The 234031-nt window shown below is 37.2% G+C and overlaps 20 protein-coding genes, 1 long non-coding RNA gene and 5 pseudogenes across 25 annotated transcripts; 10 read left to right on the top strand and 16 right to left on the bottom strand.

Moving 5' to 3' along the window:
- Nucleotides 1–5649: 5649 nt before the first annotated feature.
- On the bottom strand, nucleotides 5650–8011 carry LOC131771378 (uncharacterized). The gene is made up of 5 exons (XM_059087159.2): nucleotides 7872–8011; nucleotides 7305–7481; nucleotides 6756–6815; nucleotides 5989–6165; nucleotides 5650–5767 (listed from the first exon to the last, which is right to left on the bottom strand). The coding sequence occupies exons 1-4, from the start codon at nucleotides 7948–7950 to the stop codon at nucleotides 5993–5995; spliced, it is 489 nt and encodes a 162-aa protein (XP_058943142.2). The 5' UTR covers nucleotides 7951–8011; the 3' UTR covers nucleotides 5650–5767; nucleotides 5989–5992.
- Nucleotides 8012–19474: 11463 nt separating this feature from the next.
- Nucleotides 19475–21905, top strand: LOC131771347 (uncharacterized). Its single transcript, XM_059087128.2, has 5 exons — nucleotides 19475–19624; nucleotides 20762–20800; nucleotides 21316–21357; nucleotides 21549–21654; nucleotides 21794–21905. Exons 1-4 carry the CDS (start codon nucleotides 19537–19539, stop codon nucleotides 21638–21640), a joined length of 261 nt encoding a protein of 86 aa, XP_058943111.2. The 5' UTR covers nucleotides 19475–19536; the 3' UTR covers nucleotides 21641–21654; nucleotides 21794–21905.
- A 2090-nt stretch (nucleotides 21906–23995) lies between these two features.
- Nucleotides 23996–31759, top strand: LOC131771229 (neurogenic locus notch homolog protein 1-like). Of its 2 annotated transcripts, none has more exons than XM_066172778.1 (11): nucleotides 23996–24068; nucleotides 24912–25165; nucleotides 25660–25738; nucleotides 26148–26198; nucleotides 26518–26568; nucleotides 27276–27341; nucleotides 27821–27943; nucleotides 28548–28810; nucleotides 29231–29345; nucleotides 29441–29763; nucleotides 30250–31759. In XM_066172778.1, the coding sequence occupies exons 1-11, from the start codon at nucleotides 24008–24010 to the stop codon at nucleotides 30436–30438; spliced, it is 1575 nt and encodes a 524-aa protein (XP_066028875.1). In that variant the 5' UTR covers nucleotides 23996–24007; the 3' UTR covers nucleotides 30439–31759. The 2 variants fall into 2 exon arrangements, with proteins under 2 accessions (XP_066028875.1, XP_066028874.1); XM_066172777.1 differs by having other exon boundaries at nucleotides 25660–25744.
- Nucleotides 31760–36390: 4631 nt separating this feature from the next.
- LOC136283299 (von Willebrand factor A domain-containing protein 7-like) lies at nucleotides 36391–45715 on the top strand (annotated as a pseudogene).
- Nucleotides 45716–46158: 443 nt separating this feature from the next.
- Nucleotides 46159–47486, bottom strand: LOC136283298 (sodium/hydrogen exchanger 9B2-like). Its single transcript, XM_066171866.1, has 4 exons — nucleotides 47336–47486; nucleotides 46745–46884; nucleotides 46322–46402; nucleotides 46159–46203 (listed from the first exon to the last, which is right to left on the bottom strand). The coding sequence occupies exons 1-4, from the start codon at nucleotides 47484–47486 to the stop codon at nucleotides 46159–46161; spliced, it is 417 nt and encodes a 138-aa protein (XP_066027963.1).
- A 1590-nt stretch (nucleotides 47487–49076) lies between these two features.
- LOC131771032 (uncharacterized) lies at nucleotides 49077–51962 on the top strand (annotated as a pseudogene).
- Nucleotides 51963–52093: 131 nt separating this feature from the next.
- Nucleotides 52094–60909, top strand: LOC131771189 (von Willebrand factor A domain-containing protein 7-like). Its single transcript, XM_066171827.1, is given in 11 exon segments — nucleotides 52094–52389; nucleotides 52392–52615; nucleotides 52617–53074; nucleotides 54843–55000; nucleotides 55367–55471; nucleotides 55932–56558; nucleotides 56875–57099; nucleotides 57372–57952; nucleotides 58314–58491; nucleotides 58798–59429; nucleotides 59692–60909. Coding segments are annotated over 11 exon segments (3753 nt in total). The 5' UTR covers nucleotides 52094–52226; the 3' UTR covers nucleotides 60094–60909.
- LOC131771213 (sodium/hydrogen exchanger 9B2) lies at nucleotides 60735–67570 on the bottom strand. Of its 2 annotated transcripts, none has more exons than XM_059086987.2 (8): nucleotides 66874–67570; nucleotides 64333–64508; nucleotides 63916–64022; nucleotides 63404–63556; nucleotides 62527–62635; nucleotides 61826–61962; nucleotides 61473–61553; nucleotides 60735–61348 (listed from the first exon to the last, which is right to left on the bottom strand). In XM_059086987.2, exons 1-8 carry the CDS (start codon nucleotides 67467–67469, stop codon nucleotides 61163–61165), a joined length of 1545 nt encoding a protein of 514 aa, XP_058942970.2. In that variant the 5' UTR covers nucleotides 67470–67570; the 3' UTR covers nucleotides 60735–61162. The 2 variants fall into 2 exon arrangements, with proteins under 2 accessions (XP_058942970.2, XP_058942977.2); XM_059086994.2 differs by having other exon boundaries at nucleotides 60735–61278.
- Nucleotides 67571–68484: 914 nt separating this feature from the next.
- LOC131771298 (uncharacterized) lies at nucleotides 68485–70504 on the bottom strand. Its single transcript, XM_059087078.2, has 3 exons — nucleotides 70318–70504; nucleotides 69405–69646; nucleotides 68485–68772 (listed from the first exon to the last, which is right to left on the bottom strand). Exons 1-3 carry the CDS (start codon nucleotides 70502–70504, stop codon nucleotides 68485–68487), a joined length of 717 nt encoding a protein of 238 aa, XP_058943061.1.
- A 688-nt stretch (nucleotides 70505–71192) lies between these two features.
- LOC131771289 (acetyl-coenzyme A transporter 1-like) lies at nucleotides 71193–78317 on the top strand. The gene is made up of 6 exons (XM_059087068.2): nucleotides 71193–71768; nucleotides 72412–72900; nucleotides 74028–74169; nucleotides 74687–74853; nucleotides 75877–76098; nucleotides 76465–78317. Exons 1-6 carry the CDS (start codon nucleotides 71322–71324, stop codon nucleotides 76621–76623), a joined length of 1626 nt encoding a protein of 541 aa, XP_058943051.2. The 5' UTR covers nucleotides 71193–71321; the 3' UTR covers nucleotides 76624–78317.
- A 3498-nt stretch (nucleotides 78318–81815) lies between these two features.
- Nucleotides 81816–85117, top strand: LOC131771403 (uncharacterized). The gene is made up of 4 exons (XM_059087190.2): nucleotides 81816–82963; nucleotides 83862–83924; nucleotides 84251–84340; nucleotides 84480–85117. The coding sequence occupies exons 1-4, from the start codon at nucleotides 81944–81946 to the stop codon at nucleotides 84531–84533; spliced, it is 1227 nt and encodes a 408-aa protein (XP_058943173.2). The 5' UTR covers nucleotides 81816–81943; the 3' UTR covers nucleotides 84534–85117.
- Nucleotides 85118–85722: 605 nt separating this feature from the next.
- Nucleotides 85723–86631, bottom strand: LOC131771051 (beta-2 adrenergic receptor-like). Its single transcript, XM_059086811.2, has one exon. It carries the CDS (start codon nucleotides 86629–86631, stop codon nucleotides 85723–85725), a length of 909 nt encoding a protein of 302 aa, XP_058942794.1.
- Nucleotides 86632–88229: 1598 nt separating this feature from the next.
- Nucleotides 88230–90831, bottom strand: LOC131771356 (uncharacterized). The gene is made up of 4 exons (XM_059087139.2): nucleotides 89755–90831; nucleotides 89453–89512; nucleotides 88387–88476; nucleotides 88230–88283 (listed from the first exon to the last, which is right to left on the bottom strand). Exons 1-4 carry the CDS (start codon nucleotides 90829–90831, stop codon nucleotides 88230–88232), a joined length of 1281 nt encoding a protein of 426 aa, XP_058943122.1.
- Nucleotides 90832–91763: 932 nt separating this feature from the next.
- On the bottom strand, nucleotides 91764–94891 carry LOC131771394 (uncharacterized). Its single transcript, XM_059087178.2, has 4 exons — nucleotides 93457–94891; nucleotides 93228–93287; nucleotides 93015–93104; nucleotides 91764–92888 (listed from the first exon to the last, which is right to left on the bottom strand). The coding sequence occupies exons 1-4, from the start codon at nucleotides 94477–94479 to the stop codon at nucleotides 92835–92837; spliced, it is 1227 nt and encodes a 408-aa protein (XP_058943161.2). The 5' UTR covers nucleotides 94480–94891; the 3' UTR covers nucleotides 91764–92834.
- Nucleotides 94892–96026: 1135 nt separating this feature from the next.
- Nucleotides 96027–99226, bottom strand: LOC131771367 (uncharacterized). The gene is made up of 5 exons (XM_059087149.2): nucleotides 99136–99226; nucleotides 97159–98282; nucleotides 96938–96997; nucleotides 96657–96746; nucleotides 96027–96535 (listed from the first exon to the last, which is right to left on the bottom strand). The coding sequence occupies exons 2-5, from the start codon at nucleotides 98179–98181 to the stop codon at nucleotides 96482–96484; spliced, it is 1227 nt and encodes a 408-aa protein (XP_058943132.1). The 5' UTR covers nucleotides 98182–98282; nucleotides 99136–99226; the 3' UTR covers nucleotides 96027–96481.
- Nucleotides 99227–108305: 9079 nt separating this feature from the next.
- LOC131771162 (uncharacterized) lies at nucleotides 108306–110032 on the bottom strand. Its single transcript, XR_009339166.2, has 2 exons — nucleotides 109759–110032; nucleotides 108306–109616 (listed from the first exon to the last, which is right to left on the bottom strand). It is a non-coding gene; the product is annotated as an uncharacterized lncRNA (long non-coding RNA).
- A 1186-nt stretch (nucleotides 110033–111218) lies between these two features.
- LOC131771137 (calmodulin-like) lies at nucleotides 111219–116722 on the top strand. Of its 2 annotated transcripts, none has more exons than XM_059086904.2 (5): nucleotides 111219–111367; nucleotides 114712–114739; nucleotides 114924–115067; nucleotides 115574–115813; nucleotides 116465–116722. In XM_059086904.2, the coding sequence occupies exons 1-5, from the start codon at nucleotides 111332–111334 to the stop codon at nucleotides 116491–116493; spliced, it is 477 nt and encodes a 158-aa protein (XP_058942887.2). In that variant the 5' UTR covers nucleotides 111219–111331; the 3' UTR covers nucleotides 116494–116722. The 2 variants fall into 2 exon arrangements, with proteins under 2 accessions (XP_058942887.2, XP_058942896.2); XM_059086913.2 differs by lacking the exon at nucleotides 111219–111367 and adding an exon at nucleotides 112812–112959.
- A 1203-nt stretch (nucleotides 116723–117925) lies between these two features.
- LOC131771061 (uncharacterized) lies at nucleotides 117926–136356 on the top strand. Its single transcript, XM_066171865.1, has 13 exons — nucleotides 117926–118019; nucleotides 119553–119583; nucleotides 119784–119927; nucleotides 120564–120709; nucleotides 121112–121208; nucleotides 129733–129876; nucleotides 130461–130703; nucleotides 130849–130873; nucleotides 133733–133928; nucleotides 134246–134276; nucleotides 134741–134884; nucleotides 135459–135701; nucleotides 136117–136356. The coding sequence occupies exons 1-13, from the start codon at nucleotides 118017–118019 to the stop codon at nucleotides 136143–136145; spliced, it is 1476 nt and encodes a 491-aa protein (XP_066027962.1). The 5' UTR covers nucleotides 117926–118016; the 3' UTR covers nucleotides 136146–136356.
- LOC131771151 (calmodulin) lies at nucleotides 123434–126650 on the bottom strand. 2 transcript variants are annotated; one of them, XM_059086935.2, is made up of 5 exons: nucleotides 126573–126650; nucleotides 125405–125435; nucleotides 124997–125140; nucleotides 124175–124417; nucleotides 123434–123933 (listed from the first exon to the last, which is right to left on the bottom strand). In XM_059086935.2, the coding sequence occupies exons 1-5, from the start codon at nucleotides 126573–126575 to the stop codon at nucleotides 123905–123907; spliced, it is 450 nt and encodes a 149-aa protein (XP_058942918.1). In that variant the 5' UTR covers nucleotides 126576–126650; the 3' UTR covers nucleotides 123434–123904. The 2 variants fall into 2 exon arrangements, with proteins under 2 accessions (XP_058942918.1, XP_058942909.1); XM_059086926.2 differs by lacking the exon at nucleotides 126573–126650 and adding an exon at nucleotides 126192–126383.
- Nucleotides 136357–137358: 1002 nt separating the features above from the next.
- Nucleotides 137359–144172, top strand: LOC131771129 (peroxisome biogenesis factor 10). The gene is made up of 9 exons (XM_059086891.2): nucleotides 137359–137575; nucleotides 138265–138345; nucleotides 139081–139157; nucleotides 139463–139568; nucleotides 140531–140596; nucleotides 141239–141321; nucleotides 141792–141902; nucleotides 142678–142860; nucleotides 143455–144172. The coding sequence occupies exons 1-9, from the start codon at nucleotides 137467–137469 to the stop codon at nucleotides 143527–143529; spliced, it is 891 nt and encodes a 296-aa protein (XP_058942874.1). The 5' UTR covers nucleotides 137359–137466; the 3' UTR covers nucleotides 143530–144172.
- Nucleotides 144173–144294: 122 nt separating this feature from the next.
- On the bottom strand, nucleotides 144295–145266 carry LOC131771070 (histamine H2 receptor-like; annotated as a pseudogene).
- A 1316-nt stretch (nucleotides 145267–146582) lies between these two features.
- On the bottom strand, nucleotides 146583–175301 carry LOC131771080 (uncharacterized; annotated as a pseudogene).
- Nucleotides 175302–183976: 8675 nt separating this feature from the next.
- On the bottom strand, nucleotides 183977–209452 carry LOC136276854 (uncharacterized). Its single transcript, XM_066171864.1, has 14 exons — nucleotides 209272–209452; nucleotides 204173–204492; nucleotides 203661–203828; nucleotides 201335–201350; nucleotides 199240–199562; nucleotides 198491–198677; nucleotides 192126–192382; nucleotides 191545–191659; nucleotides 191109–191431; nucleotides 190423–190594; nucleotides 186633–186889; nucleotides 185862–185976; nucleotides 185440–185762; nucleotides 183977–184165 (listed from the first exon to the last, which is right to left on the bottom strand). The coding sequence occupies exons 1-14, from the start codon at nucleotides 209450–209452 to the stop codon at nucleotides 183977–183979; spliced, it is 2946 nt and encodes a 981-aa protein (XP_066027961.1).
- On the bottom strand, nucleotides 204562–208024 carry LOC136276824 (uncharacterized). Its single transcript, XM_066171843.1, has 4 exons — nucleotides 207901–208024; nucleotides 207656–207778; nucleotides 206394–206516; nucleotides 204562–205298 (listed from the first exon to the last, which is right to left on the bottom strand). Exons 1-4 carry the CDS (start codon nucleotides 208022–208024, stop codon nucleotides 204973–204975), a joined length of 696 nt encoding a protein of 231 aa, XP_066027940.1. The 3' UTR covers nucleotides 204562–204972.
- A 2465-nt stretch (nucleotides 209453–211917) lies between the features above and the next one.
- LOC136283235 (signal peptide, CUB and EGF-like domain-containing protein 2) lies at nucleotides 211918–218202 on the bottom strand (annotated as a pseudogene).
- Nucleotides 218203–225365: 7163 nt separating this feature from the next.
- On the bottom strand, nucleotides 225366–233104 carry LOC136283234 (uncharacterized). Its single transcript, XM_066171727.1, has 9 exons — nucleotides 232986–233104; nucleotides 232382–232693; nucleotides 231118–231273; nucleotides 230874–230996; nucleotides 229321–229443; nucleotides 228324–228583; nucleotides 227891–228005; nucleotides 227472–227794; nucleotides 225366–226960 (listed from the first exon to the last, which is right to left on the bottom strand). The coding sequence occupies exons 2-9, from the start codon at nucleotides 232686–232688 to the stop codon at nucleotides 226772–226774; spliced, it is 1596 nt and encodes a 531-aa protein (XP_066027824.1). The 5' UTR covers nucleotides 232689–232693; nucleotides 232986–233104; the 3' UTR covers nucleotides 225366–226771.
- Nucleotides 233105–234031: the final 927 nt, after the last annotated feature.

Here is a 234031-nt window from a genome sequence, read left to right as displayed (position 1 = left end):
CTCGTCTGATATTTTTTCATTTTTTTGTCTTGCGTAGATTTAATAATAGGGCTTCACTGATTAGCATCCTACCAAACCAAAAATTTCCGCTTTTTTCTTATGGGTTAAGCATGTAGTCAGGGCGAATGGCAAAAAGTCAACAGGAGAAACTAAAATAATTCTACGGAACAGCATCATTTAACAGAAGCTTCAATAAGTAGAATAATCAGATGTAGAGTTTTGATACGAGAGGAAGCTCTTTCTGGGTACATTATTAATATCTCAAAAAAGACTGAGCTTTCAAAATTCTAAAAAGTTGTATTTAGAGTTCAATATGTTAAATTGATGTTACATAGTTTGGCAATATGCTGGTCTAATATTTTTGATTTTATGTCCTGGATAGTTTCGATTGCAAAGCTTTACCGAGTAGTACTTCGATAGAAATGACCTGCTCCTTAGATATTGCAGTTGTATCATTAAAATTTGAATTCTTCCCCAATTAGAAAAAAGTGTAAAACTGTTGTCCATCAATAAGAAGATTGTTGAGAGAGCAACGTCTTAAAGAACTAATTATTGATTTTTAATGCTTGACAACGACGTAAGGAGCAAACAAATTAGTGGAAACCAAGTGCGTAAAATTAGATCTATTAATAGATTAGTACTTAGGTCTATACTGAATACATGTAACGATATTCCTGTTGATCACTGCTGTGTTAGGATATCCACAGTGAAATTGATCTGAAGAGCAGGTAAATCTTTCTTTTTACATAAAGAAAGGAAATTTTAACTTTTCTGACTGAAGAAACTTTAACGAACCAAGGTTAAATTCAGTACAAAAGACTAATATTGAGTATGAAAAATAAAATGTATTTTGCAAATATTGATTCCTGTATTTTTGTTTTTCTTTAGAAAAAGAAAGACTGGACTGTTTACAGTATCACCATTTTTTGCTCTTTCTTAAACTCCTCCAAATATATCTAGAAACAGTCGTGCCCATCTTAATTGTATTCTAAATATTGACAAGTTCCGACAACCTTTTCACTTGACGATGATTTTGTGAGACTTTTACACCTTCAAAAGGGTTCAAAAGAAAAGGCTGGAAGTAAATGTGGGTGAAAAGTGAAATTAACTGTCTATCATTGTAAATATTAGAAAACCAAGGCAACACTGACTTAATGAAAACATGAACGATTCCCTCTTTAGCAAATGAGACAAACGGGAACGACTTTGAGTGATACTAGACCCTGTGAGCAGGGTAACTGGGATACCTGGATGGTATTGGATCCTCGGAATCAAGTGTAGTGATACTACGGGTGTCGGACTAGTATACTGAAATAGTGCGCTCAAGTCTGGCCAAGGGCATACACCTTTTTCAAAACATAGGCATGCTATGCATGCAAGAGTTACTTTTTTATAGGGTGGGTGGATTACTTGAAACATTGTGAGTGATGTCTACATTCTTACAAAAGGAGAGAAGAATATTAATGTGGGAAAGAACGAAAATGTCGAATTACCTCACTCACAGGTATTTTGTGGTAGATTATGTGTGTTTTGCAAATAAATCTAACCAAAAATAAACTGTATTGGTGCCACGGATACCTGTTAGTACAAAATGCAGACAGCAGACTGCAGACCGTATACAAAATATCGACTGCAGACTGCAGAGTGGGTACAAAATGATGACTAAGACTCTGAAGAGTTTTTACGTCTAGTAGATAATAAAATGTCATCTTACAGCTTCCCGAGCGTCACGCAATCGCTTTTCTGCGATCCGCCTTCACGATTATTTGCACTATTGTGAGATATTCCTGGCCCATTCCTTGATGAAAATCGATCGCAATATTACTTCAAGCCTTCGATATAGTCTTCTTACTTTGCGCGCGAGTTAGTTGGTGTGATGTCTGTACAGATTTTACCAACGTAATAAAAGTAAATGACGTGAATAACAGTAATGGTAGAGCAAGCTTAAAACGGCAGAAATCGCCAGAAAATACAACGGATACAAAGGTTATGAGTAATTTTTATTGATTTTATGAGAAAAATGTTCATATTTCGAAATATGTATCGTTGTAAATCGACCATACTTCATTCCCTATACTATTCCTTATAACGTGCTGTTCCTCTCGTAACTTAACACCGAGTCACACAACGCGTGACGCGTTCATGAATTTATCGTTGACTTTTTCTCAAGACGTGACCTTGGGCTGCCTGTGACAAGACAATTGCGTAAACAGTATTTAACATAATAAAATTATACACAAAAAAACACAGGGTTTTGGATCACGTATTTATTAAAAAAGAATATCCATACAACTACAATGAAAACAAACATAAGATTCACATTTCTGATCGTGAAATTAATACCATTCGTACTGTTATCGTAGCCACGTTCCTTGCCATCAAGTGAATCCAACATGTCGTCTTTCTTCACAAGCAGTTTGCATCCATTATAGTTATGTTCTTCAGTCTCACGGTAGTAGTGTTGTTCAATAGATTGCATAGAGTATATGCAGTTTGGTTTCAGATTTCAGATTTTGCTTTTTACAACAAGTGAACGTTTTTCAACTAAGACATTGGCATACTTAGCATACAAGGCATTCAAGGCTTTCATGGCTTTCAAGCGTTCGCGACTCAATCCGTTCCAAAATTACCGCTCAATAACATCTTTCAGTGTGGATTAGCCGCGATTAATACGACTTGTATATGCGTCTGTAAGTATTTTGCGCGTTTGCGCCATAATGCTCCAGGAGATCGCAATCCAAATACGTTGAAATACAAAACGAGTGACCAAAGAGTTTTTTGGCTTCTTTTTCACCCCACCACTATTCTTAGCAACAAATGTCGCCATTTCGTTTGTGTATTGCTCGCCAAAAACTATCAAATGCACTCAAAAGCCTAAAATCGAATAAAAGGTTAACAGGAATCGACCAATTGAGCGAGCGAGCGAGCGAGCAAGTGCCATTCTCCACATCATATCTACAACTCGCTCTTGCGCATGCGCGCAATTCACGAGTTAAAAAGGAGTTAAATGGTGAGGATGTTGTCACTTTCAACAACAATATGAAAAATACAGCATCGTTCATGAATGAGCTTAGATGTCCCGCATACTGTTGTTATCTGTTAGGCCAATTGTCTCCTTTTTAACTCGTGAATGATAATCTTAAAAGAGTTTTTTTTTCGTTTTAGTTTTAACAGGCGGCGCCAGCGACTGGCAGGCATGCAAGGATTCACACTGAAATAACGGAACAACCTTCGTTTTTCATAAAATTGTAATTTACAATCCTTGAACTTGAAAACAATCCGAAGATTCATTGAAAATATCACTTACTGCGAAGCGCTCAGAGTTTACAGATGTTCAAAAGCTTTTTCTGTTATGGCGTGAGATTGAGGACAAAATTGATCATTCATCATTTTTCCTGTGTGAAGCAACAGAAGATGCCGGCGACTGACGAAATTACAAGTTAACACGAAAATCAAAATAACTCCTAAACAAACAATTTTAGCTACCGATTTTCAGTGAATTTTTAAAGACAATTTTCTTTTAAGTTTCAAGACAATTTGAAGAGTCAACATACATACAACGTACTAAAATGCGAAAGTTACACACCACAAAATTGATAAATAGGCCTGAAATGAAATTCTATCTTGTTATTGATTATACGTTGCCTAGCACGTGACTTAAATCTACCCAGGTGGAGATCCAAAATGACGGTGGCAGTCTTGGCTTAGTTATATCACTCAAAACTCGTTCCCGTTTGTCTCATTTGATAAAGAGGGAATCGTTAATGTTTTCATTATGACAGTATTGCCTTGATTTTCTAATATTTACAACGAAAGACAGTAAATTTCACTTTTCACCCACATTTACTTCCAATTTACTTCCAACCTTTTCTTTTGAACCAGAAACAAAAATGATAGACGTTTAAAACACATAACATCATCCACCTTGTCAAATGTAATAGCATGATCATTTCAATTGTAATGCCTTCTTATCCCAACGTTACTTTGTTTCTTTGCTACATTAGCGAATACTGAACTACTGCTCGTACTCCAGATATGACAATCAACCACAAAATTCCCTAAACCAGATAACACTAAACATAATCTAAAAAATCATGTGTCAATTCACGAGTTTGCTCACAGAGCACTTTGATTCTTTATATGTGCACTCTTATTTCCATTTTGCTTCAGTATACAGTTAACAGTTTCCTTGTGAATATCAATGGATTCATTGTATACATTGATCAAATCAACCCTATCAACATCTCTAACATACTGGTCCACATCAAAGTTGTCATAATCACGAAATAGAATGCTCTCTTATACCTTGATATTTGTCGATCAAGCACTGGTAATAGAATGATCTGAGACATCAACCAGCGCAATGCCGGCATTCACACTCAAATTAGAATTTGCGTAAATGTGGTCAGTCAGAGTAGAAGTATGATGAACGAGCCTGGTTGGTTTTGTTATTAAAGGTAGTAGATTGTTAGAATAGAGCATATTTAGGTACTCTTCAGATAATAAATGTTCACTATATTCCAGGAGATCTATATTAAGATCCTCAAGAATGTATATCTCATACTAAATTGCCTCTTTAGGCAAAGTTTGAAATTCAAAAGTAAAAGCTGGCAAATTACAAGTAGGATGGCGGAAAAAGGAACCAAAAATTATATTAGGTCTCCCATTCCCTGACGTTATTTCTGACCAGGATGACTCGTCCAATGGTATGGTAAACTTTCAGTCAGGTCCATGAATGGCATTAGGACTTTTCGAGACATATAGCCCAGAACCGCTAGTCTGTTTTAGTGGGTTGGTGTGGTAGAAATCATAGTTGAGGATATTAACATTTGTTAGTGTCCGGTTTGATAGTCTCGTTTCAGTAATAGCTAAGATATCAGGCTTGCGGTTGACACAATGTAAAAACTCGTTCAATAAAGACAAATGCTTTGGAAGACTTCTGATATTACAATGAAACATAGAGAGACACTTTGAAGTGGTATTATCTAAGAGTTGATTCAGCTGAGTTAGGAAATAATAATTGGAACGTGGACAATTAAAGATGTTATCAGAATCAATGTCATACCACCAGTTACCAATCACTGCTAATTTTTTTATTTTTTTTATTTTAGACTAGAGAGCAGCACACAGCAGCAGATCTTTATTTTCAGGCGCAGCTTTATCCTGCCTTATTCCTTGGAGTTAAGAACTTGTATAATAGTTATAATGAGGGATTAAATTCAACCCTGATAAAAATCACTCCAAATTATTTACGTATCCCCAGCCTCGCGACTAACTCAAGCCTTTAGTTCCGTTTCATTTCTATTTTATCACCTACAAGTATGGACTGAAGATTTCTTATCTTATTTTCCGATCAAGTATCACAATATTTAGTCATATATGACTTTTGTGGTTTTTGGAAACCTAGCATTATTTTCTTTCATTCATGTTGTATTATGTGTTTGTTGTTCGACAAATGAATGCCACTAAAGGTTGAAAACGCTGGAAAGTAGTGATAAAGCGTGCTGATAAACGTTTAGGACAAGATGAAAATATTCAAATCATTTATTTCAGAATTTAGTCAACTGTGATGTGGATTGTGTAGCTTGCGGTTTGCAGCAGATAAATAAATCCATAAACAAAATGAAATAAAAAAAGAGAACAAGGATGTCAATTGAACCAAAAAGATTTATTTAACGCTTTTAAAGCTACAATTTCATCTATGACTTTAAAGCAACTTTCTTAATCTTGCGTGAGTCTTGGTCTAGTCTAATCATTCTCGCCAAACCTGAAATAGAGAAAACAAAATGAGAAAGGGTCCTTTACAAAGTTACTTAAGTGAGTAATGAGGCCAGTTGGGACAAGCGTACTTATCTATGGCACGTCACAAGTAGTAGAGAGAACTCAACAAGGACGAGTACATGCATTTCTTGTTTAAAAGATGCCCTCAATTTTCTACGGGATTACAAGCTTGTAGCAATCCTTAATCGATATTTGTGAAAAACTCACCATTCTAACGACCGTAGGGGTAGTATGGGTAGCGGTAGCTGTAGCGGTAGCCGTAACCCTTTCCTTTTTTTGGGTAGTAACCCTTTCGGACACGATATTTCCGGTAGCCTTTACGGTAGCTTTTCTTGGGTTTTTTTCGGTACTTGCGGTAGCCTTTTCCTTTCCAATACAAATAACCTTAAAATAATTACGAAAAAAAAATACTTTAGACCATTATATCAAACGATGGATTATCGAACATAAAAATCTCAGAATCAGACAAAGGGCCCGTTCATTAACATTTCTCTCCGTATTTTACAAGATAATTGTCTGATATTATAGTTATATCTTAGCAAGATGGAAACAATAGCCTCTACTTGGCGTAAAAATATACAGGAACGTTTATCCTCGGACATTTTCTGTTCCAAGATGCGAACAGAGAATGTCTGAGAGCTTCGAGGAACAGATAATGTACAAGGACAAACATGCGAGTATATTTTTTGCGTAAAATATAGGCTTTGTTACTATTATCCTTCAAACATTTGGCAGCGCGCGCCCAATGTTTCTTTTGAGCGTTCTCCAGTACGATTTTATGAACAAACAGATAATTCCCATTTTCTGCTATATCTTCTTGAATTAAAAGCTATCGGTTGCGTGATATCCTTGACTATGCCCAGTTTTAGCAGGGGATATTCGGCCACCTGACCGAATATCAATTGTGCGGGAGCAAGAACGTTTCATGGATCATAAATCAAAATATAAGATCAAGAAATGTTGAATAACTTTACCATATTTCTTTTTTGACTTTCCTGGTACCGGTCTTGGATCCTCAGAAACTTCATCTTCACCTGATGGACCAAAAATCATATCATCTGGTTAGAAAGTGCTTTTCTCACAGTTTACTTCATTGATAATTGTGTCATCATGTCCCACGTAATTGATCTTTTTTTCCAAAGAAGTAAATCACCCGGTAATCCCTATGATAAGACAAATTCAGACATTATATGGATCCTGTTGGTATAATCAGCGTAGTGATCAATATTCTTCTCTTTGTTTCTTATGTGCGATTAAAATAAAAACCTGGCAAGAGTTGAGCTTTTGTTCCTTCCCATACTACATTTCATGCTAACTTTCAACTGTTGTCAACCAAAACCTGCTAAAAGAACTTTCTCAATGCAGAAAATGATCATTAAAATAACCCCTGTTTATCCTAAACTGTTCTTTCACGAGTTTCTTCCCAATGAGAAGAAAAATTCCAAACTCTCGTCATTGACATTATAACTTGAATCTCATCTCCGAAGTGGAGACAGAACACGGTTAGCAGGATCAACACTTGCCTGTCTCTTCGTCTTCATCGTTCATTTCTTCTAATTCCTTAGTATCCCTCTCGCTTTCTTCATCTCTTAATTCGTCAAATGCTTCATCTTCATTTTCGGGCTCCTCATCATTCTCCCCGTCAAATTTATCAGAGGCAGTCTCGAAGTCTTCGTCATTCAGATCTTCAACTTCTTGGGCTATTTTAGGGAGAAAAAGAAGGCAAAAAAAACTGGTTAAAGGTGAAAATCAAAGTAGAGTACGCTGGTTTTCATTTGAAAACAACCAGACTGGTAATTAAATGTTGAGAGTCTCGACACTTCCAAGGAGATTTGCTTTCTTATCCACATTCGTGAGAACCATATTGAAGATAATTCCTATGAGTATTCTTTTCTTTTCTGGGAAAATTTTTTTTTTAATCAGGCTTCAAAAAGTAACTAAGTAGCCTCTTAAAGTGACCTGTATCCTCAGTCAGAGGAGCATCTAGGTAAGGAAAAAAATAATTCTTAATAAAAGTAACGCCATTGGACTAATAGAAAAAGGAATGGTCTGACAAAAATAATCATGCTCTCGTAATTTTGATCCAATACCTTCCCGCTTTTCCGCTAGGTAAGAGGCTGTGCAGGCTCCAACAAGGAAACAGCTGATCAACAAAAGTTTCATTTGCATGGCTGAAGCCGTTTTCACTCCGGGCAGAGAATGGCTCTGGTTACATCCTCATCGGTCCATTTATGGGTTTCATACAGGTGCCAATACTATAGAACCAAAACTCAATACATTACATTGCATGCTTTACACGTAATTTATTAGGGGAGGATTAAAAATAGGCAAATAAAAGTAATATTATATGGTGCAATGGATGACAAGACAAAGGCATTGAGGTGTCGGAAATATGATTCTTAAAGCACTCTTAATATTCTAAGGCTAAAAATAGAGAGGTTGAGCTTGAAGTTAGTGCGCACGGTAGACAATAAACTGCATCAAGAACAATTCTACGGAACAAAACTATGAAACAGAAGCCTTGGGGATCTGAATAATGTTGTGATACTAGTTGCTTCTCTTTTTGTTTTGATTATTTTTAAATCTCAGCCGAGAATTGAACTTCTAAATTAAGAACAGTTATATTTAGACTTACGAATACGTCAATTTCATGTTACATGGTTGGACAATTTACTCGTCTGATATTTTTTCATTTTTTTGTCTTGCGTAGATTTAATAATGGGGCTTCACTGATTAGCATCCTACCAAACCAAAAATTTCCGCTTTTTTCTTATGGGTTAAGCATGTAGTCAGGGCGAGTTGGCAAAAAGTCAACAGGAGAAACTAAAATAATTCTACGGAACAGCATCATTTAACAGAAGCTTCAATAAGTAGAATAATCAGATGTAGAGTTTTGATACGAGAGGAAGCTCTTTCTGGGTACATTATTAATATCTCAAAAAAGACTGAGCTTTCAAAATTCTAAAAAGTTGTATTTAGAGTTCAATATGTTAAATTGATGTTACATAGTTTGGCAATATGCTGGTCTAATATTTTTGATTTTATGTCCTGGATAGTTTCGATTGCAAAGCTTTACCGAGTAGTACTTCGATAGAAATGACCTGCTCCTTAGATATTGCAGTTGTATCATTAAAATTTGAATTCTTCCCCAATTAGAAAAAAGTGTAAAACTGTTGTCCATCAAGCAGAAGATTATTGAGAGAGAAACGTCTAAAAGAACTAATGATTGATTTTTAATGCTTGACAACGACGTAAGGAGCAAACAAATTAGTGGAAACCAAGTGCGTAAAATAAGATCTATTAATAGATTAGTACTTAGGTCTATACTGAATACATGTAACGATATTCCTGTTGATCACTGCTGTGTTGGGATATCAACAGTGAAATTGATCGGAAGAGCAGGTAAATCTTTCTTTATACATAAAGAGAGGAAATTTTACCTTTTCTGACTGAAGTAATTTTAAGGAACCAAGGTTAAATTCAGTACAAAAGACTAGTATTGAGTAAGAAAAATAAAATGTATTTTGCAAATATTGATTCCTGTATTTTTGTTTTTCTTTAGAAAAAGAAAGACTGGACTGTTTACAGTATCACCATTTTTTGCTCTTTCTTAAACTCCTCCAAATATATCTAGAAACAGTCGTGCCCATCTTAATTGTATTCTAAATATTGGCAAGTTCCGACAACCTTTTCACTTGACGATGATTTTGTGAGACTTTTATACCTTTAAAGCGTTGAAACTATTCAGAAAGTTTATGCACTACCCTAAATGTTGTCTTAAAATCTTTACAATTTTTTTAAAGTCTTTTTAGGTATGTTTATTGAAAATACTAGGAGGATATCTCTACTGATATTATTTATTGTAAATACTAGTAGGATATCTCTGCTGATATTATTTATTGTAAATACTAGGAGGATATCTCTACTGATATTATTTAGTGCAAGTACTAGGAGGATATCTCTATTGATACCATTTATTGTAAATACTAGGAGGTATCTCTACTGATATTATTTATTGTAAATACCAGGAGGATATCTCTACTGATATTATTTATTGTAAATACTAGGAGGATATCTTTACTGATATTATATATTGTAAATACTAGAAAGATATCTCTATTGATATTATTTATAGCAATTAGTAGGTGGATTTCTCTACTGATATTATTTTTACCAAAGCAACGACAGTGTTTTTGTTTTGTGGGAGTCTGACACCTTGGGGATTTTTTTTTTCAGAGCTAGAATGCATTGTCGTTTTTTTTCCCTTGCTACATCGTCGAAGTTCGAAAATTTGCTTTTAATTTGATGCAGATTGTAATAGAAGTCCATAAGGAAGCGCTGTAAGGTTTCTCTCCTTGTGAGTGAGTCAAAATTATCAGAATAGATGAACTCAGTGTTGTTAACAATTGCTTATTGATTTAAATGCTTTAAACTGACGTGAGCCTAAAACAAACTAGTGGACTCTAAGTGCTGAATAAATCAATGAGGAAAACTGTCCTTGAAAATCATGTTTTGGTCGAAGAAAAAGTAGTCGCTCACAAACAACAGAAACAATGTTTCTTTTCATTATTCTGCTAGATTAGGGAATGGCCCACTAAATATAACAAAACGAAATTAAATCATTTCCAGAAAGGCTAACCTCAATGCTGTTAGGAATTGCTTATTGATTTAAGTGGTTTCTAGTAACGTGAGCCCAAAACAATTAATTTGACTTTAAGGGCTAAATAGATCATCTGGGCTACCTGTCCTTGAAATTATTTTTTTGGTCGAATAAGCATTAGCCGATCACAAAAGCACAGAAATAACTACTTCTAAGCTTTTCTTTTGTTATTTTCCGTCTATTTATTTCGCAAGAATAGAAAATGGACTGCAGAAGGTAACAAAACCAAATTCTAGCGCTTCAGGGAACGACCGATTTTATCACGATTGCAACGTGTCTTACTTAACTAAAGACATAGCATACTACAGTGGATATTGATCATCTTACTTTAATGTAGGTAATTTAGTGTTAACAACTGGGTTGAAAACGTAAATTAGCCACCGTAAAGGGGAAAAAAAGCTGACGTTTCGAGCGTTAGCCCTTCGTCAGAGCGATAGACGACTTCGAAACGTCAGCTTTTTTACCCTTTACGGTGGCTAATTTACCTGCTATACTCTCCCACCGACGCAGCACCACAGTTTCTTTAGAAACTTACCCCTTTATTACTTTAATGCATGTGTCTTTTGCAGAATAAGTATATTGTGTTAAAATTTAGACGCAATATTAGCCTGTGAGCGAGATGTGTAAGATACTACAGACTTTAAAAAAGCCTTGGAAGTAGGGACCATTCGTAACCATCACGAAGAAGAGAGGGTAGTAGAGCTTGTTACGAAAAAAGAGCTATCAGGATTAAGAAATTCGAATATTTTAAATTTCAGATTTCATCAGGATGGCGCGCGCGCCAACATTGATTATTACTATCCTTTTTTTTTCCTTTACAAAATTTTCCTGTTTTCTATCCATGTGGTTTGAGTCGATTTCTTGAAGTTGTATTAGACTTAGACGTGTCCCTGATCCATTTAGACAAAACTGTGTGAAGTTTGGTTAGGTTCAGTTTTGAGATGGAGATCTTGTTGTGTTACTTGCTGGCAAGTCACAAATCATCTGTACATATTCCCAATATCCGCCCAAAGCAGAAACTAAATTTAGACTACACTTAATTCTAAAAGAGTATTTCTCAATGTCCCCATGCTTTCAGCACAAAGAGAGTGTTCAATGAGCCCTTAATAATGCAATGCAAGATGACTTAACATGTGGGAGGATTCCCAAAACTGTCAAGTGTCACATCTTGAATCGAAGCTATACCATCATGTCATTTGTTACCAGAATACGTGTCTATATGGATTTCCATATTATGAATGGACTTAGTTGATATCGCTCTCTTGTTGATAAGCATTTTATTTCGGCATTGTCCATAAACTCTACCCAATTGGGCAATGATCAAAAAAATTTCTCTATAATATCCAAGGCAAAATACACGTTAAAAGCCAAATAGATTTTTTGCGTTCTGAAAAGGTATGAAGAGAACCGTATATGTAGAATGATCCTTTTTAAATATGTTTGTACAGCCTTGAGTTCAACGTAAACATCCATCGGTGGATCCGTGACAAACGTTTCGAGATCAGTTTATCGGAAAATTGAATATCGAAAGTTCTTGACGATAATCGTGTCATTTCCAGTCACTTCGTAAAATAAAGTGATTGACGAATATAAAGATAAATTGATAAATAGAGAAAGTGGTAAATATCACCCATAAAACGTACCATCATCCTTCCTTATCGATGAACCAGCTGCTCAGCAGCCTGTGTTTGCTTAGTTTTTTCTCATAGAACGGTTCACTCGTTTTTCCCAAGGCAAGAACAAAATACATCTTCCTTCTCTCGTTTAAAATATTTGGAGCTAAAATCGAGCCAGCCGTTTTCCCTTAGGGGAATTTCTGGATAAGGAAGGTTAAAAGCTAATATTTATTTGCAAAATTTTGCTTGCAATTCTAAAAATTAAAGTCAAACATTAAGTCAGAAAATTTAAACGATGCAGAAAAGATGTCTAACGATTTTAACGTTTAATTTATCCACATGGGCACTAATCTTTTTTATTTTTTTCCAGCCTTTTGACCTTATCAGTTTTTATTTAATTTTATCATATTTCATTGCATCTTATTATATTTTCTCTTTTGTTTGGTTGTGTTTTTCTGGGGTAAGGGGGGATTAGGGTAAATTATTAAGATACTTCACTCTATCTAGTCCTTTTCTTTTTCATTTGAATATGACATCGAGCTGATATCGAAGCGTTAGACGATTCTCCTAATTGTGAGGAAATTCTGAATGAAAAAAGGAAAAAGAAACCTCAAAGGCAAGTGTCCGTTATGATGTCACGAGATACTAGTCAAATAAACAACTAATGGCTAGAGCAGTTGATTAAACATTTGATAAAAAACCGTCGTCAACTTGATTTATCTAGATATCCGATTCATCGCCATGACTCGTGAAATGAACTAGATATATTAAAACTTTAGAACAACTAAGACTATGAGCTTCATTTTAAGTTTTTGAGGCGTAAAAGCATTTCTTCTCGTCTTTATTAGATAATGCCGGGGAGGTAGATCTGACGACTCATTACGGACTCCAGCAGTTGTTCAAACGCACGCACAAAATTAAAAGCATTACGTTAAAGCACCTTAGGTAGATCTGACGACTCATTACGGACTCCAGCAGCTGTTCAAACGCACGCACAAAATTAAAAGCATTACGTTAAGGCACCTTAGGTAGATCTGACGACTCATTACGGACTCCAGCAGTTGTTCAAACGCACGCACAAAATTAAAAGCATTACGTTAAGGCACCTCAATTATTTGTGCCATTCAACTGCCACTTAGAATCCATGAGATGATATATAAAAAAGTCAAATAAGGGAGTAAACTTAATTCGTGTTTTGTCTTAACTTCGAGGCGCATCAAAATGTTTCTGAAACTTTGTCTTGTTGTCTTTTTGCTTTCGGTTACTTACGCAAGGCCCTACCTAACAGAAGAACAGCAGGAAGTTAGAGGTTAGTTACTGTTTAGAAGCTGCAAACAAAGAGAATATTATGTGGTTGGGTAGGGCGATATTATTTTGCCTTTTATAACGACTACAAAAACGACGTGCTTCGCTGTTGAGAGAACAGTGCCCTAAACCTTATCAAAAAAACTCCCTGAGAAGTGCATGCAAATGAAATTTCATTGAAATGCGCGGGATTTTCTTTACCCAATTCCTAATTACTTTTTCGACGTGTTAAAAGTGTTAATTCCCGTATAATGCAAAAAGATCAGCAAAATAACCCGGTGCATGAGGGACATGAACAACAAAGGCAACAACATTAATAGAAGGAATGACAACAACAGTAACTGTAAGCACCTCCGTCTTTTTTCTAATTGACCAAAGCCGTTCTTTTGGCACTTGGACCTCAATTTGAGTAAATGAAGGTCCTTGAAAGATAAAAATGTAAGTTGGTTACTCCCCACCCAATGAACTTCGAGGCTAACTGATTATCATAATTTTCATGATCATTCTCCTTCTCTGCCTTCTAATTTGTCTCATCTGCTTTGGTTTATGCTGGAAGATCCGGAAGAGGACCTTAATGATGAATACATGGAAAATGGTAAACATCAAAATTATAATGAAAATAAAAAAAAATAGTTAGTAGCGTAATAGTGTTTAGATTAGATCCCTTTCGCTGAGCATAAAGAGCTGTCAATATGTGTGATAAGGCATACACGTCCGCCGGAACTTTTAGTACAGCTGCACATTGTCACGTTTCACTTTCACCCTCTATTTTCAATGTTTGTTTTTATAATTTGTTTTGATTTTTTTTTTTTTACTTCCTACTCGAAGATCAGGAGGATGAAATCGGCGATGATTACAAGGAATTTGGTATGAGTAAAAATAACTTCCTTATCGTATAAATTTATTTTTTATTCATGTATTACAGGCCAAGGATAACTATCACTACAAGTTAAAAAATGGCAACGGCAAAATATAACTGCAATCTGTTTATTACAGGCTGGATAGGTTCTGCGCGTGTTGCAAAACCTTCTCATTCCCAGTCAAATACGGGCAGAATTACCTCCGCGCCTCTGCATCTTTGCTGATTGTAAGACTAAATTTTTTTTGTCTTTCCCCTCTCTAGAATTGGCAGACCCGGCGCGTGCAAGTGGTATGTAGACAAGAGTTACAAATTGTTTGAAAGAAATAACCGACTAAACCAGATAGTTGGAAAAATCTATTCAACCACCCATTAGCACACGGACACTTATGCGCTTGCTCCCTTGGTTGAATTTATTTCCTTAGTTCAATTTAGTGTTTGTGTAACAATTCATACCGAATGTATTCCTTTATTTCGGTAGAAGGAGAAAGGGACGAGCCTGATGAAACGTTAACCAAGAAAACAACACTGCACAAGATAGACGAGGCTCCTATAATTGTAGGTTTCAGCAGCAGTAGCCCTATTTTTTTTAAAATTGAACATTTTTCTTCTTCTTCTCGTGTTTTCGTTTTGTTTAGTTTTTTTTTGTTTTATATATATATATATATATATATATATATATATATATCTGTATAAATATAAATATATATATATATATATATATATATATATAATTTGCACAATGGAGAATGTGCTTCCGTTTTTCAACGCTATTCAAGACCCGACGCGTTTCGGCATTTGCCTTCCTCAGGGGCCTTAACATGCAATTGTTACAGAGTAATATATATATATATATATATATATATATATATATATATATATATCTGTCTGACGAGCGCTTAGGCGCGAATCTCAGAGTCACAGAGAATCGATGCGTCCTCTTTAATTCTTATGTATACTTAGCTCTGCTACCACAGCATTGAGCACTTTATGCCAAGGTAGACTCTACCCTCACATTCATTTATATACATACATACATACATAGATACATATATATATATATATATATATATATATATATATTTGTTCATTTATTTATTTATTCATTTATTTATAAATGAATATAAATGAATTACAAGTAGACCAAATGACTCAGTTGAAAGGTGCGAATTCATATATCAATTTACTAAAATTTACCTTACAAATTAAGATAAACGTAAGGTTTCATGGGCCCAGTGATTCAGTTCGAAGAAATATTTCATACCAGCATCAGAAAATCCGTTTCATTAAAGCTTTTAACAGCGAATACCTTCCACGTAATGGGACGCTTTGTAATCAATCTTTATCCATATATATTATGTAGCACTTACTGTTACCAATGTTAATATATACCTTTTTATTTACTTAATGGAATTGTTATCGAGCTCAAAATGTCAGTATAAGTGAGGGAAATTGCTTGATGCTTTTAGTTTCTCTTGCCATCTTAGTGCGGATAAATGCGAGGGAAGATTATGTAAGAACACGAGGATGATTGAGAAAATTGGAAACCTTATTGGCAGATCGAAGCTGGAACTTACGATTTATAATGTGTACAGTTGTGTTATATGAACTCAATGATTAATTTTTGATTTTTTTTTTTCTATGCAATAACAGCAACTGCAGCCATAACTGAGCAAGGCAACTAAAAGGCAATTGGGAGCATAATAATAAAGTAATTAATAAAATAATGAAAGAATAAAAAAGATAAAGGATTGGTCAATTGATTATGTTATTGATTAAATAAAGAGAAACAAAACATTGGCCGATATCTCTTGTTATTATATACTCAACAAAATATCGCGTTTCTGATTGGTCAATGATGAATGCATAAATAGGTTATAGAGTGCAATAGAGGTTATAGAGTGCAATACGGAGAAGTTTCCATGGAAACACCGATGGAGTAATTTTGTCGAGAATATAATAAATAAAAAATCTTATGAACCTGCTCGTGCATTTCGTGATTTATGGGCACGAGTGATGTTTTGAAAGTTCTCAAATTGCACTCGCCTACGGCTCGTGCAATTTTGAGAACTTTCAAAACATCACTCGTGCCCATAAATCACGAAATGCACTCGCGTTCATACGATTTCCTATACTTATAGTTGTGTTTCGGTCGCTATTTTTTTCCAGTTCAACTAGTTCAACTTTCCTTTTAAATCACAAGGTCTTCTCTGATTGATATGAATTATTCTAAGTGCATGGATTACAGTGTCTCTTGAATTTTTCTCGAACGTCCACTTGGTTCAGATATTTTCGCACCGCACTTATCCATAGAACCTAAAGGTAGGCAATTACAAAAGCACAGGTTCACGTTCATCAACAGCAGTAGTGGAAGAAAATGAGATCTGGTGAGATAACGAACGGGAAATAACGTTTCAGCTCATTTTTCTTCCGTAACTTTTGAATATGTCGCGGTAACAATGGTCTATTGGTTCCTTGGTGATTCGCTTTAATTCCTTAAGAGCCGTGAAAATTTTATTTCAATCTATTTACATAGTATAAAGCACTCTAAAAGTGCAAAACGAAGTAGTGGGTTACATCTTAGACTCAAATATTAAGGCACTCAATAAAAACAACAACACAGAAACAACGCTATTGCCATCGGCATACATATAATGTACCGAGCTGTAAAAGCAAGTCAGCATAACTAAAATTAGTTACAGCGCTCCTTTGTTAATCTTAGGTGGTCTATATTTATCCATTAATGAAAATTTCCGTACCCTGGAGAGTCACCGAGAAGCCAAATTACGAAAGTTAATGTTTGTCAGTAGCTCCGTTTTACGCAACCCTTAAGAGTACATTCATCTAAAGAATAAATATTCTAGGGCATTGCGTGAGCTTCGATGATCCTGTGGGTTTAAAAGTAATGCATAGCACCAATTGAAAAGAGCTATAGAATCAGCACACCGTTATAGAACACGAACGTGTAAATACAGGTACAAAGGATCTTTTTTTTTGGGGGGGGGAGATCAGATGTTTACTTAATTTCATCAGTAACTGAATCCCTCATGATTTGTTATTTATTCCTTTATTTATTTCTTTTAAAAAAACCTTAAACTGTTGCACAAAGGGCAATAATACAAGAAAACTGCAAAGGCATGAAACTAATTTTAATCCCAAATCTACCTATATATCTTGTTTATCTGCCGCAAACAATATTATACACCCTACTTGGGCGTGCGTGATTTCATCGGAATTAAATTTCCGATACAATCTTTCAAAATTACAATATTAGCCTTTGTGTAGGTTAAAGATATCCAGTACTCTATGATGAATATGCAAGAAAGGGCTGAATCTATCACGAATGTGCGAGGAAAAGGAACACATTGCCATGTGAATGATCTGCTGGGATGAAGGAGTTGGAAAAGAATGGATTTTAAAACACTCTTCTTTTCAAAATTTTGAAATGAATCCTTTTATGGAATTTTTTTTCCGTGACACCCTTGCCTACTGTTCAGTTCACATAGTGATATTATCAACAATTATGTTACTAAAAGACAATCACATTTTTTTGTTGTTCCTGTTTCTGTTTTTTTGTTCTTTTTTGTTCTTTTTTTGGTCGCCATGCAGTTTTTGATGGCATTTTTTAATTTTTTTTTTTTAATTTGAAACATTCTCGGATTTACATGAAGCTGGAAAGTAAACGTGACCCTTTGAAAAGAAACAACAACAACAACAACAACAAAATTGATATTCATCGATATCTTTATTTTTCAACGTATTTACGAGTCATAAATAAATAAAAATCTTTTTGCCCTTTGTCTACCATGACATATCTTCCTATTGTATCACTTCACATATGATTTGAAACACTAACCTTAGATGGTAGCTAGCTCATGTTTATAAAACAGAATATCGTAATTATTTTTCGCGAGCCACTGAGCATACAAAGTGTATTAACTAAGGCATGACGTTCCAATACTTGAAGAGATGATAATCTAACATCGACAAAAAATGCTCGTGCATTAGATTGAAACTAAATCAGCACCAAAGTCATCATTATTTGCATGCTAAAACTGGCATGTTGGGTGTCCTCTTCTTTCATGAATTGATTTTGCACGTTTCATTCTTTCGGTAGACCTAACCTGATCACAACATGATCCAATTCATTTGCTGAGCACATTAAGAGCAATATAAGGTTTAGAAGCTTAGCCGTATGCATGAATGGGTGTGGAGGCAAAGATGAATCGATATTTTTAAATCTGTCTATGTCAACCATTAAGCCTTCATAAGGATTAGTTAGAATATAACTGACGCGTATTTTGGTATAAATTATGCACATTGTCCACAAATTTAATGTGGAATGTTGTAGATTCAGAAATAATTCAGAAATAAGTAAATGGATGAACTAAAATGAATGCAAAGCAACCCAAATATTTCAATTTTCCCTGCTTCCAGTTTTCCTGTAATAGATCTCATCTTTGATTATCTCATATAAAAGTAACTGTTTGATTTGGTAACACCTCGCACAATGGCTGTAATGTTACTCCAGGACTTAAATCACTATATTGCTATTGCGAGATAGCATTCGGTCCATGTTGTTAAATTCAAGGGCAAACAGTCGCTACAAAAACGAAATTTGGCTGCAATACTCGTTCGATTATGCAGCCTATATCAGTTATATCGGCCAAGAGATGGTGAAGAAAAGTGCTGTTCTGCAAAAACACAAATTTCCCAGTCCCTCTAAGCGAGCATTAATTATGATGCTTTTTGTTTAGATATTCACATGGAACTTTTTTCTTTTCTTTCATCTCATTTTAGTTCGTCGTCTTTTAAATTTTCATTAAAGTATTTTAACTTCATCGTTGGAAAATTTTGATTGTTGCTTCTGGAACTTCTGAATAAGAAAAAGTATTCGTCACTCGATGTGGATATTAAGAAATATTGGCCAAATGAATAACTAAATGACCCCATCAGTTGTTCAATCAGTTAAGAAATTACCTCGGACCTAATTTCTTTTAAGTAATACAATTCACTTCTTTGAACCCCAAAGCAGATGAAACAGCTTCATTAGGAAATTTTACGAATAACTTTATATATTTGAAGTTATGCTCTTCTTACCTCTTTGTGGAACGTGGCCAGATATATCGATAAGATAACTAAAACATGGCTCTTACAGTTGTTCAAATACGGACACAAGGTCAAGAGCATCACCATATCAGGTTTAATTTATTTGCATTATTCAGTTTTAAGAGCCGCTCGGTGTTATATAAAGAAGTTTTTGTAGGGCTTCTGTCCATTGGCGTGCACGAACAAACGTAGACCGAGACAGCAGAATGTATCTGAAACTTGGCTTTCTTCTTGTTTTGTTCTCCATCGTCTTTGCGAAGACCTACTTTGAGAGGGAGGATGGGAAATTAAGAGGTTAGTTTCTATTTCATAGCATGAAACAAATTGTTTTGTCATAATACTTGACCTTTTCTAGTAAATCTAACTTCGACTTGTTACATGTCGTCAGCGAGTGCAACGCCCACAACGATCTCTCCTAAAAGTTTCCGGTGGTTGTTTTACCATTTTAATTTGCACTTCTTTCCCAGGGCTTTTTCATAACGCTTCGCTGCATTGAAAAAAGTAGCTAATCCCAATGGCAAAACATGCATTGGGATTAATTTTCCGCATCTGTGCAGGAATCAGAAGATAACAAAGACTACAACAATAATAGTAACGATAATAATGATGGCAAACATTTTTTTCAAGTCACCAATATCGTATGTTTTTCGACGCATAAACCATCTTTTGAATGACCTGTTCATGGCTATTTTTGGGAAGATAAGAAGTAAGATGAAAGAAAAAATGGTTGCTGATGCTCCGGCTGGGTTTTAAGATACTTCTCGTTTCATCACATTCTCCGTTTCAGCCAGAGAGCATAAGCTTAATTATAAAAATGGAAAGCATTTATATTCATTTATAACTTGCAAGTGATTGAGAGTGGAGGAGATCATTTAAGGGAAACAGTCACGATTTACGCCAGGGGGAACGCGGGGGACCGTCTTATTTTGTAGGGGATCACATGCTTTTCAGGGAGAACGGACGAGGTCAATCTTCGCCAACACAATATAAAGGGAGTGCCAAAGGAAATTGACTGCCGATGAACCGCTAATGAAAGGAGATCAGAATAATATTACAGAGCCTTATAAGGGGATTAGGTAAATGGGTTATATTGACACAAACAAAATCCTCCAATAAATATCGACCCCTTACAAAATGGAATTCGACCGTATAGTTGCTAGAAATCTATTGTTGCTGATGATATGTATTGTTGTTGTAATATTACTGAGTAACGTGATTATAGTGTTAAATATTGTGTTGTCAATGATGTGGCATTTTACGATTGGACATACAACGAATAAACGTGCACATGGACTTCAAGTAAAAGTTAATGAATGACCCGCTTAATTTTTATGAAATTGAAACTTTATCTAAAACATGATTTTGTGAGTTTTCTGCCTTTTTTAATTCTGTTTAATTGTTCATAATCATCAATTTTTTCCCCATTGGAAGATCCGGAAGAGGAACTCAGAGATAACTTCATAAAAACTGGTAAGAATCAACATAATTTTTATTACTAAGAAAATTTTGCAATTTTACTTTGTTGAGATTTCTCTGATCTGTCACGAATAACAAACAAGTTAGACCTCCCCCCCTCCCAGAAAAAAAAAATATATAAGGGTGCACTAAATTCCACGACGGACCCCTTTTAAAATAAATTCTGTGTAAAGTAATACTGCATTCACATCATCAGAAATAGTACTGATAAAGTGTGTTTTCCATAGCTTCAAGTAGTCACTAACTTTTTTCTTTAGATTGGCTAACTGTGAACTCAACAAACGTCGCTTTAAGAAGCTTCTTTGAAGAGAAAAGTTTTCATTGGGTTTAAAACATACTCAAGCTTTAGTGGATATAACTGAACGGATGGTTAATTTAAGTTTCACAATCCGTTTTTAGTCTCAGGCAAACACAAATACTCCATCACCGCCTCTCCATCTTTCCACTCCTCGTCCCGAAACATGAAATATTATTTTTACAAACAGATGTTTTATCCCTTTTTCCTCTAGAATTGGAAGACACGGGGCGATATAGATATAGATATCGAGCTCGTAAGTAAAGTGTAAAGGCAGATTAAATTGCATGCATCTGCTCTGTTTTCCTTTTTATTTCCACTTTTGTTTGCTTTTTTTTTTTTTTTTTTTTTTTTTGTTTTTGTTTGTTTGTTTTTGCTTATGTTCTTTTTTGCTTCGTTTAATTTGTTTTGATTCATTCGTTTTCTTTCTTTCGAAAATCTTTTCAGGACGTCTCGGTTGTTTCAAAGGCAAACGCAAAATATGTAGCAGATACTATACAGATAACAATACATTGAGGTGGTCCTGCAGATGTGTATAAATATGGATTTGAAGGTATAAATATGGATTTGAAAGAACAAATATGATTTAAAGAATTTGGAACTGATTTGGGGAAAGTGAACCTATAAATATAAGTCTATTAAGCACAATTGTCTTTATCTAAGCTCACAGAACTCCTTTTGTTCATTTCTAGGGATACTCGGAACGCAGGTACTTAACAGAACGAGTCGAAGAAAAGCCAATTGGGGAATAATTAAAGATCAACTTATGAATGAAACAATAAACGAACGAGTCGATCAACTGAATTGTTGTGGATAAATGATTCTTGAAAATAAAAGAAACTAACCAGTGGCTAACAAGTGTTCGAAAATGTATGGTACAGACCCACTGCAACATAGAATCTATCTGTTTATTGTTACAAAAAAGGCAAAATGTTGTTAGCGGTGACGTCATCTATGCGTCTGTCCTCTATTATAACATATATAGGAACCAATCAAAATCATTCAACTCATTATATAACATTTCAATATATCGCCCTGTGGTGGACGTCTCCGTGGACTTTTCGTCAATGAAACGATATCAAACAACGGGTTTGTTTTGTTTTGTTTTGTTTTTTTACATTATACGCGTTATCAGGAAGATTTTCCGCCTTGCAAAACAATAAAGCGAGATGCAATGACGACTGCCTTATTAGACGGTAGTTTGAAAACAGTGACGAAAAACAGACAAGAACAAAAGCAGAAATGATGCATAGCAAACTGCATAAGTAAGAAAACATTCCCAATATTTCAAACGATATAAAAAAAAGCACGTCACCAGGTACCACTTTTTCCTTCTCAAACTTGGATCTAAGAATTCATAAACGCACTGGGCAGCGGTAAGTACCCAGTTGAGTACAATTAAAACGATCATGGCAGAACCTAACGTTGACCACTCTATCAATGCGTGGGTTTTGCCATTTTTCCACTTATTCCATGCAGTCTAGGAAAGCAGATAGCACATGCTAGATGTTGAATAAAGAATAATCGAAACTACTTTCACTAAATTTTTTTTTATAAATATTTCTCTATAATAACACGAAAAATGAAGAAAATTTTGTATATTTACCACGATCATTTTAGATTTTGGTAAGAAATACTCTGAACGACAGTATGTACCCATAGACAACAAATTCGCGTATCGGGCAACACACAAACCAATCATAACTTGCGTCATATGTGAAGTTGAAATTTGAGGCAAGCCTCAGCACCGGGTGAAAAGAACCATTCAGCTTCGAGTCCTGGTAAATCTGACAGAAAAATACCGAAATGCTTAAAATATGAGAATCCTTAAAAAAAGATTTTAAAGAGGAGGAGTTATTGTGCTGCCTCTAAGAGTCCCTCCTTATTGAGAATATAACTCTTTTTCCTAATAAAGTAGTTGAGTTTGTAGGATTGTTGTGTTCTTTCTGTCGATTAAATTGCACCGTAACAATATAAAACGCATTAAGAAAAAGACGCACGCCACTGCCTTTAGAAAACTGGCTGTTTTGGAAACCTCAGAATAATTAGACTCTGCAACGTTTCAAAATTATCGTTTCTGGATGGATTTGTCCTTTCTCCGGTACATCCTCATCATAAAATAGACCATACTGCCTGCCAACACAGTTTGCAGCATGGCAGTAAAGTATAACCTGTACGAGACAAATGTAAATAAAACATAAGAACTCCATTGTAGACACGTTTATGCCTTTCGGCTTTGTTTATTTAAGTTTGAGCTGTTATACACCGCGTCTTTTGTGAAGAATTGTTTTTTTTCGCCATCACAGATTAAGACTGACAAGTACTTGTATAGAGATATCTGCTATGAGAGCGAAATGGTACGAATTCCTATAAGGACAGATTTACTAAGCGCGACTTTATTGTAACCTGCTATTTTCATTTAATTGTTAAATTAATGATCATGATCAAAGTGAAACCATTGCAATATTTAATCTTTTAGTAGTTGTCATCTTTTTCGTCATGTTTGCAAACCACGTGGTAAAACTCATGCGCTAAAAGCAAATTAGATCAAATTCGATTTGGGGAAAACCTCCTGATATATCGCACAAAAGAGCGAAGAGCTCCAACAGGGATTTCACTGGAGAGACCATTTCTTATTTATAGCCAGTGCCAAGGCAATACAATTTTTATATTCATATTTCAATAAACTAAATCAAAAATTAAATGTTGTAACACATATTGCATATCAAGAGGACACCACCATCTTATTAATCTATTGTGTATGGTAGTTTGTCACTATAGCAGCATTTTTTCATTGGTAAATGAAAATGCAATTTGATACAAAGAAAAAGTGTTTTAAAACAAAGTCTTTGAATTAAGCAGGTAGAATTGTTCTCAAGACTGGTCCACATGCTTTCTTTCTCAAGATGTGTCGCCTCATTTTTATTCTACAGCTATACTTTTGCATAAAGACTGTAGCTCAAGACGGTATGATGCGCTTCAAATATTTAACCAACTTTTGTGTTGAGTCGAAATACAGCTTAAATTCGTATTTATACACGTTAGGTAATCGGAGTTTTAGGAGTCTTTTTCGCAGAGAACCCGGCTTTAATCATGGGAAATGTTTGACATCAGTTAGGGATTAGCTTTGAACAGATATTTTAAGACTGAATATCATCGCTGTGGAAGCAGAGATCGTCAACAGAAGATAATCTATGATGACGCACGTGTCCTTTCCACAAACAAGAACTTTTACTCGTTTCAGGAAAAGAAACTCATAACTTAACTGCCCTTAGTTTTAACAGTTGCAGTCACATATCAAGCTACTACCACTTCTACTTTCTTTTTCTTGCTTTTACGTTTTCATTATTTTCTTGATATTGAGAGTATACACATTGCTTCTTCAGTTAAAAATCATGTAGAGAATGCATTTGGGTTTTTTTTGTGTGTGTGTGTGTGTGTGTTTGAAAAGAACAAATTTAACCGACAATAGCTGAACATCATCTTAGTTTGCAAAAGATGTAAAGTTTGAAATTGCGACGGTCAATCTTCAAAAGTATTGATTAGCGTGAGATAAAAATGTAATGAACATGTGCCCCGATTTTATATACTTCCACAGCTTGAAAGAGCCACTACAAATAACTTAATTTTTGGCTATTGTTTGTGTATTTTTTAATTTTTTTTAATCTATGTTTTGTTTATATAGATATATTACTAGTTTGGTTTGTTTTGCTTTCTTTTGCTTTGATTTGTTCTGTTTTGTTTTATTTTTTTTATTTTTCATGAAAATAAGGGAGTGTGAAAAATATCAAAATTCGCGAATCTTTGCAGGTGATTGTCGTATTCTGGAATTTAAGCCGGATTTGAAAGATTTTTCTTTGCAAGGTTTCGTTATCAAGAGCTTCGAGGTACAAAGAGAAAGTGACTGTAAAGCGAGGTGCTTTCAGGAACACAACTGTGTTTCTCTCAATATTGGTCCCTCGGGAAACAATGGAGCTTATTTGTGTGAACTGAGTGATTCTGATCATGAGATGCACTCTGAGGCGCTCAAGCCAAAAGATGGCTTCACCTATCACTCGACTGAGGTTAGTTTCACTAGCATGATGGGAAATAATTCTTCCAGCCTTATTTTGCATAGAAAATTTATTGAACGCGTTCGATATGATATAATGGAATCAATATATAGCGCGTTTGCTATCATTATGCATGTAATATATATATATATATATATATGTTTTTTTTGTCATATTTTTCACTTTAGCATAAACTTCTTTCTATCCATTCGTATGCATCGTATCGTATGTAGCTTGCCGGACTTTAGAGCACTTTACAGGCCATGTTAGGAAATTTGCGAAGCTCAGCGTAAGACCTCAGTAATTTGTTAAAACAAATGGAGCGAACCCATGACAAACAAGTACTTCGAATTCGAACAAAGCAGTGGTCATCGCAGGTTAGCTAAGATCTAAGCGATTGCAGAGTAGAAACCTGTGGGGAAAAAAAAATCAGGCTTAGACGGGATTCGAGCCTATTCCTCCCAGAAACTGGTTGGTTGCTGCATGGTTGTATTTTAAATTTTTAGAACACTTGTGTGAAGAATCCCTGCCTTCTTCATCAGTCTTGTCAAAATGGCTTCACGGATAAAGGCTACCGGTGTGTAGGTAAAGGTAACATGACTCAGCTATTCTTAATCCAGTAAAAGGTGGACGGTAAAGCTGCCGAAGCAGAGCACTTAACGATTTTTTTTTGGCAAAAGATGGCGGAAATGTTAAAACGAAATAGAGGAAGCTTGTGCTTGATAACATTGCATCCTACATAAAAACACGTTGAATAACAACAATATCGATAGAGAATATAAAGAGCGTTTTTGTATCGAGTGTTACGGAAAAGCAGTCTAGGAATATTTTTTCTTGAATTGCCATTTTTATCTACCTTTGCCTTACATTTCATTTTTTTTTTCGGTGACATGCTCGGTTAAAAAAATTTTCATGAAAATAATAATCATAATAATAATGATAAAGAAGTTTCCTCCAACAGGTTCACCAGTTATTCCTCATTCTTTTTTTCCAGAGTTGCCCAATTCAACTCCAAATGAGCCAAAAACCTCTACAAACCCTATTGGTAATAGAACTAACTGTTTTCTATATCTTTGTTATTTTACTGAATGTGAAACTTATTTCTCCTCGGGATGTTTCAATTTAGTGGCGTTCAATAGATAATGCAAATACGGGCGACGTTGTCGCCTGAAAAGGATTGGGAATAAATATGAAAATGGTTATGTTTCATAATGGAGCTGGCAACATCAAGATGCAACTATAGTATTGAATTTCATAGCAAGGGCGTATTCATCACGATAAATAAATGAAATAATTTGTTACGAAATCAAGCGGCTTCTTTCTTTCTTTTTCTTTTTTTCTTTTTTTCTTTTTTTTTTTTCTAGAGTTGCCCAGTACAACTCCACATAAGGCAGATACCTCCACGAAAATGAACGGTAATACAGATTCTCTGTCAATAAATATTGAAGCAAATATTTTGAATTGCATGTAGCCTCCCTTTTCCGCATAAAAAAAAATCGATCAATTTTCATTTCCCCCGAAGAAGTCGCAATGACCTCCATAAAACATTTACAAGCTACCTGTTGTAAAAATAACCACATTTATCATGTCACTTGTATCATAACATTTTTGTCGCTCCTTTTGTTAAAGAATGAATTGACAGCATGCAGCAATTAACAACCAGCAGATTACGAACTCCAGATTTCTATTGCTTGATAGTTGACGAGAAATAAAGACCCAACTAAGCTGCCGGCTTGTTTGACACTTTGTTTACTCAATCAGTCGAATTATGTATCACCAATGTATTATTTTCCTTTCATCTAGAAACTCCAAGTCCAAATTTCTATTTGAGCAACCGGTTATATTTAACCCTTCCAGTTTGAAGCCAGACAATTTGAAGGAGATATTTTCAATTCACCCTTTGCTGCTTATTCCTTTTAGAGTCTTCCAGTTCGCTTGAAACCCTGCCAAAAACTATCTCCACGAAGCCAACTGGTAATACCATCAAAGTTCTCTTGCACACACTGAAAAATAATGAACTCTCAATCCCACTTTTGTTTTTTCTGTCTTTTTATTTGTCAATCTATTCCTTCCTTTGTTTCTTTTACTTTATTTTCTCTCATTGACTTTTTTTTTTGTCCAGTGTTACCACCAACGGTATCAAGTACTGCTGCTTCGCCTACCATAGTCGTTGGTAAATTAAAAACAGGTATTACATTTTTTGTCAATGTTGCTCATAAAAATTGAATTTAGGATGAATGCACCTTGCACCAACAGTGTAGTATTGCCTCTTTGGGCTGTTTTGTGGGTCTGCATGTGGGTCTCACTATAGTCAAGCCTCCTCTTATGCGTAGAAAATTAATCCTAAAATGGACATTTTTCGGTCCTTTTTTGTTAAAAAAGAAAGAGATGCAGGACCCCCTTGCAATACCATATATTGGGAGGTGGGTTTTGAGAAATTTGAGTAAGTCACGATAGAATTTACCTGATCAACCCTGAAGGCTCTGCTATAGTCTTAAGATTCCCCCCCCCTGCCCATTAGCAATTGATTGGCAGTTAATTGACTTATCCTCACTCCGCTTCCCTGAAAAACATGTAGTTCCCCCAAAAATGATCCCACACCCCCACTTACCCCCCACCTCCTCCCTGGCGATAAATTTTTCCTGACCTGACAACTTTCCTTTGAAGATATTAACAAGTGCACTAATGACAGCAAAGTATGTGGTGTGAATGCGAGGTGCATAAAGACTGATCACTCTTATGGCTGCACCTGCAAAGAAGGAGTCACGAGAGCTGGAGGGTTTTGTTCAGGTAAATTGATTCTAAAGCATCAAAAATGTGTTTCAAATGCCACCAAATGGTTACTTACTTCTTTGAAAAACTAGAAGATAATGGATTAGAATAAGAAGTACGAGGGACTTAAAGTAAAATCAATTTTTGACGTAAACATAGAGAATTTGAAGGGGAAAAATTCTTGATTTCGCTATATTTGGCAAATGGCGAAGATGCTTGCTGATAAGTGGGTAGAAATGCTTTTTAAGTTTTCTTTTGTTTTAGAATTAATTTGCTTATCTTACACTTTCTAAATTATTGTCAGATAACAAAATATTACAAATCTGCGTCAGATCATATTCATATTAATAGAACGATTTTAACTGTTTATAGAAGACAATAGTCTGACGAAATATCATTACATTTACGTCTCTATAAAACATCTCCACGCAACGAACAAAAAAAAAATACCTACAATTAGACAAAATAAAAACGTTATCTACCAAGATCGATTCTTAAAGAGAAAAGTTGTGCCCTCTGGTGCTCGAGGCTTGGGATATAGTTCTATCTAGGACGACCTTCCCCTTGACAAGTGACATATATTCAACTGTGAATATAAACCAGATATTCAATGCTTAAACAGATGACGAATGTCGCACCATTATTTTCCAAACACCAATACACAACAAAGTCATAGAGGGCAATGTCATCAGAACTGAAGAGGTTTCACATCAGGGGAGCTGTAATGAAATGTGTTATATGGAACCTAGCTGTGTGTCCATGAACTTTGGACCCAAGGTGGGAGGAAACTTCACCTGCGAATTGAATCAGGATCATCCTTCGAAGGGAGACCAAAGCCCACCTGTTCCACAAAGTAAAAATGGTCACATTTATCTCGCTATTGAGGTAAGATGGGCGATTTCTTAGTCAGCTGTTTCCTTCTTTTAAAGTGAGTAAGTTTCTCAATAAACTGTGGTGCTGTGTCGGTGGAGGAGGAGGCCTGGTAATACAAGATAAATTTCCCTCTAGGGCTGACGGTTGTAGCGTAAGTACATCGTGAGGGCAAAGGGCAAAAAATTCACACATTTGCAATGCTTTTACGAAAGACTAACGCTTCAAACATCAGCATTAACAACAAATTATCCAGTAATTCCCATCTGAAATTACTCGCGCAAGGGATTAGGAGAAAAGGATTATAACGGTTTTCTATCGGGTGCGATGATTGGAAGGCATATGCTTGGTATTGGTATGATTTGACTCTTTAAGAATCTCGAAAGTCCAAGGATGATAACAAAATAAGGGATAATCCATTTTGTCTTTAAACAGAATCCCTGCAGCAGCAATCCATGTTCAAACAATGGCACGTGTCAAGCTGGATACACTGATAAAGGGTTTCGCTGCAAATGTCTTTCAGGGTTCACTGGAGCACACTGCAATAAAGGTAGATACAGAACTGTAAGGGGGAATTTATGATATCGAATGATAGTCGTAGAGTATTCTGAGGGATAAAAATTTCCTCTTTTTCTTTCTCACCAGCTTGCAGCTTTGACTTTGAAGATGGAATTGGTGGATGGGAAATGACAGGCACAGCTTTCATTCACCAACCGACATTTGGTGACAATCCAGCAGAACGTAACAGAGAAAGCGCCCAGCAGCAAGGGGACTGGTGGATAGGGGGGTTGGAGTATCGACCCAGTGAGAAAGATGCCGCAGGACGGCTTAACCCAGATGGTGCCGATCTACCCCAGGGAACTCTCATTTCTCCTTGTTTCCGTATCGTTGGCAGAGATATCTCGTTTCTCATCGGTGGAGGATGTACCATCAGTGATATTCGTGCGGAGCTTATTGTCGACAACCAGGTGAGATTACTTACTTTGACCATCATGTTTCATTTGATTCTTTTGAAACAGCCTGGGTAGATTTTTTAAATAATCAGAGATTTGGCCTTTCCAAATTGCGAAACTATTTTGAGCTTCGCGATATCCATGAGATTTGTTTAGGTTGCAAGAAACTATTTACAAGGAAAAAATATATGTTAAAAAATGAAAATCCAAACGTTTTCGACATTAGATCATCATCAGGATAAATGATGGTTTCCCTGAAAATAGCTCATTCTGAGTTTCCTCAAGAGAGGTTCCACGAGGGAACCGAGCTCGCATCTGGCGCACATTGAACATTGCAATCAGTACATTCAATACGGTAATGTCTTGATTTCATTGATGTCTTGATTCTAATGATAGGTTGCTCTTGATTTGAATAAATGTATGATACGGTCATGACAGTTATATCAGCATTCATCGAAACAAAGGTTTAAAACTGTTTGCTATGTTTGTGGTTACTTGCAGGTTGTCAGAAATGAGACAGGCCACTGTTACGAGACAATGTACCGTAAGAGCTGGGATGTAAAAGAATTCATCGGACAATACGCGCAAGTCAGACTAGTTGATAAGAGATCTGGTGGTTGGGGTCACATTAATTTTGATGACCTTAAAGGAGATATCATTTGTCCTCACCATTTAGGGAAAAACAACTGAAGGGAAAGTAAGGGCACAAAGGATAAGCGTTTTTCAGGTTTTTGCAGATAGTCACCTTGTGACTATACAGTAAGGTTTAACAGCTTTTGATGTTGCATGCTTCTTTTGAGGAGCACTTGCTTTGTGTTAGCATCGATAGGCACACTCACTCTGTTTATAGCAACAGTAGAAAAGTCTTATAAAACAATTTTATGCGCGTGGCAAACAATGTTACACATATCATCCACTTATTATGTTGTATTACCGCGACATTTTTAAAAAATGAAAGTCTTTTGCTGTAGATGCTAGCAATCATATCTTAGAATGCTTCTTTTTTGTTGTTGAAATATCTGTTGAAGCTATGAATACTCAATATATTCTCTTTGAAAAGTCCATAGCTGTAAAAACTCCCGGTAGATTTTGTTCAGGATTATAGATTGAAGTCATTCGAGTAAGCTTCCAAAGGCGGTTTTTCAAAATTGCCAAACTTATACTACATTTTTTAAGTGCAATCCATTGCAATCAGCACACGCACCATATAAGAACTGATTGCGACACACAAAATTCCTTTCAATACATTTATGCTACCTACGTCAGTGTCGATGGAAACAAGGGTATAAAATTTTTTGTGCTTGTCATTACGTTAAGGTTGTCAGAAATGAGGCAGGTAACTGTTCGGAAACTATGTACCGTTAGAGCTGGAACGTAGAAGAGTTCATTGGTCGACACGTCCAAGTCACACTAGTTATGTCAATGTAGCATGTTTGGGTAGCATTTTGCATTAATAAAACGAGGTTCTTCATTTGTTCTTAGTCTTGGAAACTTCGCGAGATCTTGTATCGGACCATTTTGATTTTTTGCATTTTGTTACTTTTACCTTCCTCTCTGTTGAACTCAGTTCAACCAATGAATTCTTGTACAGCTGTGAGTCTCTTCCTTGTAAGCAAAACTCTTGGATCAAAGTTGCTAAATTGTAAATACTAGAATTTTAAATGTTTCGATGGGACGAGAGCCTACTTCCTGTTAGTAATATCTTACGAAACGTGATTTTAGCTCATACTGGCGGGAGTCAAAAAAACCTGACACAAGTGTTACAGAGAAGCACAATTCTGAAATAAAGAGAAAAAAAATTGTTTGGTCTACAGAGTTGGAAACAAACTGTCATTTGGGGAATGAAGTTAATTCGATTAAAACGTCTCCAAAAGTTTACATAATCGAGAGAACTTTATTACATTTTCTTGTTTGCCTCCTCGGCAGCGTTCATATTTGGGTCTTGTAGTTCTTAATATTCGGTCAGTTATACCATAGCATATTGTAAGAACTGATCAGTTATCCCCTGAAAAGCTATCGGTACTTCATTATATATTAGTCTTCCAAATTTTCACAAATGAAAAGATATTTAATTTTATCTTTTTAGCGCAAGTATCATTTTAGAATGTATACATCACAGTTTGGTCAATCGATTTTAACCATGGAAATACAACATTGTAATTTTCATTTTAAATCTTAGTGAGGAATATTTACTTGAAACGTGCATGCACAGAGTGTGCTATGAGTGAGGCAATTAGAATACAGAAACTTTATTCCTAAAAAAAATACACTCTAAAACATCGAAACTTAGGACTTGTATTCTTCTGGTTCATAATTTCATCCCTTTACAATGAAAGCTTTCCAAACCTCACTCCATTGATAGCTTTGCTTCGGAATTGGAAAAAATACAATAAAACGATGGGTAAACCAAATGATGTCTTCGTGACCTGGACCATGTAAAGACATTTTTTAGCGTCCGTTTTTTTATGTCGTCTTAAAAGAAGAAAGACCCGCCAGTACACTATATATAAGATCAAGTCGTTCTGTCAAGTGAGTTATAATATACGTGAAAAAGTTACGCGCTTCTGATTGGCTAAAGAGGAGTCCAATTTTTTTTTTTTTATGTAAACCGGAGCAACGTTGTAAAACGTGTGCAAATTACAAACAGAGCGCGCACCATCCAAATTTCGTCTGCTTGATTTTTTAAATGCTTTTTTGAAGTGAATTATTAAAGAAATAAAAAGCGCGCCGAGTGCATTTTTGAGTTATATAAGCAGGCGAGAATTTTTAACAACACGAGAAAAGTGCGGAGGAGCACGAGCCGAAGGCACTTCTCGAGTGCTTCTTATAACTCAACAATGCTTGAGGAGTTTTTTTTATTTCCTTTAAAAGAATGCCTCGTGAATTGCGCGCGCTCGTACCGATGACGTAGGCTGCGTGCATATTAGAGTGATTTAGCAAGAGGACGGGAACGTCATTTCAGAACGAGAAAGCGCGCGGATAGTCTGGACACAACTCTATTAAGGCATTAGGTGTTGGCGTTGCCGTTCTCCCCAACAAGTCCAGGACGTCATTACCCTGGTTTTCCCGTCGCGATCAAAACGTTTAGGATTTGCGTAAATTTTGCGCTTATAAACGAGATAATGCTGTTTGAAAGAAAGGATGGCAGCACCCAGCTGATGCCGACCCACCCCAAGGAACTCTCATTTCTCCTTGTTTCCGTATCGTTGGCAGAGATATCTCGTTTCTCATCGGTGGAGGATGTACCATAAGTGATATTCGTGCGGAACTTATTGTCAAAAACCCGGTGAGATTATCACTTTGACCATTATGTTTCCTTTGATTCTTTTGAAACAACCTGGGTAGATTTATAAACGTATCAGATATTTGGTCTTTCAAAATTGCGAAACTATTTTAAGGTTCGTGATATCCATGAGATTCGTTTAGGTTTACAATAAGCTATTTACGAGGAAAAAACATATTTAAAAAAAAAAGCCAAATGTTTTCGACTCTTGGTCATCATCAGAGTAAATGATTGTGACCCTAAAAACGATCTATAGCTAGTGCCGAAAACGTCTGGTTTTTACTTTTTAAATATATTTTTGCCTTTTCGATGGCTCATTTTGAGTTTCCTCGAGAGAGGTTCCAAGAGGGAACCAACCTCGCGCCTGGCACATTTTAGTTGTCTTTGGTTGTCTTTAGTTGAAACAAATGTTTTTTTTTTCTTTGGTGCAGAGCAATCAGCACATTTAATGCCATAATATATTGTTTCAATAAAAAAGCGTCTGCTCCTTATTTGAAATAATCATTATAAATATGTCGGCATTCATCAAAACAAAGGTTTAAAACTGTTTGATATGTTTGCTGCTACATATAGGTTGTCAGAACAGAAACAGGCAGTTGTAGCGAGACAATGTACCGTAAGAGCTGGGACGTAAAAGAATTCATCGGTCAATACGCCCAAGTCAGACTAGTTGATGAGAGGGATTGTTGTTGGCGTCACATCCACTTTGATGACCTGAAGGGAGATATTATTTGTCCTCACTATTCAGACGAAAACAACTGAAGGGAAAGTAACGGCACAAAGGATAAGCGTTTTTCAGGTTTTTACAGATAGTCGCCTTGTGACTGTACAATAAGGTTTTACAGCTTTTGATATAGTATTGTTCTTTAGAACTTGCTTCGTGCTTGCTTAGATAGGTACACTCACTCTTTTTTATAGAAACAGTAGAAAAGTGTCATGTAACTATTTTATGAGCGTGGCAAAAGATGCTATAAACATGACATCTACTTGTTACATTGTATTACCGCAACAAAATGCTTTAGATGCTAGAAATCATATTACATTAGAATGATTCTTTTTTTCTTGATATTTCTGTTGAAGGTCTTTTTGAACACTCAATATTCACTTTGAAAAATACAAGCTGTAAAAATTCCTACTGTTTTTGTTCAGGATTACATTTTCGAGTAGGTTTCCAAAACAGGCTTTAAATTGTGCAATAGTTTTCCCTAGTTAAAAAAAAATAGTATCGAAGTTGCAGGAATCAAATTATTGAAACAGCCAAGGTAGATAAATAAACGTATTTGAGATTTGGTTTTCCAAAATTGTCAAACTTACACTGCATTTCAGTAAGTGCAATCCATTGCAATTAGCACACGCAATGCCATATTATTACTGTTTGCAACTCAAAACATTCCTTTTAATACAGTCATGCTACCTATGTCAGCATTGATCGAAACAGGGGTATAAAGATTTTTGTGTTTATTACGTTAAGGTTGTCAGAAATGAGACAGGTAACTGTTCGTAAGCTATGTACTGTAAGAGCTGGAACGTAGAGGAGTTCATTTGTCAACATGCCGAAGTCAGACCAGTTGATAAGAGATCTGCCTCATTTCAACTTTTAAGCACTTCCTCCAACTTTTTTGAAAATGTTTGCTAAAACGGTTTGGGGGGGGGGGGGGAGGCAGTGGGTAGTCAGATTGTGCGAACTAGGCTCCAAGTCCTTTAAGCACTTAGTATTTGTATGTAAAGAAGTTATTAGTATTAATATCATTCTGTTTATATGCAATTTAGTAGAGCCAGCAAGTTGTGCACCGGGTGAAATAGAGAAGTGTTCCAACTTATCAAATTCATCTGCCACTTAAAAGATGAGACGGATTCGCTGACTGTAAGATATCTTGAAAACTGCAAAGGCAGAGATGAACTGGCTATGATATCGTGACAGATTTATGGATGAGCAGATAACTTTTATCTGAGTGTAAGGTGATAAGTGTAGTGTTGTTTATAATGCTATACTAGCCACAGGCGGCCTAAGCTCCAGCTGTCAGATGATCATCTTGCGAAATTATTTATGGTAAAATTATAAGAGTTTGTATGGGAATATTTACGACCGCTCTAAAAATAAACAAAATAAGTCAAATTCAATAAAAATACCTCACCTTACTTCTACAGGCCTTGCTTGCTATCTGACCGCTTACTAGGTTGAAGGGAACCCATTTTAGCGAGTTATCCATCTCGAAGTTTTTTAGTTACATAAGAAATAACTGCACACTCCAGTCTGAACGCCCGATCCGAGAAGCGAAAACTCCAAGCTCAAAATGACCGGTGACCACAAATCCAAAGCAGCATCCAAGCACATATACTGTAGTTTCATTTCAACTCACTACAAATTCAATCTCCCAGTTAAACCGTCGCTAAGCCGCAGTTTGCTTAAAAAACTTCCAGTTTAGACGTTTCTAACGGCCCGCGTACACAGTCACCTTGACACACGACCATTGAAACTGAGGACAACACCCGTGGTTCTAAAACTATTTGCTCATGCAAAATGACGGTGTACAGGAGTTTCTGATTGGTTATTTACTATTAAAGAGAGAGGTAAAGGCTGGAGCACTTCTTATTAGACATTTTTACCAGTGCAGCCTTTGAACTAAGCGTTCAGGACAGATTTATTATGCGCGTCTCGCGATGATTTTATTGTATCCTACCAATTGCATTTATAGTGAACCTCTGCTTTACGACCTCCTCGTTAATATGACCACCTTATTATTACAACTACTATTTTACGGCCCGGCAAAATGTGCATACATTTTCTTATAAAAAAACACTCCATTAATGCGACCAACGACCACTTTTTTAATTCCCAACGTGCATATTTATTTTGTTTTTAACCTCGTCAATACGACCACTAATACGGATAAGCGGCAACAGAAAAGGATGTCAGCGATTATGGTGATAACGGCGTTATCAAGCAGATATAGTTGTTCTCGAGACTGGTACACTGTTTCCCTTCTCAAGATGTCTCGCTTCATTTTTGTTCTGTGTGGCTCAAGACGGTATGATATGCTTTGGTTGTTCAACAAACATTGTGTGTTGAGTCTAAGACGGTCCAAATGTTATTTTTATATATATCATGTTTTGTAAATATATATATATATATATATATATATATATATATATATGTATGTATGTATGTATAGATGTCTCATTATTTCAGTTTGTTTTGCTTTGTTTTGATTTTTTTTTTTTGATAAAAATGAGGGCGGATGAAAAATATATCAAAAGTCACGTATCTTTACCTGATATTACCCTACCGTATTTATTAACCGTATATGAACTTCATAATTTCATTCCCTTTTGCTATTTGAATACTGAACAGATGAAGAATGTCGATCCATTGTTTTCAAAGAGCCAATACGGGACAAAGTCATGGAGGGGCACTTATGTGCTATATGGAGCCCAATTGTATGTTTATAAATTTGGGACCTTCGCAAGGAGGCAACTACATTTGTAAGTTGAACGTAGCTGTAAAACCTCCGGGTATATTTTGTTCAGTACTACTCGTGAATACATTAGACGACTCGTATCGATCCGTAGTATTGGATATACTTGGCGGGAGGGGGGGGGGATGGGGCTGGGTAGTCAGATTGTGCAAACTAAGGTCTAAATACTTGAAGCACTCAGTATTTGTATGCTAAGAGTTAAATATTGATATCACGTTGCTTATATGTAATTTAATGGTGTCAGCAAGTTGTTTCCGTTGGAAAAAATACACGTTCCACGTGAAAAAGAAAAGTGTTCCAACTTATTATACTCATCTGCTACTTACTTAAAAGATGGGACGGATTCTCTGATTGCAAAATATCTTGAAAACTGCAAAGGCACATATGGACTGGTTATGATATCGTGCTAGTCTTTATAGATGAGCTGATAACTTTTATCTGAGCATACGGTGATAAGTGTTGTGTTGCTAATAATGCTATATTAGCTAATGTTTTGAAACTGAGTCACGAACAGACGAACTCTGTTATATCAGAGTGAGCTCACAACTCCCGACAAAAATATTCGAAAAAACAAAACAAAACAAAATAAAAAACAAACAGGCAAAAAGCGAACCAGACTTGACATGAAATAGAACAAAAACAAGAACAAGACTGAAAACTAAAATTTTAAAGAAAGCGGAAACGAGAATTAAACAATGACAAAAAAGGCAAACAAATCATTAGAAAGCGTTCAAACCCACAAACAGATCAGTAACAAAAATAAGGTAAACCAATAAGAAGGAGAGACACGGAAAAACGGAGCAAGGACAGAAACAAAGGAAAAAGGTCAAAATCTTAAATCTTTTTATACCTATGAACCTAATTTTATGACCTAAGAATTGCATCGATCGTAGAATACAAATATCCTGAATAATGCAATGAAAGGAACTAAATATAATTCTGTTGTTTTCAGTTTTGATTTTTCCTCTAATCAAAACTATAACGAAATCTTCGAACGCGATTGGTTATCACCAGTCTAGTTTGAGCTCTAATAGTACAGTGTAAGCGTCATGCTTGTAATTGACAGTGTAATAGGACAGTTAAAGGGACAGGACAGTTAACACGTCATGCCTGTGTAAGTGGACAGAACGCGTCATGTGCTCGCGCTCTTGTCTCGCATTTCGCCGTGTTAATTGATGTTTTTGTAATGAAAACTTGTAACTGTGATATACAAAGTAAACAAAGGTAATCGGAAGGCGCCTTTTCGAGAATTTTTTCGAACATAAAGAAAAATTTTTTTTCCGACGGAAAGTCAAAAGACCCGCTCACAGAGAGAGCGGCAGTTAAGTTATTTACTGTTTTGAGTTCTTTGCATTTGATTAGTCCCTTCTCACCAATTACCCGACAATCCTTAGTCGTATCATTTACAGGAGTTTCTGATTGGTTATTTACTATTAAAGAGAGAGGTGAAGGCTGAAGCACTTCTTATTAGACATTGTAAGCCTTCCACTGTAGCCTTCAAACCAAGCGTTCATCCCAGCTGGAATTATGCAATTTTTTGCTGCGTGTTTTTTTTTTCGCGTCTTTCCTTTCTTTTACTGTCCATGCATTTCTCCCGAGAATTAGCTTGGCAGAAGAAAAACCAGACACAAAGGATCACACTTTCATCACAAGAAATGGGTTGCTAAAGACAGCTATTTACTTTTTCTTCGACAACCCCCAGTATTTGAAGGATGAATCTTCGACTGATTTTCTTCACGGTGTCCTATCTGAGATAGGAGAGGAACCGACTGCAGGTAAAGATGCTATGATCACCATCTCTTCGCAAATCAAGTTTATCAATGCCATCAACGCGATTCAGAGCGCTAAAGCAGAAGTGGATTCATTTAACAGGAAGGCAGAGGAACATTTGATGGCAAGCAGTTCCAACAAGGCGCAAAGCGCCTCATCCGATTGCGCCAAGAGCTGATAACATCCCTTCTGAAGGGTGATAAGCTAAAACATGCTAGAAACTTGGTAGGTTCCGCGCTGCACACTTTACAAGATTTCTACAGCCGCTCAAACTGGATAGAATTTGGCAATTCGGTTTCATTAAATATTTTGGGTCAACCTGGAAGCGAGATTTCGGAAGAATTTCTTGCAGGACCGAACGAAGCGACATGCAGAGGCTGTCTCTCAGACCAAGGCAGAAATGATAAATGTGCGACAAATCTGATCACAGGAAAACTTACAAGCGGATATCGGTCAGGACAAGACGTAAAGAAACCGATAAACAAAGAAAAGTGTAGTCATGGTGGAAAGACAGATGACAGCCGTTTTCTGTCTGCGACAGGTGGAATTAACAAAGATTCTACGTCGATAGAGGAATCACCCCATGCAAGGTATGAGACCTTTTATAGTGAAATAAATAAATGCCATTTACTATCAATAGAGTTCTGTAGTTTCTGTGGTACAATCGCATAAACTAACAGATTGGGCTTAGGTGAAGATCCTTAGAATAAACTCGTAAGATTCATTTTCTTTATTAAAGAAGTTTCTACAGACGTAGAAGAAGGTATCTTTATGCAATTTGGTCGAAGAGAAAGTGAAAGTGATCTGCGAACAAAACTTCTGGGTGCTTTGTTAGTGACTATTTTAAGCACGACAGTTGGTAAACGATACTGAAAGATCATTATCATAAGTAGGACCGGAACACGTCTGCTTCAGCAGGACGGGCAGTTGACGTAATACAATATAAAAACCACGAGCCTTTGTTATTTGCAGCTACTTGAGAGTACATGCTAAAAAAGGGTCAAATCAGAAAAGACCTTTAATTTATCTTCGACGAAGTGTGAAGTGAGCTTATATAAACAAAAGAATCGGTGGAAAACCGTCTGACGTCGAGTAAAAAATCGAATCGAAAATAACATCCTTCCAAGCTGAGAGGAGTAAAATTGGAGAAATGTTTAGGTGATACTTGAGGTCTCTCATCTCAGTTTCATCACTTCACCACCATAGCAGTGGAGCAACACTAATGTAATACTGTAATTATTACTATCGATAAATGTTATAGCTCAGCTCAAACATCACTGGGGTCAAGAAAGATAGATTATTATTCAAGGAAACGAACCCCAGATAAAATATAACCAGCTGTGAGAGAACAGTGAGCGATTTAGCTTTGTAAGAAATAATTCACGCGTTAGGCAAGAGTAATTAAATAATTTTCGTCGGTTATTTGAGTGAGCAAACTACCAAACAGGTAGATTTTAAATCAGTCATTGGGCAAATAGGTACGAGCATGATATAGTGCTCGCTTAGAGAAATCATATGTAAAAAAACACCAGACCCTCAAATTGTTTTAGTTGATACGTCACCTCTTGGCTCCAGATACTTCGTGCACGGGCAGTATGCAGTGCTAAAGACGCTTCTCTAATATGAAGCTACTTTAAGCAAGGCTATCCCTTGAGTTCTCTGTAGCATTGTGATTAAACATCCAAGCTCAATCCGAGGGAATGGGCACTATTCTTTATATAGTACTCAGACTGTTTTTATGTTGTTACGCTCGTGTCAAAATATGTAACTATTTTCTTCAATTTAAGGCGTACGACCTTTATTTCTCTTAAATGTAGCCTTCATAAAGTCGCGGCTGATCTGGCCTTTGAAGCAACCCATCTTTTTCTGAGCGACATCCGTTCGACGGTTGGTGACGACATCTTTGCCAAGTTTCTCAACCTGAAGTCAGACGAAAGCATGGCTTTCGTAATCGATGTATCAGGCAGCATGAGCGGTGAGTCCTTGTATAACTGAAGGAAAAATTGGGAGGGTGGGGAGGTGGGGTGGGGGGGTTCGAGTATGTTATGAAATGGTTCAAGTGAACCCTGCTTTGCAATGTCATTTGCTAAGATTATTTTGCTTGATCAATCGTTGTATTTCTCCATGAACTATTTCTTCTCTCAAAATGACACGGTAAGTCTAGGTCAGTGTATGTAATGCAAAGGACCTGGTAAATTAATTCTTCACGAAGTATGCGCGTAACTTTGCAAAATCCTATTATTTGCACAAGTGGTAAGATCGTCGCAATAGTTACATAAAGTATTTCTTTTAAATCTTTTAAAATAGATGAAATCGAGGACGTCAAGAAACTCACTGTTGACTTCGTTCGCAAAACTCTGAAAAAGAAAGGAGAATCCTTCATGTACATACTTGTGCCATTTAGCGATCCAGGTAAGTTACGGACAAGATAAGTGAGTCACACAATCGGCACTCTTCACGTTAATGTGGCCTTTAAACCCTGAGTAATACATCACCTCCTGAATGGGATGCTAATCAATCTTTAGGAACCCATTTCCCCAACATTTCGTAAGTTTTTCTGGGAGTGTTCGTTGGTACTCTGGAAATACCCCTGAGTGGAGACAGGCGTGTCAAAATACCTTTCACGCCCAAGTCCCAGCACAATAAACCAGGACAGTGTTCGAACTCTGGCCGGAAATTCCTTACAGTTTAATAAGAGAGGGTTTTCCTCAAACCAACCACGCTGAGGGACTTTATGAGTTGATAAGCTTTAAACAACGTGCTATTTTACTCAATTGGACTCACAATGACGAGGCTTGACTTCATGAATTTAACTTGGTCTACGATTTGCTACGGAGAATTATAGATATCAATGTGTTATTAGCCTACTCTCTTTCACAGACGTTGGCCCTGTCACAGTGACAAACGACGCCCATCAAGTGATCAACGCGGTAAAAAAAGTAACTGCAAGCGGAGGAGGAGATTGTCTGGAGCTGGAATGACTGGTCTCTATCAGGCTCTTCTCCACTGCCTACCTGAAAGTGTGATCTATTACATTTCGGGTGCTGACGCGAAAGACTCCCAGCGTGAAAATGAGGTCAGATCCCTTGCGAAGGACAAAAAAGTTAAAATATCTTTCATTCTGACTGGTCAGTGTGGCCGACGCAGGCGCAGACGGGATTTTTCACAAAGTGGTATTCAGGACTTAGCAGTCGTTCCCAAAGAGATTCATCGAGTAAGGAGAAATGCTTAAGGTCAAGCACTTTACCAGGCTCTCGCTACTGAGACAGGGGGGCAAGTCCTGGAAACAAGTAAAGCTCAAGTAGCTGATATTGTCAAGGTGATCGATCCTGCTGGTTCATCAAACTCATCCGTGGCTCTGCAAGACGTTGGATTGCTAAACATCAAGGAAACTTCAGCACTTTAGCGGAGTTGTTTATATTGTTGATATCGACAGCACACTAAAGAGTTTAGTTCTCATACTAACGGTTGCTGGATGGCCAGAATTACATGTAACTAATGTTGAAGATAAGGGGACAGAAAAGAATGGCTATAACATGAAAAAAAAATGGCTAATGTCATCATTATTGTTGCTATCGTAATCCTTATTCACTGCTATCATTCCCGTCATCTTTACTTTTATTAATGCCAGTATAGTAATAATGATGAAGAGGATGGTGATGTTAGTGCAGGGACATAGTCGAGCGTGCACGTAAAAGTCACTTGAAAAAATCATTATTCATTCATGCATTTAGGAAAGAGGAAAGATAATTTCAGGTTTTTAAGCCCAGCTTGTCCATGAATGAAATCATTTAGCTTATTTAATATTCAGTAATACTCTTTTTTTTTCTTGAAGGAAATTCAGGAATGCAGGAACAAATCATTAGCTCCTCTAGTAAGCTTCTAATAAAAAAGATCACCAACTTGAACAGCGGCTCGCTGAGGCTTATTGTCAGCTGTCAGGCTCCCTATACATTGCAAGCTACTGGTTCCAGTCCAATAGACTTTACATACCAGCTTCTGGACGTAGAGGACGAGGAATGAGGAAACACAAGGCGAGTGCTTGGAAATCCTTTGAGAGGTAAGACAGTCATAGAAACCAATTAGAAGAATGTAAATCACACGCTTGCGCGTCGATAACTTTCAAGATTTCTAAAACTGAATTGAAAAATTCTCTTTGAATTAGCCTCTGGGAGGGCCTTTCCTCAGGATAAATTAATGCGAAATATTTGTTGAAACCTCAATTGAAATGATAACTCGCTGTCTGACGATCAAGCTTTCACGGCCAATGGAAAATTTGAACTCATATTGGTAGGGAAAAAGCCAAGTCCTTTTGTTCACTCCATTACAGGTAAAACTTTACTTCTTACATTGGACTTCGTTGGTCAAGAAATCAAAGAAGTGACCAATTTAACTCTTGTTGGAATTGGCGGAACAAGCCTTGAAACCTTCAACATAACACAAGGAAAAGGATTCTACCAGGATTTCTATTACGTCAAATTCATACCATCGGCGGACAGGTTTAGAATTAAATTGACAGGTTTTGACACAGCAGGAGCCAAATTTCAGCAGGTGAAACCAACTTTATTTACTCTTGGTGACGTCAAACTTTCCCAAAACGTCCACAGTAGTAACAGTTCAAACGCCATTTTTCCAGGGGGATCTTTAGAGTTGGAAATCAGCGTTGCAAACACTGGAGATTTTCAGCAATTGTATTTCAATGCTTCAGATGATCTGAACTTTTTCAGAAGTATCAACCCATCCCAACGAAGCTTAGGAAAGAATGATTCACTTCTCCTTCGAGTTTCTCTGGCAGCTCCGAGTGACGCAAAGTATGGTGTCACCAGCACTGTCACGGTATTCGTATCTCAGGACTCGGGTTTTACTCAACTCGTGAATTTGATGGTCTTATTTGTTACTGTTGCTTCAAAGGTGAGTGAAACAGAAGAAAAGGTTTCAAAGTTATAAGGTTAAAGGTATTTTACGAGAAGAACATAATCAGAAAACTCTTTCAGTGGAAAATACACGTCATTATTTATCACCATCATTATTACCTGGTCCTAAGTCATCATCATTACAACTGCTATTATCATTATTACCGTCGTCATTAATACACTAAACTCCTCGTTGAGTGAGTCATTATCTTCCATTGATTAGTTGCTATGTAAGGGAAACGTTGACAAATGTCAGTGTGGGGCAATATCAAAGAAAAACGTATAATTAACTTTCATTCATGTGACACCATAATTTGACATCAACAGGCCCCAGACCTCTCCCCGCCATTATGTAATATAACGAGTCAGAGTGGATCATGCGCAGGAGTATACGGAAGACCTGAGTGTGTGTCCAGCACGCGGGTTGCGCATGTCACGTTCAATGACTTCAATGACCACTCATTCCTCTACTTTTTGTTGAGTTTCTAAAAGTCTCAAAAGAAAGTTATTCTTAAGACAGGCAGGAAAATTCTACAGTAAGGTACTTTCATGAGGAAACATAAATTAGCGACTTCCTAGAAGGATTCTTTCAAGACTTCCGTTCCAATCATTCAAAACAGATAGCAATCAACTGGCAAAAATCGCCTAAACTAAAATTTCTTTTATGACTTCATTTCCGTTCAGTAAATGCTTTCAACTAAGGGGCTGTAAACACGCCCATCTCAGCATCATTCACATCCAGCTGTTGCCATCCAAAGGTCATCTTCGTCGGAGTGGATCTTGTTGGAAACATGGGAACTTGCTCTGTAAGCCTCGTCCACGACATCGTATCATTTAGAGATCAATGCAAACACCTCCGAAGTGACTCTTTACCCAGGAGAAACCATAAAGGTACCTTTCACACTCGTCAACCTTGGCTCCGAAGGGTCCTTTTTATTTCAAGTGACCAAGACTTCCTCGCTCATAAGTTACGTCATCCCCTTCAGCCTCGCTCTGAATACAAACGCAAGTACCACCGGTCACATGGTTATTGCTTCGCGTGGTAACACCAGCGAGGTAAAGACAATAAGCGTGAGGGCTGTTGCACAGTCAGATACTGTGATGTTAAGGTTTTTGTCTCACCATGGGGACAACGAATAACAAGTACACCTGGAACATCAACGGCAGCGCTCGAATACATCCAGTTACAGGCAAATGTTCCCACTCAAAAATTTTCTTTGAAAACTGGAGAAATTTTAAAGCTTAACTTTACAGTTATGAATTTGGCAGCGGCTGAAACCTTCACCTTCAATGTAAGTATATAATAATTGGCAATAAATAACAATTAGTCAAAGACAACTTTAAAATCATGTGTGACAATTGCAGGGAAACATGAATTACAATGCCTTGACCAAAGACTTCCTTTCCCTCCATAGAAGCACTACTTGTCTGTTAGCCGTTAATCAGCAACAGCTGTACTAGGTGAACATATCATTTAAAGCTTGTCCAAATTTTTAAGAAATGAATCCCACCACGATTGCTCCTGTTTAATCAATCTGTGGCTTTCTACTTCCAGGCGCTGACATCACAACCTCGTATAAATGGCAATATTGTACCGTCGCGAACATTTATGGATCATTAACAAAATAATCCCTTTCTATTAATCCTTTCATCTGAGCCCAACACCCCTCTTGGCATTGTCACGCAAGTCAATGTCACGGCCACGCCTGCGTCACACAATGCCGAAGTAAAAAAGTTAGTCGTTTTTTCGTTGACTGTTACAACCAACCAAAAGACTTTATCAAAAAGTAAAGAATTGGGGGAGAAGAGCCGAGAGAAAGATGATGAAATGAAAATTTGGCAAATTTTTTTAATTACGTTAGCGATTCTATTCATTACCATTTTGGTAATATTGGGAGTAAGTCACAGGTATTGTCGCGGAAGAGGGCCCAAAAATCACACAGTCAACGATCCAAATGTCAACCTTGAACGATGTGATTGTAAATACGAAAACCTGAATCTAACGCCAAGAAATCATCCAATACATGATTCGATCTTGTAATCGCTGAGCATATTCATAGCAAGCTGACTGTGCATCACAGTCAATAAGTATGACAGGACACTTCCCGTCTGATTGACATGGAGTTACGATCTCATCCATTGAGTGCATTATCGTATATTTTACTCTGTTCATCTGTTTATTTTTTCAACAAAGTCTAAAATACACTTTACTTTGATTTACCCAGGTTCATAGGGCCACAAATTTACTTTTCGATTTCGTTTTCCCTCTTGTTTTTTCTCGTTTCTTGATTTTGTTGTTTTTGTTTTGTTTTTTCGCTTTTGGTTTTGGTTTTGCTTTCGCTTTTGATTTTTTTTTATTTATGTTTGTTTTCTGCTGATTAGTTAATAAGTTAAAATGGTTTGTTTTATGATTGCCTACAACTTTTTTCAGTTTTTCATTTGTGGTAGTCAATCGTGTTCGACACTATGCTGAAGAATAAGAAGTATAGTAGATATATTTAAGATCAGTAAGTTATATGCTTATGGTCAAAGGCTTGTAATAGTAGCGCATTATTTCAATAAACTGTTTAATGAATGCATTTAATGCACGCCGCTGACTTGATTTCTAAATACATAAATCTGCGTAAATGCGCACTTATTTATCTAGGCTTTTGGAAATTTAACTTGGCATTTTCGATGTCAATTGCGACTGAGAAATAATTATTTCGTGACAAAGTGGATAATCTTTTCCTCTCTCATTTCGGTAAGTTAAAAATATACATCTATGGTTCAGTACTCTTTACCTTTGCTTCGCTCAATATTGTAAAAAAGGTAAAATATAATAATCTTACACGGTGCTTTCTATAACTCGACTTTCCCTCCTTTCATGGGATCCAGAAGGTTTCTGCCGGACACCATCGACCTCCACTTCTTGAGGGAGATTGCGCTATAACATTCGCGGTCCTTCCAAAACGATTCTAATGGCGCCTCAGGGTGAGGCGATGAGAATAACCAGAGCCGCAGTGGTCAGAATCTATCATAACAAATATACAAACAGTGGAAGTATCTTTTAGCTTGAAGATTAAGGGGTTCCTTCTAACATGAAATCCATAATCATAAAAGAATTCGTGCACTCTGAGAAAGCAACTCACCTGTATTCCAAACCCCTCTTCAATTTGCCCTGTGAAGCCCTTCTGTCGAGCTAAGTCCAGCGAAACAGAGCCAATGGCAGCCTAAATTAAGCACATGGTTCAATGAATAATTTGAACATTCGATAGATTCCTGCCTTCCTCCAACCTTCCCCCTCCCCCTCCCCTCTCTCTCCCACACTCTCTCCCTCCTTATCTTCCAACCACCATCTCTCCTTTCTCTTCCTACCTCAGCCTTCACCTATCCTCCATCTCTCCTTCCTTTGCTACCTCTGCCTTCACCTATCCTCCATCCCTTCCTTTTTCGGTTCCCTCCTTCTTTATTTTTTCTATGCTTGTTTTGTCCCTCCATGCCTCCTTTCTAAAGGAACTATCGTAATCTGCCAAATTTAATATCTGTTGACGTTCTGTTTATTCTTTGCAAACCTGACACGTAACTTTTGGTGACCACGCTATGGCAATAAACAGTCTCTCCTTCAAATTGAGGTCATTACCGAGCAAGCCAAGATAAGTGGTGAAGAGCCGTATAACCAGACTAACAACCAAACTTGCAATACCCGTTGCTACTAGGAAAAAAAGGGAAAAAATCATTTCTTAGGGTTAGACCCATTGAGATGTTCAGCTGAGTATTCAGTAACTCATACGGTAATGAGCCAATACTGACACTTTTCGTCGACTGAACCCATCAGCAAGCAGGGAAGGGGACTTACAAAAATGTCTGATTCTGCAATGAAGATAAGTCTTTCGCCATGTAACAAGTAAAAATCATCAACTCACTAGACTAATACCACCACCAAGTAACACCTAATAATTTGATAATACAAATTATTAATATTAATAACTTTATTTGTTACTCCCTCGAGGGGTCTTTCCATAGCTAATGTAAAGAAATATTCAAAAAATCAAAATAGACAAAAATTAGCTTAGAGCCATTGGAGACACAAGGTGAAACAGTTGGCTTTTGAGAGAGTAAAGACAAGGAGTTGACCTTAGAGGGATTGGGAACAAAATTAATACAGGTTGTAGCTTCGTGTCCAACATCCTGCCTGTTATTCCACTGTAATAACTCACTGAAAACCTTACTGTTCATGTACTCTACACTGACTTCAGCTCCCACAAGGCCAAACAGAAGTGGTTCAAACACGTGCCACACTAGAGACATCACCATGGCTACATGGGCCTATAAATGTACACAAACTTAAAAATAAGAATCCATCATCCCGTGTACAATAATTAATAAAAATTATTGCATGTCTCCTTCAAATACTTTTTTTTTCTGAAGGAAAAAATAGGGTAGTCCACTAATAATGGCAATAGGGCTGAGTGGACTTCAAATCGATCTATAATCATACGAGTGAGATACAATATTGAACGACTGCGAAGTGGGAGTCTGATTTATTAATCGCGAGTATGATTACAGACAGAATTGGACGACATGAAGTCCTGTTACCAATTAATCAAAACTATGACAAAATTTGAGAAAGAAACTAGGTAACACTAGACATTGACTTTATGTTTTTACACAATAATATAACAGTTAACACGGCGAAATGGGAGACAGCAGCACATGCACATAAAGTGTTCTGTCCACTTACACAGGCATCAGTGACTTGTTAACTGTCCCTGTAGCTGTCCTATTACACTGTCGAATTAAAACATGGCGCGTACACTGTCCTATTAGTGCTCAAATCGGGCTGGTGATAACCAATCACGTTTGAGTTTTAGACGTTTCTAACGGCCCGCGTACACATTCACCTTGACACACGACCGTTGAAGACCAGCTTGGTAACCCTGCCTCCTTTGCAAACTGAGCCCCGCCGTTACTTGGCACCTGTGTATATAAAACAATTTGCTCATGCCAAGTGACAGTGCACGGGAGTTTCTGACCGGTTATTTGCTATTAAAAAAAAAAGAGGTAAAGGCTGAATAAATTTGTTGTTTTTCAAATACATCCTCATCACAAATAGAATTTACTGCCTGCCAACATAGTTTGTAGCATGGCACTAATGACATTGAAGTATTACGTGTACGTGACAAACATTTAAATGTAACATAAGAACTCCATTGTAGATACGTTTATACTTTACATTGTTAAAAAAGGTTTGAGTTTTTATACATCACGTCTTATGTGTAAAAATTGTTTTTTGTTTGTTTTTTTTTTTGTGCCTCCACAGATTTAGACCGACAAGTACATGTAATAGAGATACCTGCTATGCAAGCGAAATAGTAGGAATTTCTATAAGGACAGATCTTATAACCGCGACTCGCGATGATTTTATCGTACCCCACCAAATGCATTTACTTGTTATTCATGATCAAAGTAAAACCATTGCAATATTTAGTAGTTAGTATCTTCTTTGTCATGTATACAAACCACGTGGTAGAACTACATGCACTGAAACGAATTTGACCCTAGAGTTCAAATTAGATTTGGGCAAAACCTCCCGATTGGGATTCCACGGAAGAAGCCATTTCTTATTCATAGGCAATGCCAAGGCAATACAATTTTTCTATTCAGATCTCAACAAATTATATCAAAAATAAATGATGTAACACATATTGCATATTTAGAGGGGACCACGATCTTATCAATCTATTGTGTCTGGTAGTTTGTCGCCATAACAGCATTTATTTCATTGGTATTTCATTGGTAGATGAAAATGCAATTTGATATAAAGAAAAATGTTTTTAAAACAACGTCTTTGAATGAAGCAGATACAGTTGTTCTCGAGACCGGTACTCTGTTTTCCTTCTCAAGATGTCTCGCTTCATTTTTATTCTACAGCTATACTTTTGCATAATTCTTTCAAAGGCTGTGGCTCAAGACGGTATGATATGCTTTAGATGTTCAACAAACTTGTGTATTGAATCGAAATACGCTTCAAACTGGTGTCTATACATGTTACGTAATCGGGGTTTTAGGAATGTCTTTCCTACAGCTTTAATCATGGGAAATGTTTGATATCAGTTACGGAATAGCTTCTAGCGGAGTTTTAATTTAAGACTGAAAATCATTGCTGTAGAAGCAGAGATCGTTAGCAGAGGATATTCTATGATGACGCACGCGGCCTTTTCACAAACAGGAACATTTACTCGTTTCAGGAAAAGAAACTCATAACTTTACTGCCCATAGTTTAAACACTTGTAGTCACATATCAAGCTACTACCACTGCTACTTCTTTTTCTTGTTTACAATTTTTTATTATTTTCTGATGTTCAGCGTATACACTCATTGCTTCTTCGGTTATAAATCATGTGGAGCATGCATTTCAGTTATTTTTTTGGTGTGTGTTTGAAAAGAGCAAATGAACCGAATATAGCTGAACACAATTGAAATGGCGCCGGTCAATCTCAAAAGGCTCTAATTAATGAGCGTGAGATAAAAATGTATGAACATCTGCCCCGATGTTATATCCTTTTATCCGCTCAGCTTGAAAGAGCCATCACCATGAATACATGATTACGCTGTAACTTCTCCCCAACAGTGTTTTTTAATTGCTAAGTCTTAATTATAACTTAATATTTTGTTTTTGTATTTTTTTTGTCTCATGTTTTGTTGATATATCTAGATATAGATATCTCATTATTTCAGCTTCTTTTGCTTTTTTGGGGGAGTGTGGAAAATATATCAAAAGTCACGTATCTCTACATGATATTACCCTGCTATTGACAATCTCTATCTCTAGACCAAAACCGTGCATGAACTTGATAATTTATTCTCTTTTTGTCGTTTTAATATTAAACAGGTGAAGAAAGTCGAGCAATTGTTTTCAAAGAACCAATACGGAACAAAGTCATGGAGGGGCACTTAATCAGGCTTAGTAGAGGTACCCCACCAAGGGAGCTGTAATGTGCTATGCTATATGGAGCCCAGTTGTGTGTCCATAAATTTGGGGCCTTCGCAAGGAGGCCAACTACATTTGTGAGTTGAACAATGCTTCAGACGAAAGTCCAGGCTCATCCGATCTTCAGAGTAAACAGATTATATCCATCTAAGCATCGAGGTAAAGTGACTTATTTCAGACGGCGGACAGTAATTGTGCGTGATAATTTTTTCGGATTACTTCTTAAGCTAGCCTTGCAATCCTTGTATTGAATTAAGGTGATTCCTTAATATTGCACTATGCATCACGAGAAACGTTTTGACCCGATTTCGTATGAAATTGAATTATTTTCCACAGATTATATATTACGTTGTTCCATAAGTCCTATCGACTCTCTACCTATCGCCCAAGTATTTCTTTTAAACTTTCGTTTAAAAACTACCGCCAAAATGCACCGTGAACCGATAAAATAGAGCACTTGATTAGTACCAATACGGTAATGAATGGGGTGATATTGGCCCATTATATCTCTTTGGTGGCCTATCGTTTGTATGGTAGTTCTAGATACAGTGATTGGCAGCGAACACTTAAGGAAAATTAGGAATCACCTGAGCAAGGTAAAATACCAAAGCTAACGTATACCAGTGGTGTTATCTGTACAGGTATTAAAAAGGGAAAAATCAAGGAACCCGTGTCTAACAAGAATGGGAGCCTTTCTTAATAAATCAAACCACTACTCAACCTGACAAAAATCCAGTGACTCGATTGATCGATTTCCTGGTTAATGATTGACAAAGTGTAATTGATTCTAATATTCAATTGATCAAAGAGCCTAAGGAAGTTATCAATCCAGCAAGACTGTGTTCCTTTGATAATAAGTAATAACTAACCATGGATATTTATAGTACGCAGTAATTTTTTCTTTATCAGAATCCATGCAGCAGCAGTCCCTGTTTCAACAATGGCACATGTCAAGCTGGATACACTGATAAAGGATTTCGTTGTAAATGTCCTTCAGGGTTTACCGGCGCATACTGTTAGAAAGGTAATTGAATACAAAACTGTAAAATGGACTCCATACCACACGATAATCAAGAAGTATAAAAATTTTCATACATATTTGATGTTTGTTGTTACTTGTAGGTTGTCAGAGCAGAAACAGGCAACCTTAACGAGACAATGTTCCGTAAGAGCTGGGACGTAAAGGAATCCATTGGTCAATACGCCCAAGTCAGACTAGTGATAAGAGTTCTGGTGATTGGGGTCACATCAAATTTGATGAACTTAAAGGAGATATCATTTGTCCTCACTATTTAGACGAAAACAACTGAAGAGAGAGTAAGGGCACAAAGGATAAGCGTTTTTCAGGTTTTCACTTACAGATAGTCACCTTTGGTTTGTTTGTGTCAGCCAAACAAGCGCACCACACACAAAATGAAATAGAACAAAAAAAAAAATAACAAGACTGAAACCTAGAAATTTAAAGAAACCGGAAACAATAACAATAACTAAAAATGCAAACAAATCATTAAACAGCATTTAAACCCTCAAAACGCTTTATAAATCGTTAGAAAGCATTCACACCCATACAGTAAACCAAGAAGAAAGAAAGACACGTAAGAACCGAGAAAAAATGGGACACAAACAAAGGAAATAAACAAACATTTAAACCATTTTTACCTGGATGAACCTTATTTTATGACGTAAGAATGGCACCGTTGACTACAAATTTTCTAAACCTGAATAATGCAATAAAATGAACTTAATCCAATTCTGCTGTTTTCATTGTAAATTTTCCCTCATATAATCAATTGCAATCTCGACATTTCTAAAAGTTTCCGTGTAACAGGTATGTGTCACGTTACTTTCTATACAGGCCTGCTGTTTACCGGACATTGCAAAATTTAGTTTCAGATGCCACGACTATTAAGTCATTTCCTTATAGAGTTCTTAGCATTTGAATGATCCCCTCTCATTAATTACCCGACAATCTTTAGTCGTATCATTTACAGGAGTTTAAGACTGAAGCACTACTTACAATTATTAGACATTTTTACCAGTGCAGCCTTTGAACCCAAGTTTTCATGACAGCTGGAAGTATGCAAATTTTTGCCGCGTGTTTTATTTTAGCGCCTTTCCTATCTTTTACGGTCCATGCATTTCTTCCAAGGATTAACTCAGCAAAACAAAAATCAGAAACAAAGGATCACATTTTGATAACAAGAAATGGGTTAATTACGACAGTTATACACTTTTCTTCGACAACTCCCAGTATTTGAAGAACGAATCCTTGACTGATTTTCTTCAAGGTGTCCTATCTGAATTAGGAGAGGAACCGACTGCAGGCAAAGATGCTATGAACACCATCTCTTCGCAAATCAAGTTCATCAATGCCATCAACGAGATTCAGAGCGCTAACGTGGAAGTGGATCCCTTAAACAGGAAGGCAGAGGAACACTTTGATGGCGAGCAGTTTCCAACAAGGCGCAAAGCGCCTCATCCGATTGCGCCAAGAGCTGATAACTTCCCTTCTGAAGGGTGATAAGCTAAAACATGCTCGGAACTTGGCAGGTTCCGCGCTGCACACTTTACAGGATTTCTACAGCCGCTCAAACTGGATAGAGCTTGGCAATTCGGTTCCATTTGATGCTTTGGGTCAACCCGGAAACGAGATTTCGGAAATATTCGTTGCAGGACCGAATGAAGCAACATGCACGAGCTGTCTCTCAGACCAAGACAGAAATGATAAATGTGGGACAAATCTGATCACAGGAAAACTTACGAGCGGATATCGGTCAGGACAAGACGTAAGGAAACCGGTAAAAAAAGGAAAGTGTAGCCACGGTGGAGGAACAGACGACAGTCGTTTTCAGTCTGCGACGGGTGGAATTAACAAAGATTCAACGTCGATAAAGGAATCGCCCCATGCAAGGTATGAGACCTTTGACAAAGAAAAAAATGCCATGTATTAGCAATTTCGTGCTGTAATTCTTGTAGCACGATCGCATAAAATAATGCATTCGGCTAAGGTGAAGATCGTAGTAGTGTAATTTGATCGTCCGGGTGAGTGTAGGTGAAGGTGAAGATCCTTAAAAAAAAACTCACAAGATTCATTATCTTTTTTAGAGAAGTTCCTATAGACGTAGAAGAACGTATCTGTATGCAATTTGGTCGAAATGAAAGTGAAAGTGCAACTACCAAGTTTACGAAACTTCCGGGTGCTTGTCAGCGACTATTTTGAGCACGACAGTTGGTAAACAATAACGAAAGATCATTGCTATAATTAGGACCGGAAGAAGTCCGTTTCAGACAAGACGGGCAATTGACATAATATAATATCTTAAAAACGAGCCTTTGTTATCAGCCGCTACTTGAAAGTACAAATACTGAAAAAGGGTCAAATTAGAGAAGACCTTAAGTTTATCTTCGGCGAAGTGTGAAATGAGCTTATCTAATGAAAAGCATCGGTGGAAAACCGTCTGACGTCGAAAAGACATCCTTTAAAGCTGAGAGGGGTGAAAGAGGGAAGATGTTTATATAAAACCTGATGTCTTCCATCTCAGTTTCGCCATGCCGTATAACATCGAAGGAGGGGTCTTGTTTAACCATACAGTTTATCAACACTATATAACGATGATGATACTATATAATAATCACCAGCCTTTGTTTATAAGTAATTACTTAACACAACAAACCCCACATGGATGTACCAGAAGTGTCAAATTGGCATATATTGTAATTCTGTTTTTGGTGATATTTCTAATGTGCTTTTGTAAACAAAGCAAATGAAAAGAAACCACGAAAAGATTTCATGCGTCTTGCGAAGAGAGACGTGTTCGTGATCTCAGAGCTCTTTCATCTCAGTTTCATCATGGAACGTTGAACATCGAGTCCATAAACAGTAAGCGAAAATTCGATTTGTTCACTCGAGGAATTGATCTTTCCTAATCGTTCGCACAAAAATACAGCTGGCTCATTCGAGTACGAATCGGTTCACAGAGCAGGAGAAGTTTATACGCTTTTATGAATACAATTAGAGTGCTGTGAAGCAAAACTAGTGCAATGCTAGAATTTATATTACGAATATACTACGAAAATGCAATGATTCAGCCCAAATATCACTGGGGCCAAGAAACAAATTATACAAGGAAACGAACTCGAAATGAAATTTAACCAACTGTGAGCTGAAAGAACAATGCGTTATTTAGCTTTGTAAGAGATAATTCAAGTGTTAGACTTGGGTAATGAAAGAATTTTCATTTAATATTTAAGTGAGAAGACTACGAAAAGAGGTAAATTTTTAAATCAGTCTTTAAGGAAAGAAGTGCGAGCATGATTTAGTGCTCGCTTCGAGGAATCAAATGTAAAACACCAGACCCTCGGATTGTTTTCGTTGATGCGTCACGTCTCTGCTCCAGAGCATCATCGGTAACATCTACGACAAGCAACCTGCGTACTTCTTGGATGGGCAGTATTTAGTACTAAAGACGCTTCTCTAATATGAACCTACTTTTAGCAAGGCTATCCCTTGAATTCTCTGCAGCATTGCGGTTAAACATTCGAGCTCAATCTTGAGGACTGCATGGGGCACCTTTTTTTGCATGGTATTCAGATTTTCTCTATCCTGTCACGCTCGTTTCAAAACATGTAAGCATTTTCTTTAATTTGACGCGCACGATCGTGCTTTCGCTTAAATGTAGCCTTCATAAAGTCGCGGCTGATCTGGCCCTCGAAGCAACTTATCTTTTTCTAAGCGACGTCCGTTCGACGGTTGGCGACGACATCTTCGCCAAGTTTCTCAACTTGAAGTCAGACCAGAGCATGGCTTTGGTAATTGATGTATCAGGAAGCATGAGCGGTGAGTCCTTTGAGCTTTGCGATTAAATTACTGAAGGAAAAAAAGTGGGAGGGTGGGAAGGTACGGGGGGGGGGGGGACCTTCGAGTTCGTTATGAAATGATATAAGTAAACCTTGGTTTGCAATGTCATTTGTTAGGATTATTTTGCTTGTTCAATGATTGTATTTCTCTATGAACTATTTGTTTTCTCTAAAAAATGACACGGTGAGTCTAGGTCAAATTATTTATAAGTGTATGTAATACAAAGGCCCTGGTTAATTAATTCTTTGCGAAGTGTGTGCTCAACTTCGCAAAATCATTTTATTTGTACAAGTGATAAGAACGTCACAATAGTTACATAAAGCATTTTTAAACCTTTCAAAATAGATGAAATCGAGGAAGTCAAGAGAGTCTCAATTAAATTCGTTCGCAACACTCTGGAAAAGGAAGGAGTATCCTTCACGTACATACTTGTGCCGTTTAGCGATCCAGGTAAGTCTGCGCTTGAGACAAGTGAGCTACACAATCGGCGCTCTTTCCGTTTCTGTGACCTTTAAACCTTGTGTATATTACAACACCTCTTGGATGGGACGCTAATCAATCTTATGAGACCCACTCCCACCCTTGCCTCCCAAATATTTCGTCAGTTATCTGTGAGTGTCCCCTGGTACCCTGGAATACCCTGGAGAGGCATGTCAAAATATCTTTCTCGCCCAAGTCTTAACACAATAAACCAGGAAAATGCTCGAACTCTGGCCGGAAAATGTTTTCAGTTTAACAAAAGAAGGTCGTCCGTAAATCAACTATACTGAGGGACTTTAGGAGTTGATAAACTTTAAACAACGTGCTGTTTTACTTGGACTCACAAAGATGAGGGCTGACTCCATGAATTTAACTTGGTCTACGATTCGCTATGGAGAGATGTGTTATTAGCTCATATTTTCTCCCACAGAGGTTGGCCCTGTCACCGTGACAAACGACCCCTATCAAGTGATCAACGCGGTAAAAAATTTAACTGCAAACGGAGGCGGAGATTGTCCGGAGCTGGGAATGACTGGTCTTTATCAGGCTCTTCTCCACTGCCTACCTGAAAGTGTGATCTACTACTTTTCGGATGCAGATGTGAAAGACTTCCAGCGTGAAAATGAGGTCATGTCCCTTGCGAAGGACAAAAAAGTTAAAATATCTTTCATTCTAACTAGTCAGTGTAGCCGACGCAGACGGGATTTGTCAGCGAGTCGTATCCAGGACGTAGCGGTCGTCCCCAAAGAGATTCATCGAGTAAGGAGAAATGCTCAAGGTCAGGCACTTTACCAGGCTCTCGCCACTGAGACAGGGGGACAAGTCCTAAGAACTAGTAAGGCTCAAGTAGCTGATGTTGTCAAGGTGATCGATCCTGCTGGTTCATCAAACTCATCCGTGGCTCTGCAAGAAGTTGAATTGCTAAACATTAAAGAAACTTCAGCACGTTACTTTAGCAGAGTTGTTTATATTGTTGATATCGACAGCACACTAAAGAGTTTAGTTCTCATACTAACAGCTGCTGGATCACCAAATTTACAAGTAACTAGTGTTGAAGGTAATGGAGCAGAAAAGAATGGTTTTAACATGAAAAAAGTGTGACTAATGTCATCATTATTATGATCTTCATCATCCTTATTCACCGCTATCATTACTGTCATCTTACTATAGTAATGATGATGAAAATAATGGTGATGGTAGTGCAGGGGTATAGAAAGCGTGCACGAAAAAGCCTCTTTAAAAGAAAAAAAACCTCATTCATTCATGTATGAAGGAGAGAGGTAATTTGATTTCAGATTGTAATGCCAACAAGTCTAAGAATGTAATCAACTAGCCTATGTAATATTCAGTAATAATCTTTGTTTTTCTTGAAGGAAATTCAGGAATGCAGGAAAATATCATCAGCTCCTCTAATGAGCTTCTAATAAAAGAGATCGCCAATTTCAACAGCGGCTCACTGAAGCTTACCGTCAGCTGTCAGGGTCCCTATACATTGCAAGCTACTGGTTCCAGTTCAATCGACTTTACATACCAGCTTTTGGACGTAGAGGACGAGGAACGAGGAAACACAAGGCGAGTGCTTGGAAATCCTCTAAGAGGTAAGACAGTCACAGAAACCAATCAGAAGAATGCAAATCACACGCTTGCGTATCGATAACCTTCCAGATTTGTATAACTGAATTGATAAATTCTCTTTCAAACAGCCTTCAGGAAGGCCCTTCTCAGGATAAGTTAATGCGAAGTATTTGTTGAAACCTTAATTTAAATGATAACTCGCTGCCTGACAATCAAGCTTTCACGGCCAAGGGCAAGTTTGAACTTATTTTTGACAGGGAAAAAAAGCCAAGTCCTTTTGTTCACTCCATTACAGGTCAAACTTTGCTTCTTACATTGAACTTCGTTGGTCAAGAAATTGACAAAGTGACCAATTTAACTCTTGTTGGCATTGACGGAACAAGCTTGGAAACCTTCAACATAACACAAGGAGAAGGGTTCTACCAGGATTTCTATTACGTCAAATTTATTCCATCGGCAGACAAGTTTAGAATTAAAGTGACAGGTTTTGACACAACAGGAGCCAAATTTCAGCGGGTGAAACCAACTTTATTTACTCTTGGTGACGTCAAACTGTCCCAAAACGTCCACAGTAGTAACAGTTCAAACGCCATTTTCCCAGGAGAATCTTCAGAGTTGGAAATCAGCGTTGTAAACACTGGAGATTTTCAGCAATTGTATTTCAATGCTTCAGATGATCTGAACTTTTTCAGGAGTATTAACCCATCCCAACGAAGCTTAGGAAAGAATGATTCGCTTCTTCTTCGAGTTTTTCTAGCAGCTCCGAGTGACGCAAAGTATGGTGTCACCAGCACTGTCACGGTATTCGTATCTCAGGATTCGGGGTTCACTCAACTCGTGAATTTCATGGTCTTATTTGTTACTGTTGCTTCAAAGGTGAGCGAAATTAAAGAAAAGTTTGCAAAGTTCAAAGGTTAAAGGCATTTTGCGAGAAGAAACATAATCAGAAAACTCTTTCAGTGGAAGATACACGTTTAATAAATTTCTTCTCCTTGGAGGCTATTATTATTTATCACTACTATTATCACCTGGTCCTAAGTCATCATCACCATCACCATTATCACAACTGCTATCATTATCATGATCATTAATACACTAAGCTCCTTGTTGAGTCGTTTTCTTCCACTGATTCGTCGTTATGTAAGCGAAATGGTGAAAAATGTCAATGTGAGGAAATATCAAAGAAAAACACAGACCTAACTTTCATTCATGTGCCACCGTTATTTGACATCAACAGGCCCCAGATCTCTCCCCACCATTATGTAATGTAACGAGCCAGAGTGGGTCATGCGCAGGGGTATACGGAAGACCTGAGTGTGTTTCCAGCACGTGGGTTGCGCATGTCACGTTCAACGACTCCGGAGAAGGGCTTTTGTCTGTTACGTCACGAGAAAATCGAAATGGAACTCTCAAAGGTAAATGGAGTCATTCCTCTGGTTTTTTTTTTTTTGAGTGTCTAATAATCTCAAATGAAAGTTGTTCCTAAGTCACGCAGGAAATTTCTACAAGGAACCGAAAATTTGCGACTTCTTGGAAGGATTCTGCCAAGACTTCCGATCCAATCTCTCAAAACAGATAATGATCAACTGGTAAAAATCGCCTAAACTAACATTTCTCTTATGACTTTCCATGCGCAGATAAAAAATTTCTTTTCCGGGATTGATATTTGCGCAATGCAAATCAATAATTTTTATCACTATTATTACTTTATTTTCGTTCAGTGGCTGCTTTCAACCAGGGAGCTGCTAATACGCCGATTTCAGCATCATTCACATCCAGCTGTTGCCATCCAAAGGTCATCTTCGTCGGAGTGGATCTCGTTGGAAACATGGGAACTTGCTCTGTAAGCCTCGTTCCAGACATCGTGTCATTTAGAGTCCATCCAAACACCTCCGATGTGACTCTGTACCCAGGAGAAACCATAAAGGTACCTTTCACACTCGTCAACCTTGGCTCCAAAGGGTCCTTTTTGTTTCGAGTGACTAAGACGTCCTCGCTCATAAGTTACGTCATCCCCTTCAGCCTCTCTCTGAAAACAAACGCAAGTACTACAGGTCACGTGGTTATTGCTTCACGTTTTAACACCAGTGAGGTGAAGACAATAAGCGTGAGGGCTATTGCACAGTCAGATGCTGTAAATGTTAAAGAGGTGAACCTGTTTAATGTTACGGTTTTTGTCACGCCACGGGGACAACGAATAACAAGTACGCCTGGAACATCAACGGCAGCGCTCAAATACATCCGGTTACAGGCAAATGTTCCCACTCATGACTTGTCTTTGGAAACTGGAGAAAGTTCAAAGTTCAACTTTACAGTTATGAATTTGGCTACGGCTGAAACTTTCACCTTCCATGTAAGTATATAGTAATTGGTAATAAATGACATTCAATCAAAGCCAATTTTAAAATCATGTTTGACAATTGCCGGGAAACATGAAATATAATCTGGACAAAAGACTTCCTTTCATTCCATAGAGGCACTGCTTATCCGTTACCTTTTTATTAGTAACATCCCTACTTGGTGAACATATCACTCAAAGCTTGTCCATAGTTTTGGAGTGATGAATACCACCACGATTGCTCCTATTTAATCAGTTTGTTGCTTTCTATTCCCAGGTGCTGACATCACAACCTCGTATAAATGGTAATGTTGAACCGTCTCCAATATTTATGGATCATCAACAAACTACTTCATTTCTATTAAACCTTTCATCTGAGCCCAACACCCCTCTTGGCATCGTCACGCAAGTCAATATCACAGCAACGCCTGCGTCACAAAATGCCGATGTTAAAACGTTAGTCATTTTCTCGTTGACTGTGACAATCGATCGAAATACCTCATCAAAAGATAAAGAATCGGGGGAGAAGAGCCGAGAGAAAGATGATGGAATGAAAAAATGGCAAATTCTTTTAATTTTCGGGACGTCTACGTTAGCGATTCTAATCATTACCTTTTTGGTAATACTGGGAGTAAGTCGCAGGTATTGCCGTAGAGGAAGGCCTGAAACCACCCAGTAAATAATGCGAATATCAACTTAGGCCATGAACCTGACGATGTGATCGCCAGTACTTACACCTAACTCTAACGCCAAGAAATCATCCAATACATGGCTCGATCTTGTAATCGCTGAGCATACTCTGGAAAGCAGGTAATTTAGTGTTAACAACTGGGTTGAAAACGTAAATTAGCCACCGTAGAGGGTAAAAAAGATGACGTTTCGACCCATTTGTTAACACTAAATTACTTGCTATACTCTCCCACCGACGCAGCATCACAGTTTCTTTAGAAACTTACCCCTTCATTCATACTCTGGAAAGTTGACTGTGCATCACAGTCAATTAGTATAGAAGGACACTTTCCGTTTGATTGACACGGAGTTGAGATCTCATCCATTGCGAGCATTATCGCATATTTTATTCTGTTCATCTTTTATTTTTTCATCAAAGTATAAAATACACTTTACTTTGATTTACCCACGTTCTCAGAGCCACAACTTTAACTTTCGCTGTTCGTTTTCCTTAAGGTTTAATTTTGTTTATTTCTTTACTTTTCTGTTTTGTTTTGTTTTTTTTCTTTTTCGCGTTTGGTCTCACTTATGATTTGTTTCTGTTTAATGTTTGTTTTCCACCGATTAGTTAATAACATGGTTTTTTTATTGTTTCCAACAACTTTTCAGTTTTTCATTTAGTGTTAGTCAGTCGTGTGTGACTCTCTGCTGTAGAATAAGAAGCATAGTGGACATTGAAGATCAGTAAGTTATATGCTTCTGGTCAAATGCTTGTAACAGTAGCGCATTATTCTAATAAACTATTTAATGAATGCATTTAATGAAAGCCGCTGACTTTATTTCTAATTATATAAATCTGCGTGAGTGCACTAGTACTTTTCTAAGTTTTTTCAAGTTTAACTTGGCATTTTCGTTGTCAATTGCGACTATAAAATAATTATTTCATAACAAAACTGATAGTCTTTTCTTTTACCATTTCGGTAAATTAAAAATATGCAACTATAGTTCAGTACTCTTCAGCTTTGCTTCGCTAAGTAGTCTGTTCTCGAAATCGTAAAAAAATATTTATAATAATAATATTACACGGTGCTTTCTATACATCGACTTTCCCTCCTTTCATGGGATCCGGAAGATTTCTGTAGAACACCATCGACCTCAACTTCTTGAGGGAGACTGCGCTCTAACATTCGCGGTCCTGCCAAAACGATTCCAATGGCGCCGATGGGTGAGGTGATAAGAATAACCAGAACAGCAATGGTCAGAATCTATCATAACAAATATACAAACAGTGGAAGTATCTTTTAGCTTGAAGATTAATAGGTTCCTTCCAACATCAAATCCATAAACATAATCATAAAAGAATTCGTGCACTCTAAGAAAGCAACTCACCTGTATTCCAAACTCCTCTTCAATTTGCCCTGTGAAGCCCTTCTGTCGAGCTAAGTCCAGCGAAACAGAACCAATGGCGGCCTAAATTTCGCACACGGTTCAACAAATAATTAGAACATTCAATAGATTCGTTCCGTCCTTTAACCTTCCCCTTCCCCTCCCCTCTCTCTCCCACACCCCTCCCTCCTTATCTCCCTACCTCCATCTCTCCTTCCCTTGCTACCTCTGCCTCCACCTATCCTCCATCTCTCCTTCCCTTGCTACCTCTGCCTTCAGCACGCCTCCTTTCTAAAGGAACTCCCGTACTCTGCCAGATTTAATACCTGTTGATATCCTGTGTATTTTTTACATACCTGAACCGTAGCTTTTGGTGACCACGCTATGGCAATAAACAGTCTCTCCTTCAAACTGAGGTCATTACCAAGCAAGCCAAGATAAGTGGCGAAGAGCCGTATAACCAGACTAACAACCAAACTTGCAATACCCGTTCCTACCAGGAAAAAAAAGGTAAAAAATCATTTTTAGGGTTAGGCCAATTGAGATGATCAGCTGACTGTATTCAGTAACTCATACGACAATGAGCCAATACTGACACTTTTTATCAACTGAACTCATCGGCAATTTGATTCAATCAGGACTGTATACCTCCTGTTTAATTATGACATAATAATAATAATAATAACGTTAGTGTTTGACTCTGGAATACAAAAAAGTCTATCGCCATGCGACAAGTAAAAATCACCAACTCTCTAGAATATTACCACCACCAAGTGATACCTAATAATTTGATAATAAAAATAACCAACAATAATAACTTTATTTGTTACTTCTTCGAGGGGTCTTTCCCTAGCCAATGTAAAGAAACATTAAAAAAAAAGAAATAGACAAAAATTTTGTCATAGCCCTTGCGGGCACAACGTGAACCAGTTGGGTTTTGACAAAGATAAGGAGTTGACCTTGGGGGGACTGGGAAAAAATCCAGATTGAAGGTGAGCAACAACCATACTAAAGTTTCAACACCCCGCCTGTAGATTATTCCATTGTAATAACTCACCAACAACCTTACTGTTCATGTATTCTACACTGACTTCAGCCCCCACAAGGCCAAACAGTAGTGGTTCAAACACTTGCCATACTAGAGACATCACCAGGGCTACAGGGACCTACAAATGAAAATAAAGCTTAAAATAAGGATCTCTTATCCCATGTCCAATTATTAATAAGAATTGTTTCATAACTCCTTCAAAATGAACTTTTTTTTTCTAAAGGAAAAAATAGGGGAGTCCTTTTCATTGAAAAAATCAATGCCATCCATAATGGTAATGGGACCAAGAGGAGTCCAATTATTGGGTCTGTAATCAATAATACTAGTGATTAGCAATGCCCTATTAGTGCTCAAATTGGGCTGGCAATAACCAATCAAATTCAAGAATTTTGTTATTAATAGTTCTGATTCATATAATAATAAAGTAAGTCAAGTTAACCCAACCCTTCACACATTTATTTTTTTGTGAAAGGAATTTCATTTGATGAACAGATAAATATTAAGTAAATCAATGATCCTCACAGGCGAGCTGAAATTTGAGCAGAAGAAGCCTTCAATGGTACTCAGACTTTGACATGATTTGCACCCCTGCCTCCCAGATAGTAGTTGGTGCTACCACCAACTGAGCTATGAAGCCACACATTGTATGGAAGCTGGGCACATTTTAGAGGGTGCATTGTGGTTGACAATGAGGTTTCCTATGATTTTGGAATTTACTTTCAACTGACCTGCAGCTACTAGGTTTAAGATAGAGATGTATGATATTCAAGAAGACAGGATAGACTGGCTGGTACACTTGATACCTTACAAAGTCCACATTTCATTTTTCAAACCATTTACCTTCCCATCAATTCTAGGCAGTGTTAGTTGACAAACAGTAATGTACCTTCCCCTGCTGTGTCCAGCCATAAGCAGCAACAGTTGACATGGTTAGGACCCCAAGAGCCCCAGCACCAGAGGACTTTGCCACATTACTTCCAAATACTGATAACAGTGAAAGTGACAGCAGAATCACTACTCTGTTTTGAGCCAAGTTAGTCTAAGGAAACAAATGCAGAGATGGTAAAGGAAATCAGTTACAAATTAAAACAGCTAGGCATTTATCAAAAAGCAGTGTGGTGTATTCTGCGATGGTACACCTTGAAAGTCAGCAAAATTGCAACAAACTTAGTAATACATACTTAAACAAACTAGGCCAAGTCATCAGAAAATGTTTAAATTGTGAAAAAAAGAAAAAGGGGATAAAAAGGCTGTCAACACATCTGTTTTAAATACTATTTTTTCATCCAAACCAGAGCTTAACCACAGAACAAACACAGAAAGAAATAACACTCTGGTAGTTTAAAATAATTCAAAAAATTTTTGAATTTTCTATTTAAGCTCTTCATTACTGTTTACCTCATTCTCATTAGGAAAATACCAGCAAATTAAACCAGCAAGGCATCCAAGAATTATTCCCAGAGCCAACTCTATTGGTCCTCGGAATATGCTGAATACGAGGTTACCTTAAACATAATGAAATACGAACTGAGTAAACTGTGAGAGTAAAGTCAACCAACATGCCTTGAAGTAAAGAAAGATCCTTGCAGGAGAGATAAATTGAATAAATTAAAAACATAGGCTTTGAGGGGCCCAGTCCAACCCATCCCTCCCAGATACTAGTTAGACAGTTAGGTCTCCTACAGCTATGAAGTGACCTGTAGGGAGTGAGGCAAATTTTACAAGGTTATTCATTACTATAAAAAACTCTGAATTTCAATTAATTAAAACCTGAAAACCCACAACTGATCTGACTAAACAGATCATTATTTTTACCTGAGCCAAATGCTATTCCTAAGCAGATCCCAAATGCACTTATGCAAAGGACATTGTCAAAGGAAGCAGCAGCCATGACAAGGGTTGGTATTCCTTTCTTGACTCCATAATGCTGCTCTTGTAGCTCTAACAAACAAGGTATTACAACAGCAAGAGAAACAGCTGCTTGAACAAATCTAAAAAAATGAAAGTAAATAAAAAAAATCATTTCCATGTTGAACATGGAAATATCAACATTTAACCAGCTTTAGAGGTCAACATAATGCAGGAGCCTCTTATGAAAAGGTATCTCTTTTTTAACCTGGAAGAAAAGTGTTTTACAGTACTGTTCAATCAGAGTGTGCAAGAAAGATAACTGTGGCAACCTTTCTTTCTTTTTTTTTTCTTGTTTTTTGTTTTTTCCTTTATCAAATGGAATCCATTGGTGCTTCAAGAAAGAAAATGAAGATGCCATCCTTGCCCAATGATTCTTGCTCTGAGCCCTTGGAGAGTGAGGATGGAAAGGATGTGTTTCAGGGACAAGGATACAGGCTTACTGATCTAGAGAGATTCTCCTTGATGTTCTCTGAAGGACATGTTTGTAAAGAAGGTGTGAATTTACTTGGTTCTGTGTAACCAACTTAAAGAGCTCTTTTAGAGGTTTTCATTTCAATTCCCAAAAACACTTATTTTGTACCTCAGGATGTATTAGTTCAATTAATCTGTAATTTTCAGGGCTGTATCCTCTCATTGAGTTGAGTTGGATTAGCAGACAATTTCTCCATAAGTTGAATTTTAAGAAAGTTATTGTGAACTCACCTAATAATTTTGGTGAACTTTGGACGGGTACTGTGCCCATAATATAGATGACTCCCAAAATTCCCCACCTCATCCAAGAGAATGACCCTAGTACTTTGTTTTGACACTAAAAGTACTTGATTTCATGCAATCTTAGTACAGTTATCTTTTCTCAAGTATACCTAGGTTTTTCACACCATGAGGTTGACAGATTGATCTGGTGTCAAATAACAAATTAGTTTAGGGCAACATATTAGTTATATTCATTGTCTGTGATTCCTAAGCTTTCCTTTGGTTTATAAGTTAATATGGTTCAGAAATATAGTTATTGAGGTAATCTTGTTTGAAAAGAGTGTCTTTTTTCATGTTTACCCCCTCCTTAAGACTAGTCTGAGTCTGATCATAATCTAGTCCTAGACAAGTTAAACACATATATTTTGGTCCTCTTATCTTTGAGCTGCACTGTAGCTAGATTTTTTGGAAAATGAAAATCTTAATACTAACTTAAAATCTGAAAGGAAAATTTTTTCTCCCAGCAGAAGTAGTCCTACTAAAAGAGGATGGGTAATTCTCATTTAGCAATACAAAAAAGGTTTTATCATCATTTTTTTAGGTTTGGTTCAGTTTTTCTTTTTAACTTACTATGAGGTTTTTTCTTTTGGCCAGAAACCCATTGTCACCTGTGTTGTTTACACCGAGTGAGCATTTAATCTGACCTCTACATCCATTCTTTAATAGTTAACATCTTTGGTGGTTAAGATCATGCTTCATCCCATAAACTTTTCTTTAAGTATGCTTATTTTCTTGTCAAAATTTTGAAGGTGCCATAACATTCTTGCCAAGATCTTCAACAATCTTCCATTTCCTTGCCAGGATCTTCAAGGATCACTAACATTCTTGTCAAGATCTTTTAGGATCTTCAAATCTCTTGCCCAGATCTTTATTTTGCTTGTCGAAATCTTCAAGGAACCTACTTTTTCTTGACAAGATCTTCAAAGATCTTTCAATTTCCTGCCAAGATCTTTAAGGGTCTTTTATTTTCTTTCCAAGATTTTTAACTTTCTTGCCAAGATTCAGGATCTTGGCAGGAAAGTAAAAGATCCTTGAAGATCTTGGCAGAAAATGAGAGATCCTCAAAGATCTTAACAAGAATTCAGAAGATCCTCAAATAATTTTCAAAGATCTTTATAGAATCTTCAAAGTTCTTGTAAAGATCTTTGAAGATCCAGAAAAGATCTTCAAGGATCTTGACAGGAAAACGAAAAATCCTTCAAGATCTTAGCAAGAAAATGAAAGATCCTTAAAGATCTTGCCAAGACCTTTGAAGATCCTTGAAGATCTTGGAGAGAAAATGAAAGATCCTCGAAGATCTTAGCAAGAAAATGAAAGATCCTTGAAGATTTTGGCAAGAAAATCAAGGATCCTTGAAGATCTTGGCAAGAAAATAAAAGATCCTTGAAGATCTTGGCAAAAAAAATGAAGGATCCTTGAAGATCTTAACAAGAATTTTGAAGATCTTCAGAGATCTTCCAAAGATCCATGTGAAGATCTTCGAAGGTCCTCATGAAGATCCTGTAAGATCCTTAAAGATCTTTGAAAGATTTTCACTAGGGTTGGTTAGCATGACACAAAACTTAATGGAAGGACATGGAAGAAAAGTGGAGCTTTAAAAATGGGAGGGGGAGTTGATAAGGAGTTGGTATGAGTAGGTAAACTAATCGACTTTGTAATTCTTTAGCAAGAGAATTAAAGGCATGTACATACCCAAGTTGAAAAGCCCAAAGCCATTTCATGTCTAAGAGAAGATGCACGAGTACGGCAGCCATAACAGCTTCTAGTATACAAGGGAGAAATGCTAATCTAGCTAGAGTAAACTTCAGTCTTCTCAATGCAGCTGTGTTTAACCCGAGTCCTGAACGAACAAGTATCACAACTAAAGCCATACTTCGTAAGGTAGAGGACCAGCGTTTGTCGATGTGGCGAGCCATGTCTATACCGCGCACGTTTCGCAGAAGAAATCCTGCCGCGAGCATGCCCAGCAAGGGAGGAAGGTGAAGATAGGGAATTTTATTAACGACGAATCCACACAAACTTGCCGCAACGATCACTATAAATATTCCGAAAATATTTCCACCAGGTAAAGCATCGGCACCAATAATGGACCATAGCACTGCCCAAATCAAAACAACTATGAGCCCTCGTGTCAAAACCCGTCCGAAAAATCGGCTTGTAGGTAAAACGAGTCCTGCTGAAACAATTCGCTTTTTTAATTTTTCCATGTGAGTTGTTGACGCTGTTTCATCGATCGAGGATTGTTGGGCAGCTGATTCATCATTTGTATTCCCAGATTTTGAATCCATATCTTTTCCCCACTTACACTGAATTAACGTTGATCTGGTGTGAAAGAAGTAATTCACTATATGTTATTTGCTGCCCCAATGTGTTTTCTTTCGAGCATCTTTTAGCCAGGCGCTCTCTATTCCGTCCCAGTTCTCTGCTGAATAAAAGTTTTCGCTGTGCACAGGACACAGAACAATGCACATGAGATGTCCACAGGACACCCGAATCGACCGTCAGCGACTAAGGAAGAATTCCTCGTTAAAATACAATTACAATAATAGTGATTACAATAACGCGAAGAATAGTGATGAGAATATCATTTATTAGTTGATCCAATACCAAATTATCAGAACATGATAAGAATTATACATGGCAGACAGGAGAATTCCCTATGAGACCTGTTAGAAACAGTTCTACTGCCGGACAAAAAAAGTTCTTTGGCGCTAGAAAGAACTTCTAATTTTGTCTGCATATTACTTATAAACTCAGCTCTTAAAATTGGTGGAGATAACACTCTAATTGTGTAATTCCAGTTAAACTCCTCTCAAATAAACGCCTTCCAAAGGTGACCTAAGCATAAAGATCCTATTAAACTAATTCTGCCCACTCTTTTGTAATAGTCATAACAAAAGCTAAGAGTGTTCAAAACTAGGTCGAAAATGCACTGTAGTGGACCATACACTTGTAGTACTCTTGGGCACTCTTCGATTTTGTGACAAAATTGGGAGCGATTTTGGGACTAAATTAGGGAGAAGTTTCACGATACAATTTCAAGCAAAAAAATGTTTTTTGGAAGATTTTTTTCAACTAAAATGTGCGTTGTAAATCGCATTCGGGAAGTTTCGTTATGTCTAGCAAGTTCATGGTCCAATCTCGTTCCTAGAGGTCCCTTAATGCCTTGCGGGCAGGATTAGGGAGCGAATACAAACAATCGATAAAAATAACCAATGGATCCCATCAAATCTTTGAGAAATATAGTCTTTATTGACGCAAAAGAGATAAAATACTCTGTATTGTACAGCAATTGACAAATCTTCAACTACATTTGCACGATCGTCGACGTTTCTTCGGAATAGCTGTCTTCTGCTCTTCTGTAGTTTGAAGATTTATGACATACTTATCCACCCTTTCCTCGACAATATCCACCTGCAGATCACGTTCTCCATGCACTCTATTTCGTCTTCGCCTCTCCAGTTCTTTGACCAACATTTCTTTTGCTATCTTCCTGAACAACAGCTCTACATTATATCCGGTAAGAGCACTAGTCTCCACATAGGGCACACGAAATAATTCCGCTACAGAACTGGCACAGTCGTAAGAAATCTGTGAAAGAGAATTTTATAGCGTAAGGCGCTGATTTCAAAAGAGAAGCCTAACTTTTTACACTGGTCTTTACTACGATTTTAATGAGTCGGATAACGAAATTCATCCTTCTGTATGACTAAATACAAATTAAGTAAAAGAAATAAACGATTTTACTTTTCAGAATTTTGTTTATTTGTTATTGTTATCACTATGAGGGACATTGAAGCGTATTTTTCAGGCTAAAATGGAGATTTTGGCGGGCTATACACTCGCACGTTTGCGTTATTCTCGAGACTAGTTTTTTGGCTTTCTCTTTTTTTTTCAATTTTTGTTCCTCTATGCCTTTCAAAGTGATAATACTTGCAATACGATTTACGCCCTTAGCCACAAATATTTTTTGGGCTCTTTTTCAGAATCATTTAAACTTAGCATTAAACTTAGCATCAAACATTTAGCCTAAAACACAATTATGACCGCAAACAAAAACTCTATTGTGTTATTGATATTATTATTATCATCACTATTTTTGTTATTATGAGTATTATTATTATTATTATTATTACTATCATTTCATTGCCTTTCTACGTGAAATCTCATGCTCAATTCCTCCTCTGATGCAAAATCGTGCTAAAATTTTGAATAGAACCTACCTGCCGATTAGTTTTGTCATCCACTTTATTTCCCACCAGAACAATCAACGAATCCTTTGTTTGACCACATTTTTCTTTCAGTGCCAGCTCGATCCAATCGGGCACATTGTCCAATGAGCCGCAATTCGTCACATCAAAACAGACCAAGATCACATGACAGTCACGGAGATAAGAAGGTATGAGACAACGAAAACGCTCTTGGCCAGCGGTATCCCAGATTTGCAGACGGACAGCAATTCCATCTGAAATTTCGAGAAATAACTTTTTCCTTTGTAATGGCTTAAGGCGTCCAAACTGTTATTTTTACTGCTATATTACATAAACTTGCTATTGTGCGCTTTTGACATATACCGAGAGTTACTGCCTTGTGTGGTTGGTTAAAATTCTGCTGAGATGAATAGGTTCTGACATCCCAGAGACAGGAAGCATATACTTTACACTTCAAAGTTTGCGCATGCGCAAATATTTGACGAGTGTGTCTTTTCGGCTGTATACCCGGCTGGGCAAAAAAAATTAGTGCTGGTCTCTCCTTCCCTCGCCCGGTTCGTCTTCATTATTGAAATAAAGCAGAAGGTTGAAGAGTTTGTTTCTAATGGGAGTTCTACTGTTGGAACCAACACTGTTAATAAAGAAGCGAGCGACACAAAATTAACATCTCCCCTCCCCCTCTCCTCCTACGCAACCCACTCTCCTGTTCGTTCCTCTTCGAGAGTAGTGGTCTTAAATCTGCAACGAGAATATCTCATGAAACAAGCTTCTGTCCTTGCGAAAAGAATATGCTTACTTCGGACTACAGAGGGCCGCTCCTGGCTGATCATGTAAATGAATCCACTTTTGCAGAAAATTTATTACGTTCAGCCCTTTGGAAGTACTCAAATCAAAATTAATATCTACATTGTTAAAATCTATTCACCTAGATAGCATGTCTTCGTGAAAAAATCTATTCCAATGGTTGGCAGATATTTGTCTTCGTATCCTTTGTAAACGAACTTCCACACCAAGGCTGACTTTCCCACACCTTGATCACCCAAAACAACCACTTTGAACTTGCTGATATTGTCAGATGGGGAGTCTGAGTCGAAATGGCGTCTCGTTTGCATCTTCCCTCACACTTCTCTCATATGGTATAGTTCTTTATGACGTCACACAGAGTGTGAAGCGTGCGCTTGAAGCACGCGCATAAAGACTGGCACTAGTCATGCGTCCTATAGTTATAGCGATTGCGCACGAAGATCAGTTTTGGCCGGTCACGTCCCAATCTCCCACGGAAAATTTCAAAGGAAAACCACCCGATTCGCTCGTAATTAACCGCTTACATGTAGATTTAATTAGTATCAAATGACCACTTGTATGCGTTAATTTGATACTAATTAAATCCGCATGTAAGTGGTTAATTATGAGCGAATCGAGTGGGAAAACATGAGAAAAGATCGTTGTCACGCACATTTTCAAAAAAAAGAAAAAAGAGATAAAACAGTTCATCGAAATCTGCAAAAGGAAAAGAATTTAGGGAAAGGAAGACTTCAGACTTTTTGGACACAAACCTTACTTTAATAATGAGTGTCCTTTTGATCAGCCATTACTTTTGTCAAAGATGCAAATCCTTGGTAACGAGTATTTCAGACTAGCTCACCTGTTATCCACGGACTCCGTAATTCCTTAGTCGCCTCAGGCTTTTCAGCTGAGAAAACTTCCTGGAGAGACTGAGCACGATAATGACCTGAAGTACAGCGGATACCTTTCCATTTGTCACGTGCTTCATTTATGACACACTTAGTTTCATCTTCGTCTGTGAATTCGCCACGTTTGGTTACTGGTGCTTCAGAGTTTCTTTTGTATATATGATAATTTCTAAATACAGATAAGAACAGTTCAACAAGGGATATTGCTAAACCAACTACATGAAAGACTTCAAATATGATGACCAGATCTCGATCCGCTGATGCTGCTAAAAGAAGCGTTAGTTCTTCAACAAACGAGGAAGAACTTGAACGAAACAACAGCCATGTAGACTTTCGCTCAACGACAAACGGTGTGGACAAAAAGACAGCTGGCGAGAAAAACATGAAAACTCATCAGGCAAGCCTTAAGGGAGACAGAGGGAATATAGCCGTTCTTACGTTTCTGTATGTTCTTCAAGGAATCCCTCTAGGGCTGGCCGGCGCTATGCCGATGTTGCTTCAAACACGAAAAGTCGCGTACAAAGATCAGGCAACGTTTAGTTTCGTATTTTGGCCTTTTAGCATGAAGTTGTTGTGGGCGCCTATCGTAGACACTCTTTACTTTTCGCGATTTGGCCGAAGGAAATCATGGCTTGTTCCTGTGCAATATTTGTTAGGAATGTTTATGCTCGTACTTTCAAAGGTAAGTTTCTTATGATTGGACGCGCATTCATGCGGGTACTTATTAATTAAATGCCTAGTCATTCTGCTGATGATACAATCTGTACAGAAATTTGTTTCAAACTTTGCTTGTTGATTGTTCTTCTTAAAGATAATTAAATTTGGAATGAAACCAGAAGATCTCCTCGCCCAATCCTGGGGATGGTGTCTTGCTGTGCTTAAGGAATTTGTCTTTCTCTGTCTTATCACCGAATTTGAGATTTACTTATTAGCTGATCCTAGCATTATTCAGGATGAATGTCACATATGAACCTAGAAATCAATAACCTGGCTCACCACAGAGTTTTCTGTTGCTCAGATTACAGGTTCAGTTCCTCATGGGGAACCAGAGTTTTTTACTTGTCTCATGCTCATTTCAAAACGAAAAACATCTGGGCGAGATTTCCATTAACCTTCATACATCATTATGCATACAGTTCGCGAATGAAATAAACTATGGCATAAACAATACATTCCCCTTAGGAGTACAGCTTTGTTTTAGTATAGTATGGAGTTGTAGTGGAATCTCTCTAACATCTTTCTTTATTTCATAATACCAAGTTTAAAATATACCTTCTCTCTTATACTATTTTCCCACAAAAACTTCAATATTTGTTTTTTTTCAGCACATAAATGAACTGTTGGGTGAAAGTAGTGAAGAAGGGCCAAGTATCATCTTTTTAACAGGGATTTTCTTTTGTTTGAATTTCCTTGCTGCAACTCAAGATATTGCCGTGGATGGTTGGGCACTGACAATGTTGTCCAGGGAAAATGTTGGCTGGGCATCAACTTGCAACACAGTTGGCCAAACAGCAGGATTCTTTATGGGGAATGTTGTATTCTTAGCTCTTAGCTCTGCTGACTTCAGTAACAGATATCTTCGATCACAACCATCATCAGATGGAGTTGTCACCTTTTCAGGATTTTTTTACTTCTGGGGAATTGTTTTTTTAATCACCACAACACTAGTTGGGTTGCTGAAACGGGAAAAGTCAGAACAAGAGCTCCATGGAGAAGAGTCTGTGGAAGGAGTAGTTGATGGGTATAAAACATTGGGCAAAATTTTGCGCTGTCCCAGTATTTTGAAATTGATCGTTATCTTGCTAACATTTAAGGTAAGATTTATTATCCACTAACACCTTAACATCAGTATGTGCATTCTCCATATCATTCTTCAGGCAATTCCTAAGGTGCTGACAAGGAGAATGTGTTAAACAATCCTGAGCCTGTATAGTTGGTGATAATGTACTAAATTCCCATGACCTTAATGTGTGATTCAGGCATAATATTACATGCAGAATTTAGGAGCTAGTCACTCTTGGTATTCGTGTTTCAGGGTTATCATATCATTAGAAGCCAGTTGTCGGCACAAACCTGCTGGCTGTCAGACCATTTTTACTTTGTAAATTGTGACAGAAAAGAAATATATTTTTGAACTATTTTTAACATCAATGTCTGCCAAAAAAGTGTTACTCAAATATGTCCCAGAATGCTAGAAAACATGGCTAAGAGAGTTTCGATTTTCATATTTCATGGGGATCGCATGCCCCTGGATCTCCCTAGAACTTGCAAAACACGTTGCGTGCATAATCTAACTCAATTGAGCCTTCTAGTGTTTAGTTCAGATCATACATTTTCTAAAGACAAGCCTGCACTTTCTCTTACAATGGAACCCCACAGTGCACTGGAAAATGTTTTCTTTTTCTTTGATTTTTTAGTATCTAATGACAGATGTATTGTTTTGCATACTTTATGGTTACAAAGTACGTTTATAAAGTAAAAATTGATACTGTTCTATTCATTTTTTTTTTCCCAGAAAAATAGAAAGCACCACTCTATTTATTTTTTTTTGTTTCACAATGAAATTTGGGGTAGAAGTGGATACATTCTGATAAGGGCTATTCTTGTATTCATCTTCTTTATATTTGTGCTGTATCTGTGTTTATTCTTCTTTTGTCTTTTGTAATTGCTCAATTTTCAGTTTGTTTTTTTTTTAGACTAATTTTGCTTAATACATGCATGCATAAGTAAGTTACAGTAACATTTTAGCTCGACCAACATTTCTACTCTGCCAAGGGTCAGTTACTCTTCTACCTTGAAACTGTGAATATAATATTATTAGGGGTGCCCATTATATAAAAGCCCTGTGGTTTCTCATGTTTAGGATGTGGAATACATTAGTAGATTCTATGTACTGGGAAAATACTTGACTTAAATTCATGTGCAAATTCTTGACATTCAGGTGGGCTTCTCTGCAGCTGACTCTGTGACTGGCCTCAAGCTGATTGAAGCTGGAGTTCCCAAAGAGAATCTAGCTCTTCTTGCTATTCCCATGGTTCCAATACAGATTTTATTGCCACTTTATATCAGCAGATACACAGCAGGTTGGTAAATATGAATGTGACTCTTCAAAAAAATGTGCAGATGACAATACTTATAGGAATGTTCATAAATGCATGATACTTGATGTTTATTAATTTGATTATTTTGAGATGAATGCATACATATCAATTAAGTAATAACAGTTTAATTGTAAACAGTTTTCATTGTATTGAGGGAGATCTCAAAATTAGTAACAGCTGATATGAAAACTAAAGGAAAACATGCCCCATAAGAGTGACGAGCATCTAAATTCTCCTTACAATGTTACCCTTAAATCGCTTTTTAATGTCCCAACAATGAAGGAAATGATCACCAACTAAAAAGGCTCTAGGTTGTTAAACAAATTCTCCTTGTCAGCATCTTAGGAAATACAAAGAGAACAGTATGGAGAATATGCATTCTGATGTAAGAGTGTGAAGGGTTAATGGTTCATTCTGATGGAGGGGGGGGGGAGGGGGCAGGTGGGGTCTGAAATTGTTGTGTTCTTTCTTTTGTGAGAATCTCTGTTTCTCTTCACAGGTCCACGTCCTCTTGATTTGGGTCTTAAGGCCTTTCCTTATAGACTGTTTATGGGTGTGGTCATCATGATGTGTGTCTGGTGGGCCAATGTTGTGCGTGGGCCTGGGGAGGAATTCTTTCCGTTATACTTTTACTTAACAATTCTGCTGGTGTATGCAATCCATCAGGTACTTTTCATTACTGTTTGTTTTCATGAATTTTCTTGAATAGTTTCAAGAAACCTTTGATCATTTATGACGCACTCTAAAGAAAAAGGGGCCATCATTGGAGGTACTTCGTGTACTACACAGGATTTTTCCATGGAGCAAGTACGGGTGATAAAACATTTTTAAATGTTTCTTTGAGTACTGGTGTTATAGAGAATTTGTTTTTCCTTTGGGCGAGAAGTGGGTGAAGCTACTCATTCACACAAGTTGGAACTTACATTAGGCTCTTTCAACATATGTTCTTACTGCGAGGGTATTCAAAGTCTCGTGTATACACGTGTATGCTGTTTAAGTTGCTTGTTTGACAGCAAACATGCAAACTATCTCGGTATGTCAAGTTGATTTCGTTTTATTAACTGAATTACATGTAGCCACTGCAAATACTTTATAAAGCTGACGTTTCGGGCCTTAATGTCAACTTTTGTTAGCCCATTCGCTCTGGCAAAGGGCTAACGCTCGAAACATTATCTTTAGATACTCTTGACGGTTATCACTTTACATCATCATCTCAGTTGTCTTTTAATAACCCCCCTCCCCCCCCTCCCTTCACTGATGCAGCACCACAGTTTCTGCAGAAACTTACATGTACCTTCTTTATTTATATATCTGCTTGTCGCGTGATGGCGTTGAAATATTGACGTCGTTATATGTCACTTATCTCTGATGAGGGGAGTAAGTTTTTAAAGAAACTGTGGTGCTCCGTCGTTGGGAGAGTATAGCGGGGTAATTAAGTATTAACAATAGAGTTGATAACGTAAATTGACCACCCTTAAGAGCTTGAAAGCTGACGTTTCGATCGTTCGCCCTTCGTCAATTGTTCTGACAAAGCGCTAGCGATCGAAACGTCAGTTTTCAAACTCTTAACGGAGGCCGATTTACGTGATGTTATCAACTCAGTTGACAATAATAAATTACGCTGTATCTCTGATGAGCCTTAGTCTCCTATTCTGAGCTCTCGTCCTTTTCCTCTTGGACCGCCAACAGGTGTCCCTGTATTGTATGTTTGTGGCCTTCATGGCTTTCCACGCCCGCATCAGCGACCCGCGGGTTGGAGGGACGTACCTAACACTTCTTAACACGGTGACGAACCTGGGAGGAAACTGGTGCCAGACTCTGGCACTGTGGTTGGTGGATGGGCTTACCTGGACAAACTGTATTGGTGCTTCTGTGCCGGGACTCCACTGTAGCGGCAAGACAAATGCAAAGGTATGGGGAAACATCCCGCGAATATTTCTCCATTAGATACATTTTATGATGTCGCATTTTCTACCGAAAAGTTTGAGATACTTTGCAGTGCATGTAGCTTCTAGGGAAAACCAGATTTACTTTTCCAGACATACCGTTATCAGCATCACTCTCTGAAAAACGAGCAAGTATGGTCTCTCATGATTGTTTAAATAATTCCAATCTGAGACGTATAGTTGTTTATGAGCGACACATGACACAAATTTATACTTCAGCCTCTAGCCACCTTTGAGAAGTTGCTCACAGGTCGTGCCTCTTACACAATGAACAGCAAACAAATATAAGTGTGGTATTGAGTGTTTTGTTTTGTTCCTCCTCTTTTTGTAGGATTGTACGAATGCTGGAGGCGTTTGCCAAACTGTGGTTGACGGCTATTACGTAGAGTCCATCGTTTGTGTCGTCATTGGTATTGTATGGTTGAGATGGAAAGGTCAGAAGACAAGGTCTCTGCAAGATTTACCTGAATCAGCTTGGAGATATCAGTAAAATATGGAAAGCAACGAGCTGTATGCATAAAACTTAGGTTTAACTTTGTTCAATACACCTTCTATTTAAGTGTCTAACATTTTGCGAAAGTACGGAATATTTTCAAGAACTACCGGAAGCTAACGAAGAAATATAGTTGGTAACAATTGAAACCATGCGCAATATTAATGAAGTGGAAAATTTATTTACACTTCTTTGTTACATAATGATACACTGAAACTTTAAGATAAAAGGAAGACGGTGTTGAATGTTACCAATATCAAAATATTAAACGCACAATACTACATTTAAATATAAATTAAATGCGACTACAGACATATATGCACGAGTTAAATTGATAATTCAGCTGAGTCATATCTGCTTGTGCTCGGGCTCTGGCAGTGGTTAATTCTGGGCTCTCGCTTCATACGATTTCCGAACTTATTTCAATTGGAAATTTCATGGGGCATATGAAAGATGTCATTCCCTCTTTACTCTGTTTTCATATGCTTTTCTTATGATGTTTCAAAGGATTTATACGTCCAAAAATTCGGACTCACGCATGCGCTCTACAGTCTCAACGGTGTTAAGTGACTTATGCCGAACGACCCTGAATACTTCAGTACCCGGTTGTCCTATGAAGCGATTGAGTTAAGTAAATGTATTCGTAAAGAAGATCATCATATGCAAACCTTGAAATATGGTCATTACGAATTATACGCAACTAGTAATTTTGAAATGACCAGTTAAATACAACGTACTGTAACATATGCGTTTGCTACCAATCTCTGGCGCAAACCATTTTTGGCTATTTTACATTCCGTTAGACTAGTCATAAAAAAAAAAAGGAGAGTGAGGAGATTATGAGAATTGTAACCCCAAGTGCCACATAGGACTAAACATACTGTTGCCCCGAGCAATGCTTTTGTTTAAGATCGTTGACGAAGTAGATAAACATAGTCTAAATTCTGTGTGGTTCTGAAGAAATAAATGGATTTCCAGATTTCTTTATCAGTGGATTATTTTAGGTGATTAAGTGACTTTCCTGCGTTAGCAAGAAGCTATCTACACAACAGTCAAGCGTTTGGCTAAATTTAAGATGGTCTCGAACTCGGTTTTAACTTAGCAATGGCGAAAGTTTTTCTTAATAACTGGCCTATTGTTGGTTTAAGTATATCTCAATATAATGTACATTTACATGGCATGCAATACGTTACTTACAGCTGTACAATACTTTTATCACTACGCCTACCTTTCATTATTTATTGCAAAAAGTGAAAAATTGTTGCTTTAAACGATCTTGATTTAGAGGGACTTAAACCAGTAGCATCACACACATCTGATATTAGGAATTATTTTTGCTATGATGATAAACATAAAAAATTTCTTTATATTTGCTTTTATTTAGTACCCTCTAACTAACTAGGGACGCTGTTATCATCTTAATAAGATACATGAAAAAATTACTCAGTTCTAATTGGTTAAGGTGGATGTATTTTTCAGGTAATTCAGTGCAGAAGAGGGTTAATTCGGTACAAAGAAGTAACAAACCAGGTTGAACAATTCCTTGAGCTGTTTAGCCGGACTATGAACTTTTTTGCGCCTTTAAGATGTAAAAATATAATTGTAGATTATTGTTTTGATCGTACGCTGTTGTTTTGACCGCACGCACAAATGTCACTTGCAGGGTTTGAATAAATTATTTTTTCACTCGATGCGCGGGCTTTGCTTCTGCATAATTATGATAAGCTATCTCTTATTTTATCATGTATATCATTGATACGTAATCACATAATTTTTCTCGTACAATTTGGAATAATTAAGCATTTGTAATCATTTTCAAAGACCACAAATTGCACTCGCCCTACGGGTTAGTGCAATTTTTCTAGTCTTAGAAAAAAAATTTTAATTTAAATCATACCTAAGTAAATCACATGTAAAATGTTATGAATCTCAAATATGTAGCAGCAGAGAAGTAGAGGAGAAGTTCAACTAATGCCAACCTTTTTTTTTTCGCGAATGTCTGACTGTTTTCGAACCAAACGGTCTTATGTTGTCAAAATAACGTCCCCTTCATGTTAAACTGCTCATTCAGGTAGAGATAAAAATACGAAAACAGCTGTTCATTCAACGTGTATAATGAAGAAAAGTGAATGTGAAAGTAACTCCATGCGAATTTCTGCGTATTTAAGGAGAAGCATTAACCGCTCAGATGTTAAAATGGAAAATAACTAAATATCCATTCATCTTATCTGTAATATAAAACAATGAAACATTTAAAATATCCTTAGACAAGGGAAACGCTTTAACATTTCATTGAAGTTAACGTCCTTGTCGATTTAAAATTATACGTTACCGTACCTGTAACTTTTCTCTTATAGCGAAAATATTCCACAGAAAGGAATTAAACTGATACGCAATCAGCAAAACTACTCCTCCAGCGTATTTTGTTTGGTTTGTGCTCACCAGTTTCGTGGAACTGAAAAACAACTTTGCTTGTAAAAGTTTAGCGTGGTATTCTTGCGAAGATGAAACTAGCTTGTGGTGTTTAAAAGATGAGCTGATCAGCTTCGTAGAACTAAAAAACGACTGTGCACGTAATGGAAATCCTTGGAAAAACTTTAACTGGAAGATTTTGGCATGGCATTCGACCTAACTATTCCCTTAGCGGCCTACCTCAAGTGTGAAATTAGCTTGTGGTGTTAATCAGATATGCTGTGCCTCCTTTCAGGACGATCTGAAGCGAAAGTCCATATCAATGCGAGTACTTAACAACTGCTGACCTTCCCTTCCCTTAACCGAACATATAACCTAACTTCTCATCATCTGACTGTCGTTGAGTTAGGGGAGGGGTAAGTGGGCACTTGCTCAGGTACTGAGATTGGTCTGTAAGTCCTCAGCCTAACCCTACAGCCTACATCTTAATAGATATCGTCTAACTAGCTATACCTTTTAACTTATGTGGCTATTCATGAAAAGCAAATCTTGTTATGCAGAGAAGGTGTGCCTGTTCAGATAAGTTTTGAATTCGCAGAAGACTTCTGAGTAAGGCAGACAGGAACTTGTGATCTCAGACAAGAAGATCTCATAATTGATTCCCCTTTCAAATCATCCCAACACTCTTGATAATACAGTACTCCTCTCTGTAGGTAATAGACAGACGAAAGGTGACAACCTACCTTCAAATGCTCTTTGGTATCGGAGACTTTGACATATTGTAAGATGTTGCAAAAGTTATGAATCTACAGAGGGAGAAAAACTGAGAATTTCAAAATGTTTGTCCTTTTTCAAAAGGGGGTGTATTTGCTATCTGCTTACTGTTAAGAAGATATCAAGTCAGAACACCTCTCGAGCAGTTTGCCAAGGCATCATTGATAAAGGTGTGTACATGGAGTGAAGAAATAGGCTGGAGAACTTGGCCTTCAAGCTTGCGGAACTATGGCAACCACATTGTGCTAGACTGGCTTTCTTTTGTAATGATCTTACCCTGAGGTAATAATAATAATAATTATTATAATAATGATAATGATAATGATAGTGATAGTTTATAAAAAATTGATAAAAAAAACTGTTCGAGTACAACTTGGCAGGTGAATTGCTTGAAAAGAGAAGTTTTTTTAACCAATCACAATCGAGGTAATTTTTTTTAATATGTCTATTGCTTCCCAAATGCCTTCTGTTTCGACTGCATAAACAAAGAATAAACATACTGAAGAGTAGCAACGCCAATATCCTTCCCTGATAGTGATTTTTTAAGCACCATGATAGCAAAAATCACACTGCTTCGAACTATCTTTTTACACTTGCCGCAACTGGCAATGATATCCATTGAAATTTTGCAATATCATAATACTACAATTGCATTTAGAAACTTTGATGCCATCCCTGGTTCACTTGAAGCAAATGAGAACGATTTTAGTTACAACAACCATATCATCAAGCTTTCACTCATTTACACTGTGTTGACCATATTTATTTAGTTTACATATATTTAATTCAGCATACACCGTAAGATACTAAAAAAATAAGTATGCTGCGGCTGCCATATTACTCCAGGGAAGTCGATGAAACAGATATCATTCCTTTATTTTTACCTGTGCCTGTTAGTTACTACCAGTTAAGCTAAGGAGCTTAACGTGCAAGGATCGAAGCTAATTTTAGTGGGTTGATCATTCCTTGAAATGTTTGGGTTTTTCTCAACAGTGATTCAAGACTTCATTATAATATCACAGTTTTGTTCAATTGCCACTTAGTGCAACATGCAAAAATGCAGCAAAAATGTTTCCAAGCAATTTCCAAAGACACATGCAAAAAGCGCTTAGTTACGTGAAGAGTAAATGATCAAAAAGTGAGTCATGTAAAATTAACAGATACAAAAAAAAAGGTCTTACGTTCAATAACTAACAAATAAACAAAAAGCTGGCTTAGACCAGCTTCTAAGGGTAGCTTGATGATTCATCTCAAAACGACCGATCTTTCACCTTTATCCACTTTAGTTTTTTTCTTACTTATGAGCCCGATCTGGGTGCCCCACAGTTAGCTTTCAATTCTCAGTTACAACAGTATTATCATCTGAACCAGAAGTCTCGTTAAGAATAAAATGTAAATTTTTGTGAAAATGAAATCAATTTGAACTGGAGGTCTCAGCATGACCTAAACTTTAAGGTAGTAACCAAAATTAATGGGATTTACCACGCCACAAAGATTATTAAAATTTTTGAAATGTTTTGCCTTTAGTAAATCACTTCACCCGGAGGTTTGTTAAGGCCTCATATGATGCGAAATCAATAAGGCGCCCAAGCACATTGCCTTCTTAAAATTTTCATGAATTATCTCCCGTGGAAGATAGCATTATTTAATGGTGCTTCTGAAATGCAATTTGTCCTTTGCGAAATGAACGTCTTGTTGTGAGGAGATGTGGTGGACGTTTGAAAGAAGATTGCTCTGAATGGTTGATTGGTGCTCCGTAATTAGTACTTAAAGAAAAGTTGCAGAATAAATAGCTGGTTTAATTGACAGAAGAAATGGATCATACTGCTCATTCCGAGTGAATCAAGACACAGAACCTTTTAATCACTATTGACTCACTGCTTTAATGTAAACATGAGTAATGTAGATTTGCAGCTGTTGGATTTGAAAAAAAATAATAAGTTAAACAAAGTGCTACATGAAACTAAAATTGTCGTGTTTTTGTGAGAGAAAGGGAGAAAAAGGAAAGCATTCTTAGATGTCCAAGCTTTTTTGAGAATAGTCATCTAGCTTAAATTTCTTTTAGTATAAAGTCAACTAGTTCGTCGACTTTATTGAAAAATAGGCTCATCGTTTTCTGTCGTCTCGAACAATGCTGGATGTAAATAACTCTCACCTTCAAGATGTACCTTCCGAACAATCACAAGAAAACGAAACTGGATTGAGCGAGTCTAGAAATGCGTCCGGAGATCACCATCCTCGCCGTAAAGAAATAGCTTCAAGGCTTCGACCCATTATATATTTGATGAAATTAACCGGAGAGTGCTCTCAGGATGTTTTGGTGCTAAACGAGATACCCGCAACTGGTTCGCGCCTCTTTTCTCGTCTGTACCGCGGAATTGCAACTCTTGGTCAGTGGGGTGTCGTGGTGCAGTGCATTACAACTGTTTTCTTTGAAGGTTTTGCAGATTTGAAGAGATTTTATTTTCTGTTGATCTTCTCCATCTGGGCTCTACAATGTGCAGTAGTTGCAACAATATGTCTATATGTTTTCCCAAACAGGCAAACAGAGTCATCCCGTTTTTCGCAATTCTTAAGCAGCTTGTGCAGTGCAGAAAGTAATGAAAGAAGGTCAAAGAAATGTAAGGTGAACTTGATATTGGCTTTCGTCACTTTCTTTGCTATTTTCAACACCCTCTTCGTTATTTCTTTAGACCTCATGTATGGCTCGATAATCTCTTTTCGTCCTTGGAACGGATTTCTGGTTTATCGCTTGAACTTCTTTGCGTTTATCTTCTGCAGTTGCTTTTCATGGGCACTGCCATTTTCGTTGTTTTACGTATCTTGCGATCTGCTGCTTGGAATTTTTGAGGATTTGGAAACCAAAGTAAAAGCAGGCGATCCTGATGCCTCCGATATCAGATGGATTCGGCAGGAACATCGAAAACTTTGTGTGCGGGTTGATCTCGCAAATAAAGTTTTTTCTCATCTTCTTTTGGCGGCAGTGGGCTTAGATGTTCCTTTGATGTGTTTCAACTCTCACCAGCTGGTGAAATCGAACGCATCTACGAGTTCAGACTTTACGTATCTTGTCTCACTTTTGTACTGGTCTGTTTGTGTGGTTGTTAAGTTAGCTTTTATCCTTTTGGCAGGAGTTAGAGTCAACGAAAAGGTAAGATTTTTCCTGTTGCATCGTTGGTTTTCAACACTTTTTTTTTTTTATCCTTATCAAGTAAACTAAGCAGGGCTCCAACCTTAAAACAGCTTTGCGACAGAGTTTTTTGTCTGTGTCAAGATTTCGACATCTGTCCGGTGGCAATTTCTAGTGTTCTCAGTTTGTTTACAAAAGAGCCTGTTAAAATGCTTCATCTAGGCTGAATCTGTATCGCAAGGGATTTCATGGCAAAATTTCGTAGATTTCTGCCTCCTTGATAAAAAAAATAAAAATAAAAAATAAAAAATAAAAAAAATAAAATATATATATATATATATGTCTAGGTTAAACAACTTTACTAACGATTCCAAGAAATTTAACATTGCTTCATGTAAAAACAGTCAATCTAGACGACACAGCATGTCTTAAAATTAATTGATTCTAGCTTAAATCTATACGAGAAATGTTCCTTTTGTAAAAATCCTAGCAGGAAACGTCGAAGGAGTGAACTAATCTATCATATTTACATGCAAATTATTCTTTTTTGTGCGTTTCTGTCCCTTTTCTTTCTTAAAACAGGAATGACGACACGAATAATGATGACAGATTGTTCCTCCCTCTCCTGGGCAAAATGATACGAAATTTATTTGAGATAGTTTGCTACAAATATGCATTGCTGAACATCCCTTTTTTGCCTAAATGGTTGCTTTTCAATGTTCAATTTTTTCCAATCTTTATCTTTCTCTTCTTTCTTGTAAACACGCGCGCCCTGCCAACCTATGATTAGACTATGATCCAAAGTTAAGGATTGTGAAGAAGGTAAACTAAGGAAACAAGAATTTATTTAAGGCCTAATTTCAACACTGTCGAAATAGTATCATAATTACCTACCTTCATCCTTTCTTCTTCCCTGCAGATTCACAGCTTTTATGACATCTTACAAAGTTTCACTGTTCCTGACAACAAGGGTCACTTAGAGGTAAGAAGTTCTTAGTGTTTTGGAGAAATTTGATGTTTAGGAGAGCCATTTGAGTCACCAAACCGATAGAGGCCAACTAAGTTGTGAACAAAAGAAACCGTTAGCTGACAAACTTTTGTAGACGTGTGCTGTAAAATTGGTAGAATCCTTTCTACCCTTCGCAAATCAACTCTGCGAAATATTTAAATTTAGCCCGTTTACTTTGGCTTGAAGGGCTGTGGTCACGTTCTCCAGATTTTATTGCAAAATCGGAGAGGTATTTTCTTCTTGATTCATTGGTATTTTATTTATCTTTTTTTTTTTTTTTAACCATTTATTATTTTTAGCTTTTACATTTCATGATGCATCTTCGGGGAGAGCCCATTGGATTGTCCATTGGTGGATTGGTGGTGATCGACAAGTCCCTGGTTATCTCGGTATTTCTCTTGGTTTCTCTTCACCGTTATGTCATCGATTTTACCTCGTTTGTTGTTATTTCTTTGCTTTTGATTTTATTTGTATCCATTTAATTACTTGAAATCTAACCCAAAGTCACCTTCTTTCATCTCCTTGCAGCTCGTAGGAATAATCATCTCCTACTTCGCAGTATTGATAACATTGCCAAGTTGAAGAAGAGGAAGGACATGACCAGACATGAAGCGGATGTATTTTCTGCTCTTACTGTTTCTTTTGCTTTAGTTTTCATATCATTCATGGAATTCTAAAGAGTTTTGAGTCAACACTTGTGAATTATCAAAGGAACATTTAATCAAGCTATACCAGTGATGTCTTTACCAGTAGTTCCCATACCTTGAAGTAATTAAAGAGCCTAGTCGTATATATACCCTTGCTGCATAGCTCAAGTTATTTATTGGTGAAAACTTCCTTATAATAGTTAAATGACTTATGTCGGAAACTTTGTTGATTCTGCTGTAAGCAGTTGATGGAGATGTATGCTGTCGCTCTAATCTATCATCCTTTAAGGAGAATAACAGTTTTGGTGTATGCAAATGTACGCTTGTTCCGTATATAATTCAATTTAGTTTTAACCTCCAACAATGGAATCCCTAGTAAACCTTAATTATTATGTCACGGATAGATCCTCAAATGCCAACTGTAAATAAAGAAACTGTAGATGGCTTTTTCTAAGCCTTTCATTATAAGACTCCTCTTATTCCAGGATATTTATATAGTCGTTTCCATTTATAATCTGCAGTTAAACTGACTTATTTCATACTTGCCGATAAGTGAAGACGTGTATATAACTACTTTCTCTATAACTATGGTAAGACAAATCATCTTTTTGGAGCTAAGAAAAATGTAAACTACGTGAAAATGCAAATTCTTTTTCCTTTTAGTCCCAATTTGTTTTATCGTAATATTGATGAAAGCCAAGCTAATTTATTCAATGCTGTTGGTGAGTCGTGGAGAGTTTCAAAAGTCACAGATCATATCATTATGAGCAACTATTACGAGCAACAGTTACAAAAGTTAAAAGCTTAAACTTTCAACTCTTTGAAAAGGAATAAAAGAAAGCTTTATCGCATAACCCTTTAAGCGAAAAACGCACTTTTATTGAAATTTTTTCTATCCAAATACCTGGCTGAGAGCCGCACACGATGGAAGTGAAAAAGGCCTGAAGGAGCTGCATGGTCCCTGAGATGCGGGCTGAAATAGCTCTTTAATGGAAACTTTTATGTATTAAAATGCTTATTGACTGAGTTAGGTTGTCAATGCTCGTGCTTTTCGACACAATGGTGGCGGAATCGCTGAAATTGATATCCTTGTACCTTTGTTTACTATTTTACCCTTCGCCATCTTAGTTGATGTTTATGGGGCGTACACTGTTTCTTTTCTTAATGTGAAGGCACTCTTGTAACGATCGTCGAAATTTTGGCACCCGCCAAGCATACATAAAAGGGTTCGCAAACGAAGATAAGTAAAGGAAAGTATGACTTATTAAGTCGAACCTTCGGAAAGCCATAGTATCCTGACAACTACAGAAATTTAACAGCTGAATCTTAATGTAAAAGGGCAAAAAAGAAGCACAGAACAACTTTAAAATGACAAACGAAGTCAGCGCCATTTTCCGCTCTCTCTCAAGGGCATGCCGTAGAGTTATTGTGGAGAGCGATGTTGTTAAACGTTGAAGTTCGTATCTTCTTGCGGAGAGTGAGCAAAAAATTCGACAATAAACAAACAGCAAGACAAACACGGGAATTGTGAAATGTGTGTGGGAGAACACCAATAAAATGACTGCCCAGATTTGTCCTGCCAAAGGATAGAACGCAGTCAACGTCGTGGCCATTACCCAGCTAACAAAGATGTATGTGTGGACTTTTCGTCCTGTTATTCGCTCGTTGTAATGGAAAGGATCGGTAACTGCTATGTAACGGTCAAGCGCCATCGCAATAACTGTCCATATGCCGTTGATAATGGATGCCCCTCCTGCGACGTTTATAGCTAAGTTAATCCAAGAAGGTTGGGTCTCGTCTTTATACATGAAACATCCAACCAAGCCACGGCCATAACCAATAATAAGTCCGACAAATAAGTCACTTAGAGATAAGTTTGCGATTAAATAGGTGGCGGGTGTTCGAAGACATCTCACAGGATCTAATTTAATGGTGGTGAGAAGAAGAAGATTTCCAAGAACGGTAAGAGTCGCTAAAATGAAGTCTGCAATTGTCAAAGCAAGGAGGTAAGAGTTGTACTCAAAATTAACCATTGCTGTTTTCAGAATACTCTGACTGCTTTGAGGAGCAGCTTTGAGGAGCAACAATATCCGACAATAACAAGAAAACCTATCACTCATTTGCCCGAGAAACCTGGATTAACATTTATGTTTAGTCACCTGGTTCAGAAAATGAGTGTATTAATAAAGATGAACTTTCTTTAAACTCCTTTCTCTTGTGGACACCAAATAGCAATGATAGATGACAAGAAAAAATAAAATTAAAGGTAGAATAAAATGCAATGAATGATGAAGAAGCACTGTTCCATACTTATATTTCCCGTAATACCCAATGCACTTTATTCCTCTGGGAAAAAAACACAACTATTTACTTAAGTTTTAATTAAATGTCAATACGCTGTCCGCTTTTATTTCCTTTGCTTGTATGTTATTGTACATAATTCCCCCACAAATTAGGTTTTTCTTTTCCTAAACGACACTAACTTACTTGTTTCTTTGTTCAAAATTCCTTTCAATAATTTAGCCTTTTTCGCATTAGATTTATCGATTTCTTTCAAATGTCCAAACAGGAAGTTTTGTGTTCTTAGACAGGTTGCATAAACATCATTCCATGCTATATTAATGTTAGAATTATTAATCTAGCTTAAGTCGATCTTACTGGTTATCGTTAAAGAAACAGTCTCTTCTTTAGCAATATCAGTCGAATGACTGGCTTTATTGGACAAAAGAGTTCTGAACTTATCTGCACTTTTTTCAAGTTGAAACAACATTTTTTGCATTAGGAAAAGGCGCATGTCAATTGAACCAGCATTTATTTGCATAACTCTCGATATCAGATATGCATACTTGCAAACCCTTCTTGCATTTACATTAAATACAAACTGGCCACCTTAAAAAATTTGGATAAAAGGAAAAGTTAATATCTTAAACGCATGTCAAAAAAAGCCTATCTGTAAAAAAAACTGTTTTACGAAATACTCTCATCCTTGAAGAGCTAAATAACTGCTCCTTTCAGTAGAAAGACTACGTTTACAACGGGAAAGCTAATCATACTTGGAAATATTTTTAAACGAGTAATATGACCACTAGAATAAAAGTTTCGGTTACGACTTTCTTCCTTTCAATTCGAATTACACAAATTTACAATCTGGACTCTCTCCTTTCCGTTCCATCTATATTGAGCACTTGCTGGTTGCTCTATCCTATCTATACCTTCAGGCAATTAACCATTAAAATATGCGCCTATATAGTCTACGGCGTACATCTTTAAACCACTAATATAAAACCAGGTAATTCCATTTTTCATCTTTCTTTCTTTCTTTACTTTTTTTTTCTGCTCAGCTAAGGAAATTATGGCTCAAAATTTTTGACAGTGCTGCTGATTTTTTGTTTATCCAGCTGGTCCAATCTAGGGCACTGTCCCTCAGTTTCAGCCTTAGAGCTTCGACAAGGACGAATCGTTGTTGATTTTCCGAGTACTGTCTCGTTCTATAAGTCATCTACACACTACCTAACATAATAAGCTACAGCTGAGGATACCAATCTATCTCTAAAAAACATTAACTTAAGTCGCATAACCGTTTACAGACTGATAAACCAGTGGTATTATTGACGTAGCTCCATGATTGCTGTTAATTCGGCAGCGACAACATAACAGCGAAGTAAGAAATTATCACTCCGGCGATCTGTCAAAAAATTAAAATAGTAATAAATTGCAAAATTAGCAGATTTTAACCAAAATTGTAACTCTTCGCGTAAATCAAGCTGCCTTTCCCGGAATAGACCTACCGTCAAAGACAAGGACTTGGTGATGACCACAAGACCACCAATTGACAAACCCTGTGGGTCTCCCTGAAGATCAAGCATAAACATCACCAACTGAAAATAGATAAGAATCGATAAATATAAATTTTTGAATCCATAGGAAAAACTAAGTCACCATTTTTTATTATTATTATTGTTATTTAAACCGCCGCCTGGTTAGCTCATGTCGTAGGGAGCACCGGACTGCCGTATGGGAGTTCGAAGGCTCAAGCCTAAGGCCGAACGACTCAGTGTCCTAAAATGACTAAGGAGAATGTGCTGTCTTCGCTATGGTTAGTTATTTTAGTCTTCTCGAAGATGGACGAAAAACCGTAGGCCCCGTCTCCTGCATTTTATACGCACTGGTTAGAAGGGCATATTTAAGAACCCGTGCATTTCTCGCAAAGATTAGGGAACGCATCTCCTGGTATTGTGGTCTGGCCTTAATTCTGAAACTGGAGGCATCTCCAAAAAATTTCCTTCAAAAATTGTGAACTGCTCAATGCAGTCTGGCCAAGGTCCCCCGCAAAGTATTGTAAAGCGCTATGAGCCGATCAATTTGGCGCTATAGAAATTCTTCATTATTGTTATTGTAATTATTATTACTACTATAATTTTTTTAAAGATAATAGAAAGAGAAATAAAACATTTCAGTTCACCCTCCCTGGAGTAAAAGTGGATGACGAAATTTATAGGGAGAATTAATGGTTTTTAGACTGAGAAGAGGAGCTAGAAAACATAATAATACCGTGAAGAGATAGGGGGCCATGTTGAATCAGCCTGTCACCTGTATTTACAACTGCTTCTACTCCCAAACTTACTTTATCTAAATGGCAGCTAATAATTTGCTCTCTTGTAGATCGAAGAGCCTTCTACACGAGCACAACACATTGTGACACCAGCTTTAAAAAGATTTCTTGAATTTATTTCACAGCTTATTTTTCCTGGGCGGCTTTCATTGCGAATATTTATTTCAATAAAAATATATGAGGAGATTAATCTAAGTTAAGAAAAGGAAAAGTTTCTCTTAATCGCGCAAATATGCAATTACCTTTCCTTCGTCTTCTTTTGAAACAGGAACTGTTCGCAAAATCTTTTGAAAACTGTGAATCTGAAGCATATTGGAATAAAAATAACATTATCAAATATTGAAATTAAAGAAAAACAAATAAGAACTATACAAGACAATAACAAAGTCAACAGGCCCTACATTGTAATCAATTCAAAAGGTGGAAGTACTTTAAGTGGAACATATGTTTTGCATTTAATAAGAGATGAATGTAAAAGAATAATAAAATTATCCTAGGAAAATAGGATAAAAAAAACAAATAATGATTCAAAATGTACACGTACCCCTTCGCTCACTTTGGATCCAAACAGCATGATAATTGTTAAAACACAAACTGACGCAATGAGCCAGAAAAAGTTATTTCCCATGAACAAATATTTCTTTTCCTCAGTTTTCCCAGGTGAATGAACAGCGAGGTACAAATTGAAGCAAATCAAAGGAATGTATAGAGACACCATTCCGAGAAGTAGAGGAGAAAACATCGCAGCGGCCAGTTCCACAACCTCGCACAGTTGGTGATGCTCCACCTTAAAAGAAGCTAGTTGCACTGTTGTTGAGTGCAATGACTGCTGTTTCATCCGCTTACTCAAATCATCAAACAGTTCCGCCAGTATGAGACACGTAATACAGAAAAGGAGTACTGGAAGCAACCACGAACCAACAGCTATTATCAGAAAGATGACGGAAACTATGGCAAAGACAGGTGATTCGCTTAAAGGCTTAAAGTCGGCAAGTTTCATATCAAGCTTTAGATATGTCATCAACGATCCCACAGTAGCACTAGCAAATACAAGGAAAAACGCAATTATGCCATTTCTTGATTTGACTGTTACCTTTTCCAACGTAGCATGACTCTTATTGTCGATTAAACCACGAACGAAGTGCTGAAAACGTGATTTTCTTGTTCTTGTTACTGGTGACACAATCAGGGTAATTGTTGCATTCAGTGCTCCCATAAGACACCATAAGCAGAACATTAAAGAAACATAGATCCTCTCAGGGACAAAAAAGCAACTGAGAAAAGCCAAAAAGAAATTGAACCAAAGGCCAGTAGCTACCAGACCACAATACATGAGTGAAACATACGCTCTCCTCGACAAACGACAAGAATCATCTGTCAAAGATTTCAGAGTGTTATCCCCGTAGTACATTCCAAACAATTTCATCAGCTTGAGTATAGGCCTGAAGATGTCACTGATTGCCTTAAACAGATGTTCGTTCACTTTTTTTGCCTCGGGAGGCGAACCAGTCAAGTTTGAAACTTCGTTCACGGTAGCTTGTTGCTCAGAATTGGAAGAGGACATTCCGTTATCTAAAGGCACTGTACATTCGTTTGGAGATACTCTAGCAGGCATAATCATCAGAAGATTGACTCTCAATTAGTTTACAAGGAAACTTGATTATTACCTTTAGTTCTCAGCTATCGTCTTTTAAATTTGTTTCCAGTGATGTCGCTCAATTTGAATTTGGGGAGATCCGTATTCATATTCAAATCGGAAAATACCCACTGTGATCAAAATGACATTTCTTTTTAATTAAAAAACAGTCTTAAATCAAACAAAAAAACTAATTACATTTCAAATCATGAGAAGGTGAGAGAAGCTAGACAAAAAACCACGCCTAGGTGTTAGTAATTCATTGTCAAAATAATGGAGTTTGAGAAGCTACCAGTTGTTCAAGCTTGGAGTGAGACTCATAACTAATAATTTTAGCAGGCAAATAAATAATGTATTTTCTCTCCAAACATTTACTTAGCTTTTTTTCCCGTTTCGCTACCTTATTACAAATTCAGATAAAGAGAAAATTTTTTTGAATATTAAGCGCGAGGCACAAAAAGAGTTAACGACAGATAGACGAAAACCCTTGAAGCAGTGTGAAGCAAAGTAGGGTTATCATAGTTCTAGTCTGTGTAACGTTGCTTTAAAACTTCAATACATTATCCTTTAACCTTTAAGACTGAAATTTCATGCTCGTCTAACGGTTTATAGTAACAACATTTTGATTATAACAAATAGACCGACAAACAAATGAAGCAATCAGGTTTATTGTGATCTCCTCGATCTTTTGGGATGCAATCAAGAAAGGGCATTAGCAGAAATTAACGAGGTGTGAGGCACTTGTTTGATGAGTTCTCAGGAAAATGATGAAGTTGATAATTAAAATTTCGTACCAACTCTGCATGGTATGACTCTTTATTTTTGTTTTTTGCTTTTTGTTTTTTGTTTTCTCTTTTTACTCGGGTATGATTTTGAACTTTTACAATTTCGTAATTAATTTTCTATATTCATATCGATATTGTTTCCTCTCTTCTAGTATGTAAATGATTTACGCGATCAGTAGAGAGAAAGTAATCCTAACGTGTGGTCATGACAATTAAATTTTGATTTTTTTTTTTTTTGCAGCCACAGTAACAGTGCCTAAACTCTTTTCGTGAAAAAATTCCCCTCCCAAGGCTTTAACTTAAAGACTATTGGTAAAGTGAGTCAATTTTTGGACAAAGGACATCTTGACACTGAAAACATGCTGGTTTTTGATCTTCATTTCCACTGAAAACGAGCCAAGAAAAAAATCAATGAGGGAAACCTGACATTATCTATGAATTTTTTTATGTCCCACTGTGATAGAATTGTTATTTGTATGACATAGTATCTCACAACCAAAACAATAAAATTATAAACTTAAAATCAAACTAAAAACTAAAATCCCATCACATTTTCCTAGTTTTTAATGAATTTTATTGATATTTTATTAGCTGTTTCAATCAAGATGGGTTTTTAGTTAGCAGGTTTACAATTTTAAACTAATGAAAACGTAATGATTATAATAATTCTCTCACGAAATGCCTTCTATCAAGTAAGACTTACTTGGCCCCCTATGAAAAAAGTACTGATATCATTACATTAGAGACACAGCTACTAATATCACGCAAAATAGAACTTTTCATTACAGCGCCAAAATGCTAAATGTGTTGAAAATACTTTTTCTCTACTAACAGAAATACTATCTACATGGTGTTCACTAAACCTATCATGGGATATCTAAAATATTTACATCATTCGCTACACAATGTAAGAGTTATTAAATTTGGAAGTGTGTTCTTTTTTCTTTAATCACAATTTCCTTCGGTTATTGGAAAAGTGCCTCTTCAGAAAAAATTATAACTTAAGGACGAGCTCCAAAATAGCAATTACACTGGAGGTTATAGTTTCCACCCACATGGAACAAAACAATAATTAAATTTTACTTCAACATGATCAAAATTTTCAGTACTTGTGATTACTTTTCGATGGAAGTCTGAGAATCGACACATCTTTTAATGTATTTTGCATTTCTAAAGAACTAAACAGTGTCATATCTTTAAAGGTCAACGCGGTAAAGATAAGAGAACTGCAAAGTAGGACACTATTACCCCAGCAATCTGAAATGAGAAGTAGATTAGTACGGTGAAATTTTACAGAATGTTTAGGCGTTCAGTTAAATTAAATCACAACTCAATCATAAGCTAATGGAAACTGGATATGATGAAGATAATGCATTAGCTTACCGCTAAGGACGTGGACTTGGTTATGACAAGCAGTCCTCCAATTGATAAACCCTTCGGTTCTCCTTGAAGGTCGAGTAAAAACAACAATACCTGGAAAAGATGGGAGAGGAAGGATGAGAGTTTTGAAAAGGATTGGAAAGGCTGTACACAAGAGTGTTGCCTTTGATTCGCGCAAGTATTTTGGAAAAAAAGCGTTAAAAAAATAGAAGTTACCTTAGCTTCCTCCGCTGTAGAGACGGGCATAGTTTGCAAAATGCTCTGAAAACTGTGAATCTGAAAGACAAATGTTAAATTATGAAATTTAAGTACATGCACAAGAGCATAATAAAAAAACACAAAAAACGAAAGGTCTACACCCACCATCTCTATTAGGATAAAACTTCAAATCCAAAATGTTTCACAAATAGGATAATCAATAAAAGACATGTTTCCCCTGACAAACCTTTTCGTTGACTTTAGATCCAAAGAACAGGACAGTTGCTAAGATTCCTGCCGCAACAAAACACCAGGAAAGAGTGGTAGCAAGGGCCATTAACTTCATATCCTCTCGGAAAATGACGGAGTTGTAAAAACTGATGCACAACATTGGGATGTATAACGCCACAACTCCGAGAAGGAGTGGAGCGAGCATCTTGTCGGCAAGTTCGACCACCTCGCATAACCTGTGATGTTCCATTTTTAAAGATGTAAAGTTCGCTGAGAGCGGAGGTAGTGATGACATTCTCTTATAAAGCCCATCAAAACATTTTAGAAGGATTCTACAGGTTAGATAGAAGAAATACATCGAAAGTAACCAAACAGCACTCCCAGTAAATAAAGAGAACTGCGCAATCACTCGAAAGCCATACCACTCATTCCAAGGCTTACAACAAGCAAGGCCAAAGTTCAATTTCTGATCACTAACAATAGAAAACGTAACAGTTTCCACATAAAGTAAACAGAGAACTATGAAGCCTTTTCTCGACTTTTTCTTCACTGAATTTAAATTAATACCTCTGCTGTTTTCTAATAAGCTCAGAAGATATTGTTGGAACCGTGACTTTTTGCCAATAGCCAGAGGAAGAACAATCAATGAGGTTATTCCACAAATAACTATTAAAAGGTTGCCAAGAGTAAACATCAAAAACACGAATACTGCCCCTGAAGCAAAAATCCCGGAGACAGCCATAACGAAGTTTAAACATAAAAGGGATATCATCAGACCACAATACATTTTCGAGCATATATTCCTTCCTTGTCGACTGGTCGGCGTGCATTCCAAGTGTTTTAAATTGGTTTGTCCATAGTACGCTCCGAAAAGCTTCAACAACTTCAGCACAGGGCTGTATAATTCGTTTAATGACTTTAAAATCTGCTCGTTGCCAGTTGTGTCTTCAGGGATTGAAACGACGAACGATGATACACTCTTTTGACGAGAATGGAGGGACCCCGACATCTCCTTTGTTATTGATACTTGAGACAGCATATTTTTGTTATTTGAAGGAATTTCGGTCTAAAATGCGGTCCATTCCAAACTAGGGTAACCACTGTTGCTTTCCAAAACGCATCAGAATACACAGCTAATGCAATGTCCCAACATGCCTTGAGCAAGCTGCAGTGTTTTCAATCGCATTATAGAAGAAACGGAAGAAATTATTGATTGACGCCCAGAATTGGAAAATTTGAAAGCAAAACAAGGAGGTTCAGTTCCCGAAATGGCGCCACCGAGGCTGAAGTTCATATACGTAGTCCGGGTTGAACCGGGCGAAATACGGCAGAAATTCTACTCGAAAAAACGACCCATTATTGACTAAATTCTCTCACTTGTTACTAGGGCCGCGTTAACCAAGTCGAAACGAACTGTTGACTCGACAGTTCTAGAATAATTGGAAATGCGTTTGAATTCACTGCCCACTATTTCATTATAACTGGTTGCTCGCTTTATTGATAGTAGTTGGCCTTGTTTGTTTATAAAAATGATGTTAAAATTACTTCAGTCAGGCATGTTGCTTATTTGCATTTTTCTGGCGTGAATTTGTTCCTTTGAGACTAAGTCATGATGTCCTCTGTATTTCTTCTCCAGGAATGTTTCGTGTCAGAACTTTTAATGTCATATCGAAAGGCATCGGCTTTTAACATGGAGGGGAAATAATTTTTTCTAATTATTTTCTTCTTCCTCCTAAAAGATATTTGGAAGTAAAGTGATCTATAATTTAATAGCTCTTGCTCTGAATATTAAACATCGGTGCCGTTTGCTCTTTGCACGTTTATTTACGCGTAACAAACAAAATTAAAGTGCGTAGCTCTCTTGTGTGTTGTTCAAAGGAAATTAATCCCAGCCTGTTAAGGGCTCATGTGTTTTCGGCGATATTTGACCAAATAATAGTTTCAGCGTAGAAGAGTTTTCGACAATGGGCAATATATTTCGGGCAGAATTGTTCCAGAAAAATTAATTTGATCAAATTTCCATATCGTTCTTGATTTAAACATTTCCCTACGAAGATCGTACCGTTAGCTTCCGAAATGAGGAGGGAATTGTCATTATGCGTGCGCGGTAATGTGGCAATTCTTTAATGAACGATAGATAAATGTTTCATTTTAAACGCGCTCGAACTCAGTATTTAATCAAGAGAAATATTGCGGTTGACACAAATGCGCATGACAGAACAACTATTACGAGAAAGATAGGGAACTGCCAAACTTTAAACAAAGTAAAACAAACAATGAAAAAGAATTGATATCAGCTTTTTGCAGAGACACAACAGTTCATTGCACAATGTCGTAACACACTTTGTTAAATGTATATCGTGCTTAGAAAGCAAAAAAACGAAAGGATAAAAAATTATGAATTGTAGTTAACTAAAGAAAAATACATCACATTTTCCCAGTTTTGAGAGAATTTTATCGATTAAGACGTGAATTTTCTTAATCAACATGGTTTTTAAGCAACTTTTACAAATATCAATGTGAACTGATAAAAAATTAAACACTAAGCAATCTCTAAAGAAATTGTATCATTTGTTATAAGCCTAGTAATATTACTAACAAAAGCCGGTTCTTATTATAGCGCCATAATATTACAAATTTTTACAATCCTTTGTCAGTACAACCTACAAAACTATTATCATGGCTTACAATAAACCTATCAAGGGCTATCTGAGCATAATTATAAGGATTTGCATCAGTCACTAAATAAGACTAATTATTAAATTTTTACATATTTCATTTCTATATCACAATATTTTCGTATAAATGAAAAGCATGCTCCAGAGCACAAGTCATAACTTTACAACAACCTTTGAAATGGCAAGTCTACTGAAGGCTGCATTGCTACCAAAAAGGATAAAATGTCACAAGGCTTCTCCTTGACATCAATTTTTACCTCGAGAAAACCAACAATTTCAGTGATAGAGACTAGCCCTCGATTGAAATCTGAGAACCATCTCTGTCATTGACATAACTCTAAACGATGTTATATCTTTCAAACGTCAACGCGGCAAAGATAGAAGAACTGTGAAGTAGGAGACTATCATTCCAGCAATCTGAAATAGAACATTATCAGACAGTGAAATTTCGCAAAATGTGTAGGGTTTTCATTAAGTTCAATCTCAATTCAATCATAAGCGAGAAGAAACTAGACAAGATGAAGATCACAAGTCTTACCGCTAAGGATGTGGACTTAGTTATGACCAGCAATCCTCCGATTGATAAACCTTTCGGTTCTCCTTGAAGGTCGAGTAAAAACAGCAATACCTGGAAATGGTCAGAAAGGAAGAAAGCTTTAGGAATTGCTAAAAGCATGGGAAAGGCTTTCGATAACATTTGTTGCCTTTGGTTTGCGTGAAGCATTTTGCGTGAAGCATTTTGCGTGAAGCATTTTGCGAAACAGGAAATGGGGGTTAGAATAAGGTAATAAATACATAGATAGAGAAAATGAGAGTTACCTTTGCTTCCTCTGCTGTCGAGACGGGAAGCGTTTGCAAAATCTTTTGAAAACTGTGAATCTAAAAAAAAGAATCTGAGGAATACTAAGTGTATATAAATAGGAACATAATAAATATACTACACCAACCGACGGTACAACAATAAAAATGCAAACTGGTAAATCAAAAACGTTTAAAAGGCAGATCGATCAATGAACTGATATGAAATTTTCCCGGCACACCTTTTCGCTGACTTTAGATCCAAAGAACAGGACAATTGCTAAGACGCCTGCTGCAATAAAGCACCAGGAAATATCAGCAGCAAGGGCCATCAACTTCAAATCCTCTCGGAAAATGACAGAGTTGTAAAAACTGATGCACAGCATTGGGATGTACAACGCCACAACCCCGAGAAGGAGTGGGGAGAGCATCTTGTCCGCAAGTTCGACTACTTCGCATAACTTGTGATGTTCCATTTTTAAAGATGGAAAGTCTGCTGAGAGCGGAGGTAATGATGACATTCTCTTATAAAGCCCATCGAAACATTCTACTAGGATTCTACAGGTTAGATAGAAGAAATACATCGAAAGCAACCACACTGCACTGCCAATAATTGTAGACAACTGCGCAATCACTCGAAAGCCAAACCACTCACTCCAAGGCTTACAACAAGTAAGGTCAAGGTCCAACTTTTGATCACCGATAACGGTAAACGTAACAATTGGTACATAAAGTAAACAGATAACTATGAAGCCTTTTCTCGACTTTTTCCTCACAAAATTAAAATTGATACCTTTGCTGTTTGTGATTAGGCGACGAAGGTATTGTTCGAATCGACATCTTCTGGGAGTAGTTAAAGGAAGGAACGCTAATGAGGTTATTCCACAGATAACTATCATAAGTTTTATAAGAGCAAACATCAAAAAGACAAATTCTGCCCCTGAAGTAAAAATCCCAGAGACAGCCATAACGCAGTCTAAGCATAAAAGGGATATCATCAGACCACAATATATCTTCGAAAATATTTGTTTTCCACGCCGACTGGTTGGCATGCATTCCAAATGTTTTAAATTGGTTTGTCCATAGTACGCCCCGAAAAGCTTCAACAACTTTAGCGCAGGGCTGTATATTTCGTTCAATTTCTTTAAAACCAGCTGGTTGCCATTTGCGTCGTCAGGGATTGAAACGACGAACGTATCTGCTTTGTTTTGGCGAGAATGGAGTGACTCAGACGCCATGTTTCTAGGTGATACTTGAGAGGACATATGCCTGTGATTTGAAGGCAGTTCCGTCCAAAATATAATGCAGTTTGTCTTGAGTTTTTGGTGGCGGATCCAACAACAATCCCCAGTGCGTTTACTATGTTCTGTTTGTTGAATAAAAGGTTGTTATTTCAAATGCATTAGTAAACACAGCCGAATGGCAAAGTGCAATTTTCGAGCACGCGCACAGCGGGCCGCAAACGACGAACAGCGGGCTGTTACTGCACTGATAAACAGCCCAATGAGAGGAAGGCCAGTGATGACGCAGAATCGCGGAAAAACCGCTCTTTAACAGCGCTTACTTTGATAAATGACTTTACCTTTATTTATATTAAGCAATGAAAATGACGACATACTGTCCACAGAATAAGAAGGAAACGAAGAAGGATTACTTTAAACAATGTAAAATTATACAGATATAAAAAAGCGAAGAAATTAAAATTAACAATGATGACATGATGCAATTCCTGGAGATGGGCCACAAACAAACCAGTAATCAAACATTGATGACATTTTCTTTTATCCACATTAAATTACACGTTATTGAAGAACTTAAAATGCATAAACATTTTTTTCTTGGGAAGTTAAAATAAATTTAATCCCAACTTGCTCAGTTTTAATGTGCTTTCTAGGATTTTTGAAAGGGAAAGCAAACAAAGTTAATTAAATTTCACACGCTGAGTTAAAATACAAACTACTGATTCTGTCAAGAGCCGAAAAGAGTTTTTAATCAAGAGAAATTTGTTGAAGGTGGATATTTTCGGGGAAGACATGATTTATAATTATTCTCGCTGCCAATACAAAAACTTGAATATACAAAGGAACAACATTTACTTAAGTCAATCTCCACGAGGGTTAGAAATACTAGTTTTGAAGGTTATACTTGGATAACTGTGCGATGACTTATATATACTTCAGCTGTAATATTTCTCACGTCTAATTAATTTCAATAACTACCTGTTCTTCCTTTAGACCGGATTTTATGTGATGCTGGAACAAACTTTGAGTCTCTTTGTCTTAACTCGTCGGGATAGCTATTCCTCTTGAGATGAATGAAAATATAACGCAAAAGCACATTTCTCAAGAAGACATATGAATAATTATGGAAGAATGGCAGCAGTAACCCAAAATTTTTCACATGCAAATTTTCAGAACATTTTCATCAACGACTTCTTTTATGTGTGTGTTTCTAAACAGCCTGCTCTGGCAAAGAGCCTATTTTGCAAAGAGCCTGTTCTGGCAAAGAGCCTGCTCTGGCAAAGAGCCTGCTCCGGCATCTTCTTAAAACTCTTTGCCTGGAGCATATTCTTGACACAAAGATGACTCAAATCATTCACGAACAACAGAGCAGGGACACTGACAACTTTTTTCGGTGTATGTTACCGTTGTTGTATTCTTTTGGTCTGTTTGTTTGTGGTTTTTTAAATTTTCTACAATGTTTCTTTTTTTTTTTTTGTTTTTGTATTTTTTTTCTTACTTGAGTTAAGTCTTCTTGGCTCTCTTTTCCGTCTTTTCTCCCCTCCTTTTTATCTGTTAGTTTATTTTATTTTGTTTTGGTTATTTTTTGTTCTTTCGTTTTGTTTTGTTTTGTTTTTGGTTTTGTTTCCTGTTTTCTTTTCTTTCGCGCTAGTTCACCTCGTAACTTCGTTTTGCTTCTTATGTGTGTTCACTTTTTTCTTTTTATATTTGTACACTCATTTTTTTTTTAGTGTTTTGGCTTTGTTTTTAAATGTTTATTTTCAATTAGTTGTTCTTTTGTTTTTTTTTTATTTTGTCTTGAGAAACTAAAAACTGATGCGTTTACCCTTCAACGCACGAAAATAGTTCCATAAGGGTTTTTTACTCCTTCAATCTGATTAGCTTTAGAAGTTCCACATGGATCGTGGATGGGTGCCATGGAACCTGTACAGATATCGAAGAAATAAACCAAACTCCGTACACCCCTGTCAGTTCTCAGCTTTACACCACATTCGTTAATTCCAATTATAGCTGGCACAACATCAGCACATTTTTGAGTCCAACCGTTTATCATTCTGCAGGTAATATCTCCTTTAAGTCTTTCAACCAAACTACCTTCAGCCGGCATGCACGCAATCCAGTTATTGATGTTGGATTTGATAAGAAATTCACTTCCCAATAATTTCCAAAGACTGAAATTCATAGCTCCAAAATCTGTCTCACTTAGAGGCACCTTCGTCAAAGACGAGGTTTGCGACACGAAAGGCCAGTTGGGGATTGGAGTTACGGCATTGGTGTCACTCAGGAAATTGTTGTAATCAGTGAAAGTATAGCTGTAAACAAGAGTCCAGCCGCCGCCATCAGTTTCCATATCACAATACGCTTGGAAAGCATTTGGGTTATCCTCATCTGGGTTAATCCGGTAAACATCTGTTGGATAACTAGGTATTAGGCGCTTAACCTCCTTGCAAGATTTAACAACGGTAGTGTTTTTCATGCCTAGGAGAAACAGGAGAATGCAGCATATGTTAGTGCGATTTTGCTTTATTTACTGACTGCTTGTTTGTGGCTTGGCGTTTGGTACATTGCTTCATAAGCATACTTTTCACGTCCTAAAGTAAACTTTCATTCAATAGTTAGATCACTGTGTCTCATAAAGGGATCGCATCTCAAGGCTTACTTAAAACTCTGTACATTAGCTAAGGTGCTGACGTAAAGAATTTTTTACCGATCAAGAGCTTCTTTATCTGGTGATCATTTCATTTATTATTGTAACCTAAATGTGTGATTAAGCGGTAATATCGTAAGGGCAAATTGGATGAAAATCCTTCTTGGGGGTCAACGGGTTAAGGGATTTGCTGATGGGGGCTGATTGATCGATCGATCGATTGATGAGGTCTAACGCGATCACGCGTTCGATATTTGGTGATCTATCGATATACCGTTTAAATGATTGGATATTTTATTATTTTTTTGTTTGTTTGTTTGAAAAAATTATAACAAGTGTAATCAAACCTTCACAATTCCCTTGAGTTACTCCAGGCTTACAAAAGCATCTTTCTCTATTGGAACTGTCCCGTTGGCAAACAGCATATGAAGGGCAGAAAACATCACCACACATTTCCTGTCAAAAACCACACGAGGAAAAGAGTTCGTCCTCTGTTCTTCCTTTCTGTCTCACTGCGCTCTATTTTTATTTCCTAGTCTTAAGGACAGCTAGGTTAAGCAAAAGCAGACTATACAATGTAGAGCCCACTGAGATAAAATACAGTGTTAGATTTCATTCCTGACAAACAGAGTTCCAAACTTTACTCTTCAGCCCTCGTCCTCTACTCTCAAAATTGATTTGAAGAAATGATGATATTTACCTGAGCTGTTTGATACACGAACCCGTCTCGAGGTTGTAAATCATCTGGGTGGGATGATGCATCTACGTCGTTCAGTTCACAAGTGAAGCCATGTACTCTGGCCAAGGAGGGACCATAGTTGTAAGAGAAGCAAGTCTTCTCCATGTAACATTTCAGCCGGCAATGCTCCTCGTCTTCAACTTTGAAATCCACAATCACGTGGTTTGAAAGTGCAACACCAGATTTAGCATTTGTAAATCGGAGACTTCTGCAAATATCTTGAAAAATGAAAGAATGCAATTATCATTGGAAAAATGATGCTTTAAAGGTAAGTTTCCCACAAATACTGCAGTCTGTGTGATGTTCTCCAGTGAGAAAGCAAAAAATGTAAAAATGAAAGAAAATGCAGAAAAGAAAAATGTAAATGAAGTTCACGTGACCAAGTGACAACATGAACAGTCGAGTTGCCACGACAACGTCAAAGGAATTCAATTCCTAATTAACATATTTGATGAGGATCTTTACCGTCACTAACTACAAGAGTATCTTAATTTGTTTCTTCTTAATTTCCCATTGAGGGATTTTAATTTGTCAAGGTTGATTGCTGGTCGTTGCAATTCGTGTGGCTATGCACAAATGCCGTATATTTTAAAGAAACTTTTAGACTAAATAAGCCCTAAACTCCACCATTTAAAGACGGACATGAGAGAGAACTGTCTCTGGACCTTTTACTTGGTTTGCCTTTAAACAAACAAATACCATAAAACAAACCAAAAATTGCACAAATTCACTAAAATGAATATAAATCATAATTTTAGAAGTTCAAAATTTTCTCAAATACTTATAATTACTTGATGCAACAGTAGTTTCTAGGAGGCTATTTCGCCCATCGCATCGCCACTCGACTAGTGTTCTGATCACTTCTCTTACATTTGGACATCATCGCAAGAGCTGCATAAGTGTATAAAGTGACATACCACTCACGAAACCATATTTTGGCAATAACCAAAGAAGTAGTGATACCAGAAAGACCTCTTTCAACGCCATCAGGAAAGAATTGTCGTTAAGAGTCTTAAGAGAAACTATATCATAGCTGTTACCATTAACCGGGTAGTGACACCTTTCATGGCAGAATTTTGACAATTTCTATTTCAGTGTTACAGCGAAGATGAAAGGAGTTTTGATGGGGTCAGAGTCATAATGAATGTTATAATTACATCATTAGTTACTATGGCTATTGGATAGCAATCAAAACTAAGCTATCAATAATTTATTACTTCTAGCGAAATTGCTCATTTGTATACGTATAGGACGTCCTTTCAATTGAATACTAATTAAAAACTCTCCTTTTTATTTATTTATTTTTTTTCGTTTTCGTTAATGATATGACTTTTGTTTGAACATCTGCTAGAACTTAGCCTCAATCCGCTTTGGAGTTGACTGCTGTTCTTCTCGCTAGGAATTATCAATGTGACAACATTCAGTTGAGCTGTCAACTCAAATCACCATACTTAATGACGCACCCTTATACCGAATCCCTATGAATCTCGTTCAATCTCATTTGGGCATATCTTAGAGCAATTTAATTTCTTTCACACAGCTCTTTCGACAATGAATTTCATCTCATAATCTTTTTTTTCTTTAATTTGAGAGATATAGTCCAGCTAAGACAAATTAAATCAGAAATATCAAAATCACGAAAAGCGTGTCAGCAGAAAGTTAAGGAATATCTCTCAGTGAATGTCATCTTTATTCCCAAGTTTTTGGTGGGGAGTATTCGATCAGGCTTCGCGTTTCTCGAATTCAGGGGATACCTAGGGATTTCGTTTTTGTAGCATGAATTGGAGTATGCAAATTTGCTGATTCTCTCAAACCTCCCGCGGTATCTAAGCATGTATTGTCTTTCTTCTACCTTATCCAGACTTCAAATTTTCTAACTAGAAAACCGGACAAGTTCTTCGAAAAACACTGACATGCCACCAAGGCCCAACGAAGACAAGAGTTCTAATCCCCAATTAGAAGTTTTAGCCCACCCGGCTGTCAATGGTATCTTTTACATCTGCGAATCCGCTTAATTGTTTGCAAAACTTCGCAATACGAGTATTTTCTTTTCTTTTTTGAGCAGATCCAGTGACAAGCAACTGACTGCTGATTTCACCCCTCTTGGTAAGGCTTCGTTGGAAAAAATTCTGTATGCCTTTTCTTGGGCACGATGGTAGGAAAATCGGTTATGGTCGATGGATTCCGTTGGAGAGTCGTTCCATCGGTCATGAAACTTAGCAGTTTTTCAGTGAATTTTCTGAGTTCTCATTTTAGATGAATTAACAAAAACGATTCATTGAGGCATTAGCAGGTAGAGAAATGTTGCTTAGAGCTTGTGAGACTTCAAGAACCGTTCATGGGTCTCTTAGTCGACAACTTTAAATATTTCCAGAGAAGTCTTTTATCTATCATACCAAGAAATTAACAACAAAGTGAGGATTATTTTGACTTTCAGACAAAATTATTTGATAGTAGTAATCAGAAGGATTATGAATGTATGCTCAAACCCCATAAAGAGCTTTTCCTCCATAACTTAGGAAAAAAACTGGCTCCCCGTTGATAAAGAGTTTTCTGTGCGTCTATCGATAAGCTTATAATACCTCTGACTTATAAAATTACAAAGTTGATCAATATTGCCTATATATTCCTCTAAAGGATATGTCATTATTAGACTAGTTTCAGTCGAGATTAATCATCGGTATTTTTCAATGCACATTTTGACATTACCGTAGGAGTAACAGCTTATGTATAATTCCGGCAAATCCGCAAAGATAAATATCACACCGGCTGTCATGTCTGATCTGCTAATGGGTAATATTCATACCTGGGCCACCAAATAAGAATGCTGCCCGACAGAAATATATCTTTAGTCTCTAAATCATTGAATTTGTCCTATGAGATTCTCCGTTTTACAACCATCTTTATGTTTTACTGAGGAAATTTTGGACTCTGCCTCAATTTTTAACGTTCGTAAACCGCTGTGAAAGACTCTTTTAACAATTAAAACTCCCCAGCGATGCTGTTCGTCATTCCAATGTAGAAACGGCGGTTGTTAAAAATAATTCTTCAATCCAAGAGTTAAAATTCTGTGTCTTCGATAACAAGAACCTTAAACGTGCTATTGTCGATCGTATACTCCTCTACCGTTAATTCTTCTTGTTTGTGAAGAATTTGCAACAAAACGTTGACCATTTCGAATTTCGATGTAGTTCGCCTCAGTCCAGCTTCCGCCAAAGCCTTTTTCTCCTTGAGTTTTTGTTCCTCTTCACTGTCCAGGTAATTTGTTTTGCTCTTTCTCAGGGCACACTCTGTTTCTTGAAGGATTTTATCCAGATTTGTTTGGACTCTTGATATAGCATCGTGTTGGGCCTTTGAATTTTCCATAGCAACCTTCAGGATTAACTGTTACACAATTGAACGAGATCTAATTGCTGTAATTGTTTGGTAATCGAGTCCTCGTCGTTGAAAGATGTCTCTTTTCTCCTTTTTTCCCAACGTCTTTGTCTACTGTTCTGTATCAGGCTAGATTCGTTCCACGAGAGAACAAAGATTCACTTGAAGAATAATTCTACCCTTGCTGCTTGCATAAGCGACTTTCACGGAAATTTTATCTGCAATCGCCATGTAATCACATCATTATAATGATCATATACTACACCCTTGAATATTTTCAGGTCTTAAAAAGTTTTCTCCGATCAATCAGCATTCCACGAGTGACAGCTAAGGGTTGAAGGGAATTTTTTGCCGATCACACCAGGCTGTAGATTAGAAGCCGCAATTCAACCAAACTGGCTACAGAGCTTTCGAAATACCGCAAGCGCGAACAATGCAATGTAGCTGTGTGTTAACTCGCAACGCTTCGAGATGAATGCAAATTTTTTTTTCGCTTATCGGCAAAAATGAAAAAGCTTATCAGACAACGGAAATATATTTAAGGGATAGAGATATGGAAGAGATAAGCCTTATTGTTATTGCATTTATTCTAAAAATACCCAAATAAATGACTTTAGCCGGATTAAGGTGTACGCGTCTTATAGGTATCAAATTTAGATTTTTTTCTGTGTCTAAATTTGATTCATACGAAATCCTGTTTGTTTCAAAACATGTACGTGTCGCAGCAGGCAAACTCAAAGTAGCTGACCCAATATGAGTCCTTTTCCTTGCTGGATTATGATGATAAGAATCTAAATGCAAATATCACTTTGCGCCTCATTATAGGGGGGTAAGGGGAGGGAGGGAAAGGTTAAAAGTGAAATAAACAGACCGGCCATGCAGTCGGACACGTCTTACGATGTTTCAAGGAAGGGGTGGAGGTACACTTCTCCGTATAAAAAGTTAAAGAAAGTACTTTGCAGAAGTAATGAAGACGATGATCAAGGAACACCGTGCGTTGTTTGTGGTTTGTTCTTGATCTTTTGTGTTGAAGATGGCATTTGTCGATCAAAAACGGGGTCAGGATTTAAAAAAAATTTGGTGTCGCACCCCTATCAAGAATCTGAAAAATTCTCCCTCTCCCGAGGCGCTCTGTTCTTTGTGCCTGGAAAGAATAATGAAACGATTTCAAAAGAAAGAAGGAAAGAAAAACCTTGACACTAAAAGTCGTACACGGAGATCGTACAGCAGAGCATTCTAACACTGGGACCCTTCTCCAAAATTAGAATTCCCAACCATTCTTGAAATCACTAATTTTAACCCAACTCCTGCAGTTACAAAAAACGCACAAATTTGTCCACATTCAGTTTTTAATTCATATCTCAACAAATATTTACAGGAATAACACCTACAATATGTCATTTTAAAGTGTATAAAATGGGCTTCTCAGGAAAAAAAAAATTCATCATTGAAACCCAGGACTTTCCTAAAAAGTAAAATTTAAAACACAAAATAAGTAAGACATAGTGTAAAACTTGAGGTAAAAGTCACTTTTCCTCATAGGTATAGATTAATCAAGATTAATTGATAGCAGAAGTTAATTAAACTGAACAGGAAATTTAAGTTTCATACATACCCACCCTTAATCTTGGTGGTTTCAGGAAGTTTCATCTGATCAGGCATTTCATTCGGGAAACTTTGGCTCTAAATTTAAAGTTTACAGAAGGACGTTTGTATGTTTAAGACAGTGGGGGGGGAGAGGGGTGCACTGTATAGATATATTGAACGCCCCTCCCACTAAATTAACAAGAGGGGAAAAAAAAAAGGAGAAGATGTCTAAGAATTTCGAAGAGGTTAGGAGGAGTTTAACTATGATGGATGTGATGTTATTGACGTCAAATATCGCCCATCTACCCGATTAAGGATTACGGTTCACGGTGGGAATCCCTGACAAGAATAAATCTCTTTCGTAAAGCCCTTGATTTTGAACTCAATCCACATTAATGTTTGCTAGGTTTTATTTACTGAATCTCTACTCTTCGACATATTTTTTCTTCCTCGTTCGTTGTGAAAGGTAAACAATATTACTATAGTTCCCTAGTGAAAGAGCGAGTGCTCGGCCTTCTTCCGGGAAGTATGTTTTCGCTCAATGATATAACATCCTTCGATTCTCGGCAATGTTTTGTAGAAGACCTACTGGCAATTGCAATTTCAGACATTCCGCCTTCGTCTTATTATGTCTGGCTATTTTACCATTTCACTCTTAAGATCTTATTGCTTATTCTTCTAACTGTCTACCACATAATTCTTAGGATGTTAGTTAGAAGAATTTGATAGTAAATAATAATCCCTATTTGGCATGCATATTGACGAAATCTCATTGTGTTATTTTTCACTATGACAGTGCAAGGTGTCGGTTAAACATAACTATTTACAAGAGAATATAAATCTCTTGCTATCTATCAAATCCTAAAAACGTCTCCATTGGAACTGAGTGCCGTCACATTCAGCCAGAAGAGAATTATTCAGCTATTATTTAAAATACCAAGAGATTATGACCTTTTCTCTTCTATGTTAAATTTTCTTGAAAATGGACATCATTAAGTTAAGATTTGCTTCTCCATCTCTGGTTAATCCATTATTAAAACCTTTTCACAATGAGCGGGAGCAAGTTATCCCATACTCTCAAAACATCTTTTTCGACGTTAGCACGATATACACTTTAATTATAGCCCTGGTCTGTTCCTGGCTGGTCCAAGAAGAAATTTGTATTCACGCGCATCTTAAGAAAAACGAGCATTAATGGCAACTCATAATGTTTAGGGCTTCCTGCAGGAGTTTGGGCCAATCACACCGGTCGTGGCAAATGAGAGTTCCGTTTTAAAATAACTGATCTGTTCAGTCAGTTCTTATGAATCTGACTCAACTCAAGTCGACTGGGACGAGTCAGCTGACGAAAGGCAGTTTACACTACGGTACATCGCGTGAAGGACTGAAACGAACAGGTCACGCTTTACGTCATGTCATATCGCAATGATAACACAACTTTTAAGATCCACCATATGGATTTTTAGATTGCTTTAAGGACCCTTAAGCCTTTGGAAAGTTTATCAAAAGTGACCGATAAGTCTACAAGTCTCTGGATAGGATGACTTGCATCTTTGAAATACCGTATTAAGCATAACGTTTGATAACAGACAAATTTCAGTTTGGAACCAAGGGTTGCCGCAGACTTTTCAATCAAGGTCTCAACATTTTTTATTCAACCGAGTTTTCTCGTCGGAGAAAGGCTTGCGTTGGGGAGATATCTTTACTCAAGAGGAAATGCTGACATGAGCAGCACCTTTTAACTTTTTCTCAAAAATCGTTTTGGAAAATATTAAAGAGAATCTAGCTGTGGAAACGAGATGCACAAGTTATCATATAATTGAAACTCACCATTATCTTATAGGCTTAATCTGTAAAGCATAGGTTCTTTAACAGATTGATGCAAAAAGTTTCGTCTCTTCCCGCACACACACGCACAAACAAATACGAGAATGAGCTACAATTCTTACTAATGACAGCTTAAGATAAACAGAGCTTGTTTGTGAAGGTCAAAGTTGAAACATAAACCATCTGTAGCGTGTACATTCGCATACCACAGTCAAAATCCACTCAACCTTGTATTTTCCTTGACTTAAGCGCTGCCGTATGTTTTGTTTCCTGAAGCAACACCGCTGTGTTGTAGATGACAGGTTCACTTGAATTAAAGAAACGTTTTACCACATTTACATGGAGTAGATATGTAACAATTGAAGGTTACAGTTTTTTCGGGGGGGGGGTCTTTTTTTTTGACTGATGATAACCAGAAGTGGCGTGACAAAGTGGTTACATCAGTATATTTCCAGAGAGTATTAATGCGAGAAAAATTCAGAGTTCCATTTGATATCAATCACTCATTCTGCAGGGTTAAAAGGCCTTATGATACTCTACTTATTGTAAACCGCAAATAACTATCATTTCGTGTCTGCAAACTTTATCCTCCCCCATTTCTTTTGTTATCAATGTCGCCGATATCGGTGCAATGTCCTAATTTCAAATCGCCATTGTTGTCCTGAACGTATATACAACTATGCAGTAAATTCCTTATTGCAAGATGATGTCCCAATTCTCCGCATGTCATAGTTCCGTGTCCTCCAGAACGTGAACCTTAAATGTATATCCGTTCATGGTATACTCCTTAACAGTTTGGACTTCTTGAACTTGTAATATCTGCACTAATAAATGGGCTACTTTGTCAATTTTTGCCTTGTTGTGTCGCGGAGCGTGTTCGTTGTACAGTTCTGTCAATTCGTTGAATCTTGAGCTGGATAATTTGGCAAATTGCTGTTCCCTGCTTTGTCTTGAAGAGCCGATCTTTGATAATCTCAGAAAGAAAGCCGCATTTTCTAAGCTGGTCTTTAAGTTCGAAGAGGGCATCCTTGCCGATTACATATATAAGAAAAAAAAAACCTTCTGTTTCTCAGAATTGACGGTGAAAACGTCCTTGTCCTTGAGATTTTGCTCTGCTTGAATCGTTCACTCTAGTCGTTTGCTTCGACGTCTTTCCTTTGTCAAATTTGAAAGCTATGCGTGCATTTTTCCCTGTCTCTGTCTCTGTCTCTGTCTCTGTCCACTTATCTCGTGCAGATCATCATACGTTGCATCTTGACAGAGCTGAAGATTTGATCTTGACCCCTGTCAAAGAAAAGGAGCTTTTTAGGTTTTACCAAAATCGATTCCCTCAAGATTTGTTTTTCTCGAGATTGCTATCACTACATGACATCGATAATTGCTTTGTAACACAGCCGGAAAATTCCGAAATACCATTGAAACGTACCTTCTTGTTTGCAAATGTCGACGACCTGTTTTCAGAATAGGCACCTTAATTGTAAGATTATACGAGTAGTTGCGTGAGAGCTTGTAACAAGATTCTGTGGCTTACCACCAATGAATAGAGCTTGTTTAGGAAAACAAAACAATTGGAAATTAGCACTGGCGGACTTCAAAGTTCAATGATATCATTATCCAAGCAGAACCCTTCATTAAAAGTCCAGCTGGAAGTTCATGTTTGACTTTGTTTGTTCCGTTACCCTTGACATCTAATATCAGGATACACGTAGGCCACCTTAGAAAGTCTGTCTTCCGAGAATATAAGATTACTACAGCAAATGCGTTCACGGAAACATCCTATAAAGGAACAGAAAAAAAATGAGTGGAATTTTTTAATTGATCGCGAATCATTGTGTATAGTAATAATAAGCTATACATTAATCAGTACAAGCATTATCAAAACATACCTCGAGGCATTGAAGCAATCAGTGCTGCTGTGAATTTGGAGCAAACACAAGCTAGGTTTTTATAGTTTTGAAAAATTCAAAGGCAAACGAAAATCCTTAAGTTTTTGGCAAAAGTATAAACGTCATATATAAACGATAGCACTGACCGACTTAAAAAACTATATTAGTCAACTTGTTTACTTGAGTTAGAATGCAGAAACTCGCTAAATATAGTTTTGAATTAGGCAGGTAATTATCTTTATATAGAAAGAAATACAATAGGCAGAGTTCAAACGTAATGGAAATTTTGGGAAGAAGGCGGTTGTTTACGATGCACAACTTTCCTACTTGCAAAGAGATATGAAAAAAATGTTCTCTTTTCTTTTCTTTTTCTATAGGGTAAAATCAAGACCTGTTGAATTTTTTGTAGTTGGGTGGACTAAAGTGATGGATCGATAAGGGACATAGAAAATAAAAACCACATGTTTGGGTCAAAGGTTTCCATGGCGCATATGCATTCGATGCGTTTTTGCATGTATGTACGCATGTTCGCTCGTTTTCCGGTTTGTTGTTGTTGTTGTTGTTAATTTTTTTAATTGACATAGTTAAGAATGTACCTTTAAAAATTCCTTTTCGTGGAATTAATTGCTTATAATTTCCAAAGAGGTCTCCCTCTTTTAGTTTAGACTAAAACTCTATTTTCTCAGTCTCACAACTCTCGACATTTTCTGAAGTGTTCTGACGAAGCTCCATCGTACAACTAATGGTATTTCTAAGGATTTTTTTTCTTCTTTTGTAGGAAAAGAAAGCTAGACAAAAGTAGCTAAACTGCCAGAAAAAACGCTTTTTCTCTTTTGCGATTTTCTATGGTTAGTCTTACCTGGAGGCAAGACTCGCAAAAATATACTCGACCCAGGCCCTTAACTACGTACTAAAATACGCGATATCAAAGGATTTAATTACTCTCCCTTGAGACGCGCGAAAATACTTCGGTGGCATGCTATTCTTAGGATGGATTTGTGACGTGTTAAGGCCTTCCGCTGTAAACATTCGACTTATCTTACCCGTCACTCCCTTGCACAAGAACCGTCAATTTTAACACGTACGGTCGAATACCTATGAAACGGCAGTGAAATGGCAGCTCTATCGGTGCAAGTCAAAACCAATCTGGTAAGCTTGACGCCGTAATAATTCCTTTTAGATATTGACTTTCCTGTATCAGAGACTGTGAGCTTTAACCAGCTAGATTATTCTCAAATATAAACACTAGCAATAGCAATTTGGTTTAAACAATTTACTTGTAGGATTGTCAAAAATAGTGCTCTGACTAAGAAATAACATCACAGATATCGATAAAAGTCGACTTAAAATGTCAATTATTAATGTCCTTCTCTTACTCTGTGACATTGCACGGCGACTTTGTCATGATAAACTCTAAAACGTTTAGGGACGTGACCTCGGCTAAATAAATAAGTAGAGGACTGGATGTCCTGTCACATAAATTAGCTTTCCTTTGAATTACCCGCCTGTTTTGCTGTTTTCGGTGTCCATTCGTTTCCCCTCTTTCCGTCAATTTGCATATTTACTTTCGTGTCCTTGAGTGTTCAGTCGATTGTCGGCAAAGCGTGACATGTGTGACTTCCTATCTCAACTTGGCATCACATGTCAACGCTGTCTTGCTTCACACAACATTTTTAAATGCGGAAAAGCTATAACAAGTATTCTTGAGTAACTCTACTTTCTGTAGTGCAAGTGCCGGGATACTATTTAGGAAATATCACTCTCCCAGACTACACCCCTTGTCTAGTAAGTAACACAACAAAAATACCCATCAAGCAGAACATTTCAAAATGTCAAAGGAAAGTTGCAATCGTGGACAAGTGTCCTCGAAGTTTTTCATCGTTATTGTACTACATTTTGGTTTAACTCACTTCCTACTCAATACAACAATTCACATGAATGCAGGAACAAAGGGAAATGTTTTTGAACCGAGGATAAAGTAAAACAGCGGCATACGTTATTTAAAAATAGAGGTTACAACATACTTTACTAATAAGTACTTATAAATACGAATAAGTTCGATCCATCAAGGTTTCTTTTTCTTTTTTTTTTCCTTTTTTTTTCGCAAACTAATGCACATTGCAGTCTTTGAGTTCTGAAACTAATCCTCTCGATGCTACGGGCCACTTCTCTGTGACAAGATCGAGTATGGCAGCCCGGCTAACATTTTTAAAACAGCGCAAGCAATCGATCAACTTTACTACTCTATTTATTTTATTAGGGGCATATAATCTAAATTAAGAGAACTCATTGCATCAGTGATCGAGGGCAAGTGCTGGAAATTTCGCAGATTCAAAGAATCATTTTTGAAGACTACAAAATACCGTTAGGGAATTTTAAAAAAAGTCAGTGTGATTTCCGCTACAATTTTACTGTTTTCACATATTGTGATCGCTGCAACCTGAAATTTCTTTTTCTCGATCAATTTTAGCTCTGTTAGCATTTGTACTTTAGGTTCTATAGGGAATGTGCTGGGCTCGTATCTTTTTGTGTCCTCATCGGCTTTTAGAGGACCTATTTGCATATGACGTCACAATTGTCACGGATCTCTTTGATGCTGCTCTGCATTGCAAATATATTTCCTAGAGCATCGTACAAATTATCATTCGCGAAGCGACGCTGTAGTTACAAGCGTTGGATCAAAGGAGCACGTCACTTTGTCAAAGAAGTACCGAACTCAATCAGTCCAGTTGAAGAAAATGGTGAGTTAAAGATGATCAAATGCTTTCCTTTTAGCATTCAGGTGTTCTTGTGAAGTGAAATTATATTTCAATAACATTTAGTACATTAAAACGAGACACAAACAGCGATCATTTCGAAACGCAGTCCATCGAATTCTTGCAGCAAAATTTAAGAATTATATTAATCTTTCCCTGTTTCAAAAAAAGGCGACACAAAGCTGACTTAATCGAGAGCATTTCACAAAAAGTTAACGCTTCTTTCGTGAAAATTTTGCCTCCTACATCTTTATGTGCTTCAGTGGTTGCTGCAGAATTTTTATCCACCATTGAAGTAATATGCAGCTAGAAGCAGAAGATGAAAAGACAGTTTACGGCGTAAATTTTGCTTCTGAAGATATATAACTAGAAGCAAATGGTTTTGAATCTTTAGAGTCTTACAATTTAAATGTCCTTTAAATTCGTGAATGAAAGTTCGCCAGAATATTCGAGAGGAAAGGGCGTTCAGACGCTTGTAAACAATCAGAAAAATCCCTTGAATATGTACCAATATTAGCTTTAACTCTTTTTGTTTCTACTTGTTTCATTAATTAATCTTAAGCAAATTGCAGGACGAATCCGCAAAAATAGTTAAATTTGTACAATTTAGATGGATAAAGTTTGTTTGGCGAAGTGAGTTTGTCCACTAACTACACAAAATATTTGCATAAGTCGGCATCGTTCGTCACGCAACAGTGCTTTTCAATGCAGTTAAAATTGGTTTTTCAAAACAGAACCCCGAAAAAACTCCTATATATATATTCTATTCACGCCTCGTCGATTCGCACCTCATATTTTCTGCTTATCACTTCAAGGTGAAGAAACTTCGAGACAACTTCAATACTGCTTGCAGTTTATGCAAAATTTACAAACACACCCATTGCGGTTAAAAAGTCTTGTTCAATCAGGCATTTATTTCTCTGCTGAATGATTTCGGCTTTCCAATATTTAAAAAACAAAACAAAATTTCCACTTGATAGCACATGAGTCGTGCAAAACAAGGCGGGGCAAGAGTGTACGACTCTGACAAATCGATGTCGCATTCTTAAAAGCCATTCACATAGTAGAATCAAATAGACTGTCGGGTAATGACGAATATTAGCAAGGTGGCACTTTCCATTCTGGCCTCGCCGACATTAAAATATATAATGTGGATGTATTTACATCTACCTAAAATCCAAAATGCGGAAAGGCAGGGAATACTTCTGCAGTTATTTTTGTACTTTTAATAATACTAATGATATTAATAATAATACTATAATAATAATAATTTTAATAATGATAATGATAATAATACCTATTAACCTGTAAATATTGAATATAAGTTACTGTAATAATACTTTAAGTGGAGATTCTAATTCTTGGAGCAGTAATAGAAGAAAATGAAATTATTGAAATAAGTAAAATGTTCCTGAATACTTGACTTCATTGATTTTCATGCACACTTAAGGTATTCATGAAATCATTAACTATCACTCAAGTGTTTCCTTACACTGCGGCAAAACGTGCTATAGTCATTGATGTTAATTCCTCATGGATGTTGGGATTTCATTAAATCTGCAGTTGAAAATCTGAAAAACTATTTATAAAGTTTGTACGGTGACAGCAATTAAATCCATTGTTTAATAAAATGGGATTTTTATTACTTCAACGCCTAAAAACGTTTTTTGTATTGAAATAGTCGTCAAAGTATGAATTTTGAAAGTAACTGGTGTTTCCTTTTGTATCATCTCTCAGGCCAAGTTTAGCGAGAGGGAAAAGAAACGTAAGTAAAGTAAAAAACTTGTTTTAGACAATGTAAGCGCAAACTGCAAAGTTACTTTTACTGTCATTTCTATCGCAAAACAGTAATTTAAATTCACTTTCTTTAGATAACACTTCTTGGCTTATCTGTTCAACAAAAAAAGTTTTATTTGACTCATTTTGTGTATTTTTTCAATCACAACCAGATTTCCGTGAGGCCTTTGAACTCTTTGATCACGATGGAAGCGGTTTCATCACCACTGACGAGATAGGAGTTGTCATGAGGAGACTGGGACAGAATCCGTCCCCATCGGAATTGGAAGACTTGATCAGGGATGTGGATGCCGATAGTAAGTGAAAATTTTGATACTCTAGCTCTGTCTAACACATTTGCAAAACCAGTGACATGATACAGAAATAAAGACAAAAGAACAGTCATGTAAAAAAGAACATATTTCCATTTTCAACGCTCAAAGCTTACCATCTTTATTAATCCGTTCAATCTCGACGCTGTCGATATGGCTGATCCTAGCATTACTAATACCCTAATTCACCCGTCATAGTTTTTAGAAAGTGTATTTAAATATATAAATATTTTATTTGATTTCTTTCAAAGAAACTCCTGTCGGCTGAAACCCTTTTCTATTGTTCTTGATTTTCCTCGAGAGGGCATGTTCCTCAAATCGCTTCTCAGCGGACTGAGAAATGTTCTGGAATTACTTATTGAAATTCAGGAACTGTGATTGCGACCAGTAAACTTGCATTTTAAAAGATTAACCAACCTAGTTCCTATTTATGAATTCATTATCAACCAATCAATGTATAACTTAACGAGTCTTCTCATTCATTATTATAGACAGTGGCCACATTGACTTCAACGAGTTTCTAGTCATGATGTCTCAGACAAAAGAGAAAGGTCAGCAGGCGGAATTGCGCCAGGCCTTCAGGCTCTTTGATGCAGACGATGATGGTTTCATCACGTTCGAGGATCTGAAGAGAGTTATGCGTGTCACTGGAGAAAGTTTGTCGGAAAAAGAATTGAAAGACATGTTCACAAAGGCAGATATTAACAAGGATAGCCTTGTTGATATGAAAGGTAAAGTTTGCAATTTCTGAAAAAGGTATACACAGATAGGGTTCAGAAATAGGAAGGTAGTATTTGGTCACTTAAGCTTGTGAGCAGGCCGTCATTATAAGCGTAGCAGGCTGCACGTTTCACCGCCTGTGGGAAGGTTTGAGTCGAGTCGGGAAGAGGTTTTGCCGGAAGTCTGGAACTAAGGAGTAAGTGCTAGACCCCTCGCAGACCTGTCAACTGTTCGCGTTGCTTTAAGTCTCATAATTTCCCGCGGACTGAGAAATGTTCATGCTGAAGCGCCAATAATGGGGGTCTCCTCTCAGGTTAGACAGTATTGTCTCTCGTGTATCTTACAACCTTACCATGCTAATTTTGCTATCTCGCTCAACGCCAGAACGATAGAGTAAGGCGTAGATCACCAGAAATAAATGTATATCATTTCCTTTATCGAGACCACTTCGATAACTGTATGCTTCATGTATCTGTAGATGAGCCCTCCTCGACGTTTGAGCTTCGATCAGGCCAGCTATACATGGTGCGTAACGCATTCCAAATCACTTCCCTCTTGCGCGAGATCGATATAGCGAAGCACAACAACGTCGTTGCTTAGCAATGTTTTTCATCATAGTTTTTATTTATTTTCATTTTATTATTTTTCCTATCTTTCTGCAGAATTCACCAGGATTGTGAGCAACGAATAAATGGACTTCTGTGCCATAAATTTGAATAAGCCAATGAATGATTTGCAGTTTTTGTCTTGCCAAACTGCCGAGTTCAAATATTGCTAAGGTTTAACATTCGTTTGAATGCATACGTACCTTTTGTTTTGTAATCAATCAGGCTTTGCCTGTTTAGAAAGCCGGGGTTAGATGAAATATTATAAAGGCTTGATGTTAGCGATGTTAAAAATAAAATACTGCTTTGTGTTCCCATTCTGGTTTCTTTTATCTTAAATAGATTAATCGGACTTGTATGTTCAGTCCTAGTGGCGGTTCGTTGCTTAAGTTAATGAACCCTAACTCCCAATCGAGATGGATTTTTTAATTCTCCTTACAATTTCGATACATTGTTCTCCTCTCCCTTCTTCGCTCTATTTTAAGATATCAAGGTGGTAATTAAGTGTGCGACAGGCGCACAGCGGAAGATGGGAAGAGCTTCTCCGTCGCCTTGGTAGTTCTAGTCCTAGTCTCCCGATCGAAGCCCCAGAGAGGTCTGAGGACGAGACAAATTATCCATCAAATACATGATGCACGAGAATTAAAAAAAACGAAGAAAAAAAAATGATGAAACTTATTAGCGAAAGAGTGTTGTCTTGGCAAAACAGAAAATATTCCGAGCTGGTTTTTCGAGAAAAAGAAAAAATTTAAGGGAGAGTTACTAGTCAGATAGCGAGCTAGGAAAAATTGAGATAACACTTTGACTGATTACTACTAACGTGAATGGCAGCTGCGTTTCCTAAGCAGACTAGCTGAGAAGTCTTAAATCTGCATAATTCCACGTCATTTTTTTAGTGGGAAAACCTTACACTGAATTTGTAAAGAAAATGTGTTTTACAGACACAATGCCCAACACGAAACTTTAAAGAACATATTTTTTCTTAGTTTGACTTACATTCTGTCAAAACAACATTAATTATTCAACATGATATTGTTGAGTTACAAAAAAAAAAAAAGGAAAAAGAAAGAAAAAAAGAAATTGATGTAAGCGAAAGAGTATTGTCTTTGCAAAACAGCAGATTATCCGAGCTGGCTTTTCGAGAAAAGGAAAAAAAATAAGTTTTATAATTATCCAAGCATGCATGCAGTGAAAAATTTGGCAAACCTATGAATGCAATAGACGTGTATCAGTAAATTTCCGGAATTTCATTGCAACTTGAAACATGTTCGAGACAACCAGAATGGTCCCTTCTGTCGACGTTTCTAGAACCGCAAATTACCGTAAAAAGATATGGATAGAAAGAAAAGAACAGCGATTTTTTCAAGAGATCATCGCACCGTAATGATGACTTAGAAAATTTTGGCAGCGAACCATCTAACTAAGCATTTAAACAAACTTTTTGTCATATGGACGTGTGCTCATTAATATATTTATAATGTCTCTTTTTGTGATTATCAATAAGACAGATATCAGCTCGATTTCCATTTTGACACCTGCACCCAACAGTTACTGACCACAATCTGTTGTACGGAACCTACCTCTTCCCGGACAATTTTATTGCAACATAATGGTGAGTTGCTGAATTGTAACATGCCGAGTTAGATTTATTATTTAGTGCACAATTGTGGAGGCCAGGCAAGAGGAATATTTTTGGCGTGAGCATTTACGTTCCTCCTTGCGTTTTGTAACTGATATGGCTGGCGGCTAGCACTATAGAATTTTTTCAGAGCTACTTCCATAAACGTTGAGGGTCTCTTAGAACTTTTTTTTTTCTCTTTCACTGACGCGAAACGAAGACAACACCATTTTCCCCTTCACGTTTAGAATTGAGTAACAGAAGTGCTGTGTTAGCGGAAATGGACGCGTGATGAAAACCTTACTGCTTTGCAGCAGAATGAAAATAATGTAATTTTTTTTCTAAAGAATCTGTTGCCGTGTTTCAAACTTTACCTGGGTCGTTTTTAAAGGATTAAGACATCCTTAAAATCTGCATTTCTCGTTTTATGTATGTTTAAATATGATTTTATGTTAACTTGAGACGGACGATGTTTTTTAGTGTTAAAGTGGATACTCGTTTGATTGATAAGTTGTTTTCAATAACGTCAAATAGCCCCTTTCGCTATATGCTTTAATTAGAAAGATTCTCGAAAAGCGCTGCTCTCAACCATATTATCATAGTTTGACTTTATATTAAAGACCCAAATTAACGCTTTTTGCCTCTGACATACAACAATTCTGCTAAACACTCACTTTAAATTATTTAGCAACAATCATCAAGCCGTCTTAGGAAAAAAATTATGCGATGTTTATCAATTATAATTGTTGCTGTGGCTGTATTGTATCACTGTATGTCCGTGACACAAAGGGAACTTTATAGGATGTTCTGGGCATCAGTTTAACTAAAAAAAAAAAACGTGAAATTAAACAAAAAAATCGATCTCAACGGACAATTCCATCACATGTAACTTGTAACTTACGGTCCCTCGTTTTACATGTCCACACTTATAACAACACTAGCTGTGAAACGTAAATTTAGTTGGATTATTCAGCCACAATATTTTGGCTCTGCCTTATCTCCAGGTTGTGACACTAATTGCGAGTTTGTTAGAAATTTTAACCGGTTATCTCATCAGCGAGTCACGTTATCTCTTTATCGAAATAGTAACCATGCTGTTAGCCGGCTGTTGGTAAAATACTGTAATTAGCATGCGATGACAATGAAAATTTTAGAACTCTTTTTCCAGCCTTAGGGCGAATTCGAATCCAATGGCCCATACAGCAGGAGTCCAATGAAATGAATTATTTAGTTCATTTGTTTTAATCCCTCTTTGTTCTTCTGTTTGATTTGTTGTTGTTGTTGTTGTTGTTTTTATTGTGGTTTGTTAAATTTTCTTTTCTTTTCTCATTTTTCCCCTTCTTTTCATTCGCTATTTTTCGCGACGCAGAAGAGAGAATATCTTTTATTTTTTTTTTTTATAAATCAACTCAGTCTTTATTTTTCATTTTGCCATGAAACTCTATCGTTTTAAGGGAGACGAAAGCTGAACTTCACAGAATTTGTTTCCATAGAAGTGTAAACAAACGTTTTGCTTTTCTCTGGTAGGCTGAAAATTTTACCGAGGAGGAGGTCCAAGGTAAGTTCGCCAAGTGTTCATTCCCGATCCATTCATCAATCCACCCATCCATTCATGTATCAATATGTCTGCATGTATCCACCAGTCTGTCCGGCCGTCTAAAAGTATGTCTGTACATCCATCCGTCTGCCTGTCTACCTGTCTGTCTTTCAACTTATCTTTTTGCCTATTTAAATAAATTCATTGTTTTGTTTGACTAGAGTATAAAGAAGCATTTCAGCTGTTTGATAAAGATGGCGGTGGTACCATTAGCATCAAGGAATTGAAGCAAGTGTTCGATGCGTTGGGTCAACATCCTTCTGAAGAAGAAGTGCAGAATATGATCTCGGAGGTCGATGAGGATGGTAAGGTTAAGTGACGTACATATATTACCGAGAGGATTGGGGAGAGGGTTGGGAGTTGATTCAGTTGACACTTACAATCAAGCGACTGTGGAGCGCTTTTCCTTGGTACTTGGCTCATATTAAAGTTATCCGGAACATGACAGTTTTGTCTTCGATGTGAAGCGTAACTCTTTTGATTTAGTCTAGATTTAGTCGATTAGGGTTTAATCGGCAGGATCAATTTCTAGTTGAGAGTCCAAAGTAATCTATGATTGCTTTGGTTTTGCTTAGGTTTTGATAAGTATTCAAAAATAAGTATTTGATGAGTATTCAAAACACTTCACGCTTTTAACCAATCGGGTTTTGCTTTACTAGATCCTTTAATTGGTTAAGAAAATAGTTGCCTTTTATCCATTTCGTTTTCTTTCTTTCTTTTTTACTTTTTTGTTCTTAAAGTACCATTGTTTTTTGTTTTTTTCACTGCGTTCGTGTGTCCAGACAAAATTCATCGAAGCGTGCTCTAAATTGCGACGGGCACGCTAAAGAATCAAATACATTTCAAGAACGGTGGCCTAGTAACAATGTATAGTTGAAGTAGAACTTAATTATATGCTATGTACTTGTACATTTGTCTAAGTATTCCTTTCTATCCTCCAGGAAGTGGCGAAATAGATTTTGAAGAGTTTCTAAAATTAATGGCAGCCAAGCAAGCAAACATGACAATGGAAGATGAACTAAGAGGTGCATTCAGTGTCTTTGATAGAGATGGAAGTGGATACATCTCATCACAGGAGCTTAAACAGGTCAGCGAAGAGCCAGCCTCTTTCTATCCATGAGTTACCGGAAATTGTATTTTCTTTACTTTCTTTTCAGCCATCAACAGAAAAAAAAAACTTTTGCAGCAGGAGATTATCATAGTTTACAATTTATTGTCAACAATTAATCTAGTCACTTGCTAAGTCATCTCCACTGACTCAGCAAATGACAAGGGAAACTAGTGTACGTACGCCTTCTCGTACGTTGCTATCCGAATACGTCAGTCCAATCAATTTTTCTTTTCTAATTCTATTAGTTCTAATTCCTTTGGCTTAGTGTTACTTATATTAGCCTGAATGTCACTAAGGATATCCTGTTAGACCGAATTACATCAATAGGTTGGGTTACTCTCGCAGCATTCATTTGCACATCTTCAAAACGATTTTTAGGTCTTAGAGAATCTCGGCGAGTCACTGACTTATGAGGAGGTTGACGAGATGATGAAGGAAGCCGACCTGGACTGCGACGGACAAGTCAGCTTTGACGGTAAGAAGGACTTCCTTTTGACAGGAGCGTACGGTGAAAATATCAACTATTAAGCAGTCATGTCGGTCGGTCATGCGCAAATCATTTTAGCTTGGTTTACCATTGGTTACACAAATACGTGAATATTGTGTATTGCAAATGTGTTTGAATTATGTCAACTCTACTCGTATGAGCTCACTCACTGGAATCGAACTCAGAAATACATTTCAAGCTCCAGTCTAAAGTTAAAACCAACACCCAAAAGTCCGGCGTTAAAATGGCCAATCAGAACTAGCCAAAATATTTCAAGAAGGTAACGCAAACTCGATCAATAATCAAGCAAACCACAAGAAACGCGGGAAAACGCACGTGACCCAGATGCCGATGGGTTTCAGTTTTGCATCTGATTGGTTAAGAGACATGGTGGCGTGAGTTTTCTCGAACCAATCACATAGCGAAATAAAACATATTCGATGCAATCATCGATTACTCGCGACCCTCATTTGATATTTACCCAAGGTTCTCTATCTTGGCACAATCAAATTTGGGAGAAACTCAGAATTGCTGCTGCAAAGTACCACCTTAAAAGAAAAGAAATGAGTCTCATTAGGTACGCTCTGCAGGTCGTTAAATCCAAGGTCTTTCTTATCTTGAGGTAATTGACTGCTTAACTGTAGGTTACTTTAACTTAGCTTTAAGGCAAAGCGTTTAATTTGTTACGTTGTTTCTTTTCATTTCAGAGTTTGTGAAGATGATGAGCAATGTCAACAAATAGAAACAGATGATAAATTCTTTTCTTGTCAAATTTCTAATGTTTGCCTCATATATGTGTGTGTGTGTGTCTTTTGTTTGGGTGTTCTTGTTTGTGTTTTCACGTGTATGTGTGTATGCAGGGGGGTGGAGCGGAAGGAGGTGCTTTTACCCTCTCTTCTTGTCTTCTATTTAATGGCTGGTCACAGTGCACTGCAGCTGTTATACTCTCTTCTACAGATAATTATGGTTTAAGACAATAAAGAACAATTTGCCCAATGTGGTTTTGTAAAAAGGATGAAAACTTAGTAGATAGTTGTTAAAAATTTAGACGCCTTTCGTGAGACACGTTGTCCTCGCTTCTGACTTGGGCGGTGACCTCCCGAAGGAAAGCACATTATATGAAACCTTCGATTTCAACATCGAAGATAAGTCGAGATACGGTGCGTTAGACACGATTGTTGATTCATGCCTTTTAATATCTGTCTTGATATTCAGAAATTGGATTTTTCCCGAGAATTCTTTGAGCGAACTTGAAAATTACAGGTTTTTGTACGAGCTCTTGATTGAACACTTTTAGCAGTGCCAGGAATAAAAAAATTACCTCAAGGAGTTTACTCGATGATGTCAATATCTTTTCCACATGTGGAGGACTTTCTCAGGAGAAGGGTTTCACAATTTTGCAATTTTGAAAATGAGGGGCTTGGGACCGATGGACCATTTTCAAATTATAACAATCCTCACTTTGAAAATGAGGCAAATTGCAAAACATATCTTGAGGAACTAGACATAAACAAAAAAAATCATTTTAATATCAAAGGCTTTACAAATTCCCTTTAGAAGCTTTCAAACAGAGGTTTGATTGCACCCCTTCAGAGATGGCCCATTGCTAAAGAATGGACAAAAACTTTTTGTCTGACAGCAACATTTGACATATAGATTATTCATTCATTGGAAGGTCAGAATAAAGTTAAATCTCATAAACATAACCGAGAATAATCTGATATGGAAATATACAGCCAACAGTTGTGCTGTTTCTGATTACAAACCTAAAAGGAATAAAATGTCTGGTCATGGAAGTTAGCTCAAGTGCCCTCAATTACTTGAGTTAATGAGGTGTATGTGTTTCCAGAGATAAAATGAGTTTTACAAAGCCTCAGAGAATATTATTTTTTGTGAAATAGAAAGAATTTGCACACAATTTCTCATCTTGGTGAAACATTAGTGTCACTGAAATCCACTGAAAAATTGAATGTGTGCCAGTGTACTTGAACAAACATAGAACCCACAGAAAGCAACCTTATGCCTGAGGCTCTCACTGAAAACCACCTTTGTTAATTGGGTTCCCTCATTCAATATCATTATTACTGTATTAAGTTTACAACTCCTTTTCAATAAGGTGTGTAATATTTATTGTGACAAAAGCAGTTTGGAATAAATAACCATGTTAATGACATTTTTCTTCACCCTGGTAACACAAGTGAATAAAAACAGGAGTTTTTAACTGGACTGAAAAAAAGGAGAATTTGTGCATTTTTTTTGTTTTGTTTTGTTTTTTGTTTTTGTTGTTCTTGTAAGTTTCTTTTCCCCTCTTGAAAGAACTTGTGTTTGTGAATCTTTTGAATAATCAAATACCCATAAAAAACCTACAATTTTTTTTTAGTGCTATGGTGTAATATTGATTACTCACTTTAACACCAAGTTCTAAGGACCACTTTTTAAATAAATTTTCCTGGTCAGTAATATTATGGGATAAAAATTCTTAAATAATTTAATGGAATAAAACTTACAGCTCACAGTGATAATAAATTAAATCACAATTAAATGTCCTCCCAATGTAGTAAGGAAGCAAAAATGTAATGTAGCTGATACAGATATTGATTGACTGATCAAACACTTCCAGACAATTGTTTAATCCATTTTCTTTCATTGCTTTTAGGAAAAAACAATGAAGAATGGTCAAAACTTTACTTGCTTGTCATCATCTTAACAAACTCTGTAGACACAAAAAAATGAGAAAGGAGTATTAATAGCAAATAACACTTTCATAAATATTTCATTGGAACCATTACTTTTAAATTAAAAAAATAAATGTATTACAATAATAATGATAAACACATCATTTATTTATAAAAGGTGGGTGTATGGATGGCAGTTAGGGGGGAGTGAGTGAGTTATTTAAATGACAATGTCAGTCTTCATCATAAGCTTCTATTTAAAAAGTGAAAAACCATAACCTTCATAATTGACTTGTCCATCTCCATCAATGTCTGCTTCTCGAATCATCTCATCAACTTCTTCATCTGTAAGTTTCTCTCCCAGGTTTGTCATCACATGTCGCAACTCAGAGGCACTGATAAAACCATTGCCATCTTTATCAAACACTCGGAAAGCCTCTCTGATTTCCTCTTCACTGTCAGTTTCTCTCATCTTCTTGGCCATCATGGTAAGAAATTCTGGAAAGTCAATTGTTCCATTACCTGAAAAAATGCAGTCATATTTGTGAAATTCTTTGGTGAATAACTTTAACTGCAATAGTACTGAGAGAAACATAACAAAATAACTTAGGAAAGTTAGTCTTCTTTAATCTTTTCACTAGAATCATAATATGTCAGAATTTGAAAGGTTTCCATAGGAAAAACTGTCTGAACCAGTGACAAGTATATTGAACATACTTGTTACTGGCTTAACATGATGTACCTTTGTTGAATTCTTTAGATCTCCTAAGCAAGATGTAGCAATGTAAACATCATACCTACACTGTGTTTATCTAGTAGCAATTCAAAACTGATTAGAAAGAATATAATATACAATTTTATTTTTGATATTTATTTATTTTCTGTTTTTTTCCTTCTCTGAGAAATTAGCTATACAACTACTCTTGTAAATCCAAGGTGAAATAAAGGTGATGTGTGTGATCTGGTAAACAGAACAGTACTGGCTCAAATAGGTTTACACATGCAAATTCTCAGTTAACCTTTTAAAAAGTTGGAATTTGCTCTTCTTGTTATTTGTAATCAAGAGATCCAATGTCAAACAATTTTTAGGAATACTCTTACCATCTGCATCTACTTCATTAATCATATCCTGAAGTTCTGCTTCAGTTGGGTTTTGTCCGAGAGATCTCATCACTGTTCCAAGTTCCTTGGTGGTGATTGTGCCATCTCCATCCTTATCAAAGAGTGAGAAAGCCTCTTTGAATTCTGTTTTTTTTAAGAATAAAGAAAGAAACAGTCGAAAATGTTGTGAATAACAAGCTGAAGCTTATTGTTTAAAAAAAAAATCCCTTCCCCTCCCTCAGAGGGTTTTCTTGGCCAAATATCTCAGCCCCTCCATACCCCCTACCCCCTCCCCTAGAATTTACTCAAGACCCAAGCTCCATCTTATCTAGATCATAAATATTTTCTGTAAATAGTGCATTCAAATCTGCAAAAAAATTCAAAATAAAAGACAGTCAAGTTTAATACCTGCAATTTGTTCCTCTGAGAGTTGATCAGCCTTGAAAGGAGAAAGTTAAAACAAAGAAAACACTCTCACTAAGTCAGAAATGTTGAACATGCCATTAACTTTTATTTTAACCAAACTGAATGAGATTAAAATCACTGATCTGAAACATTATGCAAGGATAAAAGGATTACAGATGTGGGAAAAAATTCCAACACCAAATTATTCAGACATCATGTATGATTTTTCACTCCCTCGACTACATGATTTGAATTAATTTTTCATGGCTGTGAGATCAAGTCAAATATCACATCTGTGAGAAACTGTGAATTCAAATAAACCTCCATGATGCTTGTCTAGGATTGGTCAATAATAGATTGACTTATTGCATTTCATTTCATTTGCCTAATCTCTCGTGTTTTGGTTATCGGTATTGTAATAGGCTCGCCTGAAGAAATTTATATGAACCGCAAACTCGCCAAAACTGAAAATGTGTTTTTAAATAGATTAGGTTTGTTCACTTGTCGACAAATAACAATGCAACTTTATTGCTTTCCAAAGATGAAAAATTCATTGGTGTAAAATGAGATAAAAAAGCCATCGTAATTATGCGGAGGAAAGAATCAATATGAAGAGAGAATTGAATTAGCTGAATCGACGTGTTTCGCGTACAATGCAATAACAGAAGATTTCCTTTAATTTTCTTCTTTTTGAATGATGACTTGAAGATGTCATTTTCCAAAAACTAAGAGCGCACGATAAAGAAGGGAGAATAAAAATTTTGTATCATATTCATAAGGATATACTCACTTTAGCATTAAAATAATACATCACTTTAACAACAATTATAGATCATCGAAATATTCTGTATATTCTGCTTGCAATCATAACTTAAGCTTCTTTAAATGCGGCGAGACTAACTGAGGTTCTTAAAGCCACGATCAGTCGGCTAGAAAAGGTTTCAATCTGACATCCACGGCGCCGAAGAGACGACAAACAATGCTTTCAGTACACGAAAAACATCTGGTTACGTGCCGGAAAAGTCTGACCTGTGTTTTTTTTTTTTTTTTTTTTTTTTTATTAGCTTACTTTGATCGTGTACTAAAATAGTAATAATACTAAAAGAGCGTTCGCTTGAATTTCACTGGAATAAAGCAAGGACACGAATAATTTCATATGGAATATTCCTACCATTTTTTGTAAAGTTCCGCTGTCAAATGTTTGATTCCCCAAATCAAATTCTCAAGAAAAGGAAAACCCTAATTTTTGTACATCCCAATTAGTGACATAAGGATCCCTATTCGCTTTTTTGAAACAATAGATATCCTTATTAGGTTAAACATTACCAAAAGTGCGTCGGGTTGCGGATAATGCGGCTGTTTCTTTGTTTGTTTCCTTTTATCTCTCTGTCTTTCTTCTTTTATCTTTGAATTAAATTTGCAATTTTCCTGAAACACCAGCCGGATGTTTTTGTTTAAAATTCAATTTTTTCATTCGCGTTTATTCAATTTCTTCTAAACATAAATGAGTTTGCTATTACGTTACCGAATTGTTGAACGAAATGTTCGCGTGACTCTTTGCCACAGTCACGTGTACCTTGCGTCTAATCGTGAGAATCAAAGAGACCAAGAACTCGCTATCAAAGGATAGATCATGAACTTTAGAACTTGAATGCAAAAAAGCCAAAATTTCCATTTTCCTTCATTTTAAAACCGAGTGAGCCTCAGATCACATAGCATCCAACGGCACTAGCCTCCTGTTTCTTGATCAGTATCGATTTTAGATTTCATGACAGCGGGTAGGTAATTCAACACGTGACCACCCGGACGGTAACCATACCGTATTACGTACCTTATTTCTCCAGGACTTTTATCAGTTTATTTCATAAAAATTGTCTCAGTATTAATTTATTTGACTTCTCGTACTTTCTAGTCTCCATCATTGCTGATTTATTTTTATGTTGATTAAAAAAGGATTCTCTGGGCAGACGTTGTCAAATTCTAAGAAAAAGAGAGAAGCTTTATTTGTTAAAGTTCATATCTCAGCTTTTTTTAGGGAAAAGGAAAAAACAAAATTTAAGATTCCCCTTATTTAAAGAAAATTAAAGTTTGCGTGACAAAAGAAATTTACATCCCGCAGTCGACGCAGTCCCGGAGCGCACGATCCAAATTTGGAGTGACAGGTTAACCAATCAAAGACTGTTACGCCTATAACGAGCCTTTCCGAATCCCGATAAAATACTTTATAATTCAAGAAGTTTAATTACATCGACGTTTGAAGTTTCTTAGAAAGCCTGAGTAGTTTTGGAAAATCATCGGAAACCTTAGAAATATGGTAAGATTCAACTATTCACGTAACATTTTATCAATCATACTCATTTAGGTAGCACTGATCATTTGCTAAAGTGGAAGATGAAGTTAACTTGCCTTCTGTACATTATAAATATTTAATATTGGTTCGCTTTTGATTTTCGAATTGGATGCCATATTTTTTGAACTTTTTGATCTTTGGGCACGTCTAGAGTTCGGGTATTGTAATAGCCTATCTAGCGTTGAAGCAATTTGAGACGGATTGATTACTTGCAAGAAGAAAACTCAGCGAGTTTCGTTTTAGAGGTGATTCCATGCGTGACCGATCATGCCTTCGAATTCGAAATAATTTGACAAGTGTGCGTGCTGAATATACCCACGCGTAGTTCAGTGAAACAAAACTGTTTGTAACACGGTTACCTTGATTTGTTTAATAGTTTTTGTGGGGAATTTTTAAAATATTCTGTACAAGTTTATTTCATTTCCGAACATGCTAATGGCGCACGTAGTGTGAAAACTTGCACATTTTGTTGCTATCGCAACCCATATTGATTTCCTGCTGGCTAGATGGGATTGATGAAGGGGCGTCGAGTTGAAAACATAGGGGGGATTGTGAAAGAGTTACTGAAATTGAGGGGAAAAGGTAATAATTTTGACTATGACATGGATTTTATACATGAGCCACTGTCTGAGATGTAAGGGCAACTACAAGCCACATCATGACATTACTAAATTGATTGATTGATTGGTTGACAACTAATCTAATTAGAAGAAAACTTCACAAATGGAAAAAAAAATGTATGTTTGCATTCTCAAAACATAGATGTAAATGGGAACTATTAATAATGCAGGGTCCTTGTTGTAACAGAAGGGATGGAGAGTAGTTTTCAAGCCTCTGGATTTACTTTACATATTTCAATTGAAAATGTCTTATGTTGTGCATTCACTTCAAAATGTTGTCTAATATAGCTGGCTAGCAAAAATTCCCCTTATTAGTATTCCTTGGTTTATAGACCTTGTGAAAAAAAATTGTTCGTTCCAAGAGATCCATTATATAATGTTTCTCTATTTTCTTCCTCTTTTAACATTCTGTGGCAATAATTTCAGGCTGATCAACTGACAGAAGAACAGATTGCTGGTAAGTTATTTGATTCCTTGAAGTAATAATTGCAATAAAACAAAGAAAAAAATAACTTACAGGGATGTAGATAATAGCCGGAAGCCGGGAAAATTACCCGGTTGTGAACGCAATTTTTCCGGCTGTAAAGCACTACTTCTTCCTCCAAAATGTTTTTAAATGTCGTCAGAAGATTGTTATTTATTTATTTCGTTTGTTTACACCTTCATTGCTGTCTTACCTGAACTGAAAGGATTGTAAACACTCCATTTGGTGCGACAATCGCATTATTCGCATCGCTTTGTCCATTTTGCAGGCTTTTTGCCCTTGATTTTGCCCCCAAAATTAAGGAAAATGCATCTCCGAGAGTATGCATTTTCAAAATTTCCCGGGGAGGGCATGGCCCCAGACCACCCCTAGGTATAGCATGCCAAAGGCATGCTAGAGTGGGCCTTTGGCCCAATTACCTGCCTATAATTGTTAGATTCCCGCCTGTTAAAGACTTAAGCTACATCCCTGAACTTAGACAAAATCAAGCCGTTTTTGACATGATGAAATAAGTTTCACATATTTTCCTTGCTTTTATTTTACTCTTAATCCTTAAACTACCATGAGTGACCAAAACAGAATTTCTCCTAAGAATATCAATACAAAACCAGGCAGACAAGTGATGGCAATAGAGAAAAACATCAATTAGGGGATTATTAGTTGATCCAATAACAAACTCTCAAAACTAACATCATAACAATTGTACAGCAGACAGTAAGGAGAATTACTACCAAATGAGATCGTGGGAGTGAAAGGGTTCCATACTTTGACTTGTTGAGAAGTCTAGATTCTTAGGTACCAGTTTCTAGCCAAAATGTGTAGCTGAGAAAAGTGATCAAAATTATTTATTTTTGTTGACAACTTTTTGTTTTTGCAGAATTTAAAGAAGCATTCTCGCTCTTTGACAAGGATGGAGATGGTACAATCACCACCAAGGAACTTGGAACAGTGATGAGATCTCTAGGACAGAACCCAACTGAAGCAGAACTTCAGGATATGATCAATGAAGTTGATGCAGATGGTAGGCAAAATATCAGCTTTTCTCAGTGTGCGTTCGATTGCACATGTACCTGACTCACTAACCAGCTCAAAAGTGATGAATAAGTTACATGATTCTGAGATTTTTTATAAATTTGGAATAATAATGTCCTGTTGGAGAAAAATTCTGCATCATAGAAGACTTTAAAAATTAATTGCCTCTTATTCCATGAATAACTAGCATCTTATTTCTCTTTATATTGTAACAGCTGAATCACCAAGATAGAATTTCTCCCTACAATATCAATACAATACTTAACAGACAAGTGATGAGAATAAAGAAAAATATGAGTTTGGGGATTATAATTTGATCCAATACCAAATTCTCCAACTAACATCACAAGAACTGTATGGGAGACAGTAAGAAGAATTATGAAGGAGATTACTGTTAAATAGAAGGATTTGATTGTACAGGAGGTGTAGATGGGGAAAGGAAGGTATACATGGTATGGTACACCTGCCTGTGATTTTTTTTTTAAAATAATAATTTTTTTGGCCCTGTGCCAGACTTTTCTGATGGTATTCAGTTGTTCACTCTCTCTCTCTCTCTCTCTTCTTGGTGAACAGGTAATGGAACAATTGATTTCCCAGAATTTCTCACCATGATGGCAAGGAAAATGAAGGATACCGACAGTGAAGAGGAGATCAAGGAAGCCTTTAGAGTGTTTGACAAAGATGGAAACGGTTTCATTAGTGCCGCTGAACTACGTCACGTGATGACAAACTTGGGAGAGAAACTTACAGATGAGGAAGTTGATGAGATGATCCGAGAAGCAGATACTGATGGAGATGGGCAAGTAAACTATGAAGGTGAGTGCAGTGTTTTTTTTCTATGTGGATGTTCAATGTCATTCCCTTTTTAAGATTGTCTCTTGCAGAAGCCAAAAGAAATTGGTTGGTGTGACACTGATAAGTTGAAATGACTGGTTCCTTTTTTCCTCTTTTGTCTTTGTAGAATTTGTGAAGATGATGACATCAAAGTAGATCAAAACGTAAATTGGAACATGTGTTAACTTGCTGAAGCTTTGATGTAATATACCTTTTATTGTGATTGCTCAGTTCGGTTTTTTTTTTTTTTCAAAAGAAATAGTGACTTTCTTTCACAATTTAGCTGGCTTTAGAACTAAGAAATTAGAACTTACTCTAAAAAAAAATGTTAAGTTAAGATAGCTGTAGGATATTTTTTCTTGTATGAAAGTTTCTGTATTGTTTTAACACACGCGATATACGCATGGATATCTTTTGCGCTTCTTGGGTTACTAAAGGTTTATGTTTGGAAGTTCATGTGTGTGGTGTTTTTTTCTCTTGCATTTACAATTTAGAAATATTTTTGTCTAATAATTTGTTGATTCCAGTGAAATTATTAGGTTACTAAATCGTATTTCTCTTCCCAGCCCTTTACATGACTATCACTCAACTATTTGATGTGACGTGTGTGTCGTAGCGTGACAATTGGCCCCGAACCTTCATGTATGAGGCCGATCTTAAAAAATTTACCATTTAAAATATGAAGCTTGAATCATTTGATATTTTCCCAAAAGAGCGGCGTGGACCTACTTCACTGTTTGTCATATTCGTCACACTAAGACTTGCTCGTGTTAAGAGGGATAGGGAAGTTTGTGATTGACGTTTCGTGACCCTTGGGGTCACGCAATCTTTTTGCACATGACAGTCGCATGGTAAGAACGCCGAAATATGTTTCCCCTCAGTAGAAAGAACACTTTCTGAGCGAAATCTGATTTCAGTCGTCATCAATTCCAAAGCCTCTCTTATGTAATAAACCTAGAAATGGATAACTCGCTACAATGGGTTCTTTTCGACATTATAAGCGGTCGGATAACAAGCGATGTGCTCTGGAAGTAAGGCGAGGTACTTTTAATCCTAGGAGCAGTCGTATATATTCCCCAGACAAACTCGTATAATTTTGCCATGACTCTTACTTCGCCAGATGATCATTTCACAGTTGCAGCTTGGGCCTGTGGTCTCTCCAGCTCCGTGTTACATAAATAATCTGTGATAAATTGTCTGTCACACCCCCGCTTACTCCCCCCACCTCCCCCCATACAAAGGAATCGCCGTGAGTCAGTTAAGGTTTCAAGAAAAACTGAAAGTATTATTTTACGTCCAAGTCACTTTATCTTCCAAGCCTAGTCGGATTCTATATGTTTACAGACATTGATGTGGTGCTCAGACGAAACTAAATGATCTCCAGGTTCCCCGAGAAGAAGAATCCGTCGGATAAGCCCCCTAAAGATTTCAAAAAAATTGACGCAGTTGACGCAGCCGACGCAGTTTTAAAAATTCGCCGCAGTCTGCACTTGACGCACTTGACGCACTTGACGCAGGCGACGCAGTTGACGCATTTAATGCATATGAATGACTTAATGACGTCAATCAATGCGGCTTGAAAAACATTCATTCCGGCTTAATCATTTGAGGACTTAATTTTTTGGGCTGAAACTAAATCCCAGCTTTAGAATAAATTTCTTTTAATACTGAATTGATTTTATACGCTGATTTCGATAAAATCTCGCTTTTGTGGTTTTGTTATTTGAGGAAAGAATACTTGATTTATTTTCTAGAAACAGACCAGCCGCAGGCGACGCATTTTCCGCATCAGCAATCCAAATTTGGAATGTCAGTTTCATTTGAATGCACCAATCACGTGCCGTGTTTTTTTCACGCGGCTTCCGAAGATGCTTCGAACGTTTTTACAAGCAATAAATTTTCAAAGTTCTAGAAAGTGGGATTTTTGACGGAGAGCGAACAGAAAATGGTAAGATTTTCATCAATTTATGACATAAAAATTAACCAACTGATAATATCTAAACTTGTCTGTTATAGGTCAGCGCAAAGAACTTTCCTTCAGTCAAATTTTAGCTGTTATTATGCTCCTGAAATCTTGTCTGCTTAATTTCTTCCGCGATTAGATGTGAATACGTTGTTTTCGTAGATTGTTTTTAAGATCTTACGAGTTAAATCAGCAACTATTTTAATTATAGCAGAATGTATAGTTTACAAAGGATCGCCTTGTGCGTTATCGTTGCATGTCTTGTGTTTAGTGTCGTGACAATCCTAATTGAGTTAGCTAATGGAATCCCCACATGGTGCAGAACTTTAAGCTTATGGTCGTGGGTTCACTGCCAAAAAAATCCGCTTTGAATCTGTAATTTTAAATCAGAGCTGTCTTTGAAACCCTCTTCATCGATGTAAACCATTCTGGTTAATATATTATGCATGTTTGCTTTTGTGTAAATATTTCTTTCCAACTTAATTGACCTTTTTACAAATATACCATTCTGTTTGTAAAACGGAAGTACTAAGAATTATTTTTTGCACAACTTCTGGGGAAGTCGTTTGGCATCTTTGCTCCAAAAAGAATATGAAAATTTTCACTTTAAGTTAGGGAACCATTGAATTATTGATTAAGGGAGTGATTTCAACTGCTGTATGCAGCTGCCCCAGTCAAAGGCATCCTGTTTACAAATTATTTCCATGTTGTGTGCTTTTCAAAGGAAGAATTGATCAGGGTGCTACAAACATTGAGCCAATTCTATACCTTAAGGTCGTCTAACTTGTTGGAAGAAAATATGAAAAGCATAATTGTCCTTGCCTACAGATGTTGCATAGGTATAATATATGCAGCCCAACACCTGCACACATTGGTGTGCTAATCTTTGCAAGAGTATTACTTCAAAACCTCATATGTTCACAGTAAATTCTTGAAATTTTGCCACTGATTTAAGGGCTGCCAATTTCTTCATATCCAAGATCTTGGAAAACTGTTGTGTGTTTGTGCACCTTTTTTGCTTGACCAATTTATTTTTGCTTTATGTAAGCATGGTCACCTTGGTAATGACTTACACAGAGACTACAATTGAATTCTTAAGCTGGGATTTTATGGTTCTTGCAAAGGACTGGTGCAAGACCTTAGTCTTAAAACTTATGGCATCCTTTAAGGAACCTTGGAGGCAATTGGTTAAGTTCAAATGCTCACAGTGCTCAGACTTTCCTTCATCCGAGGGTAACCAATATGTACAAAGAATATAAAAATATATAGCTGTAGCAGTCATTCAGAATAAGTAGACGTATTGTGTTTTAAAGCAAACCAAAAATTAAGAATTGTAATCAGCTTCTTGATAAACTTTTTTGTCAATGAAAAAGAATTATTGGACTGCGATGTTAGTTTTTGAGAGCAGAATATTTCAGCTGTCAAGGATTTGTACAATGCATGATATTTCTGATGTGATCAAATCCTATTTTTCGCATACTCTCCTCTTGAGCAGTGACAGATCTGGCGATAACTTTTTCTGTTGTTATCTCATTAGAACTAATATTTGTTTCTTTTTCAGGCTGATCAACTTACAGAAGAACAGATTGCTGGTAAGTGAAGACTATTTTTTCTAGCATTTTTGGTGTTTACTCTTTCTTAAAGGTGGAGAGAAAGATGTTTAAGTTTTAAGAGTTTCCTCTGATTTATTGTGCATTTTGCAATATCACATGGGATAAGTGCCCACTTAGATGGTTCAGAGCCAAAATCAAATGTTTGCAAATACATGGCAAATAATAAAAAACCAAACTGAGGGGAAAAAATATATAAGAAATTGAAGAAAGTGATAATTACTAGTTTTGGCTGTTAGGTTTCACTTGCATGGTACTTCCTCTATTTCAGAACTCTCTGTAATTGGTAGTGCTGTATTATCTCCTTTGAATTCCAGTTGGCTTGTCATCATTTGCACCATACACAAATTCAAAAGAATTAATCCAATGGATCCTAAGGTGTAATATGAGCTCTGTTCAACTAAGCAAATTATCATACCCATAACTTGTTTCTGCCTTATCTTCAGAATTCAAAGAAGCGTTCTCGCTCTTTGACAAGGATGGAGATGGTACAATCACCACTAAGGAACTTGGAACAGTGATGAGATCTCTAGGACAGAATCCAACTGAAGCAGAACTTCAGGATATGATCAATGAAGTTGATGCAGATGGTATGTAATGATTAACCTGGGAAATTTCCTTGGCAAGAATGCAGCTTTGAATTAGGCACAATAAATGAACAGCAAAAAGTACAATGACTCTTTATATTGGATCAAAAACTGTAGTTTCAAAATTAAGGATTGGTGAAAGCTTGGTATACATGTTCTGCGACGAAATGTGCATTGGCCAGTGCCTGATGTGTTATTTCTAAGAGTGGTTCCACAAACAAGTTACTAGCTAGACTTTTAAGATCTAATTACTAATTCTATACAATTCTTGTGATGTTGGTTCAGAGAATTTAGTATTGGATCAACTGATAATCCCTAAGTGATTCTTTTCTCCATTCTTATCACTTGTCTGTTTAAGATAATATTGATACTGAAAGGAGAAATTCTCTCTTGGTCACTCAAGAGAATGGGAGGATTTAATACAATTCTGATCCCTAATGAAACTACAGCTAGTGATGACATGCTGGCAAATAGTTGAACATCACTTTTGCAATGGGTGATGGATTCCATTTTATTTATCATTTGGTTGATTTCTGGGTCATGGAATTGACCAAGAATTTATATTTTTTTGAAACAGGTAATGGAACAATTGATTTCCCTGAATTTCTCACCATGATGGCAAGGAAAATGAAGGATACTGACAGTGAGGAAGAAATCAGAGAAGCTTTCCGAGTGTTTGACAAAGATGGAAATGGTTTCATTAGTGCTGCTGAGTTGCGACATGTGATGACAAACCTGGGAGAGAAACTTACAGACGAGGAAGTTGATGAGATGATCCGAGAAGCAGACATTGATGGAGATGGGCAAGTCAATTATGAAGGTAACCCTTACTCTGCAGAGTGCAGTTGTCATAAAGAGATATTTGTAATACCTCTCTCCAACCATGTGGCTGCAGTTCAATTGAACCAGCTCTTCCGAAATCATGGTTAGTTAGATCCTGTGTGCCTTAAGAGTGACTAACATTTAATATTTCCTCACAGTATCACCCCTGAATCACACATTGTCACAAGAATAAAGGAAATGATCATCAACTAAACAAGCTGTTGATTTATGTCAATAAATACAGAATACAGTGTGTATGCAGGGTGTAAAGGTTTATGTGGTCAACTGATGGATGCTCTTAATTGGCAGATCAGCCAAATTGTTGTTTCATTCTCTGTAGCCATGAACATGCAGTAACAATTATGTTTTCTTAGCAAATGACAGCAGTGTTAACTTTTTTTTTCTCTATACAGAATTTGTCAAGATGATGACATCTAAGTAACTGTGGGACAGCTTACAGAACCCAGCTTGAATCAAGTTTGCAACCTTGTCTGTACCAATGAGAATTGTAGATAGCACTTAACTTCAAATGAGAAATATTTGTGGGAAACTCTCTCTTTGCGTCATACTATAATTCCCAAATTGAGGACATTTCTGTTGATAATTTATTAAGACTTGTTTTTTTGAAGCAATAAAGATCAGTCAAAACCGTTGAGAGTTCTTGTAGTGTTTCAGTGGCAATTAACAATAAAACTGTCTTTAGCACACATGATTGTTTTTAGACTTCATTTGCCATGTGATTGCTAAAAAGAAATAATTAATGGCCTTAATACTTTGCATTGATTGGTATACTCTGGTATATTATAAATTGTACCCAAGGTGTGAAACCTCCCCTCTGGAATTACATCTGTTGACATTGTCTCAAATCAGTCACTGAGGCAAGATCATTGTTAATGTGACATTAACTGATACACATTTTTTCACAGTTTTAAGGAAATGTTCATGAGTCAAAGAAAAAAAATGAAAAACAAAGTTTACCTCTTGACCTTTGACCGTTAGCCCTTTAACTCTTATGAGTGACCATGACAGAATTTCTCCTTACTATATCTATCATGTAGACAAGGGATGAGAATAAAGAAAAACATTAATCATAGGATTACAAATTGATCCAATACCAAATTCTCCAAACTATCATAATGAGAATCATTTGGCAGACAGTAAAGAGAATTACTACTGAGATCCTGGGAGTTATGGGGTTAAAGACTAGCATCTATTTTCTCCACATATCGCCACTAACATTTTAGTGGTTATGAGAGTACAGGGAATGACCAACTGCCCAACAAGCGCTTGACTTTTAAACAAATTACCCTTGTCGATACCACAGAAAAGTTTGGAGAAGAGTATGAAGAATATGCTTACAGATGTTTAAGTGTGAAGGTCCTGACAAAACAGGCACTAAAGTTTGGGCAACTTGTGTTACACTAGGGTTGTTCGAGCAAAGAAAACCATTTATGGAATATTAATATGGAGTACATCCTGTCATCTGGAAAATATTTCTTGATATTTTCTTTACTCAGTAAGTCCTTGAGACGGTGTAGAAGTGCATGTGAAATTGGCTCCCAAGATCCAATTGGCCCCCAAAAAGTTGGCGGGAGGCTGAGAAGGAGTGACTAAAATTAGCCCCAGTCCTCCTCGTCAAGTAATTAACAAGATGGCGGACGAGTTGATGGAAGATTTCATCATGATAAGCTTGCAGTCTATGTTGATTTAGCAGGATTCTTCGAGATGACTTGATGGATATATGCATTTAAAAGGTCTTTAAAATGTTTGCGCCAGCTGGTCAACCAGAACTTGTTCGTTCAAACCAGAAAGATGTATACTATCTTGGTTTCTTAAGAGAAGGCATCGGACAAATATTCAGGAACGTACGAGGTTTGTACAGCTGTTAATTCCTTAGAACGTTTAGTGGAGTAAATATAGTATTTATTTTGTGTTTTCTTATTATAAAAAAATATGATATCAGCATCTGCTTGTAGCAACGAACCTTAGGTCACCATGATGTAATTCTCGTCAAATCGTCGATAGTCAGATACTGTACTTGCATCTCATTGAATTCCATTTGTGCCTCTTATGTTTTTCCTTATTCTTCAAATCCTTTCCCTTCCTTTTGTTTTGTTTTGTTTTGTTTTTTTCTTTTTTACTCTCTGGCAGTGGTCCAGTGATCAGTATAAAATGCACTCTGCTGATCATGTGCATAATGCAGACACTGTTGGTATGAATTACAGACCAAAACAGGTTTTAAATTATTTCAGTGCAACCCTATACAATTCTAACACAAAGCTTATTTTTAAGGCATTCTATTGTTTTCTTCATCCAAGAACTATATGCATAATGAATTATGAGGCTGTACACTTTTCCAACTTTATTTTATTTTATTTTATAATCAATTATACACGTAGATATCCTGCCACTATCTCACAACATAAGTGTTGATTTTCGATCACTATTCCCATGTCATTGTCCACAACAATTCTCTTTATTTTGCCAATGTTTTGAGCCTATTTCCTGGAAGTGGTCAGGTTAAGCTTGTTCTTAAAACATCATTGATTTATCTTTTGAAGGCCCTTTCTCTTGGATCAAATGGAAGACAGAGTTAGATTTATTTGCTGACATCTGTTATTTTGGTCTAACTACAATAAGTGGTATGTTATGTAGTTTAATGCTGTATCAAGTTAATGAGTGTTGTTAAAAGGCAGAAAGTTACAGGTACCTTAGGATTTGGGAGGTATAATATAAATGAAAATTAAAATTAGTCTCATAAAATGTTTGGAAGTATTTACAACACTAGGAGAGAGAAATTAAATAGGGTTATTATAATTCAGAGGGAAAAATCAAATTTTCCCAGGAAAGGTTTCCTATGGGTTTCTTAACAATTTATTTCCAAAGAAATATTAAGTTTATAAGCCTCGTTTTGAAAGGTGAGAAGCATGCATAAATAAACTCATAAACAAACTTAACATTGAGTGTAAACTGAGAAGCATAAAACTCATAAACAAACTTATATTGAGTGTGAGGGAACTTGAAGGTTTTGTTGTTTTGAGTTTTAGTCCCATGATAACCTAAATTCTCTTTATTTTTGTTGCTGATAAGGAAAATGGTGTCATTTGTTGATGTGTAAGGAAAATATTGAATTAGTTGGCAATTTAATATTACCAGTTGATTTCTATTTTTTCTGCCTCCTGATAACATTTTTTGTATTTTTGACTACTAAAACTGGATCTTGATCATGGTAATTTTTGTGTATTTTTTTTGAAGGGTTTTGATTTGTTTGTTCAGCTGTGCTGTGTGTATACCATACAAAGTTATTCTAGCTACGGGAATTAGTGACCCATAATTAACTTACCATCATGTTAAAGCTTCATAAACCATTTCCTCAGGATATCAGACACTTGGTGAGGAGTACTGTAATATTGTGCAAGTGGACACAAGCAAGACAAGGATCCCTTCAACATTGGTAAGACTAAAACAACAATTTGATCTAGGCCTTGAGCTACTGTTATAAAAAAAATTATTGGTAAGACTTATTAAAGCTATCTTAGACATAGCTGAAATGTGATTTCGAAATTAATGTGGCTCTTGAAGTATCACTGGGTCTGTAAGATGCAAAATCTCAGAGATGTTGAGCTCTGTGTTTATGCAAGTAATTGCTGTTAGAATTATTTATAGGTTTTTTTTCTTTTATTTTTTAATTGGATTTCTCATTTACTCATAAACTCTTTCATTTATTATTATTTTGTGTTTGTTGATTAACATTGACAGCTGAGAGGAAGTCTTGTCTTTCTCTACGCACTTGGTCCATATCTGGTTGACAAAGCTTTAACAAGGCTGGAACTTTGGTTGCAAACCCAAGGCGATTCTCCTTATGGTTAGAATTTTTTTGGTCCTTTTATTAATTTGGTTGGTTACTAATTACTAATAAAACAATAATATTTTTTTCATCTGAGGAATTTTTTTGGAAGCAGTTGATGCAAATACTTATAAATTTGATAAAACTCTTTAGAAACTAAAACACTTGATCATAGTTTGACCCTTTAACTCCCATGAGTGACCAAGATAGAATTTCTCCTCACAAGATCAATACAATATCAACCACATAAGTGATGAGAATAGAGAAACATACCCATTTGGGGATAATTAGTTGATCAAATACTAAATTCTCTGAACTAACTTTATAAGAATTGTATGGTTGATAGTAAGGAGAATTACAAGTTTGATGTGGAAGTGAAAGGGTTAATGTTAAGGATGATTGATTTGATTTTCAAATTTGATGACCATTGATGTGGAAAAAGGTTTTGAATGTCAGATAACCCTTTAACCCCTAAGAATGATTTGCATCTAATTTCTCCTTACAATATCACTATTGAATCACATATTGATGTCATGAGAATAAAAGAAATGATCCTCAAGTAAAAAATGCTTGATTGTTAGACAAATTCTCCTTGTCAGTGCCTTAGTAAATGTACAGAGAACAGTATGGAGAATATGAATACCAATGTAAGGGTGTAAAGAGGTAAAGGGGGGGACAAAGAAGAAGGTGTGGTATTTCAGAAGGATAGTTGTCACACAAACACACACTGATACATCATCACACAAACACACACATACATCATCACACAAACACACTCATACATCATCACACAAACACACACATACATCATCACACAAACACACACATACATCATCACACAAACATGGTTCTGTTGCTATTAATGGGAGATTTCTTTGGTTAATAATGAGATGAAATTTGTAGGGAAGCATTTTTCTGCAATTCAGTATGGTGTTGTTAAAAGGAATCAAGCAGGTTAACAGTAGTTTTTTTTACTGCAGGAATTCATCCAAGAGTGAGAAATACTTTATCCACCTTGATCCCCATTGTCAGAGCAGGTGTTGTTTGTAAGTATTAGCTGCTAATTCGTTTTGTTTGTTTGCTTGTTTTGTCATCACTAAAACATTTTATATTCATTTTATATTTGATTGATTATGGATTGCAAACTGATAATATTTTCGTTTATCCGTAACTTTGTAAGGGGCATGCTTATTATGTACATGCTAGTGAAAATACACTTAAGGCTGGTTTTCACTGGCGACGGAGTCATAGTCGTAGTCGAAGTCGTAGGAGCGCTTCCGACCCAAAATCGAGAATCGGAGTCGAAAGAAGAGTCGTCAACTGGACGGAATTGGAAGAATGAGAACGGTTTCATTTTCTTCCGATTCCCCTTGTGACTTTGACGCTTAATTTGAGCCAATCAAAACTAGATTGGCGGAGTCGTAAACAGAAGTGCAGGAACCAACCAATCACATTGCAAGTTCTAAGGCCATCCGATGGTTTACGACTCTGATAATGTAGTTTTCACTGGGTCATAGGCGACGGAGTCGTTAGAGACGTCGATGGTTTTCTTCAGATTCCGTCGATTTGATTTTCACTTGATCGTATCCCTCTGCTCCTCAGATTACATCTGTGACTTTAAATCTGACTCCAACGTAGTTGAAAACCACAGTTTTTAATGTTTCCTACATACTTTGTGAATATTACAGATGTCCACCGAGCGCACCTGGCATTGTTTTACTTGAACGGCATATTTTATCATATTGCGAAAAGGATCACTGGAATTCAATACGTAAGTAATGGTGTTTAGAGATGGTGTAGTAATTTTTCAGGATAACATCTATGTCGTGGTAGGCAAATGAACTCGGGTACTAAGATTTTTATCAATGCAATTTTCCTCGTTCGTTCAAAAGCAAAAACAAAAACAAAAAGTTGCAGAAAACGAGCTAAACGTTTGATCGAAAAGTTTGGGTTCCAAGCCCTAGCGAATTACTTACCTGTGCTCTGCCACTAGACACTTCATCCTTGCAGTGCCTTTGTCTACATAGGAGTATAAATGGATACTTTTTTACTGCAAGGAAATTTACTGGGAGGTAAACGATTGAGAATCAACAACAACAACTAATCAAAACTGCTTGAACAAGAATTGGCAAAGGTTAAAATTGCGACAGCTAGCCAAAAAAGAACATCCTCTACGCACTGACCGCTGAGCGCCGCAATAATTGAAATAATTCTATCGTCATCTCATTGATTTGCCTGCAGCTGCTTGTACGAAACAGTCTCAGGAATGACGGCTCCAGACCAACTTACCGCCTGCTTGGCTATCTGTCCGTTGTACAAATGATTATCACTTTGATTCTGACAATGTTCCAGGTGAGATGGTGACACGGTTTTTTTGTGTTCCATGTACCCAATCATAACCCTCTTTCCTTTATGAAACAGAAATGGTAACATGGTATTTTCAGTTCTTATCGCAGCCTTAGCTGAATCGTCTCCCTTACGGGGGTACCGGGGATGAAAACTCCTGAGGAAGTGTGTCAGGATATTGTTGTCAATGACAGGCTTTTCCGAGCTATTGAATTAATAACGAAGAAAGGAAGATAAACTAAACAAAGCAAATATGGCACGCTATTTCTCACTTTCCATGAACTTTTTCGGATATTCTTTTTGTTTGTTAGTTTTTTTTTGGGAGGGAGGGGGGAGGGAGAGAGGTTGCACAGGATATGCCACTGGTTGGGTAGAATCCTTTCGACTGGATTGTCCACATTGGGAAGCATTTGCAACGAGGTCGCCATGGATTTTAGTAGTAAACTGGTGATTTACCCCCTTGCATCAGTATGCATATTCTCCACGCTGTTTTCTGTACATTTTTTAAGGTGCTGAAAAGAAGAATTTGTTTAACAATCAAGGGCTTCTTTTCTTAGTGATCGTTTCATTTAGTCTCGCGACCATAATTTGTGATTCGGGGTGATATTGTAAGGAGAAATTAGATGGTAGTCACTTTGTGGGGTCAAAGGGTTGAGTATACGGGAAGAAGAATTCTTCGTGTCGCATGGAATCTTTACACGCGGGTGAATCGCAATCTTTCGTTCATCACTTTGTCGACAAGTCACCTGCGGTAAACATTGAATTGTCTGTGTCTGAACAGCATCTGAAATCTGGCAAACCATTGGAGCGCCTCGTCTCACAAGACAAGCCAGCGGCTACAAGCATCAATACTAGTAGCGGTATAAAATGTGCACTGTGCTTGGAAAAACTGCAAGAGAAGACAGCGACTCCGTGTGGACATCTTTTCTGTTGGAAGTGTATTACAGAATGGTGTGCCAGCAAGGTTCGTAGCCACAAGTCGATTACGTTGAGTACCAAAACTTTAAAACGTTCTTGAACCAGCAATAACATCAGTGATAATTCACAGTCAAACCCTTTAGCCCGAATTTATTGTATTTTTTGCTCATTTCTGTTAATAAAACCCACTTTGAGCGGTCATCGAAGCAACCACTAGAAAAATGGTGCAGTATGGGGGGAGTGGAGTTGCAAAAAGAGAAGAGGGAGGAAAATCGTCTGATGTGACATTGCACGAAGGAAAATTCATGGATGAGGTAACCCACAAAAAGGTTCTTAGATTGATACCCATTATGTCTATATATGAAAAACTCATATATAAGTATGAAATCAGGGCCTATACGAAACCAAGCGGATCGAAGATTGTGTTTTAAAATCCCAACTGGCTGGAGGCAGACCAGGTGGCTGCATACAAAGCGCAGCACAGGAGTTGAACCCGTGGTAACCGAGAACAAATTAATACAAGGCTGAATCTGGAACCACCAGACTTCAAGTCCAGCGCCCTAAGTGATTTAGCAAGAAGAAGCAAAATAGTGTACTTACTACCTTTAATCTCTTTTCCTTTTTTATTCTTTGTTTCTAGCCTGAATGTCCGTTATGTCGTGAATCTGTTCAGCTGTCCAGGTTGGTTTTCCTGCATCATTACGAACCTACATGAAGGCCCCACGTGACCTGTAGTAACGTTCACAGACACAACGCACCCTTAGAAGCGACTGGTTGTATCAGCTGTGTTTAGAGCCTCTTATAATTTTGGTGACGGTGAATCGATAGATTCCTCTAGCTTATTACTATCTGAACCCAGTTGTGCTAGTTACGGGCCATGTGGAGAGTTTTGCGCTACAAGAAGGTTATGACTATGAAGGAGCAAAATAATTATCACTTCGTTTGATGTAACTTTGATTGTCAAAGAAAGCTGACAGAGCATATTTCCAAACTTTTATAAATTTCCTGCATAGTTCAACATTTGATGATCTTTTTTCGCTGTAATTTTTAGGAAGTATTAGGGATTATTTACTTAGTGACGTGAGCACTCATCGATATCGAGCTTGCGTTTGTTCAGTTCTCATACCTTCGTGTTTACTTATTTTGATGTGCCGTATACCCGTTGTTTGAAGGAAATTTCATTCTTCAAAAGCATAAAACGGACACTATTGCTCCTGACCCAGGCTGCGATACAATGTACCATTTCAACTTGATATTAGAGAGATTTTGGTATTTAAGTTCAAAACTTTCATCAGATACGCGATCCTGGGTGTTTTCGAAATTCGCAGTAAAACCAAATAAAAGCTACTAACATTGTCTGAGCTTGCTTTCGAAGACTGCGTGGCTGTAATGTAAATACTAACTACACATACTTTTCGATCTCTGCTGGAACACATCGCTTTGAGAAAACATCGATATAACACCGATCTAACCGCGACAATTACACAATCTTTAGTGATGTTCTCAGCTTTGAAAATACAGATTTAAAGTGCTTGTTTCGGAAGGCGAACAAAAAAGGATTCAGCGCTGAGTTAAAGTAGCAAAGCATTAACAACATCTTAGAAAGTTCGTAAGGATATGGCGTTAAGCCGACCAAGTTTGCGACGATGCTGAAATACGAGAATGGCTGCCAGCAGAAGAAGATAGCCACGACGAACATTGAAGTAGTCTTGCGGCTCTGATGTTCTTTAAGTACACCTTTTTTTCATCTATAGTCGGCTGTTTAGCTGATGGGTAGCCACCATTGTTGCCAAACTTCGGCCCATGATTTCGGGAAATGCGATAAATGAGGATGTAAAACAAACACGTGACCAGCGAACGGAGTATAAAATTTATTAGAGACCTAAGTGTGGAGTAAACCTTTGTGTATGATGTCATATGGTGTCATACATGCTCCTTCAAATATCGGCTCTTCATTTCTATCTCGCCACCCAATGATGGGAAGAAGAGACCATACAATGCAGTAAACCCAGACAAGGAGGGAGATTGTTACCGCTCTCTTCTTGGTCATGAAATGCGAACGTCGGGACCGAGCGAGAGGATCACGAATGGTGTTATATCGATCCACGCTGATGGCCAAAAGCGTCAAAACCGAGCTAGGAACAGTGATGAGGTACACTGTAAGCCAAGTTATGCACAAAGCTTTTCAGTGTTTCCACAGTCCATGCAGAAAAAGAACTTCAACGTCAAATAGCGCGTCAAGGGTTACTGTGAGAAGGTCCGAGATGGCCAGGGACAACAGCAAGAGGTTTGCGGGATTGTCGCGGAGTTCTCTGTTGGTGAGTATGGCGTAACAGACCAAGAGGTTGCCAACAATAGCTACTAACGAGATAACAATGTAGCAAGTAGCAACTGAATACGAAAAGGTGGGTTCCAAATCAAATGGAGCCGCCTCACTGCTTGAATTGTTCATTATGAATGGTTCTCGACATAACCAACCTGAAACGTAGGTGCTAAATGTGTCTTCACTTTCCGAAGGACAAACTGATCGTTTGTGAATATGTTTCGGCCTCAGGTAATCACGTGAGAATACATCGAATATCAACGCAGTGTTGTACATTACAGTAGACCAGTTGAGAAAATTTTTCTCCTCTAACGAGCACAATATCCAATGTTTGACTAGCAAGTGACGTCAACAACTCGAAAGCATTTGAAATATCAGGTACATTGACTTTCAGATTAAGTGTCGAAGAGCACTTGCTCAAATAGGGAAATATAATCAAAATCCATAACCATGCATGTAAAAAGTTTTCTCATTACGTACTTGCGGCGTCAGAATTTTGTTATTTCTTTCTTACACAGTGTTGGTAATACCTGCTATATAACTTTGTGAAAGTCTTGCACTCGCGCATGCGAAATGGAGCCTTTTCAGCTATTTGTGGCTGTAAACGTACAATTCCCGCCCGGGTAATAAGCTCCCCTGCACTTCTCTCATTAATTACTGGATCTCGGCGTTGACCGCAACTGTCCATGTCCATAAACAACTGAACATCATACTTCCCACCTAAGTTCGTACAAAAAGAGAAAGATTTTAAGTTTTACGATGCTGTTTGATTGCACGGCGCAGGGTTAGACTGCTGTCCGGTACAATTAAGTATTTGACGCTTTCTTAGAATGAACGTATGTAACCCGGCACTTCTACGAGATATGAATTCACCTCTTGTTTGCTTTACTGTGACAAAGAGCAGTATTGTCCACATGTGGCCTCTGAATTAATACAGGTTCACTCTTAATGCATATATATAGCCTTGTCAAAGCTTCCAAAGCTTGTCTGTGCGTTTTATCACATTGATATCTGAGCTGTAAAAAGCATTATCGATATGGCCGAGTGCTTGCATTAATTAACAAATATTGCCTATACTTGATGAAGGTTTTTCCGATTCGACAACTGATGATCAAAACTACTTAAAGTAGCCCTATACCAATGTTGCCTTACACAAAATCTCAAGGAATGTAACTGTCAGATTGCAAAGTAGGGGTGTTTATTTCCCCAGTGCCATGAATTCCCTGTCAAGGGTAAAGGTTTAGTGGTTTTGATGTTCAACCATCGAGTTTTAAAACTGCCTATCTTGGGCAGTATTTCACAATCGACGTTCGTACTCGGCCACGTTGACATTGAGTTTCAAACCTCAATATCATAACAGTCATTTATGTTGGCGTTTCGGTTACATGACCAAAAAAGCTCGAGACACACTGTGTTCCATCAGATGATAAGGCGGTAAAATGAAGAGGAAATTATTTTAAGTCATTTGATATTAGTAACAAGTGGTTATTTTTGTCCATTATACATAATATATAGTTTTAGAAAAAGCGGTAAATTCTTGATTGTCGCCGGCATTGTAATACTTTGGTAGTTCTGTTAAAATTTTGACGAAGAAAGACCGTGACGAAAACAATTTACTAGGGCTATGATATTAGTAACATTTAGAAACTTGGGGGGTGTTTCACCTATTGCTTGTTAGGTAATATACCTTAGTACAGAATATTACTCGGGTTCGACTTACTCTCGTAATTTCTCCGACCAATATAGCCCCGACTCGATCAGTCACTTAAATAAGGATACTTTCCAGTAGGAATATAAGGAATATAATTGTATCCATCAATCTTCTTAGACAGTTTGAAGGCAACTTATGTAAGCTTAGTTTTCTTTGACTAAATCCTGAGGACAAGTGATATCTCCTTTAAGGTCATCAAAGTTGATGTGGCCCCAACAACAATCCGTCTTGTCTACTAATCTGACACGAGCCATCTGGCCAATGTATTCTTCCACGTTCCAGCTCTTACGGTACATCGTCTCGTTACAGTTACCTGTCTCTCTTCGAACAGTCTATTGGGAAAAAGGAAAACAAAACAAAACAAAACAACTCAAACAGTTTCAAATGTTAAAGAAGGAGCAGAAAAGCGGGAATTTAGTCTTATCTCAGCTGCTGTAAAACCTAAGTCACATGAGATTCTAGACAAAAAAACTATCTTCCCACTTTTCTTTGAATATGCGCTCGGGCACCTATTTTGGCTAAGGCTATTAAAGGAGGAGAGCGCTTATTATTTTCCTGCACTGGTTCCACTGTGATTGAAGCTTAAAACGTTATAAATAAAGTAGCAATAGACAAAGGTTCTCAGGTATCCTCGCTATTCTAGAAAGTGAGAGAACAAAGCCAAAAAAGGTGGAAAGAACTACTTTCGCTTAATCAAATCAAAACTAACATAACAAATAGACGGTTTCAAAATCATAACAAAAAAAAGAGGAATTAAAGTAGAGAAAGAAAGTAATAAGCTCTATTGTACTTACCTGGTTGTTGACAATAAGCTCCGCCCGAATAACGGTTACATTACAACCCCCACCAATGAGAAATGAGATATTTTCGCCAACGATACGAAACCAAGGGGAAGTGATAGTTCCACTGGGAGCGTCACTACCGTCTGGGTGCTGTCCTCCCGGAGAAATGCTCTCGCTGGGTCGATTCTCAGCTCCCCCTATCCACCAGTTTCCTTGTTGTTGGGCGCTTTCTCTGTTGCGTGCCGCAGAATTGTCACCAAATGTGGGCTGGTAAATGAAAGCTCTGCCTGTCATTTCCCACCCGCCGATTCCATCTTCAAAGTTAAAGCTACAGGCTGCGTGAAATAAGCAGAACAAGACAAAATCATTTAAAATATAATGAGATAAGTGGAATTTTTCCAAAAATTCAACCCTACTCCTTGCTTTTTTTTGTTTCCTAGTTTAATGTTCGTTCACTCAGAAAAGCAACAGAGCATCAGAATACAAGTAGAGGACCGATCGTTATTTGCCGCCTTTGGAAGATTTTGATTGTGTTACCCTAAAACTCACTTGATCCTCCCTGAGGTTTTTTTAATATTTTAATATTTTTGTGATCTCCCCCCTTCCCCCCCCCCCCCCATAATTTTCTATGGTACCCCCTTTCACCATCTGTTGGTGACGACTGATCCCCTCCTTCGTTTACTCTGAAAATCATGTGATCTCTCCTAAAAACCCTTCTCTCCTCCAGTGATAGTCATATCATGAATGGTCCCTAAATAAGGTGTCCTGGCCAAGGTATTATTCAACAATGAAACTGTGATGACTTGAAAAGTACTTCTCAAACTCTGCTCACTATGACATCACAAATGCGTCTAAATAAAATACGATAAAACTCGTTTACAAAGAATTAAAATAATCATACTGTTAGTTACCGATTTTATAATTTAATATAAGACGAAAACATGGTCACTTCGATGGAAACTTTCGATCAAGTTTAGTTGCAAAACTAAAAGTACAGTCCAAGGACGAAAGAAGGATCATGAAGACCGAAAAGACCTGTATTTTCTTTCAGAATATATTTAGATAACAACCGTAGTGGGTGCTTATAGGAAATATGGCCCAAATGTGCAATAAAATGATAGATAGTTCCACGAAAAATTTCTCTCTCAATTGAGGGCATACCTCTTCCGTTCAAACGCTGGATATAGAACCAAGCAGGATCTGAGCGAAGACCTTCAGGTCTGGCTTCTTTGGCGCGGTTGTTCAATTCGCAGATCTTTTCCTTTCTGTTGTAGTTGTAGCTTTGGCAGGCGATTTCTTGTTCGCACCGGACATTACAGATATGGGGAGCTGATGCAGACGTCCTTGTAAATACGAACCCTTCGAGTCTCATACCTTGAATGTTGATCTCTGCCCAGCACTGGTCATCGGTAGTTACACAGTCCACAAAAGAAGCGAAGAGAAAGAAACAGATCATGTCGCGCTGCATTTTTCCTGATCAAAAAATTGTAAAAATAACTACTATAGCAAAACCACGAGTTATGCTTTCCTTTGACTTTTCAGACCCTAACATCAGCATGTATATTCTCCATACTGTTTTGTAATGCATTTTGCCAGGCACTTACAAGGAGAGTTTTACTTCTATCAGTTGTATCATTCACCTTTTGTATGTTACAAATCTGAGAGAAAAGTTTACTTATCCATAACTCAAAATAGCACTTGTTCTTTTATTTTCGTGGCTAAAAGTATGCTAAAGACTTAACATTTCAATATAGAATCACCTTTGTTAAAATACTTAAAATTTTGATATTACACAATTTGTGCAGTGTCAAGCATAGATTAAAAAAAAACCTGCACTACACACCCTTCCATCATTTTGGAAAATCATCGACGCGTTAAATATATGTTATTATCAAGTTATTTCTAATCCCTTCATGAATTTTACAGGTCAGGGAAGCTCAGGGAAAAATAAATTGCTTCAAGGAAATCAGTTGAAAGTCAGACAATTTTACTGAGAGTCAGAGCACATTAACATCTTTGAAAGAAGACAGGGGAAAAGTGGAATTTCATGTAAACATGACGTCATTCATTTCGTCTTGGCCCTCTTAATGATGAAAGATGGTGACACCTTCCAATTTGCGACGTCAATGTACACACGTAAATTGTTTTTATTACTGATTTCTGACCAGCACATCTTTTCCTTCGTTTCCTTCGTTTCCTTCGTTTCCTTCGTTTTCTTCGTTTCCTTCGTTTCTTTCAAGTTCAAGTTTTTTGTGAATGAAATAATACAGTTTATTTTTCTTGGATTTAATAAACAAAAATAATGACCAAAATAAAGACTTTCCTAACTAACTCTCAGGATGGGTATGATCTCAGTATTTCCCTAAATTTTTGGTTAATCTCAGCCCAAATATTCTTATATAAAAAAGGTTTTTATAGAAAAGAAAGGGTGTATACCAAAGCGGGTACGTTTAAAAAACAAAATGCGGTAATAAATTGAGCGATGATAAATGAACGAGGAGGTTGAAGGCCACTATCAAGACTCGCTTGTGAAATTGTTAATAACGTTAGACAGGGAGATTGTATATTTATCAGAAAAATGTCCGGGAGTTTTAATAACCTAACATTGTAGCGATTACGCTCTCATTTTATTTACAAAATTAATTAGAAATATCATAAAAAGTGTGGCTAGATAACGTGGCCAACCCAAGCGATTATCATTTGGATTCTTCTCTTACCCAGTTATCGTTCCATTATGGTTTCAAAACCAATTAAAATTGCAAGAAAGATTTAAACGTCGCTTGTTCATGATAAGAATCACGTCTTGTCGATTTTACTTCATAAATTCCCAACAGAAATGTAGAAAAAAAGGCTTCTTACCTTATGAAAGGCAACTGATTCTCAAATCTTTCTATGTGTTGTTTTGCGAGGAGCACCTGCATGCAGAAAAGTGTTTTTCTTTTTCTTTTTTTTTTTATTGTTTAATCGATAGTTGACGTTAAAGATCAATGTTTGAATACAGCTGTGGTTAAATTACCATTCTGAGAAATTAGAGAAAATTGGAGAAAAATTAGCTCAAATTGTTGACAAGCAGACGGCAAGCGGAAGTTCATTGCTGAAACCACTGCCTAATGGTAAATTTCAAGAAAAAAATTTAAAAAAGCCCCACATCACCAAAATATTCATGAATTAAAGGGAAAAATTTTCTACACTTATCACTACTATCATTCATCATTATTAACTCTGTCAATGAGTGATTCTCCCCCTCCCCCCCCCCACTCTCTCTCCTTGAACAATTTGCATAGGTAGTCACATGATCTCGAGCGCGATTTGGGATAAATTAGCACGAATAAGTTTTTCAAATGCAAACCAACTTGCACGAGCCTGCAGGGCGAGTGAAATTTAACGTCTGTCAAAAAAATTATGAGTACTGATTTATCTCAAATTGCACGGGGAAAATCATGATTACTAGTGAATAATATACAAGCGAAAATATGACTCTTTTTTTCCTTTTTATTTCTTTTATTTCTAGTTTCTTTTTTTGTTTTTTGGTCATTTTTCATTTTTCTTTTTCGTTTATTGTCATGGATCACCAGTTCAGCCGCTTGCCTTTGCCTTGTTGCCGGAGTAGTCAGGCTTTTTCTTCAAGAACTTGCTCTAAGCTTTTAAAACCTCTCTAAGAATGATTTAACGTTTGTATTCTTGCCCTGTTATGTTTCAGTTGATCGCAATAACCATTACACGAAACGTCAAGGAAAGCTATCACGCTTGTAATCTTCCCCGTCTCTCCAACGAAATGTTGCGTAACACTCATTGAGAGTTTTGGTAAGGGCCTCGAGCTCCGGTTCATACTTTCATATCCGTTTTTAGAAGACAGGTTTTTGGCCACTTGTTTGTTCTTCGTTGTTGCTGTTTTTTTAATGTTGTTTTCAGCAATTTCCTTCTAATTCTAAATTAAAAAGTTGTTCAGCTTTCTCCAGAACTGTCCGCCACTGTTTGTCTTTTCGCACTCGCGACTGAACTGTCAATCTGTTGATTAAATTTCAAATTTTTGCATTTTACTTTAACTTTTTGTACTCAATATCAATTCTCTGCACTCAATTTCAACATTCTACACTCAATTTCAATTTTCTGCATTTTCTGGGATTAATTGACGTGTTCTCGGCCATTGAGCATGCTGAAACTTTTGCATGTGTTTTATTACAGGTAGAAATGGACTCGTTTTCAGCCAATCAGAAGAGCGTAATTTTTTAGTTATATTATTAATCACTTAAAAGTTGCAGAACGACTTAATGTTATGGTGCAGGAGTGGGTATTTCTTCTTTTAAGACATCTTCAAAACTCGAACGCTGAAATGTCTTTACATGTCCAAGACACGAAGACACCATTTGGTTAATTCATCTCTTTACCATATGTTTTTCAATTTCCAATGCAAAACGATCCATTGAGTAAGTGTTTGAAAAGATTTCATTGTAAAGGGATGACCTCATGAAACAGAATAATACAAGTCCAAAGTATTGACGTTTTGCGGTGTATTTTTATTAAGAATAAAGTTTCTGCATTCTAATTAACCTTTGCCTCACTCATAGCACTCTCTGTGCATGCAAGCTCCAAGTAAATATTCCTGAATAAGATTTAAAATGAACATTTCAATCATGTGTTTCCATGGTTAAATAGCTGGAGAAAACTGTGATGTACGCGTTATAAAATGATATTAGCGCAAAAAGATGAAATCAACATCCTTTTAGCTATGAACTTTGGTAAAGCGAAATAATGAAGTACTGATAGATTTTGATCAGTTCTTGTGATCAGTTCTCACAACTTGCTACGGTATAACTTACCGAAGATTAAGTACTGCAAGACCCAAATATGGACACTGACAAGGAGACAAACAAGAAAATGTGATAAAGTTTTCTCGATCATGTAAAACTTTAGAGACGTTTTTTTAACCGAATTAACTTCATTCCACAAATCACAGTTCGTTTCCAACTTTGTAGGCAAAATACACTTGTTTCGCTCTATTCCAGAATTGCAACACTTGAGTCAGGCTTGTTTGTCTCCTGAAAGTCTGAGTTATTTTAAAATCACGTAACGTTGGATATTACTAAATAAATTTTGCTCACAAGAAAGAGACCTCTAGTCGCCATAACTTACAGCTGTACAACATTTCATTAGCTGATCCGAGTACAGCAGAAGGAGAGTTAAAGTAACAAAATACATCAAATAAAAATGATCCGATACAAGATCTTGCGAGGTTTCCAAGACTAAGAACAATGAGAATCTCGTTTTTTACCGCGTGCTGACCAATGAACTCTTCTACGTTTCTGCTCTAACGGCACATAGTCTCCGAACAGTTACCTGTCTCATTTCTGATAACCTTGACGTAATGACAAAAACAATAACTTTTATACCGTTTTTTCGATCAATCTGATGTAGTGCTGATGTAGTGTCGAAGTCAGTAATGATATGGCACTGCGTGTGCTGGTTACAAAGGATTGCACGTAGAAAAATGCAGTATGAGTCTCGCAATTTTCGAAAATCAAATCTGAGATATATTGATCAATCTACCAAGGCTGTTTTAATAGCATGATTTCTGCAACTTCGACACTGGTCTTAAATTAGGGAAAACTATTGCGCTATTTTGGAACCTGTTTTGAAAGCTCACTCGAAAATTACTTCAATCTGTAATCCTGAACAAAGTCCTCTGGGAAGTTTACAGCTATGGACTTTTCAAAGTAATTATTGAGTGTCCATACCTTAAACAGAAATTTCAACAACAAAAAAAAGTAGCATCTACAGCAAGACTTTCATTTTGTCGCGGTAATATAATATAATTAGTAATATAATAAGTAAATGATATGGATAACATTTTTTGCCACCCGCATAAAATTGTTTCATAATATTTTTCTACTGTTCCTATAAACAGAGTGTGCCTATCTATGCTAGCACAAAGCAAGTGCTATACAAAAGAACTTTATAATATCAAAAGCTGTTAAGCCTTACTATATAGTCACTAGGTGGCTATCTGTAAAAACTTGAAAAACGCTTAACCTTTTGCCCTCACTTTCCCTTCAGTTGTCTTCATTTAAATAGTGAGGACAAATGATATCTCCTTTAAGGTCATCAAAGTTGATGTGACCCCAACCATCAGATCCCTCATCAACTAGTCTGACTTGAGCGTATTGGCCAATGAATTCTTTTACGTCCCAGCTCTTACGGTACATTGTCTCGTAACAGTTGCCTGTCTCATTTCTGACAACCTACATGTAAGATCAAAGATATCAAACAATTTTAAACCTTTGTTACGATGAATGCTGACGTATCTATCATGACTGTATCATACATTAATTCAAACAAAGAGTAACCTATTTCTATTGAAATCAAGACATTAAAGCATTCAATGATCTGATTGCAATGTTCTGCACTTCGGAAAAAACAAACAAACAAACAAACAAAAATAACGTTAACAACAACAACAACAACAAATTCGTTTCAAGGTTGTGTAAGCCAAAGACAAAGAAAGTGTACCAGAGGCGATGACGTGATGACCTAGTGACAAAAACGTTTGGCTTTTGTTTTTCAAATACATTTTTTGACTATAAATGGCTCATTCTAAACCTAAACGAATCTCATGGGTGTCACGAAGCTCAAAAGGGTTTCGCAATTTATCGAAAATCTCTGATACTCTGATCTCTGCTAACCCTAATCCTAAGCTGTTTCAAAAGAATCAAAGGAAACATTAAATAATCTCACCTTGTTTTCGACAATAAGCTCTGCACGAGTATCTTTTTTGGTACATCCTCCACCGATGAGAAACGAGATATCTCTGCCAACGATACGGAAATAAGCGGAAGTGAGAGTTCCTTGGGGTCGGTCGGGACCTTCTTGGTGCAGATGTCCTGCTGGATCGCTTTCGCTGGGTCGATTCTCAGCCCCCCCTATCCACCAATCCCCTTGCTGCTGGGCGCTTTCTCTGTTGCGTGCTGCTGGATTGTCACCAAATGTTGGTTGGTGAATGAAAGCTGTGCCTGTCCTTTCCCATACACCGATTCCATCTTCAAAGTCAAAGCTGCAGGCTACATAAATAAAAACAAAAATTTTCATCCTTCTGAATACTCTATGATTATCATGAGGTATTGAGTCCACCTTACAGTTTTGTGTTTAATTACATTTCTTGCAGTATACACCAGTGAATCCTGAAGGACATTTACAACGAAATCCTTTGTAAGTATATCCAGCTTGACATGTGCCATTGTTGAAACAGGGACTGCTGCTGCAAGGATTCTGTTCAAGACAAAATGACTGCGTATTAAGAATGTCTATGGTTAGGTATTACTCATCCTCAAAGGAGCACGATCTTGCTGGAAGGATAATTTCTTCAGGCTTTTTGATCAAGTGAAAACTAGAATCAGTTACACTCAGTCACTCATTAAACCAGAAAATCGATTAATAGAGTTACTGGATATTTTGTTGTGTGAGAATTGGTTGATTTATTTAGAATGGCTCCTATTCTTTTTAGCGACTGGAACTTTGATTTTTCTTTTTTTTTTAACATTGTACAGATAACACCACTGGTGTACCTTAGCTTTGGTGTTCTCCCTTGCTCAGGTGATTCCTAATTTTCCTGCGGTATTCATCACCAATCTATGTTTCGAGAACTACCATACGAAAGATAGGTCACCAAAGAGATATGATGGGCCAATGTCACCCCATTCATTCCCGTATTGGTATTAATCACCTGCTTTATTTTAGCGGTTCACGCTACATTTTGCGGTAGTTTTTAAACGAAAGTTTAAAAAGAGACTCTTGAGCGATAGCTAGAGAGTCGATAGGGCTTATGGAACAATGTAATATCTATTCTATGGAAAAATTACTCATTATCAAACGAAATCGGGTCGAAAAGTTTCTCGTGACGCGCGGTGCAATACTGAGGAATCACGTTAATTCAATACAAGGATTGGAAGGCTAGCATAAGAAGTAACCCAAAAAAATTATCGCCTACAATAATTGTTCGCCGTCTAAAATAATTCCCTTTACCTCGATGCTTAAATGAGTATAATCTTGTTTACTCTGAAGGACGGGTGAGCCTGGACTTTCGTGCGAAGCATTGTTCAACTCACAAATGTAGTTTCCTCTTTGCGAAGGCCCCAAATTTATGGACACACAATCGGGCTCCATATAGCACAGCACATTACAGCTCCCTTGGCGGGGTACCTCTACAAGCCTGATTAAGTGCCCTACCATGACTTTGTCCTGTATTGGTTCTTTGAAAACAATGGATCGACATTCTTCACCTGTTTAGTATTCAAATAACAAAAGACAATGAAATGATGAAGTCAATGCACAGTTATGGTTTAGAGAAAGAGGTTTTAATGGCATGGTAATATCCCCAAAAACTCGCCTCAAAAAACGCTTAATTATGGTTTCCTGCTGTTTTCTTTGTACTTGGAGACTTTTCCCTGCTATGGTATCGAAGGAAGTTATGAGATCCAGAGGCGAGTTTACCATCAAAGAGGAAAGCAAATAATTTACATTTCTTTTAAAATCGATCCCAATGTAAATGGACTACTATTGGAAATTTGATAATCGCGTCAAATTTCGCCAACCGCGGCACAAATGAGTATTTAGCAAGACATTCCAATCAAAAATAATCTTTATAAAACTCTCTTGCGACCAGACATGGCCGTCAATCACTTGCAAATTAAAAATAAAGTTCTATTTAGAGGAAGTATTCAAACTATAGAAATGAATTAAACAAAATCTGCAAAAGCAGATTCAAAACTTTGTTAACTTGCCTTCGGAACATCCAGAGGATAACGGAATAATCATACCGCTATGAAAGAGGAAGCTTAGAAGTAAAGCGGAAGCTTCTATACTCAGCTTGCACGTTTCTTCCATTCGCTTGTGCTCTAGAATAAAAGATTACCAGTCACACATTGAAACAAAAGTTTACATCATTTTCACAACAGCCATGTCTGTCCAGCTAAAGGCAGAAAATTGTCGTGGATTTAAATGCACTTTCTTACATGTTGGCAAAACTTGAACTGACTCCAGTTGTTTTGTTTAACAAAACATTCTCAAGATTATGTTCGTGCGGTCGTTAAGGGCTAAGACAGGTGTTCCTTGAATGAGAAGATGTTTCGTGCTGTCGTTAATTGCTAAGACAGGTGCTAATTTGATGATAGTGGATTACGCATGTCACTTGTTACAAAGACGCCAGCGTGGACCAATTATTAACTATCCAGCCAGTCACACGGATGCAATGAGTAAACACTTTTATTGTCTTCAGAATAGTTCTATTTGAGCAAACCGTTCTTCGACGTCTTTATAGAATTGTTTATCGCTGACATTTTTAACTGTTCAAGCGATTGTTTTCCAGAGAATTATTTAAGCATTAATTCAGCATTTAGCATTAATTGTTATATGATATCCGGCTCTCCTCCTCAATTTTACATCAAAACTGGTGAAAAGAAAGGTCCCTTACCTTTAAAGAGCAATTTAAATCACAGTTCTGCTTTTCCAAGTTTTGAGAATTTGCCAGTGCTTATTTTCACAAAATTGGGCGAGAAATGTTTCTTATTACTTGGTAATAATTCACTTCAAAAAAAGCATCAAAGAAAATCAAGAGGACGAAATTTTGATGGTACGCGCACTGTTTGTAATTTGCACTCGTTTTACAACATTGCTCTCGTTTTACATAAAAAAATGGATTCGTTTTCAGCCAATCACAAGAAAATAATTTTTCATGTATAATATTACTCACGTGGCAGAACGACTTGATCTTATAGTGCAGTGCGGGTCTTTGTTCGTTTTTAGACGTCATAAAAAAAAACGGACGCTGAAAAATCTCTTTACATGGTCCAAGTCAGGAAGACACCGTTTGGTTAAACCATCCTTTTATTATATTTTTTCAATTCCGAAGCAAAGCTATCAATGAAGTAAGGTTTGGAAAGATTTCATCTTGAATGGATGGCCTTATGAAACAGAAGAATACAAGTCCAAAATGTCGATGTTTTGGAGTGTATCTTTATTAGGAATAAAGTTTCTGTATTCTTATTAACCTTTGCCTCACTCATAACACACTCTGTGCATGCACGTTCCAAGCAAATATTCCTGAATAAGATTTAACTGTGATGTACACATTCTAAAATGTCATTTGTGCAAAAAAGATGAAATTAAACATCTTTTTACTTTAAAATTTTTTTAAAGCTAATAAATAATGAAGTACTGATAGATTTTTAGGGGTTAGTGGTCAGTTCTTTCGATTATGTAAATTTTTAGAGAAGTTTTAATCGAATTAACCTCATTCCGCAAATCACAGTTCGTTTCCAACGCTGTAGAAAAAACACATTTGCAACACTTGTGTCAGATTTGTTTGAATCCCGCCGCTCTATTTTAAAATAACGTTTCGTAAGATATTACTGACTGGAAGTAGGCTCTCGTGCCTTTGAAACATTTATAATTCTAGTATTTACAATTTAGCAACTTTGATCTAAGAATTTTTCTTACAAGGAAAAGACCTCTAGTCGCCTTTAACATACAGCTGTACAATATTCCATCGGTTGAACTAAGCACAAGAGAAAGGAGGGTAAAAGTAGCAAAATGTGAAAAATCAAATTGGTCCGGTACAAGATTTTGCGAGGTTTCCAAGCTACTAGGAACAAATGAAGAATCTCGTTTTATTAATGCAAAATGCTATCCAATACATGCTACATTAACATAACTAGTATGATTTGGACGTGTTGACCAATGAACTCTTCTACTCTTACGGTTCATAGTCTCCGAACAGTTATCTGTCTCATTTCTAACAACCTTAACGTAATGAACTTTCATACCCCTGTTGTGGTCAATGTTAAGATAGATAGCATGACTGTCTTGAAAAGAATTTTTTGTGTCACAATCAGTACTGATGTGGCACTACGTGTGCTGATTGCAATGGAATACACTTAGAAAAATGCAGTATGAGTGTCATAATTTTGGAAAACTAAATCTCAGATGTGTTGATCAATCTACCTAGGCTGTTTCAATAACATGATTTATGTAACTTTCATATTGGTATTTAAACTTTGATATTGGTCTTTAAACTTTGATATTGGTCTTTAATTAGGGGAAACTATTGCACTATTTTGGAACCTGTTTTGAAAGCTACTCAAAAATGACTTCATTCTGTAAACCTGAACAATACCTACCAGTAGTTTTTACAGGTAAAGATTTTTCAAAATAAATATTGAGTGTTCATAAAGACCGTCAACAGAAATTTCGACAAAAACAGAAGCTTTCTAATATGATACCATTGCTAGCATGCAAATCAATAGACTTTCATTTTGTCGTGGAAATCCAAAGTAACGAGTGGATCATATGATTATATCATTTTTCGCTACGCACATAAAATTGTTTCATAATACTTTTCAACTGTTCTTATAAACAGAGTGAGTGTGCTTATCTATGCTGGCACAAAGCAAGTGCTATACAAAAGAACTATGCAATAACAAAAGCTGTTAAGCTTTACTGTATAGTCAGAAGGTGACTATATTTAAAAACCTGAAAAATGCATAACCTTTCGCCCTTACTTCAATTTCCCTTCATTTGTTTTCGTCTTAAAAGTGAGGGCAAATGATATCTCCTTTAAGGTCATCAAAGTTGATGTGACCCCACCCATCAGATTTCTTATCAACCAATCTGACTTGGGCGTATTAACCGACGAACTCTTTTACGTCCCAGCTCTTACGGTACATTGTCTCGTAACAGTTGCCTGTCTCATTTCTGACAACCTGCATGTAACAACAAACGTATTAAACAGTTTTAACCTTTGTTTCGATGAATGCTGACATCTCTATTATAACTGTACCATACAATAATTCAAATAAAACGTAATCTATCTCTATTGAAATCAAGACATTAAAGCATTGAATGTGCTGATTACAATGCTCTGCACTTCCGAAAAGAAAAAACAATCAAACAAACAAAGTAGCAACAACAACAAAAAAACATTTGTTTCAACGTTGTGTAAGCCAAAAGACAAAGAAAGTGTGCCAGACGCGAGGTTGGTTCCCTCGTAGGACCTCTCGCTCGAAAACGTAAAATGAACTTTGTATAAAGCAAAAATATATATAAAAGTAAAAAACAAAAACGTTTTCGAAACTAGATCATTTTCAGGGTCATCATCGTTTATCCTGATGATGACTTAGTGTCGAAAACGTTTGGCTTTTGTTTTTTAATTATATTTTTCCTTATAAATATCTCATTGCAAACCTAAACGAATCTCATGGATATCACGAAGCTCAAAATGGTTTCGCAATTTATCAAAAATCTCTAATACTTTGATAAATCTACCTACCTATCTTTGATTCAAAAGAATCAAAGGAAACATAATGGTCAAAGTAAATAATCTCACCTGGTTGTCGACAATAAGCTCAGCGCGTATATCATTTATGGTACATCCTCCACCGATGAGAAACGAGATATTCTTGCCAACGATACGGAAACAAGGAGAAATGAGGGTTCCCTGGGGTGGATCGCCACTTTCTGCATACAGCTTTCCTGCTGGATCGCTTTCGCTGGGTCGATTCTCAGCCCCTCCTATCCACCAGTCCCCTTGCTGCTGGGCGCTTTCTCTGTTGCGTGCTGCTGGATTGTCACCAAATGTTGGTTGCTGAATGAAAGCTGTGCCCGTCATTTCCCATCCATCGATTCCATCTTCAAAGTCAAGGAGATATGATGGGCCAATGTCACCCTATTCATTTCTGTATTGGCACTGATCACGTGCTTTATTTCATCGGTTCACGGTACATTTTACGGTAGTTTTTAAACGAACGTTTAAAAAGAAACACTTGAGTGATAGGTAGAGAGTCGATATATAAGACGTATGGAACAATGTAATATCTAATCTATGGAAAAATCACTCAATCTCACACGAAATAGGGTCAAAAAGTTTCTCGTGATGCGCGGTGCAATACTGAAGAATCACCCTAATTCAGTACAAGGACTGGAAGGCTAGTTTAAAAGTAATCCGACAAAATTATCACGCACAATAATTGTTTGCCGTCTGAAATAAGTCACTTTACCTCGATGCTGAAATGGGAATAATCTTGTTTACTCTGAAGGACAGATGAGCCTTGACTTTCGTCCGAAGCATTGTTTAACTCACAAATGTATTTCCCTCCTTGCGAAGGCCCCAAATTTATGGAAACACAATTGGGCTCCGTATAGCAAAGCACTTTACAGTCCGCTTGGTGGGGTACCTCTACAAGCCTGATTAAGTACCCCTCCAAGACTTAGTCTTGTATTGGTTCTTTGAAATCAATGGATCGACATTCGTCACCTGTTTAGTATTTATATAACAAAAGAGAATGGAATGATGAAGTTGAAATAAGGTTTCGGTTTAGAGAAAGAGGTTTCAATTGCAGGGTAATATCCCCAAAAAGTCAATTTGCCTCGAGAGACGCTAGATCATGGTTTCCTTCTGCCTTTTTTTGCTTTTTGTTTTTGTTTTGTTTTGTTTTGTTTTTTGTACTGTGTGAGAGTTTTCCTTGCTACGGTATCCCAGGAGATTGAAAGTTCTGCTTCAGTTTTTCAACAAAAAAGATTTTGCCTCAGCGGGTACCTCTGTAATTTTACCGTTAGATTTTGAACGTACACTGAAGCAAGTTGTGAGAAACAAAGGCGAGTTACCCGTCAGAGAGGAAAGCAAATAATTTACAACTCTATTAAAATCGATCCCAATGTAAATCACCCACTATTGGAAATTTGATCATCGCGTCAGATTTCGTCAACCGCGGCAAAAATGGGTATTTTGCAAGAAATTCTAATCGACAGAGTTCGATAGAACTCTCCTGTGACCAGACATAGCTAGTCCATCACTTACAAATTAAAAAAAAAAGTTCTATCAAGGAGGGGTATTCAAATTATGGAAATAAATTGAACGAATATCTGCAAAACAAATTTAAAACTTTGTCGACTTACCTGCAGAACATCCAGAGGATAACGGAATAATGACACCGCTATAAAAGAGAAAGTTTAAAAGTAAAACAGAAGCTTCCATACTCAGCCTGCACGTTTCCGCCATTCGCTTGTGTACTAGAATAAAAGATCACCAGTCACGCACTGAAACAACAGTTTACATCATTTTAACAACAACCAATCCTGTTCAGCTAAAGGCAAATATTGTTGTGGATTTAAATGCGTTTTGACATATGTTGACTCCAGTTGGCTTGTTCAACAGAATGTTCTCAAGGAGATGTTAGTGCTGTCGTTAATAGCTAAGACAGGTGCTCCTTAAATGGTTGTGGATTACGCAAGACACTGATCACAAAGATGCCAGCGGGGACCATTCATTAATTAGCTATTGTTTGAATTAATATATATATATATATATATATATATATATATATACAATTGAATTCAGTTCCCTGCCTTACTGAAGGTCTAGTCTGACAGCTTAAGCCATTATTTTTAGGTAAACTGTAATGAACGCAAAATAGCCTCATATTCATAATATTTTTATAGTGAATTGTATATAATATCACCAGGTGAATGACAATTTGCCTTTAAAATGTTTGTGAGCGCTTTAAATTAAAGATAATACCAGAACACCATTACTTTAAACAGGTTGATAAAAAGTTCACTCTAGCCTCTTACTAAATCGGAAAACCCATTGGCTGTCTTTTAAGTATCGTGCATTTATAATATGAGTTCGAGTTCCGCTTTTCCAAGCATCCCTAAATTTAATGATAATTACTATCTTCATCAGTGACGAGTGAATTCAAAACCTGCCCCCTTAAGTGTCTCGAGCAACGTTTTGATGGCGCCGAGACTTTTTCTAAAGGGTTTCATATAGATTCCTCTTTATTGGCCGATAATTCTCCACAAAATAAGCTTCATAAACAGTTTATTATTAAGATTTATGAGATGGCGCGTATAAACCTAAATATTCCGAACAGGTGGAATATCAAATTCATAATTCGAGCTCAAGAGAGAACAGTGAACAGAATTTCAACCATCTTTCTTTTACTCATACTTCTTTGGTTTCTAGCAAAAACTTGGATTAAATTCTCAGAATTATGACCGTGTTCGAGCAATGTGATAAATTCCTCTTAAACGGCACCTTATTACATATAAACAATACACCGACTGACTTGAGTAATATTTTTTCATTGTTTTATTTCAGTTTGACTTTGAATGCTTTGTTTGATTGAAACGATGTCAGATATGTGGAATCTCCTTGGGAGATCGAGCTCCAACTGTGGTAGAATAACAAGAAACCATAACTCACCGTTCCCAACATAGACGTGCTGATTGACGAAAGACAACTGGAGCAAGAAATGTTGCGACATAAGAAAAGTTGAAGTTAAACAGACAGCCAATTTCGTATTACAGGGAGTAGAGGGGATCGTCTTTGACCTCGTTTCCAGTTTAACCAATAACATAATTTCGAGTGCAGTTTTGTGTTAATAAGCACCAGCAAATTTTTCTAGGATATCATAATTACAGAAGCCCGGAGGGCGGGTGCAATTTATAGGCCTTGCTTATTTTCACCATATTGCACGAAAAGTGTTTCTATTACTTAGTAATTATTCCCTTGAAAAAAGCATCACAGACAGCGCACGCACAGTTTGTAATTTGCACTCGTTTTACGACGTTGGTCACGTTTTATATCCAAAAATGGACTCATTTTCAGCCGATCAAAAGCGCATAATTTTTTTCGTGTATCTTATCACTCACGTGGTAGAATGACTTTATCTTATGGTGACTAGCGAGTCTTCTTCGTTTAAGACGTCATAAAAGAAAAGACACTGAAAAAGGTTTTTAAATCGCCCAAGTCACGAAGACGCCGTTTGGTTTACACATCGTTTTATTACATCTCAATTCCGAAGCAAAGCGAAAGTAAGATTTGGAAAGATTAGTCGTTGTAAAGGGATAACCTAATGAAACAGAAGAATACAAGTCCAAAGTGTCGATATTTTGACGTGTATTTTTATTAGGAATAAAGTTTCTGTGTTCTAATTAACCTCTGCCTCACTCATAGCACACTCTGTGCACGCACGTTCCAAGTAAATATTCCTAAATAAGCTTTAAAATGAAAATTTCAATTACATGTTTCCATGGTTAAAACCAATTGTCCAAACTGTGATGTACACATTCTAAAATTATGTTTACACAAAAAAGATAAAATTAAACATATTTTTATTATGAAATTTTGTAAAGCTACTATATAACAAAGTGCTAATAGATTTTCAGCGGGTAAGTGATCAGTTTCTAAAATTTGCTGCGACGTATTTTACCTAATATTAAGAACTGCAAGACGCAAATGAGAACACTAACAAAGAGGGAAACAAGATAAAGTGATAAAGTATTTTCCATTATGTAAATTTGTAGAGAAGTCTTAATGGAATTAACTTCACTCCGCGAATCACAGTTCGTTTCCAACTTTGTAGACAAAACACATTTGAGGGTCTCCAATAGGGTTCTTTAATCCCACAATCCCGACTACAAAAATTTTCTTCTCAATCCCGTAATCCCAACAGTTTTTTCCGGCCAATCCCGATCCCGATCACACAATTTTGTCTTACTCCATTTCTAAACTTGGGAGGGCCATTTCGGTAGCAGATGACTTTCTCAACCAGTATCGATCCGTTGAAGTCTATGGTCACCGTACTGGCGTAGGTTTACCTCTTTTCACCAAAATAATGATATATTTTATTTTAGAAGTTTTCAAAGTTTTGCAGGAATAACGTATGCTAGTCACGGTAAAGACTTCCTTCCGTTAAACTTCAATCACGGACGAACGTGTTAATACGGACAGGTTGGTATCAAAGAAACGAATGACAATGTCAGCAAGTGCATAAGACACAAAAGATTACGGCCGCAATCTCATAGTTTCATAAGAAGAGAGGTAAAGAAAACTTCATTGAACACAATTCTGCTGTTGAAGCCAATACATCTTGGGAGGCGGGAACCTCTTCCGAGATGAAATCAGCTTCTAGTTCCAAAGATGGAATGTCACTATCATCACACGGGGAATCGAACTCTAATATTCCATCTTCCTCTTCGGCTTGTTTCCCGCTGTTTTCTTGCTGCTCCTCGAAGTCAGAGCGTTCGAGAGTGACCGGTTTGCCCGGCTAAATTTTTCTCTAATAGAGATACTACGGGAGAGTTACAACTCTTTCCGTCGTTGTTTCCTATCTGACAGGGCGCTGACGCACTGCTGCAACAAATGTTTACGCCCAGTCCCTTATTTTCTGTATGCTCTGTGGTGTCACCTTTAGAGGTGGTAACGGTTGAATTGCTGGGCATATATATAGGCATATGGGCTGGGCATATAAAGACATAATTCTGAGATTTGCTGGAGGCTTCTCAAGGCCGTTAAGCATTTCAACTGACGCAGCAGTCATAGATGCCTTGCTACCCTGTGGGATATTGAGGATTTTTGGTTAATTGGCAACTTCGCTTCTGATATACTTTTCATTGCCGCGCAATAATTGAAGAGTGTCGCTGAACAGCCCGACCGCCTCCTGAATGCTAGAGAGCCTGTTCGCCTGGTGCTTTTCGTGGACTGAGAAGATCAATTTCTTCAAAAATTCACGTCAACGGACATCCCGGCTCTCAGTTCGTTGAAGTGATTATTTCCCAAATCCCGATTCCCGTGTCCCGTTCGTAATAACAATCCCGCATCTCGCTCCCTTTTTACTTTAAATTCCCGGATCCCGGACTTTAAATAAGCCCAATCATGGATCCCGAAAATCCTATTGAGTACCCTCACATTTGTTTCTCTTTATTCCAGAACTGCACCACTTGACTCCCGCCAGTCTGAGCTGTTTTAAAATCACGTAACTTAAGATATTACTAACTGGAAGTAGGCTCTCGTCCCATTGAAACATTTCAAATTCTAGTATTTACAATTTAGCAACTTTGATCCAAGAATTTTGCTTACAAGGAAGAGACCTCTAGTCGCCATAAAGTTACAGCTGCGCAACATTTCATTGTTTGAACTGAGTACAACAAAAAGGAGGGTAAAAGTAACAAAATGTGAAAAATCAAAATGGTCCGATACAAGATCTTGCGAGGTTTCCAAGACTAAGAAGAAAGGGAGAACCTCGTTTTTAATTTGAAATGCTACCCATTACATACTACATTACCATGATCTGTGTGGCTTTGATACTGGCTTTCGCACGATAAGGGGACCTGTTACAATATATCGCAATTTTTTTTTACCTCTATAGCCCTAAATAGAATCTAATGGGAGTTTTTTCAAAGCGATGGATATCCAGTGTCCTTAAATACTCAGCCAAGAAATTTCTACACATCAAAAAAAGGTGGGTTTTTATATGATATGACTGCTAGGATATAAAGTAAGAGACTTCTTATAGTCACGGTAAACCAATTACAATCATGTTTTCCAATCCAAACGATCGGAAGACATGATTATGAAATGTTCTGTCTCGCACATAAAATTGTCTCAATGCTGGCGCAAAGCAAGTACTATAAAACGTCAAAAGCTGTTATAACCTTCTTTCAAGGTGACTACGTGCAAAATCCTGACTTGAAGGGGTGAGTTGGTTTCGACAGCCGTTAATCCTTTTTGCCTTCACTTCTACTTTAGTTAGCGAGGACAAATGATATCTCATTTAAGGTCATAAAAGTCATTGTGACCCCAATTAACAGATCTTTTATCAACTAGTCTGACTTGGGCGTATTGACCGATGAACTCTTCTACGTTGGAGCTCTTATGGTACGTAGTCTCCGAACAGTTACCTGACTCATTTCTGACAACCTTAATGTAATGATACAAACACAAAATCTTTTTCAAAATCCCTTGTTTCGATCAGTGCTGACGTAGGTAGCATGACTGTATTGAGAGGAATTTTTGGTGTCGCCATCAGTTCTAATATGGCATTGCGTGTGTTGATTGCAATGGATTGTACTTAAAAAATGCAGTATAAATTTCGCAATTTTGCAAAGCTAAATCTCAGAAACGTTGATCAGTCTACATAAGCTATTTCCATAACATAATTTCTGTAACTTCGATACTGGTGTTTAATTAGAGAAAACTATTGCAGTATTTTGGAAAATGACTTCAACCTGTAATCCTGAACAAAATCTATCAGGAAATTTTACAGCTATGAGTTTTTCAAAGTAAGTGTTTATTGAGTGTTTATAAAGACCTTCAACAGACTTTCATTTTGTCGTGGTAATCCAATATAATAAGTGGATGATATGATTATAGCATTTTCTGCCACGCGCATAAAATTTTTCATAATACTTTTCTACTGTTGCTATAAACAGAGTGAGTGTGCCTATCTATACTGGCACAAAGCAAGTGTTATACAAAAGAACTATACAGTATCAAAAGCTGTCAAACCTACTGTATAGTCACAAGGTGACTATCTGTAAAAACCGCTTATCTTTTGTGCCCTTACTTTCCCTTCAGTTGTTTTCCCCTAAATGGTGAGGACAAATGATATCTCCTTTAAGGTCATCAAAATTAATGTGACCCCAACTACCAGATCTCTTATCAACTAGTCTGACTTGCGCGTATTGTCCGATGAATTCTTTTACATCCCAGCTCTTACGGTACATTGTCTCGTAACAGTTGCCTGTCTCATTTCTGACAACCTGCATGTAACAACAAACATATCAAATAGTTTTAAACCTTTGTTTCGATGAATGCTGATATAACTGCCATGACCGTATCATACATTTATTCAAATTAAGAGCAACCTATTTCTATAGAAATCAAGGCAATACAGAATTGAATGTGCTGATTGCAATGCTCTGCACTTCAGAAAAAAACAAACAAACGAAAACAACAACAACAACAGAAAAACTCGTTTCAATGTTGTGTAAACCAAAGACAAAGAAAGTGTACCAGAGGCGAGGCTGGTTCCCTTGTGGAACCTTTCTTGACGAAACTCAAAATGAGCTATTCATAAAGCAAAAAGCACATTAAAATGTGAAACACAGGCGTTTTCGAAACTAGATTATTTTCAGGGTTACCATTGTTTATCCTGACGATGACCTAGTGTCAAAAACGTCTGGCTTTTTTTTAATACATTTTTTCCTTATAAATGGCTCATTGTAAACCTAAACGAATCTCATGGATATCACGAAGCTCAAAATGATTTCGCTATTTATCAAAAATCTCTGATACCTTGATAAATCTACCAAGGATGTTTCAAAAAAATCAAAGGAAACATAATGGTCAAAGTAAATGATCTCACCTGGTTGTCGACAATAAGCTCCGCACGAATATCTTTTATGGTACATCCTCCACCAATGAGAAACGAGATATTCTTGCAAACGATACGGAAACAAGGAGAAATGAGAGTTCCCTGGGGTGGATCGGCACTTTTTTGGTACCACCTTCCTGCTGGAACGTTTTCGCTGGGTCGATTCTCAGCCCCCCCTATCCACCAGTCCCCTTGCTGCTGGGCGCTTTCTCTGTTGCGTGCTGCTGGATTGTCACCAAATGTTGGTTGGTGAATGAAAGCTGTGCCTGTCATTTCCCATCCACCAATTCCATCTTCAAAGTCAAGGCTGCAAGCTGGTGAGAAAGAAAAAAGAGGAAGTGTTTATCCCGCTGAATACTCTACGACTATCATTCGATGTCGTAAATCTCGATTCCGTAAAGTTGTATTCAATTACTTTTATTGCAGTATGCGCCGGTGAACCCTGAAGGACATTTACAACGAAATCCTTTATCAGTGTATCCAGCTTGACATGTGCCATTGTTGTAACAGGAACTGCTGCTGCAGAGATTCTGTCAGAAACAAAATAAATTCCGTCTTATAAATAGTTTTGCGTAGCTCACATATTCGTCCATTGCTTTATCTTAAAGCTACATTAAAAGTGCATTATACCTAGACCATTTTACTTGCAAGCAATCGATCCTCTAATATGCAACTAACTGATCGTTTAATAGATAGACAGTTGAATCGCCTGAAAGATCAGTGATTGACTATTCCGAAGAAATGACCATATATAAGCTTTCTTAACTTCTTGTCTACGCTCTCGTTACGTCACTGCTAAAAGGATCGCCTAAAATAATATTTTTGGTCATATGAAATCAGTTCGAAGTACCTCAATGGCAACGTAGATATGACCCTCTTTACTTTGTAGGGCAGACGATCTTTTATTTCCTCCCGTAGCATTGTTTAACTCACAAATGAAGTTTCCTCCGTGAGTAGCAGGTCGAACATTTATGGACACACAATTAGGCTCCATATAACAAATTACTTTACGGCTGCCCTCATGAGGTACCTCCATACTTCTGATTACGTTTCCCTGCATGAGTTTGTCTTGTACTGGTTGATTCCACACAATGTGGCGGCATTCATCATCTGTTTCAGCAAATATCAAATCAGTATGAAAAAAGGGGTTCATATCATTGTTGACCTTTTGGTTTTGGATCGCATGCGCAGCAAAAGGAGCGAAGCACGTGGGGCAAAACTTTTCCTAGTAATTTTTTAATTATGATTTTGTATGATATTCATTCTTCTTGATTTATTTATTTATTTCACCTTGCTAAGCTTTGTAAAATACTGGCTGTTGTATATTATTATCAGTTTTTCTGAAGGTATGTGAAGAGGTAATTCGAGTTTCATGAACTGAGGATTTTATATTCAGAAACTACTGTTTACTTTACTTATGATCCAATATTGAAGCAATTATTAACCAAGGCAGTTTACAGAGTTGAGCTTATGCTATCCTTTCAATTATCAAATTTCGAAGGTTAAAAATACCTTCTTTAACGAAACAGTGTACAAAGAGGAAAAATTTCAGATGGAATCTAGACATCCTGACATCTAAAATCGCTTTAAACCGAGACCTCCGTAATATTTCTTTTAAGGAAAACTTCTCCACAAGTACCTTCTGGTTTGGGCATCAACACAGTATTATTGTTGCCCTTAAAGGCAGATAGAAATCTTCTGGTTGCTAGGAAAGGTTCTTCCTGTTTTGATTTTGATTGTTCTTCCAACTTGACGATTATCCTACTTGGACAGTTACTAGATGTATTATCTTTCAGTAAGCATACAATCTCTTAGCATATTCCCATTCCATCCTAAAGAAACTTAATTTACCTGAACACACACCACCATCTCCAGCTGATCCTTCCTTGCAACTACAACCGTAAGAACCATTTGTGTTTACACAGGTCGCATTCACACCACAAATGATGCTGGAATTTGCGCACTCGTCAATATCTAAAGAAAAAGGTTTATTAAGTTAATACGTGAGCTAAGGGAAAGCAATTTAAAAGCTGGATAAAGGATAAATTACTATTGGTAATGACTTAGACTACAAGTTAATTTGATTCTGACGAGAAATATGGACGGCTCTATAAATATTAGTTGTTATCATATCGCTGCCAGAACCTGTGGCCATTTTTAAGCGAATCCTGTCTTCTGATTGGCTACCTAAGCGGGTAAAATGGGCCATCACGCCCGCTCGGGATTGCACGGTTTAATCCCCCGCAAGAAAGAAAATTGCTTGGGGCGAACTTACAAGAGAGTTCGTAAGTTATGGACAGTGTCAGCAACGGAGTCGCAAAAAGCGGTAGAAGGCAGTCAAAGTAAAGAAAACTCTCGTGGGTTTATTGGGCTGCAAAAACAGTTGGCTCTCTATCCCGTCTCTTCAAAGTAACAAGTATTTTTTGATTCTCATTGAAGCAAAATCTTTTTGCCATGTGATAAATGCTTTATTGGCCAAGCTTGTTCGGTCAAGATGGCTTGATATTAGCCGAGGTCTTTTTTTAGCGTTTTTATGGACCGAGTCGAAACAAGTATGAGAGCTGCTGGTGTTGATGCAGTTGGCATTCGCGCCACAAAGGTGAACGCCTTTCCTGCTTTTAGCGATATCTGAGAGAAGATTTAAAAACACAGTTAAGTCTGAGCATCAGACCCCGTTCATTAATGATATCCACTCCCTCGGACATTGCAAGTCTAAAGTCTTAAGAAGAGTGTGAAAGAAAATCAACAAAATCAAATTCAAAACCTTGTCAAGTTAGCTTCGGAGCATCTAGAGGATAACAGAATAATCATATCGCTATAAAAGAAAAAAGATTAAAAGTGAAACGGAAGCTTCCAAGATTACCAGTCATGCACTGAAATAACAGTCTACATCGTTTTCACAGCAGCCATCTCTCCAGCTAAAGGCAAAAACATTTTGTGGATTTAAATGCGTTTTCGCATAGCAAAACTTGAACTGACTCCAGTTGGTCTACTTAACAGAATGTTCTCAAGAAGATGTTCGAGCTGTCGTTAATGGCTAGGACAGGTGCTCCTTCAATGATTGTGGATTACGCACGACGCTAGTCACAAAGACCCCAGTGTGGACCAATTATTAACTATCCAGCCAATCACACAAATGCAATGCGTAAAACACCTTCAGAATAGACATAGTTTGATGCTACACTGGTTTGCAGATTTAATGAATGTAACCGAAGAAGTTACAATTCATAGACCCAACGTTTCGACACTACTGTCTAGTGCCTTCATCAGGGGTGATCTAAACGCTGCAACAAGAGGTCCTTTTATATGATCACTAATTAGCGGCCTTTTTTCTGACGAGGTGTAAATAAGCGTCAGGAAGCAGACCGCCATCGCCACAAAGGTGAACGCCTTTCCTGCTTTTAGCGATATCTGAGAGAAGATTTAAAAACACAGTTAAGTCTGAGCATCAGACCCCGTTCATTAATGATATCCACTCCCTCAGACATTGCAAGTCTAAAGTCTTAAGAAGAGTGTCTTGTCCATTTAGGCGAGTAAAGGTCTTTGGGTGAGAATAGTATTGGTAAGAGCCTAGCAGCCAATGCTCAACAGATACCTTACCAACCACATACATTGAAAAGAAAACGGAAATATAAATTTTTGGTCAGAGGTAGTGCAGCTTAACCGCCAAGATGAAAGGTCAAAACATAGGAAACTAAGGAATGACCACTTTGCGTTCCTGCATAACATAGACAGTAAAGAGAGAACAAGTTGACATTCTCCAAAGAACAGAGGAAGCAACGAAGACAAATGAAATGAAATATAATAGAATGTGGTAACTCTGACCAGGAAGGATAACTAACTCAATCTTTGGAAGAAAAGCTTTCAGGAAATCCAAAATGGGGAAGCAACCAAAAGTCGGATCCGACTGATAAAATGCGAATTCCTAATCCTAAGCTGAGGTAAAGAACGAATCAGCTGGAAGAATGCGGCAGACGTACTTCGCTGACGATGGTGCAAAGAAGATACATTCTATGTGATGCAAAGTAAGTTCATCATACCTATGCATACATGCCCAGTTCCGTTGTATCCCTCCTTGCATGTGCATTCATACGAGCCATTAGTGTTTACACAGGTCGCATTCACACCACAAATGATGCTGGAATTTGCGCACTCGTCAATATCTAAAGAAAAAAGATAACGTAAGCTAAGGAAAGTAATTCAAAAGGTTGATAAAGGATAATTTACTTCTGGCAATACTTAGACTACATTTTAATTTAATTCTGACGAGAAATATGGACGACTCTATCAGTATTAGTTGTTATTATATCGCTACCAGTGCCCTTGCGCATTTTGAAGCGAATCCTGTCTTCTGATTGGCTACCTGAGTGGATAAAATGGGTCCATCATGCCCGCTTGGGATTGCACGGTTTAAGTCTGCGCAAGAAAGAAAATTGCTCGGAGCGAACTTACAGAAGAGTTCGTAAGTTATGAACAGTGTCAGCGACGGAGTCGCAAAAAGCAGTAGAAGACGGTCAAAATAAAGAAAAGTCGTGGGTTTATTGGGCTTCAAAAACAGTTGGCTCTCTTTCCCATCTCTTGAAATAAACAAGTATTTCTTGATTTTTAACAAAGCAAAATATTTTTTCTATGTGATAGATCCTTTATTGACCAAGCTTGTTCGGTTAAGATGGATAGACATTGGTTACGTTTTGTTTTCAGCGTTTTTAAGGCCGAAACAAAACAATTGCAAGAGCGACTGGTGTTGGTATTCGCGTCACAAAGGTGGCTGCCTTTCCTGCTTCAGCATTAGACCCCGTTCGTTGATGATATCCACTCTTGTGGAGAATAGAACTCCCTCGAACATCACAAGACTCAAGTGCCAAGAAAAGTGTCTTATCCAATTAGGTGAGCAAAGGTTTGTGTGAGAGTAGTATTGGAAAGAGCCTCGCAGCCGATGCTCGACAGATATTCTTACCAACCACAAATAAATTTTTGATCGGCGGGCTTAACGGCTAAGATGAAAGGTCACAACAGACCATAAATAGACTGTGGGAAGCTAAAAGAGAGAAGAAAGAAAGTGGAAGAAAAGCTTTCAGGAAATACAAAATGGGGAAGCAACCAAGAAAAGTTTCGGATTCGACTGACAAAATGCCAGTTCCTAACCGTAAGCAGAGGTTAAAACGAAGTAAGTTCATCATACCTGTACATACATGTCCAGTTCCATTGTATCCCTCCTTACATGTGCATTTGTACGAGCCATAAGTGTTTGAACAGTTTGCATTCACGTCACAGCGCAAGATATCACTCTTACATTCATCGATGTCTGGGAGATAAATGGTAAATAATGAAAGAATAGATGAAATAGAAATTAACAGAAAAAAACAAAAAACTAAAAAAAAAATTTTTTTGACAGGTATAGGTTGAGATAAAATGAAATAAGCTAACCTCCAGTCCCCAAGTTCATATCGCAAAACATCAACTCTGTCTTTCCATTACCAGTTGGATTCAGCCAGTACTTGTTGCTAGTGGAATCTTTTCCCTCACTTGCCTTTATTTCTTGGCAAGACATTGCCGGTAATTCCAGAATAGAACCCAGAGGTGCTGCAATACATAAAAGATTGCAAAATTAATTCGTGGGATAACTACTTAGATAATTTGCAAAAATTTTAAGTTTTGAGCTCGGTAGAAATAGAGAAAGATATTTTTCGTATTGTCACGAGCGTGGGACAAATAAAAAGTTCTGAGTTCCCATGAGGAATCGAACCTCAGACCTTCGGTTTCCGCGCTCCGATGTACCACTGAGCCTCAGAGACTCTAAGGTGGGCGAGGCCCATTACGAAGTTCATACATGACGCACGTCCAGCATACTGCCAGAATGTCGACAGCGTCCTGTTTTTCTAAATAGAATATGAGAGATAGTAGGTAATTTTCTCTTAGTCCCACGCTCGTGACAAGACGAAAAACATCTTCCTCTATGTCCATAAATGTATCTAACTCACTGAAATGTGGTGGAGTATTTCATTCGAATTTTTCTTACCTTACTCTGAAAGCGAAGGGTAAAACGGTTATTAAAGCATGTTAAAAATACTATTAAATATGAAAACATCAAAGGTAAATATCATTTATGAATAACTTGACGTTTTAACAAATTCGACCTTCTTTTCCCCACTTTCATTTCTCTTAGATAAGCATCAGAACTAACATTTTTTTCAAATGTGTTAAAACACAGAAGCAGTAAGATAAGTTTATCGGAAAAACCTAACTCAACATTTTTCTTGAAAATGAAGTTTGTTAAAAAAAAAACTGTAAATGTCCTAAGGAAGCACCTGTCAGGGTTGCTCACGGCGACACCGTTAAAAGACAGAAACTTTCAAGCAAAACACGATATAAAAATAAAAACAACATCTTGAGGTTAGAATTCGAACCCATACGTGATAGTCTTCCCAAAACATTCCTCGTGAGGGCCGTACGCGATCATGAGAACAGAGCTGGAAAAACTTGCATGAGCTGGCTTACGGTCCGGCGTGATGTAATATGGTAAAATTGTCAGCCAGAAGAAGATCGACAGTCTTAGGATAAAACGCTCCTTGTCTGAATCGGGTCGTGCCGGAGCCGAAAACACTTTGCTCTCAGTCATAACGTGCGAACGAGTAGGGCCTTCTCACTGCATCAGCAACTACATACCGCGCTATAAAATATACTTTATGAGTAAATCTTTCCTAGTCGACATTCTTGAACTTAAAACATACCCCTTCCGTTTAAACGCCGGATATGAAACCAACCAGGGGCCAAGCGAAAACTTTCAGGCCTCGCCTCTTTGGTGCGGTTGTTCAATTCGCAGATCTTCTCCTTTCTGTTGTAGTTATAGCTTTGGCAGGTAATTTCTTGTCCACACCGAATATCACAGATGTGAGGAGCTAATGCTGAAACCCTTTTAAACACGAACTTCTCAAGTTTCATGCCTTGAATGTTGATCTCCATCCTGCACTGTTCATTAGCACATACGCGGCCCACGAAAAAAGCCAAGATAAAGAAACAAAAATATTGCCACAGCATTTTTCCTGTAAGAATAAAGAATTAATCCATGCTTAGCGTGCATATATGGCGTTGTGGATGCATATAGAGAGTTTAGAGAGCACGAAGTGCAGCCGAGAACAACTCTAGCCTCTTGGGAAACTATTTTTTTTAAGTCTTTCCTTTTTGTTTTTTGGTGACATTTTTAACTGCTCGAGGGATTCTTATCCAGAAATCATGAGTTTGAGATTTTTAAAGCATTAATTTTAAAATAACATCAGGTTTTTTAGCCATTCCTCCCTAATTTAACATCAAAACTGATGAAAAGAAAGCTTCCTTACCCTTAAAGAGAAAATTAAAGCACAGCCATTTGAGGTGTTCTTCGGAGTGGATCACCATCTGGAAAGTTTGCATTTTGAAGTTGTTCAGTGGCTGTTTTAATTGTTTAAATTAAAAAAAACCAAACACAAAAACGAAAGTCTAGTTTAACAGCTTGAGCCTCTGTTTTCTGGCAAACTGTTATGAATGCAAAATAATCTCATATTCATAACATCAGTTTGATTGTATATTGTGAATAATATCACCGGGTTATTGATAATTTGCCCCTAAATTGTTTGTGATCGCCGTAAATTAAAGATAATACAAGAACACCATCACTTTTGAGCAGGTTGATAAAAACTTAACTATAGCCACTTATAAGGCCAGAAAAACCCCAGCCGTCTTTAAGCATTCTGCATCCACAAAATGAGTTCGAGATCCGCTTTTCCAAGTATCCCATAACAAATGTCATTTAATGAAAACCTTTACTACCATCTTCATCAGTAACGAGTGAATTCAAAACCTGCCCTTTAGGTGTCCTTAAAGGGTTTTATACAGATTCCCCTATATTAGCCGATAAATATCCACTTAAAGATTGAAAATAAGTTTAATAGATAATTTTTTTTATCATGATTCATGAGATGGCGCGTACATGTTTAAATCTAGATATAAACCACTTTCCGAACAGGTGGAATTCAAAATGCAAATATAAAATTATCATAATTGGAGCTCAAGAGGAAACAGTGAACAGAAGTCTAACAATCTTTGCTTTACTCATACTTCAGTTTTTTCACCAAAGAAAGATTTTGCCTCAGCGGGTACCTCTGTAATTTTTCCGTTAGATTTTGAATGTATACCGAAGCAAGTTGTGAGAACCAGAGGCGAGTTACCCGTCGAAGAGGAAAGCAAATAATTTACATCTCTTTTAAAATCGATCCCAATGTAAATGAACTACTATTGGAAATTTTGATCACTGCGTCAAATTTCGTCAACTGCGGCACAAATGGGTATTTTGCAAGATATTCCAATTGGGGATAATCTTGATAGAACTCTCCTGTGGCCAGACATAGCCGGTCCATCACAAAGTTCTATTTAGAGGAGATATTCAAACTATGGAAATGAATTGAAAGAAAATCAACAAAATCAAATTCAAAACCTTGTCAAGTTAGCTTCGGAGCATCTAGAGGATAACGGAATAATCATATCGCTATGAAAGAAAAAGATTAAAAGTGAAACGGAAGCTTCCAAGATTACCAGTCATGCACTGAAATAACAGTCTACATCATTTTCACAGCAGCCATCTCTCCAGCTAAAGGCAAAAACATTTTGTGGATTTAAATGCGTTTTCGCATAGCAAAACTTGAACTGACTCCAGTTGGTCTACTTAACAGAATGTTCTCAAGAAGATGTTCGAGCTGTCGTTAATGGCTAGGACAGGTGCTCCTTCAATGATTGTGGATTACGCACGACGCTAGTCACAAAGACCCCAGCTTGGAACAATTATTAACTATCCAGCCAATCACACAAATGCAATGTGTAAAACACCTTCAGAATAGACATAGTTTGATGCTACATTGGTTTGCAGATTTAATGAATGTAACCGAAGAAGTCACAATTCATAGACCCAACGTTTCGACACTCCTGTCTAGTGCCTTCATCAGGGGTGATCTAAACGCTGCAACAAGAGGTCCTTTTATATGATCACTAATTAGCGGCCTTTTTTTCTGACGAGGTGTAAATAAGCGTCAGGAAGCAGACCGCCATCGTCACGATTTAAAGGAGCGTGGGCGGAGTTAAGGTGCCAAGCCTCCAAACAAATGCGCTGGTGGTAACGCCGATTAGTGGTGATAATTTTAGAATTATCCCACCCAATTGTATGGTTGGTTAGGCAAGTATGCTCCGATAAAGCTGAATTTTCCTTTTTGCAAAGAAAAACCGCTTTTTGGTGCTCTTTTAACCGTGTACCAAACTGGCGTTTGGTCTGTCCGATGTATTCGTTGTCACAGTCATTGCAAGGAATAGAATAATGGCGTCGGTTCGTTGTTCTTTCGTGACAGGATCCTTAGGTTTGGCGAAAATATGCCCTAAAGTCTGAAAAGGTTTTTGAGCAACTTTAACGCTTTTTCGCCAAAACTAAGGATCCTGTCACGAAAGAACAACGAACCGACGCCATTTATTCTATTCCTTGCAATGACTGTGACAACGAATACATCGGACAGACCAAACGCCAGTTTGGTACACGGTTAAAAGAGCACCAAAAAGCGGTTTTTCTTTGCAAAAAGGAAAATTCAGCTTTATCGGAGCATACTTGCCTAACCAACCATGCAATTGGGTGGGATAATTCTAAAATTTTCACCACTAATCGGCGTTACCACCAGCGCCTTTGTTTGGAGACTTGGCACATTAACTCCGCCCACGCTCCTTTAAACCGTGACGATGGCGGTCTGCTTCCTGACGCTTATTTTCACCTCGTCAGAAAAAAGGCTGCTAATTTGTGATCATATAGAAGGACCTCTTGTTGCAGCGTTTAGATCACCCCTAATGAAGGCACTAGACAGGATGTCGAAACGTTGGGTCTATGAATTGTAACTTCTTCGGTTACATTCATTAAATCTGCAAACCAGTGTAGCATCAAACTATGTCTGATTGTCCACCTGGTTGCCGTGTGAACTTTAATATACCTTCAGAATAGTTCTATTCAGGCAAACCGACTTTAAAGTCTTTGACATTTTAACTTTTCGAGCGATTGTTTTCTAAGGAATTACTTAAGCATTAATCAGGCATTAATTATTGCATAATATCCAGGTTTACAGCCATTCCTCCTAAACTATACAACAAAACTGGTGAAAAGAAAGGTCCCTTTCCTTTAAAGAGGAAATTAATGGACAGCCATTTGAGGTGTTCTTTAGCAAGGACCATCATCCGAAAATTTTCTATTTTAAAGTTTTTGGTTGTTGTTATGAAGCTATTGTTTAAATAAAACAAAACAAAACGAAACAAAAACGAACATGTAATTGAATTCAGTCCCCTGCCTTCCTGAAAGTGTAGTCTGACAGCTTGAGCCACTGGGTTTTGGTAAATTGTGATGAATGCAAAATAGCCTCATATTCATTATATTTTGATTGTGAATTAAAAATGATAACACTTGGCACGCTTAGAAATTATTGCTCGAAATTGGGCCAACTTTCAATTTGGCCGCGCGTGACCTGGGGTAAAGTTTTCCAAAATCCAAGATGGCGGACAGCTCTGAACCCACCGAAGAGGAACTAATATTTTCAATAAAAAAAGCCCTTTAGCATAGCAAGTCAGAATTTGAGCGAAGAATTTCGAATGGGCATAAATGGAGGGATCTAGATATCACATTCAACCGGCTAAACAAGGTTGCTGAATTAGCTGTGAAAGGAAACTTTGGAGCAATTCGAGAGCGACCTAAATATAAACTTGGCGAACTGTATCCAATGCTACAGCGTCGCATGATTCGGGCGAAATGTGCCATTGATCGCCGGCTATCACCAAGGATGAGTAAAGTGCACCCGTGGATGGTAATTTTTGATCTCCCTATGGCACAGGAGGTTTTTAACATTTTACATAAGGACGTTCTTGGTCTAACAAGGTATGGTTTAGAGGTAGAAGAGAAGCCAGGTTCTGTAACAATTACTTTTTTCAGTCTGAGAAGACTATGTCATTTGTTTGACAAATTTATGGACTGTGGTGGATTTATCAAGCAGCTTGGCGAAGGAAAGGGACAAGTCAAGCTCATTGTCAGCCAAGAAAAAAAAGGAGTGATGATCTACAATGCAAAAGCAGAGTGTTTGCAAGCAAAATTTTACTATGGCTATTGGAATTCGTTTGGTATCAGCCAACACTAAATACAGAAATCACCAGTTTATTTTGGAAACCGACATTGCTTAACTGTTGTGTTGAATGGTGTGAGCTACTCAAAGAAAAGACACCAGTAAAACAAGGAAATAGTAAAACACTATCAAATAGCAGTATTCATTCTGGATGTTATAATGCCTCCACATGATCATATAAGCTTAAATAAGGCAAACCACTACTATAAGCGCTGAAACTTATAAACTTATTATGGTTACGAGAAGGGTTACCGGTTACCTTGCTACCAGGTAGACTCGCCGCCAGTGAACTCGCCACCAAGGAACAATCTCGCCACCGACGTACTCGCCACCAAGCGAAGTCTTCTCGCCACCAACCACCAATAAAGAGATAAACTAGAATAAAGTAGTCGAGGAGAGTAGGATGTTCGAACGAGCACAATTCAAATCGGCCGATACGTTTGTGCGCTTGTCTGTATTTAAATTATGACCTTCAGCGACGTGTTAGATGTGTTCCGTTCCTAACTCATTGACATCAAAACGTATCGTGTTTGTCTTTTGCACGTAAGCGAGGAGAAATTGCAAAACTCGATGCGAGGAATAAAAACTTACTTCGGTTTCGAACGTGCTATCGACAACATACATTTATAAAGTTTGAGTACAGACAAGCAAACAAACTTATCGGTTTCGAACGTGCTTTCGACAACATACGTTTATAAAGTTTGAGTACAGACAAGCGAACAAACTTATCAGCCGAACATCTTACTCTCCTCGACTAATCTCTTTATTGGTGGTTGGTGGCGAGAAGACTTCGCTTGGTGGCGAGTACGTTGGTGGCGTGATCGTTCCTTGGTGGCGAGTTCGCTGGTGGCGAGTCTGCTTGGTGGCGAAGTAACTGGATACCACGAGAAGTATGTAGACAGAGAAAACTTCTCATATATTATGACATGAAGTTACAGTTGATAATTTTAAAAGCAAGCAGAGGTATAACTTTAGCCAAGAGCAGACTTAAAAGGCCTCTCAAAATGCACAATCAGGATTAACTCATGACAATTTCATACTTTAGGCCCTCCTTGGTAGGGGCATTCCCCTCTTTGCTGACTTTGTTTTTTCAGCCATGTATTATACAGATTATATAATTATACATAGTTCAATTTGAATTTTTATATTAACTTCTAAATGTTTTTCCTCCAGGTGATTGAATTAAATGAGGAAGAACTTCTTTAATTTTAATCAATGAAATTGAACCTTATGGTTTTGAGCAGTATGTAAACAGAGAAAACTTTGGGTTCAATATAATCAGTTACAGTTAAATATAAACTTACATTTACCTCAACTCCTTATTCATGAAAATGTTACAAGGCATGAAAAATAAAACAGTTGTTTTATAAGTCCTTAAACAGCTGGGGTTCATTGTGAGTCAAAGCACAGTTACACTTAGAATGCTTCTAAAAATATCACTCAATGTTTTGAGGATTAACTCAACTGATGGAGTACCTGTTTTAGTGCTCTTCCCTGTGTGCCTCATGACAAGTGCAGACCTCCCTTGCATGTACTTTACCTTTCCAATGACCCCTCCAGCATAGAGCAATGATAATGACCGGATAAAATTTTCATTACTTTTCTCGTATTCTTGTGCTTCCTTCTTTATTTCCATCAGAGTGGCCTTTTTCAATTTTTTAGATGAGGAGAGATACTTGGCAACATCAGTTGCTTTGCTATACTTAAGGACAGTGGAGACCATGCCCTCTAGAGCAGGAGCCCTGTCCTCCATACTCCCTCCATTGATCTCTGTTGCAGCAATTAAGGTTTCCAATTACCTCCGTTGGGCACTTCGTCAAGGTAAGTTCAGTTTACCATCATCAGAAAGTTCAGAGGGATTCTTTTTGCGCGCAGTGGAGGTGTTTTTTGAAATTACAAATGCACTTGAACGTGGTGTTATCTCGAGCTGATTCATGCATTCTTGTACTTTCTCACTCTTTTCTTGAAGACGCTTATTTCTCTTTTTTAATGCCGACAACTTCTTACTTTTTGATAAATATTCATCACGGAGGTTACATTTTTCCCTTGCCAACTCACCGAGTGGAAATCGGCTTCTCGCAGAACATTTAGGAGACCTCCAAAGAGGTTTCTTCTTGGTTCCCATACAAGCTCAAACTTGAGCCCAAAATTTAATGGCCTACGGTCAAATGCAAAGATTTTTACTAATTTTTCAAACAAAAATTCACCCTCTGAAGCTCACAATATTAACCATATTTTCCACAGAAACGAAAGACAAATACCTTTTCTAGGGAAGTATGGTTTTACTTTTTCAAAATTGGGTGGCAATAAACTCAAATATATCACTTTCAAAAGTCCACTAGAACCAGAAATTTCTGAACTTATAGATGGTGTCGAAGTGCTTTTTCACAACCGCCGTAAACTGAACGCTATATGGTAAACAAGGTATCAAAAGAAAGCTTTTCCCTCGAGGATTTCGGATTTTGCGGCTAGAAGTTGTGTACTCGTACCATTCCCCCCACAAAGGGGGGGAAGCCTGGCGAATTTTTACTCTTCGCGCGCGAGGAAAATGGCCGCGCCAAATTTTGAACAAGAGGACTGGGGAAAGCGGGACATTTACTTGGCCCAATTTTAGGCAATAATTTCCAAGCGTGTTGGTGAGTGATAATTTGCCCCTAAATTGTTCGTGACCGCTGTAAATTGAAGATAATAACAGAACCATCACTGTTAAACAGGTTGATAAAAAGTTCACTTTAGCCTTTTGTCAAATCGGAGAACCGATCAGCCGGCTTTAAGCATTATGCATCCGAAATATGAGTTCGCGTTCTGCTTTTCCAAACTTTGAAAAATTTGCAAGCGCTTATTTTCATAAAATTGCACGAGAAGTGTTGCTAATTACTTGCTAGTTATTCACTTCGAAAAAAGCATTACAGAAAATCAAGCAGAAGAAATTTTGACAGTGCGCGCACTGTTTATAGTTTGCACTCGTTTTACAACTTGTTTTCAGCCAATCAGAAGCGAACACATTGTTCATGTATGTTATTATTCACGTGGCAAAAAAACTTGATCTTACAGTGTACTAGCGGGTCTTTGTTCGTTTAAGACGTCATAAAAGAAAACGGATGCTGAAAAATGTCTTTACATCGTCCAAGACACGAAAACACTGTTTTGTTAACCCATCGTTTTATTACATTTCTTCAATTCCGAAGCAAAGCGATCAATGGAGTAAGGTTTGGAAAGATTTCATTGTAAAGTGAAAACCTTATGAAACAGAAGAATACAAGTCCAAAGTGCCGATGTTTTGGAGTGCATCTTTATTAGCAATAAAGTTTCTGTATTCTAATTAACCTTTTCCTCACTCATAGCAGACTCTGTGCTTGCACGTTCCAAATAAATATTCCTGAATAAGATTTAAAATGAAAATTTCAATGTTGTGTTTCCATGCTTAAAAACCGATTGACCAAACTATTATCTACACATTCTAAAGTAATATTTACGCAGAAAAGATAAAATTAAATATCGTTTTACTTTAAAAATTTGTAAAGCTGATAAACAATGAAGTACTGATACATTTTCAGAGATCAGTTTCTACAATTTACTACGATATAACTTACAGAAGATTAAGAACTGCAAGACCCAAATATGAAGTATGGCAAGGAGGCAAACAAGAAAATGTGATAAAGTTTTCTCGATTATGTAAATTTTCTAGAGACGTTTTAATCGGATTAATTTCACTCTGCAAATCATAGTTCGTTTCCAACTTTGCAGGCATAACATAAATGCTTTTCTTTATTCTAGAAATGTGCTTATCTGCAACACTTGTGTCAGGTTTGTTTGACTCCCGCCAGTCTGAGCTATTATAAAATCACGTTTCGTAAAATATTACTAACTGGAAGTAGGCTCTCGTCCCATGGAGACATTTAAAATTCTAGGTTTTACAATTTAGTAACTTTGATCCAAGAATTTGCTTACAGGGAAGAGAACTCTAGTCGCCATAGCTTACAGCTGTACAACATTTCATTAGCTGAACTAAGTACAGCAGAAAGGAGGGTTAAAGTAACAAAATGTAAGAAATCGAAATGGTCCGATACAAGATCTTGCGAGGTTCCCAACCTAATGAGAACAAATAAAGAACCTCGCTTTATTAATGCAACATGCTACCAAATACATGCTACATTAACATAACTAGTCTGACTTGGACGTATTGACCAATGAAGTCTTCTATGTTTCAGCTCTTGTGTTACATATTCTCCGAGCAGCTACCTGTCTCGATTCTGACAACCTCATCCTAATGACAAGCACAAACATTTTTATACCCTTGCTACATTCAATGCTCACGTAGGTAAGCATGACTGTATTGAAAAGAATTTTTTTTGTCTCCTAATCAGTACTGATATGGCACTGCTTACTGACTGCAATGTATTGCACCTAAAATACGCAGTATGTTTCCCAATTTTTAAAAACTAAACTACTTAGGCTGTTTCAATAACATGATATCTGTAACTTCGATACTGGTCTTTAATTAGGGAAAACTCTTGCACTATTTTGGAACCTGTTTTGCAAGCTTACTCGAAAATGACTTCCGTCGGTAATCCTGAACAAAATCTAACGGGAGTTTTTACAGCTATGGACTTTTCAAAGTAAATATGTCGAGTATTCATACCTTCAACAGAATTTCAACCAAAAAAAGCACTCTAAGAGGATATGATTGCTAGCATCTACAGCAAAAGACTTTCATTTTTAAAAATTTCACGGCAATACAATATAAAAAGTGAATAACATGTATAACATTTTTTGCCACGAGAAATTGTTTTCATAATACTTTTCTACTGTTCCTATAAACAGAGTGAGTGTGCCTATCTATGCTAGCACAAAGCAATTGCTGTACAAAAGAACCATAGAATATCAAAAGCTGTTGACCCTTACTGTATAGTCACCTTGTGACTATCTGTAAAAACCTGATGAACGCTTATCATTTGTGCCCTTATTTTACCTTCAGTTGTCTTCATCTAAGTAGTGAGGACAAACGATATCTCCTCTAAGGTCATCAAAGTTAATGTGACCCCAACCACCAGAGCTCTCATCAACTAGTCTGACTTGGGCATATTGACCGATGAATTCTTTTACATCCCAGCTCTTACGGTACATTGTCTCGTAACAGTTGCCTGTCTCATTTCTGACAACCTGAATGTAACAACAAATATATCAAATAGTTTTAAACCTTTGTTTCGATGAATGCTGATATAACTGCCATGACCGTATCATACATTTATTCAAATTAAGAGCAACCTATTTCTATAGAAATCAAGGCAATACAGAATTGAATGTGCTGATTGCAATGCTCTGCACTTCAGAAAAAAACAAACAAACGAAAACAACAACAACAACAGAAAAACTCGTTTCAATGTTGTGTAAACCAAAGACAAAGAAAGTGTACCAGAGGCGAGGCTGGTTCCCTTGTGGAACCTTTCTTGACGAAACTCAAAATGAGCTATTCATAAAGCAAAAAGCACATTAAAATGTGAAACACAGGCGTTTTCGAAACTAGATTATTTTCAGGGAAAGCGGGACATTTACTTGGCCCAATTTTAGGCAATAATTTCCAAGCGTGTTGGTGAGTGATAATTTGCCCCTAAATTGTTCGTGACCGCTGTAAATTGAAGATAATAACAGAACCATCACTGTTAAACAGGTTGATAAAAAGTTCACTTTAGCCTTTTGTCAAATCGGAGAACCGATCAGCCGGCTTTAAGCATTATGCATCCGAAATATGAGTTCGCGTTCTGCTTTTCCAAACTTTGAAAAATTTGCAAGCGCTTATTTTCATAAAATTGCACGAGAAGTGTTGCTAATTACTTGCTAGTTATTCACTTCGAAAAAAGCATTACAGAAAAAATAGTTGCCTGTAACAGCCTGTAACAGTTGCCTGTCTCATTTCTGACAACCTGAATGTAACAACAAATATATCAAATAGTTTTAAACCTTTGTTTCGATGAATGCTGAGATATCTATCATGACTGTATCATACATTTACTCAAATTAAGAGCAACCTCTTTCTACTTGAAATCAAGACATTACAGCATTGAATGTGCTGATTGCAATGTTCAAATAAAGTGTGCCAGACGCGAGTTCTCTTAAGGAAATTCAAAATGAGCTATTTATAGGGCAAAAATATATTTGAAAAGTAAAAACCGAACGTTCTCAACACTATCATTTTCAGGGACACCATCATTTATCCTGATGATGATCTTATGTCGAAAATGTTTGGCTTTCCTATTTAAAATATATTTTTTCCTTCTAAATAGCTTATTGTAAACCTAAACGAATCTCATGGATATCACGAAGCTCAAAATGGTTTCGCAGTTTTGAAAGACCAAATCTCTGATGCTTTGATAAATCTACCCAGGCTGTTTCAAAATAATCAAATGAAACATAATGGTCAAAGAGAATAATCTCACCTGATTGTTGACAATAAGCTCCGCACGAATATCACTTATGGTACATCCTCCACCGATGAGAAACGAGATATCTCTGCCAACGATACGGAAACAAGGAGAAATGAGAGTTCCCAGGGGGGTGTCGGCAGAGTCTGTGTGTAGCCTTCCTGCTGGATCGCTCTCGCTGGGTCGTTTCTCAGCCCCCCCTATCCACCAGTCCCCTTGTTGCTGGGCGCTTTCTCTGTTGCGAGCTGCTGGATTGTCACCAAATGTTGGTTGATGAATGAAAGCTCTGCCTGTCATTTCCCATTCGCCGATTCCATCTTCAAAGTCAAAACTGCAGGCTACATAAAGGAAAAAAAAGTCCGGAAATTTCCATCCTTCTGATCACTCTATGATTCTCATGGGTATTGAGTTCACTTTACAGTTTTGTGTTTAATTACCTTTCCTGCAGTATACACCAGTGAATCCTGAAGGACATTTACAACGAAATCCTTTATCAGTGTATCCAGCTTGACATGTGCCATTGTTGAAACAGGGACTGTTACTACAAGGATTCTGTTACAGACAAAATGACTGCGTATTATAAATATCCATGGTTAGGTATTACTCATCCCCAAAGGAACACAGTCTTGCTGGAGGGATAACTTCTTCAGGCTTTTTAAAATATCAGTGGTTGATTTATTTAAAATGGCATCAATTATTTTTAGCCACTGGTACTTTGATTTTCTTTTTTTTTAACATTGTACAGATAACACCACTAGTGTACCTTAACTTAGGTATTCTCCCTTGCTCAGGTGATTCTTAATTTTCCTTCGGTGTTCATCACCAATTTCTGTTTCGAGAACTGACATACGAAAGATAGCTCACCAAAGAGATATGATGGGCCAATGTCACCCCATTCATTCCCGTATTGGTACTAATCACACGATTTATTTCATCGGTTTTTGCGGTAGTTTTTAAAGGAACGTTTAAAAGAGACTCTTGAGCAATTGGCAGAGAGTCGATAGGACGTATGGAACAATGTAACATATAACCTATGGAAAAATCACTCAATCTCACACGAAATCGGGTCAAAAAGTTTCTTGTGATGCGCGGTGCAATACTAAGGAATTACCTTAATTTAATTCAAGGGTTGGAAGGCTAGTTTAAAAGTAATCCGACAAAATTATCACGCACAGTAATTGTCCGCAGTCTGAAATAAGTCACTTTACCTCGATGCTGAAATGGGAATAATCTTGTTTACTCCGAAGGACGGATGACCCTGGACTTTCGTCCGAAGCATTGTTTAACTCACAAATGTAGTTGCCTCCTTGCGAAGGCCCCAAATTTATGGACACACAATTGGGCTCCGTATAGCACAGCATTTTACAGTTCCCTCGGTGGGGTACCTCTACAAGCCTGATTAAGTACCCCTCCAAGACTTTGTCCCGTATTTGTTCTTTGAAAACAATGGATCGACATTCTTCACCTGTTCAGTATTGAAATAACAAAAGAGAATGAAATGATGAAGTTGAAGCACGGTTTTGGTTTAGGAAAAGAGGTTTCAATTGCAGGGTAATATCCCCAAAAAGTCAATTTTCAAGAAATTCTAATCGACAGAGTTCGATAGAACTCTCCTGTGACCAGACATAGCCAGTCCATCACTTGCAAATTAAAAAAAAAGTTATTTTAGTTTTATTTTAAGTTCTATTGAGAAGGGGTATTTAAAATATGGAAATAAATTGAACGAATATCAGCAAAACAAATTCAAAATTGTGTCTGCTTACCTGCGGAACATCCAGAGGATAACGGAATAATGATACTGCTATAAAAGAGAAAGCTTAAAAGTAAAACGGAAGCATCCATACTCAGCCTGCACGTTTCCACCATTCGCTTGTTTTCTAGAAAAAAAGATTACCAGTCACGCACTGAAACAACAGTTTACATCATTTTAACAACAACCAATCCTGTCCACCTAAAGGCAGAAAATTGTTGTGGATTTAAATGAGTTTTGGCATATGTTGGAAAAACTTGAAGTGAGTCCAGTGGGCCCGTTCAACAGAATGTTCTCAAGGAGATGTTCGTGCCGTCTTTAATAGCTAAGACAGGCGCTCCTTCGTTGTGGATTACGCACGACACTGATCAAAAAGATGCCAGCGGGGACCATTCATTAATTATACAACCAATCACACGAAGGCAATGAGTAAACAATTTTATTACCTTCAGAATAATTCTATGAGAGCAAATTATCGGCTAATATAGATTCCTCTATATTAGCCGATAATTCTGCATTTAACGATCATAAACGGTTTGTTATTGAGATTTATGAGATGGCGCGTATAAACCTAAATTTTCCGAACAGGTGGAATATCAAATTCATAATTAGAGCTCAAGAGAGAACAGTGAACAGAAGTCTAAAAATCTTTCTTTTACTCAAGAAATACTTCTTTGGTTTCTAGCAAAAACTTGGATTAAGTTCTCAGAATTATAACCATGTTCGAGCAATGTGATAAATTCCTCTTAAACGGCACCTTATTACATATAAATAATACACCGACTGACATGAGTAATTGTTTTTAATTATGTTTTAGTACAGTCTGACTCCGAATGCTCGAGACGTTGTCAGATATGTAGAATCTCCTTGGGAGATCGAGCTCAAACTGCGGTAGAATAACAAGAAAACAAAACTCACCGTTCCCAACATGGACGTGCTGATTGACGAAAGACAACTGGAGCGGAAAATGTTGCGACAAAAGAAAAGTTTAAGTTAAACAGACAGCCAATTTCGTATTACAAGGAGTAGAGGGGATCGTCTTTGACCTCGTTTCCAGTTTAACGAATAACATAATTTCGAGTGCAGTTTTGTGTCAATAAGCACTAATAAATTTTTCTAGGACAACATAATTTCAGAAGCCCGGAGGGCGGGTGCAATTTATAGGCTTTGCTTATTTTCACCAAATTGCACGAAAAGTGTTGCTTTAACTTGGTAATTATTCCCTTGAAAAAAGCATCACAGATAACCAAGCAGACGACATATTGACAGTGCACGCACAGTTTGTAATTTGCACTCGTTTTACGGCGTTGTTAACGTTTTACATCAAAAAATGTACTCGTTCTCAGTCGATCAGACGTGCGAAATTTTTTCGTGTATCTTATTACTCACGTGGCAGAATGACTTTAAGACGTCATAAAAAAAACAGACGCTGAAAAAGGTCTTTACATCGCCCAAGTCACGAAGACGCCGTTTGGTTAACACATCGTTTTATTACCTTTTTTCAATTCCGAAGCAAAGCGATCAATAGAGTAAGGTTCGGAAAGATGCGTCATTGGAGTGTATTTTTATTAAAAATAAAGTTTCTTTATTCGAATTAACCTTTGCCTCACTCATAGCACACTCTGTGCACGCAAGTTCCAAGAAAATACTCCTGAAAAAGATTTAAAGTGAAAATTTCAATTATATGTTTCCATGGTAAAAACCGATTGTCCAAACTGTGATGTACACATTCTAAAATTATGTTTACACAAAAAGATAAAATTAAACATATTTTACTTTTTAAGCTAATAAATAATAAAGAGCTGATAGATTTTCAGCGGGTAAGTGATCAGTTTCTTCAATTTGCTACGACGTAGCTCAGCTAATGTTAGGAACCGCAAGACCCAAATGAGAACACTAACAAAGAGGGAAACAAGATAAAGTGATAAAGTATTTTCCATTGTGTAAATTTGTAGAGAAGTTTTAATGGAATTAACTTCACTTCGCGAATCACCGTTCGTTTTTCCAACTTTGTAGACAAAACACATTTGAGCGTCTCCAATAGGGTTCTTTAATCCCACGATCCTGAATAAAAAAACTTTTTCTCAATTCCGTAATCCCAACGGTTTATGCCAGCCAATTCCGATCCCGATCATACAGTTTTGTCTTACTCCATTTCTAAACTTGGGAGGCCCATTTCGGTAGGAGATAATTTTCTCAACCAGCATTGATCCGTTGAAGTCTATGGTCACCGTAAGGCGTAGGTTTACCTCTTTTCATCAAAATAATGATATATTTTATTTTAGAAGTTTTTAAAGTTTTGCAGGAATAACGTACGCTAGTCAAGGTAAAGACTTCCTTCCGTTAAACTTCGATCACGGACGAACGTGTTAATACGGACAGGTTGGTATCAAAGAAACGAATGACAATGTCAACAAGTGCATAAGACACAAAAGATGACGGCCGCAATCTCATAGTTTCATAAGAAGGGAGATAAAGAAAACTTCATTGAACACAATTCTGCTGTTGAAGCGAATACATCTTGGGAGGCGGGAACCTCTTCCGAGATGAAAATCAGCTTCTAGTTCCAAAGATGGACTGTCACCATCATCACACGGGGAATCGTACTCTAATCTTCCATCAGTTCTAATATGGCATTGCGTGTGTTGATTGCAATGGATCGCACTTAAAAAATGCAGTATAAGTTTCGCAATTTTGCAAAGCTAAATCTCAGAAACGTTGATCAATCTACATAAGCTATTTCCATAACATAATTTCTGTAACTTCGATACTGGTGTTTAATTAGAGAAAACTATTGCAGTATTTTGGAAAATGACTTCAATCTGTAATCCTGAACAAAATCTATCAGGAAATTTTTCAGCTATGAGTTTTTCAAAGTGAACATTGAGTGTTCATAAAGACCTTCAAGAGAAATTTCAATAATAAAGAAGCATTTTAATATGATATGATTGCTAACATCTACTGCAAAGACTTTCATTTTGTCGCGGTAATCCAATATAATAAGTGGATGATATGATTATAGCATTTTCTGCCACGCGCATAAAATTTTTCATTATACTTTTCTACTGTTCCTATAAACAGAGTGAGTGTGTCTCTCTATACCGGCACAAAGCAAGTGTTATACAAAAGAACCATACAATATCAAAAGCTGTTGACCCTTACTATATAGTCACAAGGTGACTATCTGTAAAAACCTGAAAAACGCTTATCCTTTGTGCCCTTACTTTCCCTTCAGTTGTTTTCCCCTAAATGGTGAGGACAAATGATATCTCCTCTAAGGGCATCAAAATTAATGTGACCCCAAGCACCAGATCTTCTATCAATTAGTCTGACTTGCGCGTATTGTCCAATGAATTCTTTTACATCCCAGCTCTTACGGTACATTGTCTCGTAACAGTTGCCTGTCTCATTTCTGACAACCTGAATGTAACAACAAATATATCAAATAGTTTTAAACCTTTGTTTCGATGAATGCTGATATATCTATCATGACTGTATCATACATTTACTCAAATTAAGAGCAACCTCTTTCTACTTGAAATCAAGACATTACAGCATTGAATGTGCTGATTGCAATGTTCAAATATAGTGTGCCAGACGCGAGTTCTCTTAAGGAAATTCAAAATGAGCTATTTATAGGGCAAAAATATATTTGAAAAGTAAAAATCGAACTTTCTCAACATTATCATTTTCAGGGACACCATCATTTATCCTGATGATGATCTAATGTCGAAAACGTTTGGCTTTCCTATTTAAAATATTTTTTTTTCCTTCTAAATAGCTTATTGTAAACCTAAACGAATCTCATGGATATCACGAAGCTCAAAATGGTTTCGCAGTTTTGAAAGACCAAACCTCTGATACTTTGATAAATCAACTCAGGTTGTTTCAAAGTAATCAAATGAAACATGATAGTCAAAGTGAATAATCTCACCTGATTGTTGACAATAAGCTCCGCACGAATATCACTTATGGTACATCCTCCACCGATGAGAAACGAGATATCTCTGCCAACGATACGGAAACAAGGAGAAATGAGCGTTCCCTGGGGTGGATCGGCCCCATCTGGGTGCTGTCCTGCCGGAGCATCATTCTCACTGGGTCGATTCTCAGCCCCCCCTATCCACCAGTCCCCTTGTTGCTGGGCGCTTTCTCTGTTGCGAGCTGCTGGATTGTCACCAAATGTTGGTTGATTAATGAAAGCTCTGCCTGTCATTTCCCATTCGCCGATTCCATCTTCAAAGTCAAAGCTGCAGGCTACGTTAAAAACTAAAAAAGAAAAAGAAAAAAAACCCCGAAATTGCCATCCCCAGAATATCCTATGGTTACATTCAGAATTGAGTCCACTTTACAGTTTTGTATTCAATTACCATTATCGCAGTATGCACCAGTGAATCCTGAAGGACATTTACAACGAAATCCGTTATCAGTGTATCCAGCTTGACAAGTGCCATTGTTGAAACAGGGACTGCTGCTGCATGGATTCTGATCAAGAAAAAATGACTGCGTATTATAAATATCCATGCTTAGTTATAACTTATTCTCAAAGGAACACTGTCTTGCTGGAGCGATGACTTCTTCATGCTTTTTGATCAATTGAAGACCAGAATCAATTACACTTTGTCAATCATTAAACCAGAAAATCGATCAATCGAGTTACTGAATATTTTGTCAGGTTTAGTAGTGGTTGATTATTTTTTTTAAAATGACTCCTATTCTTTTTAGCCACGGGTTCATTGATTTTTCTATTTTTAACATTGTACAGATAACACCACTGGTGTAACTTAGCTTTGGTATTTTACCTTGTTGAGGTGATTCCTAATTTCCTTAAGTATTCATTACCAATCTCTGTTTCGAGAACTACCGCACAAAAGATAGGTCACGAAAGAGATATGATGAGCCAATGTAACCCCATTCATAATTGTCCGCCGTCTGAAAAAAGTCACTTTACCTCGATGCTGAAATGGGAATAATCTTGTTTACTCTGAAAGGCGGATGAGCCTGGACTTTCGCCCGAAGCATTGTTTAACTCACAAATGTAGTTCCCTCCTTGCGAAGGCCCCAAATTTATGGACACACAATTGGGCTCCGTATAGCACAGTACTTTACAGTTCGCTTGGTGGGGTATCTGGATAAGCCTGATTAAGTGCCCCTCCAAGACTTTGTTCTTTATTGGTTCTTTGAAAACAATAGATCGACATTCTTCACCTGTTCAGTATTTAAACAACAAAAGAGAGTGAAATGATGAAGTTGAAGTACGGTTTTGGTTTAGGAAAAGAGGTTTCAATTGCAGGGTAATATCCCCAAAAAGTCAATTTGCCGCTAGATCATGGTTTCCTGTTGGTTTTTTTTTCTTTTTCTTTCCTTCCTTCTTTCTTTTGTTTGTTTGTTTGTTTTTTTTTTGTACTGTGTGAGAGTTTTCCTTGCTACGGCATCCTAGGAGATTGAAAGTTCTGCTTCAGTTTTTTCGCCAAAAAAAGATTTTGCCTCAGTGGGTACCTCTGTAATTTTACCATTAGATTTTGAATGTACGCCGAAGCAACTTGTGAGATCCCGAGGCGAGTAACCCGTCAGAGAGGAACGCAAATAATTTACGTCTTTTTTCAAATCGACCCCAATGTATATGAACTACTATTGGAAATTGGTCATTGCGTCAGATTGTGTCAACCGCGGCACAAATGGGTATTTTGCAAGAATTCTAGTCGACAGAGTTCGATAGAACTCTCCTGTGACCAGATATAGCCAGTCCATCACTTGCAAAGTTCTATTTTAGCCGGGGTATTCAAACTATGAAAAAAAATTGAACGAATATCAGCGAAGCAAATTCAAAACTTCTTCGACTTACTTGCGGAACATTTAGAGGAAAACGAAATAATAATACCGCTATGAAAGAGAAAGCTTAGAAGTAAAACGGAAGCCTCCGTACTCAGCCTGCACGTTTCCGCCATTCGTTTGTGTTCTAGAAGAAAGATTACCAGTCACGCACTGAAACAACAGTTTACATCATTTTAACAACAGCCAATCCTGTCCTGCCGAAGGCAAAAAATTGTTGTGAATTTAAAGTTGGCTTGTTGAACACAATGTTCTCAAGGAGATGTTCGTGCTGATGTTAATAGCTAAGACAGGTGCTCCTTAAATGGTGGATTACGCACAACACTGATCACAAAGATGTCAGCGGTGACCATTCATTAATTATTCAGCCAATGACACGAATGCAGTGAGTCAACACTTTTATTGCCTTCAGAATAGTTCTATACGAGCAAACCGTTTTTCAAAGTCTTTAGAATTTGTTTATCGGTGACATTTTTAACCACTCGAGCGATTGTTTTCTAGACATTTTATTCGGGCTTCCAGCCATTCCTCCTCAATTTTACATCAAAACAGGTGAAAAGAAAGGTCCCGAATCTTTAAAGAGGAAATTAAAGTTCTGTTTTGTTATAAAGCACGCAGGAAGCGGCTAGAGCACGAGAGAAGTGTATGGAGAAACACGAGACTACGTCTCGTGTTTCTCCCCACTTCTTGAGTACTCTAGCCGCTTCCTAAGTGCATTATAACAGAACAGAGCACAGTCAAGGCTCTATTCTCTATTTTTTTATAATAAAGAATCCATTAAATTCCCCGAGTATTACTTTCAATTTTCAAAACAAATTTTATTCCCAAAGCGAACAACAGTGTCGTCAGCATGCTCTATACTCTCATAAAGCATGCTACAATGAGCCAATCAGAATCCCTGTTAGAATGGTTCAAATAATCTGATTGGCTGTACAAGACTAAAGCTGTCAAAAGTGTCAAACCATCAAAGTTCAAAAACCACCGAAGTTCACACTCTGCGATAGTTTACAAACTAAAATAGTTCGGCAGGTCGAATTTAACACTTTTTCCCGAAGTTTTTAATACAGAATCTTGAAGTGAAATGTTCAGTGAACTTCAGCCGAATTATGGCTCATAAAAACACGCGAGTTTTTTCACATGACAAGGTAGAAAACAAACTGTTCAAGGCGAGTGTATTTTGAATGAACGACAGCCGAACCCACCGGAACATGAAGATCGCTCGGGATGACAGCACGGCAAAACTCGGCTGCAGTGACTCATGTGACTTTCCATTCAACGCATCGGAAAGGATATCAGAGAAAGCTCTTATTTTTTACTCGATGGGCGGCCGATGTAGTTACTGAGGCTTGCTTTACTGTGATGACTGGAGATCGCCATGATAAGCGAGCCGCGATGGACTTCAGCATAATCATATTCGAGCAGACACCGTCATGATTAGAATGAATTTTAACAGCTATGCCAGTTTGGTTATATTTTTCATCATTTCTGTTTTGTTCAGTTTTGTATTTGAACGCTGAACTTTACATACTATACGAGTGTTAGCTGTGTTTGATTTTTATTTCCATACGTAAGCTTGCAATCTAACTGAGCGTGAAAATCTTTAAAACTCGGAATGCTCACGTTTCAATAACGTAAATTACGGCGCCTAGTAATTTTACAAACCTTTGTTTGGTTCTTCTATTCCTACTTGCCGGCTCGCTTGTTCCGAAATTTCACTTTCAATTATCGGGAAAAAGCTAAAAAGAAGTCCCGGAAAAGGTCGAACTTAGTACAATTTGGCAGATGGCGTGACAGCTTTAGCTCAGCTCTATGTTCTATACTCTCATAGAGCACGCTCTTTCAACTAATGACAGCGCGCGTTATATCCGAACTTTACATACGCTCATGTAAAATGGTTTTATGGCCAATCAGAGCGCGCGTACTATTTGAATCATTTTATAAATATAAATAATACACCGACAGACTTGAGTAAAAGTTTTTAATTATGTTTTAGTACAGTCTGACTCCGAATGCTTTGTTTGATCGAAACGACGTCAGATATGTGGTCTCTCCTTGGGAGATCGAGCTCCAACTGCGGTAGAATAACAAGAAACCAAAACTCACCGTTCCCAACATGGACGTGCTGATTGACGAAAGACAACTGGAGCGAAGAATGTTGCCGCAAAAGAAAAGTTGAAGTTAAACAGACAGCCAATTTCGTATTACAGGAAGTAGAGAGAATCGTCTTTGACCTCATTTCCAATTTAACCAATAACATAATTTCGAGTGCAGTTTTATGTCAATAAGCACCAATAAATTTTACTAGGACAACATAATTGCAGAAGCCAGGAGGGTGGGTGCAATTTAAAAGCTTTGCTTATTTTCACCAAATTGAACGAAAAGTGTTGCTATAACTTGGTAATTATTCTCTTGAAAAAAGCATCACAGAAAACCAAGCAGACGAAATTTTGACAGTGAAGGCACAGTTTGTAGTTTGCACTCGTTTTACAACGTTGTTCACGTTTTACATCAAAAAATGGACTTGTTTTCAGCCAATCAGAAGCGCGTAATTTTTTTCCTGTATCTTATTACTCACGTGGCAGAATGACCTTATCTCATAATGACTAGCGGGTCTTTCTTCGTTTAAGACGCCATAAAAAAACAGACGCTGAAAAAGGTCTTTACATGGTCCAAGTCACGAGGACACCGTTTGGTTCACCCATCGTTTTATTACATTTTTTCAATTCCGAAGCAAAGTGATCAGTAGAATAAGGTTCGGAAAGATGAGACTTTGTAAAGGGACGACCTTATGAAACAGAAGAATACAAGTCCAAAGTGTCGATGTTTTGATGTGTATTTTTATTAAGAATAAAGTTTCTGCATTCAAATCAACCTTTGCCTCACTCGTAGCACACTCTGCACGCACGTTCCAAGTAAATATTCCTGAATAAGATTTAAAATGAAAATTTCAATTATATGTTTCCATGGTTAAAACTGACGGACCAAACTGTGATGTACACTTTCTAAAATTATGCTTACACAAAAAAGACAAAATTAAATCTATTTGCTTTGAAATTTTTTAAAGCTAATGAATAATAAAGTGCTGATAGATTTTCAGCGGGTAAGTGATCAGTTTCTACAATTTGCTACTGCGTAGCTTATCTAATAGGGACCGTAAGCAGTCAGGACGGCAACGCCAAGGAAGACTTCGTTTAAAAAATTAATTTCTGCTTTTAATTAGAATTTCAAAAATGGCTGCATTTGTTTACCATCTCATACGGCGCCATACCCTCAACTTCAGCATAACCTATAAAATAAGCATTGAGTTCCAAATGGAAATTAAAATAATTTGCCATCGCGGTTTCGGTTCGCAGACGACGCAAATTGTGGTGATTTCTCGTTGTTGTTTTACCTGGGACGGCTAAGAAATATGCAAAGTTTAAAACGCACGTGTTGAGCTATTGTTCTGCCAACTAGATCTTTTGTTTTCCTATGTCCTCGTTGCCGTCGCCGTGGTGGTTTGCTTAAGGTCCCTATTTTAAAGTCACATAACGTAATATATTACAAACTGGAAGTAGGCTCTCGTCCCATGGAAACGTTTAGAACCGTAGTATTTACAATTTGGCAACTTTGATCAAAGATCTCTGCTTACAAGGAAGAGACCTCTAGTCGCCATAAACTTACAGCTGTTCAACAATTTATTGGTTGAACTGAGTACAACAGAAAAGACGTTCAAGTAGCACAGTGTGAGAAATTAAAATGGCCTGATAAAAAATTTTTGCCAGGTTTCCAAGACTAAGAGCAAAGGAGAAACCTCGTTTTTTGACAAAGAAATAAAAAACGCACTGAGTACATTGTTGGGTTATATAAGCACGCGGGAATTTTTAAGAAGACGAGAGAAGTATTGAGAAGCACGAGCCGAAAGCGAGAGCCTCTCGTACTTCTCGAGTGTTCTTAAAAATTTTTCAAGTGCTTATATAACTCAACAATGCTCCAGGAAGAAGTTTTTTTATTTCTTTTATAAAATGTATCGTGAATTGCGTGCTCGTACCGATGACGTAGACTGCGTGCACTGTATCTCAACAGTGCACTCGTGTGACGTAAGGCGCGTGCTCTATGGAAATCACGGCTCGCGCATTTCTCTGAAAATTTTATAACGTGAAATACCACCCATTACACACTACATAAACATGATCTTTGCGGCTTTAATACTGGCCTTCACATGATATGGGGAACTATTGCACTATATTGTAACCTATTTTGACCTCTGTAGCCCTAAATAGAATCTACTAGGAGTTCATGACAGCAATGGATATCCAGTGTCCTTGAGGACTTACCACAGAAATTTCTGCACATCGAAAAAAGGTGAGTTTTAAAACGATATGCTGCAAGCATTTAGAGCAAGAGACTTCTTATTGTCGCGGTAAACCAAGACATGATTGTTACATTCGCACATAAAATTGTCTCAATGCTGGCACAAAGCAAGTACTATACAACGTCAAAAGCTGTTGTAACCTACTTCCGAGGTGACTATTTGCAAAACCCTGACTTGAAGGGTAAGTTAGTTTCATCAGCCGCTAATTCTTTTTGCCCTTACTTCTGCCTCAGTTAGCGAAGACAAATGATATCTCCTTTAAGGCCATCAAAGTTAATGTAACCCCAACTAACAGACCTCTTATAAACTAGTATGACTTGGGCGTGTTGACCAATTAACTCTTCTACGTTGCTGCTCTTACGGTACATACTCTCTGAACAGTTACCTGTCTCATTTCTGACAACCTTAATGTAATAATAAAAAAAAACTTTTATACCCTTGTTTCGATCACTGCTGACGTAGGTAACATGACTGTATTGAAAGGAATTTTTTGTGTCGCAGTCAATTCTAATATGGCACCGCGTGTGCTGATTGCAATGGATTGCAATTCAAAAATGCGATTTTGAAAAACCAAATCTCAGATACGTTAGGTTGATCAGTCTACCTAGGCTGTTTCAATAACACGATATCTGTAACTTCGATACTGGTCTTGAGGGAAAACTATTGAGCTATTTTGGAACCTGTTTTGGAGGCTTACTCGAAAATGACTTCAATCTGTAATCCTGAACAAAATCTACCGGGAGTTTTTAAAGCCATGGACTTTTCAAAGTAAATACATTGAGGGTTCATGCCTTCAACAGAAATTTCAACAAAAAAGAAGCATTCTAAGATGATATGATTGCTAGCATCTACAACAAAAGACTTTCATTTTTAAAAATGTCGCGGTGATACAATATAATAAGTGGATGATATGTATAACATATTCTGCCACGCGCATAAAATTGTTTCATAATACTATTCTACTGTTCCTATAGACAGAGTGAGATTGCCTATCTATGCTAACATAAAACAAGTGCTATGCAAAAGAACTATATAATATCAAAAGTTGTTAAGCCTTACTGTATATTCACAAGGTGACTATCTGTAAAAAACTGATGAACGCTTATCCTTTGTGCCCTTACTTTCCCTTCAGTTGTCTTTATCTAGATAGTGAGGACAAATGATATCTCCTTTAAGGTCATCAAAATTAATGTGACCCCAACAACAATCCCTCTCATCAACTAGTCTGACTTGGGCGTATTGACCAATGAATTCTTTTACATCCCAGCTCTTACGGTACATTGTCTCGTAACAATTGCCTGTCGCATTCCTGACAACCTACATGTAATAACAAACATATCAAACAGTTTTAAACCTTGGTTTTGATGAATGCTGACATATCTATCATGACTGTATCATACTTTAATTCAAATGACGAGCAACCTCTTTCTATTGAAATAAAGACATTACGGCATTGAATATGATGATTGCAATGTTCTGCACTTCAGAAAAAATAAAGTCGTTTCAATATTGTGTAAACCAAAGACAAGGTTGTTTCCTTCGTGGAATTTCTCTCGAGGAAACTCAAAATGAGCTATTTATAGGGCAAAAATGTATTTGAAAAGTAAGAACCGAACGTTTTCGACATTATCATTTTCAGGGACACCAGCATCTATCTTGATGATGATCTAATGTCGAAAACGTTTGGCTTTTCATTTTCTTACTTAAATTTTTTTCTTGTAAATAGCTCATTGTAAACCTAAACGAATTTCATGGATATCACGAAAATCAAAATGGTTTCGCAATTTTGAAATACCAAATCTCTGATACTTTGATAAATCTACCCAAGCTGTTTCTAAAGAATCAAATGAAACATGAAGGTCAAAGTAAATCATCTCACCTGATTGTCGACAATAAGCTCCGCACGAATATCATTTATGTTACATCCTCCACCAATAAGAAACGAGATATCTCTGCCAACGATACGGAAACAAGGAGAAATGAGAGTTCCTAGGGGTGCGTCGGGATTATTTGAGTACTGCCGTCCTGCTGGATCGTTTTCGCTGGGTCGATTCTCAGCCCCCCCTATCCACCAGTCCCCTTGTTGCTGGGCGCTTTCTCTGTTGCGTGCTGATGGGTTGTCACCAAATGTTGGTTGGTAAATGAAAGCTGTGCCTGTCCTTTCCCATCCACCGATTCCATCTTCAAAGTCAAAGCTGCAGGCTACAATTAAAAAAAAAAGAAAAAAGAAAGAAAGAAAAAAAATTTTATCCCCCAGAATACCCTATGGTTACATTCGGTATTGAGTCAACTTTACAGTTTTTTAATGAATTACTTTTATCGCAGTATGTGCCAGTGAACCCTGAAGGACATTTGCAACGAAATCCTTTATCGGTGTATCCAGCTTGACAAGTTCCATTGTTGAAACAGGGACTGCTGCTGCATGGATTCTATTCAAGACAAAATGACTGCGTATTATAAATATCTATGGTTAGTTATTATTTATTCTCAAGGAGCACGGTCTTGCTAGAGCGATAACTTCTTCAGGCTTTTTGATCAAACGAAGACCAGAATCAGTTACACTTGTTGATCATTAAACCAGAAAATCGATTTGAATCGATTTACTGGATATTTTGTTGGTCAAGTAGTGGTTGATTTATTGAGAATGGCTACCATTCTTTTTAGCCATTCTTTCTTTTCTGTTTTTAACACTGTACAGATAACACCACTAGCGTACCTTAGCTTTGGTATTTTACTTTGTTGAGGTAACTCCTAATTTTCCATAAGTGTTCATTACCATCCTCTGTTTCGAGAACTTCCAGGCAAAGGAAAGGTCACCAAAGAGATATGATGGGCCAGTCTTACCTCATTCATTTCCGTATTGGCATTATCGGTTCACGGTACATTTTGCGGTAGTTTTTAAACGAACGTTTAGAAAGAAACACTTGAGCGATAGGTAGAGAGTATGAACAATATATACTTAATGTATGGTCCCGAGGGAACATTTATTTTTGTTTTCCTGAGAGGCCTGATGTTTCCCGAGACGAAGGGGGAAACACCAAGACTCGAAGGAAAACAAAACTAACTAGTTTCCCGAGTGACCATACACTAAGTGCTTTGTTATATAGTTAGACTTTCCCTTAAATAATCATATGGCAAAAACATGTTCTTCTATTCGGCGTGCGGGCAACTGCGCAATTGTATCCTGGTCGGGATACCTAAGATTGTGATCGGGGACACGTGACCAAGAATCAACCAATCACAGTGCTCGTTTTGTTGAGTGAAAGTCTAGGTATATAACAATGTAATTTATAACCTTTGGAATAATCTCTTGATCTCATACGAAATCGGGTCTATGAGGTTTCTCGTGATGGGCCGTGCGATACTAATGGATCACCTTAATTTAATACAAGGATTGCAAGGCCAGCTTAAGAAGTAATCCGACAAAATTACAACAATCGTCCGCCGTTTGAAATAAGTCACTTTACCTCGATGCTTAAATGGCTATAATCTTGTTTTCTCTGAAGGATGGATGAGCCTGGACTTTCGTCCGAAGCATTGTTTAACTCACAAATGTAGTTCCCTCCTTGCAAGGGCCCCAAATTTATGGACACACAATTGGGCTCCATATAGCACAGCGCATTGCAGCTCTCTTGGTGGGGTACCTCTACAAGTCTGATTAAGTGCCTCTCTATGACTTTGTCCTGTATTGGTTCTTTGAAAACAATGGATCGACATTCTTCACCTGTTTAGTATTCAAAGAAAAAAAACAGAATGAAATGATGAAGTTAATGTACTTTCCTGGTTTAGAGAAAGAGGTTTCAATAGCAGGAAAATATCCCAAAAAGTTAATTTGCCTCGTGAGACGCTGGATCATGGTCTTCTGTGTTTTTCTTTTTTTCTTTTTTTTTGTTTGTTTGTTTTTTATTTTTGTACTGTGACAGTTATCTCTGCTACGGTATCTTAGGAGATAGAAAGGTCTGCTCAGTTTTCACTTAAGAAAGATTTTGCCTCAACGGGTATCTCTGTAAGATTTTGAACGAAAACAGAAGCAATTTGTGAGAACCAGAGGCAAGTTTCCCGTCAGAGAGGAAAGCAAATAATTTACAACTCTTTGAAAATCGATCCCATTGTAAATGAACTACTATTAGAAATTTGATCATTGCGTCAGATTTCGCCAACCGCGGCGCAAATGGGTATTTTGTAAGAAATTCTAATCGACAATAATCTTGATAGAACTCTCCTGTGACTAGACATAGCCGGCCATCCTTTGCAAATTAAAATAAAGTTGTATTTAGAGAAGGTATTCCGACTATGGAATAAACTAAACGAATATCAGCAAAACAAATTCAAAAACTTTGTCGACGTACCTGCGAAACATCCAGAGGATAACGGAATAATCATACCGCTATGAAAGAGAAAGCTTAAAAGTAAAACGGAAGCTTCCATACTCAGCCTGCACGTTTCCACCGTTCGCTTGTGTTCTAGAATACTTCCAGTCACGCATTGAAATAACGGTTTACATCATTTTAACAACAGCCAGTCTGTCTGCCCAGCTAAAGGCGGAAAATTGTTGCGGATTTAAATGCTTTTTCGTACATGTTGGCAAAACTTGAAGAGACTCCAGTTGTTTTGTTCAACAAAATGTTTTTAAGAAGATGTTCGAGCTGTCGTTAATGGCTAAGACAGGTGCTACTTTAACGGTTGTGGATTACGTATGATGCGGGTAATAAAAGACGCCAGCGGGGACCATTCATGAACTATTCAGCCAATCACACGAATGCAATGAATAAAACACTTTTATTGCCTTCAGAATAGTTCCATTCAAGCAAACCGTTATTCGACGTCTTTAGAATCCGAGAGCGCTATTTTCTGTCATCTTTACAGCATGAGAGGTAGGATATCAAACTCATCTACAACTGTGTCTGGCAATACGGAATCATTTTAACAAAACATAATCATTTGGCATGATGACACACAACAAAGCTGAATACGTCCGGTTATTAATTAATAAAATTAAAGAGTAAGCTTCTATTTCAATGCAACTGAATGGCGAAGATTGCCTACTATTCAACAGGAACGTTTTATTTCAATGACAATTTTGGCACAGGCTTATTTTTTAACGAAATTCTGTAAAATACTAAAGTATCTAATCAATGACGCAACATGAAGTCAATTTGATGACAAAACGTTGGAAGTTAAGTTATTCATAATCACGAACTTGTCAAGTCGATAAACGGAAAATTAGTGAGGGGTATGTGTCTCGCAGCGTTTTACGTGAGGCCACATTTCGTTTACTGTGGGATTAGTCTGTATGTAAATTAAACGTCACTCTTCTGATTACGGAAGCGACTCATGTTCTCTGCTTCAACAAGCCATATTGATAAGCATTATGAGCATATACACCCTCATTGTTATTTTCAACCTTCCCTCATCAAGCATATTAATTTGCATAGATGTTTGTATAATCTGGCGCAAGACATTCCTTATTGTATTGGTTTTATAGAACCATAACCAATATTCATGGTTCAATAAAGCCGTTAGAAAACACCTCTTCACAATTAAATGTCTTCTGTTATCTGAGGAACGATTTCCTAATTTATCGCTTTACCAAGTCCGCAACTCCGCGCTCCAAGATGGACTTGAAAGTTAACGTCGATCGGCAGAAGACGAGCTAAATTAGACGAATCCGTTTGTCTTCAAGGTATCCAATGTAAATGAACTACTTTTGAAATGAAATGAGAGTTTGCTCGCGAAATTGCGTTTGCTGAAAACGGAGTGAACCTTAATTGTTGGCGAATAATCTAACAATCTAACAAGCTAACCATCGCTCTCAAGAAGGGCTAACGCTCGGAACGTCAGCCTTTCAAACACTTTACGGTCGCCAATTTATGTTATCAACTCAGTTGATAATACCAAATTACCCTGAAGTTTAAAACTGGAAATTGATAACAGATATGCTTGCAAAAACTTGTAAAAGGAAGACAAATCCGCCTTTTTTAAAGATTTTGATGGGCCTTCATCCGGGTGTCTTTCTCCAAGGCAAAATAAAATGTTTATAAAACAGAACGAGATTTTTGATAGGACCAGAGTTTGGTACTCACAAAACAGATTCTATTAAAAACAGGTGAAGGGGAATTCTCTTATAATTTTCTAAAGGTTTACAGATTAATACATAATAACATGATTGCATGACTAAAAATAAAAAAAAACCCGCTACCAGGCAAATGGTCTCGATAATAAGTAAATTATTTTTTATTTCACATTTTTATTATTCCGCCTTGTCTCCTCTAAATCTTTTCCATCGAACGTTTGTCAGACAGGTGGACAAATGACATCCCCTCTGAGGTCATCAAAGTTAATGTGAGCCCAGTCAGCTGATCTCTCGTCAACTATTCTCACTTGAGCGTATTGACCAATGAACTCCTCAACGTCCCAGCTCTTACGGTACATCGTCTCCGAACAGTTTCCCGTCTTAGTTCTGACAACCTAACAACGAACGGTTGAAGAAGTTTAAGACGTTGGCGACAGGATAAAGTTATGGTGTCTTCTGAGTCTCTGGATTAAGTGTTTGGATGCTCTTTTGCCTCTTTAAACAGATACGATTATATTTGTAAGAACAGGCAACAGAAAAACAAAACCTTTACTCCATTTTTTCTATTGTTTTCAAAATTATCTTTTAACTTATTATTTTGTTAATATCATCATCGTCATCGTCATCGACATGGTTCGTGTCTTCATGCTATAGTTGTATACTAACTTTGCATCAGTGCTGCCGAATAAAAAAGACAGCAAGGGAAATATTGCAACACATAACTCAATCAGAGTCTTACCTTGTTTTTAACAATAAGTTCCGCGCGGATTTCATTTAGCTCGCAGCCCCCACCAATAAGAAACGAGATGTTATGGCCAACGATCTGAAAGCAGGGGGAAGTTAGAGTGCCTTGGGGTAAATCCGCATTCGGTGGTTGTTTTCCGGGAGGTGCGCTTTCCTTTGGTCGATATTCAGCTCCCCCTATCCACCAGTTCCCCTGTTGTTTGGCGCTTTCTCTGTTGCGTTCCTTTGGATTGTCACCAAATGTTGGTTGGTTATCAAAAGCTGTGCCTGTCCTTTCCCATCCACCGATTCCATCTTCAAAGTCTAAGCTGCAGGCTATATTAAAAACAAAAAAAGGAAAAAAAACGGACATTTTTATCCCTCAGAATACCCTATGGTTACATTCCGTATTGGGTCCACTTTACAGTTTGTACTCAATTACTTTTATTGCAGTATGCACCAGTGAACCCTGAAGGACATTTGCAACGAAATCCTTTATCGGTGTATCCAGCTTGACAAGTGCCATCGTTGTAACAGGGACTGCTGCCGCAAGGATCCTGTTAGGAGGAAAATGGATTGCGTCTTATAAATAGCTATGCGTACTTCACATATTCGTCCATTGCTTTATTTTAAAGCTACTGTAACAGTGCGTTATATCTGGACCATTTACTTACAACCAATCGATCCTCCAATATGCAGCAATGTGCAATATTGATCGTTTAATAGATAAGCTGTTGAATCGCCTGATTGATCAGTGATTGACCATACTGTAGAAATTACCTCATAGGCTTTCTTAACTTTTTGTCTACACTGTGGTTACGTCACGACTAAAAGGATCGCCTTAAATAATTTTCTTGGCCATATGAAATCAGTCCGAAGTACCTCTATAGCAACGTAAATATGACCCTCTTTACTTTGTAGGACAGACGAGCTTTCATTTCCTCCCGTAGCATTGTTCAACTCACAAATGTAATTCCCTCCTTGAGTAGTAGGTCGAACATTAATGGACACACAGTTGGGCTCCAGAAAACAAATCACTCTACAGCTTCCCTCATGAGGAACCTCCACACTCCTGATTTCGTGTCCTTGCATGACTCTATCTTGTTCTGGTTGACTCCAAACAATGTGGCGGCATCCGTCATCTTTTTTAGCAAATACCAAATCAGTGTGGAGGAAAGGTATTCATATCATTGTTCACCTTTTGGTTTTGGATCGCATACGCAGCAAAAGGAGCAAAGCACGCAGAGCAAAACTTTTCCTCCAACTTGGTTTGGGTGCGTCCTCGTCATTTCTTTCCACGTCGCGAAGGGAGAATCCGAGAATCCGAGAACACCTTCACGACGTGGAAATAAATGACAAGGACGCATCCAAACCAAGTCGCTAGACACCTTAATCTTACTAATCATTCTAAACAGCATATGGCAGTCTGCGGCCTTTCCTTAAATCTAGGCAGTTCGGGAAGCCGTAAAACACTAGAGCAAAAATTTATATTCCAAATCGGCACCCTTAATCCCCAAGGAATCAACGAGCGCTTTTCATTCAACTGATTTATTGCTGTTTTCTCGTCACCATATTCCAATAAATGGCGTAGCTCCACTTTCTGCATATAAACCCACACACAAACCACAATTCCTCCAATCGCTCTGGCGAAGGGCTAACGCTAGAAACGTCCGCTTTTTTACCCTTTACGGTGGTTAATGTACGTTTTCAACTCAGTTGTTAACACTAAATTACCTGCTATACTCTCCCACCGACGCAGCACCACGATTTCTTTAGAAACTTACCCCTTTATTCATTTATAAAACACTAGCTGTCTTTCTGAAGTTATGTGAAGCGGTAATTCGTGTTTCATGAGCTGAGGATTTATGCTCAGAAACTCCAGTTTACTTTCTTTTTGTTCCAATATTGATGCAATGGATAACCAAGACAGTTTAAAGCTCTTCACTTGTGAGATAGGTGATTGTTTGGCGACTATTTTGGATTTGCGCCCCCTCGACCCAATTTCCGCGCTGCCAGGGCCAGAAAATCGCTTCTTCTCCCGGGAGGAGACCCTTAAAAAGACGTTTTTACCAAACTCTTTTGGCATCAGAAGTGAGGGCTGGTGACCTTTGATTGACATTTCGGGGTCTCCGCCCCCTTGGTCCAATTCCTGCGCAGCCTGGACAGTTGGGACGTAATTCAGTGAGCATACAATCTCTTAGCAAATTCTCATTCCTTCCTAAAGAAACTTAGTTTACCTGAACAATCACCACCATCTCCAACTGATCCTTCCTTGCAACTACAACCATAAGAGCCATTAGTGTTTACACAGGTCGCATTCACGCCACAAATGATGCTGGAATTTGCGCACTCGTCAATATCTAAAGAAAAAAGATAACGTAAGCTAAGGAAAGTAATTTAAAAGGTTGATAAAGGATAATTTACTTCTGGCAATACTTAGACTACATTTTAATTTAATTCTGACGAGAAATATGGACGACTCTATCAGTATTAGTTGTTTTTATATCGCTGCCAGTGCCCTTGGGCATTTTGAAGCGAATCCTGTCTTCTGATTGGCTACCTGAGAGGGTAAATTGGGCCCATCGTACCCGCTCGGGATTGCACGGTTTAATTCTGCGCAAGAAAGAAAATTGCTCGGAGCGAACTTACAGAGGAGTTCGTAAGTTACGGACAGTGTCAGCGACGGAGTCGCAAAAAGCGGTAGAAAACGGTCAAAATAAAGAAAACTCGTGGGTTTATTGGGCTAGTAAAACAGTTGGCTCTCTTTCCCATCTCTTGAAATAAACAAGTATTTCTTGATTTCTAATAAAGCGAAATATTTTTGCTATGTGATAGATCCTTTATTGGCCATGCTTGTTCGGTTAAGATGGCTGGATATTGGTTAAGTTCTGTTTTAAGCGTTTTTAAGGACCGAGACAAAACAATTGCAAGAGGAACTGGTGTTGGCATTCGCGTCACAAAGGTGGCTGCCTTTCCTGCTTTAGCATTAGACCCCGTTCGCTAATGATATCCACTCTTGTGGAGAATAGAACTCTCTCGGACATCACAAGTCTCAAGTCTCAAGAAAAGTGTCTTATCCAATTAGGTGAGCAAAGGTTTGTGTGAGAATATTACTGGAAAGAGCCTCGCAGCCGATGCTCGACAGATATTCTTTTGGTCGGTGGGCTTAACGGCCAAGATGAAAGGTCACAATATAGGAAATTGGAGAATGGCCACTTTGCGTTTCTATATAACCCAGACAATAAATGGACAGAGGTAAGTTAAAAGAGAGACAAGGTTGACATTGTCCGAAGAGCAGAGAAAGCGACGAGGACAAATGAAATGAAATAATGACGAATTTGGTATCTCTGACCACGATAGATACTCAGCTCAATCATTAGAAGAAAAGCTTTCAGGAAATACAAAATGGGGAAGCTACCAAAAAAATTTTTGGATTCGACTGACAAAATTCCAGTTCCTAATCCTATGCAGAGGTTAAAACGAAGTGAGTTCATCATACCTGTACATACATGTCCAGTTCCATTGTATCCCTCCTTACATGTGCATTTATACGAGCCATAGGTGTTTGAACAGTTTGCATTCACGTCACAGCAGAAAATATCACTCTTACATTCATCGATGTCTGGGAGATAAATGGTAAATAATGAAAGAATAGATGAAATAGAAAGTAACAGAAAAAAACAAAAAATTAAAAAATAATAATCTTTGACAGGTATAGGTTGAGATAAAATAAAATAGGCTAACCTCCAGTCCTCAAGTTCATATCGCAAAACATCAACTCTGTCTTTCCATTACCAGTTGGATTCAGCCAGTACTTGTTGCTCGTGGCATCTTTTCCCTCACTTGCCTTTATTTCTTGGCAAGACATTGCTGGTAATTCCAGAATGGAACCCAGAGGTACTGCAACACATAATAGATTACAAAATTAATTCGTAGGACAACTACTAAGATAATTTACAAAAATTTTTTTCTCGAAAAAGGTCAGGATGGGAATAAATTGTTAACATAATGAGAGAGATAGTAAATTTTGAGCTCGGTAAGGAAATAGAGAAAGATGTTTTTCGTCCTGTCACGAGCGTGGGACAAAGAAAAAGTTCTGAGTTCCCATGAGGAATGGAACCTCAGATCTTCGGTTTCCGCGCTTCGATACTCTACCACTGAGCCACAGAGACTCTTAGGTGGGCGTGGCCCATTACGAAGTTCATACATGACGCGCGTCCTGCATACTGCTAGAATGTCGACAGCGTCATGTTTTTGTAAATAGAATAAGAGAGATGATAGGTAATTTTTTTCTTCGTCACACGCTCGTGACAAGACGAAAAACATCTTCCTCTATGTGCATAGATGTATCTAACTCACTGAAATGTGGTGGAATATTTCATTCGAATTTTTCTTACCTTACTCTGAAAGCGAAGGGTAAAACGATAATTGTAGCATGTTAAAAACATTGCAAAAATACTATCAAATATAAAAACATCAAAGGTAAATATCATTTATGAATAACTTAACGTTTTCATGAATTCAACCTACCTTTTTTCCCACTTTCATTTCTCTCATTTAAGCATCAGAACTAACATTTTTTTCAAACGTGTTAAAACACAGAACCAGTAAGATAAGTTTATCGGAAAAATCTAATTCAACAGTTTCCTTGAAAATTAAATTTGTTAAAAACTGTAAATGTCCTAAAGAAGCACCTGTCAGGGTTGCTCACAGTGACACCATGAAAACACAGAAACTTTAAAGCAAAACACGATGAAAAAATTAAAACAACATTTTGAAGTTAAAATTTGAACCCATGCATTGTAGTCTTCCAAAAACTTTTCTCGTGAGGGGCGTACGCGATCACGCGAACAGAGCCGGAAAAACTTGCATGAGCTGGCTTACGGTCCGGCGTGATGCAAGATGGTAAAATTGTCAGCCAGAAGAAGAACTACAGTCTTAGGATTAAACGCTCCTTGTCTGAATTCGGTCGCGCTGGACCGGAAAACACTTTGCTCTCGGCCATAACGTGTGAACGAGAAGGCCTTCTCACTACATCGGCAACTACATACTGCGCTCTAAAATATAATTTAGGGGTAAATTTTTCTCGTAACCATTCTTTAGCTTAAAACATACCTCTCCCGTTTAAACGCCGGATGTAAAACCAACCAGGGGCCGAGCGAAAACTTTCAGGCCTCGCCTCTTTGGTGCGGTTGTTCAATTCGCAGATCTTTTCCTTTCTGTTGTAGTTATAGCTTTGGCAGGTGATTTCTTGTCCACATCGAATATCACAGATGTGAGGAGCTGATGCTGACATTCTTTTAAACACAAAATTTTCAAGTTTCATGCCTTGAATGTTGATCTCCATCCTGCACTGTTCATTAGCAGATACGCGGCCCGCGAAGAAAGCCAAGATAAAGAAACAAAAATTTGGCCACGGCATTTTTCCTGTAGGAATAAAGAATTAATCCATACTTAGCGTGCGTATATGACGTTGTGGATACACGTGGAAAGTTTGGAGACCACAAGGCACAGCCGAGAGCAACTCTAGGTTATTGATAAACTACTTTTTTCAGTCTTCCTTTTTTTGTATATTGGTGACATTTTTAACTGTTCGAGTGGTTCTTGTCCAGAGATCTTGAGTCTTGAGATTTGAGTATTAGTTGTAAAATAACATCTGGTTTTCCAGCTATTCCTCTTCAATTTTATATCAAAACTAATAAAAAGAAAGGTCTCTTACCTTTAAAGAGTAAATTAAAGCACAGATATTTGAGTTTCTTTGGCGTGGACCACCATTCAGAAAGTTTGTACTTTGTTTCAATTAAAAAATTAGTAAGAACAAAAACGAATACACAATTGAATTCAGTCCCCTACCTTACTGAAAGTCTCGTCTGACAGCTTGAGCCATCGTTTTTTGGTAATCTGTAATGAATGCAAAATAGCCTCACATTCATAATATTTTGATTATGAATTGTAAATAATATCACCTGGTGAATGACAATTTGCCTCTAAATTGTTTGTGATCGCTGTAAATTAAAGATAATACCAGATCACCATTACTTTTTAACAGGTTGTAAAAGTTCATTATAGCCCCCTATCAAATCGGAAAACCCATGTGCCGGTCTTAAGTATTCTGCATCTACAATATGAGTTCGAGTTCCGCTTTTCCAAGCATCCCTTAATAAATGTCATTTAATGATAACCCCTATTAGCATCTTCATCAGTGACGAGGGATTTCAATACCTGCCCCTTAAGTGTCCCGGGCAACGTTTAGTTGGCGCCAAGATTTTTCCTAAAGGCTTTTATGTAAATTCTTCTATATTGGTCGTATAAATCATACACCGACTGACTTGAGTAATAACAAAAGAAAAAAATTCACCGTTCCCAACATGGTCACACTGATCGACAAAAGACAACTGGGGCGAAAAAGGTTTCGACAAAAGAAAAGTTGAAGTTAAACGGACAGCCAACTTCGTATATACAGGGACTACAGGGGTCGTCTTTGACCTTGTTTCCAGTTTAAGTATAGCTAAGAACACAATTTCAGTTTAGTGTCAATAAGCAGGAGTAAATTTTTCAAAGACAACATGATTGCAGAAGCCCGTAAGGCGAGTGCAATTTATAGGTTTTGTAAAATTTGCAAGTACTTATTTTCACCAAATTGAACGAGAAGTGTTGCTATTACTTGGTAATAATTCACTTGGAAAAGCCACCACAGAAAATCAAGCAGACGAAATTTCCACAGTGCGTGTACTGCAGCTGTTTATAATTCACTCTCATTTCACAACGTTACTCTCGTTTTACATCAAAAAATGGACTCGTTTTCAGCAAATCAGAAGTGTGTAATTTTTTCGTGTATATTATTACTCACTTGGCCGAACGACTTGATCTTATGATGTACTAGCGGGTCTTTCTTCGTTTAAGACGGCATAAAAGAACGGACGCGGAAAATGTCTCAACATGACACCGTTTGGTTAACTCATCTCTTTATTATGTTTTTCAGTTCCGAAGCAAAGCGATCAATTGAATACGATTTGGCAATATTTCATTGTAAAGGGATGGCCTTATGAAACAGAAAAATACAAGTCAAAGGTGTTCATATTTTGAAATGTATTTTTATTGGGAGTCAAATTTCTCTATTCTTATTAACCCTGCCTCACTAAAAACACACTCTGTGCGTGCACTTTCCGAATAAATATTCCTGAATAAGATTTAAAATGAAACTTTTAATTATGCTTTTTAAAGGTTAAAACCGATTAAAGCTAATAAATAATGAAGTACTGATCGATTTTTAGGGGGTTAGTGGTCAGTTCTTTCGATTATGTAAATTTTGAGAGAAGTTTTAATCGAATTAACTTCATTCCGCAAATTACAGTTCGTTTCCAACTCTGTAGAAAAAAAAATTGCAACACTTGTGTCAGGTTTGTTTGACTCCCGCCACTCTATTTTAAAATAACGTAATAATTTTTTCACTCGTGAAATTTTGTAAAGCTAAAAAGGTAATGAAGCAATGGTGAGTGATCAGCTCTCACAATTTTCTACGGTATAAGTTACCGAAGATCAAAAATTGCAAGACCCAAATATGGACACTGACAAGGAGACAAGCAAAGAAATTTGATAAAGTTTTTTCGAAGTTTTTGAGACATTTTAATCGAATTAACTTCATTCCGCCAATCACAGCTCGTTTCCAACTCTCAGGTGGACAAAGCACACTTGTTTCTCTTTATTCCAAAATTGTGCTTCTCTGCAACAATTGTGTCAGGTTTGTTTGACTCCCGCCAGTCTGAGCCATTTTAAAATCACGTTATGTAAGATATTACTAACTGGAAGTAACCCCTAGTCGCCGTAAACTTACAGCGGTTCTACATTTCATTGGTTGAACTAAATACAACTGAAAGGAGGGTTAAAGTAACAAATCAAAATGATTCGATTCAAGATCTTGCGAGGTTCCAAGACCAAGAACAAAGGGAGAACCTCTTTTTCAGTGTGAAATACTTACCATTAAATACTACATTAACATGATCTGTGCGGCTTTGATACTGGCTTTCGCATGAGAAGGGAAACTATTGCACTATATTGCCACCTATTTTGACCTCTGGAGCCCTATATAAAATCTAATGAGAGTTTTTATACATATTAAGTTAAAGGTAGGTTGTCACATGATGTGACTACTGGTATTTAAAGCAAGAGACTTCTTATTGCCGCGGTACACCACTATAACGATTGGAAGACATGATTCTAAAATTTCCTGTCTCGCACATAAAATTGTCTCAATGCTGGCACAAAGCAAATACTATACAACGTCAAAGCTGTTATAACCTACTTTTAAGGTGACTACGCGCAAAAACCTGACTTGAAGGGGTAAGATAGTTTCAACAACCATTAATCCTTTTTGCCCTTAATTCTACTTCTGTTAGTGAGGACAAATGATATCTCATTTAAGGTCATCAAAGTCACTGTGACCCTAACTAACAGATCTCTTATCAACTAATCTGACTTAGGCGTATCGACCAATGAACTCTTCTACGCTGCAGCTCTTATGGTACATAGTCTCTGAACAGTTACCTGTCTTATTTCTGACAACCTTTTCGTAATGACAAACACAAAAACTCTTATAATTTATAACCTTGTTACGATCACTGCTGAAGTGGATGGCATACTGTATTGAAAGGAATTTTGTGTGCGTCGCAATCAGTGCTAATATGGCACTGTGCGTGCTGTTGCAATGGATTACTCTTAGAAAATGCAATGTAAGACTCGCAGTTTTGAAAAACCAAATCTCACTTGTGTTGATCAGTCTACCTTGGCTGTTTTAATAACATGATTTTTGCAACCTCGATACTGGTTTTTAATTAGGGAAAGCTATTGCGCTATTTTGGAACCTGTTTTGGAAGCTTACTCAAAAATGACCACAATCTTTAATCCTGAACAAAATCTACCAGGAGTTTTTAAAGTTAAGGATTTTTCAAAGTAGACGTTAAGTGTTCTTAAGAGCCTTCAACAGAAATTTCAACAAAACAAGAAGCACTTTCATATGATATGATTGCTAGCATCTAAGGCAAAAGACTTTCATTTTGTCGTGGTAATCCAATATAACAAGTGAAGGATACGTACAGCATTTTTTGCCACGCGTATAAAATTGTTTCATAATACTTTTCTACTGTTCCTACAAACAGCGTGTGCCTATCTATGCTAACACAAAGCAAGTTCTCTAAAAGAGAACCACACAATATCAAAAGCTGTTAAACCTTACTCTCAGAAGGTGACTATCTGTAAAAACCTGAAAAACGCTTATCCTTTGTGCCCTAACTCTCCCTTCAGTTGTTTTCGTTAAAATAGTGAGGACAAATGATATCTCCTTTAAGGTCATCAAAGTTGATGTGAGCCCAGTTGGCAGATTTGTTATCAACCAGTCTGACTTGGGCGTATTGACCGGTGAATTCTGTTACGTTCCATCTCTTACGGAACATTGTCTCGTTACAGTTGCCTGTTTCTGTTCTGACAACCTGCATGTAACAACAAAAATATCAAACAGTTTTAAACCTTTGTTTCAATCAGTGCTGACGTAGCTATCATGACTGTATCTTACTTCAATTCAAAGAAAGAGCAACCTCCTACTATTGAAATCAAGATATTACGGCATTGAACGTGCTGATTGCGATGCTCTGCATTGTCGTTTCAGTGTTGTGTATGCCAAAGACAAATAAAGTGTACCAGACGCGAGGTTGTTTCACTCGTAGAACCTCTCTTAAAGAAAATCAAAATAAGCTATTAATAAGGCAAAAATATATTTGAAAAGTAAAACTCAAACGTTTTCGACACTAGATCATTTTGTTTTTTAATATATTTTTTTCCTTGTAAATAGCTCATTGTAAACCATACGAATCTCATGGATATCACGAAGCTCAAAATAGTTTCGCAATTTTGAAAGACCAAATCTCTGATACTTTGACAACTCTACCCAGGCTGCTTCATAAGAATCAAAGGACACATAATGATCAAAGTGAATAATCTCACCTGGTTATCGACAATAAGCTCCGCACGAATATCACTTATGGTACATCCTCCACCGATGAGAAACGAGATATTTCTGCCAACGATACGAAAACAAGGAGACATGAGAGTTCCTAGGGGTGCGTCGGAATCATTTGAGTACTGCCATCCTGCTGGATCGTTTTCGCTGGGTCTTTTCTCAGCCCCCCCTATCCACCAGTCCCCTTGCTGCTGTGCGCTTTCTCTTTAGCGTGCTGTTGGATTGTCACCAAATGTTGGCTGGTAAATGAAAGCTGTGCCTGTCATTTCCCATCCACCAATTCCATCTTCAAAGTCAAGACTGCAAGCTGGTGAGAAAGAAAAAAGAGGAAATGTTTATCCCGCGGAATACTCTATGACTATCATTCGATGTCGTAAATTCCATTTCATAGTTCTGTATCTACCTTTATTGCAGTATGCGCCAGTGAACCCTGAAGGACATTTACAACGAAATCCTTTATCGGTGTATCCAGCTTGACAAGTGCCATTGTTGTAACAGGAACTGCTGCTGCAGAGATTCTGTTAGAAACAAAATAAATTCCGTCTTATAAATAGTTTTGAGTAGCTCACATATTCGTCCATTGCTTTATCTTAAAGCTACTATTAAAGTGCGTTATATATAGACCATTTTACTTGCAAGCAATCGATCCTCTAATATGCAACTAACTGATCGTTAATAGATAGACAGTTGAATCGCCTGAAAGATCAGTGATTGACTATTCCGAAGAAATGACCATATAAACTTTCTTAACATCTTGTCTACGCTCTCGTTACGTCACTACTAAAAGGATCGCCTAAAAGAATATTTTTGGCCATATGAAATCAGTTCGAAGTACCTCAATGGCAACGTAGATATGACCCTCTTTACTTTGTAGGGCAGACGAGCTTTTATTTCTTCCCGTAGCATTGTTTAACTCACAAATGAAGTTTCCTCCTTGAGTAGCAGGTCGAACATTTATGGACACACAATTAGGCTCCATATAACAAATTACTTTACAGCTGCCCTCATGAGGCACCTCCATACTTCTGATTACGTTTCCCTGCATGAATTTGTCTTGTACTGGTTGATTCCACACAATGTGGCGGCATCCATCATCTGTTTCAGCAAATATCAAATCAGTATGAAAAAAGGGGTTCATATCATTGTTGACCTTTTGGTTTTGGATCACATGTGCAGCAAAAGGAGTGAAGCACGTGGGGCAAAAATTTTTACTAGTAATTTTTTAATTATGATTTTGTATAATATTAATGCTTCTTGATTTATTTATTTATTTCAGCTTGCTAAGCTTTGTAAAATACTGGCTGTTGTATATTATTATCAGTTTTTCTGAAGTTATGTAAAGAGGTAATTCGAGTTTCATGAACTGAGGATTTTATATTCAGAAACTACTGTTTACTTTACTTGTATCCAATATTGAAGCAATTATTAACCAAGGCAGTTTACAGAGTTGAGCTCATGCTATCCTTTCAATTATCAAATTTCGAAGGTTAAAAATACCTTCTTTAAAGAAACAGGGTACAAAGAGGAAAAATTTCAGATGGAATCTAGACATCCTGACATCTAAAATCGCTTTAAACCGAGACCTCCGTAATATTTCTTTTACTGAAAACTTCTCCACACGTACCTTCTGGTTTGGGCATCAACACAGTATCATTGTTGCCCGTTAAGGCAGAGAGAAATCTTCTGGTTGCTAAGAAAGGTTCTTTCTGTTTTTATTTTGATTGTTCTTCCAACTTGACGATTATCCTACTTGGAGAGTTACTAGATGTAATATCTTTCAGTAAGCATACAATCTCTTAGCATATTCCCATTTCATCCTAAAGATACTTAATTTACCTGAACACACACCACCATCTACAGCTGATCCTTCCTTGCAACTACAACCATAAGAACCATTAGTGTTTACACAGGTCGCATTCACACCACAAATGATGCTGGAGTTTGCGCACTCGTCAATATCTAAAGAAAAAGGTTTATTAAGTTAATACGTGAGCTAAGGGAAAGCAATTTAAAAGCTGGATAAAGGATAAATTACTATTGGTAATTACTTAGACTACAAGTTAATTTAATTCTGACGAGAAATATGGACGGCTCTATAAATATTAGTTGTTATCATATCGCTGCCAGAACCCGTGGTCATTTTTAAGCGAATCCTGTCTTCTGATTGACTACCTAAGCGGGTAAAATAGGCCATCACGCCCACTCGGGATTGCACGGTTTAATCCCCCGCAAGAAAGAAAATTGCTTGGGGCGAACTTACAAGAGAGTTCGTAAGTTATGGACAGTGTCAGCAACGGAGTCGCAAAAAGCGGTAGAAGGCAGTCAAAGTAACGAAAACTCTCGTGGGTTTATTGGGCTGCAAAAACAGTTGGCTCTCTATCCCGTCTCTTCAAATTAACAAGTATTTTTTTTTATTCTTAATGAAGCAAAATCTTTTTGCCACGTGATAAATGCTTTATTGGCCAAGCTTATTAGGTCAAGATGGCTGGATATTGGCCGAGGTCTTTTTTCAGCGTTTTTATGGACCGAGTCGAAACAAGTATAAGAGCTGCTGGTGTTGATGCAGTTGGCATTTGCGCCACAAAGGTGGCTGCCTTTCCTGCTTTTAGCGATATCTGAGAGAAGATTTAAAAACACAGGTAAGTCTGAGCATCAGACCCCGTTCATTAATGATATCCACTCCCTCGGACAATACAAGTCGAAAGTCTTAAGAAGAGTGTCTTGTCCATTTAGGCGAGTAAAGGTCTTTGGGTGAGAGTAGTATTGGAAGGAGCCTAGCAGCCAATGCTCAACAGATACCTTACCAACCACATACATTGAAAAGAAAAGGGAAATATAAATTTTTGGTGAGAGGTAGTGCAGCTTAACTGCCAAGATGAAAGGTCAAAACATAGGAAACTAAGGAATGACCACTTTGCGTTCCTCCATAACATAGACAGTAAAGGGACGAAGGGAACTTAAAATAGAGAACAAGTTGACATTCTCCACAGAGCAGAGGAAGCAACGAAGACAAATGAAATGAAATATGGAATAACGTGGTAACTCTGACCAGGAAGGATAACTAACTCAATCTTTGGAAGAAAAGCTTTCAGGAAATTCAAAATGGGGAAGCAACGAAAAGTCGGATCCGACTGATAAAATGCGAATTCCTAATCCTAAGCTGAGGTAAAGAACGAATCGGCTGGAAGAATGGGGCATTAATGATATCCAACTCCCTCGGACATCACAAGACTCAAGTCCCAAGAAAAGTGTCTTATCAAATTAGGTGAGCAAAGGTTTTTGTGAGAGTAGTATTGGAAAGAGCCTCACAGCCGATGCTCGACAGATATTCTTACCAACCACAAATAAATTTTTGATCGGCGTGCTTAACGGCTAAGATGAAAGGTCACAACATAGGAAATTAGAGAATGGCCACATTGCGTTTCTATATAACCCAGACAATAAATAAACGAAGGGAAGTTAAAAGAGAGACAAGGTTGAAATTGTCCGAAGAGCAGAGAAAGCGACGAGGAAAAATGAAATGAAATAATGACGAATTTGGTATCTCTGACCACGATAGATACTCAGCTCAATCTTTGGAAGAAAAGCTTTCAGGAAATACAAAATGGGGAAGTAACCAAGAAAAGTTTCAGATTCGACTGACAAAATGCCAGTTCCTAACCGTAAGCAGAGGTTAAAACGAAGTAAGTTCATCATACCTGTACATACATGTCCAGTTCCACTGTATCCCTCCTTACATGTGCATTTATACGAGCCATAGGTGTTTGAACAGTGTGCATTCACGTCACAGCGCAAGATATCACTCTTACATTCATCGATGTCTGGGAGATAAATGGTAAATAATGAAAGAATAGATGAAATAGAAAGTAACAGAAAAAAACTAATAAAAAAATCTTTGACAGGTATAGGTTGAGATAAAATGAAATAGGCTAACCTCCAGTCCCCAAGTTCATATCGCAAAACATCAACTCTGTCTTTCCATTACCAGCTGGATTCAGCCAGTACTTGTTGCTAGTGGAATCTTTTCCCTCACTTGCCTTTATTTCTTGGCAAGACATTGCTGGTAATTCCAGAATGGAACCCAGAGGTGCTGCAATACATAAAAGATTGCAAAATTAATTCGTGGGATAACTAATTTGCAAAAATTTTAAGTTTTGAGCTCGGTAGAAATAGAGAAAGATGTTTTTCGTATTGTCAGGAGCGTGGGACAAATTAAAAAGTTTTGAGTTCCCATGAGGAATCGCACCTCAGACCTTCGGTTTCCGCGCTCCGATGTACCACTGAGCCTCAGAGACTCTAAGGTGGGCGAGGCCCATTACGAGATTCATACATGACGCGCGGCAGAAATTTTTTTTGGGATCACCTTCTGAAGGAGCTTAGAAACCAGGCTCAACTCAGTAGCCAAGCCTACTGAATTTGTGCCCAAGCCTTTTCTTGCTTGCGCGACATTTTTTGTCACATTAGAATACAAGGAACTTCGGCGAGTAGTAAACACAAGCTCAAATTTTTAAAGCAGCAAAGAGAAAAACGTTTTGAGACTGGAAGGTAAGTAAGTAAGTATTTTGGTTTTTTACAACCTAAATTTAGTGTTTCCTTTTGTAATTTTACAACATAAATTGTCACATCAATAACTCGAAAAGCTTACAGCTAAAGTTTAACTCTTTATTAATAACCTTATACTTTCTTGATCTGATATCTCAATTAGCGATAACACCATAAATAATTTGCTTTTGTGGTATATACTATATGTATACCTAACATGTTGAAGTACGTTGTCATGAAATAATGCACTTAGCAATAATTAATCTGATTACACAAAGCTGAGTCAATGTTTAAATTGTTCCCTGGACTGCCTGGACTGCCTGGATTGCCTGGACATCTGAGGCAACTGATAATACATTTTGGGAGCGGTAGGGATGCATTACTTCATAGTGGCTATGGCTGTACCTGTCCTTGAATTTGCCCTATTGTTTGTAATAGATTTTCCATGCATTGTCTGTTATTTTTTTTCCGGAAATTTTAGTCTGAAAGAAGAAAATTCTTTTACAGAAGAATCCTTTTCCTGTAACGTTTACAACTGTTGCTTACGTTTGCCATATTTCTGATATTTTTATCATAACAGAATTTTTCACAAAAATTATTTGACATTGAATTCTTATACAAATACTGCAAGGTCAAGCCTGCCCACCAACCCATCAAGATGGTGTTGAAATCTGTAGTAAGGTCTATTGAATATAGTTAAAGCACTGAATTTCACTCAATGACTTAATACTACAAAATATGGGGCTTTTTTATGATTAGGTACCAAAAAAAAAAAAATGCTTTCTTGCTCATTTGGATCAAGCCACCTAATATAATTGACAAAGATTATTTGACATTGGATTCTCATACAAATACTGCAAGGTCATGCCTGCCTACCAACCCATCAAGGTCGTGTTGAAAACTGCAGTAAGGTCTATTGAATATAGTTGGAGTACTGAATTTCACTTTATGACTTATAATTACAGAATATGGGGTTTTTAATATAACAAAACAAAAAAAGCTTTCTTGGCTCATTTGGATCAAGCCACCTAATATAATGCAATCAATGTCTTGTTTTCTGTATCATGAGTCATTGCTCAGTTGGAATTGATATTTAAATCTAAATTATAATCATTTAAATCCAACTGAATGTATTTCTTTTATTACTTTTCCACTGACTGCCAAACCAGCAAGCCTTGAGGCATTAAACTGTAAGGACTTTAAAAAAGGCCCTATATTGTTTACACGTAGTTGTTTTGGGGGAGGGGAGTGGTAAAGTTTCAAATTTGGTTAAGAGTATGTAACACAATGATAATAATGATAATAATGTTAATAATAATAATAATTCATTTTTTCCATCCTTTGTTGCAAATGCATCTGACCCAGAGTCATTATTGGAATAACAGAATAGCCTTTTCATTAATGCAAAGCCTCAGTGGTGCACAGATATGATATGAAAATAATTTTTGTGTGAGGCATCAGTCAATTTAGGAATTACCAAGTGTAAAATTTCAAGTCAATATGTCAATATTTCAAGTCTCATTTTTGTAGAGGGTGGAGCTGGGAGGGGTGGAGGGGTCGAAATTATTAGGTTTGCGTACCGTTTTCGCTCTTTGCACCCTGAGCACTCATACACGCACACTTCAGATGGATGCTCAACACAACAGCGTCAAAAAATAATCAAGCAAATGACTAAGACGTGCAAAGCTTCCACGGTTAATATAAATTTACCGCTATAAAGAGTGAAAAGGCCTTACAGATTTTACACGTAGCTTCTTTAAAGGTACAACTGCCTATGACGTTCTAACAAGATTATCAAGTTGTCAAATACGTATTTTCATATGATTGATACCAATTACTTTATTAAGTCGAAATAAGCTTAATGTCAAGAATAAATAAGCGGATTACTACACTTACGACGAATTTTGTGGTCCGTTAAAAAAAAGTACTTGGTTCAGTTACGTAGTTCACCGAAAGGTTAATTTTTTTGCCTGCTAGGATTTCTTTTAACATTGAATACATTTTCAAGACCTGTACTCGACGAGGTGCACTTCTTGCGATTGTTCTGCAATCTAGCGAGTCCTTCGGAAAAACGTCACCGAGAGCAGAGGTAAGACACTATTCAGAAGCAAGTATTTTCTAGGTTTGAAATTCCCTTCGGTTCCATTTGACCGTGAGTAGAGTTTAGAATTCTCGAAGAAAACGTGTTTTAGCCAAAGGCAGAAGATTCGTATTTGAACGGAGCGCAGCGAGATAAGGTAATATTCTTTCACGCGCAAATGAAAAAAAAATAGGGTTAATAGATAACTTCCGATTTGTTTTTTCTCGCGCAAGTAACAAAAATGTTCCCTTGCCTGTCCCCATCCAATCGCACTTCAACCAGTCGGGGGAGGTGAGTATAAAATTGTAAAACAAATCATCAGAAGGCTTGGTTACCCAATTGAGCCTGGTATCTAAGCTCCTTCAGAAAGTGATCCCAAAAAAAATTTCTGCTGACGCGCGTCCAGCATACTGCTAGAATGTCGACAGCGTCCTGTTTTTGTAAATAGAATAAGAGAGATAGTAGGTAATTTTCTCTTTATCCCACGCTAGTGACAAGACGAAAAACATCTTTCTCTATGTGCATAAATGTATCTAACTCACTGAAATGTGGTGGAATATTTCATTCGAATTTTTCTTATCTTACTCTGAAAGCAAAGGGTAAAACGGTTATTAAAGCATGTTAAAAATACTACAAAATATGAAAACATCAAAGGTAAATATTATTTATGAATAAATTGACGTTTTAACAAATTCAACCTTTTTTTCCCCACTTTCATTTCTCCGTAGATAAGCATCAGAACTAACATTTTTTTCAAATGTGTTAAAACACAGAAGCAGTAAGATAAGTTTATCGGAAAAACCTAACTCAACATTTTGCTTGAAAATGAAATTTGTTAAAAAAAACTGATAAATGTCCTAAAGAAGCACCTGTCAGGGTTGCTCACGGCGACACCGTGAAAACACAGAAACTTTAAAGCAAAACACGATGTAAAAATAAAAAGAACATCTTGAAGTTAGAATTCGAACCCATGCGTGATAGTCTTCCCAAAACTTTCCTCGTGAGGGCCGCACGCGATCATGAGAACAGAGCTGGAAAAACTTGCATGAGCTGGCTTACGGTCCGGCGTGATGCAATATGGTAAAATTGTCAGCCAGAAGAAGATCGACAATTAGGATAAAACGCTCCTTGTCTGAATTCGGTCGTGCCGGACCCGAAAACACTTTGCTCTTAGTCATAACGTGTTAACGAGTAGGGCCTTCTCACTGCATCAGCAACTACATACTGCGCTATAAAATATACTTTATGAATAAATCTTTCTTAGTCAACATTCTTGAACTTAAAACATACCCCTTCCGTTTAAACGCCGGATGTAAAACCAACCAGGGGCCGAGCGAAAACTTTCAGGCCTCGTCTCTTTGGTGCGGTTGTTCAATTCGCAGACCTTTTCCTTTCTGTTGTAGTTATAGCTTTGGCAGGTGATTTCTTGTCCACATCGAATATCACAGATGTGAGGAGCTGATGCTGACATTCTTTTAAACACAAAATTTTCAAGTTTCATGCCTTGAATGTTGATCTCCATCCTGCACTGTTCATTAGCAGATACGCGGCCCGCGGAAAAAGCCAAGATAAAGAAACAAAAATTTGGCCACGGCATTTTTCCTGTAGGAATAAAGAATTAATCCTTGCTTAGCGTGCGTATATGACGTTGTGGATACACGTGGAAAGTTTGGAGACCACAAGGCACAGCCGAGAGCAACTCTAGGTTGTTGATAAAACTACTTTTTTCAGTCTTCCTTTTTTTGTATATTGGTGACATTTTTAACTGTTCGAGTGGTTCTTGTCCAGAGATCTCGAGTCTTGAGATTTGAGTATTAGTTGTAAAATAACATCCGGTTTTCCAGCCATTCCTCTTCAATTTTATATCAAAACTGATGAAAAGAAAGGTCTCTTACCTTTAAAGAGAAAATTAAACCACAGATATTTGAGTTTCTTTGGCGTGGACCACCATTCAGAAAGTTTGTACTTTGTTTCAATTAAAAAATTAGTAATAACAAAAACGAATACACAATTGAATTCAGTCCCCTACCTTACTGAAAGTCTCGTCTGACAGCTTGAGCCATCGTTTTTTGGTAATCCGTAATGAATGCAAAATAGCCTCACATTCATAATATTTTGATTATGAATTGTAAATAATATCACCTGGTGAATGACAATTTGCCTCTAAATTGTTTGTGATCGCTGTAAATTAAAGATAATACCAGATCACCATTACTTTTTAACAGGTTGTAAAAGTTCATTATAGCCCCCTTTCAAATCGGAAAACCCATGTGCCGGTCTTAAGTATTCTGCATCTACAATATGAGTTCGAGTTCCGCTTTTCCAAGCATCCCTTGATAAATGTCATTTAATGATAACCCCTATTAGCATCTTCATCAGTGACGAGGGATTTCAATACCTGCCCCTTAAGTGTCACGGGCAACGTTTAGTTGGCGCCAAGATTTTTCCTAAAGGATTTTATGTAAATTATTCTATATTGGTCGATAAATAATCATTTAAAGGTTGAAAATAAGCTTCTTAAACGTGTCTTTTTTTTTATTATGATTTATGAGATGGTGCGTACGTGTATAAACAGAAATAAAAACCGCTTTCAGAACAGGTGGAATTCAAGTCACAAATATTAAATTCATAATTCGAGCTCAAGAGAACACAGTGAACAGAAGTCTAACAATCTTTGTTCTGCTCATACTTCTTTGATTTCCAGCATAAACTAGACCTAAATTCTCAGAATTATGAACATGTTTGAGAAATGTGATGAATTGCACTTAAATTGCACCTTATTACATATAAATCATACACCGACTGACTTGAGTAATAGTTTTTAATTACGTTTCTTAATTATGTACATTTTGACTCCGAGTACACTGTTTACTCGAAAGGATGTCAGATGTGTGGTCTTTCCTTGGGTTATCGAATTACCTGCAGTAGAATAACAAAAGAAAAAAATTCATTGTTCCCAACATGGTCACACTGATCGACAAAAGACAACTGGGGCGAAAAAGGTTTCGACAAAAGAAAAGTTGAAGTTAAACGGACAGCCAACTTCGTATATACAAGGACTACAGGGGTCGTCTTTGACCTTGTTTCCAGTTTAAGTAAAGCTAAGAACATAATTTCAGTTTAGTGTCAATATGCAGGAGTAAATTTTTTAAAGACAACATAATTGCAAAGGCCCGTAAGGCGAGTGCAATTTATAGGTTTTGTAAAATTTGCAAGTAATTATTTTCACCAAATTGAACGAGAAGTGTTGCTATTACTTGGTAATAATTCACTTGGAAAAGCCACCACAGAAAATCAAGCAGACGAAATTTCCACAGTGCGTGTACTGCAGCTGTTTATAATTCACTCTCATTTCACAACGTTACTCTCGTTTTACATCAAAAAATGGACTCGTTTTCAGCAAATCAGAAGCGTGTAATTTTTTCGTGTATATTATTACTCACTTGGCCGAACGACTTGATCTTATGATGTACTAGCGGGTCTTTCTTCGTTTAAGACGGCATAAAAGAACGGACGCGGAAAAATGTCTCAACACCACACCGTTTGGTTAACTCATCTCTTTATCATATTTTTCAGTTCCGAAGCAAAGCGATCAATTGAATGCGATTTGGAAATATTTCATTGTAAAGGGATGGCCCTATGAAACAGAAAAATACAAGTCAAAGGTGTTCATATTTTGAAATGTATTTTTATTGGGAGTCAAATTTCTCTATTCTTATTAACCCTGCCTCACTAAAAACACACTCTGTGCATGCACTTTCCGAGGAAATATTCCTGAATAAGATTTAAAATGAAACTTTTTAATTTAATTATGCTTTTTCATGGTTAAAACCGATTGATCAAACTGTGATGTACATATTCCAAAATGATATTTAGGCAAAAAAGATAAAATTAAACATCTTTTTACTTTAAAATTTTTTTAAAGCTAATAAATAATGAAGTACTGATAGATTTTTAGGGGATTAGTGGTCAGTTCTTTCGATTATGTAAATTTTTAGAGAAGTTTTAATCGAATTAACTTCATTCCGCAAATTACAGTTCGTTTCCAACTCTGTAGAAAAAAAAAATTGCAACACTTGTGTCAGGTTTGTTTGACTCCCGCCACTCTATTTTAAAATAACGTAATAATTTTTTCACTAGTGAAATTTTGTAAAGCTAAAAAGGTAATGAAGCACTGGTGAGTGATCAGCTCTCACAATTTTCTACGGTATAAGTTACCGAAGATCAAAAATTGCAAGACCCAAATATGGACACTGACAAGGAGACAAACAAAGAAATTTGATAAAGTTTTTTCGAAGTTTTTGAGACATTTTAATCGAATTAACTTCATTCCGCCAATCACAGCTCGTTTCCAACTCTCAGGTGGACAAAGCACACTTGTTTCTCTTTATTCCAAAATTGTGCTTCTCTGCAACAGTTGTGTCAGGTTTGTTTGACTCCCGCCAGTCTGAGCCATTTTAAAATCACGTTATGTAAGATATTACTAACTGGAAGTAACCCCTAGTCGCCGTAAACTTACAGCGGTTCTACATTTCATTGGTTGAACAAAATACAACTGAAAGGAGGGTTAAAGTAACAAATCAAAATGATTCGATTCAAGATCTTGCGAGGTTCCAAGACCAAGAACAAAGGGAGAACCTCTTTTTCAGTGTGAAATACTTACCATTAAATACTACATTAACATGATCTGTGCGGCTTTGATACTGGCTTTCGCATGAGAAGGGAAACTATTGCACTATATTGCCACCTATTTTGACCTCTGGAGCCCTATATAAAATCTAATGAGAGTTTTTATACATATTAAGTTAAAGGTAGGTTGTCACATGATGTGACTACTGGTATTTAAAGCAAGAGACTTCTTATTGCCGCGGTACACCACTATAACGATTGGAAGACATGATTCTAAAATTTCCTGTCTCGCACATAAAATTGTCTCAATGCTGGCACAAAGCAAATACTATACAACGTCAAAGCTGTTATAACCTACTTTTAAGGTGACTACGCGCAAAAACCTGACTTGAAGGGGTAAGATAGTTTCAACAACCATTAATCCTTTTTGCCCTTAATTCTACTTCTGTTAGTGAGGACAAATGATATCTCATTTAAGGTCATCAAAGTCACTGTGACCCTAACTAACAGATCTCTTATCAACTAATCTGACTTAGGCGTATCGACCAATGAACTCTTCTACGCTGCAGCTCTTATGGTACATAGTCTCTGAACAGTTACCTGTCTTATTTCTGACAACCTTTTCGTAATGACAAACACAAAAACTCTTATAATTTATAACCTTGTTACGATCACTGCTGAAGTGGATGGCATACTGTATTGAAAGGAATTTTGTGTGCGTCGCAATCAGTGCTAATATGGCACTGTGCGTGCTGTTGCAATGGATTACTCTTAGAAAATGCAATGTAAGACTCGCAGTTTTGAAAAACCAAATCTCACTTGTGTTGATCAGTCTACCTTGGCTGTTTTAATAACATGATTTTTGCAACCTCGATACTGGTTTTTAATTAGGGAAAGCTATTGCGCTATTTTGGAACCTGTTTTGGAAGCTTACTCAAAAATGACCACAATCTTTAATCCTGAACAAAATCTACCAGGAGTTTTTAAAGTTAAGGATTTTTCAAAGTAGACGTTAAGTGTTCTTAAGAGCCTTCAACAGAAATTTCAACAAAACAAGAAGCACTTTCATATGATATGATTGCTAGCATCTAAGGCAAAAGACTTTCATTTTGTCGTGGTAATCCAATATAACAAGTGAAGGATACGTACAGCATTTTTTGCCACGCGTATAAAATTGTTTCATAATACTTTTCTACTGTTCCTACAAACAGCGTGTGCCTATCTATGCTAACACAAAGCAAGTTCTCTAAAAGAGAACCACACAATATCAAAAGCTGTTAAACCTTACTCTCAGAAGGTGACTATCTGTAAAAACCTGAAAAACGCTTATCCTTTGTGCCCTAACTCTCCCTTCAGTTGTTTTCGTTAAAATAGTGAGGACAAATGATATCTCCTTTAAGGTCATCAAAGTTGATGTGAGCCCAGTTGGCAGATTTGTTATCAACCAGTCTGACTTGGGCGTATTGACCGGTGAATTCTGTTACGTTCCATCTCTTACGGAACATTGTCTCGTTACAGTTGCCTGTTTCTGTTCTGACAACCTGCATGTAACAACAAAAATATCAAACAGTTTTAAACCTTTGTTTCAATCAGTGCTGACGTAGCTATCATGACTGTATCTTACTTCAATTCAAAGAAAGAGCAACCTCCTACTATTGAAATCAAGATATTACGGCATTGAACGTGCTGATTGCGATGCTCTGCATTGTCGTTTCAGTGTTGTGTATGCCAAAGACAAATAAAGTGTACCAGACGCGAGGTTGTTTCACTCGTAGAACCTCTCTTAAAGAAAATCAAAATAAGCTATTAATAAGGCAAAAATATATTTGAAAAGTAAAACTCAAACGTTTTCGACACTAGATCATTTTGTTTTTTAATATATTTTTTTCCTTGTAAATAGCTCATTGTAAACCATACGAATCTCATGGATATCACGAAGCTCAAAATAGTTTCGCAATTTTGAAAGACCAAATCTCTGATACTTTGACAACTCTACCCAGGCTGCTTCATAAGAATCAAAGGACACATAATGGTCAAAGTGAATAATCTCACCTGGTTATCGACAATAAGCTCCGCACGAATATCACTTATGGTACATCCTCCACCGATGAGAAACGAGATATTTCTGCCAACGATACGGAAACAAGGAGACATGAGAGTTCCTAGGGGTGCGTCGGAATCATTTGAGTACTGCCATCCTGCTGGATCGTTTTCGCTGGGTCTTTTCTCAGCCCCCCCTATCCACCAGTCTCCTTGCTGCTGTGCGCTTTCTCTGTAGCGTGCTGTTGGATTGTCACCAAATGTTGGCTGGTAAATGAAAGCTGTGCCTGTCATTTCCCATCCACCAATTCCATCTTCAAAGTCAAGACTGCAAGCTGGTGAGAAAGAAAAAAGAGGAAATGTTTATCCCGCGGAATACTCTATGACTATCATTCGATGTCGTAAATTCCATTTCATAGTTCTGTATCTACCTTTATTGCAGTATGCGCCAGTGAACCCTGAAGGACATTTACAACGAAATCCTTTATCGGTGTATCCAGCTTGACAAGTGCCATTGTTGTAACAGGAACTGCTGCTGCAGAGATTCTGTTAGAAACAAAATAAATTCCGTCTTATAAATAGTTTTGAGTAGCTCACATATTCGTCCATTGCTTTATCTTAAAGCTACATTAAAAGTGCATTATACCTAGACCATTTTACTTGCAAGCAATCGATCCTCTAATATGCAACTAACTGATCGTTTAATAGATAGACAGTTGAATCGCCTGAAAGATCAGTGATTGACTATTCCGAAGAAATGACCATATAAACTTTCTTAACTTCTTGTCTACGCTCTCGTTACGTCACTGCTAAAAGGATTGCCTAAAAGAATATTTTTGGCCATATGAAATCAGTTCGAAGTACCTCAATGGCAACGTAGATATGACCCTCTTTACTTTGTAGGGCAGATGAGCTTTTATTTCTTCCCGTAGCATTGTTTAACTCACAAATGAAGTTTCCTCCTTGAGTAGCAGGTCGAACATTTATGGACACACAATTAGGCTCCATATAACAAATTACTTTACAGCTGCCCTCATGAGGCACCTCCATACTTCTGATTACGTTTCCCTGCATGAGTTTGTCTTGTACTGGTTGATTCCACACAATGTGGCGGCATCCATAATCTGTTTCAGCAAATATCAAATCAGTATGAAAAAAGGGGTTCATATCATTGTTGACCTTTTGGTTTTGGATCGCATGTGCAGCAAAAGGAGTGAAGCACGTGGGGCAAAAATTTTTACTAGTAATTTTTTAATTATGATTTTGTATAATATTAATGCTTCTTGATTTATTTATTTCAGCTTGCTAAGCTTTGTAAAATACTGGCTGTTGTATATTATTATCAGTTTTTCTGAAGTTATGTAAAGAGGTAATTCGAGTTTCATGAACTGAGGATTTTATATTCAGAAACTACTGTTTACTTTACTTGTATCCAATATTGAAGCAATTATTAACCAAGGCAGTTTACAGAGTTGAGCTCATGCTATCCTTTCAGTTATCACATTTCGAAGGTTAAAAATACCTTCTTTAAAGAAACAGGGTACAAAGAGGAAAAATTTCAGATGGAATCTAGACATCCTGACATCTAAAATCGCTTTAAACCGAGACCTCCGTAATATTTCTTTTACTGAAAACTTCTCCACACGTACCTTCTGGTTTGGGCATCAACACAGTATCATTGTTGCCCGTTAAGGCAGAGAGAAATCTTCTGGTTGCTAAGAAAGGTTCTTTCTGTTTTTATTTTGATTGTTCTTCCAACTTGACGATTATCCTACTTGGAGAGTTACTAGATGTAATATCTTTCAGTGAGCATAAAATCTCTTAGCATATTCCCATTCCATCCTAAAGATACTTAATTTACCTGAACACACACCACCATCTACAGCTGATCCTTCCTTGCAACTACAACCATAAGAACCATTAGTGTTTACACAGGTCGCATTCACACCACAAATGATGCTGGAATTTGCGCACTCGTCAATATCTAAAGAAAAAGGTTTATTATTAAGTTAATACGTGAGCTAAGGGAAAGAAATTTAAAAGCTGGATAAACTCGTGGGTTTATTGGGCTGCAAAAACAGTTGGCTCTCTATCCCGTCTCTTCAAATTAAAAAGTATTTGTTTTATTCTTAATGAAGCAAAATCTTTTTGCCACGTGATAAATGCTTTATTGGCCAAGCTTGTTCGGTCAAGATGGCTGGATATTAGCCGAGGTCTTTTTTCAGCGTTTTTATGGACCGAGTCGAAACAAGTATAAGAGCTGCTGGTGTTGATGCAGTTGGCATTTGCGCCACAAAGGTGGCTGCCTTTCCTGCTTTTAGCTATATCTGAGAGAAGATTTAAAAACACAGGTACGTCTGAGCATCAGACCCCGTTCATTAATGATATCCACTCCCTTGGACAATACAAGTCGAAAGTCTTAAGAAGAGTGTCTTGTCCATTTAGGCGAGTAAAGGTCTTTGGGTGAGAGTAGTATTGGAAGGAGCCTAGCAGTCAATGCTCAACAGATACCTTACCAACCACATACATTGAAAAGAAAACGGAAATAGAAATTTTTGGTGAGAGGTAGTGCAGCTTAACTGCCAAGATGAAAGGTCAAAACATAGGAAACTAAGGAATGACCACTTTGCGTTCCTGCATAACATAGACAGTAAACGGGGACGAAGGGAAGTTCAAATAGAGAACAAGTTGACATTCTCCACAGAGCAAAGGAAGTAACGAAGACAAATGAAATGAAATATGGAATAATGTGGTAACTCTGACCAGGAAGGATAACTAACTCAATCTTTGGAAGAAAAGCTTTCAGGAAATTCAAAATGGGGAAGCAACGAAAAGTCGGATCCGACTGATAAAATGCGAATTCCTAATCCTAAGCTGAGGTAAAGAACGAATCGGCTGGAAGAATGGGGCATTAATGATATCCAACTCCCTCGGACATCACAAGACTCAAGTCCCAAGAAAAGTGTGTCTTATCCAATTAGGTGAGCAAAGGTTTGTGTGAGAGTAGTATTGGAAAGAGCCTCACAGCCGATGCTCGACAGATATTCTTACCAACCACAAATAAATTTTTGATCGGCGTGCTTAACGGCTAAGATGAAAGGTCACAATATAGGAAATTAGAGAATGGCCACATTGCGTTTCTATATAACCCAGACAGTAAATAAACGGAGGGAAGTTAAAAGAGAGACAAGGTTGACATTGTCCGAAGAGCAGAGAAAGCGACGAGGAAAAATGAAATGAAATAATGACGAATTTGGTATCTCTGACCACGATAGATACTCAGCTCAATCTTTGGAAGAAAAGCTTTCAGGAAATACAAAATAGGGAAGCAACCAAAAAAAGTTTCGGATTCGACTGACAAAATGCCAGTTCCTAACCGTAAGCAGAGGTTAAAACGAAGTAAGTTCATCATACCTGTACATACGTGTCCAGTTCCAGTGTATCCCTCCTTACATGTGCATTTATACGAGCCATAGGTGTTTGAACAGTGTGCATTCACGTCACAGTGCAAGATATCACTCTTACATTCATCGATGTCTGGGAGATAAATGGTAAATAATGAAAGAATAGATGAAATAGAAAGTAACAGAAAAAAACAAAAAACTAATAAAAAAAATCTTTGGCAGGTACAGGTTGAGATAAAATGAAATAGGCTAACCTCCAGTCCCCAAGTTCATATCGCAAAACATCAACTCTGTCTTTCCATTTCCAGTTGGATTCAGCCAGTACTTGTTGCTAGTGGAATCTTTTCCCTCACTTGCCTTTATTTCTTGGCAAGACATTGCTGGTAATTCCAGAATGGAACCCAGAGGTGCTGCAATACATAAAATATTGCAAAATTAATTCGTGGGATAACTAATTTGCAAAAATTTTAAGTTTTGAGCTCGTTAGAAATAGAGAAAGATGTTTTTCGTATTGTCAGGAGCGTGGGACAAATTAAAAAGTTTTGAGTTCTCATGAGGAATCGAACCTCAGACCTTCGGTTTCCGCGCTCCGATGTACCACTGAGCCTCAGAGACTCTAAGGTGGGCGAGGCCCATTACGAAATTCATACATGACGCGCGTCCAGCATACTGCTAGAATGTCGACAGCGTCCTGTCTTTGTAAATAGAATAAGAGAGATAGTAGGTAATTTTCTCTTTGTCCCACGCTAGTGACAAGACGGAAAACATCTTCCTCTATGTGCATAAATGTATCTAACTCACTGAAATGTGGTGGAATATTTCATTCGAATTTTTCTTATCTTACTCTGAAAGCAAAGGGTAAAACGGTTATTAAAGCATGTTAAAAATACTACAAAATATGAAAACATCAAAGGTAAATATTATTTATGAATAAATTGACGTTTTAACAAATTCAACCTTTTTTTTCCCCACTTTCATTTCTCTTAGATAAGCATCAGAACTAACATTTTTTTCAAATGTGTTAAAACACAGAAGCAGTAAGATAAGTTTATCGGAAAAACCTAACTCAACATTTTGCTTGAAAATGAAATTTGTTAAAAAAACTGATAAATGTCCTAAAGAAGCACCTGTCAGGGTTGCTCCCGGCAACACCGTGAAAACACAGAAACTTTAAAGCAAAACACGATGTAAAAATAAAAACAACATCTTGAGGTTAGAATTCGAACCCACGCGTGATAGTCTTCCCAAAACTTTCCTCGTGAGGGCCGCACGCGATCATGAGAACAGAGCTGGAAAAACTTGCATGAGCTGGCTTACGGTCCGGCGTGATGCAATATGGTAAATTAGGATAAAACGCTCCTTGTCTGAATTTGGTCATGCCGGACCCGAAAACACTTTGCTCTTAGTCATAACGTGCGAACGAGTAGGGTCTTCTCACTGCATCAGCAACTACATACTGCGTTATAAAATATACTTTATGAGTAAGTCTTAGTCAACATTCTTGAACTTAAAACATACCCCTTCCGTTTAAACGCCGGATATGAAACCAATCAGGGGCCGAGCGAAAACTTTCAGGCCTCGCCTCTTTGGTGCGGTTGTTCAATTCGCAGATCTTTTCCTTTCTGTTGTAGTTATAGCTTTGGCAGGTGATTTCTTGTCCACATCGAATATCACAGATATGAGGAGCTGATGCTGACATTCTTTTAAACACAAAATTTTCAAGTTTCATGCCTTGAATGTTGATCTCCATCCTGCACTGTTCATTAGCAGATACGCGGCCCGCGAAAAAAGCCAAGATAAAGAAACAAAAATTTGGCCACGGCATTTTTCCTGTAGGAATAAAGAATTAATCCATGCTTAGCGTGCGTATATGACGTTGTGGATACACGTGGAAAGATTGGAGACCACAAGGCACAGCCGAGAGCAACTCTAGGTTATTGATAAAACTACTTTTTCAGTCTTCCTTTATTTGTATATTGGTGACATTTTTAACTGTTCGAGTGGTTCTCGTCCAGAGATCTTGAGTCTTGAGATTTGAGTATTAGTTGTAAAATAACATCCGGTTTTCCAGCCATTCCTCTTTAATTTTATATCAAAACTGATGAAAAGAAAGGTCTCTTACCTTTAAAGAGTAAATTAAAGCACAGATATTTGAGTTTCTTTGGCGTGGACCACCATTCAGAAAGTTTGTACTTTGTTTCAATTAAAAAATTAGTAAGAACAAAAACGAATACACAATTGAATTCAGTCCCCTACCTTACTGAAAGTCTCGTCTGACAGCTTGAGCCATCGTTTTTTGGTAATCCGTAATGAATGCAAAATAGCCTCACATTCATAATATTTTGATTATGAATTGTAAATAATATCACCTGGTGAATGACAATTTGCCTCTAAATTGTTTGTGATCGCCGTCAATTAAAGATAATACCAGATCACCATTACTTTTTAACAGGTTGTAAAAGTTCATTATAGCCCCCTTTCAAATCGGAAAACCCATGTGCCGGTCTTAAGTATTCTGCATCTACAATATGAGTTCGAGTTCCGCTTTTCCAAGCATCCCTTGATAAATGTCATTTAATGATAACCCCTATTGGCATCTTCATCAGTGACGAGGGATTTCAATACCTGCCCCTTAAGTGTCCCGGGCAACGTTTAGTTGGCGCCAAGATTTTTCCTAAAGGATTTTATGTAAATTCTTCTATATTGGTCGATAAATAATCATTTAAAGGTTGAAAATAAGCTTCTTAAACGTGTCTTTTTTTTACTATGATTTATGAGATGGTGCGTACGTGTATAAACAGAAATAAAAACCACTTTCCGAACAGGTGGAATTCAAGTCACAAATATTAAATTCATAATTCGAGCTCAAGAGACCACAGTGAACAGAAGTCTAACAATCTTTGTTCTGCTCATACTTCTTTGATTTCCAGCATAAACTAGACCTAAATTCTCAGAATTATGAACATGTTTGAGAAATGTGATGAATTGCACTTAAACTGCACCTTATTACATATAAATCATACACCGACTGACTTGAGTAATAGTTTTTAATTACCTTTCTTAATTATGTACATTTTGACTCCGAGTACACTGTTTACTCGAAAGGATGTCAGATATGTGGTCTTTCCTTGGGTTATCGAATTACCTGCAGTAGAATAACAAAAGAAA

Source organism: Pocillopora verrucosa, chromosome 9, assembly GCF_036669915.1.
Source record: "Pocillopora verrucosa isolate sample1 chromosome 9, ASM3666991v2, whole genome shotgun sequence".
Classification (NCBI taxonomy): Eukaryota; Metazoa; Cnidaria; class Anthozoa; order Scleractinia; family Pocilloporidae; genus Pocillopora; species Pocillopora verrucosa.
The sequence above is the reverse complement of the archived record's forward strand: the minus strand, read 5'-3'. Positions and strand labels throughout refer to the sequence as shown.

Excerpts from the sequence above, each read along its gene's own strand:
- LOC131771378 (XM_059087159.2), bottom strand. The coding sequence starts at position 7,950 with ATGCAAATGAAACTTTTGTTGATCAGCTGTTTCCTTGTTGGAGCCTGC. Across the intron at positions 7,482-7,871 it reads CCTAGCGGAAAAGCGGGAAG|CCCAAGAAGTTGAAGATCTG; the intron begins GTATTGGATCAA and ends TCCCTAAAATAG. Across the intron at positions 6,166-6,755 it reads AAAGTCAAAAAAGAAATATG|GTTATTTGTATTGGAAAGGA; the intron begins GTAAAGTTATTC and ends AATTATTTTAAG.
- LOC131771347 (XM_059087128.2), top strand. The coding sequence starts at position 19,537 with ATGTATCTGAAACTTGGCTTTCTTCTTGTTTTGTTCTCCATCGTCTTT. Across the intron at positions 19,625-20,761 it reads GGAGGATGGGAAATTAAGAG|ATCCGGAAGAGGAACTCAGA; the intron begins GTTAGTTTCTAT and ends CCCCATTGGAAG. Across the intron at positions 21,358-21,548 it reads TAGATATAGATATCGAGCTC|GACGTCTCGGTTGTTTCAAA; the intron begins GTAAGTAAAGTG and ends AAATCTTTTCAG.
- LOC131771229 (XM_066172777.1), top strand. The coding sequence starts at position 24,008 with ATGTGTCGCCTCATTTTTATTCTACAGCTATACTTTTGCATAAAGACT. Across the intron at positions 28,811-29,230 it reads ACATTTATCTCGCTATTGAG|AATCCCTGCAGCAGCAATCC; the intron begins GTAAGATGGGCG and ends GTCTTTAAACAG. Across the intron at positions 29,346-29,440 it reads TGGAGCACACTGCAATAAAG|CTTGCAGCTTTGACTTTGAA; the intron begins GTAGATACAGAA and ends CTTTCTCACCAG.
- LOC136283298 (XM_066171866.1), bottom strand. The coding sequence starts at position 47,486 with ATGGTGATGTCTCTAGTGTGGCACGTGTTTGAACCACTTCTGTTTGGC. Across the intron at positions 46,885-47,335 it reads TGGACACGAAGCTACAACCT|TAGCAACGGGTATTGCAAGT; the intron begins GTATTAATTTTG and ends TTTTTTTCCTAG. Across the intron at positions 46,403-46,744 it reads CACCAAAAGTTACGTGTCAG|GCTGCCATTGGCTCTGTTTC; the intron begins GTTTGCAAAGAA and ends TGCTTAATTTAG.
- LOC131771213 (XM_059086987.2), bottom strand. The coding sequence starts at position 67,469 with ATGGATTCAAAATCTGGGAATACAAATGATGAATCAGCTGCCCAACAA. Across the intron at positions 63,557-63,915 it reads ATTTTCCTAATGAGAATGAG|ACTAACTTGGCTCAAAACAG; the intron begins GTAAACAGTAAT and ends TTGTTTCCTTAG. Across the intron at positions 61,554-61,825 it reads CACCAAAAGCTACGGTTCAG|GCCGCCATTGGTTCTGTTTC; the intron begins GTATGTAAAAAA and ends TGCGAAATTTAG.
- LOC131771298 (XM_059087078.2), bottom strand. The coding sequence starts at position 70,504 with ATGCAAACGAGACGCCATTTCGACTCAGACTCCCCATCTGACAATATC. Across the intron at positions 69,647-70,317 it reads CACGAAGACATGCTATCTAG|ATGGAATTGCTGTCCGTCTG; the intron begins GTGAATAGATTT and ends TCGAAATTTCAG. Across the intron at positions 68,773-69,404 it reads ATGACAAAACTAATCGGCAG|ATTTCTTACGACTGTGCCAG; the intron begins GTAGGTTCTATT and ends TCTCTTTCACAG.
- LOC131771289 (XM_059087068.2), top strand. The coding sequence starts at position 71,322 with ATGATGACCAGATCTCGATCCGCTGATGCTGCTAAAAGAAGCGTTAGT. Across the intron at positions 74,854-75,876 it reads TGGTGTATGCAATCCATCAG|GTGTCCCTGTATTGTATGTT; the intron begins GTACTTTTCATT and ends GACCGCCAACAG. Across the intron at positions 76,099-76,464 it reads GCGGCAAGACAAATGCAAAG|GATTGTACGAATGCTGGAGG; the intron begins GTATGGGGAAAC and ends CTCTTTTTGTAG.
- LOC131771403 (XM_059087190.2), top strand. The coding sequence starts at position 81,944 with ATGCTGGATGTAAATAACTCTCACCTTCAAGATGTACCTTCCGAACAA. Across the intron at positions 83,925-84,250 it reads ACAACAAGGGTCACTTAGAG|CTTTTACATTTCATGATGCA; the intron begins GTAAGAAGTTCT and ends TATTATTTTTAG. Across the intron at positions 84,341-84,479 it reads ACAAGTCCCTGGTTATCTCG|CTCGTAGGAATAATCATCTC; the intron begins GTATTTCTCTTG and ends ATCTCCTTGCAG.
- LOC131771051 (XM_059086811.2), bottom strand. The coding sequence starts at position 86,631 with ATGGTTAATTTTGAGTACAACTCTTACCTCCTTGCTTTGACAATTGCA.
- LOC131771356 (XM_059087139.2), bottom strand. The coding sequence starts at position 90,831 with ATGATTATGCCTGCTAGAGTATCTCCAAACGAATGTACAGTGCCTTTA. Across the intron at positions 88,477-89,452 it reads CAAAAGAAGACGAAGGAAAG|TTGGTGATGTTTATGCTTGA; the intron begins GTAATTGCATAT and ends ATCTATTTTCAG. Across the intron at positions 88,284-88,386 it reads CCAAGTCCTTGTCTTTGACG|ATCGCCGGAGTGATAATTTC; the intron begins GTAGGTCTATTC and ends ATTTTTTGACAG.
- LOC131771394 (XM_059087178.2), bottom strand. The coding sequence starts at position 94,479 with ATGCTGTCTCAAGTATCAATAACAAAGGAGATGTCGGGGTCCCTCCAT. Across the intron at positions 93,105-93,227 it reads CTACAGCGGAGGAAGCTAAG|GTATTGTTGTTTTTACTCGA; the intron begins GTAACTTCTATT and ends CATCTTTTCCAG. Across the intron at positions 92,889-93,014 it reads CCAAGTCCACGTCCTTAGCG|ATTGCTGGGGTAATAGTGTC; the intron begins GTAAGCTAATGC and ends TTCTCATTTCAG.
- LOC131771367 (XM_059087149.2), bottom strand. The coding sequence starts at position 98,181 with ATGTCCTCTCAAGTATCACCTAGAAACATGGCGTCTGAGTCACTCCAT. Across the intron at positions 96,998-97,158 it reads GATCTAAAGTCAGCGAAAAG|ATTCACAGTTTTCAAAAGAT; the intron begins GTGTGCCGGGAA and ends TCTTTTTTTTAG. Across the intron at positions 96,536-96,656 it reads CTAAGTCCACATCCTTAGCG|ATTGCTGGAATGATAGTCTC; the intron begins GTAAGACTTGTG and ends GTTCTATTTCAG.
- LOC131771137 (XM_059086904.2), top strand. The coding sequence starts at position 111,332 with ATGGCAGCTCTATCGGTGCAAGTCAAAACCAATCTG. Across the intron at positions 115,068-115,573 it reads CAGGGATGTGGATGCCGATA|ACAGTGGCCACATTGACTTC; the intron begins GTAAGTGAAAAT and ends TCATTATTATAG. Across the intron at positions 115,814-116,464 it reads TAGCCTTGTTGATATGAAAG|AATTCACCAGGATTGTGAGC; the intron begins GTAAAGTTTGCA and ends ATCTTTCTGCAG.
- LOC131771061 (XM_066171865.1), top strand. Across the intron at positions 130,704-130,848 it reads TGGGCAAGTAAACTATGAAG|AATTTGTGAAGATGATGACA; the intron begins GTGAGTGCAGTG and ends TTGTCTTTGTAG. Across the intron at positions 134,277-134,740 it reads TACAGAAGAACAGATTGCTG|AATTCAAAGAAGCGTTCTCG; the intron begins GTAAGTGAAGAC and ends CCTTATCTTCAG.
- LOC131771151 (XM_059086926.2), bottom strand. The coding sequence starts at position 126,212 with ATGTATTATTTTAATGCTAAA. Across the intron at positions 124,418-124,996 it reads TAATGAAGTAGATGCAGATG|GTAATGGAACAATTGACTTT; the intron begins GTAAGAGTATTC and ends GCATTTTTTCAG. Across the intron at positions 123,934-124,174 it reads TGGACAAGTCAATTATGAAG|AGTTTGTTAAGATGATGACA; the intron begins GTTATGGTTTTT and ends TTGTGTCTACAG.
- LOC131771129 (XM_059086891.2), top strand. The coding sequence starts at position 137,467 with ATGTTTGCGCCAGCTGGTCAACCAGAACTTGTTCGTTCAAACCAGAAA. Across the intron at positions 139,158-139,462 it reads CAAGGATCCCTTCAACATTG|CTGAGAGGAAGTCTTGTCTT; the intron begins GTAAGACTAAAA and ends TAACATTGACAG. Across the intron at positions 141,903-142,677 it reads TGATTCTGACAATGTTCCAG|CATCTGAAATCTGGCAAACC; the intron begins GTGAGATGGTGA and ends GTGTCTGAACAG.
- LOC136276824 (XM_066171843.1), bottom strand. The coding sequence starts at position 208,024 with ATGTCTTGCCAAGAAATAAAGGCAAGTGAGGGAAAAGATGCCACGAGC. Across the intron at positions 207,779-207,900 it reads TATGAACTTGAGGACTGGAG|ACATCGATGAATGTAAGAGT; the intron begins GTTAGCCTATTT and ends TTTATCTCCCAG. Across the intron at positions 206,517-207,655 it reads AACTGGACATGTATGTACAG|ATATTGACGAGTGCGCAAAT; the intron begins GTATGATGAACT and ends TTTTTTCTTTAG.
- LOC136276854 (XM_066171864.1), bottom strand. The coding sequence starts at position 209,452 with ATGTCAGCATCAGCTCCTCACATCTGTGATATTCGATGTGGACAAGAA. Across the intron at positions 203,829-204,172 it reads AACTTATTGTTAAAAACAAG|GTTGTCAGAACTAAGACGGG; the intron begins GTAAGACTCTGA and ends GTTCGTTGTTAG. Across the intron at positions 184,166-185,439 it reads AGCTTATTGTCAACAATCAG|GTTGTCAGAAATGAGACAGG; the intron begins GTGAGATTATTC and ends TGTTACATTCAG.
- LOC136283234 (XM_066171727.1), bottom strand. The coding sequence starts at position 232,688 with ATGCCGTGGCCAAATTTTTGTTTCTTTATCTTGGCTTTTTTCGCGGGC. Across the intron at positions 229,444-230,873 it reads AACTGGACACGTATGTACAG|ATATTGACGAGTGCGCAAAT; the intron begins GTATGATGAACT and ends CTTTTTCTTTAG. Across the intron at positions 227,795-227,890 it reads TGGCGCATACTGCAATAAAG|CTTGCAGTCTTGACTTTGAA; the intron begins GTAGATACAGAA and ends CTTTCTCACCAG.